Raw genomic sequence first — 250,650 nt, 5'->3', positions numbered from 1 at the left:
AAAAAACAAGTCATGAGATTGAAGGAATTATCTGTAGAACTCCGAGACAGGATTGTGTCGAGGTGTAACGGATGTGAAACAGCTAGCTTAGTTAGCGGTGGTGCGCGCTAAATAGCGTTTCAATCAGTTACGTCACTTGCTCTGAGACCTTGAAGTAGTAGTTCCCCTTGCTCTGCAAGAGCCGCGGCTTTTGTGGAGCGATGGGTAACGACGCTTTGTGGGTGACTGTTGTTGATGTGTGCAGAGGGTCCCTGGTTCGTGCCCGGGTATGGGCGAGGGGACGGTCTAAAGTTATACTGTTACATTGGTGCCGTGACCCGGATCACTGGTTGCTGCGGAAAAGGAGGAAGGTCAAAAGGGGGGTGAGTGTAACGGATGTGAAACGGCTAGCTTAGTTAGCGGTGCGCGCTAAATAGCGGTTCAATCGGTGACGTCACTTGCTCTGAGACCTTGAAGTAGTTGTTCCCCTTGCTCTGCAAGGGCCGCGGCTTTTGTGGAGCGATGGGTAGCGATGCTTCGTGGGTGTCAGTTGTTGATGTGTGCAGAGGGCCCCTGGTTCGCGCCCGGGTATGGGCGAAGGGACGGTCTAAAGTTATACTGTTACAGAGGCACAGATCTGGGGAAGGGGGCCAAAAAATGTCTACAGCATACAAGGTCCCCAAGAAGACGGTGGCCTCCATCATTCTTAAAGAAGAAGTTTGGAACCACCAAGACTCTGCCTAGAACTGGCTGCCCGGCCAAAATGAGCAATCTGGGGAGAAGGGCCTTGGTCAGGGAGGTGACCAAGAACCCGATGGTTACTCTGACAGAGTTCCTCTGTGTCAATGGGAGAACTTTCCAGAAGGAACACCATATCTACAGCACTCCACCAATCAGGCCTTTATGGTAGAGTGGCCAGATGGAAGCCACTCCTCAGTAAAAGGCACATGACGGCCCTCTTGAAGTTTGCGAAAAGGCACATAAAGGACTCTCAATCCATGAGAAACAACATTCTCTGGTCTGATGAAACCAAGATTGAACTCTTTAGCCTGAATGCCAAGCGTCACGTCTCGAGGAAACCTGGCACCATCTCTACGGTGAAGCATGGTGGTGGCAGCATCATGCTGTGGGGATGTTTTTCAGCGGCAGGGACTGGGAGACTCGTCAAGCTTGAGGGGAAGATGAACGGAGCAAAGTACAGAGAGATCCTTGTTGAAAACCTGCTCAGGACCTCAGACTGGGGCGACGGTTCACTTTCCAACAGCACAACGACCCTAAGCACACAGCCAAGACAATGTAGGAGTGGCTTCGGGCCAGAGCCCGGACTTGAACCCGATTGAACATCTCTGGAGAGACCTGAAAATAGCTGTGGATTGACGCTCCCCTTCCAACCTGTCAGAGCTTGAGCGGATCTGCAGAAAATAATGGGTGAAACTACCCAAATACACGTGTGCCAAGCTTGTAGCGTCATACCCAAGAAATCTAATTTTATTAGTCACATGCGCCAAAAACAACAGTGACCTTACAGTGAAACGCTTACTTACGAGCCCCTAACCAACAATGCAGTTTTTTAAAAAAGAGTAAGAAATAAAAGTAACAAGTAATTAAAGAGCAGCAGTAAAATAACAATAGCGAGACTATACAGGTACAGAGACAATGTGCGGGGGCACCTGTTAGTTGAGGTAATATGTACATGTAGGTAGAGTTATTAAAGTGTCTATGCATAGATGATAACAACAGAGAGTAGCAGCGGTGTAAAAGAGGGGGGAGGGGGGGTGGACCAATGCAAATAGTCTGGGTAACCATTTTATTAGATGTTCAGGAGTCTTATGGCTTGGGGATAGAAGCTGTTTAGAAGCCTCTTGGAAACATACTTGGCGCTCCGGTACTGCTTGCCGTGCGGTAGCAGAGAGAACATTCTATGACTAGGGTGGCTGGAGTCTTTGACATTTTTTAGTGCCTTCCTCTGATACTGCCTGGTGTAGAGGTCCTGGATGGCAGGAAGCTTGGCCCCAGTTATGTACTGGGCCGTACGCACTACCCTCTGTAATGCCTTGCGTTCGGAGGCCAGGCAGTGATGCAACCAGTGATGCAACCAGGATGCTCTCGATGGTGCAGCTGTAGAACCTTTTGAGGATCTGAGGACCCATGCCAAATCTTTTCAGTCTCCTGAGGGGGAATAGGTTTTGTCGTGCCCTCTTCACGACTGTCTTGGTGTGTTTGGACCATGTCAGTTTGTTGGTGATGTGGACACCAAGGAACTTGAAGCTCTCAACCTGCTCCAATACAGCCACGTTGATAATAATGGGTGCGTGCTCGTTCCTCTTTTTCCTGTAGTCCACAATCATCTCCTTTGTCTTGATCACATTGAGGGAGAGATTGTTGTCCTGGCACCACATGGACAGGTGTCTGACCTCCCTATAGGCTGTCTCATCGTTGTCGGTGATCTGGCCTACCCCTGTTGTGTCATCGGCAAACTTAACGGTGTTGGAGTCGTGCCTGGCCGTGCAGTCATGAGTGAACAGGGAGTACAGGAGGCGACTGTGCACACACCACTGAGGGGCCCCTGTGTTGAGGATCAGTGTGGCGGATGTGTTGTTACCTACCCTTACCAACTGGGGGCGGCCTGTCAGGAATTCCAGGATCCAGTTGCAGAGGGAGGTTTTTAGTCCCATGGTCCTTAGCTTATTGATGAGCTTTGAAGGCACTATGTTGAACACTGAGCTGTAGTCAATGAATAACATTCTCACATCAGTGTTCCTTTTGTCCAGGTGGGAAAGGACAGTGTGGAGTGCAATAGAGATTGCATCATCTGTGGATCTGTTGGGGAGGTATGCAAATTAGAGTCGGTCTAGGGTTTCGGGGATAATGGTGTTGATGTGAGCCATGACAAGCCTTTCAAAGCACTTCATTGCTACAGACGTGAGTGCTACGGGTCGGTAGTCATTTAGGCAGGTTACTTTAGTGTTCTTGGGCACAGGGACTATGGTGGTCTGCTTAAAACATGTGGGTATCACAGACTCGGACAGGGAGAGGTTGAAAATGTCAGTGAAGACAGAAAATGACTCAAGTGAAAGTCACCCATTAAAATACTACTTCAATAATAGTATTTGGTTTTAAATATACTTAAATATCAAAAGTAAAAGTATAAACCATTTCAAATTCCTTATATTAAGCAAATCAGACGGCACCATTTTATTAAAATTTTTATTGACATACAGTCTATGTATGTACACTCAGACATAATTTACAAACAAAGCATTTGTGTTTAGTCAGTCCGCCAGATCAGAGGCAGTAGGGATGATCTCTTGATAAGTGTGTGAATTGGACCATTTTCCTGTCAAAATGTAATGAGTACTTTTGGGTGTCAGGGAAAATGTATGGAATAAAAAGTGTATTATTTTCTCAAGGAATGTAGTAAAGTAAAAGTTGGCAAAAATATAAATAGTAAAGTACAGACAAAAAACGACTTAAGTAGTAATTTAAAGTATTTTTAATTAATTAATTTACACCACTGCAAGTTGAGGGAGCGTACAATTGGCATGCTGACTGCAGGAATGTCCAACAGAGCTGTTGCCAGAGAATTGAACATTCATTTCTCTGCCATAAGCCGTCTCCAACATTGTTTTAGATAATTTGGCAGTACGTCCAACTGGCCTCTCAACCGCAGACCACATGTATGGGATCGTGTGGGTGAGCCATTTGCTGATGTCAACAGAGTGATCCATAGCGGCGGTGGGGTTATGGTATGGGCATGCATAAGCTACGAACAATGAACACAATTGCATTTTATCGATGGTAATTTGAATGCACAGAGATACCGTGATGAGATATTGAGGTCCATTGTCTCATCCACCGCCATCACCTCATGTTTCACCATGATAATGCACGGCCCCATGTCACAAGGATCTATCTGTACACAATTCCTAGAAGCTGAAAATGTCCCAGTTCTTCCATGGCCTGCATCCTCACCAGACATGCCACCCATTGAGCATCGAGCATGTTTGGGATGTTCTGGATTGACATGTTTAACAGCATGTTCCAGTTCCCGTCAATATCCAGCAACTTCGCACAGCCATTGAAGAGGATTGGAACAACATTCCACAGGCCACAATCAACAGCCAGATCAACTCTATGCAAAGGAAATGTCAAGCTGCATGAGGCAAATGGGGGTCACACCAAATACTGACTGGTTTTCTGATCCACACCCCTACCTTTTTATTTATTTAGGTATCTGTGACTAACAGATGCATATCTGTATTTCTAGTCATGTGAAATCCATAGATTAGGGCTTAATAATTTTTTTCAATTGACTTATTTCCTTATATCAGCAGTTCCCAAACTTTTTATAGTTGTCATGCCCTGATCTGTTTCACCTGTTCTTGTGATTGTCTCCAGGTGTCGCTTATTTTCCCCAGTGTATTTATCCCTGTGTTTCCTGTCTCTCTGTGCCAGTTCGTCTTGTATGTTTTCAAGTCAACCAGCGTGCTCTCCCGTGCTCCTGGTTTCTATTCTATTTTTCCAGTCTCCCAGGTTTTGACCCTTTACTGTTTTTCTGGAGTCTGTACCCGCCTGCCTGACCCTTCTGCCTGCCCTGACATCGAGCCTGCCTGACACTCTTTACCTCTTGGACTGGTTTTGACCTTTTGCCTGTCCACGACCATTCTCTTGCCTACTCCTTTTGGATTATAATTAAACAACAAAGACTGTAACCATCTGCCTCCTGTGTCTGCATCTGGGTCTTGCCTTGTGCCCTTATAATAGCCCCATACCCCTTCAAACATTCAACCTCCAGCTGCGTACCCCCTCTAGCACCAGCGTCAGTGAACTCTCAAATGTTGTCTTTTGCTGTTGTAAACCTGCCACACACTATACGATACATTTATTAAACAAGAATGAATTAGTTTTTCTCACAACCCGGCTTGTGGGAAGTGACAAAGAGCTCTTATAGGACCAGGGCAAAAATAATAATATAATAATAAATAATTTTGCTCTTCATTTAGCTGTCTTACATATACAACCTTATTTGTTCATCAAAAATGGTAAATAACTCACCACAGGTTAATGAGAACGGTCTGCTTGAAAGGATAGACTTTTTTAAAACATTTATTTAACTAGGCAATTCAGTTAAGAACAAACTCTTATTTTCAATGACAGCCTAGGAACAGTGGGTTTACCTTGTCAGCTCAGGGATTCAATCTTGCAACCTTCTGGTTATTAGTCCAACGCTCTAACCACGAGGCTACCCTGCCACCCCATGTAAACTCTGCAATGTTGGGTTGTACTGGAGAGTCTCAGTCTTACATTTTTGTTCCACACAGTCTGTGCCTGTATTTAGTTTTCATGCTAGTGAGGCCCGTGGTTGCAAAGGGCATCAGTGTCTTAACAGCGCAATTTGCCAAGGCAAGAAACTCTGAGCGCAGCCCCATCCAGAAATCTGGCAGTGGCTTCTGATTAAATTTCATTTTCAGAGAACCGCTTGTTGCTATTTCGATGAGGCTCTCTCGTTCAGATATCGGTAAGTGGACTGGAGGCAGGGCATGAAAGGGATAACGAATTCAGTTGTTTGTGTTGTCCGTTTCAGGAAAGTAATTGCCCACCCAGCTCACTCAGTGGCTTCACTATATCACATTTGACGTTGTCCGTAAACTTGAGTTCATTTGCACACAAATCATACAATGATCATAGCCTCAAAATCATAGCCTCAATTTTGTTTGGCATATTAGAGAGTCCATGTAATCCTAGATTCAGATCATTCAGGTGAGGAAAAAATATCACTCAGATAGGCCAGTCGTGTGTGAAACTTGTCATCATGCAAGTGGTCAGACAAGGGAAAATGATGGTCAGTAAAGAGAACTTTAAGATTGTCTCTCAATTTACAAAAAAATGTGTCAATACTTTGCCCCTTGATAACCAGTGCACTTCTGTATGTTGTAAAAGCATTACATGGCCATATAATTGCATAATGCAGAAAATACACGAGAGTTCAGGGGCCTTGCTTTAACAAAGTTAACCATTTTCACTGCCGTGTCGAAAACGTCTTTCAAGCTGTCAGGCATTCCCTTGGCAGCAAGAGCCTCTCTGTGGATGCTGCAGTGTATCCAACTGCTTGCACACGCGTTACCACGCCATCAGTACAGATACCAACAAATCTTGACAACCAAAGTACATTTGATGTCAAAGCTGTCCAGTACTTAAAAAATATCCTCTCATGTTGGCCTGGTTTCCAGTGATTTGCAGAAGAGGATGTCTTCCTTAATTGCCCCCTCATAAACGTAACGGACATATACCAGGAGCTGTGCCATGCTCGCCACGTCTGACTCTTCCAGCTGTAACACATATAATTCACCGACTTTTTGTATGCGAAGCAATACTTGTTAGAAGACATATCCTGCCATGTCACTGATGCATCGTGGAACAGTGTTGTTTGATGAAGGCATTGTCTGTATAGTTTTTGGTGCCTTTTCCCCCCAGCGTTGCCCCAGTCATTTCTGCCGCATTAGGAAGAAATTAGTCCTCCACGATAGTATGGGGCTTGCCTGTTCAAGCCACTCGGTAGCTCACCATTTTAGAGCTTTTAGCCCCTTCTTATTAATGGAATCTGCTGCTTTTTATACATGTCTTACTACTCGAAAATCGTCTGTATTCTCTCTCAAACTCCCTTGGTTTATTTTTCTAATTGTCATGTTTAATTTCTAAATGTCTGCGCAAGAGTGAAGAGAGAGAGAGTAACGGTTAATGTGAATGGATGTTAATTATTTGACTAGTCTACCTGTATTTGACATTGTGGTGTTTCGCTGAACAAAAGATGGTTAAAAACAAAAAATAGTCGGCAGTGAAATGAGGCTACTCAGGAGAGAAAAACCTCACCCAAATGTATCGCCAGTTGGAAAATATACATGTACTGTTTCAAAATGTGAAGAAAAATGTAAATCGCATTTTTATTTGGCGTACCCGTTTGGGAATACCTGCCTTATATGAACTGTAACTCAGTAAAATCTTTGAAAGTGTTTCACGTTGCGTTTATATTTTTGTTCAGTATCAATCTGGATGGCCAGCCATAATGAACGTTCAATGTACAGATAGATCATGCTTTCAAAACAATTAAGGCAGGCTACTTTTCAGATGAGGATGGTACAGTAGTCTGTTACTCTCGTTGAGTCTCAAGTGTTCTTTTCCCCTCCAGTGTTCCATTGTGCAACTTGTTGAACAGCAGCGTACTCCCTGTACTTTCTGAAACTGATCCGCCTGTCTACCAACAGGCAGTGACCTCACGAGCGCCATATTAAAATGCTTCTTCTTCCCTACTTTTTTTGTGTTGAGAACGTAGCCACCATCAGTCGGCCTCTTGGTTTCAAGAGATTGACAGAGAACATGATGGAAATAAACTCACTCCAAGAGGCGCTCAAAGGTTATTTTGGTTCTTATGAATAGCGTAATACTTCGATTGAGAGGCAGACGTGTTGTTTACTTGATTCCACAGTGGTTAGCTAGTTATATCGCCAGGTGTTGAATGTAGCTAGCTAGCTATAAGCTAATGTTAGCAAGTCAGCTAGCTAATGCTAATATTCGGAAGAAGAAGCAACGTTGCTTAGCTAGTAGCGTTCAATTCTCAAACCTCCAGAAAAGCTATCAAGCGAGCTACGTTGTGTAATTGTTTCCTATGTGTATTTCTGGATTCAACAATGTAGCTAGCTAGTTAACCATGATGGTGTTGACAACTCCATCGCCACATAGCTAACGTTAGCTAGCTTGACACCCAGCTAGCTAAGCTAATGAACTGATTAACTACCGGTAGTTAGCTGGCTAGTTACGTTAGCTATCTAGATAAGAGATTGGCATTAAGTTAAGCCTAACTAGCTAGCTAATTGTTATGTAAATGGTACCCTAGCTAGTGTTAGTTAGGTGGCTAGTGAGCTAATTTTGTGTTCACTTGTAGCTGTTCAATTGCCACAACTAACTGTAAAGGACAGCCTTTTATGCGAACACTCAATTAAATTCGCAGTTGGTGTCAATAACTTGATTATCCCCATTTGGCAGGTGCTTGTCTGAAGCTGGCTAGCTAGCTAGTTGAATGGCTAAAACACACTGACAGTGTTGTAGCCACAAATCCCCATTCATTAGATAGTAATAAGCAAGCGAATCACTCTGTTTCCTTATCTGTTGTGCTCACTGATTTGATATCACTGTTCTCTGCAGACTTTGACAAGAAAGGGACGCAAGAAGTGGCTCCCCTGCTAGATCAGTTTCTGTGTCATGTTGCCAAGACTGGAGAAACCATGTAAGTAATGTTCCTATTGACAAACTTGGAGCTACAGATTTCATGCATATGAGAGGATGAGGCATGTTCAGTGGGAAAACTTGAACACCACTGGTCCAAATTATGGAATATGCCAAGGCCATGCCAAGTCTTTTCTGCATGTGGTGAATAACTAAATTACACATTTTACATGTTGCTAGCAAAGTTATTATAAAAAATGTGTATGCATCATATTCTCACATTTGGCTTTATTTAACAAGTTAAATCATAGAAATGTGGATTATTCCTTTTAAGAAATGTGTACTCTTTCTCCAGGGTCCAGTGGTCCCAGTTTAAAAGCTATTTCCTCTTCAAACTGGAGAAGGTGATGGATGACTTCATAGCCTCAGCACCCGATCAAAGGGGGGTAGCCAATCCCAATGTGGAGTCCATTCCATTTGAGGACATGAAGGAGAGGATACTGAAGATTGTGAATGGATACAATGGGTAGGTACCAGCAAAACCTTTAGGCAACTGTTTTCCTACAGTCATGTGATGCCATCTGGAGTTCACTATTGCTGATTTTGTGGTGGTTATACAATGGCGCCATCTACTGGATAGGCATTTCTAGATGTCACATGTACTGTAGCAGGGCTTGACATTCACTTTTTTAGCCACTTGTCCCTCAGCCTAGTAGGACTGTTCAATTTGTTTTTACTTCTCAAAAAAACATGTCAGTAACACAAATTTTACATAATTGTATGATGCAAGGAACCAATTTACAAAGTAAAATGCATTACTATCTTTACCATAGAGAATCAGACAAAAAATGTGACTACACACAATTGGCTTCGTCTTAATTGAATATTCAAAGGTCTCAAAATTCTCCTTTAGTTCTCTGCTGGAGGATGATAGCCTGGTACCCTATAAAATGTTGCAACATTACAATTACTACCAATTTTTTTTTAATGTCTTTATAAAATAATTCCCTCCAGGGCTCTAAAGAGGTTAAAAAGTGACTCTGAGACGGTTCTTGGCCCATTCATTCAAACACTGCACATTAAACATGTAAAAAGGAAATGAGGCTGATGCAACAGATATTTAGCTTAAAACTGTAATATTTATTTATTCATATCATAAGCTCAACAATGCACACATGGCTGTAGGCTATGCGCAAATGCAATTAGAGGAAAACACCTCTCAAAAGCTCACCGCACGCGCAAGTGGACCGAGATGAAAGTATCCATTAGAAATAGGGATGTGCGATATATCAGAAACCATATCGGAATCAGACGATATTAGCTAAAAATGCCAACATCGGCATTGGCCCGATGCCTGTCTAGTTTAACACCGACGTGCAAAACCGATGTCAAAGCTGACGTGCATATCTATATAATGTAGGTAGATGACGTAATGATGCCACAAAAAAACAGCGCTACACAGAATAAAATCTGAAAAATACTAAGCGCACACTTCCAACAACTAAACAAAGACGAGCAGTCATTTGAACGAGTAAGAAAATTTCAGCGAGACAACTCAAAAGGCAAAATCCATTAACGGCAAGATAATGGAATTCATTGCCCTTGACAATCAACCGTTCTCTGTTGTGGATGATGTTGGCTTTCGCCGACTGGTCGAGCACCTTGAGCCCCGGTACACACCACCAAGTATGTGCTATTTTTCAGATTTTGCCCTGCCGGAGTTACACAGAATTGTTGAAACGCACATCCATGAACTACTTGCTATGTGCGTCACTGCTATTAGCTTCACGACTGACATTTGTAACAGCGATGTCCGGCCTATGAGCATGCTGAGTCTGACAGCACAGTTGGTCGACAGCCATATTGCATGCTCAAGAATGTGCCAGTTCTCATACCGCTGCTGCCATTTCAATGGCATTTTAGAACATGTTTGAAACTTGGAAATATGAACACACTCCTAGCTCCACAACTGACTCGAGAAATAAGCTCATCAACTGCGTCTGCTGCAGACATTTTACCCTCTGTCATGGCATAGAACACCTGCTCAACAAAACTGCCGACAGACCGTGGGTTTAAAACTGGCAAAAGTACTCAAGGCTGTGAACAAGCGATTCGGTGGCATTCTCTGAGCCTCTTTACTGTGTTGCCACCATGCTCGATGCTAGGTACAAGGACCGCTACTTTGATTCAGACAAGAAACAGGGTTTATGTGAAATGTTAGCCACAGCTGGACATGATGGAAACAGACACAGTGACAGTGCGCATCGCAGAAGAGGCCACAGAGCTGAAACTTCACTGCTTGACATGTATGATGAAATCCTGGTTGAGACTGAAGAAATTAACAATGAAACAGCAAGTGAGTGAAAAAAGATTATGTCAAATCAAACTTTATTTGTCACATGCGCCGAATACAACTTGATCGTGAAATGCTTACTCACAAGCCCTGTACCAACAGTGCAGTTTTACTGGTAATGGGGACATACGTAAATGCCAACAAAATAACTTTGTGTTTCAACTATTTAACTGTACTAGTCCGTAAAGATGTTAAATATCAGTATCGGGTTTTTTTGGCAAGGAAAATATTGGATATTGGACAAAAATGCAATCTGTGCATCCCTAATTGGAAATCTAAAGATGCATCAACTAGCATGGGTTACTAATATGACTAGGATTATGCCTTTGGCTGCTGGGCAATAAAATTAAGTTTATTTGAAAACCAGTAGAACATGAGAAAATTCCTGGTTTCAATTGCATATTAAGTATTTGTAAAATAATTGCCTCAACATCTCTATGGTAGCTTTTTTTTTGGGGGGGGGGGGGGGGGGGGGGTGTAAATAAATAAGCAGACATTGAATAGCCTTTGAGCATGGTGAAGTTATTACTTACACTTTGGATGGTGTATAAAAATCCTTACTAACTCAGTTGCTGTAGAGGAAGGAAATCGCTCAGGGATTTCACAATGAGGCCAATGGTGACTTTTAAACAGTTAAGAGTTTAATGCCTGTGACGGGAGAGAACCGAGGATGAATCAACAACGTTGTAGTAACTCCACAATACTAACCTAATTGACCGTGAAAAGGAGCCGTTACAGAATACAAATATTCCAAATGTGCATCCTTTTTGCAACAAGGCATTAAAGTTAAACTGCAAAAAATGTGACAAAGAAATTCACTTTAAGTCCTGAATACATAGCAGTATGTTTGGGGAAAATACAACACATCACTGAGTACCACTCTCCATATTTTCAAGCATGGTGGTGGCTGCATCATGTTATGGGTATGCTTGTCATCGACAAGGACTAGGAGTATTTTAGGATAAGAAGAAACTGAATAGAGTTAAGCACAGCCAAAATCCTAGAGAAACCTGGTTCAGTCTGCTTTCTAACAAACACAGGGAGACAAATTCACCTTTCAGCAGGATTATAACTTAAAACACAAGGCCAAATATACACTGGAGTTGCTTACCAAGATAACATTGACTGTTCCTGAGTGGTGTAGTTAGTTTTGGCTTAAATCTAAGGCAAGACTTGCCAGAGCTTGACACATATTTAAATGAATGGGAAAATATTGTACAATACAGGTGTGTAAAACTCTTAGACTTACATGTATTGACTCAGTGGTGTGAATACTTGTGTAAATTAGATATTTATCTTTCATTTTCAATCATTTAGCAAACATTTCTAAAAACATGTTTTCACTGTCGTTATGGGGTATTCTGTGTAGATGGGTGAGAGATCCATTTTGAATTCAGGCAATAACACAACAAAATGTGGAATAAGTCAAGTGGTATGAATACTTTCTGAAGGCACTATGTAATATTATCCCTTTCTTTTCTTTAGCTAGTCTGTTTTTCACTTTAGTTTTTACAGCTTTTTTTTAAACATTTATACACAGCATTCATTTATATATATTTTTTATACACATTACATTTAATAAATAGTACTGACATCTCTGGTATACATTATATGTAGGGTTTTCCAGTAATGACCATTACCGATCATGAGCTCTCTAATATCACCCCTGAGCTACTCACAGCCCATCTCACCCATCACGCTCTTTTGATTTCCATGTGCCATATAATTTTCAACTGTGCTGTGATGTCTTACATGAATTTGAAACATTTGTAATTGCATAGTATCCACAGAGCTAAAGATGAAAACCTTTCCTACGAGTATTATTATATTGTTGATTGACTATGGCTTTCCAAATCACCCAACACTGCTGTTTGTAGTGTTCATTTTAAATCAATGTTGTGTTTTTTCAGCCACTCTTGAACCTGTGACCAGAAACAAGCTACATGGGGGCAATACCAGAATAAATGATCTAATTATTCTCTCTTCGCAGCAAAATCGGGTTTGTTTTAATCAACTCCTTACCATCATTCCCTCAGAATTCCATTTACGATCCAGCGTTTGTGTGAGCTGCTTACAGAACCCAAGAGGAATTACACAGGAACAGAGAAATTCCTCAGAGGTGTTGAGAAGGTGAGTTCAGTGCCACATTAGATAGGATTTTTATAGTGTGTGTAATATTTTATTTATTTATATATATATATATATATATATGTGTGTGTGTATATCTCCCTCATATAATCTATCATTAACAGTACCAGTCAAAAGTTACACATTCAATGGTTTTTATTTATTTTTATTTCCTACATTGTAATATAATAGTGACATCATAAACTATGAAATAACACAATAATAATCATGTAGTAAGCAAAAAAGTGTTAAAACAAATTCAAATATATTTTAGATTCTTCAAAGTAGCCACCCTTTGCCTTGACAGCTTTCCACACTCTTGGCATTCTCTCAAAACAGTTTCATGAGGTAGTCACCTGAAATGCATTTCAATTAACAGGCGTGCCTTGTTAAAGTTAATTTGTGGAATTTCTTTCCTTCTTAATGCATTTGAGCCAATCAGTTGTGTTGTGACAAGGTAAGGGTGGTATACAGAAGATAGCCCTATTTGTTAAAAGACCAAGTCCATATTATGACAGTCCATCATTACTTTAAGACATGAAGGTCAGTCAATGCAGAAAATGTCAAGAACTTTGAAAGTTCAAGTGCAGTCGCAAAAACCATCAAGGATCTCAAATATTAATTTTAATTTTATTTTTTTGAACACATCTCAATAAAATAGTATTTATATATATTGCAGTGTTTGGTTTGTAATAGGGTTTTTCTTCTCCCAGAATGTGATGGTGGTCAGCTGTGTGCATCCTACCTCAGAGTAAGGGTTGTCTTTTCCTTATTGTTATACATTATAGCAATGAAACATTTTTAGAGGTGTGTTTTATGAAGTTTATATGATGTTCGGAATTGTCATTGTGATGTTTCTCTCTGTCATGAAGGAAAAACGGATGCAGTGGTGTGAATAGAATTAATGGTGTTATGTTGCCTGGAAACTCATCTGCTTTTACAGAGAGGTAAAGCGCATAGGACAGGTTCTCATTCTCCCATCCTAGTTTCACGTCAGTGATAATTGCCTAAAGGTAAATGCAGAAAATAAACCTCACTTTTCTTAGTCTCTTATTATTTTCTTGCAGGAAAGTTAATGGCCCAGGGACCCCCAGGCCGCTGAACAGACCAAAACTCTCTCTAGCCAGCTCACTAGAGACAAACGGTCTACCGGACAGTACAGAAAACAAAGATCCTACCACAGAGCAGGGACATGACACACATTCCAGGTACTTCAGTTGCTACCCAAAAGACCATGTGATACTCACTTTGTACCGTTCTTTTATGAATTTAATGCATGTTGAATCTTCTTTCTCAGTGAGGTGTCAGCATCGGATACGCTAGGGAGCTCTGTGAAGAACAAGCACTATGACGATCAGGAGGTTATGGAGGCGGAGCAGCACGAGGTGAAGAGGCTCAAGTTCAACAAAGATAAAGAGGAGGAGCAGAAGGTGGACACCCTCAGCTCCTGCCATGCTGACAGCTTGTCGGAAGAGACAGAGTCCATGGTCCAGGAGAAGGAGGAGGAGGACAGTGAGGCTGCCAGTACTGCTGGGACTTGTGAAGACCAAGGTAGGACTACATTTTCACCTTTTTCCATCATGGAAAAGTATACATCGCTGGTGAAATCCGTTGTGGATATTATTAAGTGTATGAGCAGAACCAGGAGTTGCCTGAATTCTGAGGTGTTCATTGCAAGTTCAGCTTATCTGTGTGCCAGATCTATGAGAACCCAGTTAACATTGCTTACTCTGTTTTTGTTTCCTTGCCTGTCCCACAGAGCCATCGAGCACACAGTCGGAGCCATCAGCAGGGCCCGGGGTGGATAAGCAGGCAGACGGGGAGGTACCTTGTGACTCCCAAGAGGAAGGTAATGACATGGACCAGTCAGAACAGCAGGCCACTGCTGGCGTCCTGAAGAACCCTGAGGCCCGGGACAGCGATGAGGGCAGTGACCCAGTCAGCAGCAGTAGCGCCAGCAGCTGTAACAGTGCGGAGAATGAATCCAGGGAAGAGGCAGCCCCTGCTCCCTCCAGCAGTACTCCTGAGCCAGCTGCAGAGGGTGCCATGGAGAGTGGCAGCCAGGACACTGGGACCAGTGAAGAGCCCATGGAGCAGGACTAACAGCTCCTCAGGATCGATCTATTGACCATTAAGAACATCTGTCCTCAAGTCTAGCTTGAGTGTCACCGGTGAAGGGGCTACTTCATCCTGGTCCCCTAGATACTTTACGCCTTGTCTACATTTTGGCTACTCCTCAAAATGACCACCTGTCATTGATGTGGACATCCACATTTTATTTTCAATTGAAGATTTTTTAACTGGATTATTTTCTTCCCCTACACTCTATTTAAGAGTTTCCTTTTAAGGCTTGTGGTCTCCAGAGGTCTTTGTTTCAGCCTTGGTCAGTCTTTTGGGTTGCATATGATGTTTGTTCAAGCTGTGCTGATTGGACGGTATGTTCACCTGGGTATTGTTTTCTCATCAGTTTGAGCATTTGACAGGTAAAGCAGGCCCAGTTCTGTTCCTGTAGCCAGTTGTTTTTCTCTGTGGATTATCATCCCCGCCAAACCACCAGAGTCAGGACAGAGCTAACCCTGCTAACTAACCTCTTAATTATTTATGCCGTTAGTTACTTACTCAAGAGATGAGCTAGCTAGCATTTCTGTTTGACTGAAGCTCGAGCCTCAGCATCCAGCCCATACCACTGTTTTTACTCATGTGCCGCCATCTTGGCTGTTGAGGAAAAAGTATCTTTCTATGTTATTTAAAAAAATCTATTTTCCTCGTGAGATGGAGTATTGTATTAGATTTTCCATGTGAGACCATATTCTCCTTTTTAAAATGCGTCTGTTGTCTTTGCTATGATGCACTACTGACCCAACTCGAAGAGTAATGTAACATGCTAATTTTACCTTCAGATATAAGATTATATCATTTTGGGGGCACCATAATTTATATAAACATTTCAACTCAACTACTTATTTTGTAAAATGTTATTTTGTGGCAGCCAGTTTAGTTTCCAAAACCAGCTGTAAGTACAAGATGACTTCCAATTTGGATTGTGATGTCACCAAGTTGTTTGACTGACAGATATCCAGAGCAGTTACTGGTTTCTTTCTATAGCTGTACTTTTGATATTTTAGAATTTTAAATTTCTGTAAAGTAGACTTTTGTAGATTGTAATACAGTATGTGTTCACTTCCTTTGTGAAACCATATAATTGTATAATTTCTGTGTATACTCTGAATGATTTTGCTTTCAATGCAGTATTCAGATAAAGCAATAAATGTTCACATTTTTGTGTGGTCATGCTTTCTTACCTGTGAGGCATCTCGTTTAGTCCACTGAGCTGCTTTAAAAGCTGCATGTTAACCCGACTGGTATCAGATGACCTATGTCACAACCTCATCACCTCTGCAGAATTTTTTTAAATAAATGTGTTGAAAACAATGTGAATTTATAGCCATTTAGCCATTAAATCCTCAGTTCAAGACTATTCCTCGGTCACATTTTGTATTTGAACAGGTTGTACAATGTGTCCCTTGCCTGAGGTCTTGAGGTCTTAAGAGCTGAAGACTAATGTCTAGGCTTTGGCTCAAAGGGCCAATGCAGTCATGCAGTCAACCTGATCGGTTACTTATGTATTCTTGAAATCCTCAAACTGCCATCAGTTTAAGACCAAACACAAGAATGTATGAGAATTGTTAGGTTATACACAGTGTATAACTATTTTAACACCTATATTAGAACACCTTCCTAATACAGAGTTGCACCCCCTTTTGCTCTCAGAACAGCCTCAATTCGTCGGGGCAGGGACACTACAAGGTGTCAAGCGTTCCACAAGGATGCTAGCCCATGTTGGCCCCAATGCTTCCCACAGTTGTGTCAAGTTGGCTGGATGTCCTTTGTGTGGTGGCCCATTCTTGATATACACGGGAAACTGTTGAGCATGAAAAACTCAGCAGGGTTGCAGTTCTTGACACACAGACTGGTGCGCATGGCAAGTACATTGCATTCGGAAAGTATTCAGACCCCTTTAGCTTTTCCACATGTTACATTACAGCATTTTTCTAAAATGGATTACATTGTTTTCCCCCTCATCTACACACAATACCCCATAATGACAAAGCTAAAACAGGTTCAGACATTTTTGTAAGTTAATTAAAAATATCACATTTACGTAAGTAATCCAGACCCTTTACTCTTTGTTGAAGCACCTTTGGCAGCGATTACAGCCTCAAGTCTTGGGTATGACGCTACAAGCTTGGCACCTGTATTTGGGGTATTTCTCCCATTCTTCTCAGCAGATCCTATCAAGCTTTGTCAGATTATATGGGGAGTGTTGCTGCACAGCTATTTTCAGGTCTCCAGAGATATTAGATCGGGTTCAAGTCCGGGCTCTGGCTGGGCCACTCAAGGATGTTTAGAGACTTCTCCCGAGGCCACTCCTGCATTGTCTTGGCTGTGTGTTTAGGGTCGTTGTCCTGTTGGAAGGTGAACCTTCACCCCAGTCAGGCAAAAGATTTCAATCGTTGGTTTCATCAGACCAGAGAATCTTGTTTCTCATGGTCAGAGTCCTTTAGATTAGAGGTTGACCGATTAATCGGAATGGCTGATTAATTAGGGCCAATTTCAAGTTTTCATAACAATCGGAAATCTGTGTTTTTGGACACCGATTATAATTTTTTTACACCTTTATTTAATCTTTATTTAACTAGGCAAGTCCGTTAAGAACACATTCTTATTTTCAATGACGGCCTAGGAACGGTGGGTTAACTGCCTCGTCCATGGGCAGAACGACAGATTTTCACCTTGTCAGCTCGGGGATTCAATCTTGAAACTTTACAATTAACGAGTCCAACGCTCTAACCACCTGTCTCTCATTGCACTCCACAAGGAGACTGCCTGTTACGCGAATGCAGTAAGCCAAGGTAAGTTGCTAGCTAGCATTAAACTTATCTTATAAAAAACAATCATAATAACTAGTTAACTACACATGGTTGATGATATTACTATTTTATCTAGCGTGTCCTGTGTTGCATATAATCGATGCGGTGCATATTGTTGCTTCAATGTGTACCTAACCATGAACATCAATGTTCATTTCAATGTCCTTTCTTAAAATCAATACACAGAAGTATATACACTGCTCAAAAAAATAAAGGGAACACTAAAATAACACATCCTAGATCTGAATTAATTAAATATTCTTATTAAATACTTTTTTCTTTACATAGTTGAATGTGCTGACAACAAAATCACACAAAAATTATCAATGGAAATCAAATTTATCAACCCATGGAGGTCTGGATTTGGAGTCACACTCAAAATGAAAGTGGAAAACCACACTACAGGCTGATCCAACGTTGATGTAATGTCCTTAAAACAAGTCAAAATGAGGCTCAGTAGTATGTGTGGCCTCCACGTGCCTGTATGACCTCCCTACAACGCATGGGCATGCTCCTGATGAGGTGGCGGATGGTCTCCTGAGGGATCTCCTCCCAGACCTGGACTAAAGCATCCGCCAACTCCTGGACAGTCTGTGGTGCAACGTGGCGTTGGTGGATGGAGCGAGACATGATGTCCCAGATGTGCTCAATTGGATACAGGTCTGGGGAACGAACGGGCAGGCCAGTCCATAGCATCAATGCCTTCCTCTTGCAGGAACTGCTGACACACTCCAGCCACATGAGGTCTAGCATTGTCTTGCATTAGGAGGAACCCAGGGCCAACCGCACCAGCATATGGTCTCACAAGGGGTCTGAGGATCTCATCTCGGTACCTAATGGCAGTCAGGCTACCTCTGGCGAGCACATGGAGGCCCCCCAAAGAAACCCCACACCATGACTGACCCACCGCCAAACCGGTCACGCTGGAGGATGTTGCAGGCAGCAGAACGTTCTCCACGGCATCCCCAGACTCTGTCACATCTGTCACCGGCTCAGTGTGAGCCTGCTTTCATCTGTGAAGAGCACAGGGCGCCAGTGGCAAATTTGCCAATCTTGGTGTTCTCTGGCAAATGCCAAACGTCCTGCACGGTGTTGGGCTGTAAGCACAACCCCCACCTGTGGATGTCGGGCCCTCATACCACCCTCATGGAGTCTGTTTCTGACCGTTTGAGCAGACACATGCACATTTGTGGCCTGCAGGAGGTAATTTTGCAGGGCTCTGGCAGTGCTCCTCCTTGCACAAAGGCGGAGGTAGCGGTCCTGCTGCTGTGTTGTTGCCCTCCTACGGCCTCCTCCACGTCTCCAGATGTACTGGCCTGTCTCCTGGTAGCGCCTCCATGCTCTGGACACTACGCTGACAGACACAGCAAACCTTCTTGCAGCAAACCTTCTATAATTTCCACCTGTTGTCTATTCCATTTGCACAACAGCATGTTAAATTTATTGTCAATCAGTGTTGCTTCCTAAGTGGACAGTTTGATTTCACAGAAGTGTGATTGACTTGGAGTTACATTGTGTTGTTTAAGTGTTCCCTTTATTATTTTGAGCAGTGTATTTTTAAACCTGCATATTTAGCTAAAAGAACTCCAGGTTAGCAGGCAATATTAACCAGGTGAAATTGTGTCACTTCTCTTGCGTTCATTGCATGCAGAGTCAGTGTATATGCAACCGTTTGGGCCGCCTAATTTGCCAGAGTTTTATGTAATTATGACATAACATTGAAGGTTGTGCAATGTAACAGGAATATTTAGACTAATGGATGCCACCCCTTAGATAAAATACGGAACGGTTCCGTATACGGCATTTCACTGAAAGAATAAACGTCTTGTTTTCGAGATGATAGTTTCCGGATTCGACCATATCAATGACTTAGGCTCGTATTTCTGTGTGTTATTATGTTATAACTAAGTCTATGATTTGATAGAGCAGTCTGACTGAGCAGTGGTAGGCAGCAGCAGGCTCGTAAGCATTCATTCAAACAGCACTTTCTTGCATTTTGCCAGCTGCTCTTCGTTGTGCATCAAGCAGTGTGCTGTTTATGACTTCAAGCCTATCAACTCCCGAGATTAGGCTGGTGTAACCGATGTGAAATGGCTAGCTAGTTAGCGGAGTGCTCGCTGTTAGCGTTTCAAACGTCACTCGCTCTGAGACTTGGAGTAGTTGTTCCCGAGGGTGGCTGTTGTCGTTGTGTTCTTGGTTCGAGCCCAGGGAGGAGCGAGGAGAGGGACGGAAGCTATACTGTTACATTGGTAATACTAAAGTGCCTATAAGAACATCCAATAGTCAAAGGCTAATGAAATACAAATGGTATAGAGAGATATAATGGTATAGAGTCCTATAATTCCTATAATAACTCCAACCTAAAACTTCTTACCTGGGAATATTGAAGACTCATGTTAAAAGGAACCACCAGCTTTCATGTGTTCTCATGTTCTGAGCAAGGAACTTAAACGTTAGCTTTCTTACATGGCACATATTGCACTTTTACTTTCTTCTCCAACACTTTGTTTTTGCATTATTTAAACCAAAATGAACACGTTTCATTATTTATTTGAGGCTAAATTGATTTTATTGATGTATTATGTTAAGTTAAAATAAGTGTCCATTCAGTATTGTTGTAATTGTCATTATAACAAATAAAAAAATAAAAAAAAATCGTCTGATTAATCGGTATCGGCCTGTTTTGGTCCTCCAATAAATCGGTCGACCTCTACTTTAGATGCCTTTTGGCAAACTCCAAGGAGTGGCTTCCGTCTGGCCACTACCATAAAGGCCTGATTGGTGGAGTGCTGCTGAGATGGTTGTCATTCTGGAAGGTTCTCATCTCTACAAAGGATCTCTGGAGCTCTGTCAGAGTGACCATCGGGTTTTTGGTCTCCTCCCTGACCAAGGCCCTTCTCCCCCGATTGCTCAGTTTGGCTAGGCGGACAGCTCTAGGAAGAGTCTTTGTAGTTCCAAACTTCTTCCATTTAAAAATGATGGAGGCCACTGTGTTCTTGGGGACCTTCAATCCTGCAGAAATGTTTTGGTACCCTTCCCCAGATCTGTGCCTCAACACAATCCTGTCTTGGATTTCTACAAACAATTTCTTTGACCTAATAGCTGGGTTTTTGCTCTGACATGCACTGTCAACTGTTGGACCCTTACATAGACAGGTGTGTGCCTTTCCAAATCATGTCCAATCAATTGAATTTACCACAGGTGGACGCCAATAAAGTTGTAGAATCATCTCAAGGATGATCAATGGAAACAGGATGCACCTGAGCACAATTTCTAGTCTCAGCAAAGGGTCTGAATAATTAAGGTTTTTCTGTTTTTTATTTGTATTAAATTCACAATGTCTAAAGCCTGTTTTTTTCTAAAACCTGTTTTTTTCAGAGTAAGGCTGTGACGTAACAACATTTGGAAAAAGTCAAGGGGTCTGAATTCTTTCTGAATGCACTATACTACCGTACCCTGTACAAAGGCACTTAAATGTTTTGTCTTGCCCATTCACCCTCTGAATGGCACACATACACAATCCATGTATCAATTGTCTCAAGGCTTAAAAATCGCTCTTTAACCTGTCTCCTCTCCTTCATCTACACTGATTGAAGTGGATTTAACAGGTGACATCAATCAGGATCATAGCTTTCACCTGGATTCACCTGGTCAGTCTGTCATGGAAAGGTCTGTCATGTTTTGTTCACTCAGTGTATTTGTGAAGGCTCACTGGTACCTTAAGTTTGTATGCCTTGACTAAACACATCCATTCTGAACATATGTCTTTCTCGTGAGAATAAAAGTTAACTAGGAGATCATAGTTTGGGGTTTGAAGAGCCTTTGTTACCACACTGCATGTGGAGATCCTGGGCTGGCGTGGTTACACTTGGTCTGCAGCTGTGAGGCTGGTTGGACGTACTGCCAAATTCTTTAAAATTATGGTAGAGAAAGTAACAAATTCTCTGGCAACAGCTCTGGTGGACATTCCTGCAGTCCACATGCCAAATGCACGCTCCCTCAAAACTTGAGACATCTGTGGCATTGTGTTGTGACAAAACAGCAAATTTTTTGAGTGGCCTTTTATTGTCCCCAGCACAAGGTGCACCTGTTTAATGATCACGCTGTTTAATCAGCTTCTTGATATGCCACACCTGTCAGGTGGATGTATTATCTTGGTAAAGGAGAAACGCTCACTAACAGAAATGCAATCAAATTTGTGCACACAATTTGAGAGAAATAAGCTTTTTGTGTGTATGGAACATTTCTGGGATCTTATATTTCAGCTCATGAAACATGGGACCAACACTACAAAGAGCTGGGTTAATTTAAAATGTAAACAGATTGCTGTGTTTTCTGTCTCATATAAGTTTACACACTGGTGTATGCTGCTGAAGGAGCCTCATTATTTCTCAACTGTGTTTGAAAGACTATCTTTGATATAAACTCTATTGTTTGATCTCAGGGGACCTGGCTTCATTACTTGGGGATCAAAGAAGGCTAAATAAGGTAAATATCCAGGCAGCCCATGGTCAGGTCTGTATGTAGAGTAGGGTCATTATCTGCCTCTCATAACATCACAAAGGTAACACATGGTACAAAGACCAACAGCAACCCTTTCTTTAGGCTTGCCAAATTTAAGACATTTAGTAATTTAAGGAAATACAGTGTGAAATGAACGACTTGCACAGTTGGCTTAGCTTTTTATGCATTTCTAATTATCCTTAATGGGAGTTCATTGTTCTTGGCACTTTTGTAGTCTAACTTAAACTTGGATGAAATGTAAATTTAAGTGGCTCAATATAGCTTTAATTAATTAATCGCTGCCCAGGTGACGGTGCCAACTTTTACTCCTTGGCACTGGGCTCCAGTACAACCCAATGGAGTTCTGTGTGTGCTTTGGATCTGAAGCAAGCTTTTACTAATGTAAGTGATCTTTGTTTTCCTATTCACTGAGAATCAAAGATAAAAATGTGGCCCTCTCAAGGACATCAGATAATCTGCTCCAAAACCTCAATTTCCATAAACAAAGCCTTACTGTTTCAGTCTACAGCAACCCTTCAGTATCTACGTTACACAATTTGGAATAGTCCCCAAGTGTTCTCCTACAGTCCAGAATGGAAAATATTGCCCTTCTGAGAAAGAAGCTGAGTTGCCTATCTACACAGCTGTTTCACAATGCAGATATGTATGTCTATAGTAGCCTACTTTCATACTGTATGTCCTGAATCTTCTATCCCAAGACAACAAACCCTGAATCTAAATTCAGTAGAACTTGCTGGCTTGCTCCAGTGCATAACACAAGGTTGGGCAAACTACTACAAACGTGTTAAGGGGATGATTATTTTGGGTTGAAAAAACAACACTCTAGGCCACACTAAAACTAGACAGAAATAATAATGGACCTATATATTTTTAAACAACTGCCCCTTTTCTGGTCCGCAAATAGATTTTGACAAAACATGTCATCTGTGCAACCCTCTGTTGAATTTCAAATCCCAATGTGGCCCTCGCGCCAAATAGTTTGCCCACCCCTAGCATAATCAATCAAGCTAACTGCTTTTGACTTCTCTTTACAGTTTAATTATGAGTTCCTTGGATCAGGAGCCATGCCTAATTTCCACATTACTTATAATTTATTACAACAGGTGATGCTTATTAAAACTCAGTGATTGTTTGCAAGTGTTCATGATTCTCTACTGTAATGCTAGCTTTTGTTTTAGAACTAGTAGATTGATTGTTTGCTTGCAGAGTAGCATGAATTCCAAATGTACAGTTGAAGTCGGAAGTTTACATACACTTACAGTGGGGCAAAAAAGTATTTAGTCAGCCACCAATTGTGCAAGTTCTCCCACTTAAAAAGACGAGAGGCCTGTAATTTATCATAGGTACACTTCAACTATGACAGATAAAATTAGAAAAAAAATCCTGAAAATCACATTGTAGGATTTTTAATGAATTTATTTGCCAATTATGGTGGAAAATAAGTATTTGGTCAATAACAAAAGTTTATCTCAATACTTTGTTATATACCCTTTGTTGGCAATAACAGAGGTCAAACGTTTTCTGTAAGTCTTCACAAGGTTTTCACACACTGTTGCTGGTATTTTGGCCCATTCCTCCATGCAGATCTCCTCTAGAGCAGTGATGTTTTGGGGCTGTTGCTGGGCAACACGGACTTTCAACTCCCTCCAAAGATTTTCTATGGGGTTGAGATCTGGAGACTGGCTAGGCCACTCCAAGACCTTGAAATGCTTCTTACGAAGCCACTCCCTCATTGCCCGGGCGGTGTGTTTGGGATCATTGTCATGCTGAAAGACCCAGCCACGTTTCATCTTCAATGCCCTTGTTACTTTGGTACCAGCTCTCTGCAGGTCATTCACTAGGTCCCCCCGTGTGGTTCTGGGATTTTTGCTCACCGTTCTTGTGATCATTTTGACCCCACGGGGTGTGATCTTGCGTGGAGCCCCAGATCGAGGGAGATTATCAGTGGTCTTGTATGTCTTCCATTTCCCAATAATTGCTTCCACAGTTGATTTCTTCAAACCAAGCTGCTTACCTATTGCAGATTCAGTCTTCCCAGCCTGGTGCAGGTCTACAATTTTGTTTCTGGTGTCCTTTGACAGCTCTTTGGTCTTGGCCATAGTGGAGTTTGGAGTGTGACTGTTTGAGGTTGTGGACAGGTGTCTTTTATACTGATAACAAGTTTTAACAGGTGCCATTAATACAGGTAACGAGTGGAGGACAGAGGAGCCTCTTAAAGAAGAAGTTACAGGTCTGTGAGAGCCAGAAATCTTGCTTGTTTGTAGGTGACCAAATACTTATTTTCCACCATAATTTGCAAATAAATTCATTAAAAATCCTACAATGTGATTTTTCTGGATTGCTTTTCTCATTTTGTCTGTCATAGTTGAAGTGTACCTATGATGAAAATTACAGGCCTCTCTCATCTTTTTAAGTGGGAGAGCTTGCACAATTGGTGGCTGACTAAATACTTTTTTGCCCCACTGTATGTTGGAGTCATTAAAACTCATTTTTCAACCACTCCACAAATGTCTTGTTAACGAACTATAGTTTTGGCAAGTCAGTTAGGACATCTACTTCAAGCATGACAAGTCATTTTTCCAACAATTGTTTACAGACAGATTATTTCACATATAATTCACTGTATCACAATTCCAGTGGGTCAGAAGTTTACATACACTAAGTTGACGATGCCTTTAGACAGCTTGGAAAATTACAGACAATGATGTCATGGCTTTAGAAGCTTCTGATATGCTAATTGACATAATTTGAGTAAATTGGAGGTGTACCTGTGGATGTATTTCAAGGCCTACCTTCAAACTCAGAGCCTCTTTGCTTGACATCATGGGAAAATCAAAAGAAAATCAGCCAAGACCTCAGAAAAAAATATTGTAGACTTCCACAAGTCTGGTTCATCCTTGGGAGCAATTTCAAAACGCCTGAAGGTACCACATTCATCTGTACAAACAATGGTACGCTAGTATAAACACCATGGCACCACGCAGCTGTCATACCACTCAAGAAGGAGATGTGTTCTGTCTCCTAGAGATGAACGTACTTTGGTGCAAAAAGTGCAAATCAATCCCAGAACAACAGTAAAGGACCTTGTGAAGATGCTGGAGGAAACCGGTACAAAAATATCTGTATCAACAGCAAAACGAGTCCTATATCGACATAACCTGAAAGGCTGCTCAGCAAGGAAGAAGCTACTGCTCCAAAACTGCCATAAAAAAAGCCAGACAACGGTTTGCAACTGCACATGGGGCCAAAGATCGTACTTTTTGGAGAAAATGTCCTCTGGTCTGATGAAACAAAAATAGACATGTTTGGCCATAATGACCAAGCTTGTACAAGGCTACCCGGAACGTTTGACCGAAGTTAAACCATTTACAGGCAATGCTACCAAATACTGATTGAGTGTATGTAAACTTCTGACCCACTGGGAATGTGGTGAAAGAAATAAAAGCTGAAATAAATCATTCTCTCTAATATTATTCTGACATTTCACATTCTTAAAATAAGGTGGTGATCCTAACTGACCTAAGGCAGGTCATTTTTACTAGGATTAAATGTCAGGAATTGTGAAAAACTGAGTTTAAATGTATTTGGCTAAGGTGTATGTAAACTTCCGACCTCAACTGCAGCTTGGTCGGTGGTAGAAATCATGAGGGCTTTTATGCGTTGTTCTAATATTGCTTTATAATCACAAGTCACTTTTTGACCTTGCATTATTCATAGAAGACAGTTCCCTATATCAGTGTTTCCCGACCCTGGTCCTCCAGTACCTCCAACAATACACCAACCCTGGTCCTCCAGTACCCCCAACAATACACCGACCCTGGTCCGCCAGTACCCCCAACAATACACCGACCCTGGTCCTCCAGTACCCCCAACAATACACCGACCCTGGTCCTTCAGTACCCCCAACAATACACCGACCCTGGTCCTCCAGTACCCCCAACAATACACCGGCCCTGGTCCTCCAGTACCCCCAACAATACACCGACCCTGGTCCTCCAGTACCCCCAACAATACACCGACCCTGGTCCTTCAGTACCCCCAACAATACACCGGCCCTGGTCCTCCAGTACCCCCAACAATTGATTGAAAGGATTGAGATTTCAGAAGGGCACAGCGTCTGGACTTTTAAGTGTAGCAGCATCTGAACTATCAGTAGGCATGTTCCTCTGTCAGGGTCAGGCATCCCGGTGCACAATCTCTGTGCTATCCAATAGAGGGTACTGTTTAGTTTCCCAGGCAGATTTAACTTGATAGTCCTGGCCTGAAATGAAGGCACAGACCCAGTACTGCCTGCAGCTGCTGATAGGAGCTGTGACACATTTCTCCCCACCGTGTTGTCACACTCCCACACATCATAGGGACCACTCCACCTCCTGGGTCTACTGCATCCAATGCAGTGAATTCCTCCACATGAACTCATGCACTGAATGTGCATCATTTTCTTTTCATATAGGCAAAGGCTAGAGCCTATTACTAGGATGATGTTAAATATGTTGTAGATGTCTGTGAATTGATCTGATCCATAGGTCACCTATTTGATAGTAACCTATGTCAATTCTGTACACCATTGTGTGTATTTGGTTAGGAAAATTGCAACATATAAAAAATGAACAAACAAAAAACGATGTATTTTTTAAAATGATGCTACAGAGGTTTTGTATTCATTTCATATGATATTTTACATCCTGCAACAACAACATATATACACAGTACCATATATATACACAGTACCATATATATACACAGTACCATATATATACACAGTACCATATATATACAGTACCGGTGAAAAGTTTGGACGGACCTATTCATTCCAGGGTTTTTATTTATTTTGTATTATTTTCTACACTGTAGAATAGTAGTCAAGACATCAAAACTATTGATGTAACCAAAAAAGTGTTAGACAAATCCAAATATATTTTACGTTTGAGATTCTTCAAAGTAGCCACCCTATGCCTTGATGACAGCTTTGCACACTCTTTTGTTCAATATGAAGTTCTATACTCTGGCATACAGCAAGTTCAAACATTCTGCACTGCTCTGACAAATGGCAAGCATTACTAGTGGGTGGGTGCCGGGGGCTGTCCTCTCTGTTTGTAGACCAGACAGTACAGGAGTGAGAAAAGAGCTTGTCCTTCTCCTGTTGCCCTGCGACCCAGCGGATGGAATACTGAACCTGAAAGCCCAGGGACAACATTGGAAGAAGCACCAGACATGCTACACTTTATGACTCCATTAGAGCCACCTAGTGGAGAGGAGGCTCCTGAGGAATACTGTGTAATGTCTTCGAATATTCTGAGGAAAAGGGACTGGAAGTTGTCCTAGCTTTAGGCCCTGGGGTGTTGAGGTGTGTCTTGTGATGCTTACTGCAGGGGTGTAAGTCTAAGCTGGCACCATTTGAACTGCCATGTACCTGCCAGACTGGCATCAGAGAGAGATGTAGAACAATTCCATTGAGTTTTCCTCTGTCTGCACATCTCTATTAAAGAGAGGAAGCAGTAAAATAAGGAATTGTATGTAAAACTACACAAATGTATTTTACACATGTAAATATATGAAAAAATACACAGCTATAAAGGCCTCTTGACTAAATGGAAAGCCTTCATATCATTAGTCTATTTGACACGTTTCTTATCATCTGCTCTCCCATATGGACAGTCAGGTGAGGGAGCATGTCCGAGCACTGCTCTTAAACCCCAGTTTCTTGGCCTTCTCTATAGTCGTGGTACTTACACTGGTTTCAACTGAATGCTAACAAGCTTAGACACTGCAGTGTAATAAAATTGGTTAATTGTTTATGAAATAATCAGGCTTGTGTAACCGAAACAAATCCTCATGAAAAACAAAAGCAATAAAACAGGCCCTGCCCCTGTTATTTGTGCAGTTAAAGATAAGCCTATGCATGGAACACAAAGCCCCAGGGTTTTGTCTCAACAGACTGTGTTGGCGTGCGTGCATGTCCAGTCATGTTCCAGTTCATCTCCTTTCTATTCTCTTTTCCTCCCAGCAAATCAACTCCCACACCACTTTGTGGCATTTCTTTTCTTTTTGTGCTGAACTTTTATTTATTTATTTATTTTTTGTGAGGTGTTCAGATCACAGACAGGCAGTAATACTAAAAAATGACATAGATCCACCCTCTCCCCTCTCTTCCCAGCTTCCAGAGAAACCCTCACCATACCATCCCTCCCCTGTGGGCCTGAATCATATATTTAGTATGTATGTGTTGGGTTTATGAATTGTTTATTTGTATGTGTTGGGATTTAGCTGAGATTATTCTTTACAGAGTCAAGTGTATTTGTCCAATTGTTCCTTGACATACTTCTCGCTGTCGACAATTCTAATGTTATACTTTCTAATGGTAACTGTATTCACTGGCGAATTGGGAGAGAGCGGGATGATTGCCATCTTAGATCAAACATATTTTTTTGCAGCAGTGCTGCCTGCCAGTAGTAATCATCTCTGATTGAATCTCTCAATCAATGAGCTATCATTGTTAAATAACATAGCAGATACAATGCATTGAATAATTACATTCATGCACTTCGAAATAAATGTAACTTTGTCCCAGAAGCATTTAACTGCAGGGCACTCCCACATCATATTACGGAATGTTACATTTGAGTGATTCTCTTTTTTCTACCAAGTTTATGTTAGATGGTAAAAGCACCCGGTGCCTGGTACTAGGAGGTGATATTACAGAATCATGAAATTATAGTACTTCAGGCCCCAACCCCTGGCCCATGATGAGGCTATTGATGATGGTAAAACCTGTAAGTATGGTGAATGACGCAAATGGAGGCAATGTATCTCTCGCCAGAATTCATTTGAAAACAAATGTGTCCAGAAATAATAAAACTACTGAGTGGGAAGAGTCCGTTTTAACCTTACATAAAATGTGTTGCAACTGTTTGCAAACGAGCACAAATTAAATCAAGCATGTCTTTCCTTGTTTTGTTTTATATCATCTGTGAGTTTGCCTAGTCATCGTGTTTGTTGCAACATGTTTTACAACACACATTAGGTGTGAAAATGTCATATTTTGTATGTACGATCTGACTAAGAAGAGAACAGTACTGAGATTATAGAATGTCTTCCTTTGGAGTAAGGAGACAGGGTTTATGTTGATGACGTCTGTTCAGTTCATGCTACAACCATGATGGAATTTTGCATCACTGGAGCCAACTGTAAGTCAGTGGAAAATATGATGCAGGTATGAGTACAACCATAGGGTAACTGTTTGGATCTTGCACTGGCATAGCACTCTGTTACAAAACAAGGAGTGGGTACTTACTTAGACCAGTGGCTCTATTTTATGCTGATTTTGATTGCTAGCATTGCCAGGGTTGTCACCAGGTTGCTGTATAGGAGTACAACAGTGTAATGAAGAGCATTAATTGTCTGCACATTGGCCCCTCCGTGCTTCTCATCCAGGCACTCCAGCGAATGGAACTGAAGGGTCTTGTTTCTTACAGGGCTTTTATGGGCATTTTGTAAGAGGTGTGCTGATCTTGGCATTGAGCTGTAAAAGTGTGACTGGGAGCTAAATCTGAGCCAAATCTGTCCGTGACGTTGGTGGTAAGAGCGTGTAGACACTGGTGTGTGTGTGTCCTGTTGTTGAATTAGCCTGGCTAGCTGTTGTGTAACTGTAAGTGCTAGTTAGGCCACATTGGAGAGGCAGGGATGAGAAAGCTCAAAAGGAGAACATCACTTCACCAGGAGCATACTGCCCCTATAGTTCTAGCACTCTGCCTGTACTAGGCACTCCACACTGTTATAGCAGGCATCGTATGAAGCACAAAGCAACAAAATGAACAGACTGTATTCAGACGATACACCACACCATTTCCTTTATCAAAGTGCCACAACGACACACAGGTGCCGTGATCATTAGGAGTTGAATTAGATAAACGTGGTTGATCAGTCCACTGAGCCATTTTGTCTTCACTCGTACTGTAGGCCTTCATCACATAGGTAGTAGTTTGATGGACAAATATCTTGTAAACACAGACTGACAAATGAAATGCATTGATTGGACTGTTGCTTGTGAAAACGTGCCTCCAAGAAGAATGTGCACAATGAGCAGTGGCCATTTACTGCTACAATCAATCTGGAGTCACATTTAGGGTTGCTGGTAGTATCCTAAATCAACGGCAGGAAATAACAACGCTTCTCCTGACTGCACGCCGAGCACATCACACGAGAGGGGGTTGGTGGCATCTTAATTGGGGAGGAGGGACTCGTGGAAACGGCTGGACGGAATAAGTGGAATGGTATCAAACATGGTTTCACCCCACTACCAAGAACATCATCAAGGACCTCAGCCACCCGAGCAGTGGCCTGTTCACCCCGCTACCATTTATAAGGCGGAGATAGTACAGGTGCATCAAAGCTGTTAAATAGTTACCACTAGCCTGCCTCCACCCATTACCCTGCCCTGAACTTAGTCACTGTTACTAGCGGGCTACCACCCGATACTCTACCCTGCACCTTAGAGACTGCTGCCATGTAAAAAGTCATTGAACACTGGTCACTTTAATAATGTTGACATACTGTTTTACCCACTTCATATGTACAGTATATACTGTGTTCTAGTCAAGGCTCACCCTATGTAGCTACTTTTCTATTCATATGAACTGTCCACACCATCTGTCTATACACACCATCATATACATATTTATATTCCAGACTCTGACATTGCTTGTTCTGATATTTCTTAACCCTTTTACTATTTTATTAACACTGTTTGGGTGAAGTCTTGTCACGCACTGAGATTTTAATTATTTGCTCCTTCAAGTAGATCAGAGGAAATCCCTCACATTTCACTGCGTAGCCCATGGCAGGGAGATTTTAATGGGAGCAAATTTGTCCCCATTTTCATCGGAGTTTGGTGTCTGAGGAATTTGAAGTTATTGATACGCTGCATTACCACATGTCTATCTGGATAAATCTCTCCTTTATAGTGTGACCATGGCAAGGAGCACAAAATGATCAAGCACAAAGCCAGTGACATACAGTCATCCATTGAGCATGACAGCAAAGACAGGATTCATGCTGCGGAAGCAGATCACCCCATGGGTGGACTCTTGGATTAACATTTGAATCCTGTCTTTGCTGTCATGCTCAATGGAGGACTGTATGTCTTCTTGGCTCAGCAACCAGAAATGGTTGAAATAAATTAAATTAGATATTCTCAACAGGCATTGTGAAGTTGTTGAAAAACTATACGTATTCAAGGCATTGTCATTGGGAAGTGACACAAGTTATTGTCACAACTCTGTGGAGGTGGTGATAATGTTTGAAATATGACCGTAACTTTGTTTTCCACAACAATACCTGGATGGGTGGGGGCATCCTTTGACCTAAATAATATGCTTCTCTTCATCATGTAATTATCTCGTTTATGCTTTGCTCCATTACATGAGACACGTCATCATAAATGAAAGATGTCTGGGCTACACCATTGAATGACTGAAAATGTACATTCTGATATTGGCACACCTGACTTACCCATAAACAATGCTTTTTACATTTATTGAAATGCCAACATACAATAAGTCATTGATATTATCTGATGGACAGTGGGCTGTGCCGTTTGAGATTGAATTATAGAACCTTTCAACAGCCAACCACTCATTTTAATTTGGTGGAGGCTTGTACACATTTCCATCCTATCTAATCTTGTAAAAGTACAAGGCCCTTCCTCATATTATTTTAGGTCATTAATCTTGGTCGTGTCTCCTGTCACTCCACCTTTTGTTTGTGATAGCGCTTATCAGGGTTCAAGTTTTATTATTCATTTGATGTATGTGATGCATTTAGGTATTGTATGTCCTCTATCCTCATTGTCGAGGATAATATTTATAGTGATAGAAGGCCTATGTTTTTGGCAGATAAAAAAAATACTCATTACATTAAGTGTAATTGCAAAATCACCAAATGAAAAAGTAATACATTTGTAAATACTGTGTGCAATTTCAGTGAATAATGTTTGTCTAGTGATTGAAGGAAGGTGGCCAATCAACAGTATACATCTTGTTATCAACCACATCTGTGTGAAATGATAAAGACTAACTCACCTTTGGAAATGGCAGTTGGAAATCGTTCCCAGCACTTCAAATGGACAGGCTCTGATTCTGGCCATTTTGCATGATTGAACAAGGTTGGATGAAGAACAATGTACTCGAGACAGTATTTATTGATTTGGTTCCTCTAAAACATTCATAGAAATGGAAATGAAACATAATTGGTGTCTTACTACACAATAACAATCCCTAGTATAGAGCTCCCTATAATTGGAAGGTTCTTTAGCTTGGGGGCTTTTATTTTTGGCAGACATTGTCTATGTAAAAAGGAATGAATGTCTGATTCACATGGAAATAGGATACGAAAATTATAAAAAATATGCAGCATATGTAACTCTTCATCTCCCTTCTGATGTGGACTCTCCAGTGTGCACAAGGCTTCTCAGATATTACTCAGGAATATTTTTGATATCATAAAGCCAGGGTAAATGAAGGGTCCTTTGAGACATTGTAAATCCTTACTTGTCAACACCGCTGACATACAGGCAATCCCACTAATTCCAGGGATTATTTTCACTGTTTAGTAACACGTGATTAAGTCAAGGTCATAGTCAATTATCTACTGTATGCATAGTGACTTTACAAATGACCTCGGCTAACCTGTTCCCCCGCACATTGACTCGGTACCGGTACCCCCCGTTTATAGCATCATTATTGATATGTATTGTGTTACTTTTTGAGTACATTTTTTAACTTTCATTTTTTTTGTAAATATTTTATTAACTCTATTTATTGAACTGCAATGTTGGTTAAGGGCTTGTAAGTAAGCATTTCATAGTAAGGTCTACACTTGTTGTATTTGGTGCATGTGACAAATAGATTTAGATTTAAAATAAAAATTTGATTTGTCAAAATACTACACCTGAAAGTACATCAATAATGAATGCACAGTAATATAATTTCAAAGAAAATGAAATGGCTTTACTGCAAAATATTTGTCACTACAGAAAATGTTTCTAGATGGACAAGGTAGGCCTGCCAGTGATAGGGTGTGAATATTTATGCGTCTCCCTGATCAGCTTTGCAGTTAGTTACAGCACCTTTGTGTTGTGATGTAAATAACAGAAAAGTGGGTCAGACAGCATTCCTTGCAGCATGTATCAAGCAGCTTGTTGTTTTTAATCCAACACTCGGGATCAGCTAATACGCTTTTCTCCACCTGCTAAATTCTTGTTTCTTTTTGCTTACTACCAATCCCTGTGCCTCCCCCGAAGGCCAGCACCAGCACCAACTGCAAAATATAAAATTAATTTAGGTCACATTGTTTCAGCAAAGGAACTCAACTCAGATAAAGTGAAATAAACAGCACCTAAACTCAGCAAAAAAAGAAACGGCCCTTTTTCAGGACCCTGTTTTCAAAGATAATTCGTAAAAATCCAAATAACCTCACAGATGTTCATTGTAAAGGGTTTAAACACTGTTTCCCATGCTTGTTCAATGAACCATAAACAATGAATGAACATGCACCTGTGGAATGGTCGTTAAGACACTAACAGCTTACAGACGGTAGGCAATTAAGGTCACAGTTATGAAAACTTAGGACACCAAAGAGGCCTTTCTACTGACTCTGGAAAACACCAAAAGAAAGATGCCCAGGGTCCCTGCTAATCTGCGTGAATGTGCCTTAGACATGCTGCGAGGGGGCATGAGGACTGCAGATGTGGCCAGGGCAATAAATTGCAATGTCCGTACTGTGAGACACCTGGAAAGCGTTACAGGGAGACAGGACGGACAGCTGATCGTCCTCGCAGTGGCAGACCACGTGTAACAACACCTGCATAGGATTGGTACATCCGAACATCACACCTGCAGGACAGGCACAGGTCGCCTATGGGCACAAACCCACCGTAGCTGGACCAGACAGGACTATCAAAAAGTGCTCTTCACTGACAAGTTGCGGTTTTGTCTCACCAGGGGGGATAGTCGGATTCGCGTTTATCGTCGAAGAAATGAGCGTTACACTGAGGCCTGTACTCTGGAGCGGGATCGATTTGGAGGTGGAGGGTCCGTCATGGTCTGGGGCGGTGTGTCACAGCATCATCGGACTGAGCTTGTTGTCATTGCAGACAATCTCAACGCTGTGCGTTACAGGGAAGACATCCCTCCCTCATGTGGTACCCTTCCTGCAGGCTCATCCAGACATGACCGTTCAGCATGACAATGCCACCAGCCATACTGCTCGTTCTGTGCGTGATTTCGCTGGCCAATGTCAGTGTTCGCCATGGCCAGCGAAGAGCCCGGATCTCAATCCCATTGAGCACGTCTGGGACCTGTTGGATCGAAGGGTGAGGGCTAGGGCCCTTCCCCATCAGAAATGTCCAGGAACTTGCAGGTGCCTTGGTGGAAGAGTGGGGTTACATCTCGCATCAAGAACTGGCAAGTCTGTTGCAGTCCATGAGGAGGAGATGCACTGCAGTACTTAATGCAGCTGGTGGCCACACCAGATACTGACTGTTACTTTGATTTTGACCCCCCCCCCCATGTTCAGGGACACATTATTCCATTTCTGTTAGTCACATGTCTGTGGAACTTGTTCAGTTTATGTCTCAGTTGTTGAATGTTGTTATATTCACACAAATATTTACACATGTTAAGTTTGCTGAAAATAAACACTGTTGACAGTGAGAGGGTGTTTCTTTTTTTGCTGAGTTTATAACTGTGCACTTATTGAACATTATTATTCAACACACACTCACACACACACACAGAGTACATACTGTACTGTATTACCTCAATTACCTCAACTACCTTGTACCCCTGCACATTGACTTGGTACTCCCATATAGCCTCGTTATTGTTTTTATTGTGTTACAATTTCCATTTTTATTAATCAAATATTTAGACTGTTCAGATAAATAGAGGGATATCATACTCAACATAAAACCACATAACAAAACACACCAATTCTTTAGTTAGTAGTAAGGAATTAAGAAAATGGCCATAGCATTTTCATAGTCTTATATCCACCTGCAGTAAGTAAATAAATAGTCAGACCAAAATGGCCACCAGAAACTCCAGTATGTATACTCTGGTCTAACTGCCATTGGTTCAGTAAGACCATTCCTCTCACCCTGAATAATTTAAACAGCAGCCTCAGCAGCACCACCAGCCAGCCAGGCAATAGAGCACAAGCCTTATCACTTAATGGATGATTACATTGGAATGTCAGCCTTTCTCTTCGCTGCCATTTAAACGGAACAGAGCAAGCAGTTCTCCAGCTCAAACAGAGGAGGACAACCAACGAATGAATAACGGAACACTTTCATTCATTCTGAAGAAAAAAAACATAAAAACACAGTGGCAACAAAGCCAAGTGTGTGATGGAATAATCTCCCTGCATCAAGAGGGGGCGGCCCAGAATTGATTGTAAGAGCTTTTTGTTTGCCTTGCATGCCAAATTGTTATCTCCCATTAAAGGAGTGTGTACACAGCCTTGTACCCAGACATAAATCATAGAGCTTGGGCTCTCTGAGGCTTAAGGAGGAGCAATCCATTACATTCCAGTAGACATAGAGGAAGTACCTGAGCCTGCTCCCTGGGCTACTCTTATCATCATAATCTTCCCCCTTAAGTGATGCAGTCTGGGACATAGACACCAACCCGTGGCGCACTGAGATGCACTCAAACATCCAAGACAGTGTGACAATAAGGCTCATGGAGACATGGATAGACAAGTACACAGAGTCAGATCAGTGTCCACAGGCATGACTTTGGTGTCTGTATCAACATAGAATATTTCTCCAGTATCTTAATCTATCACTGGTCTGTGATGGTCAAAGGTATTTTACAGATCAAATCATCTCTGATAGACAGATGTATTATTGTAAAGTTGTATATCATCCATGCACTGACACATTTCATACGCCTCTGTTCTGTTTTCTAATTGACAGTGGTAACTCAAGAGACTCTGTTAACTTCTCTGGGAGTTGGGTTATTTCTGTGAGGATTGTGTGCGAGAAGTGTAGTGGAGAAGTGTGGGGGAGATAGGGGTCAGGGTGAGTCAGTCACTGGCCTCTGGGTGGAGCGGTCAGTCTGCGGGGGAGAAGTGTGGGGGAGATGGGGATCAGGGTGGGTCAGTCAGTGGCCCCTGGGTGGAGCGGTCAGTCTGTGGGGGAGAAGTGTGGGGGAGATAGGGGTCAGGGTGAGTCAGTCACTGGCCTCTGGGTGGAGCGGTCAGTCTGCGGGGGAGAAGTGTGGGGTAGATGGGGGGTCAGCGTGGGTCAGTCAGTGGCCCCTGGGTGGAGTGGTCAGTCTGTGGGGGAGAAGTGTGGGGTAGATGGGGGTCAGCGTGGGTCAGTCAGTGGCCCCTGGGTGGAGTGGTCAGTCTGTGGGGGAGAAGTGTGGGGTAGATGGAGGACAGCGTGGGTCAGTCAGTGGCCCCTGGGTGGAGTTGTCAGTCTGTGGGGGAGAAGTGTGGGGTAGATGGGGGTCAGCGTGGGTCAGTCAGTCAGTGGCTCCTGGGTGGAGTAGTCAGTCAAGTGTGGACACCACTCAGCTATGATTCCTCAGACTTTATGCCCCCCTAGACAATTGGTGATTCAGTAACGAGGACAAATCCCCCTTGCCGATATTGGTTAATGACATTTCAAGAAGGGATGAGTTGGCTTGTATCCCTATAAGCACATAAGGACTGTAGTACAATTCTTTCAAATCAAATATCATCTCTTCCTCTGAATCTGCTCAGCAGTCTGTGGACAAGTGCAGGGCATCTCCGAAGGCAGGTTCAATCCACACCATGACTATTATTAGTAATAGGGTGTTGTTAGACTGGGGGCATAACAGCAGTGCAGTGGCAGGACAACATTGCCTTTTGGCAAATAGTTCAGCTGTATTTAAACTGAGGAAAAGTATGAAAACGGGAATAAACAAAAAAGTCCTTAAAGTCCTTATAGCCTAGTGGTTCGAGCATTAGGCCAGTAACCGAAAGGTTGCTACATTGGATCCCCAAGCTGTCAAGGTAAAAATCTGTCATTCGGCCCCTGAACATGGCAGTTAACCCACTGTTCCTAGGCCGTCATTGTACATAAGAATTTGTTCTTAACTGGCTTGCCTAGTCAAGTAAAGGTTGAAAAAATAAATAAACAAATTTAGACCCTAGTCAGTATCCTTCCTCCTCTGTTCAAACAAATGGCCCTCATCTGTCTGGGATGGTGAGGGAGTTTAGCCTTATTATGGACTTCAGCTGAGATTATAGTCAGTAGCTGAAAAGAACAATGCCATGAATTGTCAGGCTATTGTATGTTTGCTAATACTCCATAAAATCTTTCATTTTGTATTGAAATCCTGAATTTTGAATGTAGGATACTATTTCCCATAGCACATTAGAAATCTACTAAGGCATCTTCAATGCATATACAGTAGGCTGATGCTGTATAAGAGTTGTTCTCTCCTTTACTCACCTGCCATCTACCCACACTGACTCAGTAGGTCAATTAAAAAACCCACACCAGTGTTTGAACGCTCATCGAATATAAAACAATAATTTATTATTTCTCTCATTTGACAAGACATCAAATTGGGTGGCTAAGTAAGGATTTGTTAAGCTGTGTCATTTGGAGTCCTACGAAGGTAAGGCGACTACAATGTGCTTCAACAATAACAGAAAGATTTTGATTTAAAAAAATGCGTGACAGTTTACCTCTATCCTGATACATACACAATATCACTTCTTGAAGGTAGAATATGTAACAGATTATACCCACTCGTTGTGTAACTTTTTAAAAACAGCACCCATCGAGATCTTCAATAACTAAAAAGTGTTTTGTTTATAAAAAAAAAACTGAGGTTGAATTACATTTACAAAGTATTTTGCGGGTTATGTGCTGACCTTGAAGCTAAATATTTATGTATTTCTTTCAATAAGCAGAAGTTATGTACACTAATTTCCCAAAAGTATGTGGACACCTGCTTGTCGAACATCTCATTCCAAAATCTTGGGCATTAATATGGAGTTGCTGCTATAACAGCCTCCACTCTTCTGGGAAGGTTTTCCACTAGATGTTGGAACATTGCTGCGGGGACTTGCTTCCATTCAGCCATAAGAGCATTAGAGGTCAGGTACTGATGTTGGGCGTTGGGCGATTAGGCCTGGCTGTGTTAAGATTTCCCTTCAATGGAACTAAGTTGGGGAAGGCCTTTTTCACTGGAACTAACACAACAGCATATTTTTTACATTCTAGATGATTATCTGCTTCCAACTTTGTGGCAACAGTTTGGGGATGGCCTTTTCCTGTTTCAGCATGACAATGCCCCTGTGCACAAAGCGAGGTCCAAAAAGAAATGGTTTGTCGAGATCGGTGTGGAAGAACTTGAGTGACCTGCACAGAGCCCTGACCTCAACCAAATCAAACACCTTTAGGAATAATGGTCTGGGGCTGTAGTTCAAACCATGAAAAACAGCCCCAGACCATTATTCCTCCTCCACCAAACTTTACAGTTTGCACTATGCATTGGGGCAGGTAGCGTTCTCCTGGCATCCGACAAACCCAGATTTGTCCGTCGGACTGCCAGATGGTGAAGCATGATTCATCATTCCAGAGAATGTCTTTCCACTGCTCCAGATTCCAATGGCGATGAGTTTTACATCACTCCAGCAGACACTTATCATTGCACTTGGTGATCTTAGGCTTGTGTCCGGCTGCACGGCCATGGAAACCCATTTCATGAAGCTCCCGATGAACAGTTATTGTGCTGACGTTGCTTCCAGAGGCAGTTTGGAATTTAGTAGTGAGTGTTACAACCGTGGACAGACGATTTTTAAGCGCTACACGCTTCAGCACTCGGCGGTGCTGTTCCGTGAGCTTGTGTGCCCTTCCACTTCACGGCTGAGCCGTTGTTGCTCCTAGGCGTTTCCACTTCATTATCACACCATTTACAGGGGCAGCTCTAGCAGGGCAGAAATTTGATAAACTGTCTTGATGTAAAGGTGGCATACTATGACTGTGCCATGTTGAAAATCACTGAGCTCTTCAGTATGGGCCATTGTCCTGCCAATGTTTCTCTATAGAGATTGCATGGCTGTGTGCTCAATTTTATACACCTGTCAGCAACGGGTGTGGCTGATATAGCTGAATCCACTAATTTGAAAGGGTGTCCCCATACTTTTGCATACACAGTGACTTCGGAAACTATTCAGATGCCTTGACTTTTTCCATATTTTGTTACGTTACAGCCTTTTTCTAAAATTGATAAAAAAAATATATAATCCTCAGCAATCTACACAGAATACCCCATAATGACAAAGCGAGAAAAAAACATAAATACCTTATTTACATAAGCATTCAGACACTTTGCTGTAAGTCTCAAAATTGAGCTCAGGTGCATCCTGTTTCCATTGACGTTTGTACAACTTGATTGAAGTATACCTGTGGTAAATTCAATTGAATTAACATGATTTGGAAAGGCACACACCTGGCTATATAAGGTCCCACAGTTGACAGTGCATGTCAGACAAAAACCAAGCCATGAGGTCGAAGGAACTGTCCCTAGAGCTCCAAGACAGGATTGTGTTGCGGCACAGAGCTGGGGAAGGGTATCAAAACATTTCTGCAGCATTGAAGGTCCCCAAAAAAACCGTGGCCTCCATCATTCTTAATTGGAAGAAGTTTGGAATCACCAAGACTCTTCCTAGAGCTGGCTGCCTGGCCAAACTGAGCAATCAGGGGAGAAGGGCCTTGGTCAGGGAGGTGACCAAGAACACAATGGTCACTCTGACAGAGTGTGGAGATGGGAGAACCTTCCAGAAGGACAACCATATCTGCAGCACTCCACCAATCAGGCCTTGTTGGTAGAGTGGCCAGACGGAAGCCACTCCTCAGTAAAAGGCACATGACAGCCCGCTTAGAGTTTGCCAAAAGGCACATAAAGAGTCTCAGACCACGAGAAACAAGATTCTCTGGTCTGATGAAACCAAGATTGAACTCTTTGGCCTGAATGCCAAGCATCACGTCTGGAGGAAACCTGGCACCATCTCTACGGTGAAGGATTGTGGTGGCAGCATCATAGTGTGGGGATGTTTTTCAGGGACTGGGAGACTAGTCAGGATTGAGGCAAAGCTGAACGGAGCAAAGTACAGAGAGATCCTTGATGAAAACCTTCTCCAGAGCATTCAGGACCTCAGACTGGGGGCGATGGTTCACCTTCGAACAGAACAATGACACTAAGCACACAGCCAGGGAAATGCAGGAGTAACTTTGGGACAAGTCTCTGAATGTCCTCGAGTGGCCCAGCCAGAGCCCGGACTTGAACCCAATCGAACATCTCTGGAGAGACCTGAAAATAGCTGTGCAGCAACACTCCCCATCCAACCTGACAGAACTTGAGAGGATTTGCAGAGAAGAATGGGAAGAACTCCCCAAATACAGGTGTGCCAAACTTGCGGCATCATATCCAAGCACACTCAAGGCTGTAATCGCTCCCAAAGGTGCTTCAACAAAGTACTGAGTAAAGGGTCTGAATACTTATGTAAATGTGATATTTCTGTTTTTTTTATTTGATAAATTAGCAAACATTTCTAAACACCTTTTTTTGCTGTGTCGTTATGGGGTGTAGATTGATGAGGGAAAAATGACTTAATACATTTTAGAATAAGGCTGTAACGTAACAAAATGGCAATGGGTCTGAATACTTTCCCGAAGGCACTGTATAGTGTATAACAGAAAAAACTGATAAGAGATACTTGTTAAAAACGTAATAAAACAAAACAATGTGTAAATGTTGGCTGCTTTTTACTTATGACAAACGGTCTTGACACACAGAACAAAGGTAGAAACTCACTGGGCACACACTGGTTGAGTCAACGTCATTTCCACATCATTTCAATGAAATTACGTTGAGCCAAAATGCCCAGTTGGAAATGTGCCCAGCGGGAAAGTTATTGAAAGCATTTGAAAACAGTATTATCCTGTCAATAATCATCTTCAAAGTCCATGGAACACTTTGTAAAGTATCTCTCAACCGCCCACAGGGGCCAAAAGGTCCTTCAGAAAGGCTTTACCTGTTTAATATTTACAAAATGTTGCCACATTGAACGAGGCAGAAATCTGTACCCCAATCGGTAGTGTCCTATTTACAGTACATTACACCCCAGGCCTGGCCTGTCCTGTCTGCCTCCTACACTGTGGTGACAGACAGGAGGGAGTTGTACACTCGCGTGCCGTCAGGCGACTTAGCACCGTGGGTCAAAAGTTCCTGGATAGTCATCCAATTGTCAAAGATTTTCTTGTTCCTCTTTTTCATCATCTTTTTGTGGCTCAGCTCAATGATATTGGGCTCCTTCTTGTCGTCATCCAGGCTGGCCTGTTCCTTCAGGCAGTCGGCGCGGCTCTGCTTCATGAACTCGCGGCGCTGTTTCTGCTCCTTGGCTCGCACCGCGTGCTGCTTCCTCTCCTCCTTGCTCCAGTATCGCCCGATCTTCAGCTCGCTGATAGCGTCGTCGTCTGTGGTCATGCCGCTGCGCTCCTCGCGGATACGCAGGGCGCGCTCCTTCAGCAGCTTGTCCCTGATGGGCCTCTTGGTGATGTAGCGCGTGCCATCGCTGCGGATCTTCACCTTCCACTCCTTCTTGGGCTCCAGCATGTCTCTGGGGGTCACAGGGTCACCGCGGCTGACCAGACTGACCAGGCTCATTTGGCTCTGGGCATACTCCACGGCAGACTTCTGCTGGATCAGCTGCATGTAGCTCTGGTAGTGCTGGGCATGGGCCGGGATGTGGGCGTGTTTGTACAGGGAGCGGGGCTGGGCCAGCTTGTGAGTAGACTCTCCCAGCTTACGCTCCTTCTCCTCCACCTGCAGGTCACACTCAGACTCCTTAGAGGAGGAGGGCCTGATTCTGCTGGGGCCATCGGCCTCATGGACAGGAGACAGCAGGGGCTTGAGGATCCTGTTGTTGAGCCCTGCGCTGCTGTAGGCCCCGGCCTCGCCCTGGTTCTCTTCCCCCCTTCGGAGGGAGTTGTCTGGGGACAGCTCCAGGGTGAGGGGGGTGCTGCGGCAGCTCTCTCCAGTGTTGTAGGCGCTGGAGCTGTCCTTGTCCGACTTCTCGGGCAGTTCATTAATGTCAGAGAGCTCGTGGCGGCGCGCATCGATGCTGGTGTTGTAGTTGCGGAAGCCGCTGTTGTGCAGCATCCACGACTCACGGTACTGCTCCCTTAGCTGCTGCATCTTGTGGGCCCGGACGATGTTGAGACATTCAAGCTCAATGCTGTGCAGCTCCTCGTTCAGCAGCTCCAGCTCCTTGTCCACCCCCTCTTCGGCCCTTCCGGCCCTGGCACTCTGGCAGTACAGGCCATGGGGGCCCCCCACACTCCTCACCTGGCACTTCAGCTCCAGGAGCTCTCGGAAGCGCTCACACTCATCGGCAGGGATACCCAGGAAGTCAGCATGGTCGTAGTCTGCAGAGATGAAGGACTCACTGCTGAAAGGCAGTTCAGTGCTGCCCACGGTGTCCTGGCTGTAGGTCAGCTTCCTGCGGCTGCAGCTGCCCAGTGTGTTGGAGGCTGTAGTCTGGTCATCCCCCAGGTTCTCCTGCTCAGAGCTCTCGTCGTTGCGTGTGCTCTCGTCGGTGCGCGTGCTCTCGTCGGTGCGGCCAACCCCACTATCCTTCTCGTGGTGGTTGGACAACAGGGTGGCTGTGTCTGTTGTTCCACCATCCTCCTCATGCTTCTTCTGCAACACCAGACAATAGGATTAACAATTGAATCACCTTTTAACACACATTATTAGTTTTCTCTGTACTTATCATTGACTATGTGAACCTACCCACATCACTGCTACTACATTTCAGTATGTAGAGTACTGTGGGCCATTATGGCAACTGAGCATATGTTACCCTGTATGGAATTGGCTCATCTTCAGCAACATGCAGGTGAGCATATGTGAATCTATGATTGATCGAGCCATCTTGTTGACTCATGCTGTGTGTACTGTGTGTGTCTACAGTGCTGAGGGGCTCTATGCTGGCTGCTGTACCGTACCTGCTGCAGCATGCTGGCGGTGAACTGCATGGCCTGGTGGTGCTGCTGCTCCAGCATGTCCATGTGGAGGTCATCCAGGAAGTCATTCCTGTCGTCATCCATCCAACCCTCATCCAGCTAGGACACAGGGGACAGGAGGGAGAGGGAGGAGGATGTTAGTCTCTTCCAATTAAGGCTACAGTACAACTCAGGAAACATACTAATTAATAGAGTTTATACATGCCTAGTACTAGAGAGGGGTCTAGGAGGTGGGTGGTGAGATTACCTGGATCTCTGGTCTGGCTACCAGTAGGCACACATTCTGATTCTCCTCACTGGTCAACAAAGCCACAGCATCCTCTCGGTTCTGGATCTCAATTCCATTGATCTAAATGGAGAAGTAGAGGAATGGAATCAGAGCTGGGCTGTGAAATGGTCATGCACAATATATTATTATAAAGTTCCTTGTAAGTATTGAGAATGTTCATCCTTACCTGGATAATTCTATCTCCCTCTCTGATCCTGCCATCCTTTGCAGCGATGCTGTTTGGGTCAATCTAAAGAAATAACACAGAGCATGTTTTCATTTCAAGCAGACTTTCAGTCACAGAGGAAAGACACAGCATAAAGAAAATACAGTTCTTATCTGCAGGTTTTGATATATGTTCTTAATTCAGAGGTGTACTGTCTGTTACTTTAGTGACCATAAGATGATACATGAAGTTCTATCCAACCACCACCCATTATTCCTGCTTCTTCTTTACATCCTAACCGTGACAACAGTATACCAGGGAGGGGGAACCAAGGGGAAAGGGCTTGTCTCTTTTCTTTCAAAAATGATGTCTGTATCTGGCCATGCCTGCTGATGTGCTACATACCTCACTGACATAGATCCCAGTCTCGTCCTCATCATCAGTCCTGTAGCAGACAGTCAAACCAAGCTTGTCCTGGATGTTGGTTCTGTACAAATCCACTTCCTGCAACAAGGCAAAAACAAAAACATTTAAATCACAGATCTCTCTCTCTCAATGTGTGGAGTGGAGTTCCATGGTTACTGTTGTTTTATTATACACCCAGCAGTATATTGAGTTCAACATAGGTCCATGAACACACAATGATCCATCCATCACAATAATGGCTCCTTCAAGACGATGCCCTGTATCTCTTGGAGACAGTGACAGGATGAACGATGATCCAATGGTTTGCAGCTGAGCAGTATCCCATTTGTCACTAGTCAACACCTGTAATCTGTGAGATACAGACCCTGATACTAGCTGTCCTATGCCTCTGGGTCAGGGGGTTAGAGAGGGTTAACCGCCCAACGCAACTGTTCTCTACCACGGCAGCTGACTATTGAAATCCCCCCTAATCTCCAAAACAGAACATGCAGAATACTCTGTGGTTTCAGACGGGGTTTAAACAAAACAATTGAAGGATTTCCATAAACACACGAACAAAGAGTAAAGTGTGTTATTTTCCTGTTACAGTACAATATCCCTTTAAAATGACCTTTCATCTGAACTGATGGCCAGACCTCATTCACACCTCTGTTGTGGAACTACATCATAAGCCGTTTAAATGTAGCATAACATCATTATGCAAATGTTTTAGCACCAGCATTCCAGTGAAAGGACCTATAAATACCAGGGCAGAGGGGACTGAGACAGAAACCCTTCATAACAACTCAACCGAGTATCAACCGACGCATCTTATAGTACTGCAGTAGAAAGGAAGACAGGGAGAATATCCGCCATGGACTAAACTAAGGTCCAACAGAGGTAGTCCACTGGATCCTTTGTCATTGTCCACAGCATTGAGATCAGTGGCTCTGAGCTGGAAGGCTTCACCAGATAGACTTTGGGTCTATGACAGGGTCAGAGCAGGTCTGTCTGCTGTGCATCTGTCCTTGGCTTGGACAGCATGAACTTCACCTCTCTCTCCGCTCTCTGGCTTCATGTGGTGATAGGTTATTAATGTACTACACTGGTGGGGAGGAGAGAAGGGGAGCAGTGGTCAGAGGAGGAGCACCCAGAGACCTTGGAGTCTTCATCCCACCATTGTAAATCACTCTGGTTCCTATTATCAGTGCCATCTACAGTAATTCTCCTCAGTGCATAAGCCTTTTTGAGCGCCCCCCTCCAATGCAAAGGAACATTAGGCATTGTCACAAAATAAGTAATGATGTCACCATTTCACATCTGCTGTAATATGGAGCAAACAAGTCACTCGATTCCTGTCTGGCCTACATACTCAAGTGTCATTACGGGACTAGAATGGGCACAGGTCATCAAAAACAGTGATATATTGGGAGAATGGGCATTAGTTATTTTATTTATATTTTGTTATTTCACCTTTATTTAACTAGGTAGGCTAGTTGAGAACACCTTTATTTAACTAGGTAGGCTAGTTGAGAACACCTTTATTTAACCAGGTAGGCTAGTTGAGAACACCTTTATTTAACCAGGTAGGCTAGTTGAGAACAAGTTCTCATTTACAACTGCCACCTGGCCAAGATAAAGCAAAGCAGTTTGACACATTCAACAACACAGAGTTACACATGGAATAAACAAATGTACAGTCAATAACATAACATAAAAATCTATGTACAGTGTGTGCAAATGTAGTAAGATTACGGAGATAAAAAAATAGGCCATAGTGGCGAAATAATTACAATTTAGCATTAACACTGGAGTGATAGATGTGCAGATGATGATGTGCAAGTAAAGATACTGGGGTGCAAAAGAGCAAAAAAATAAATAACAATTTGGGGATGAGGTAGTTGGGTGTACTATTTACAGATGGGCTGTATACAGTCGTGGCCAAAAGTTTTGAGAATTACACAAATATTAATTTCCACAAAGTTTGCTGCTTCACGGTTTTAAGTTCCTCGGCGTACACATCACGGACAAACTGAATTGGTCCACCCACACAGACAGCGTCGTGAAGAAGGCGCAGCAGCGCCTCTTCAACCTCAGGAGGTTGAAGAAATTTGGCTTGTCACCAAAAGCACTCACAAACTTCTACAGATGCACAATCGAGAGCATCCTAGCGGGCTGTATCACTGCCTGGTACGGCAACTGCTCCGCCCACAACCTTAAGGCTCTCCAGAGGGTAGTGAGGTCTGCACAACGCATCACCGGGGGCAAACTACCTGCCCTCCAGGACACCTACACCACCCGATGTCACAGGAAGGCCATAAAGATCATCAAGGACAACAACCACCCGAGCCACTGCCTGTACACCCCGCTATCATCCAGAAGGCGAGGTCCGTACAGATGCATCAAAGCAGGGACCGAGAGACTGAAAAACAGCTTCTATCTCAAGGCCATCAGACTGTTAAACAGACACCACTAACATTGAGTGGCTGCTGCAAACACACTGACTCAACTCCAGCCACTAAAATATATCACTAGCCACTTTAAACAATGCTACTTAATATAATGTTTACATACCCTACATTACCCATCTCAAATGTATATGTATATACATTTGAGTCGCTGGTGTGCGATGAGACAAGGACATCCCTACCGACCAAGCCCTCCCCAACCAGGACGAAAGCACCCCCACAACATGATGCTGCCACCCCCGTGCTTCACAGTTGGGATGGTGTTCTTCGGCTTGCAAGCCTCCCCCTTTTCCCCAAAACATAACGATGGTCATTATGGCCAAACAGTTCTATTTTTGTTTCATCAGACCAGAGGACATTTCTCCAAAAAGTATGATCTTTGTCCCCATGTGCAGTTACAACCTGTAGTCTGGCTTTTTATGACGGTTTTGGGGCAGTGGCTTCTTCCTTGCTGAGCGGCCTTTCAGGTTATGTCGATATAGGACTCGTTTTACAGAATGCATCTCCTCCTATGACGGCTGCGTGGTCCCATGGTGTTTATACTTGCGTACCATTGATGAACGTGGTACCTTCAGGCGTTTGGAAATTGCTGCCAAGGATGTTGTTCTATGAGTTCTACAATTTTTTTCTGAGGTCTTGGCTGATTTTCTTTTGATTTTCCCATGATGTCAAACAAAGACACACTGAGTTTGAAGGTAGGTCTTGAAATACATCCACAGGTACACCTCCAATTGACTCAAATGATGCAAATTAGCCTATCAGAAGCTTCTAAAGCCATGACATAATTTTCTGGAATTAAACTTCTGACCCATTGGAATTGTGATACAGTGAATTATAAGTGAAATAATCTGTCCGTAAACAATTGTTGGAAAAATGACTTGTGTCATGCACAAAGTAGATGTCCAAACCGACTTGCCAAAACTATAGTTTGTTAACAAGAAATTTCTGGAGTGGTTAATAAACGAGTTTTAATGACTCCAACCTAAGTGTATGTAAACCTCTGACTTCAACTTTATCTTCATTGAGAAGGTGAGAGGGAGAGAAGGAGTGGAGAGGGGGAGACAGAAGGAGAAGAAGAGAGGGTGAGATGGGTAGAGAGGAGGAGAGGGTGAGAAGAAGAGGGTGAGATGGGTAGAGAGGAGTAGAGGGTGAGAAGAAGAGGAGGAGAGGGGGAGAAGAAGAGAGTGGGAGAAGATGAGAGGGTGAGATGGGTAGAGAGGAGGAGAGGGTGAGAAGAAGAGGGTGAGATGGGTAGAGAGGGGGAGAAGAAGAGAGGGGGAGAAGATGAGAGGGTGAGATGGGTAGAGAGGAGGAGAGGGGGAGAAGAAGAGAGGGGGAGAAGATGAGAGGGTGAGATGGGTAGAGAGGAGGAGAAAGGTAGATGGTGAGAGGGAGAAAAAGAGAAGGTAGTCGTCTGTCTGTTACCTCATATTCCAGCTCCTCTCGATCCATCTCCTGCTGCATGCCCTCTAGGAAATCATTGGGGTCAAAGTACTCGTGCCCAGGGGAATGCCTATGAAAGTAATTCAACACAATAAAGATAGTTATATAGGAAATAGACCGACCTACAGAAACTAATAACACTATTGTTCTTACAGATTACAAGGCCTGTCATTATTAATCTGTTACTACAGTGTTTCAGTTAGATCTTATTACATTGCTAAATTTGAAATTACTTGAGAATGGAAAACAACTGCCCACATTATTTTGTAAGAGTGGAATCTTAAATTAAGTTTTAAGAAGTGTCTTTGGCCTGAGGTTAATCAGAAATTAAAATGTTCTGTTTTTAATTTGACTAAAATCAATTAAAATAATAATGATTGACGATTAAAGAGCAGCTGTTCCTACCGATAATGAGTTACACACATAGACTGTGAGATCGGGGCCACGCATAGACTGTGAGCTCTGGGCCACGCATAGACTGTGAGCTCCGGGTCACGCATAGACTGTGAGCTCTGGGCCACACATAGACTGTGAGCTCTGGGCCACGCATAGACTGTGAGCTCTGGGCCACGCATAGACTGTGAGCTCTGGGCCACGCATAGACTGTGAGCTCTGGGCCACGCATAGACTGTGAGCTCTGGGCCACGCATAGACTGTGAGCTCTGGGCCACACATAGACTGTGAGCTCTGGGCCACGCATAGACTGAGCTCCGGACCACGCATAGACTGTGAGCTCCGGGCCACACATAGACTGTGAGCTCTGGGCCACGCATAGACTGTGAGCTCTGGGCCACACATAGACTGTGAGCTCTGGGCCACGCATAGACTGAGCTCTGGACCACGCATAGACTGTGAGCTCCGGGCCACACATAGACTGTGAGCTCCGGACCACATATAGACTGTGAGCTCCGGACCACATATAGACTGTGAGCTCCGGGCCACACATAGACTGTGAGCTCTGGGCCACGCATAGACTGTGAGCTCTGGGCCACGCATAGACTGTGAACTCCGGGTCACGCATAGACTGTGAGCTCTGGGCCACAGCTCCAGGCCACACGTAGACTGTGAGCTCTGGGCCACGCATAGACTGTGAGCTCTGGGCCACGCATAGACTGTGAGCTCTGGGCTACGCATAGACTGTGAGCTCTGGGCCACGCATAGACTGTGAGCTCTGGGCCACGCATAGACTGTGAGCTCTGGGCCACACATAGACTGTGAGCTCTGGGCCACGCATAGACTGAGCTCCGGGCCACGCATAGACTGAGCTCCGGACCACGCATAGACTGTGAGCTCCGGGCCACACATAGACTGTGAGCTCCGGACCACATATAGACTGTGAGCTCCGGACCACATATAGACTGTGAGCTCCGGGCCACACATAGACTGTGAGCTCTGGGCCACACATAGACTGTGAGCTCTGGGCCACACATAGACTGTGAGCTCTGGGCCACACATAGACTGTGAGCTCTGGGCCACGCATAGACTGTGAGCTCTGGGCCACGCATAGACTGTGAGCTCTAGGCCACGCATAGACTGTGAGCTCTGGGCCACGCATAGACTGTGAGCTCTGGGCCACGCATAGACTGTGAGCTCTGGGCCACACATAGACTGTGAGCTCTGGGCCACGCATAGACTGAGCTCCGGACCACGCATAGACTGTGAGCTCCGGGCCACACATAGACTGTGAGCTCTGGGCCACGCATAGACTGTGAGCTCTGGGCCACACATAGACTGTGAGCTCTGGGCCACGCATAGACTGAGCTCTGGACCACGCATAGACTGTGAGCTCCGGGCCACACATAGACTGTGAGCTCCGGACCACATATAGACTGTGAGCTCCGGACCACATATAGACTGTGAGCTCCGGGCCACACATAGACTGTGAGCTCTGGGCCACGCATAGACTGTGAGCTCTGGGCCACGCATAGACTGTGAACTCCGGGTCACGCATAGACTGTGAGCTCTGGGCCACAGCTCCAGGCCACACGTAGACTGTGAGCTCTGGGCCACGCATAGACTGTGAGCTCTGGGCCACGCATAGACTGTGAGCTCTGGGCTACGCATAGACTGTGAGCTCTGGGCCACGCATAGACTGTGAGCTCTGGGCCACGCATAGACTGTGAGCTCTGGGCCACACATAGACTGTGAGCTCTGGGCCACGCATAGACTGAGCTCCGGGCCACGCATAGACTGAGCTCCGGACCACGCATAGACTGTGAGCTCCGGGCCACACATAGACTGTGAGCTCCGGACCACATATAGACTGTGAGCTCCGGACCACATATAGACTGTGAGCTCCGGGCCACACATAGACTGTGAGCTCTGGGCCACACATAGACTGTGAGCTCTGGGCCACACATAGACTGTGAGCTCTGGGCCACACAAACACACAGCTAGTGGACGACAGACAGGTAGTAATTCAATATGCTAACACAAATTAACAAGGCCATCTTCATTTAAGCAGGACCTGATATGTCACTAAGTGACAGCTGTAACATTCACATGAACTTCAGTTAGAAGGTTCTGTTTTAATGAACTGGCAAAGTGACACTGTATCCAAATATCTTTCCTTTACCTGAGCCTTTTCTTTACTGACCGGGTAAGTTTTCAACAACATTATTTTGCCTATCAAGTCCTTTTCCAATCATTGACCATGAATGGACAAAAAAATAAAGAAAGGAATCATCTTGTCTTTTAACCCCGTCCCTCCCCTTAACTCTATCCCAGCAGATAGGACAGTGTACTGTAACTCACTCCTCAGGCATTAGGTATTGCTCCAGCACAGCCACGGTGGGGGTGGTGGCAGGTAGCTTGGTGAGGGCCATGATGTGTTCAAAGGTGATGTCTGTCTGGGTGCTGATGTCTACCACCTCGGTGTCTGAGGCAGGGATGGAGGGTTTGGGGCGGGGGGCCCGGCGAAGCACATGGACCATGATGGGCTCCTTGGCCGTACGGAAGACCTCCACTGCCTGGTCATGGGTGGCCTTGGACAGGTCCTTCCCATTCACCTGCACACACAGATGAGACAGGATATGGTTAACTATAGAAGAACAGCGTTAGGTGTCTGGATTTGACTTTGAAAAGTATTTCTTTTTTCAGTGGCTAAATGACAGTTTGCTTGTACACAGCACACTGTTGTAACACACACACAGAGAGTAAATGAGGGGATGAGACATACTTAAATTACACTATTAATCTCTCTCTATTGCTTCCCCCATCTCTCATGTTCACAAGCTGGGGTTTATTGTAAGTAGATGGATACAGTACATCCCCAAGATGATACAAAATCCCTCCTCATGCTACATAAGCCCTGATATCATCATATTGTAGATGATTACACCATCAGATCACTGGATCTGTGTCTGTGGATTTCCACAAAACTCCAGGAGGAGAGTATTCCGGTTTGACAGTTGCGTGTGATAACGTATTACTGCCTCAGTCTGTTTGACAGGGTCACAGCATGACCAAGCAGCATAGGACGTTAATTAGGACTGAGCCTCTCTTTAATTAATCAAGAAGAAGAACCTGACCTCCACTCAGAGATTAGCTGCTATGCCAGGCTGCTGCAGTGTGTTAACCTGGGGAGATTATTTTGAGAAGCAGGTCAGACTGCAGTGTCACACAGAAGAAGCTAGTTAAATTGGGATGAGCCACTAAAGTCAATCCCCTCTGCCTTCTCAATCCTTATAATGAAGAGGATGTGTCATTATATCTCATTAGGGATTTACTGTTTGTTATACATGCATTGTTTAGGTAGTTACATAATAGTCAAAACAGTATAGGACAATATTATTTCATTAAAACGTGTAGTTTTTACGTGACAAAACATGACAAAGAAAAAGCACTGAGAACTGTGTAGCCTACCTGTTCACCAGAGCAAAAATCCTAGACCAAACCCTAACCCCCAAAAAGAACAGCCAAAACAACAAAACACGAGTGAGCTTCATTAAGATGTCAGGAAGAAAAGACAGCACCACACGAGATGGGTTGTCCTCCTGCTAGCAGTGCTGCACAGCACCCTGGGTCAGCAGCCTGCCTCTCTTCTCGGCTTATCAGGCCTCTCCCAGAGCCTTCGCCAGTTCCACTCTCAAATTCCGCAGCATTTGGAATTTGTTTGCTTGTGATTCCTGGACGTGTGAAACCTTTGATAGGATCTGAGCCCGGGGGCTCTTCTCGTTTCAGTGGCTGGCCACGCTCTCCTCTCCCCCTGCGTGCTCTTCACAAACACAGGCCAGGGCCAAGATAGCCCACTGTGGGCTCACTGAGAAGACTGATGTCCAGGTGTATACCTCTGGAGCTCATTAGACATGTTCTCTCTCTCTGGATACATTTTCTGAAAAGCGTGGAATTGGTTGAAACTGTTACTGTTTCCTCTTGCCATATTTGTCTCATTCTAATTGACAGCAGAAGTTCAGGCTTAACTGGGAGGCTGTAGAACAGGGACAGCAGCAATGTCAACCCTGTCCCTGTGACTTAATTATGTGTGCCATCCTGGATTCTGATTCCAGTCTGGTTGTGCTTGTATCTAATACCTATTATAATAGCCAAATTTGCCAACCTTCTATGGTAAATTGCCATGTGCTCTGTGGTAATACTTAGAATGTGCTCCATGCTAAGACATCACCACAGAGCACTGAGATGTGAGTGTGTGTGTGTGTGTGTGTGTGTGTGTGTGTGTGTGTGTGTGTGTGTGTGTGTGTGTGTGTGTGTGTGTGTGTGTGTGTGTGTGTGTGTGTGTGTGTGTGTGTGTGTGTGTGTGTGTGTGTGTGTGTGTGTGTGTGTGTGTGTGTGTGTAAGGAGGAGGAGGGGACATTGTGCACTTCAACTTTGAAGAGGTTATGTGCTCACTAATAACCAGAGAGGATTAACGCTAATCCCAGCCTAGAGGATAATTGGATCATCTCAAATGAGTTCAATTTCCACTTCGTCTCCAACGTCACAATTTGGCCAAAAGTAATAACTTCCATTTACAATTTGCATTTAATAATTGAGAGAAAATGGAATGAGAAGAGATGTGCCGAATCATTACGAAATTGAAATAATAAAAAAAATATTAATGTGAGGACGAGTGCTGAGAGGCTTTGGAGACGTTTGGCAAACACACACAGGCTATAAACAAAAAAGTAAAAACAAAGTTCCGCTGTCACCGCTTTCTCTGTCTCTCTCTGTTCATTTCTCTGGGTTAGCAGAGTCTTGTCTGTGTGGCCGTCCCTTTCCCAGACAGGCCTGTTTGCCCTGTAATCCCAGTTGTCCTTGAAGGCAGCGACCCGGAGACAAAGCCAGGCCCCTCCAGGAGAGCTGGAGCATTCTGCATAATAATACACCTCTGAGATGGCATGACACAGCAGACTAAATGTTCTGGATTTTATCATTGGCCATAAAATGAGTTGAATGTTGGACCTCAGACATGTGATAGAGATGTCTGTCTGTGTCTCGTCCTGGAGGTAATGAGGAACACAAATGAACAGCCCAGCCCAGCCACCCTCCCTTAAACTTACTCACCCCCAAACAACCATGGAATGCAAATAAATCCAGATTGAGACGTTAGCATGAAGGCAGCAGGTGTGTGTGTAGTGTGTGTGTGTGTGTGTGTGTGTATATCAGCCTCTCCCTGATTGCTGACCTGCTGCCAAATAGGCATATCTGTCAATTTGTGAGAAAAGTAACTTTCATTCTAGCCCAATACTGTAGCTGTGGGCTGTAGCTGTGGGCTGTAGCTGTGGGCTGTAGCTGTGGGCTGTAGCTGTGGGCTGCCTTAAGAGAACTCAAGTCATGTGGAAGAAACGTCAACAGCACCAAGTGGAGGTGTAGAACTTTGAGTATAATTGATGAAAATATTATATTGAAAAGGCTTTACGGAAACTACAGATTTGAGCCAAGGCATACAATGCAACATGTTAGACTTGTCTCTTATATAGTTGTTCATGCTCCAACTAATCTTTCTTAATTAAAGAAGAGTACATCATTAAAGAAGGACTGTTTCTTTTCCTTTAAGCGATGCAGCCAGTGAGGTGAATGGAGTGGAAATGGCCAGGTAAAGACGGTACCTTTCAACAGTGGGTAGGCAGGAGAGCCCTGGAAACCTCTGTTTATATAGACACTTGTTCAGAAGGGACCATGAGTGGCGCTCACTTCTCTCTCTAAAGTCTTTATGGTTCAATACACCTCTTAAGAAAATTCTTCAAAGTCTGAATTTATTTGAACAGAGAGAGGAAGGGCTGACGTGATAGAGAGAGTGGAGGGAGGCTTGACGGCTTAGTTTCAGGGGGCCTATAGCTGCTTGAGTGGCAGTGGAAGTGTTTTCTCAATGTGGGTTAATTCAGTTCCCAACTACAGTTAATCCCTTCTTTCATTTCACGTTTAAAAATGTTCAACAAAAAAGCAGTACGGCTTGGTGAGCTTGTTCATGGTCTCATTCTGAGTGTGTGTGGCTTGTGTGGGTTTTACTCTTTTGACTGACTGTGGGGAAAGTCTTTACATTTCTGAGTTAAAAACTCAGCAGTCTTTATTTACTGCAGCAGGCAGGTTTACAGAGGATTACAGAACAAATAGAAAGAAACTAATTCCGCTAATAAGCATGGCAGGCTGAAAAAGACACTACTGATTACTTTCTCCTAATCTGATATAAGCATGGGATATACTGTTATCCATAGTAGATCAATAAAATACCCAGAATCACTTCCTTTAGGCATTCTGCTGCTTTCCTCTTAATGAGCTCAACGTAAGGTGCTAATCAAGAAGGGCTTTCCTTGTTTCCCACACTGATGGAACAAGCACCTTTTACTTACAATTGGAACAACGGTTTTAACTGAGATGACTGAGAATTGCTCTGAACCAGGCTGTGCTGTGTGACATTGGTTTACACTGGTCAGGATAGAACATCTGGCCATGAGGTCGAGTCTGTGTGTTATCCTCATGGATAACATGAGGATGGGAGTGGAGTGTGTCTGCTGGCAGTATACCACAGCAGTCTCCGACTCTGTCTGCCTCTATCTGTTGCTGCACAGTGAAGCAGGAGATGGAAACAAAAGGGGAGTGAGGGATTGACCCAGTGGGGTAGTAATCACTGGCAGTGGGGCTGGGACCCAGGGCTCTGTCACCCTTCACTATCTCCCTCTGCTGGCCCACAGTCACCAATCCCACCAGCTGCCCAGCAGCAGCACACACAGGCTCATTTCTCCACACACCCCCTGTGAGGACTGACAGCGGATCATATTTTACTCCAGCAGGCAGCATCTCCTGTTAGCTCTACCATCCTTTACCCAGGACGGCTTCATGTCAGATGATATAGTAGTACACTCAGAGAAACAGCTGCTGTGTGTGTAACCCATGCCTTCCTCTCTCAATCATCTCAGAAAGCCAGAACACAAACTACAAACATACCCAATCAAAATAAACTTGTCTGTTTAAACGACAGTGACTAATGGCATCAAGCCGTATCCTGCAGGGATCGCAGCAGGGCTACAGGAGCCACCTGGGGCATCCTCATCTCCACACAGGGAATTAAAGCTCTGGGTCCCAGGTGGCCCCCACAGTAAAAGGAAGAACAAAAACACACAATAAATGAAAATAAGAACATGAGGGTCAGTTCCAATATCATACTTACAATGTGCAGGGATACTGGAGTTATAGAGATATATATGTTTTAGGGTAAGGTGACTAGGCATCAGGATATACACTACATGACCAAAAGTATGTGGACATCTGCTCGCCGAACATCTCATTCCAAAATCATGGGTATCAATATGGCGTTGGTCCCCCCTTTGCTGCTATAACAGCCTCCACTCTTCTGAGAAGGCTTTCCACTAGATGTTGGTACATTGCTGCAAAGACTTGCTTCCAATCAGCGACAAGAGCATTAGTGAGGTCGGCCACTGATGTTAGGCGATTATGCCAGGCTTGCAGTTGGCATTCCAATTGCTCCCAAAGGTGTTCAATGGGTTGAGGTCAGGGCACTTTGCAGGCCAGTCAAGTTCTTCCACACCGATCTTGACAAATCATTTCTGTATGGACCTTGTTTTGTGCACTTGTGCACCTTGTTGAAACAGGAAAGGGCCTTCCCCAAACTGTTACCACAAAGTCGGAAGCACAGAATCGTCTAGATTATCATTGTATGCTGTAGCATTAAGATTTCCCTTCACTGGAACTAAGGGGCCTAGCCTGAAATATGAAAAACAACCCCAGACCAATATTACTCCTCCACCAAACTTTACAGTTGGCACTATGCATTGGGGTAGGTAGCGTTCTCCTGGCATCCGACAAACCCAGACTCGTCCATCGGACTGCCAGATAGTGAAGCGTGATTCATCGCTCCAGAGAATGCGTTTCCACTGCTCCAGAGTCCAATGGCGGCGAGATTTACACCACTCCCACCGATGCTTGGCATTGCGTATGGTCATCTATACTTGTGTGAGGCTGCTCAGCCATGAAAACCCATTTCATTAAGCTCCTGATGAACAGTTCTTGTGCTGACATTGCTTCCAGCGGCAGTTTGGAACTCGATACGGAGTGTTGCAACCGTGGACAGATGATTTTTATGCGCTACTCGCTTTAGTGGTTCCGTTCTGTGGGCTTGTGTAGCCTAACACTTAGTAGCTGAGCTGTTGTTGTTCCTAGATGTTTCCACTAAACAATAACAGCACTTACAGTTGACCGGGGCAGCTCTAGCAGGGCAGAAACTTGAAGAACTGACTTGTTGGAAAGGTGGTATCCTATGACGGTGCCACGTTGAAAGTCACTGAGCTCTATAGTAAGGCCATTCTGCTTGTCTACAGAGATTGCATGGCTATGTGTTCTATGTTATACACCTGTCAACAATGGGTGTGGCTGAAATATCTAAATTCACTAATTTGAAGGGGTGTCCACATACTTTTGTAGCAGCAGCATATATGATGATTGAATGCGAGTGTGTGTGCATGCATTTTATGTGTGTGTTGGAGTGTCAGTGTGCGTGAGTGTGTAGAGTTGTGTGCATAGAGACAGTGTGCATAGTGACATTTTTTAAAATAAATACAAGGGTCAACTCAGATAGTCCTTGTAGTCATTTTGTTAGCTATTTAGCAGTCTTATAGCTTTAGGATAGAAAATGTTCAGGAGCCTGGTGGTGTCAGACTTGATGCACCTGTACCACTTGCCATGCAGAGAGAACAGTCTATGGTTTGGGTGGCTGGAGTCTAACGATTTTCCGGGCCTTCCTTTCACACCGCCTGATATAGAGGTCCAGGATGGCAGGGAGCTTGACCCTAGTGATGTACTGGGTTGTCCTCACCACCCTCTGTAGCGCCATGCGATCAAGAGCGGTGCTGTTGCCATAGCAAGCAGTGATAAAGCCAGTCAAGATGCTCTCAATGGTGAAGCTGTAGAACTTTGGGGATCTGAGGGGCCCATGCAAATTTTTCAACTTCCTGAGGGGGAAGAGGCGCTGTCGAGCCTTCTTCACGACTGTATGTGTGGACCATTTAAAGTCCTTAGTGATTTGAACCCTGAGGAACTTTAAGGTCTCGATCCACTGCAGTTGATGTGGATGGGGGCGTGCTCGCCACCCTGTTTCTTGTAATCCACTATCAGCTCCTTGGTTTTACTGATGTTGAGGGAGAGGTTGTTTTCCCGGCACCACACTGCCAAGTCACTGACCTCCTCCCTGTAGGCTTTCTTAGGCCTGATCACACAACGTGTGGGGCCCCCGTGTTGAGCATTGCAGAGGAAGTCCAGGATCTAGTTGCAAAAGGAGGTGTTCAGTACTAGGGTCCTAAGCTTGGTGACAGATTTTGAGGGGACAATGGTGTTGAACACTTAAGCTGTAGTCAATGAACCGTATTCTCACATAGGTATTCCTCTTATCTAGGTGGGTGAGGGCAGTGTGGAGTGCAATTGAGATTGCGTCGTCTATGGGGTTGTATGCAAATTGGAGTGAGTCTAGGGTGTCTGGAACAATGGAGTTGATGTGTGCCATAACCAGCATTTCAAAGCACTTCATGATTACAGATGTGAGTGCTACAGGGCGGTAATCATTGTAGCATGAAGCCTTCGAGTTATTGGGAACAGGAATGATGGTAGTCATCTTAAAACATATGGTGAATACAGACTGGGACAAGGAGATGTTGAAAATGACCGTGAATATGCCTGCCAGCTGATCTGCGTGTGCTCTGAGAACGCGCCCTGGAATACCGTCAGGCCCCGTGGCCTTGCCAGTGATCACCCAGTCCTCTGGTTCGGTGGGTGTTATTGTTGATACATAAAATGTGTTGAATTCGTCTGGTAGAGAGGTATGGTTGGGCAGATCAAGGCTCCGTAATGGACTGTAGTAACTGCTGCCACAGCCACGGCCGTCGGAGCCTGTGTAATATCACCACACGTTTTATTCCTATATTGTCCTTTTGTTCGTTTTGATGACTCTGCAGAGATCCTAACGGGACTTGTTGTACTTGTTCCTGTCCTCAGCCGTTGCCTCAGGGTTGTCTGCGATAGCCCTGTGTGTGGTAGCCTTGTCAATGAGGGGCTCCTGGTGAATAGCAGCTCAGATACATAATGAGGAATAATGACCCTCTAGCAAAATGGCCCCCGCATCTTGGTGTGCTTTAATAAGTGCTTAAACCCCTCTCTCTGTCTGTTGAGATGGTTTATTCATGACAGTGTATTACAGACAGACACAGGGGACACATTGGGGTATTCACAGGGTAGGCCTAGAATGGTTCTCTCTTAATCATGTCATATCACTACCAACTACATTACCAGTCTCTGGGTTTGTACATAAGGCTCCAATGAAAGAGATGTGTAACTGTAAATGAACAGTTACCATCCACAGTGCAGGAATGGGTTTTGTTTTGAGAAACAAATGCAAACAGAAGTACACAAGCCCATTTACTTGATAGCAAGAGGTGTAGCTACCAAATGCATTACAACGATTCTGAATAGTTTTTGGCACTACAATGGGTGATTGTTTTGAACAAGACAATATACATGTAGTAGCTGAGCAGAAAGGTGGCTTATATTGTTCATCTCTCTGGGTGTTTCTGTCCACATACAGAATCACGCAGTTGAGGAAATATTATATCTTCATAAAAGGAACCGTCCCACCTGTGTCTGTCTATTTGTCTTCCCACACTGTAATCTGTGACCCAATATGGGTCCAAATTATGTCTTTCTATTTCAGGATACTGCCGGGCCTTTGTGGCAAATGTAATAATCTTCATGTCATTGTTATAACCTCCAGTATTGTATTTCTATCGGCCTGGTAGAGTGCAGCCAGAGACCACATTGTGTCATTCCAGAGAGTAAATGAAGAATAACGATTCACAATAACCACTAAGAAAGCAGCAAAACATGACCAACCATCTACTGTACAAGTACGCCATACTGAGAGTTCAAACTGCTATGATACTGTCTATCAGTTGTTTTTCCATGTCTGACACTATGGGTACATTTACACCTTCTTCTTCTTCGCAGTGTTATAGTGATTGGCAATAAATTCTCTCTCTGTCTTTAGTGCATTGCATAACTTGTTTCAGAGTGTGTTTGTGGTTTGTGCTGTTATATCTACATATGGTGTCTGTGCTCCTCAGTGCCATCCTCAGGCTTGACGGAGGAACGGGGGACATGGGCTGGTGCGAGGAGGAGCGCTCCCCTGTGGCTGCTTGCCACCTGCTACAGTGTTGAACAGATGTGGAGGCACACCAGGGTGAACCTGCCTGTTATTAAACACAGTGTAGTGGGCTCCTCCAGCCATCCCATCAGCATAGCCCGCTTTGTCTCCCCACCCCGCCTCTGTCAAGCCTCATTACCAGGAGAGGGGGAGAGGGGGAGGAAGAGCGGGAGAGCCATCCTGGAGCTCCAGATGTCATGCTGCTTTAATGACAGGGGTCCTGACAGTGGGGGACAGAGCCATGTTGGACAAATATTTCATCTCATTCTCTTCTGTCCAGCTGAAGGAAGACATGCTTTAGTCTTTTTGGAACAAGTTCAATTTTCATATACTTTTGCTGAATATCAGAATATTTTGAAGTGATAAATATTGCCAACAAGGGGTCCAATAGTATCTCACAGCTGTCTCAGATCACAAATGCATGGAATCTGTTGGTGTCAATCTCTTTCTTTACTCAAACTCTCCCTCTATAACGAGCTGTAAAGACGACACAGTCAAGCAGCATTGGAAACGTTGATGAGGCCAACTCCCGTCTGGATCGGAGCTTGAATGGGGGGCTTGTGTTGGAGGTCTCATTAAGCCCTGGGTCTTCTATGAAACACAGACAGGCGCCAGGACCATTACAGGCCACTTGTGGAGAGATTAAGAGCCGTCGGTCAGACAGGACTGTCAGACAGTTTCCAGCTCCCTACTTTCACTGCCCTGACAAAAGCAGCAGAGCTTGCATCTCTGCATGGCACTTACCTTTCCAGCTGTGAGGCTTGAGCATGGGGTTCAGGCTGTTCTAGGGGTCAAGTTTACATAGAGGGGGGACTGAGACCCTCCCTCCCTCCCTCCCTCCCTCCCTCCCTCCCTCCCTCCCTCCCTCCCTCCCTCCCTCCCTCCCTCCCTCCCTCCCTCCCTCCCTCCCTCCCTCCCTCCCTCCCTCCCTCCCTCCCATACCTAGCCTGCCCTGCTCAAAGCTGTAATTATCTGTACTTCTTCTGCCTTCAGGCTGCCTTTCATGCTGCTTACTAATACTCTTTCCTAAACAGAGGCTTTTCAAAGGGTTTCTTCATTGAAATCAATGTCATAACTGATCTTCACATATTTGGCATAGTACAGAAGATTTTTTGTTAAGTAGATGGTTTAAAAGACATGACTCAAATATGATCTGTTAAGCCTTTTTTGTAGCATTTAGCTTATTGCGCTCAATTTCAAAAGAGTCAAAGAAAATGATTCAACAGGGATTTCTAAACCAACTTTGTTAAAATGTCAGTCTTAGTAGAGACGACACACCCACTAGACCGGAGATTCGTACCCATAACTAACTAGAAGGATAGCGATGCTGTCCCTGTCTGGGAGCAGTAGGTGTGCGTAAACAGTGAGAAATAGAGAGAGTAGCAGGGAGTGATGAGGATCAATAAAACCCAAGGGAGCTGTGTGTGTGTGTGTGTGTGTGTGTGTGTGTGTGTGTGTGTGTGTGTGTGTGTGTGTGTGTGTGTGTGTGTGTGTGTGTGTGTGTGTGTGTGTGTGTGTGTGTGTGTGTGTGTGTGTGTGTGTGTGTGTGTGTGTGTGGGCAGTGTGCCAGGCACCCTGATCTAGAGGATCTGTGTGTATTATCAGTAGATGAAACAAGCCTGCTGCCTGATCCCCCAATGTATCCCATCCTAGGTCTCCCTGACACAGACAACACAGAACACCCTGATCTCGGTCTTCAACCACAGCTCCAGCCCCATAGGATTAATTTAACAGGCATGAGGGCAAACACACACACACACACACCCTTTTGAACTCTCCCATAAGGTGGCCACATGGCACTGTCTGGCACATGCCTACCTGAACTTGGGCATGCATGCAGACAGACAGATGCACGCATGCATGCACTCACACACGGAAAGGCCCCGAGGTCTGATCCACGGATTGTAATAATGGAAAGACCGAAGCCATGTGAAGATACAGTGGGGCAAAAAAGTATTTAGTCAGCCACCAATTGTGCAAGTTCTCCCACTTGAAAAGATGAGAGAGGCCTGTAATTTTCATCATCGGTACACTACAACTATGACAGACAAAATGAGAAAGAAAATCCAGAAAATCACATTGTAGGATTTTTAATAAATGTATTTGCAAATTATGGTGGAAAATAAGTATTTGGTCAATAACAAAAGTTTATCTCAATACTTTGTTATATACCCTTTGTTGGCAATGACAGAGGTCAAACATTTTCTGTAAGTCTTCACAAGGTTTTCACACACTGTTGCTGGTATTTTGGCCCATTCCTCCATGCAGATCTCCTCTAGAGCAGTGATGTTTTGGGGCTGTTGCTGGGCAACACGGACTTTCAACACCCTCCAAAGATTTTCTATGGGGTTGAGATCTGAAGACTGGCTAGGCCACTCCAGGACCTTGAAATGCTTCTTACAAAGCCACTCCTTCGTTGCCCGGGCGGTGTGTTTGGGATCATTGTCATGCTGAAAGACCCAGCCACGTTTCATCTTCAATGCCCTTGCTGATGGAAGGAGGTATTCACTCAAAATCTCACGATACATGGCCCCATTCAGTCTTTCCTTTACACGGATCAGTCGTCCTGGTCCCTTTGCAGAAAAACAGCCCCAAAGCATGATGTTTCCACCCCCATGCTTCACAGTAGGTATGGTGTTCTTTGGATGCAACTCAGCATTCTTTGTCCTCCAAACACGGCGAGTTGAGTTTTTACCAAAAAGTTATATTTTGGTTTCATCTGACCATATGACATTCTCCCTATCTTCTTCTGCATCATCCAAATGCTCTCTAGCAAACTTCAGACGGGCCTGGACATGTACTGGCTTAAGCAGGGGGACACGTCTGGCACTGCAGGATTTGAGTCCCTGGCGGCGTAGTGTGTTACTGATGATAGGCTTTGTTACTTTGGTCCCAGCTCTCTGCAGGTCATTCACTAGGTTCCCCCGTGTGGTTCTGGGATTTTTGCTCACTGTTCTTGTGATAATTTTGACCCCACGGGGTGAGATCTTGCGTGGAGCCCCAGATCGAGGGAGATTATCACTGGTCTTGTATGTCTTCCATTTCCTAATAATTGCTCCCACAGTTGATTTCTTCAAACCAAGCTGCTTACCTATTGCAGATTCAGTCTTCCCAGCCTGGTGCAGGTCTACAATTTTGTTTCTGGTGTCCTTTGACAGCTCTTTGGTCTTGGCCATATTGGAGTTTGGAGTGTGACTGTTTGAGGTTGTGGACAGGTGTCTTTTATATTGATAACAAGTTCAAACAGGTGCCATTAATACAGGTAACGAGTGGAGGACAGAGGAACCTCTTAAAGAAGAAGTTACAGGTCTGTGAGAGCCAGAAATCTTGCTTGTTTGTAGGTGACCAAATACTTATTTTCCACCATATTTTGCAAATAAATTCATTAAAAATCCTACAATGTGATTTTCTGGAATTTTTTCCCTCATTCTGTTGAAGTGTACCTATGATGAAAATTACAGGCCTCTCATCTTTTTAAGTGGGAGAACATGCACAAAGGGTGGCTGACTAAATACTTTTTTGCCCCACTGTATATGCTGGCAGTGAAAAGACAATGTTTACCCACATCCAACTGACACAGGAGTAGGACAATAAAATAACCAGAGTAAAAATAAACATAATGTTCTGAAAATCAATTATTTTAAAGATACGTTGGCAGATTATTGGAAGCCTGAGACCACCCTCCCTGTCACAGTACAGGTCCTGTTCTAACAGGAAGTAACCTCACCTCATCCCCGGCCTGAGGCACACTCCTCAGGACAGTGAGTGAGTGACCAAAATTAATCTGCACAACACAACAATCCCATGGTTTATAAGCCACTATCCTGCTGCCACTTACGCAAAAAGCCAGACGGTTTTACAGTGCAAGGAAGGTTAATCGAATTGCTAATATTTTTCTTTACTGGTAATGTCACATTGAGATGATGCTTAATCTTTTATCCAGCAGAGTGGCCCGGGGAAACCAAGGCTGACAACATCCTTCTTTATTTATTTTGTGTATCATTCAAGTCAAGGTGCATCAATACAAAAAGATGTATCAAGTTGAAAGGCATGTAAGCATTCTCTCGGTGATTGGGGAGGAAAGAAGGGAGGGAAGGTTGCTGATGGGCTAGTCTGAGGTTAGCTCCCACTGATGAATAGGGTTTGATGTGAAACACGGAGCAGCTGAGCAGCTTTGTCTGCTCTGCCTGGCTCAGTCTGGTCAGGTGGCTCTCCCTCCAGGTAGGAGTAATGGGCAAGACGGAGGGAAGGAGGGAGCCAAAAGACAAACAGTGGGACTCCACCAGCTAACAGCCTGCTAACAGCCAGCGAACAGCCAGCGAACAGCCAGCGAACAGCCAGCGAACAGCCAGCTAACAGCCTGCTAACAGCCTGCTAACAGCCAGCGAACAGCCTGCGAACAGCCAGCGAACAGCCAGCTAACAGCCAGCTAACAGCCTGCTAACAGCCTGCGAACAGCCAGCGAACAGCCAGCGAACAGCCTGCTAACAGCCTGCTAACAGCCAGCGAACAGCCAGCGAACAGCCAGCTAACAGCCAGCTAACAGCCAGCTAACAGCCAGCTAACAGCCAGCTAACAGCCAGCTAACAGCCTGCCAATCAACAGTAATCGACAGGGAGAATGACAGCCTGGCTGTGGCTGGAGATGGAGAGGAACAAAGGAACTCGCTGCCTCCCTCTAGTACCATCTTCTTGCTGTCATGTTTTTTTTGTAGGGGGCTGGTGGGTGAAAACATGAAATGGAGAAGAAGATGGGGTTGTCTGGTCCCTATCACGTCAGCTGTTTGATTTACCCAAACTCAGAATCCATTTACCATCACACAAACATACCCCTTCCTTACCAGAGTCCTCCAGTCAGGGCAAAACATTTTAGTCATTTTGAACCAGACCTGCAATGATCAAAGCAGGGTGATTTGCAGACACAATACTGAGACAGGGCCAGGGCTGTCATCTCTCACTAATGGGAACAGAACAGCTTCTTAGGGAACAATAAGGGAAATCCACACAGAGCTTGCTCATTAACTTCACTTAAATAGCCACCATGCAGCCTGCCACACAGCAGCACCCTGCTCACTAAATGGGTATGTAATATGCTGACAACACTCAGCTGGTGCCCTTCAAGGAAGAACAGAGACAAAAACCCAAAGCTAGAAAACATTACTGGGGTTCTGCTCATAAGACTAAAGCCCAGTCTGTCAGAGTGAGACACTTGGAGCTAAAGCCTTGTCTGCTGACAAAATCTGTAGTGGTGTTCTTATTAACACATTGGTAGTGCATACCTGGTTTAAGATTAATATACACTCTGAGACAAAAAGGTGCTATCTAGAGCCTAAAAGGGTTCTTCGGCTGTCCCCATAGAAAAACCCTTTGAAGAACCATTTTTGGTTCCAGGTAGAACCCTTTTGAGTTTCATGTGGAACCCTTTACACATAGGGTTCTACATGAAACCCCAAAAGAGTTCTACCTGGAAATAAAAAGGGATCTACCTGGAACCAAAATGGTTCTCCGTTGGGGACAGATTGGGGACAGAAGAACCCTTTTGGAACCCTTTTTTCTACGAGTGTAATAATCATATTGTATAGTGAAGAAGATAATGAAGAAGTATGTGTACACTAGAGGGAATGGTCATGTTTGATCTGAATAACCCCCTTCTGGCCACAAAGGAAACTACACATCGGTGTATCTTTCCCATCAGAAGATTTTTTTTTTAAGAATAAAAATGAAAAAAAGATAGTCCTTCATTGCTGACTCTATCTACATGCAGAATTTTATTAGGCATAGCAGCAACAGCAGCAGCTAACGTACAAGCTTGTTCCTATTAGGTTCATCTGAGGACAGAGGGGATGTAGACTGACTGGACCTTGAAGAGCCATATGGAACCCCACTCTACCATTCCCTTTTATTCCTGGTACCCCACTCTACCATTCCCTTTTATTCCTGGTACGCCACTCTACCATTCCCTTTTATTCATGGTACCCCACTCTACCATTCCCTTTTATTCATGGTAGCCCACTCTACCATTCCCTGTTATTCCTGGTACCCCACTCTACCATTCCCTTTTATTCCTGGTACCCCACTCTACCATTCCCTTTTATTCATGGTACCCCACTCTACCATTCCCTTTTATTCCTGGTACCCCACTCTACCATTCCCTTTTATTCCTGGTACCCCACTCTACCATTCCCTTTTATTCATGGTTCCCCACTCTACCATTCCCTTTTATTCATGGTACCCCACTCTACCATTCTCTTTTATTCCTGGTACCCCACTCTACCATTCCCTTTTATTCATGGTACCCCACTCTACCATTCCCTTTTATTCCTGGTACCCCACTCTACCATTCCATTTTATTCCTGGTACCCCACTCTACCATTCCCTTTTATTCCTGGTACCCCACTCTACCATTCTCTTTTATTCATGGTACCCCACTCTACCATTCCCTTTTATTCCTGGTACCCCACTCTACCATTCCCTTTTATTCCTGGTACCCCACTCTACCATTATTTTTTATTCCTGGTTCCCCACTCTACCATTCCCTTTTATTCCTGGTTCCCCACTCTACCATTCCCTTTTATTCCTGGTACCCCACTCTACCATTCACTTTTATTCCTGGTACCCCACTCTACCATTCCCTTTTATTCCTGGTACCCCACTCTACCATTCACTTTTATTCCTGGTACCCCACTCTACCATTCACTTTTATTCCTGGTACCCCACTCTACCATTCCCTTTTATTCCTGGTACCCCACTCTACCATTCACTTTTATTCCTGGTACCCCACTCTACCATTCCCTTTTATTCCTGGTACCCCACTCTACCATTCCCTTTTATTCATGGTTCCCCACTCTACCATTCCCTTTTATTCCTGGTACCCCACTCTACCATTCACTTTTATTCCTGGTACCCCACTCTACCATTCCCTTTTATTCATGGTACTCCACTCTACCATTCCCTTTTATTCCTGGTACCCCACTCTACCATTCCCTTTTATTCCTGGTACCCCACTCTACCATTCACTTTTATTCCTGGTACCCCACTCTACCATTCACTTTTATTCCTGGTACCCCACTCTACCATTCCCTTTAATCATGGTCTTCGTGACCAGAGCACATGTCCCAGGCTGTACAATGTCCAAGTGATCTTCTTCAACGTTGGTATTACAGTATACTGGAACAGAAGTAACTACCTTTCATAAAAAAACTGGAATGTGTGCTTGATGGCTAGTAATACATTTATTTTCTGAAGATATATCTACTCCATACAAATCAAGGGTGCTTTTTTCACCTCAGAACAGCCTCAGTTTGTCAGGGCATGGACTCTACAAGGTGTCAAAAGCGTTCCACTGGGATGCTGAACCATGTTGACTCCAATACTTCCCACAGTTGTGTCAAGTTGGCTGGATGTCCTTTGGGTGGTGGACCATTGTTGACACACAGTAAACTGTTGAGCATGAAAAACCCAGCAGCGTTTTAGTTCTTGACACAAACCTGTGCGCCTGGCACCTACTACCATACCCCGTTCAAAGGCACAATTGTTTGTCTTCCCCATTCATCCTCTGAATGGCACACATACACAATCCATGTCTCATTTGTCTCAAGGCTTAAAAATCCTTCTATAACCTGTCTCCTCCCCTCCCCTACACTCCCCTACATCTACACTGATCGAAGTGGATTTAACACGTGACATCAATAAGGGATCATAGCTTTCACCTGGTCAGTCTATGTAATGGAAAGAGAAGGTATTCTTAATGTTTTGTAATACTCAGTGTACCTAAACATAGGGACAAGGGATGATTCATTCCTCATTGATGAATGAACTTTGTTCAAAACAACAAACAATTGTTTACATTAATCAAATACCTATACAACACTTCTGGTCTATTATCATAGTGAAACATCTGCAGTCTAAGCACTTTAGTGTTAAACACATTTTAAATGGAAGTGAACTAGGGGTTAAAGTCAGAAGTGGCTGAGTCGGGGGTCAGTTGACAATGAGGTGGGTTATGATCAGCACACACTAACAGACACCTTCAGAGAGCTGTCAGCTCTCCCTCAGTCCTCCTTTATCAAGACCTCCTCACCACCGCTCCGTGACCTCGCGCCCAGAGTTCACACGACTGCAACACCAGTGGGGATCCAGCTTGCCAGCCAGGCAGCCACAACAACACTCTACTACACTCTACTATACTCCAACCCTGTCACTCAATCTGCCCTAGCCAGACTGGCATCAAACCAACACAGAGGCCAATGCAAAGGAAAAACACCAAACTACAACACAAAGCCAACACATCTACAACCTCTACAACCACATCAAACTGAAAAGGAATCCCAGCTAGTGAATAAATCAGTACTTACAAGACGTAATGCAGAAGTATGCCCATGAATCACCACATTCAATACATTAACATTGCAGTAGACAACAAAACATCTGTAGAACCTCTACACTTTGAGTTGACATCAGCAGTGATTCAACAGCCCTGAAAGTTCAGCCGTTCAGAAGAGGGCAGAAGTAGCTTGGTTACATTACCTGGCAGACTTCATAGAGTAGTTTGTATTGCTCCTCAGGCTTCTGCAGGGTACAGAGGCTGCATCCCATGGTGGAGGAATCTCACCATACAGTCTTGCTCTCCAGTCAGCCAGGCAAGTTTTCTCTCTCTCTGGGCTGCTGGCTCACATGGAGCTGCTGACCAGGCTGCTCCGTCTCGCAAACTCACCCAGGAAATAGGTTTAGCTGAAAGGATTTACATGAAGGCTGTGCAGCCAGTCATGCACGCGTGTCCTGAGTGTGTCTGAGTAGGAGTAAGCACGCTCTACTCTCAGTCTGTCTCTCACTAACTCACTCCCTCCCTCACTCTGAGCCAGCGCCTCTCCTCAGCCCAAATACACCCCCTCATGCATATTAAGCAGCCGCTCATTGAATAATCATGAGGGACTGTCCCAATATGATGGGGTGAGCTAACCGCAGACTATGCTAGTGGAAGTTTTATTCATTAACAATAATTACGTCTATTGTGCTGGGGACAAAATGAGTGACATGGAGGATTTTTGTAGTCACTGCAAACAAACACGATTTCCTTTTATGGGGGGGGCAAGGAGATGTTGTCAGTCTTAATTATTCCAGGAATTTCATTTGAATGGTTTAGCATTGTGACAATGAGCCCAGCCCCATGTGCAAGGAGCCACATAAAGGCATCCATCTCCAATGTCGATCTAGACACAAAGTCCACAGAAATGCTCTATAGCTTTTTCACAAAAGAGGTTGACATAAAACAAAGGAGTAGAGGGAATTTGAAATGTTTCATGCCCCGGGTTCAATTTAGGCTTTTTTTCGCCATGACCTTTGTCACATTCTTTCTTAGGAAAAGCCAAACTATTCTTTCTCCTATTGGGTGGGTAGATGGACAAACAAACAAACAAATCAAATGTTTAAGCTTCCTAAAACATAGAGGGAAGCTTCAACCAATGGAGCCACTGATGGTAAGTGACATGCCATTCTCTGCATCCTCGGTGGTGTCGCAACGCTAAGTCAAAAGCTGCCCTTTCCAGTACCTGAGCTGACAATGGCTACGGCTCCAGTGTGCAAGACCTGGCATGGGTCTTGGTACACGCTCCGGTGCCATGCAGCCATCCAAACTGTAATGCCAATTAGGGTTTGATAGTGGGGCACCGGGTGGCCCTGCGTATTTCGATAAGGGGTGGCAGTGCCCTCCCAGAAACAGAGTGCCACTGTGGTACCCTCTGCCTCTGCTCCACTTACGCAGTTAGTGACACATCGGTCCGTCACGGCTGATGTCACTTAGCAGTCAGTGATCATCAAGGCCTATGTTGGGGAGTCCTGGGAGAAGGGCAACCCGCCGCTCATGTCAGTACACTGGCAAAGATTAATGACCTATTGAGGCCAATTATGTAAGGAAATGACGGATTGTGTGATAAGTGCAGGTAGCCTAGCGTTTAAAAGCGTTGGGCCAGTAACTGCAAGGTTGCTGGTTTGAATCCCCAAGCTGTCTGGGTAAAACATTTGTCGATGTGCACTTTCATCTCTCTGTGTTTCATAATTTTCCATTTCGGCAACATTAAAGAGAAGAGGATGGCATTGATATTTCTCTACAAGTCGAGAAACACACACACACACACGCACGCACGAACACACACACACACACACACGCACGCACGCACGCACGCACGCACGCACGCACGCACGCACGCACGCACGCACGCACGCACGCACGCACGCACGCACGCACGCACGCACACACACACACACACACACACACACACACACACACACACACACACACACACACACACACACACACACACACAAATCAGTACCATGGACAGACACATAACATTTAGCTTACATTGATTGGACTAAATGTTTTTTGGAATCGTTTAGTTGTCACTGTGTTAGACTAAGCAGAGATGATTTGATGATGTTGAAATGGTCCGTAAATAGTGGAGCCAACTCCTATTTTCTTTGCGATTTGCAGTAACTCTCCGCTGTCCGAAATCAATGGTTGTTTAGTAGTCCAAAAATGTCGGAAACATTAACTTGATTGACCATGTTTTCGTAACATGCAATTTGCTATGTGGACTCCACCAGACAGAGGTTGCTCTACGGTTTTGTGATGAAACAAAGCTGTGGTTAAATTTATTCTGCCGCTGTGGCTTCTTATTGTCTCAGCCTTAGGTCTATATAACACGGTGTCAAGGCATATGAACTAACAGGTTATAGATCAAACAACACAATTATCACAACACATAGGTTGTAATTATGGCTTTTCCTGGCTTGGCTTCCCCAGTGAGTTTAACCACACACCGCTACTAGCTCCTACAGGGTCTTCATTCCTGCGTCTGTCAGATGTGGGGGTTATCACAAAAATACATTATTTCAGACACTGGTAAACAGGGCCCCAGCCCATATCCCATGTCCTCTCTTTCATAGAGCATGCTGGGTTGTATTCATACCGGTCTACATCACATGGCTGGCTGTGTCCCTGGCGTGGTGGCTGGTGTTGATAGTGGTACATGAGCACTGTGCAGGGTGTTTCCGCAGGCCAGATGTTTCCACCAATCCCTATCCGTCTGTCAGCATTGCTTCCCTCACCACTACCTCCCAGGCCTGCTCCACCATGGGCCCTGGCATAGCCTAACGTAGCATCCCAGGCCTGCTCCACCATGAGCCCTGGCATAGCCTAACGTAGCATCCCAGGCCTGCTCCACCATGAGCCCTGGCATAGCCTATCGTAGCATCCCAGGCCTGCTCCACCATGAGCCCTGGCATAGTCTAACGTATCATCCCAGACCTGCTCCACCATGAGCCCTGGCATAGCCTAAGGTAGCTTCTCAGGCCTGCTCCACCATGGGCCCTGGCATAGCCTTTTATTTATTTATTTTTATTTTACCTTTATTTAACCAGGTAGGCAAGTTGAGAACAAGTTCTCATTTACAATTGCGACCTGGCCAAGATAAAGCAAAGCAGTTCGACAGATAAAACGACACAGAGTTACACATGGAGTAAAAACAAACATACAGTCAATAATGCAGTATAAACAAGTCTATATACAATGTGAGCAAATGAGGTGAGAAGGGAGGTAAAGGCAAAAAAAGGCCATGATGGCAAAGTAAATACAATATAGCAAGTAAAATACTGGAATGGTAGTTTTGCAATGGAAGAATGTGCAAAGTAGAAATAAAAAAATAATGGGGTGCAAAGGAGCAAAATAAATAAATAAATAAAAATTAAATACAGTTGGGAAAGAGGTAGTTGTTTGGGCTAAATTTTAGGTGGGCTATGTACAGGTGCAGTAATCTGTGAGCTGCTCTGACAGTTGGTGCTTAAAGCTAGTGAGGGAGATAAGTGTTTCCAGTTTCAGAGATTTTTGTAGTTCGTTCCAGTCATTGGCAGCAGAGAACTGGAAGGAGAGGCGGCCAAAGAAAGAATTGGTCTTGGGGGTGACTAGAGAGATATACCTGCTGGAGCGTGTGCTACAGGTGGGAGATGCTATGGTGACCAGCGAGCTGAGATAAGGGGGGACTTTACCTAGCAGGGTCTTGTAGATGACATGGAGCCAGTGGGTTTGGCGACGAGTATGAAGCGAGGGCCAGCCAACGAGAGCGTACAGGTCGCAATGGTGGGTAGTATATGGGGCTTTGGTGATAAAACGGATTGCACTGTGATAGACTGCATCCAATTTGTTGAGTAGGGTATTGGAGGCTATTTTGTAAATGACATCGCCAAAGTCGAGGATTGGTAGGATGGTCAGTTTTACAAGGGTATGTTTGGCAGCATGAGTGAAGGATGCTTTGTTGCGAAATAGGAAGCCAATTCTAGATTTAACTTTGGATTGGAGATGTTTGATATGGGTCTGGAAGGAGAGTTTACAGTCTAACCAGACACCTAAGTATTTGTAGTTGTCCACGTATTCTAAGTCAGAGCCGTCCAGAGTAGTGATGTTGGACAGGCGGGTAGGTGCAGGTAGCGATCGGTTGAAGAGCATGCATTTAGTTTTACTTGTATTTAAGAGCAATTGGAGGCCACGGAAGGAGAGTTGTATGGCATTGAAGCTTGCCTGGAGGGTTGTTAACACAGTGTCCAAAGAAGGGCCGGAAGTATACAGAATGGTGTCGTCTGCGTAGAGGTGGATCAGGGACTCACCAGCAGCAAGAGCGACCTCATTGATGTATACAGAGAAGAGAGTCGGTCCAAGAATTGAACCCTGTGGCACCCCCATAGAGACTGCCAGAGGTCCGGACAGCAGACCCTCCGACTTGACACACTGAACTCTATCAGAGAAGTAGTTGGTGAACCAGGCGAGGCAATCATTTGAGAAACCAAGGCTGTCGAGTCTGCCGATGAGGATGTGGTGATTGACAGAGTCGAAAGCCTTGGCCAGATCAATGAATACGGCTGCACAGTAATGTTTCTTATCGATGGCGGTTAAGATATCGTTTAGGACCTTGAGCGTGGCTGAGGTGCACCCATGACCAGCTCTGAAACCAGATTGCATAGCAGAGAAGGTATGGTGAGATTCGAAATGGTCGGTAATCTGTTTGTTGACTTGGCTTTCGAAGACCTTAGAAAGGCACGGTAGGATAGATATAGGTCTGTAGCAGTTTGGGTCAAGAGTGTCCCCCCCTTTGAAGAGGGGGATGACCGCAGCTGCTTTCCAATCTTTGGGAATCTCAGACGACACGAAAGAGAGGTTGAACAGGCTAGTAATAGGGGTGGCAACAATTTCGGCAGATAATTTTAGAAAGAAAGGGTCCAGATTGTCTAGCCCGGCTGATTTGTAGGGGTCCAGATTTTGCAGCTCTTTCAGAACATCAGCTGAATGGATTTGGGAGAAGGAGAAATGGGGAAGGCTTGGGCGAGTTGCTGTTGGGGGTGCAGTGCTGTTGTCCGGGGTAGGAGTAGCCAGGTGGAAAGCATGGCCAGCCGTAGAAAAATGCTTATTGAAATTCTCAATTATGGTGGATTTATCAGTGGTGACAGTGTTTCCTATCTTCAGTGCAGTGGGCAGCTGGGAGGAGGTGTTCTTATTCTCCATGGACTTTACAGTGTCCCAGAACTTTTTTGAGTTAGTGTTGCAGGAAGCAAATTTCTGCTTGAAAAAGCTAGCCTTGGCTTTTCTAACTGCCTGTGTATAATGATTTCTAGCTTCCCTGAACAGCTGCATATCACGGGGGCTGTTCGATGCTAATGCAGAACGCCATAGGATGTTTTTGTGTTGGTTAAGGGCAGTCAGGTCTGGGGAGAACCAAGGGCTATATCTGTTCCTGGTTCTAAATTTCTTGAATGGGGCATGTTTATTTAAGATGGTTAGGAAGGCATTTTTAAAAAATATCCAGGCATCCTCTACTGACGGGATGAGATCAATATCCTTCCAGGATACCCCGGCCAGGTCGATTAGAAAGGCCTGCTCGCAGAAGTGTTTCAGGGAGCGTTTTACAGTGATGAGTGGAGGTCGTTTGACCGCTGACCCATTACGGATGCAGGCAATGAGGCAGTGATCGCTGAGATCTTGGTTGAAGACAGCAGAGGTGTATTTAGAGGGGAAGTTGGTTAGGATGATATCTATGAGGGTGCCCGTGTTTAAGGTTTTGGGGAGGTACCTGGTAGGTTCATTGATTATTTGTGTGAGATTGAGGGCATCAAGTTTAGATTGTAGGATGGCTGGGGTGTTAAGCATGTTCCAGTTTAGGTCGCCTAGCAGCACGAACTCTGAAGATAGATGGGGGGCAATCAGTTCACATATGGTGTCCAGAGCACAGCTGGGGGCAGAGGGTGGTCTATAGCAGGCGGCAACGGTGAGAGACTTGTTTTTAGAGAGGTGGATTTTTAAAAGTAGAAGTTCAAATTGTTTGGGTACAGACCTGGATAGTAGGACAGAACTCTGCAGGCTATCTTTGCAGTAGATTGCAACACCGCCCCCTTTGGCAGTTCTATCTTGTCTGAAAATGTTGTAGTTTGGAATTAAAACTTCAGAATTTTTGGTGGTCTTCCTAAGCCAGGATTCAGACACAGCTAGAACATCCGGGTTGGCAGAGTGTGCTAAAGCAGTGAATAGAACAAACTTAGGGAGGAGGCTTCTAATGTTAACATGCATGAAACCAAGGCTATTACGGTTACAGAAGTCGTCAAAAGAGAGCGCCTGGGGAATAGGAGTGGAGCTAGGCACTGCAGGGCCTGGATTCACCTCTACATCGCCAGAGGAACATAGGAGGAGTAGAATAAGGGTACGGCTAAAAGCTATGAGAATTGGTCGTCTAGAACGTCTGGAACATAGAGTAAAAGGAGGTTTCTGGGGGCGATAAAATAGCATCAAGGTATAATGTACAGACAAATGTATGGCAGGATGTGAATACAGTGGAGGTAAACCTAGGTATTGAGTGATGAAGAGAGAGATATTGTCTCTAGAAACATCGTTGAAACCAGGAGATGTCATTGCATGTGTGGGTGGTGGAACTAATAGGTTGGATAAGGTATAGTGAGCAGGACTAGAGGCTCTACAGTGAAATAAGCCAATAAACACTAACCAGAACAGAAATGGACAAGACATATTGACATTAAGGATAGGCATGCTTAGTCGAGTGATCAAAAGGGTCCGGTGAGTGGAGAGGTTGGTTGGTGATTTAGACAGCTAGCCAGGGCATCGGTAGCAAGCTAGCATAGGATGGAAGTCTGTTAGCCACCCCTTACGTTCCGTCAGTAGATTAGTGGGGTTCCGTGTGGTAGAGGGGATTAATCCAAATCACACAACAACAACAAAAATAAAAACAATAGATATAGTTATAGAGGCCCAAGAAGAAAATATAATAATAATAATTTAAAAAATAATTAAAAAAAAATAATAATAAAAAAATTGTCTATTTTCTATTCAGATAGCAGCCGGTAAGACAGCTAACGGTTAGCAGGCCGCAGATGGGCGTTCAGGTAACGTCGCGACGGAGGAGCCGGCCGAATAACTCCTTCGGGTAGATAACGTCGGCAGTCCAGTTGTGAAGGCCCGGTGGGGCTCCGCGAAGGCAGTAAAACGGGTCCGGATAGGTGACTGCAGCCCAGGTGTGATTGATGGAACTCAGGAGTGATTGACGGAGCTTGCTAGCTCCGATGGTCACACGGATAGCAGCTAGCTAGCTGTGAGATCCGGGTATGAATGTCCAGGGACATGGAGAGAAAAATTGGTCCGGTATGTTCCGTTCCGAGCCGCGCTGCGCCGTACAGAACTGGCGATAGATTTTCGAGCTAAAGGATAGCTGATGACCACAAACCGTGGTTAGCTGAATATTAACGATTTGCCAGTAAAGGAGCTAACTAGCTTCTGAACTAGCTTCTGGATTAGCTTCTGGCTAGTTTCAGGCTAGCTTCTTGGAGTTTCTGGCTAGCTTCTTGGAGGATTACAGATCTGAGGTAAATAATACTTTTTTATAAATATACATTGGTGAGGCGGGTTGCAGGAGAGTGTTTTGAAGATGAGTTGATGGAAAATAAAAATAAAATGTATGTGAAAAAGTTGTAAATATATATATATACAGGACACGACAAGACGAGGACAAAAGACGTCTGAACTGCTATGCCACCTTGGAGAAGTTGATGCCTAACGTAGCATCCCAGGCCTGCTCCACCATGAGCCCTGGCATAGCCTAACGTAGCATTCCAGGCCTGCTCCACCATGAGCCCTGGCATAGCCTAACGTAGCTTCTCAGGCCTGCTCCACCATGGGCCCTGGCATAGCCTAACGTAGCATCTCAGGCCTGCTCCACCATGAACCATGGCATAGCCTAATGTAGCAGGTGTAGAAAGACACCCGAGTGTAGTTCCCACTTCCCTTATTCAGAGGAAATAGAAGTTAAGTTGAAAATACTGTATCCATGAAATCCAGATTTTAGCATTTTCTGGCTACTCCACATAGGCTAACCATGGCACTGCTCCATGGCACTGCTCCATGGCACTGCTCCATGGCACTGCTCCATGGCATCCTCCTTCAGAGCAAGACAACCCCCTCCGGTGTTCATTCTATAGGATCCAGCCCTAGCCTTATCCATCTGCAGAGGTTTAACCATTGGAGGACTGGCAATGAATAATCATCTCTTTTCCCACCACGTTAGTTTTGAAACACCCAGCACGCCTTAACAACAGAAACAATATGATAGTATTACAGAGCTGATACCCAGGAAAACCTGTCACAGGCAAATTAAGGATTAGCTACATTTGCAGGAACTGTTATTATAATCAGTATTATAGTGTGTAGTCCAACAGCTTGTATTTAGCCCCAGTGGTATTTAGTATTTAGTGGTATTTAGCCCCACCATGACAGCCAGTGCTATGCTAGTCTTAGCCACAGTGTTGGCCTGCCTGGGGCTGGAATGAATGGAGCAATTTAGAGAGAGAGCACACTCTCTATGCATCTCTTTCACACTATATTCAAGAACAAAGAGCACACACTCAATCTCATATAGGAACACCTGAAAGAGAAGAGAGCCAGAGAGATATTCACACTGGAGAATGAACCACATGACTGACAAAGAAACAATATGGATGGGATAAAGTACAGTGGAAGTTGGAAGTTTACATACACCTTAGCCAAATACATTTAAACTCAGTTTTTCACAATTCCTGACATTTAATCTTAGTAAAAAATCTGTTTTATGTCAGTTAGGATCACCACTTTATTTTAAGAATGATAAATGTCAGAATAATAGTAGAGAGAATGATATATTTCAGTTTTATTTCTTTCATCATATTCCCAGTGGGTCAGAAGTTTACATACAGTACACTCAATAAGTATTTGGTAGCGTTGCCTTTAAATTGTTTAACTCGGGTCAAACGTTCCGGATAGGCGTCCACAAGCTTCCCACAATAAGTTGGGTGAATTTTGGCCCATTCCTCCTGACGGAGCTGGTGTAACTGAGTCAGGTTTGTAGGCCTCCTTGCTCACACACGCTTTTTCAGTTCTGCCCACAATTTTCTATAGGATTGAGGTCAGGGCTTTGTGATGGCCACTCCAATACCTTGACTTTGTTGTCCTTAAGCCATTTTGTTACAACTTTGGAAGTATGCTTGGGGTCATTGTCCATTTGGAAGACCCATTTGCGACCAAGCTTTAACTTCCTGACTGATGTCTTGAGATGTTGCTTCAATATATCCACATCATTTTCCTCCCTTATGATGTCATCTACTTTGTGAAGTGCACCAGTCCCTCCTGCAGCAAAGCACCCCCACAACATGATGCTGCCACCCCCGTGCTTCACGGTTAGGATGATGTTCTTCGGCTTGCAAGCCTCCCCTTTATACTCCAAATATAACGATGGTCATTATGGCCAAACAGTTCTATTTTTGTTTCATCAGACCAGAGGACATTTCTCCAAAGAGTACAATCTTTGCATGTGCAGTTGCAAACCGTAGTCTGGCTGTTTTATGGCGGTTTTGGAGCAGTGGCTTCTTCCTTGCTGAGCGGCCTTTCAGGTTACGTCGATAAAGGACTCGTTTTACTGTGGATATATGTGTGGAGTGCTTGAAAAACTAGTTTTAATGACTCCAACCTAAGTGTATGTAAACTTCCGACTTCAACTGTACGTAGACTTGATTAATTCATCACAAAAATATGACAATGGAAATAATAGCCTAATAATCTGTCTTTCACGCCCTGATCTGTTTCACCTGTCCTTGTGCTTGTCTCCACCCCCTCCAGGTGTCGCCCATCTTCCCCATTGTCCCCTGGGTACTTATACCTGTGTTCTCTGTTGCCAGTTCGTCTTGCTTGTCAAGACAACCAACGTTTTGTCTCAGCTCCTGCTTTCCTCAGTCTCTCTTTTCTCACTCTCCTGGTTTTGACCTTTGCATGTCCTGACTCTGAGCCTGTCTGCCTGACCACTCTGCCTGCCCCTGACTCTCAGCTTGCCTGCCGTCTGGTGCCTTTTCCACTACTCTGGATCACCGACCACTGCCTGCCATGACCTTTCATTTGCCTGCCCCTGTTGTTGTAATTAACATGGTTACTTCAACACAGTCTGCACTTGGGTCTTACCTGAAACGTGATAGCACGAACTGGCCATGATTGACCCAGCAGACTTGGACCAGCACAGCAATGCCATCTACTCCCAAGGAGCCCTCATTGGTCGACACGAGGAGTTACTTAGCGGTCTGATGGAAGGGTTCCAAGACGTGGCCAAATGTCACGACCTAGCATTGGACGCTTTGCGGGAGCAATTCCATGGGTTGCTTACTAGGCAGCCTACCACGACGGTACCCTCCCAACCCCTCAGTAACCCAGCTGATAGCAGCGCTGTCACCTCGATTTCCCGGGAACCCCGCTTACTTCCACCGGAGCACTACAATGGAGATTCCAGAACCTGCCGGGCATTTCTCAGTGCTCCCTCATTTTCGAGCTGCAGCCTTCTTCGTTCCCTTAGGACCCCTCAAAGAAAACATACATTATTGCGCTGTTGTCCGGGAGGGCACTCGCCTGTGCCACGGCGGTGTGGGAGCAACAATCGGCCGTCTGCCTCAGTCTGGAGGTATTCGTGGCGGAGGTGAGAAAAGTTTGAGGCTCTGGTGGACGGTAGAGAGGCTGCCCAGAAGTTACTCCAGCTTCGGCAGGACTCCCTCAGTGTGGCAGACTATGCGGTGGACTTCCACACGCTAGCAGCGGAGGGTGTCTGGAACCCGGAAGCGCTTTTCGGCACGTTCCTGTACGGCTTATCGGAGGAAGGACGAGCTTGCAGCCTGGGAACTACAAACGGAACTTGACTCACTCATCACTTTAACCATCCAGATCGATGGTTGGCTACGGGAATGTAGGAGGGAGAAGAGGTCTGATTACGGTCCCAATCGCTCACTCAAGGATTCCACCTTGCATCTGATGAACTCCAGAAGTCCCCAGCGTTTTTGTCCCCGCGAGGAACCTAGCTTACCCGAGTTCTTCCAAGAGCCTCAGAAGACTGCCGATTTGCCTCTTCCCGAGCTAATGCAACTCGGCAGGGCTAGGCTGTCTCCAGCCGAACACTTACGCAGACAACACTCAGAGTTGTCTGTATTGCAGTGCTGCCGGTCATTATGTGTCTACCTGTTCCGTCAAGAGACCTAGCTCATTGGTAGGAATGAGTACTCTGGGTGGTCTTAAGGATAATTTTGCATCTCCATGCCACCCTGCTGTGGGGCAACTAGTCCAAGTCTTTCCAGATACTCATCGACTCGGGGGCCGATATGAGTCTTATGGACGTTACCATGGCGTCCGAGCTCGGCATCCCCACTCAACCCCTCTCCATTCCCATGGATGTTAGAGCGCTGGACGGGCACTCTATAGGCCGGGTCACCCACCATACCACCTCCATCAACCTACGAGTGTCGGGGAACCACAGCGAGACAATGCAATTTCTGCTAATTGAGTCTATGCAGGTTCCTGTGGTGTTGGGATTCTTTTAGGCTCCAGCGACACAATCCCTTGATTGATTGGACTACTGGTGCCATTGTGGGTTGGAGCCTGTTCTGCCACGCTCAATGCCTAAAATCAGCTCTGCCTGCCCTGGGACGTCTTCCTGGGGGCTCGGAAATTATTGCCCCGAACCTCTCTGCCATTCCCTCAGAGTACCAGGACCTCTGGGAGGGGTTCATTAAGGCCTGGGCTACTTTGCTTCCGCGACACCGACCAGTACCCAAGGATGTTAAGCCGGATGCGTTGGCACGCCACTATAGCCCCGCGTCTACACCCTCGGAGGCCGAGACCTTTCACCCTGCTCCAAAATCATTAGACCCTCTGCTGTTTGTCCTCTGTTGCCCCGTACCCTCCGTATACTTCTTACTTGTCATGTGTCTTGATGTAAATTCATGTCTCACAGCCCTTTGTCTCCTGTCTCAGCTCCTGCTCTTTTTCTCGCTCTTCTGGTTTTGACCTTTGCCTGTCCTGACTCTGAGCCCGCCTGCCTGACCCTGACCCTGAGTCTGCCTGCCTGATTACTGACCCCTGCCTGCTGGGACCTGTCGTTTGCCTGCTGCTGTTGTAATAAACTTTGTTACTTCAACACAGTCTGCACTTGAGTCTTACCTGAAACGTGATACTGTCACTGCATTAATCAAATGACCAATTAATTTCTAGTTGCTGTGACAACAGTATACCATCGCCCGCCCTCCCCCACCACTGCAAAAATGTTGGGGTGTAAACAGACTTCAAACAGCAGCTTGATCTATGGGCTCTGGAGACAAGGAGTCCAACAGCAAGTCCCAGTCATTAGTGACAGACAGAGACACAGTCTCCTGCCTCTACACAGGACCCAGTAACAAGTAGGACCAAGAGGTAATAATGTCATGTGTGTCACTGTAAACATCGGGGGGTTTGGCTAGAGGAAGGGACAGGGGTTATCATGTCCCTCCCTCATTGGCTATGGGGTCCTTTGAAAGTGTGGGTCTCCTGTGCTGTGTAGCTCCCTGCTTGACTGGGTCATTTATATTCATGGTGTCTCTGTAGTGCCGCTCTGTGGCACTCTGCTCTGTAAGGGTCCCACTGGGGCCAGTTTAACAGTTGTGTTTTTAACTACAGCAACAGAGGTGCGGTGCGACACTCACTGACTGGGACTGGCTCAGAGTCACTCTCTGTCTTCCACACACTTTCTCATTATCTGTCTCTCTCTTACTCTTCCTTTGTTAGACAAGTTCTCAGGATACATTTGGATTGAAGAGACCAGAAATCACATACGTGTGTGCAGCATCTCCAACAGTTATTTCACCTGTTATTACCATGATTGTGTGTCCTTCCTCAGCCTATAAACTATTGACCAAAGTTTGACAATGTCTCCATTCTACTATGATCCACTCGGATACAGGTGGCATGTATTTACAAGTGTGCAGTTGACACCTGCTCAACACCCGCTCAGCTCAGACTAATTGAGGATTTACTGTGAGTGCACCAGTGTTAACAGGGTCAGTCTCAGTGCTGATCTGTGGTGCAGTTTAAACAGTGCTTTTACTGCCTGTCTGACTGCAGGGCAGAGCAGCATCTCTGTAGATCTACCAGGGTCTCTTCACCGTGCCACTGAGTTAAGTGAAGATGACCTCGGCATTTCAGCACGCCAAGCTGGAAAATGTCAAGCTATCAGTCTTCCTATCTATCAGACGATTCGCCTGGGAAAAATAAGTTGTGTGAATGTCTTCCAACCTGGATATGGTTTTTATGACCTGAGAAGATCAGAGAGAAACAGGGGGGTTAGCAGAATGTTGAGAATGATCTGGGGTAGTGACGATGTGGAAACATGTGAAGAAGGAAAACAGGAAACGATGACTGACAGTGATAAGAGTCCAGTCCTTCTCACACTCCATAATGCTCTGTCCAGACACCAGCAGAGGTGGTGGGAGGGGTGGAGTAGAGACATCTATATAAATAAATAGAAGTCTCTGGTTCCTTCCATGGCTGATATATTCCATGTCACCTCCCCTCCCTGCAGACATGATAGGCCAGGCTGAGACTAGGCTGTGGAAGTAGAAAGGAGAGAGGAGTGGTCATAATCTCACAGGCTCCCACAGTGGTGTGGCCGGGTAGAGATTCAGTGGCGTCTCCCCTGAGTTGACTTTGGACCTGGGCTACACCTATCATCTCCTTAAACTGTAGACAATATGAGGGATGGAGGACCCACTCTGTTCAGCACTGGCTTTATGAATAATGGAGACAGCAGGTGAACAGGTGTGAGAAAGAGGGACAGAGAAGAAGAAGAAAAAGAACAAGGAGGAGGAAGAGAGAGAAAGAGAGAGAGAGCGGGGAGAGAGAGAGGGAGGGAGAGGGGGAGAGAGAGAGAGGGAGGGAGAGGGGAAAGAGAGTGAAGGAGAGAGGGGAGAGAAAGAGAGAGAGGGGGAGAGAGAGGGGGGAGAGAAAGAGAGAAAGAGAGAGAGGGAGAGAAAGAGAGAGAGGGAGAGAAAGAGAGAGAGGGAGAGAAAGAGAGAGAGATAGAGAAAGAGAGGGAGGAAGAGAGATGGTGGGTGTAAGAGGAGAGTGAGGAAGAGTAAGCAGAGGGTGTAATTTAATGAGTTCCCCTCCCTTAAGCCTTGCCGTTGGGGCCTGTGTGTGTGTGTGTGTGTGTGTGTGTGTGTGTGTGTGAGTGTGCGTATGTGTGTCCACCCCTAGAACAATAGTCTGTGCATAATTTAACAGACATCTGTCAGCTCCACGTTGCTGTTGACTGTGATCCACAGATCCTCCACCAACAGAGACAGGCACCAGGGGAATCACAGTCCCCACAACCTTTTAATTTGGAGGGGAGAGCAACTAATAATGTCTACCCCTGCTGTACAGTATGGTCATTTACTTGGCCTGGGAGAAAACCATGCAGAGGATCACTGTCTCAATCACTAGATATGCCTTAACAAAGATATTCTGAATGTATAAATAGGTTCCTTTCAGAGAGTACATAAACTACGCTGTAATGTGACGAAGCAGAATAGATGTTATTTAGATTCCTTCCTACTCTTAGAGGAGTTAGAAAACAAAACATCAGATTGCATTTAAATCTCATTTCCTCTCCATCTCCCCACATCACTGTATGTCTTTCATCATGTACTGCATTCAGCTGGGGCTACCTCTCTACCTCTACCTGTCTATATTTGCCATCTTGTGGGATATGGGAAAACTAAACAAAGTCACTACAAAAGCACACAACCACATGCCATATCTGATAAGAAAATATCACTCACTGCCGAACAGCAAAACAACAGATCCAATGCAGAGTTTGTTAGCTTTTAAAAAATAAACAGTGTTCACACACTGGAGATTTCAGGGCACCATGCTGCTTCTAATGGAGTGATCTGGCTATAAGCTGCTGTCTGTCAGAGAGAGAGAGAGATAGCGAGTGACAGCGATAGTGAGCGACAGCGAGGGTGAGAGAGAGCGAGCGAGAGCTGGGTGTTCACACAGGGATTTGAATGTAAATAAATTGGTTCTGTGATGACAGAGAGTGACTGAGTCTGAGGTAATGGATTCTCCCTAGCCAGGGGGCTGAGAGATCCAATATGTCTCCAGCCATGGCAGGACTCCAACCCTCCAATGCAGGACCTCTGGTCCCAGCAAAATTAACGGCCATAATAGGGCCACTAAAATCACCACCTAACCTTTGCTACAAATAAAAAGGCTGCCGATTGCCTCCAGCAAGGTATCATAAAACACTATTTACAGCTAATTATCCAAATGCCACGACATTCCTCCTGAAGGTAACTCATGACGCTTGTCAACACAGTTATTAGGCAGAATATTAAAGGAGTTCATATTTCATCCCTGTCGCACCGGTCGCATCTCTCCTGTTCTGAGAGCAGAGATACAGCTAGGTGGGCAGTGGGGCACCCTCCATCCTCCATGACCAGGGACTCTCTCTCTCTGTCTCAGTTCTGACCTGGACACTGGCTCCTGTCACCAGCTCATTCACAGACCCATCAGCACTCCTGGCTGAGTCGGTGTGTTTACAGCCAAGGTTGTGGACTGGACAGAGCTCAATTGTTTGGGCATGGAGTGAGACAGGACCACTGTGGGATTGAATCAGTTTGTTTGTGTTGCAGGTGGTCTGTCTCTGGGGCTGTGGATATTGGACAGGTCCATGTTCAGGAGTCCATCTCATTACATTACAGTGCCTTCCCAACTGAAAGGACTGAGTGAGGGATGACCTCATTGACAGGTGAGTAACTGACATGAGGATGATATCACAGATTTCTATACTAGAACAGAGACCTACTGTAGGCCCACAACCAATAAGTCAACCATGATGAATGAGGATCACTGCTGAAGGAGTAAAGAAACAATATTTCTCTATGTGCAAAGCTGACCGTCTGTGTTATTTCACAAGATTTAATGATATTGGAACATCTTAACTGGGCTAACTCAAAGACTGAGACACTCAGTAAATCTTTACATTAACAACCCCTCTCCCCGTTAGTCACTCAGCCAGCAGACAGACAGTGACCTCTGTGTAGCCAAGCGAGAACTAGAGTGGGAATTCCCAGCCTCCCTGTTATTTTTGCCGAGTCACTGAGCAGTTTTAAAGTGAGGTAGATGTCCCATCTCTTAAGATCGGTCATGCCTGACATCCAGACACATTGGACTACACTATGAATGATAGCTAAAGTAAATTTATGCAGGCTGAACCCTCCACCGCTCACCGATAAGTAACTAAACATACACTTACACACAGTTTCTGCTTGGTCTTTAAAGACAATTCTAGTTGTTAGATTGTCTTGCAGAATGATTCAGGAACAACATCTGATATCAGATGGAACATTTGAAGGCAGAGAAGTTCATTCTAAATATTGTCATCTTCAGGGCAATCATACAGTAGATGTAGAGAAAAGTCATTGTTTTATTCTCTGTAGTTTTCCCTGTGATAGGAAATCATCACAGTTGTATTGAGTAAAGTACACTACATGACCAAAAGTATGTGGACACTCATGGACAGTAATATTGAGATGGTCCCCCCCTTTGCAGCTATAACAGCTTCCACTCTTCTGGGAAGGCTTTCCACTAGATGTTGGAACATTGCCACGGGGACTTGATTCAATTCAGTCACAAGCGCATTAGTGAGGTCGGGCACTGATGTTGGGCGATTAGGCCTGGCTCGCAGTCGGATTTCCAATTCATCCAAAACGTATTCGATGGGGTTGCGGTCAGGGCACTGTGCAGGCCAGTTATGTTCTTCCGCACCGATCTCAACAAACCATTTCAGTATGGACCTCGCTTTGTGCACAGGGGCATTGGCATTCAGAAACAGGAAAGAGCCTTCCCCAAACTGTTGCCACAAAGTTGGAAGCACATAATCTGATTTCCCTTCACTGGAACTAAGGGGCCTAGTCCAAACCATGAAAAACAGTCCCAGACCATTATTCCTCCTCCACCAAACTTTACCGTTGGCACTATGCATTCTCCTGGCAACCACCAAACCCAGATTTTTCCGTCTGCCTGTCAGACGATGAAGCGTGATTGACTTCAGAGAACGAGTTTCCACTGCTCCAGAGTCCAATGTCGGCTAGCTTTAAACCACTCCAGCCAACGCTTGGCAATGCGCATGGTGATCTTAGGCTTGTGTGCGGCTGCTCAGCCATGGAAATCCATTTCATAAAGCTCCCGACGAACAGTTATTATGCTGACATTGCTTCCAGAGGCAGTTTGGAACTCGGTAGTGAGTGTTGCAACCGAGGACAGGTGATTTTTATGCGTTACACGCTTCAGCACTCGGCTGTCCCATTTTGTGAGCTTGTGTGGCCTACCACTTCACGGCTGAGCCGTTGTTGCTCCAAGAAATTTCCACTTCACAATAACAACACTTACAATTGACCAGGGCAGCTCTAGCAGGGCATACATTTGATGAACTGACTTGTTGGAAAAGGTGGCATCCTATGACGTTGCCACGTTGAAAGTCACTGAGCTCTTCAGTAAGGCCATTCTACTGCCAATGTTTGTCTATGAAGATTGCAAGGTTGTGTGCTCAATTTTATACACCTGTCAATAACGGGTGTGGCTGAAATAGGCGAATCCACTCATTTGAAGGGGTGTCCACATACTTTGTATACAGTGGGGAGAACAAGTATTTGATACACTGACGATTTCGCAGGTTTTCCTACTTACAAAGCATGGAGAGATCTGTAATTTTTATCATAGGTACACTTCAACTGTGAGAGACGGAATCTAAAACAAAAATCCATAAAATCACATGATCATATGATTTTTAAGTAATTAATTAGCATTTTATTACATGACATAAGTATTTGATACATCAGAATAGCAGAACGTAATATTTGGTACAGAAACCTTTCTTTGCAATTACAGAGATCATACGTTTCCTGTAGTTCTTCACCAAGTTTGCACACACTGCAGCAGGGATTTTGGCCCACTCCTCCATAGAGACCTTCTCCAGATCCTTCAGGTTTCGGGGCTCTCGCTGGGCAATACGGACTTTCAGCTCCCTCCAAAGATGTTCTATTGGGTTCAGGTCTGGAGACTGGCTAGGCCACTCAAGGACCCTGAGATGCTTCTTACGGAGCCTCTCCTTGGTTGCCCTGGCTGTGTGTTTCGGGTCGTTGTCATGCTGGAAGACCCAGCCACGACCCATCTTCAATGCTCTTACTGAGGGAAGGAGGTTGTTGGCCAAGATCTCGCGATACATGACCCCATCCATCCTCCCCTCAATACGGTGCAGTCGTCCTGTCCCCTTTGCAGAAAAGCATCCCCAAAGAATGATGTTTCCACCTCCATGCTTCACGGTTGGGATGGTGTTTTTGGGGTTGTACTCATCCTTCTTCTTCCTCCAAACACGGCGAGTGGAGTTTAGACCAAAAAGCTCTATTTTTGTCTCATCAGACCACATGACCTCCTCCCATTCCTCTTCTGGATCGTCCAGATGGTCATTGGCAAACTTCAGACAGGCCTGGACATGCGCTGGCTTGAGCAGGGGGACCTTGCGTGCGCTGCAGGATTTTAATCCATGACGGCGTAGTGTGTTACTAATGGTTTTCTTTGAGACTGTGGTCCCAGCTCTCTTCATGTCATTGACCAGGTCCTGCCGTGTAGTTCTGGGCTGATCCCTCACCTTCCTCATGATCATTGATGCCCCACGAGGTGAGATCTTGGATGGAGCCCCAGACCGAGGGTGATTGACCGTCATCTTGAACTTCTTCCATTTTCTAATAATTGCTCCAACAGTTGTTGCCTTCTCACCAAGCTGCTTGCCTATTGTCCTTGTAGCCCATCCCAGCCTTGTGCAAGTCTACAATTTTTTTCCCTGATGTCCTTACACAGCTCTCTGGTGTTGGCCATTGTGGAGAGGTTGGAGTCTGTTTGATTGAGTGTGTGGACAGGTGTATTTTATACAGGTAACAAGTTCAAACAGGTGCAGTGGAGAACAGGATGGCTTCTTAAAGAAAAACTAACAGGTCTGTGAGAGACGGAATTCTTACTGGAAGGTGATCAAATACTTATGTCATGCAATAAAATGCTAATTAAATACTTAAAAATACAATGTGATTTTCTGGATTTTTGTTTTAGATTCCGTCTCTCACAGTTGAAGTGTACCTATGATAAAAATTATAGACCTCTATATGCTTTGTAAGAAAGAAAACCTGCAAAATCGGCAGTGTATCAAATACTTGTTCTCCCCACTGTATATAATGTATAATAATGTATAATATAATGTGACCCGGAGCTTTCTGGGCCCAGTTTTCTAAAATGATCTATCTGGCTATCGGATAGGATTAAATGCATAGAAATAGAATGCATAGAATGGGAGTCCCCACTCAAATCAATGATTTGTATGTTCTATTCTTTATATTTCTATGCATTTAATCTTATTCGATAGCTGAAATCCAGATAGATCATTTTTGAAAAACCGGACCCTGAAGATTTCCTATGGCAATCTGTTTTGGTAACACCACTGATTACTCCCATAGTGTATTGGATTAAACTACTGCACAGTAACAGCACACAAACCTTCTACCATAACACTTCCTGTCACTGGCTAAACTTCATATGGTTATTTTGTGAACCTTTTCAGTCTAGTGGTTAGAGCTGTTGGACTAGTAACCGGAAGGTTGCAAGTTCAAACCCCCGAACTGACAAGGTACACATCTGTCGTTCTGCCCCTGAACAACCCACTGTTCCTAGGCTGTCATTGAAAATAAGAATTTGTTCTTAACTGACTTGCCTAGTTAAATAAAGGTAAACATTTTTTTTATATCAAATCTAATTTTATTTGTCACATGCACCGAATACAACGTAGACCTTACAGTGAAATGTCCAGGTGGCCATTTGATTAATTGTTCAGCAGTTTTATGGCTTGGGGGTAGAAGCTGTTAAGGAGCCTTTTGGACCTAAGCGGCACTGATACCGCTTGCCATGAGGTAGCAGAGAGAACAGTCTATGAGTTGGGTGACTGGAGTCTTCCTCTGACACCGCCTAGTATATAGGTCCTGGATCGCAGGAAGCTTGGCACCAGTGATGTACCCGGCTGTACGCAATACCCTCTGTAGTGCCTTTCGTTCGGATGCCGAGCAGTTGCCATACCAGGCGGTGATGCAACTGGTCAGGATGACCTCGATGGTGCAGCTGTAGAACCTTTTGAGTATCTGGGGACCCATGCCAAATCTTTTCAGTCTTCTGAGGGGGAAAAGGTGTTGTCGTGCCCTCTTCACAACTTTCTTGGTGTGTTTGGACCATGATAGTTTGTTGGTGATGTGGACACCAAGGAACTTGAAACTCTCGACCCGCATCACTGCAGCCCCGTCGATGTGAATGGTGGCGTGGTCTTCCCTCCTTATTCTGTAGTCCATGATCATCTCCTTTGTCTTACTCATGTTTAGGGAGAGGTTGTTTCCTGGCACCACACTGCCGGGTCTCTGACCTCCTTCCTATAGGCGGTCTCATCGTTGTCGGTGATCAGGCCTACCATCATTCTGTCGTAAGCAAACTTAAATGATGGTGTTGGACTAGTGCTTGGCCACGCAGTCGTGGGTGACAGGGAGTACAGGAGGGGACTAAACACGTACCCCTGAGGGGCCCCGTGTTGAGGATCAGCATGGCAGATGTGTCGTTGCCTAGCTGGGGGCGGCCCATCAGGAAGACCAGGATCCAGTTGCAGAGGGAGGTGTTTAGTTCCAGGGTCCTTAGCTTAGTGATGAGCTTTGCGGGCACTATGGTGCTGTGATAATATGGTGGAAGAGTGGAGCCCAGGGACACACAGTAACAGACTGGTCCATCTAATCCAGTCCCCCCCTGTCCCTGACAGTCTCTCTCGGCCCTGCCCTGACATCTGTTCAAAACAATGCTAACCTTGTTAGGCCGATAAGTGAATTTATTAAGCAACTCCCAGAGTATCAAAGTACAATTTATCACAACTCCACTTCCTCCCTCTCCCTCTGATCCCCAGATAACAGAAAGGTTACTGCTTTTAAAGGAGATTGACTAAATTAAATTGCGACAGATGTCATAACTGAATACCTTGAATACCTTTTTGCTAACAGTGTAGACTAATGCGCTCAGTTTGTCAAATTGTGACGACTCAACTTTTAATGCATGTTAATGTTTGTATACAACCATTAATGTATGCAACTACTATGTGGGGGTCTTTATAATCCATGATAAAAGCTCCTTATGAATGTTAAGAGGAAACAGGTGAATGCCTGTCATTTTCCTGTTAATTTCCCACATACCAGTATGAATCTTTATGCTTCAACATTTTCAGCAGAAAGAATTTGTCATGTTAGAAGCATTTTTGCTGTGTGTCTTTCAGTGTTTCGCATAATGAATGACCATTAGCTGGTTGTGTTCTATCGAGAGTAAAAATGGGATGAATCAAGCAGAGACAGTGTTTGAGTCAATACAAGATACTGATTGAAACCATTTAATTTCCAAGCCTCTGTATCTCTGTGAGCAATTCACTTCAGGTTGGGGATGGGAGAATTGCCATGAAGTGCAGGTTTCCCCTTTGAGATCCGGTACGCTTCCATGAGCCCATTGTTATTAGTACAACTGTAATTCCCTAAGTATTATTTCCTCCACAGACCCTTAGAGAGAATTATGTTTGATTGAAAATAATACATCCCACAAATGTAGCCTCTGCTTTCCCCTGCTCTCTCCAAATGGATAGGGGAAAATAGATGTCTGGTTTTAAAACGCCTGGCCCTATAATTTTCATCCAATTTCGACTTCATTTTGCACTGAAGTGCTCAGCAAATGCTGTCATTACAGAACGCAATGGTATGGCACAGTGAAAAGGACCTGTGTCCATTAAATGGAAAGATGAGGGAAGGGTCTTGTACACCTTTTCCATTTACAAAGATAAGAGGGATAGGGGGAGAGAAACAGAAGGAGAGATGGGGGCGTAAGAAGGGAAAAGGGAGCAAGACAGAGAGCCCTGTTTATAATGAGGTGACAGTGATTTTGGAGGAGAACGGAGAGCGAGCAGGGGGATGGTTTGACCTATGACCCTCAGATCCCTTGGTGCATATGATAGGTCCTAGATCAGAGGCAATATTAAGGTCATCAATGGAGTAATGAGCGTAATGTATTGTTGTCTCTACCTTCTTGCCTTTGAGCTGTTGTCTATTCCCAATAATGTTTGTACCATGTTTTGTGCTGCTACCATGTTGTGTTGTTGCCATGTTGTGTTGCTACCATGTTGATGTCATGTAGTGTTTCTACCATGTTGATGTCATGTGTTTCTACCATGTTGATGTCATGTAATGTTTCTACCATGTTGATGTCATGTAGTGTTTCTACCATGTTGATGTCATGTGTTTCTACCATGTTGATGTCATGTAATGTTTCTACCATGTTGATGTCATGTAGTGTTTCTACCATGTTGATGTCATGTAGTGTTTCTGCCATGTTGATGTCATGTAGTGTTTCTACCATGTTGATGTCATGTAGTGTTTCTACCATGTTGATGTCATGTAGTGTTTCTACCATGTTGATGTCATGTAGTGTTTCTACCATGTTGATGTCATGTAGTGTTTCTACCATGTTAATGTCATGTAGTGTTTCTACCATGCTGTGTTGTCATGTGTTGCTACCATGTTGATGTCATGTAGTGTTTCTACCATGTTGATGTCATGTTGTGTTTCTACCATGTTGATGTCATGTAATGTTTCTACCATGTTGATGTCATGTAGTGTTTCTACCATGTTGATGTCATGTAGTGTTTCTACCATGTTGATGTCATGTAATGTTTCTACCATGTTGATGTCATGTAGTGTTTCTACCATGTTGATGTCATGTAATGTTTCTACCATGTTGATGTCATGTAGTGTTTCTACCATGTTGATGTCATGTAATGTTTCTACCATGTTGATGTCATGTAATGTTTCTACCATGTTGATGTCATGTAGTGTTTCTACCATGTTGATGTCATGTAGTGTTTCTACCATGCTGTGTTGTCATGTGTTGCTGCCATGCTGTCGTCGTCGTCTTAGGTCTCTTCTTTATGTAGTGTTGTGTGTTTGGTTCTATATTTCTATTTTCAACCCCAGACCCATTCCCTGTCTCCGCAGGAGGCCTTTTGCCTTTAGATAGGCTCTCATTGTAAATAAGAATTTGTTTTTAACTGACTTGCCTAGTTAAAGGTATAAAGGTTAAATAAAAATGTATTAATAAAATGAGAAAAGGGCACATGTTGATATTCCCGTGTACCCGCAGAAAAAACATTATGCACCCCACTCTCTCTACCCCCTGTGTGTGTGTGTGTGTGTTGGTGCGTGCGTGTCTAATTCAATGTTATAGTAATCACAGCCTTTCTCTTCCCTGTGGCAGTGGGTCACTTTCGGTGGGACTTTGTGGGTCATTCACTGGTGCTCTACACACCTCATGTGTAACAGGGTCATCATGACAGAAATGTGGCATTGCAGACAGACAGAGGAGTGTGGAATACTGCCCTAGGATAGCTTCCTCCCTCTACAATGACTTTTACTAGGACAAATGCTTTTCAATAGGTTTGGGATGGAGTTCTACCATATAATATGGCTGGAATGAGACATTTGAGACAACAAAGTTAAGATAACAAATCTGAGACCGACAGGGAAATTCTTTGGTATTCGTGGTTTCCTGGGGTTACTGAGAGTTGAAGATCAAGGCATAAGAGAGTTTATGTGAGGGCACTGTAAACGCTTTCCCCAAGTGATCACTGACTGTCCTCTGACCCAAAGCAGAGAGGGGCTGGGTGTAAGTATTCTCCTATATCCCAACTGACCACTATCGGTCTTTAAGTTCTGCCTGCACAAACTGGTTTGAACACAACTTCATTTCTTGTCAGAGAACGGCATCGTCCCTCCAGTCACCTAAAAGCCTGGTTCCATCCAGAGCTGCAATATGTAACTTTCTGGGTGTTCTGACCAAATTCACATAGAAATGTGGGTTATAGATGTAATTCTCATCGAAACCAAGTCTAAGCATTGATATATGTTCTATGAGCGCTATTTCTATGCTTTACGTTCATAAGTTTCGTTTTAGCATCGGTGTTGTACACAAGCTTCAAACAGCTAAAAATACAATATTTGTGGTTATGGAAAAGATATTTCACAGCGGTTTAGGTGGTAAGTGATTCTCTACATTGCTCGATTTCTGCATATTGCACCTTTGAAACCTACAAAAGTATCACTTGAGCCCTGTGTTCAGCATGCCATGATATTAACTTTCATTGGCTCGTTTCACTGACTGACTGTCTGTGCTGGTGGAGTCATGTTCGATGGATCACATTCTCCATTTTCCACCCTCCTTATTGCCACACGTTGTCAATTACTCCCTGAGTACACAAAGACAGACAAGGCCATCGCCTGTTCCGCCCCATCATTGTCCCGGGAAGGGTGAGTGACAGGGGAGCATCTGCTCCTCTCTCCGGGAGTTCAGGGCAGAGAATGGTTACTTTGTACCTGCCATTCAAGCTGTGGCCTGTGACACAGAGGTCATGTGGGCTCATGGTGGGGTGTCCCTGGGATAGGGTGAGGTGAGGGGATCCAGTCCAGCAGGTTACCCCAACCCAGCCTCAGAACAATGACACCTCCAGCAGCTGGCTCCTTGGGACACAACAGTAGAATGTTTGGTTGGACAACTCAATGGAGTTTTAAAGATGGCTTGAGGTGCTACAGTGCTGCCCATCAAATCACACAGACTCTGCCATCAACAGCCAGCTACTGTAAATCACAACAAAACTTATACTATGGTGGAAAAAACACAATTGAATAAATAATGAACTAAATCCAAATGAAACACTTCCCTCCAAAAGGAGATGTTCTTTGGAAGTATTTCTGAATACAGGAGGGGTTAATACAGGAGGTTGAACGGTTGAATAAACAACAGAAGCTTGGCTTGGTGTTCTGTGAAGGGTCATTCAGGCTACTCCATCCCCATCTGTCTCCCTCATAGCAGGAGCAGCACACTACCTAGCCCTCTCCATCTGTCCTCCCAAACTCTCCATCAGTCCTCTCACCCTCTCCATCAGTCCTCTCACCCTCCATCAGTTCTCTCAATCAGTCCTCTCACCCTCTCCATCAGTCCTCTCACCCTCCATCAGTTCGCTCAATCAGTCCTCTCACCCTCTCCATCAGTCCTCTCACCCTCTCCATCAGTCCTCTCACCCTCTCCATCAGTCCTCTCACACTCTCCATCAGTCCTCCCTTATCTTTCACAGTCAGCTACCGCTAGCTCATTCACACTGACTCCAACTCATGTGAAAAGCCAATGGACTTGCTCTGCTGTTGAAAAATATCAATGTTTTCTGATCAATGTTAAAAGTGAGGCTCTATTACAGTATGTGCCAATCACAGCTCATTGAGCTGGCGGGTGAGTGACTGGCTGTAGACAGCAGGCCCAATGGGGTCACAGAGCCTGACCCGTCAGAACGATCACTGGCCAAGATAACAGTAATGAAAGTACACAGTTCAACTACAGGATCACCTAGGAATACACAGACCACCGTTGAAAGCTGTAGGCTCGGATTTACTATCTAAGAGATCATAGGTAAATGTGAATTATAGATACTCGAGTATTCTGAACCAGTGCTATGTCTGTAAAGTTCCCACTGTGTTGTGGGTAGGGCCTTGCATTTTTCCTGACCACACAACTGCCCAGGAGTCGTATTTGTGAATTCCTAGTTAATGTATGTATGATCTGGACGTGGTTTTCTGTGTTGAGTATTGAGGTTATTTCCTTCAGAAGTCCAGAGTGAAGAGCCCACTATTGGGTACTTGTCGTTCCCCACCCCTGCCTCCCTAAACCCACACCCTCTCTTTCTCCCTGCAGGGGTTTGTGGTCCCAGTGGGGTGTCATCAGTCATCCTGATGGACTCTGGGCTGTCTGGGCTAATTGAGTTGCCCAGGATGACAAAGCCTCTCATTACTGCCAGGCCTCTCTCCTTTGATGCTGCTGTTGCTGCTCCTTCATGCTCCACCAGACACTGGGCCCTAATGAGGCAAACAGGTGAGCACAGATAACCATGAACAAACCTCGCCATAACTCAACATGTCTACTCCGCTGCAGCATAGATATGACAAAGTGAATGGATTCGAATCTTCCTTTTGGAAGAAGAGTAGTCTCAGAGCCTAGTTGCCAGAACTGTGTTTGCTCTGATCAACTCTGCAGACATTCATTTTCAGGCCGCTCAAACATGACAGAGTTGGCCAAAGCTCCAACAGATCTGGCAACAAGGCAAGTACGGCAATGGGAAAGGGCCAGTTTTATTAGGTGCTCATGGTGCGCCACACAGCCACAATAGCTGACCTCCTTCTCACACTCAAGCAAAGAGTTTTCCTGTTAGACACAGCTTCCTGTGAGTGTCTCTGTGCTTCTGTGTAGATGTAGACAAGACCAGGACTGAGAGACAGACAATTATTTATTAAAAAAAAATGTATTTTACCTTTATTTAATGAGGCAAGTCAGTTAAGAACAAATTCTTATTTTCAATGATGGCCTAGGAACAGTGGGTTAACTGCCTTGTTTAGGGGCAGAACAACAGATTTTTACCTTGTCGGCTCAGGGATTCGATCTTGAAACCTTTCGGTTACTAGTCCAACACTCTAACCACTAGGCTACCTGCCGTCCCTATGATGCTAATGTACCCTGCATGGCAGGAACAGGGACAGTCGCCTAGGAAACATGAGATGTTATTGTCAGTCACTATGGCAAACTGGATCCCAAAAGTGTTCTGGGGCTCTTGTGCAGGGGATGATGGTCCATTGAAGATCATGCTGTCCTTGGGTTTTCTGTCTCTACGATTCTCAGAGATAAGTGCATATGAAGACAGGGAGAGACATACAGAGATTGAAGGAGGACAGACACATGGACATACAGAGACTGAAGGAGGACAGACACATGGACATACAGAGACTGAAGGAGGACAGACACATGGACATACAGAGACTGAAGGAGGACAGACACATGGACATACAGAGACTGAAGGAGGACAGACACAAGGACATACAGAGACTGAAGGAGGACAGACACAAGGACATACAGAGACTGAAGGAGGGCAGACACACGGACATACAGAGACTGAAGGAGGACAGACACAAGGACATATGGAGACTGAAGGAGGACAGACACAAGGACATATGGAGACTGAAGGAGGACAGACACAAGGACATATGGAGACTGAAGGAGGACAGACACATGGACATACAGAGACTGAAGGAGGACAGACACAAGGACATATGGAGACTGAAGGAGGACAGACACAAGGACATATGGAGACTGAAGGAGGACAGACACACGGGCATACAGAGACTGAAGGAGGACAGACACAAGGACATACGGAGACTGAAGGAGGACAGACACATGGACATACAGAGACTGAAGGAGGACAGACACAAGGACATAAGGAGACTGAAGGAGGGCAGACACACGGACATACAGAGACTGAAGGAGGGTAGACACACGGACATACAGAGACTGAAGGAGGACAGACACAAGGACATATGGAGACTGAAGGAGGGCAGACACAAGGACATATGGAGACTAAAGGAGGGCAGACACACGGACATACAGAGACTGAAGGAGGACAGACACAAGGACATATGGAGACTGAAGGAGGGCAGACACAAGGGCATACAGAGACTGAAGGAGGGCAGACACAAGGACATATGGAGACTGAAGGAGGGCAGACACAAGGGCATACAGAGACTGAAGGAGGGCAGATACCGGTAAAAACCTTGTTTGGGAACCTAGTACTCTTAAAAGATTGTTTAATTATCAATACCGGAGTCAGCTCATTCATAATAAACTGTACTCTGTCTATAAGAAATAGGCAGAGAGGGCCATGGCCAGTGCAGAGCGCACAGCAGTGGATGCTTCTCAACTAGCCCAACCGCTCTGCTCTACTATTAGTTAGTTATCTGGATACACCATCCCCCCACCCATCTATCCAGTGGGCTCTAAAGCAGCCATTGATGTGTTACTGAATGTAAGGGCTCAGGTGAAGTAGAGCTTTTGATCTCTGAATGCTCTCACTCTGCTTATTAGATTATCAGTTCAAATGGGCTCTGAGGACTGGGGGATAGAGATGGGTCAACTCCTGCAGGAAGGGTGCCGTGCTGTGGCACTGGAGCCACTCAACAAACATCAGGGCACAGATGAACTCCTGATTACATCACAAATCTTTCTCCCTCTCCCCAAAATACACACGTACTGTATATACACCAACTGTCACACAAACCAATACACACTTCGATATCCCCGAACTTTGAGAATCGGAAGCCAATAGGCAACTACACTCAAAGATGGCAGAAGTTTTTGGTCTGCCTCACGAGACTGATACACACTGACCTATAGCCAACACTTAAACATACACACATCTTCATCCATCCAATCAAGTATGCTGACACACACACACACACACACAAACACACACACCCACACACACAAACACACACACACACACACACACACACACACACACACACACACACACACACACACACACACACACACACACACACACACACACTTTTGCATTTTAGTAATTTAGCAGACGCTCTTATCCAGAGGGACTTACAGTAGTGAGTGCATACACTTTTAAATACATTTGTTTGTACTGCCCCCCCCCCAGACATACACATTTAAACCTTGAAGGTGAAAAAGGCTATTGAGAATTCATATATGCCTTTCTGTTAAAAGCCCAGACTGTCATACTATCCAGGTTCGTGCCCCAAAAATTTGAGCTTCTACTTCTAAAAATCCATCTTCCCAGAAACAAGTCTCTCACCGTTGCCGCTTGTTATAGACCCCCTTCAGCCCCCAGCTGTGCCCTGGACACCATATGCGAATTGATTGCCCCCATCTATCTTCAGAGTTCGTACTGTTAGCTGACCTAAACTGTAACATGCTTAACATCCCGGCTGTCCTTCAATCTAAGCTAGATGCCCTCAATCTCACACAAATTATCAATGAACCTACCAGGTACAACCCCAAATCTGTAAACATGGGCACCCTCATAGATATAATCCTGACTAACCTGACCTCTAAATACACCTCTGCTGTCTTCAACCAGGATCTCAGCGCTCACTGCCTCATTGCCTGCGTCCGTAATGGGTCTGCGCTCAAACGACCACCCCTCATCGCTGTTAAATGCTCCCTAAAACACTTCAGCGAGCAGGCCTTTCTAATTGACCTGGCCCGGGTATCCTGGAAGGATATTGGCCTCATTCCGTCAGTAGAGGATGCCTTGTTATTCTTTAAAAGTGCTTTCCTCACCATCTTAAATAAGCATGCCCCATTCAAACATTTTAGAACCAGAAACAAATATAGCCCTTGTTTCACTCCGCATTTGACCAGCACAAAAATATCCTGTGGCATTCTGCAATAGCATCGAATAGACCCGCGATATGCAACTTTTCAGGGAAATATATATATATATATATATATATATATATATATATATGTATATATATACACAGGTAGTTAGGAAAGCAAAGGCTAGCTTTTTCAAACAGAAATTTGCATCCTCTAGCACAAACTCAAAAAGGTTCTGGGACACTGTAAAGTCCATGGAGAATAAGAACACCTCCCCCCATCTGCCTACTGCACTGAGGCAAGGAAACACCACCAATAAATCCACTATAATTGAGAATTTCAATAAGACTGTTTCTACGGCTGGCCATGCTTTCCACCTGGCTATCCCTACCCCAGTAACAAGCCCTGCACCCCCCACAGCAACTTGCCCAAGCCTCCCCCATTTCTCCTTCACCCAAATCCAGATAGCTGATGTTCTGAAAGTGCTGCCAAATCTGGACCCATACAAATTAGCTGGGCTAGACAATCTGGACCCTCTCCAGACCCAAACTGTTACAGACCTATAGCCATCCTACACTGCCTTTCTAAGGTCTTCGAAAGCCAAGTTAACAAACAGATCACCGACCATTTCGAATCCCACCGTACCTTCTCCACTATGCAATCTGGTTTCCGAGCTGGTCATGGGTGCACCTCAGCCATGCTCAAGGTCCTAAATGATATCATAACCGCCATCGATAAAAGACAATACTGTGCAGCCGTATTCAACGACCTGGCCAAGGCTTTTGACTTTGTCAATCACCACATTCTTATCGGCAGACTCAACAGCCTTGATTTCTCAAATGACTGCCTCGCCTGGTGTGTCAAATCAGAGGGCCTATTGTCCGGACCTCTGGCAGTCTCTATGGGGGTGCCACAGGGTTCAATTCTCGGGCCGACTCTTTTCTCTGCATTCATTAATAATGTCGGTCTTGCTGCTGGTGATTCTCTGATCCACCTCTAAGCAGACGACACCATTCTGTATACTTCTGGCCCTTCTTTGGACACTGTGTTAACCAACCTACAGACAAGCTTCAATGCCATACAACTCTCCTTCCGTGGCCTCCAACTGCTCTTAAATGCAAGTAAAACTAAATGCATGCTCTTCAACCGATCGCTACCCGCACCTGCCCGCCAGTCCAGCATCACTACTTTGGACGGTTCGGACTTAGAATATGTGGACAACTACAAATACCTAGGTGTCTGGTTAGACTGTAAACTCTCCTTCCAGACTCACAAGAAGCATCTCCAATCCAAAATTAAATCTAGAATCGGCTTCCTATTTCACAACAAAGCATCCTTAACTCATGCTGCCAAACATACCCTCGTAAAACTGACTATCCTACGGATCCTTGACTTTGGCGATGTCATTTACAAAATAGCCTCCAACACTACTCAGCAAATTGGATGCAGTCTATCACAGTGCCATCCGTTTTGTCACCAAAGCCCCATTTACTACCCACCACTGTGACCTGTATTCTCTCGTTGGCTGGCCCTCGCTTAATATTCGTCGTCAAACCCACTGGTTCCAGGTCATCTATAAGTCTTTGCTAGTTAAAGCCCCGCCTTATCTCAGCTCACTGGTCACCATAGCAGCACCCAGGTGGGTGCTGGTATATGTCACTGGTATATTTCACTGGCCACCCCCAAAGCCAATTCTTCGTTTGGTCGCCCTTCCTTTCAGTTCTCTGCTGCCAATGACTGGAACGAACTGTAAAAATCACTGAAGCTGGAGACTCATCTCTCCCTCACTAACTTTAAGCATCTGCTGTCAGAGCAGCTCACAGATCATTGCACCTGTACATAGGCCATCTGTAAATAGCCCATCCAACTACATCCTCCCCCATATTGTTATTTCTTTTCTCCTTTGCACCCCAGTATCTCGACTTGCACATTCATCTTCTCCACATCTATCACTGTTAATTGCTATATTGTAATTACTTCGCCATTACGGCCTATTTATTGCCTTACCTCCCTAATCTTACTTCATTTGCACACACTGTATATAGACTTTTTTTCTATTGTGTTATTGACTGTACGTTTGTTTATTCCATGTGTAACTCTGTGTTGTTGTTTGTGTCACACTGCTTTGCTTTATCTTGGCCAGGTCGCTGTTGGAAATGAGAACTTGCTCTCAACTGGCCTACCTGGTTAAATAAAGATGTTCTCAACTGGCCTACCTGGTTAAATAAAGGTGTTCTCAACTGGCCTACCTGGTTAAATAAAGGTGTTCTCAACTGGCCTACCTGGTTAAATAAAGGTGAAATAAAAGAAGAAAAAAAAGACTGCCCTCTGATCTGACAACGCAATATTTGCTCCAAGGAACCCTCAGAGATGACTTTGTATCTACTCTCCATCATAGAAGGCCATGTAATATGAAGGGGACAGATGCCTCCCAGAGTTCCACCCACCAGGTCAGCTGATTTAGAGGAGTCCCGTTGAGAAATAAGAGAATGAACGTTGATGCGTCATGATCCACACTAAGAGGATTAATTTGGGGTTAAAAGCGCCTTATGACTGCTGCAAGAGCAGAGCTTCTGTTCTGAGAATCCATCAAAATTAGAATGGACACAGTTCCACAAACTTGCTAGATTAGATCTGCATGTGGTCATATTAGCACAGTATGGGCAATAGCGATATTAGAGTTATTAATTAGTCCGGATGCCTTTATTTACAAGGCGATTGTGTTCTCCCCCATTCGAGCAAATGATGACCCACACGCAAATAGGCTATCAGGTAATCATGATAGCCAGAACATCTGACCAATGAGCACCTGTTTTCAGCCATTAAGGGTGTGTTAAGTCAGTCTATTATGATCACCTAGGCCTACGTATTATGCCACAGACGTCCTGGACACAGGGTGTCTAGAGCACCGAAGCCTTGCATTCTACCAGAAAATAAATAGTCATGTCTTTTAGACAACAGAAAAAAATATAGGTCAGGTACATTTTCTACAGCACCCAATGGTGTTTTTAAATGTGCACTGCACTAACGAGATACCATTTGGCTGAGGGGAGTCAGATCAAAGAGCAAAGTGAAAAGATTCAGTCTCCGCCAACTAATTAAGAACCTCAATAGATTCTATAGGGCCATACTGCCACCTATTGGTCATGTATTTTAGTGCGCTCACATAGCCTTTGACTATGTTAGGCATAATGTGCTCAAAACATTATGTCATTTGACCTTTATCTTGAAATTTCAAATAACACTGTGAAATCAAGAGATAGAGAGTGGGAGGGAGACGGGGAGGAAAACCACAGACAGACCGTCAGACAGACTGACTGAAAAGAAGTGGGAGTGGAAGTGGCAGTGAGAGTGGGAGTGAAAATGGGAGTAGAAGTGGGAGTAGAAGTGAGAGTGATGAGAGACAGGTCCTGCCCTGCAGGAGTTTGTGCCAAACTGAGAATCTGTGCAAACAGCTTCAACAAGAGGCCTAATCCCAGAGCCGTGTCCTCCGGGGGAGGAGGGGCTCGCTGGTATTTACCTGATAGATTCTACAGCAAGCCATAAATCTATCCAGGGCCTCACACGCTCCACCCGCCCCCTATTCTTCTTCCTCCTCCTCCCTTCTCCTCTTCCTCATTGCATTTCAACACTCCCCTCTCCATGCTCCCATGGAGTAAATCTACGTCTGTGTGTGTGTGTGTGTGTGTGTGTGTGTGTGTGTGTGTGTGTGTGTGTGTGTGTGTGTGTGTGTGTGTATCTCTCTCTGTTAGCCTAGCTGGTTGTGCAGGCAGTGGGAGGAGAGGGAGAGGAAGAGGGAGGGAGAGACACGGTGCAATGGCACCAGTCTAGTATGACTCAGGCAGTGCGCATCCCTTCCCCTGGGGGTTAGAAGACAAAACACACAGCCAGTCCCACACATCCCCCCCTCCTCCTGTAATTACAGGATTCAAATGCTTACTCTTCCCCTCAACAGGTGCTCCCAGGTCCCCAGTTCCAGCCCCGCCCGCTGCACACAGCAGTTATAACACCAATGACAGGGGGACTGGAAACACATTAGGAGATGCGTGTGGTTGGGCTTTTTCTTCTGAAGCTTGCTGTGTGGCACGGGCTGAGATGGGAGTGCGATGCCTCTCTATCATGAGAGGACTTGCAGAGCAGAGGGGGGGAGAATGGGCCCCTGTGCTGCTCTGCTTCGAGGAGGACCTCTGCTCTACTCGTCACGACTGTGCTGTTGGCTGGGGAATGCGACGCTGAAGAGAGGAGGGACAACTTGACGACATGAGTGGAGCCGGTTCCCCAGGGGGATCTCTCCACCACCTGTTCAAACAGCCAACGCTATCCTAAGGAAATTAAAACTTCCATCTCCACAAAGCCACAAGGATCCAGCTCACCAAATCCCCCTTCATAGTCGCCCACTGTCCACTGTCTGCTGTTTCCACAGCTGTTCCTATCCGGAGATATGGAGCTAACACAGAGCTGAATTCAAAACTAGAAGAGGGTGAAAACTAAAATGTATAAACCACTCTCTTGTGATAAAACAGGCCCCCAAATATTTCTTACATTAAATACATCTTTACAATGCTGTGGGTAAACTGTTACAGAATGAGAACGGGATGAATAATACACCTGATCCAATGAAATCACATTCCTCCGCCAAGTTCATGTTCTAATGTCACATGCTCAAGTACAGTGAAATGCCTTTCTTGCAAACTCAAAAGACAACAATGCAGTAATCACCATGTGGACAGAGCTGACAGAAGAGACCATTCAGCAGAAACTGAGTCTGAGCTTTTATGAAACCTTTCAGCCTGTCTGTGGATGTTTTTCAGGTCATAGTACGAAAAGAGCAGTATGGAGCAGTGGCAATCGTTTAAGGTCCCCTAAGAAGACAGTGACAGCACCTGAACTGTGGTTGACCTTGGTCCGGCATTGTCCTTTCACCGAGATTAAAGCAGGATGTTAAGTAGAACCATTTTACTCAACTGGAAGAGTGCAATCAAGCAAGGTTCATCTCCGGGCCTGAACGTTCAATTCTCCTTCTCAAAGCAGGTCAACAGATAGGTGGGCAAAATGCTTGAGGGCACTGACCTACATCTGAGTGGTTCAGCTGTTCTTTCAGGGAAGTTATTATGCTCTCTACTTACTACAGCCTGGTTGGAGCAAACAGCCCCCTCTGTCTGACTGAGACAAGCCCTGGCCTAACCCAACCTTCAGGGGATCAAACAGCCCCCTCTGTCTGACTGAGACAAGCCCTGGCCTAACCCAACCTTCAGGAGTTCAAACAGCCCCCTCTGTCTGACTGGGACAGACCCTGGCCTAACCCAACCTTCAGGAGTTCAAACAGCCCCCTCTGTCTGACTGGGACAGACCCTGGCCTAACCCAACCTTCAGGAGTTCAAACAGCCCCCTCTGTCTGACTGGGACAGACCCTGGCCTAACCCAACCTTCAGGAGTTCAAACAGCCCCCTCTGTCTGACTGGGACAGACCCTGGCCTAACCCAACCTTCAGGAGTTCAAACAGCCCCCTCTGTCTGACTGGGACAGACCCTGGCCTAACCCAACCTTCAGGAGTTCAAACAGCCCCCTCTGTCTGACTGGGACAGACCCTGGCCTAACCCAACCTTCAGGAGTTCAAACAGCCCCCTCTGTCTGACTGGGACAGACCCTGGCCTAACCCATCCTTGAGGAGTTCAACAGTACAGTGCAGCCATGCAGTGCAGTCTCTTATCAGCAGCACATGCAGACAGGCTGGGCGGACTACCTGGGTATGCTACAAACTGAAGTAAACAACACAACCTTAACTGCTCCCCTCACCATGGAGATACTCTGTCAGGACCAATCAAAATGAGACAACTGGGGCCAGGTTGTAAATGAGTACCATCAGCTATTTTATGAGCAGTTAATGTATTGCCGCATCGGTCTAGCCTATCCCATTATTTCAGTTCGATCGGCTAGTCCTCTATACAGCACCAGGCCTCCTGAATGACACCAGCCCAGAAACAAACGAGTCCTGCATGCTGTCTATCAGATCAGTCGTGCTACGCTACGGAGGAAGAGAGACAATATGTTCTGCCCCCTCTTCACACCAGAACCAGCCAAGGTGAAAGGGTTCTTCTGGAGAGGCAAAGAGCTGGCTGGCTGGAGGATCCCAAACCAAAAGCCTGCTGTTGTTTCCTACATGATTTCACAGCTGAGTGGCTCACTTATTTCTTAAGCTTCTACTGGAGACTGAAAATTATACCTTCATGGTGGTCATAAATCATACCTTGTTATGTTAAAGCAGCAATCAGTAGTTGAAACAATAACAAAGCGAACTCCCCGCCCCTGTTTTGGTAAAATCTGAGAGATAAGGCTGGAGAAATGTAACGACTTTTAAATTCATAGACAGAGCTAAGGATGGAAAGATTGACCTTCCATGATATCAAAATGATAGTTGTAACCATGGTTTTAGGCTATATAGTGTTTGGTTACATTTACTTTATTGACCAACATTGTAGTAAAACAATCTTATATTTTGGGTTCTGGTGGGGTGCGACTGTTGAACTAAGCTCATGAGGCATTTATAAGTTATATAAGTTATCTTCAAGATCAATGGATACATATCATTAATTCACAAGTGCAAAAATGTATGTAGCAACTGCAGATTGCCCCTTTAAGTGCTCATGTGTCAAGAGGTAAAATACAAGCTTGTTAAACAAACTATGTACGTACTGGAAGAGCGAGTCAGCTGTTGTCTCATAAATCCCAGACAGCACTAAAATGTATGTAACAGAGGTACAGAATCATCAAGACTAAGCCCGATGAAAAAACAACCTTCCAAAAACCTGCTTGGCTTAGTTATATTTGATTTACACTTTTTAGAGTAGATTTAGAGGGAGTATGAGACTGTGAGTGCAGACTGTGGCCACTAGGAGACTCTCTACACCTCTACCATTGATGTTGTTCTAGACTAGCTGGACTGATGTCAGGAATGATCCTCGCACACAGAGCCCAGAGTCTCCCTTCTCCCTTCGGATGAAAAGCAGTCTTGTGAAAAACACACGGCTCTAACAGGTCGACTGAGGCTCCGTTTAACAGACAACAGCTTCAGTTACACATAAAATGCATTTTTTGGGGAGCATATAAATATTTTACGGTACTGCCACAGCTGGCACGAAAACGCGTAAATCCCCTCTCACTTGTGAAAATATTTCTTAGCATATTCTACACCTCGGCTTTACCTCAAACGTACTTTCTGGACACAATTTGCGCATTATGAACAGTGTGCACCAATGAAAGAACTTGAGAGCTCCTTTCCAAAACAAGAAAAGCATAGAGAGCAGAAAATCACAGGGAACAGCAACAGAACAACACACAGACAGCACAGCCCTAGATAGGATCCATGTGTAATATCAGTGTGTCTTACCAGCATTACACACCACACCTCAGCAGCAGGAAACAGCCTACAAATAGATGGAGAGGAACTACAAGGATCTCCACTTAAGGTTTCATCTTGCTCCCTGACCAGATGTTAGTGACGAATGTATTTGCTGCCATCACTGATTACAAGAGAGAAAAAGAGGTAGAAACACTAAACGAGAGAGAAAATAGAGTTGGATATTTAAAGCCCTATTGCCAGTCCCATAGGATAAGAGCAGGGACGGTGCAATGCTCATGATTGAGTAGGCCCATCATGGGCTTACTCATACTTTACCAAACTGTAGACCGGAAGCACCTGGGCCCAGAGGCCTGAGAGTGGCAGGCAGGCAGGGGTCCTGCACCCAACCAACACTACACATCATCAGCGCAACTGGAAGGAATCTATGTGGATCTGTGACCCAACAGTCAGCCTGCCTGCATGGGCTGTGCTGTGTGCAAACAAACATGCTTCCAAGCCCCTGCACAGAGAAGTGGCATAGGGGAGAAACACTTTCATTCCTCTCAGGGAAAACTGGTAGCTGTGCCCATCCAGAGCCAGCTTCCTCATACATCCAACCCTCATACATCCAAACCCATTACTAAATGAAACATGATTTTCCTCAACAAGAGTTGATTTCTTAATGTACCCGCTACTTACAAAAGAGAGAAAAGCAGAGGCGAGAGTAGGATGGTAATATGTCCAACGTGGTTATGACTCGCTGGCTGTCCTGCATTGGGAGGAGCACAGCGGCTGTGCAGCGGCTGGGTAGGAGCTTGGATGAGCAGGGTCTGGCTGGTGGGCGTTTGGTTGAGTTTGGTGACTGTGTGGCTGCCCCCACTGAGTACTATGGGGATCAGAACTCAACCACAGCAGCCAGAGGCAAGTAGCCCAAAGTAAACAGCTCATTCTGGGGACGGCTGAGTTGAGGAGCTAGCTAATGTTATTATACTGGTGGTCATGAGAAGATGAATAAGACCAAGAGGAGGAGGAGGAGGGGAAGAGGGAGGAAAAGACTCTGGGCCGATACTGACATTGATCTTTATCTGCTGCAGATTCCCAAGGAATTAATCAAATAGGATTTTTCTGCGGGGACCAAAGGGCCAAGAGGGATCGGGAATGGAAGCTGGGTGGAGAGAGGGTTCAGTTCATACTACTCTGTCTTCACTCTCAAGCCAAAAGTTCTCAGAACATTTTCAGTTCTCTTCCAGAGGCCCTTGGCAAATCATCTCAAACAACAGTGTAGTCTGCTGAAATGTGAAAGTTAGAGCAGAATAAGGTCCATCAACAGGGTTCAGAAGTTGCTGGATTCTCTACTTCTACAAACAGTGGGGCAAAAAAGTATTTAGTAAGCCAACAATTGTGCAAGTTCTCCCACTTAAAAAGATGAGAGGGGGCTGTAATTTTCATCATAGGTACACTTCAACTATGACAGACAAAATGAGGACCTTGAAATGCTTCTTACGAAGCCACTCCTTCGTTGCCCGGGCGGTGTGTTTGGGATCATTGTCATGCTGAAAGACCCAGCCACGTTTAATCTTCAATGCCCTTGCTGATGGAAGGAGGTTTTCACTCAAAATCTCACAATACATGGCCCCATTCATTCTTTCCTTTACACGGATCAGTCGTCCTGGTCCCTTTGCAGAAAAACAGCCCCAAAGCATGATGTTTCCACCCCCATGCTTCACAGTAGGTATGGTGTTCTTTGGATGCAACTCAGCATTCTTTGTCCTCCAAACACGACAAGTTGAGTTTTTACCTAAAAGTTATATTTTGGTTTCATCTGACCATATGACATTCTCCCAATCTTCTTCTGGATCATCCAAATGCTCTCTAGCAAACTTCAGACGGGCCTGGACATGTACTGGCTTAAGCAGGGGGACACGTCTGGCACTGCAGGATTTGAGTCCCTGGCGGCGTAGTGTGTTACTGATGGTAGGCTTTGTTACTTTGGTCCCAGCTCTTTGCAGGTCATTCACTAGGTCCCCCCGCGTGGTTCTGGGATTTTTTCTCACCGTTCTTGTGATCATTTTGACCCCACGGCGTGAGATCTTGCGTGGAGCTCCAGATCGAGGGAGATTATCAGTGGTCTTGTATGTCTTCCATTTCCTAATAATTGCTCCCACAGTTGATTTCTTCAAACTTCAGTCTTCCCAGCCTGGTGCAGGTCTACAATTTTGTTTCTGGTGTCCTTTGACAGCTCTTTGGTCTTGGCCATAGTGGAGTTTGGAGTGTGACTGTTTGAGGTTGTGGACAGGTGTCTTTTATACTGACAACAAATTCAAACAGGTGCCATTAATACAGGTAACGAGTGGAGGACAGAGGAGCCCCTTAAAGAAGAAGTTACAGGTCTGTGAGAGCCAGAAATCTTGCTTGTTTTTTAGGTGACCAAATACTTATTTTCCACCATAATTTGCAAATAAATTCATTAAAAATCCTACAATGTGATTTTCAGGATTTTTTTTTCTAATTTTGTCTGTCATAGTTGAAGTGTACCTATGATGAAAATACAGGCCTCTCTATGAATTACAGGCCTCTCTCATCTTTTTAAGTGGGATAACTTGCACAATTGGTGGCTGACTAAATATGTTTTTTGCCCCACTGTATACTGAACAAAAATATAAATGCAACATGTAAAGTGTTGGTACCATATTTCATGAGCTGAAATAAAAGATCCCCAAAATGTTCCATACTCACAAAAAGCTTATTTCTCTCAAAGTTTGTGCACAAATTTGGTAGTGAGCATTTCTCCTTTGCCAAGACAATCCATCCACCTGACAGGTGTGGCATATCAAGAAGCTGATTAACAGAATGATCATTACACAGGTGCACCTTGTGCTAGGGACAATTAAAGGCCACTAAAATGTGCAGTTGTGTCACACAACACAATGCACCAGATGTATCAAGTTTTGAGGGAGCATAATTGGCATACTGACTGCAGGAATGTCCACCAGAGCTGTTGCCAGAGAATTAAATGTTCATTTCCCTACCATAAACTGCTTCCAACGTCGTTTTAGAGAATTTGGCAGTACGTCCAACCGGCCTCACAACTGCTGACCATGTGTAACCACGCCAGCCCAGAACCTCCACATCTGGCTTCTTTACCTGCGGGATCATCTGAGACGAGCCACACATACAGCTGATGAACCGGAGGAGTTTTTCTGTCTGTAATAAAGCCCTTTTGTGGGGAAAAACTCATTCTGATTGGCTGGGCCTGACTCCCCAGTGGGTGGGCCTATGCACTCCCAGGCCCATCCATGGCTGTGTCCCTGCCCAGTCATGAAATCCATAGGTCTCCTCTACTGCTTTCTGATAATGTGAACTCATACACCTTCATACACCTTAAAGACAGTTCCATGTGGGTTCTGGGAAGAATGTATTCAGCTTACCACAAAATTAAAGTATCTCCAAACTAAACTGGAAACAAGCCTTCAAGGAAATGGGAATTAAAACGTCTCTGCAGACCTGCAAGCCAGAACACTAACGCGTCTGTTGCTTTTGTACTGGACTTTTTGGCTTGTCTATCTCCTTTTTTTGCCAGCAAAACCCTAAAGGAACAAGGCCAATTATCTATACAACTTTGTGCTGTGTTTTGCTAGCGCAGCCCACATGTACCTTTCTCCAAACTCCATGGCAGCTAGACCGAAGGCACTGTATCTTTCAAAGGGTTTCTACTTGTGTCCATTAAAAGTTATTTTAACTTCCAACAACTCTTTAGAGAGAGACAGGGGCTCGCTCTGTTGTTAACCATTTCACCTACACACCCACAAACAACATCCAAATGTATGGAAAGTCTGCCTCTTCTGACAGAAATGAGAGAAAAAGACTATGAGTAACATTGATGATGACAGAACTTCCATCATGTTTTAATGGGATCTTTACAGCAGCCTTGAGCTTGCGAGACATTGAAGATTAAACTGAAATGAACTCCTAGAGTCATGACATTGTAATAATCATAGAATAATGTTGTAGAATTTATGTTGGGGAGGGGATTAGATTACTATTCTGAGGAGGCTTCCTGATTGGCAGCTAATGGGCTATTTTTATGCTTAGCCACCCAATGAGCTTACCAGAAATTGAGCTACAGTAGGGGGCAGGAATGAATGTTTAGGCCACAGAAGATACACAGTGAATAAACCATTTACAATGGTATCTACAGTTCTGCTTTACTAAAGACTGTATTTCTGTTCCACATGGCTTTATAGTAATGTGGGACCTTTACTGCGGGAACAGCATGTGACTTTTATTTTGATTTGTTCTTCTACAGGTTAACAGAAGAGCAGAGGTTGCTGGGTAATTGGGGGAGTCTTGAGATTAGAGTGACAGCAGGTGCCACACTCATCACATCAAATCAAAGTTTATCGGTCACGTACACAGATGTGCAGGTGTTATAGCAGGTGCAGCAATACCATTATGTTACTAGCTCCAACAGTGCAGTGGAATGTTTTATTATTTTACCATTCCCTAAGTTGTTGTACTCGGCTATTAAACAGTGAAGTCTTGTAATAGAGAGTCACATTGTCCCTGGTCATTATTCATATATCGGTCTTACAGTAACATCATTGTCTTAATAGAGCTATGGAATTTGTCTTTGCAAACTCCCAAACTGCAATTTACTGTGCATTACCCTGTGGAAGTCAAAGACAAGGGGTAGGTCAACTACCCATGCTGCCCTACACAGCCTCCCTCTCCCTCTGTGTGTGGTAGTTAGGATATCAGCCCTGACCCTGCTCTTCCTCCCTCTGTGTGTGGTAGTTAGGATATCAGCCCTGACCCTGCTCTTCCTCCCTCTGTGTGTGGTAGTCAGGATATCAGCCCTGACCCTGCTCTTCCTCCCTCTGTGTGTGGTAGTCAGGATATCAGCCCCTGACCCTGCTCTTCCTCCCTCTGTGTGTGGTAGTTTGGATATCAGCCCTGACCCTGCTCTTCCTCCCTCTGTGTGTGGTAGTCAGGATATCAGCCCCTGACCCTGCTCTTCCTCCCTCTGTGTGTGATAGTCGGGATATCAGCCCCTGACCCTGCTCTACCTCCCTCTGTGTGTGGTAGTCAGGATGCCAGCCCCTGCTCTTCCTCCCTCTGTGTGTGGTAGTCAGGATGCCAGCCCCTGACCCTGCTCTACCTCCCTCTGTGTGTGGTAGTCAGGATGCCAGCCCCTGCTCTTCCTCCCTCTGTGTGTGGTAGTCAGGATGCCAGCCCCTGCTCTTCCTCCCTCTGTGTGTGGTAGTCAGGATGCCAGCCCCTGCTCTTCCTCCCTCTGTGTGTGGTAGTCAGGATGCCAGCCCCTGACCCTGCTCTTCCTCCCTCTGTGTGTGGTAGACAGGATGTCAGCTCCTGACCCTGCTCTTCCTCCCTCTGTGTGTGGTAGACAGGATGTCAGCTCCTGACCCTGCTCTACCTCCCTCTGAGTGTGGTAGTCAGTAGCCAGCCCCTGCTCTTCCTCCCTCTGTGTGTGGTAGTCAGGATGCCAGCCCCTGACCCTGCTCTTCCTCCCTCTGTGTGTGGTAGACAGGATGCCAGCTCCTGACCCTGCTCTTCCTCCCTCTGTGTGTGGTAGTCATGATGCCAGCCCCTGCTCTTCCTCCCTCTGTGTGTGGTAGACAGGATGTCAGCTCCTGACCCTGCTCTTCCTCCCTCTGTGTGTGGAAGTCAGTAGCCAGCCCCTGCTCTTCCTCCCTCTGTGTGTGGTAGTCAGGATGCCAGCCCCTGACCCTGCTCTTCCTCCCTCTGTGTGTGGTAGACAGGATGCCAGCTCCTGACCCTGCTCTTCCTCCCTCTGTGTGTGGTAGTCATGATGCCAGCCCCTGCTCTTCCTCCCTCTGTGTGTGGTAGACAGGATGTCAGCTCCTGACCCTGCTCTTCCTCCCTCTGTGTGTGGTAGTCAGGATGCCAGCCCCTGCTCTTCCTCCCTCTGTGTGTGGTAGTCAGGATGTCAGCTCCTGACCCTGCTCTTCCTCCCTCTGTGTGTGGTAGTCAGGATGCCAGCCCCTGCTCTTCCTCCCTCTGTGTGTGGTAGTCAGGATGCCAGCCCCTGCTCTTCCTCCCTCTGTGTGTGGTAGTCATGATGCCAGCCCCTGACCCTGCTCTTCCTCCCTCTGTGTGTGGTAGTCAGGATGCCAGCCCCTGCTCTTCCTCCCTCTGTGTGTGGTAGTCATGATGCCAGCCCCTGACCCTGCTCTTCCTCCCTCTGTGTGTGGTAGTCATGATGCCAGCCCCTGCTCTTCCTCCCTCTGTGTGTGGTAGTCAGGATGCCAGCTCCTGACCCTGCTCTTACTCCGATCCACACATGGCCCTGGCTCCAACCTGGCTCTGATTAACAAATTAACAAGCTCCGGAGCTGATCCTGGACCAGGTCGCGGTGCAGGAGTAGAGTATGCGACCCCAAAGCCAGGGATTAAGCCTCCTTTATACACAGATTACACAGCATTTACTCCCCGATCTGAGAGGCTGTCAGGTGTGTCCCCACAGATTAGCACAAAACTCCTGGTAATGAAAGAAATGATACCTGGTGCTGCCTCGGCCACCTTTGAAGTAAGATCAGTCAGGCTGAATAAAAGGCATTCCCCTCCTCTCCTCCATCCCCTCCCCTCCCCTCTCCTTCCTCTTCTACTCTGTTCTATTTATTCATTCAACGTGAGTAGCTAATTGGTTGATAAATGCTTAGGCATGTTGCTGCTAGCTTGCTACATTTTACTCTGAGATATTGTCACATTTGTCTAACTACTGTAACACAATAATGACTTCAAAACATTTAAACTTGAAAGTCTAATTTTATTTACAAGATTATCAAACCTCTGCCATGTTTCCAAAAATTGTGTAATCTGTTAAACTCCTCCCATTTACCTTTTAGAAACCAATCGGATTTGTTCTGCCCTAAACTAATCAGATTATTTCTGCCTTTAGAAAAAAGTTGACTAGACTTTATGTCAATCTGCCCAGGCTGGGGAAGGTGGAGGTGCATAGAGGGGGAGGGCCAGGGTTCTGTGTTATACAGACTAACAGAAGAGAGCATAGTTGTTTTTTTACTAAGAGGGATAACCTTGCATGGAGAAAATGTCAGAAATAGTTGTCCCTGAAACGCTCAGACATTAAAAAAGGATTTAAGGATTTAAATGAAACAGTGTCGAAAACCATAATACACCCCCACAGAAAATCTGGTTTCACGTGTGGATGTTGAAAGAACAAGCTAAGGACCTGGGGCGGGAGAAAAACATCTGAACTGCAAAGTGATGAAACGCAAATGTAATTGAAAAGGAACCTGAAACAGAGCGAGATAAAGCAAGCAGCAGGAGAGAGGTAATAGCCAGAGATAGAAAGGTAAAGTCCATGCAGAGGTTGGAGGCTTGTCTTGGAAACTGAGCAGACTGATAGACATATCTGACATGGCACAAACAAGCAGGCTGCGGCATTACACAAGCACATGCAAACACACAACGTAACTACAGGCAGGCTCAAAACCTATATAGTCGTGGCCAAAAGCTTTGAGAATGACACAAATATTCATTTCCACAAAGTTTGCTGCTTCAGTCTTCAGTCTTCAGATATTTTTGTCAGATATTACTATGGAAAACTGAAGTATAATTACATGCATTTCATAAGTGTCAAAGGCTTTTATTGACAATTACATGAAGTTGATGCAAAGAGTCAATACTTGCAGTGTTGACCCTTCTTTGTCCAGACCTCTGCACTCTGCCCTGGCATGCTGTCAATTAACTTCTGGGCCACATGATGGCATGACTGATGGCAGCCCATTCTTGCATAATCAATGCTTGGAGTTTGTCAGAATTTGTGGGTTTTTGTTTTTCCACCCGCCTCTTGAGGATTGACCACAAGTACTCAATGGGATTAAGGTCTGGGGAGTTTCCTTGCCATGGACCCAAAATATCGATGTTATGTTCCCGGGCAACTTAGTTATCACTTTTGCCTTATGGCAAGGTTCTCCATCATGCCGGAAAAGGCATTGTTCTTCACCAAACTGTTCCTGGATGGTTGGGAGAAGTTGTTCTCGGAGGATGTGTTGGTACCATTCTTTATTCATGGCTGTGTTCTTAGGCAAAATTGTGAGTGAGCCCACTCCCTTGGCTGAGAAGCAACCCCACACATGAATGATCTCAGGATGCTTTACTGTTGACATGACACTGATGGTAGCGCTCACCTCGTCTTCTCCGGACAAGCTTTTTTCCAGATGCCCCAAACTTTCGCAAAGGGGATTCATTAGAGAAAATTACTTTACCCCAGTCCTCAGCAGTCCAATCCCTGTACTTTTTGCAGAATATCAGTCTGTTCCTGATGTTTTTCCTGGAGAGAAGAGGCTTCTTTGCTGCCCTTCTTGACACCAGGCCATCCTCCATAAGTCTTCGCCTCACTGTACGTGCAGATGCACTCACACCTGCCTGCTGCCATTCCTGAGCAAGCTCTGTGCTGGTGGTGTCCCGATCCCGCAGCTGAAACAACTTTAGGAGACGTTCCTGGCGCTTGCTGGACTTTCTTGGGCTCCCTGAAGCCTTCTTCACAACAACTGAACCACTCTCCTTGAAGTTCTTAAATGGTCGATTTAGGTGCAATCTTACTGGCAGCAATATCCTTGCCTGTGAAGCCCTTTTTGTGCAAAGCAATGATGGCGGCACGTGTTTCCTTGCAGGTAACCATGGTTGACAGAGGAAGAACAATGATTCCAAGCACCACCCTCCTTTTGAAGCTTCCAATCTGTTATTTCAAACTCAATCAGCATGACAGAGTGATCTCCAGCCTTGTCCTCGTCAACACTCACACCTGTGTTAACGAGAGAATCACTGCCGTGTCAGCTGGTATTTTTGTGGCAGGGCTGAAATGAGGTGGAAATGTTTTTTGGGGATTCAGTTCGTTTGCATGGCAAAGAGGGAGTTTGCAATTAATTGTAATTCATCTGATCACTCTTCATAACATTCTGGAGTATATGCAAATTGCCATCATACAAACTGAGGCAGCAGAGTTTTTGAAAATGAATATTTGTGTCATTCTCAAAACTTTTGGCAGTATGAGTCTCACCAACCCACCCCCACTTTATACTGTCCTACCCTCCTCTCTACTGCTTTTCTCCTCCCTGTCCTCTTCTATACTCTCCTGTAACCCTTCTATCACCTTCCCTATCCCTTCTTCTTATCTTTTAATGCACCTCCCATCTGATTTCAAGCGGTTTCCCGCTTTCTTATATAGGGCAAAGCCAGTTGTTTTCAATCCCAACCTTCTGTAAAACTAATGCCAACTGGTATGAGTCACAGGGTAGTCTCAGGGGGGGATAGAGAATGTTCTGGAGAGGATTTATTTCCTCCAGCTGTGGCAGTAGAGTTATTAATGGACCAGCTACAGCACAGAAACTGCTGGCTTAGCTAGCTATTTCTTTCACTACTGCTTTGTGTTGGGGCACTTCTTTCAGTTGTCAATGCTTAAAAATAACCCATCCTAAATTGACATCATAAATGTAAAATCATTATATTCAAAAGAAATTCAACCCTTCTTTCTATTCCATTTTGGCTGTCCTAGTAGCTTCACCAGCTATTTCATTTTGGCTGTCCTAGTAGCTTCACCAGCTATTTCATTTTCAACGGAGCAGTCAAATGTGAGGAGGAAGAACCAATTGACAGTACTGTCAGTGAATCTTAAAATACTCCTTGTCCATCACTTGCTATCCCATCCAGAATCTAGTGCTTGGACAGCCAGGGCTCAACTCCCTGTGTTCCCTCCATCAACGGGACCTTACTCATCAACAGTGGGAGTTGCTGTAATCTGTGTTACCCTGACTAACCCTAACCCCTCATCAACTCAGCTGATCATCCCTTTCCCCCCCAGCCTGGCCGTCTGTGCTGCTACTGGAGGATGATTGAGGGATTCAAAGAAAGAGATAGAGGGATACACAGATATAGAGAGTTGAAAAGAGGGAGGTTTTCTCAGGATAAACTATGCCCATGATGGCAGCAGATGGCATTGGTGAGAGGGGGGGGGGGGGTTGCTTGATGCTACGGAGCCCGCTGGCTGCCATGTTAAAACAAACTGTGGTAGTGTGGCTGTATCCTGGCTGGGATTGGGTCAGGTCTTATAAATGTACAGTGGCAAGACAAAATATGTGAACCCTTTGGAATTACCTGGATTTCTGCATAAATTGGTCCTAAAATTTGATCTGTTCTTCATCTAAGTCACAACAATAGACAAACACAGTCTGCTTAATTTTTTATTTAAACTTTATTTAACCAGGCAAATAAGAACAAATTCTTATTTTCAATGACAGCCTAGGAACAGTGGGTTAACTGCCTGTTCAGGGGCAGAACAACAGATTTGTACCTTGTCAGCTCGGGGGTTTGAACTTGCAACCTTCCGGTTACTAGTCCACCTCTCTAACCACTAGGCTACCCTGCTGCCCCTAACACACTAACTATTATACATTTTCATGTCTTTATTGAAGACACAGTGTAAACATTCACAGTGCAGGGTGGAAAAAGTATCTGAACTCTTAGATTTAATAACTGGTTGACCCTCCTTGGGCAGCAATAGCCTCAACCAAATGTTTTCAGTAGTTGTGGATCAGACCTGCACAACGGTCAGGAAGAATTTTGGACCATTCCTCTTTACAAAATTGTTTCAGTTCAACAATATTCTTGGGATGTCTGGTGTGAACCTATCTCTTGAGATCATGCCACAGCATCTCAATCGAGTTGAGGTCAGGTCTCTGACTGGGCCACTCCAGAAGGTCAGGACTCTGACTGGGCCACTTCAGAAGGTCAGGTCTCTGACTGGGCCACTTCAGAAGACGTATTTTCCTCTGTTGAAGCCATTTTGTTGTTGATTTAATTCTTTATTTTGGGTCATTGTCCTGTTGCATCACTCAACTTCTGTTGAGCTTCAATTGGCGGACAGATAGCCTTAAATTCTCCTGTAAAATGTCTTGATAAACATGGAAATTAATTTGCTGTCCAGGCCTTGTGTCAGAGGAAACACCGTACACCTAGCGACCTGGTCAACGTGCACTGCGCAGACACTCCTGGATCCTTCTTAACCTCATTGAGCATTCTGCGCTGTGCTCTTGCAGTCATCTTTTCAGGACGACCACTCCTAGTGAGAGTAGCAACAGTGCTGAACTTTCTCCATTTATAGACAATTTGTCTTACCGTGGACTGATGAACATCAAGGCTTTTAGAGATACTTTTGTAACCCTTTCCGGCTTTATGCAAGTCAACCATTCATACTTTTTGTTTTTTTGAGATCTCCTTTGTTTGAGGCATGGTTCACATCAGGAAATGCTTTTTGTGAATAGCAAACTCAAATGTTGTGATTGTTTTTTATAGGGCAGGGCAGCTCTAACCAACATCTCCGATTTTGTCTGATTGATTAGACTCCAGGTTAGCTGACTCCTGACTCCAGTTAGCTTTTGGAGAAGTTATTAGCCTAGGGGTTCACATACTTTTCCAAACTACAGTGTGAATGTTTAAATAATGTATTCAATATAGACATGAAACATATAATAATTGGTGTGTTATTAATTTAAGCTTTGATTGTCTTTTACTGTGACTTAGATGAAGATCAGATCACATTTTATGACCAATTTATGCAGAAATCCATGTAATTCCAGAGGAATGCTTGTTTGTTCTGGGGAAAATGGGTGATGGGTGAGGTCGTATTTAAGGTCGTATTTAAGGAAAACAAAGGTATTTGTTTCATTAGTCCATTGTTGATATAGTCCAAAAATGTTTGCATGCATGTCAAAATACAGAAATACAGCCGGTATGATGCATTTTGCATCATATGATTCAAAACGCAGCATCATATGATACCTGCTGTATTCCTGTATTTTGAAAGTTAGATATCTTGATAACTTGTTTGCTGACATGCAAACATTTTGGGACTATATCAACAAAGGACTAATGAAACAAATACCAATAGAGAGTTTTGGGGTGGAGTTTTCCTTCAATACGACCTCACCCATCACCCATTTTCCCCAGAGCAAACAAGCACAGACAGGACCTATATTTATAAGACCTGACCCAGTCCCAGCCAGGCTACAGCCACACACTACCACAGATGGTTTTAACATGGCAGCCAGTGGGCTCCGTAGCCTCAAGCCCTCCTCCTACCCAGCAGCCCCTGCACTGGCAGCCTAGCCAGGTCTGCATAAACAAAATTAGGTTAGGAGACACTCTGCAAATGTTGCTTATGTCGACCTAGCAGAAAAATACTAATTAGAGAATATTTAGTTCAACAAATAATATTTTATAATATTTGGCATATTACAGTATGATCTGAGATGTTTATAAATACTAGAAGGGTCTCAGCTGTAGGATTCTGCTCTGCTGTATATTGATGAAATTGGGTGTTCAGGTAACAGGCCAGTGAAGATGAATATGATCTCCTTGGTTCTGTATGAAAAGAGCGCGAGAGAGAGAGAGAGAGAGAGAGAGAGAGAGAGAGAGAGAGAGAGAGAGAGAGCGAGAGAGAGAGCGCGAGAGCGCGAGAGAGAGAGAGAGAGCGGGAGAGAGAGCGCGAGAGAGAGAGCGAGAGAGAGAGCGCAAGAGAGAGCGAGAGCGAGAGAGAGACAGCGCGAGAGAGAGAGCGTGAGAGAGAGAGAGCGAGAGAGAGCGAGAGAGAGAGAGCAAACATATATGCAAACCAACTACAGGATGTGTGGTCTGGGCAAAGTGTATGAAGTTCTGGAGCAAAAAGTGAGGCTCTACTCCATGATGTGTGCTACTGCCCAGAACTGTTGGATGTCTGGCCGGCCCCTATAAAGAACCCAGATCAGACACACTGTTTAATACTGCGGCCTAAATATACCCTCCAACCATGGTCTCTCTCCCCATCTGAGTGACTCATCTGTTTCATGTCAGGACATTCGGTAACAGCAAAGCTAACGTGTGGTGGAACACTGTTGACGTCAACCAAAACAACCAGAGCAAAGATAGAATCGCCTGACTCAGTTAACACCAAGACTCCCTGGCTTTTACTGGTCAATAAAGAAGTGGTAAATCAGAGGTGCACTCTGGAATCGCAGTGCTGTACCGCCGGTCCCTCAGCCCAACTGGGTTCTCGTCTCTATTGTGATGGAGGTAATGCTTTCTTCCTTTGCCAGTCCTGGAACAGAAAGCGCACGCCTATCACCAGCTCCCCAACCTCATCTTTCTCCACACTCCGAGGAAGAGGCTGCCTTACATAAGCAGGCGGGGGGGAGCATCAGTCTGTGTGTTTGAGTGATCTGCCTGTCCAAGCCCACTCTTCCCAGTGACCTAGTGGCCCCGGGCCCCTCTGATCGACACGGCTTCTGCTTTCACCCCAAACACTGCCATTATGGCCCGGACTCACTCCTTTCTTTTGAAGTCCTCTCTCTCCTCAGAGGAGACCCACATTTACCTCCCGCTCTCCCTCCCCCTGAAGACCAAAGTATCCCTCTTTACTCTGGTGCTATTGGCCTGGTAGTAATTACAGACACACTGGATGTTACTCTTTAGCCAGAATTATGGTGTAGGTGTAGGTGTAGTTAAAACAGGTTAAGTCTCTATTATCACTAAGCCAATATGGCTCCTGTTAAATTGTTGGCAGTAAATGGTTCCTTTCGTCATGGCAGCACAATGGCTAGGAGAGAGGAGATACCAGCTTGTGCCAGTAATCAGGGGCATGGATCGACTGACACACGGGATTGCTCCATGGTAGAGAGGTGGGGGAATGAGAGCTCACCGCTAGCAATTCACACAGTGTTTTAAGACAGCCCTACTCAAACGGCTGTCAAAACAACACGTATCCAAAAAGGACATCACACACATACAGTACCTGCACGGAAAAGAGGATGGGGGATCCACACAGTGACATTCTAAAAGAGGATGGGGAATCCACACAGTGACATTCTAAAAGACGATGGGGAATCCACACAGTGACATTCTAAAAGAGGATGGGGAATCCACACAGTGACATTCAGTGACTACCTGACATGATGACTCCTTGCTGTCCCCAGTCCACCTGGCCATGCTGCTGCTCCAGTTTCAACTTCCACCTGACTGTGCTGCTGCTCCAGTTTCAACTGTTCTGCCTTATTATTATTCGACCATGCTGGTCATTTATGAACATTTGAACATCTTGGCCATGTTCTGTTATAATCTCCACCCGGCACAGCCAGAAGAGGACTGGCCACCCCACATAGCCTGGTTCCTCTCTAGGTTTCTTCCTAGGTATTGGCCTTTCTAGGGAGTTTTTCCTAGCCACCATGCTTCTACACCTGCATTGCTTGCTGTTTGGGGTTTTAGGCTGGGTTTCTGTACAGCACTTTGAGATATCAGCTGATGTACGAAGGGCTATATAAATACATTTGATTTGATTTGATTCTAAAAGAGGATTTGGAATCCACACAGTGACATTCTAAAAGAGGATGGGGAATCCACACAGTGACATTCTAAAAGAGGATGGGGAATCCACACAGTGACATTCTAAAAGAGGATGGGGAATCCACATAGTGACATTCTAAAAGAGGATGGGGAATCCACACAGTGACATTCTAAAAGAGGATGGGGAATCCACACAGTGACATTCTAAAAGAGGATGGGGAATCCACACAGTGACATTCTAAAAGAGGATGGGGAATCCACATAGTGACATTCTAAAAGAGGATGGGGAATCCACACAGTGACATTCTAAAAGAGGATGGGGAATCCACACAGTGACATTCTAAAAGAGGATGGGGAATCCACACAGTGACATTCTAAAAGAGGATGGGGAATCCACACAGTGACATTCTAAAAGAGGATGGGGAATCCACACAGTGACATTCTAAAAGAGGATGGGGAATCCACATAGTGACATTCTAAAAGAGGATGGGGAATCCACACAGTGACATTCTAAAAGAGGATGGGGAATCCACACAGCGACATTCTAAAAGAGGATGGGGAATCCACACAGTGACATTCTAAAAGAGGATGGGGAATCCACACAGTGACATTCTAAAAGAGGATGGGGAATCCACACAGTGACATTCTAAAAGAGGATGGGGAATCCACACAGTGACATTCTAAAAGAGGATGGGGAATCCACACAGTGACATTCTAAAAGAGGATGGGGAATCCACACAGTGACATTCTAAAAGAGGATGGGGAATCCACACAGTGACATTCTAAAAGAGGATGGGGAATCCACACAGTGACATTCTGAAAGAGGATGGGGAATCCACACAGTGACATTCTAAAAGAGGATGGGGAATCCACACAGTGACATTCTACTTACATGGCAGATCACAAAGGCTTTAAGAGAGGGCAGTCTTTCTTACCTGGGGGAGAAGGAGAGCAATAAGAGAGAGGGAGGAATATGTTAAAACTTTGCACATTATTTGACAGTGAGGCATGTACAGTATTTGGAGTGTGCCAGGACAGCCTGTAGATTGGGTTCATTATTTAGAACGGTGAGGCCGGCGGTGAGAGGGTGAGCTTTTGGCCTTATTTGGTGCTGAGTGTGGTTGCTGGGTGCTCCCCTAGCCGGTCTCTGTGCTGGTCTCAGCTGGCCAGGCACCCTGACAGACAGCAGATTCTCCTCCAGTTCACTCTTATCTACAGGCTGCTCATCCTCCTCCCACACACAGGCATACATTCTAACAGACAGAGACATATACCATTTTCACATGACTGGAATACATGCTATTATACCGTTGGGGCTCTTCCCTATATTAGACCGTGTGTTTCTCCTCTTCCTATCCATGTCAATTATACTGCTCCCTTTCTCATGTGGATGAGCTACAGAAGTTCTACAGTTACTAAACGAGTTCTATAGTTCAATAGTGATGGGGGAAAGAAATCAATACAGTTACATATCGGGATATTATTTTTGCCGATATATCGTATCGTTTTGACAATATCGCAATATTATTTTTGAGCTGGTTGGCTGTACCTGCACCAAAACTCCAGTATTTTTCCTTCATTGCTTGTTCTCCTTCTTTTAAATAAGGAGACTATTTGTTTTCAGAACTTTTATTTCCATGACTGATCAAAACTCTCTTGTCCCTCCGCAGCAGACATGCTGAGCAATACGTTTAAGAACATCAAATCGCAATAAAATCACAGTATGGAATGGCAATACATATAGAATGGTGAGAATCGGCAACTTAGTATTGTCGTATCGTATCGTGAGGTCCCTGGCAATTCCCAGCCGTAGAGTTGAACTAGTTCTGGTTCTGTCATTGAGTTGGTTAGACAGCTGGACATTATCAATAGAATAGTGAGAGTGATGGGTGAGGATTTGAATTGACCCCTATCAACATCAAGGACCATCAAGGCAGCTTATAGGAGAGAGCATCTCAGGAACAATCTCTTCTGAAAATCAGCAGTGGACTGGGGGGTGAGGTCATGTCTGCAGATGTGAGTGAGTGAGTGTGTGTCTTTGCGTGTGTGTGTATCCTGTTATCAGAATATGACACACATAAGCATGGCAGTAGACTGAATCTGTCCCTCAGACTCTTTAGTGACAGAGAACACTGATAACCAACAACCTTTTAATGACTTGGGTGAAAATACACACTGTCCAAGCCAACGTCTGATTTGCATACGGTGAACGGTGTACATGTCAGATAAGGATAAAGCAAAGTGCATCTGGTACAGTGAGCTAACTACAAATAGAATGAGATTACTTTAGCTGTCAATCAACAAGCTATTTGATTACAAACCTGTTGTAGGTGTTCTAGTATATAAATCTCCTCATCTGATAACAGCTTGCCTCTACCCCACACGTCCATTTAAGTGGAGTGGGAGGAGAGGAAAGATGGGGTGGAAGTAGGGAAGGAGGGAGGGAGGAAGAGAGGGAAGGAGGAAGAGACATGAGTGAACATACCAAAGGCATGACCCAGCCTTGACTGCCCAGGATGATGATCAGTGGCTAGAATGAGGCAGGCCTCAGGCTGGCGAGACTCATCTGTCCACAGTAGGGATTAACTAGGTAACCGGGATCCCGGGACTGTCCCGGGAACCTTTCACATTTCCCGATAAAAAAATAGAAAATACAATAAATCAAGAATTCCCCAATGTCACACTTATGCAATTCCACAAAATCCACAACATGCGCAGAAGCAGATTAGCAAAAAAAATGCATTATCCAAACAGGTTGTCGCATGGAAGCCTTTAACTTAGCGTATTTACTTCACACAAAGTCAACATAAATTCAAAGCAGACGCATAATCAACACTGCCGCACAGCACACACGACCCGAATGCAGTTAATAAACCCTACAGGAAACCCCTACATGATAGAACCTTTTACAGTAAACAACACTCTTGACGGCAGTAAGAATGTTATGTTTTTGTTACTTCTAAACAAAATACCTTTTTTGGGTTCTCACACGCTTACAATAATATTTTGAGTCACTAAGATTATATTTGGTTGTTTTCTTTGCAAACTAACTATTTAGGATGGAGCAGTTGTTTGCTAGAATGCTATCGCTCATTGATATAGGCTGTAGCAAAAACTAACCAAAGTGCCATTTTACTGGTTGAAGTTGAAGTGTTTTTTAAGAATAATGCAATTGATTTGCAATGATGACACAAACATTATATTTAGCAGGACATCCATACAAACCTTAAAATACAATTATAATCCAAAAATAGTGTGAAATGCACTCAGAATCAACATAAAGGCATTTTTTGCTGGTGATCTATAAGAACTCCCCCTTGTTCTGCCACCAACTTGCGCATATTGCCTTAGGGGTCTATAACCTATAAAATAACGTGTGCCTCTGAGCTGTCATAGTGACTCTTCAGACAGTCACACATTTGATAGACCTATGCACAATTCACTACATAGGCATCTCTGTTACAGACATAAAGTCTTGACAATTGGCATGAGGGAAAATTCTAGAGCCTAGGCTAATTTCCAATCCAGTCACAATCCAACTGAAACCCAAACTCCTGACTCGCATGAAAATTCCTAACTTTATTTTATTCTGTAATCCATTGGTTGCATTATCAAAGAACTTCTCTCATATATGCAAGTCAAAATACTGCTACAGTATAACATTTGCTACAGTATAACTTCTCTGTGCTGTCTCGTACTTGCTGCTCATATGAGTTTCGGTAGAGAATGTGTAAGCCACAAACAGGTTGAGAGTAGATATGGATATTTTTCAACAGAGATGGTCCCCATTTAATCTCTCGTGGACAGATGAAATGGCGAGAATCTGTCAAGACTCACGTAGGATTATGTGATTACGAGCAGCAGTAGTTCCTGGTTTTGGGTTTTAGTCACTGATTATTTGGACAAATCAGTATTGGGCGAAGGCGGTGCTTCAACTGGTGCGGGGATTTTCAAGCCTGTGTGTGGATGATAAACGGTTTCCAATAGATTCCACCACCACAAAGTCAAAATTGGCTATATCGTAAAAATTCATGAAAACTAAAACTCCCTTTTGGCCATGATAAACACTTTTGGCCATGATAAACACTTTTGGCCATGATAAACACTTTTGGCCATGATAAACCCTTTTGGCCATGATAAACCCTTTTGGCCATGATAAACACTTTTGGCCATGATAAACCCTTTTGGCCATGATAAACACTTTTGGCCATGAAATTAGGAGACTTTGCTTCCTTACTTTGTACAAAAGTAAACAAAATTGTTAATGTCATTATCCCCAGAAGTAAAACAGGAAATGACAAACTTTCGCAAGATAATTTTACTTCTGGGTTACCAAGATTAGTCCACATTAAGAAACCTTAATATTGAAACTATTTCCACTCTTCATCTCCCCATTGATCATGAGCTGATCTGCTACACTATATATACAAAAGTATGTGGACACCCCTTCAAATTAGTGGATTTGGCTCTTTCAGCCATACCTGTTGCTGACAGGTGTATAAAATTGAACACACAGCCAATCAATCTCCATAGTCAAACATTGGCAGTAGAATGGCCTTACTGAACAGCTCAGTAACCTTCAACATGGCACTGTCACGTTGCCACCTTTCCAACAAGTCAGTTTGTCAAATTTCTGCCCTGCTAGTCAACTGTAAGTGTTGTTATTGTGAAGTGGAAATGTCTAGGAGCAACAACGGCTCGGCCGCACATAAGCTCACAGAACGGAACCGCAGAGTGCTGAAGCATGTAGCGCGTAAAAATCATCTGTCCTCGATTGCAACTCTCACTACCGAGTTCCAAACTACCTCTGGAAGCAACGTCGGCACAATAACTGTTAGTCGGCATCTTCATGGAATGAGTTTCCATGGCCGAGCAGCCGCACACAAGCCTAAGATCACCATGTGCAATGCCAAGCGTCGTCTGAAGTGGTGTAAAGCTCGCCGTCAATGGACTCTGGAGCAGTGGAAACCATTCTCTGGAGTGATGAATCATGCTTTGCCCATCTGGCAGTCCGACGGACAAATGTGCGGCAACTGTATAGTTTGGTGAAGGAGGAATAATGGTCTGGGGCTGTAGCATACAATGACATTCTAGACGATTCTGTGCTTCCAACTTTGTGGCAACAGTTTGGGGAAGGCCCTTTCCTGTTTCAGCATGACAATGCCCCCCCCCTGCATAAAGCGAGGTCCATACAGAAATGTTTTTTTGTCGAGATCGGTGTGGAAGAACTTGACTGGCCTGCACAGAGGCCTGACCTCAACCCCATCGAACACCTTTGGGATGAATTGGAATGCCGACTACGAGCCAGGCCTAATCGCCCAACATCAGTGCCCAACCTCACTAATGCTCTTTTGGCTGAATGTAAGAAAGTCCAGGCAGCAATGTTTCAACATCTAATGGAAAGCCTTCCCAGAAAAGTGGAAGCTGGTATAGCAGCAAAGGGAGGACCAACTCCATATTAATGCCCATGATTTTGGAATGAGATGTTGGACGAGCAAAACACCAGTCTCAATGTCAACAGTGAAGAGGCGACTCCAGGATGATGACCTTCTAGGCAGAGTTGCAAAGAAAAAGCCATATCTTAGACTGGCCAATAAAAAGAAGAGATTAAGATGGGCTAAAGAACACAGACACTGGACAGAGGAACTCTAGAAGGCCAGCATCCCGGAGTCGCCTCTTCACTGTTGACGCTGAGACTGGTGTTTTGCGGGTACTATTCAATGAAGCTGCCAGCTGAAGACTTGTGAGGCATCTGTTTTTCAAACTACACACTCTAATGTAATTTTCCTCTTGCTCAGTTGTGCACCGGGGCCTCCCACTCCTCTTTCTATTCTGGTTAGAGACTCTTTGCACTGTTCTGTGAAGGGAGTAGAACACAGCGATGTACGAGATCTACAGTTTCTTGTCAATTTCTCAGATGGAATAGCCTTCATTTCTCAGAACAAGAATAGATTGATGAGTTTCAGAAGAAAGTTCTTTGTTTCTGGCCATTTTGAGCCTGTAATCGAACCCACAAATGCTGATGTTCAAGATACTCAACTAGTCTAAAGAATGCCAGTTTATTGCTTCTTTAATCAGAACAACAGTTTTCAGCTGCGCTAACATAATTGCAAAAGGGTTTTCTAATGATCAATTAGCCTTTTAAAATGATAAACTTGGATTAGCACAACGTTCCATTGGAACACAGGAGTGATGGTTGCTGATAAAGCGCCTCTGTATGCCTATGTAGACATTCCATTAAAAATCTGCCATTTCCAGCTACAATAGTCATTTACAACAATAACAATGTCTACACTGTATTTCTGATCAATTTGATGTTATTTTAATGGACAAAAAATGTGCTTTTCTTTCAAAAACAAGGACATTTATAAGTGACCCCAAACTTTTGAACGGTAGTGTATATATATATATTTTGCTTGTTTTTAGTCCCATCCTTCAGCTAACCTCAACCCCACCAATCTATCTCAAAACACCATCCAATTTTTTTGAACTTTTCTATTCTCATAGTTTCTACATATTGTAAATTAAAGATAACATTTTTTGCTAAGAGTATTATTATTTTATTGATCGATTGTCTAAGACTTTTCAGATCACCCAGCAGTGCTAGTTGCAGAATGAACTCTGGGTAAATGTTGCAATTCTTCCGCCATTCCTGAACCTGCGACCAAAAACGAGCTACATATGGACAGACCAAAACAAATGATCTAATGATTCTGTCTCTTCGCAGCAAAATCTGCAGAGCTGGGATATATATAATATTCTTTATTAAGGTCTTGGAGATACTCTGCCTTCTGCATCAACGATTACAGGCCAACATATGTTCACAAGCTATTACTCACTTCCTTTCTTGCTAGCTTGTTGTCCATGTCGTCTTATCTATTCTATAATTGTGCCTTATTATACAGGCCAGATAAGCACGAATGAAGTCGGGATTCCGCCTCTCATATAAGCAATTTCCATGTTTTGGCTTTGATCTAACCTTGCTGCTTCTCAGTTTGTATGTATTTGTTTGTTTTACTATACTTGTGAGGACCAGAAGTCCTCACAAGAATAGTAAACCAAGGAGAATTCAGACAACTGAGGACTGTTGACTGGTCATAAAATGGAAAAAGGCTATTTTAGGTTTAGGTTTAGAATTAAGGTTAGAGGTTTGGGGTTATAAGGTTAGGGATTAGGTTTAGAGTTTATGGAAAATAGGATTTTGAATGGGAATCAATTCTTGGTCGCCAAAAAGTCCTCACAACTATAGTAATACACAATTGTGTGTGTGTGAGTGTGTCTGCAGAGGAGACCTGGTCTTGCACAACACAACACAACACATCACGACAGTGAGGAGGAGATGCAGAAGCTTTTTATTTGGCCCCGGCTACAGACACAAGCACTGGGCCCTAAGTGGTGGGCAGCTCAGGTCTCATCTAAAACCCCTGCCTCGCCCCCTCACCACACCCCTTCACCTCACACGCCTCTAATTACTAGTCATGGGAATACTGGGAAAACAACACCACCAACAACACCACCATGTTCAAAGATCTTTGCTAGTTTTGAACGACTGCCATCACATTATGGGATAGATGAGGCAGTACAGTACATGACATGTAATCGATTCATTGGTAGTGTACATATCCTGGCATCATGAGCGATGGCACACCCTGTTGCTGGTTGGAGTGGAATGGGATGGAAGGCACTGTGGTTGATCTATAATGGGTCTTTTACAACACCTGTCTATTTATATAATAATTAAACAGCAGTAATTGTGTGATAACTCAATCATGGGCCTGTGTAGACCACGTGACGCAACATTGGGCATCAACATCTCACTTACTTCGCTCCCTCCCTCCTCCCTTCCCCGATTCTCTCTCCGGGGTATGGCCTGTACTTCAATGGAAAACATTAAATGAGGAGGAGATGGAAAGCTAATAGCAGGGTCATTCTTCGATTCAGTAACTTACAGAGCCTAGTAGATAGTCATATGGGTTTGATTTGAGCTCTGATGTAGGTAAGAGGAGTGGAAGTACATAGCCTCAGATAACCAAATTCTAAATCATGACTTAGATCCCTGATTTAATGTCTTTGCTGTGTGGGGATAAGGTACTTTCTTTAAGTGGTCAACAGTCTTTTGCTTGCATACTCTCTTACAGAGTAGTAAACTGCTGAGAAACATTACCGTTTTCTTTCTGAAATGTGGGACTAAAGTCGCTGATAAGCTCAGTCTGTTCCAACCCTCAGCCCCCCCCCCCACACACACACACACACAAACACGGGATGTGTGCTCATCCATGAAAAGCACACATCCTCAGGAGTTCCTCGTCACTGATACCCTTTGAGACAGAGCACCTTTTCACAGCACTTACTCAAACTAGCAGTTTAACTGCTCTGGGCTATGGCAGTGGTGTGAGGACCAGAGGCATGTAAACACTAGATTACAATGCGCAGACTGACCAGAGTGCACACTTCTGTCATTCAAACCTCTTTACGACTCTGTCCCCACAAGCCACAGAGCCGTCCTGGGAAACAATATGCTGGAAACCCACACAACCTCAGCTGAGTACAGCCAGGGGGATAGTATAGGGTACTACAGCACAACAAATACATGAAATAACAATAATACCGTCTTGTTCACTAAAATATGACTTACGATACAAGGTCATTCATAATGCTGAATGATAATTAATCGAGAAAAAGCACATCTCAAACCTGTAAACATTCTGAATGATTTTCCAGCCTGTAGTGTAACAATGCAAAAAGTAAACAAGAAAGTCTTAAGCAGAGCCACTTTGTTTGGCTGTTTTTTTCTTCTTTCCAATTGCATCTGGAGATGTTTAAATGTCATTCAAATATGTACTGGGTGAACTGGCGGGGCTCAAATAACTGCCAAAAATGGCCGGAGAACCATGGATGCATTATTCTTCCCCTCATCACTGAGGTTGACTGCAGAGAGAGTCCTGAAGACACCTCACACATCTCTATCAGTCACTACAGTGAAAATTGTTTTTTGGGAGTGAGACGACGAGGACTTTTACTAACAAACATATGTGAAAGTCAAGAGTGGAGAGAGAGAGATCGAGAGGTGGACAGAGAAGAAAAAGAGGAGGAAGAAACCTGCAGTCAGCATGCCGACTCAGAGAACTATGAGTGTCTGTGTGCGACCCGTGCCAAGAAAAACAAGGCGTAAGAGAAAGGTTGGGATCTGATTTCAGCAGAGGCATGGCAGGAAACGGCCTCCTCTGGGGGAGGGGTGTGGGTCCACAGCCACGCATAGAGAGAGAGTGTGAGAGAGAGGGAGAGAGAGAGAGAGAGAGAGGGGGAGGGAGAGAGAGAGAGAGAGAGAGAGAGAGAGAGAGAGAGAGAGAGAGAGGGGAGGGGAGGGGAGGGAGAGAGAGAGAGAGAGAGAGAGAGAGAGAGAGAGAGAGAGAAGGGGGTGAAAGAGGGAGAGCAAGAGAGATCACATCTCCATAAACCCCTCTACAATCCTCACATGACACTCCACATCTTACTCTAAATATGAAGATGACGGCCCTCACAAAATGGAAGATGGCACAGTTTGAACTATCAACACAGATTTGGTCCCCAAAAACCTCTGTGAAATTCAAAAGGTCAGCTCAGTTCAGGCTGCCTCTCTCTCCACCAGTCAGGCCAATATCTGCATCTGGATCACCACTACACAACAGAGCCACAGGGACATTACTCACCACATGTGCTGGGAATTAGTGCTGGATAGGCTGTTTTGAGGCTAAAACTATACTGAACAAAAATAAAAAATATAAATGCAACATTTAAAGTGTTTCATGAGCTGAAATAAAAGTTCCCAGAAATGTTCCATATGGACAAAAAGCTTATTCTTCTCAAATGTGGAGCACATATTTGTTTACATCCCTGTCAGTGAGCATTTCTCCTTTACTATCCAGCTGCCAGGTGTGGCATTTTACTAACCTGATTAAATGGCATAATCATTACACAGGTGCACCTTGTGCTGGGGACAATAACACAATGCCACAGATGTCAAGCTCATGGGCTGGCGTGGTTACATGTGGTCTGCAGTTGTGAGGCCAGTTGCTACTGCCAAATTCTCTAAAACCACGTTGCAGGTGGCTTATGGTAGAGGAATTAACATTAAATTCTCTGGCAGCATGCCGACTGCAGGTTTTGAGGGAGCGTTCAGTCGGCATGCTGACTGCAGGTTTTGAGGGAGCGTTCAGTCGGCATGCTGACTGCAGGAATGCTCTACAGAGCTGCATAAGTGATGCTCTCCACTTTCTGGAGGATCGAGTTTTGAAATCAGTGGAATTAGAGTATGATAGCTAAGGAGAAGGAGAAAATTCTGTCGTTTCATTGCAAATATGCAGACAGAGTTGAAAAGAAAACACACAGAAGGCTGTTTTATTCTGGAAACAGGTGTTTTATACATCTTCAAACTAAGGGCAACCATGGCAACCGTGACAGAGAGGGAGAAGCTACATTTTCAGATATTACACGTTTCTAATTTTGTCAAAGTCATTTTCATTTCAAGTTAAAGTGCACTGATAGCTAGCTAGCTAACGTTAGCTGGCTGGCTAGCTAATTTTACGTGTATGATCTGTGTAGTAATATTATTTGTATTTCAGAGCCATTTGCATTGCTACTTATAGCCTAATGTTAGCTAGCTTACATTGAACCTGGTTGGTTAGCTACCTGTAGATTCATGCAGGGTGTAGTAACGTTATGAGTTGGAATTATGGTTCATTGTTTAGCTAGCTACAGTCGGAGTCGGAAGTTTACATACACCTTAGCCAAATACATTTAAAGTCAGTTTTTCACAATTCCTGACATTTAATCCCAGAAAAAAATACCTGCTTTAGGTCAGTTAGGATCACCACTTTATTTTAAGAATGTGAAATGTCAGAATAATAGCAGAGAGAATGATTTATTTCAGCTTTCATTTCTTTCATCACATTCCCAGTGGGTCAAAAGTTTACATACACTCAATTAGTATTTGGTAGCATTGCCTTTAAATTGTTTAACTTGGGTCAAATGTTTTGGGTAGCCTTCTCCAAGCTTCCCACAATAATTTGGGTGAATTTTGGCCCATTCCTCCTAGCAGAGCTGGTGTAACTGAGTCAGGTTTGTAGGCCTCCTTGCTCGCACACGCTTTTTCAGTTCTGCCCACAAATTTTCTATAGGATTGAGGTCAGGGCTTTCTGATGGCCACTCAAATACCTTGACTTTGTTGTCCATAAGCCATTTTGCCACAACTTTGGAAGTATGCTTAGGGTCATTGTCCATTTGGAAGCCCCATTTGCAACCAAGTTTTAACTTCCTGACTGATGTCTTGAGATGTTGCTTCAATATATCCACATACGTTTCTGTCCTCATGAAGCCATCTATTTTGTGAAGTGCACCAGTCCCTCATGCAGCAAAGCACCCACACAACATGATGCTGCCACCCTGTCCTTCACGGTTGGGATGGTGTTCTTCAGCTTGCAAGCCTCCCCCTTTTTCCTCCAAACATAACGACAGTCATTACGGCCGAACAGTTCTATTTTTGTTTCATCAGACCTGAGGACATTTCTCCAAAAAGTACAATCTTTGTCCCCCATGTCCAGTTGCAAACCGTAGTCTGGCTTTTTTATGGCGGTTTTGGAGCACTCTCAAAAGTGAGGTTACAAGTTTATCAACGTTGTAAGCAGAATAACTTTCCCATTGTTCCTCAACTGTAGTGTATGATATAACATTTTCTAGCTCCGAGTCTCTACTTTTAGCCAATGTAAAAATCACAATTTCAATTTTTTCTACATAAAACCGATTTAGAGCCGGTCAGTCAGAAATGTCCCAGTTCTTCCATGGCCTACATACCCACCCATCATGTCACCCATTGAGCATGTTTGAGATGCTCTGGATCGATGTGTACGACAGCATGTTTGAGATGCTCTGGATCGATGTGTACGACAGCATGTTTGAGATGCTCTGGATCGATGTGTACGACAGCATGTTTGAGATGCTCTGGATCGATGTGTACGACAGCATGTTTGAGATGCTCTGGATCGATGTGTACGACAGCATGTTTGAGATGCTCTGGATCGATGTGTACGACAGCATGTTTGAGATGCTCTGGATCGATGTGTACGACAGCATGTTTGAGATGCTCTGGATCGATGTGTACGACAGCATGTTTGAGATGCTCTGGATCGATGTGTACGACAGCATGTTTGAGATGCTCTGGATCGATGTGTACGACAGCATGTTTGAGATGCTCTGGATCGATGTGTACGACAGCATGTTTGAGATGCTCTGGATCGATGTGTACGACAGCATGTTTGAGATGCTCTGGATCGATGTGTACGACAGCATGTTTGAGATGCTCTGGATCGATGTGTACGACAGCATGTTTGAGATGCTCTGGATCGATGTGTACGACAGCATGTTTGAGATGCTCTGGATCGATGTGTACGACAGCATGTTTGAGATGCTCTGGATCGATGTGTACGACAGCATGTTTGAGATGCTCTGGATCGATGTGTACGACAGCATGTTTGAGATGCTCTGGATCGATGTGTACGACAGCATGTTTGAGATGCTCTGGATCGATGTGTACGACAGCATGTTTGAGATGCTCTGGATCGATGTGTACGACAGCATGTTTGAGATGCTCTGGATCGATGTGTACGACAGCATGTTTGAGATGCTCTGGATCGATGTGTACGACAGCATGTTTGAGATGCTCTGGATCGATGTGTACGACAGCATGTTTGAGATGCTCTGGATCGATGTGTACGACAGCATGTTTGAGATGCTCTGGATCGATGTGTACGACAGCATGTTTGAGATGCTCTGGATCGATGTGTACGACAGCATGTTTGAGATGCTCTGGATCGATGTGTACGACAGCATGTTTGAGATGCTCTGGATCGATGTGTACGACAGCATGTTTGAGATGCTCTGGATCGATGTGTACGACAGCATGTTTGAGATGCTCTGGATCGATGTGTACGACAGCATGTTTGAGATGCTCTGGATCGATGTGTACGACAGCATGTTTGAGATGCTCTGGATCGATGTGTACGACAGCATGTTTGAGATGCTCTGGATCGATGTGTACGACAGCATGTTTTTTTAAGATATGTGTGAAAAACAGACTTAAACGGAAACTATATTCCCAGTCATGTAAAATCCATAGGGCCTCATGAATTTAATAAAATTGACTGATTTATATTTTTGTTCAGTATACTTTCCTTAACTTACAATATTCCACACAGTATAGTATTGGCATGTAAAGTACTTATTTGTCATTTGTGTGATTCTAATACAGTGGAGCAGTAGAATTGTAATGACAGGAACTGCTAGAGTGCTCTGTGGACCTCGCTTTTGTCTTGAGTCAATCTCTGATGTAGCAAATTGGAAATAGAGAATCTGGATACCTTAAGAGGAAAAGGAGTCTGATTAAAGGTTTATGTGGAAACACCAACAGAACATAAAACACAGCAGCATAGCCTGGCCACTTGGCCAGTGACGATAAACACTAACTTGTTTCCTTTAGCTAAACCCTCACATGCAGGTCTGACCCTCAGAGCCTGCAGCCCCATCTATCCCCCTTCAGCCCCCTCTGTCCACCCCAGCCTCCTCCGTTCCCCCTCCATGCTGGATGACTCAAAGGTGGGAGTAATGATGCCAGATGTGACCAATCAGGCTGATAAAGAGAGGGTCTGCTGTGGCCCAACACACAGCCCTGCATGGCCTGGGCTCAGTCCTAACTACCACCCTCCCTGTGTAATCTGGGCCTGTACACACCTCCAATGCCCTCTCTTTCTCCCTCCCTCCCAACCTGCCAGTATAAGCTGGGCCTGTACGGTGTTCTCTCCCCCTCCCTCCCTCCCTCCCTCGAGCTCAACACAAGTCTGCTCAACACATTAAACAACTTATCCCATTCTGACAGTAGGTTTAATGCAAATGCAGCCATCACCGTGAGTTATACCATTCAGGTCAGTTGAGGGTTCATGAGAATAATACAAATCATATCTAAAATGGACCTGGGAAATAGAATTGCATCATAAAACTGTGAGAGAATGAAGGAGGCCTGGAAATTTAGGAAATCTCTTCACCAAGAATTCCCACAAAAAAAAGAGGAATGTGATCGTGTCTCAGTGTAATCAAGGTATGACTATTGTTATTGTCAAGTACAAATCTCTTTTAGGGCTTAGTTGTGGTTCATTTTTAGTGTACGAATTATTATAATTATGTAATGCCCCGCCCACCATCCGTGCCACCAAAAATAGGCCTGCGGCTGAATCTAGTTGCTTACCCCTGCTTTTGGGTGCTCTGCTCTTCCATCAGAATCAGGCAGTGATGAGGTGAAGTCCTGAGGGGGTCGTGTTGTTCATATGTTCCGTTGGAGGAGAGCGAGGTTTGGTCTTTAACACATGGAGACATCTCCTCTATGACCTATGACCTGCCCCAGGATGCTGGAGGAGGAGCTGGGGACACAGACTCCACCCCAGGGTAACCGACACACCCCTGGGACTGTGAGTAATGGTGTCTGGTCAGCCAGGTGGCGTACTTTATGAAGAGAAGACAGACAGGAGGAAGACAGTCAGTGTGCCTCAGAGCTGCTTTACAAACCCTTATCCAGCTCAGAGAGATTAGAAGAGACTGGAATACAGATCATATCCAGCCCCTAATCTACCCACCATTCAGATTCCCCCTGAATCGACCCACCAGAATACAGGATTACTCCTCACATAACGTCCTTTCCAGAAATGTACTTAGCAATTTCTCAATTTTTTCTCAGAGGAGCTGACGCAGTTCCAGACGGGCCGCACAACAGCCACTCTGTTGAAGGGAGCTGAGGTTGTTGGGAGCTGCTGGGTACCGCTGGATGAATGAATGTGGACCTTTAAGAGTGCTTATGCACGCACACGAACACACCCACACACATGCGTGTACACACACACACACAGCGCCGTGCACAATTAAAACCCCATGTCACATGCAGGATGTTTGGACTCCAGCAGCACGCCACTCACGAAGAACATACGCTGCAAACAAACAAGACAACCAAAACCAGGGAATGCAACCACACACACTGTCATTCACTACAAGAGAAGCTACAACTCAACTCTGAAAACGCTTTACCCTCTCTCAGCTCGCCTGTACTCTTATATGAACATACCTCAATAGGGCAGTGGCCCAGGTCTCAATTTCTGGGATATGGACATTACAGTAATGTGTTGGCAGCCTGGCTATAGTTACACAGAGACCTCCTGGCTGGCTGGCTCACATGCAAATAGAATTCCAACACCTGAGCACCACTATTAATACAGTCTGTTTATGAGCACACATCATGTTTCTTGGATGTTCATGTGATTCTTATCCACTCAGCACCACTGTATGTTACTGGTTATCAGCAGAAATCCACTCGGAGGCATGGGCTCAGACCATATGGCATTACACACCAGTGTACCCTCTTCAACGCTTTTAGTTTGCAGCTCTGCTGATTGCTATTACACTTCCAACCATCCAGACATACTGGTAAAACAGATCAGCTTCCCATGCCAAATTAAAAGACTCAAATGTTCATGCGATGAGAAGAGCATGTAAACAAGCCCGCGTAATTGTAATTTTGAGAGACCTACCAAAAGCACAGAAGGACTGATCATGTGTTATGCCACAATATGTACCGTATAAGGCCTATTAAGATGGAAGAGTAGGCTACATACTGAGAATACAGGTGACATCTGATAACGGAGGTGCTGTGGACACACTGCTAAGGTCTACTCTAGACTGTCTTTAAACTCATTAGACTGGTAACTCAATATCCGATAAACAATATATTGTGCACACACAAACACAAATCCACAAACAGTCAAATCAAATCAAATGTATTTATATAGCCCTTCGTACATCAGCTGATATCTCAAAGTGCTGTACAGAAACCCAGCCTAAAACCCCAAACAGCAAGCAATGCAGGTGTAGAAGCACGGTGGCTAGGAAAAACTCCCTAGAAAGTCAATGTCACTGAAACCAAGGAGAATACCTATGTAAGACTCTTCAATTTAGATCAGGAGATGGCACAATAGAGAGAGATATGAAAACAAGCCTAGAGGTAAATGTACATGTTGACCTGATATCCCATTGTGTAAAACACCTAGCTAGCAGGAGATTTAGATCATAACTGTAGAGTTCATGAAGCACTTCTTCCAGACCTGCCTCCTTGATGGGAGCTCTGATGTCCCACTCTTGACCAACCAGGTCACATAGATCAATAAATGATGTCTGTTATTGCACATCTCCCTAACTCCCCAAATATCATCTGCTTCTCCCATTAAGTCCTTCTGTCTGAGTCAGTCAGTCCAGATAGATTAAGTCGACTCCAGCTGGACATAGAGTCAGTCAGTCAGTCTCCCTGCAGCTCAGGCCAGCCCGGCCCAGCTCAACCCACAGCTTAGCCTGGCTACAACAGGACACAGATCACTAAATCAGCAACTCAGAGAAAATATACTATTTCATTTGGTATTTCAAGTTTCCAGCCGAGTTGGCGGAGCCGCAGCAACAAAGACTTGCCTAACTGGTCTGTTAATGAAATTAGAATGTGTCATCTGTGTGCACGTGAACACAGGTAGTGTACATAACAGTACATGCTTGGCCTGCTGTGGTGTATACCTTGGCTGGGACTGGGGCTGCTGCCGTACAGGAGATTGATGGACTCCAGTTGGGAATAGGGGGGTTTTTGTGTGGACCTAAATCATGACTGTTACTAGAAAGGACTAATTAGGAGAGCAGAGTTCGGAGTGGAGCGGCTGACTGCGTGCTTGCCTGGGGAGTGTGTGGTTTGGTGAGTGGTTTTCAGGAGGTCTCCAGGACTCCATGCCACGTTCTCCAAGACCTCACTACAGTACTATCAGACATGGTTAGCTAGCTACAGTAGGTATGCAAAAACTCCTATGGAGTCCTATGTGGCACAGCAGAGCCTCAGTCACCGCACAGGGAGAATAACTAGGGGGCAGGGGGAGGGAATATACTTACTGTAGCTACAGTACAGTGGCCATCTGGGCAGTGTTCAATCGGAAAAGAGCGATTAAGAATTTAGCCTGAGAGCTGATGGGAGGTGAAGTTCAGCAGCTGGTGGTTTTGGAGTTTAATGTGTTCTCTGGGACTCAATGGAATACGCCGGGCTGCATAATGGTTGGAGGCTCTGTGCCTATCTCGACTATGTTCTCTATTGCAGAGACGAGTATTAGGTGTTGATGTGAACTGTGGTAGATCGACCAAAGACGAACAAATCAGGGCGATCAAAGTCTTTGAAATAGTATTTTTGTACAGCAAATGGTGAGACATGAGGCATTGGTGTGTATAAAACTGGAACATTGGAAGGGTAAAAAGCGCAAAAGATTTCAGCCAACAATGTCAGCACAAAACGAGCAAGTTGTTATTTTACATGAGGCATGAGTCATGACACAAAAATAACTATGTAAGTGATCGTCTCATTCCAGGCCAAACACTCCCACCATGAAACTGACCCTTGTAGTTCTCTGCCATTGGCGAGCAGCATACTGTAGCAATGGCATATCGTTTCCCTATAAGCCCTGTGTTTCTGCTGAGGCCTTCTTCTCTAATGAGGCAGCGTGTAGGTCATTTGCAGACAGTTGATGTTGATTAGGCAGGGCATGACACCCTGAGCACATGGACACATATCCACCAATTAGGTTTGGCCTATTTGACTATCAGGATTTACAGGACTGTAAGCAGAGACAGAAAGGAAGCAAGACTTCCCTCTCCCTCATTTTTTCAGGTTCATATACAGTGAATAAACTAAGCAGACCAGACCCAGCTGCTATCGCATTTGTTTCTATGGCAGAGCCACCCCTTAAACGAACCGGTAATGTGACCATTTTTCTTCAATGATAAACGGCCTAAGACATCTTCATTTATCGGCCATCTTTGCCGTAAAGACCACGAACAGGCTGGTGTGAGAAATCTAAATGGTTATATGGCTTAGGTCCTGTGTTTAGGCTGACCGCATTACTGTGTGTCCAGATATAACTGTAGGCGAGAGCTTATGTCTAGGGCCCTAAGTTGTGCCTGGTCAGGTTGCATGAACTAAGAGCCTTACTTATGGTTAGTGACTACACACGTCTATCCTGCTGTGGCCCTAACAGACTACGTTCTATCACGGTCATATGCAGTTAACTGATAGCCACACCAGGACATTGCAGATCAAGGTAACATCTGAATGATGCTAGGCTACAGTCAGCAGAGAGACAGCAATCAGATCTGCGGAGTGACTCACATCAGAGCTCTGGGTGTGCAGCCTCTGTGCGTTAACTCACTCCCACAGTATGACTGCATTATGGTGACGCAAGGCAAGATGCTTGGAGGAGGGCTCGATACTTTGGCTGGCGTTAGAGAGAGGGATAGATTTAGTGCTCAATCTGGATGCTATGGGCCTAAAATGACTTAATAAACGGGAGCTGACATTTTCAGTGCCAAGGTGGAAGCATAACTTTTGGAGAGCTTGGAGTGTTACTCCTGTTTCTTATTCAGCTGTACTGTACTGTAGGTGTGTGTGTGTGTGTGTGTGTGTGTGTGTGTGTGTGTGTGTGTGTGTGTGTGTGTGTGTCAGTGTGAATGTGTCAGCAGCTAGGACCATGAGAACCTGTGTTATGGCAGCACATCAAACAAGTCTGCTGCTTGTCTCCCACTGGGCACTGGCGTGTCCGTGGAGACAACCTCAGTAACCCCGCCCCAGAGGGCCGTCCCCTCGGTCTCCTCGTCCTAGGCTCAGTCCACTTCCTCTCTGGCCTGGCCTGTCTGGAGAACACTATTCCCAAGGGGACCATGGGAAGGGTTCACACAACAGTATTGGCCTGGAGTCTGCCTGCTCACTCCTACACAGTATACATCTAGGAGCCATGCCAGACTGCCAGGGCCCTGCTGCTACTGACAGCCCTTCCCCCCTCTCCCCCTTCCCCCTTCCCCTCTCCCCCTTCCCCCCTCTCCCCTCTCTCCCCCTTCCCCTCTCTCCCCCTTCCCCCCCCTCCCCCTTCCCCCCTCTCCCCCTTCCCCTCTCTCCCCCTTCCCCCCTCTCCCCCTTCCCCCCTCTCTTCTCTCCTTCACTCCCTAACAGACATGTACTGATGGAGAGATAACTTGAAGGTTATCCTGAAAGAACTGAGGCTCCGGGGAAGAATGTGAAGAATGACACTCATGTTCTCTGGACAAGGAGCATATCAGAGCACGGCTGACACGAGCATGGTGTATGGGCTTGTCATCTCATCCGAGCTGTCTGTCTGTCAGTGTGAACTGTGAGGCCGGCTGATGTAATGTAGGAAGGGCACAAAGATCATGTGGTGTATGATGTGGTCCCAGTTTGGCAACAAGCCCTGCACTGCAATCACTGCCTCTTTTTTTTGTGTGAGCTGTTTATGCAGGCAAATTATTGTGATTATTATAACACTGTGCCAGACGGAAACACATTTACAACCCACTCATTGAGGTAGACTGATGTATAAAATTGTGTTGAGAAATGGGACACACTTAGAACAGCAGAACAACAAACCTTAAAAAAAAAAGTTCTTATTTTTCCAGGCTTGTAATTCCAAACCCAGTTGCTGGTGAACAGAGCATCGACATCAAAACACTCCCTGAAATATGGATACCATTACAGACATGGTTAATTATATGGAAAAAGACAATGTTGAAATAATAATAATTTCATCTAGACTTTCCCCCGTATTCAGTATCTATTCCTTTCAAGCTCATTATTCAAAGAGTGGAACAGATCAAACACTGATTGAGATTCAGCGGTAAGTCAGATTTCCATTGGCAGAGCTGTGTAACACATTAGTAATGAGTGAGTCATGTGAGACCCACAGCTGCTCTGGCTGAGGCTCTTTGGGCTCTGCTCAGAGGCAGCTAGCCCACATGAAAAAATACTACAGTACTTACTATAGAATTCTGTAGTATACTGTAGGATACTATTGAAAATACAGTATTATCAAAAAAAACCTGCAGTAAAATACTACAGTAATGTTCGCAATATAGTGTTGAGCGATTAGTGCTTTTTGTCGTTGGTACGGTTGCGGTTCAATTACCAAAAAATCATTGCAGTTTTCAATTTTTTTAAAACATTAAATGCCTTGTGAAATAATGACATTACAATGATTTTAGAGCTTTTTACTGGAAATTCACAAGCCAAAAATGATGAACATCCCAATAGCCAAATCCCTGAAAATCATCCATTGTCTCTATCAGTTCCACATTGGCTAGCTATCAATAGAAATAGCTGTCTGACGATAATTTTATTAGTAGATAAGCCATACTTTGTGAGCAAATGAGGTGAGAAGGGAGGTAAAGGCAAAAAAGGCCATGATGGCAAAGTAAATACAATATAGCAAGTAAAATACTGGAATGGTAGTTTTGCAATGGAAGAATGTGCAAAGTAGAAATAAAAAATAATGGGGTGCAAAGGAGCAAAATAAATAAATAAATTAAAATTAAATACAGTTGGGAAAGAGGTAGTTGTTTGGGCTAAATTATAGGTGGGCTATGTACAGGTGCAGTAATCTGTGAGCTGCTCTGACAGTTGGTGCTTAAAGCTAGTGAGGGAGATAAGTGTTTCCAGTTTCAGAGATTTTTGTAGTTCGTTCCAGTCATTGGCAGCAGAGAACTGGAAGGAGAGGCGGCCAAAGAAAGAATTGGTTTTGGGGGTGACTAGAGAGATATACCTGCTGGAGCGTGTGCTACAGGTGGGAGATGCTATGGTGACCAGCGAGCTGAGATAAGGGGGGACTTTACCTAGCAGGGTCTTGTAGATGACATGGAGCCAGTGGGTTTGGCGACGAGTATGAAGCGAGGGCCAGCCAACGAGAGCGTACAGGTCGCAATGGTGGGTAGTATATGGGGCTTTGGTGATAAAACGGATTGCACTGTGATAGACTGCATCCAATTTGTTGAGTAGGGTATTGGAGGCTATTTTGTAAATGACATCGCCAAAGTCGAGGATTGGTAGGATGGTCAGTTTTACAAGGGTATGTTTGGCAGCATGAGTGAAGGATGCTTTGTTGCGAAATAGGAAGCCAATTCTAGATTTAACTTTGGATTGGAGATGTTTGATATGGGTCTGGAAGGAGAGTTTACAGTCTAACCAGACACCTAAGTATTTGTAGTTGTCCACGTATTCTAAGTCAGAGCCGTCCAGAGTAGTGATGTTGGACAGGCGGGTAGGTGCAGGTAGCGATCGGTTGAAGAGCATGCATTTAGTTTTACTTGTATTTAAGAGCAATTGGAGGCCACGGAAGGAGAGTTGTATGGCATTGAAGCTTGCCTGGAGGGTTGTTAACACAGTGTCCAAAGAAGGGCCGGAAGTATACAGAATGGTGTCGTCTGCGTAGAGGTGGATCAGGGACTCACCAGCAGCAAGAGCGACCTCATTGATGTATACAGAGAAGAGAGTCGGTCCAAGAATTGAACCCTGTGGCACCCCCATAGAGACTGCCAGAGGTCCGGACAGCAGACCCTCCGATTTGACACACTGAACTCTATCAGAGAAGTAGTTGGTGAACCAGGCGAGGCAATCATTTGAGAAACCAAGGCTGTCGAGTCTGCCGATGAGGATATGGTGATTGACAGAGTCGAAAGCCTTGGCCAGATCAATGAATACGGCTGCACAGTAATGTTTCTTATCGATGGCGGTTAAGATATCGTTTAGGACCTTGAGCATGGCTGAGGTGCACCCATGACCAGCTCTGAAACCGGATTGCATAGCGAGAAGGTATGGTGAGATTCAAAATGGTCGGTAATCTGTTTGTTGACTTGGCTTTCGAAGACCTTAGAAAGGCACGGTAGGATAGATATAGGTCTGTAGCAGTTTGGGTCAAGAGTGTCCCCCCCTTTGAAGAGGGGGATGACCGCAGCTGCTTTCCAATCTTTGGGAATCTCAGACGACACGAAAGAGAGGTTGAACAGGCTAGTAATAGGGGTGGCAACAATTTCGGCAGATAATTTTAGAAAGAAAGGGTCCAGATTGTCTAGCCCGGCTGATTTGTAGGGGTCCAGATTTTGCAGCTCTTTCAGAACATCAGCTGAATGGATTTGGGAGAAGGAGAAATGGGGAAGGCTTGGGCGAGTTGCTGTTGGGGGTGCAGTGCTGTTGTCCGGGGTAGGAGTAGCCAGGTGGAAAGCATGGCCAGCCGTAGAAAAATGCTTATTGAAATTCTCAATTATGGTGGATTTATCAGTGGTGACAGTGTTTCCTATCTTCAGTGCAGTGGGCAGCTGGGAGGAGGTGTTCTTATTCTCCATGGACTTTACAGTGTCCCAGAACTTTTTTGAGTTAGTGTTGCAGGAAGCAAATTTCTGCTTGAAAAAGCTAGCCTTGGCTTTTCTAACTGCCTGTGTATAATGATTTCTAGCTTCCCTGAACAGCTGCATATCACGGGGGCTGTTCGATGCTAATGCAGAACGCCATAGGATGTTTTTGTGTTGGTTAAGGGCAGTCAGGTCTGGGGAGAACCAAGGGCTATATCTGTTCCTGGTTCTAAATTTCTTAAATGGGGCATGTTTATTTAAGATGGTTAGGAAGGCATTTAAAAAAAATATCCAGGCATCCTCTACTGACGGGATGAGATCAATATCCTTCCAGGATACCCCGGCCAGGTCGATTAGAAAGGCCTGCTCGCAGAAGTGTTTCAGGGAGCGTTTTACAGTGATGAGTGGAGGTCGTTTGACCGCTGACCCATTACGGATGCAGGCAATGAGGCAGTGATCGCTGAGATCTTGGTTGAAGACAGCAGAGGTGTATTTAGAGGGGAAGTTGGTTAGGATGATATCTATGAGGGTGCCCGTGTTTAAGGTTTTGGGGAGGTACCTGGTAGGTTCATTGATTATTTGTGTGAGATTGAGGGCATCAAGTTTAGATTGTAGGATGGCTGGGGTGTTAAGCATGTTCCAGTTTAGGTCGCCTGGACAAACATTTTTTGTTATCATGAAGTGCCTTTCAGGATTATTAGGTGTGAGGCCTCTTAACTTTAATGGAGAATAGAGAGGTTCTAGCACAGTGTGATGTTTTGTTTCAGTCCCTGAGTGACCTAACTGTCTGCCTGCCTTTCCCTGTTGCTTGTAGCTGTGCCCACTACTTCTTCTATATTCACCTTGTTGGTCCGTATGCTGTTCGCCTGTCACCACACTCACAATGGACCACACATTCAGCTCAATGGGGAAACTATGCATAAAGCTCAGCTTAAAGTGAGCAGTGGGTCAAAACTGGACCAGACTGGTTAGCTTAGATAAGCAGAACCAGGCAGGGTGATCGTCCTTCTAGAACAGTGGTTCCCATCAAGGAGTACTAGGACCCCTGGGAGTACTCCCACAGGGGATACTTGAGAAGAGCCATGAGACCATAGGCCTACTGGTAAAATGCACATGAGGGGTACTTCAGGGATACTCCAGGTAGAGCAAAAAACAGTTGATGGTAGAGTAACCGAAAAAGGTTGGGAACCACTAGAACAACAAACCTGACCCAGGCCAGCAGACAGCAGGTAGGCGAGTAGAAAAAAAGAATGTTACTAAACCTATGGTCAAATATTGTGTCCCCTCCTCTTCTGTACATATGGAAACAACCAGCACATACCCCTATGCCCATTCCAAATTTGACTCTCTCCTGAAAATTCCTACTGACCAAATGTAGGATATACCTCCAATCAGCATTGTAGATATATATCTATTTGTTTGTAAGAGTCAATTCAATTGGGATTCTGCAGTATAATTGAGGGAAAATGTATCTTAAACTATTCTGTAGTGTCCATAATGTATACATTGTAGAGCGTTGAACTTTGAACTTTTCTTTGTGCTTTATTTATTTATTTTCTATGTTCTAACACAATGCTCTCTTCAGGAGGGCTACACAACCGTTGTATAGACTTGACAGGCGGGTGATCTCACACTTGCTAATCAGCCCGTCTCTGTGCTCTGTGAGGCGGAGACGTGCACATTCAGGGTGGCACCTGCAATGCAGCACCCTCGCTCATCTCAAACAGATGACTATGTTGATGACTACAGCCCAACGAATGCCGAAGGTTCCAAGGTCAGCCCATTGGTATTCAAGAGCAGCAGTGCATTAACAAAAGTGCCACAAGTTTGAAAATACACATATTTTTTCATCCGTCAACGCCATTGGGCTTTTTAGGATGTTTTGACACAATCAAGCTTGCAAAAGTGTCTGCTTTTATTCCAAATAGATGTAGGCCAATGTGTCTCTAAGGCCATCTTAATCCAACTGTTGAAATTAAAACCAAATTCAGTTCAGTGGGCATTCTGTGACTAGATGTACCAAATATGTCAGTGACATTATGGAAAGAGAGGGCATTTGACACAGGATTTAGATAGATCATTTGTCTTCCAGCCAGCAGCTCTTCACTCTTCTGCAGTCTTAATTCATCCGAGCAAGGACTGTGCACCACATTTCCTCACAGCTGACAAATTCTGTTGGACTAGCTGATACAGTCGACATTTCCTCATATAGCCATAGGTTGAAATTATGTCTCTCTGCGCCTCGCTACACATGATTATCATACAGAACTGCTTAAAGTAACATCCAGATGAATAAATGATTAAGTTTGATGTACTTAGCAACCATACATTACATATTTAGAGTTCAGAGTAGATTTCTTCTTCTTCTTCTTCTTCACCATCAAAGCCGCGTACCTCACTGTATCATTAAATACAATGCCTCGGAGCAACTGTAAATACAATGAGTGGGTTTCAGTGTGTGTGTCAGAATGAGTGTGTGTGTGTGTGTGTGTGTTTAGTGCACAGTACTTTAAATGTGTATTATTTATTAAGTCCCTGAGGGGGTTTTCTGTAGTTGTGATATAGCTGCTGTTGAATCACAGCTTCTAGCGTCTTAAACTCCAGAGTTTAAGACTAACTCTGTGCTAACTACTCCACTCTCTCTCCCCCTTTCTTTCTCTCTCCGTCTCAGTCTCTCGCCTCTAGGGCGATTACTGTCTCTGGAATGAATAGCACACAAAAGCCAAAGCATCTTTCAGGAGATATTTTTAAAAAGCATTGAATGAAAGGGCTAATTGACTAAGTGAATCATGTGTTCGCAGGCAAGTGTTTCTCCTCAGTTCCAGTTGAGTGATTCCTGCTCTTGTTATATGTAGAGTGGTGTGGATGGGAGAAGAGAGGGAGGGAGGGGCGACGGAGGGAGAAGGTTTTTTGGGGGGTGGGGTTGTTAGTCATCTGTGAAAGGCAATGCAACCTGGTTTTCAGAGAGACTGCAACAACAAGGGGAACAGAGAAAAACTGGTAGAGAGAAGATAATCTGAGAATGGTCCCTGTCCAAACTGACAGAACTGACTGCATCAGGGTCTGTTCCCTCCATATGGACCCAGAGGCCAGTTGGCTATCCCCGCTCCAACCATCACAACCTTCCCAACGATATATAAAACAATGGGCCTGTACTGAATTCCTGAACACTGCCTCAACTAGGGCTGGGCGATATGGCCTATTTAAAAAATATATATTTTTATGTATGGGCGATGCACAATATATATATATATATATAAAATATATATATAAATTGATATATCTATATAATATTATATAATATTTTATATGTTTCTTCTAAATAAGCGTTGTTATACAATTAAAGGTCAAATACACTGCATTTCAAACAGTCAGCAAAAATCGAATGAATTCAGGGCTTGTGAAGTTATACTTCGGCTAAATATATATAAGCCTTCCACAGCCATAAGACCCACTAATAATGTAATTATACTTCGGCTAAGTATATATAAGCCTTCCACAGCCATAAGACCCACTAATAATGTAATTATACTTCGGCTAAATATATATAAGCCTTCCACAGCCATAAGACCCACTAATAATGTCATTATACTTCGGCTAAATATATATAAGCCTTCCACAGCCATAAGACCCACTAATAATGTAATTATACTTCGGCTAAGTATATATAAGCCTTCCACAGCCATAAGACCCACTAATAATGTAATTATACTTCGGCTAAGTATATATAAGCCTTCCACAGCCATAAGACCCACTAATAATGTAATTATACTTTGGCTAAGTATATATAAGCCTTCCACAGCCATAAGACCCACTAATAATGTCATTATACTTCGGCTAAATATATATAAGCCTTCCACAGCCATAAGACCCACTAATAATGTCATTATACTTCGGCTAAATATATATAAGCCTTCCACAGCCATAAGACCCACTAATAATGTAATTATACTTCGGCTAAATATATATAAGCCTTCCACAGCCATAAGACCCACTAATAATGTCATTATACTTCGGCTAAATATATATAAGCCTTCCACAGCCATAAGACCCACTAATAATGTCATTATACTTCGGCTAAATATATATAAGCCTTCCACAGCCATAAGACCCACTAATAATGTCATTATACTTCGGCTAAATATATATAAGCCTTCCACAGCCATAAGACCCACTAATAATGTCATTATACTTCGGCTAAATATATATAAGCCTTCCACAGCCATAAGGCCCACTAATAATGTAATTATACTTCGGCTAAATATATATAAGCCTTCCACAGCCATAAGACCCACTAATAATGTAATTATACTTCGGCTAAGTATATATAAGCCTTCCACAGCCATAAGACCCACTAATAATGTCATTATATTTTTTTGCAATAATCGCTAATCTGGCTTTCAAGTCTGTCTATGAAAATTCCCTTTTATTGTTTCAAATTTAACTGGAACCATGCATAATGCACATTCACTAATGACTACCTTCTTGCAGCAGGCATTAGGTGGCTAAAATTAACACAGGCCTCATCAACAATCTCTCAAGCCCAAGTGCTAGTGATTAGCCAGCTAATCTTTATACTTCATGTTTAGCCAACTTGGATCTATTTGCTAGCTAACAAGGTTGAACAGTTGAACACACCCTTCTGTCTGTCTCCAATTGTTTGAAAAGTATGCTAGCCTGTCCACTTTGTTCAGATGTTGAAATCAAGTGGCCTAACTTATTTAGCAACAAATTGTCAATTCCTTATATAATTGTGTTTTATTCATATTGCACATTTATTAGACACTGACTAGACAGCTAGCATAACAGTCGTTGGTCTAGCGGTAGGTGGTACCACAATTTTCCAGAATCAATGTTCATTGATACTCTTGTTTTAGTAGTGTCTGCCCTGCACACAATTTCAATAGTTGAGACATAAAAAGGATATAGTTAGAAAAGTGAACATCTCCTTTATTACAGTAAAAACCTGTCTCAATGTATTTTAGTGTCCATATGACCCATTCTGTTGAACCAAACCTCAAATGCAGGTTGAAACCGGTTGTCTCTGAGGAAGATGTGATCTCTCAACTTAGCTGGCATAAGAGGCAGGGGGAGGGGCTTGGTGCGTGTGTAAACCATAGAGGAAGAGGCATTTTACTACACCCACAATAACATCTGCTAAACATGTGTATGTGACAAATTTAATTAGATTTGATTTGAAGTGAGATGTTTCACTCTCGCTAAAATCTGTCCAAAATAAGGCCAATGCGTTTCTATGGGCTTATTTTGGACCTAAACTTGTCGCCTGCCTTCCAGCCTTTGGGACGACTCCAATTGTTAGGGAGGAGACATGCATCTCGTCATAATATACAGATCTCTGGTATAAATGGGAAGGTGCACACAGCACAGAGGAGCGATGGAGACGAGACCAAAAATACAACATGAGAACAAGGGGACATAAACGGCTATAAAAACAAAACATTTAAAAAACCTGACTCTTGCGATACAGGCATTTGGAATATCGTGCAAAAACATATACAGTTGAAGACGGAAGTTTACATACACTTAGGTGGGAGTCATTAAACCTCTTTTTTCAACCACTCCACACATTTCTTGTGAACAAACTATAGTTTTGGTAAGTCAGTTAGGTCATCTACTTTGTGCACAAGTAACTCTTCCAACAATCGTTTACAGACAGATTATTTCACTGCATCACAATTCATGGGAAAAATAAAGAAATCAGCCAAGAACTCAGAAAAAGAATTGTAGACCTCCACAAGTCTGGTTCATCCTTGGGAGCAATTTCCAAATGCCTAAAGGTCCCACGTTCATCTGTACAAACAACAGTACGCAAGTATAAACAAAATGGGACCACGCAGCTGTCATAAAGCTCAGGAAGGAGAAGCATTCTGTCTCCTAGAGAAGAACGTATCTTGGTGTGAAAAGTGCAAATCAATCCCAGAACAACAGCAAAGGACATTGTGAAGATGCTGGAGGAAACAGGTACAAAAATATCTATATCCACAGTAAAACGAGTCCTATATCGACATAACCTGAAAGGTCGCTCAGCAAGGAAGAAGCCACTGCTTCAAAACCACCAAAAAAAGCCAGACTACGGTTTGCAACTGCACATGGGGCCAAATATCGTACTATTTGGAGAAATGTCCTCTGGTCTGATGAAACAAAAATAGAATTGTTTGGTCATCATGACCATCGTTATGTTTGAAGGAAAAAGGGGGATGCTTGCAAGCCAAAGAACACCATCCCAACCATGAAGCACGGGGGTGGCAGCACTTCACAAAATAGATGTCATCATGAGGTAGGAAAAGTATGTGGATATATTGAAGCAACATCTCAAGACATCAGTCAGGAAGTTAAAACTTGGTCGCAAATGGGTCTTCCAAATAGACAATGACCCCAAGCATACTTCCAAAGTTGTGGCAATATGGCTTAAGGACAACAAAGCCAAGGTATTGGAGTGGCCATCACAAAGCCCTGGCCTCAATCCTATAGAACATTTGTGGGCAGAACTGAAAAAGCGTGTGCGAGCAAGGAGGCCTACAAACCGGACTCAGATACACCAGCTCTGTCTGGAGAAATGGGCCAGAATTCACCCAACTTATTGTTGGAAACTTGTGGAAGGCTACTCGAAACGTTTGACCCAAGTTAAACAATTTAAAGGCAATACTAGCAAATACTTATTGAGTGCATGTAAACTTCTGACCCATTGGGAATGTGATGAAAAAAAAAAAGCTGAAATAAATAATTCTCTCTCCTATTATTCTGACATTTCACATTCTTAAAATAAAGTGGTGATCCTAACTGACCTAAGACAGTGAATTTTTACTAGGATTGAATGTCAGGAATTGTGAAAACTGAGTTTAAATGTATTTGGCTAAGGTGTATGTAAAGTTCCGACTTCAACTGTATCTAATTAGATTAATTCAAATTTATCGCCCAGCCCTAAACTCAACTGCCACTGGTGGACTAGAGTCATAAGAAACATGTAGACAATTAGAATATGCAATATGAATCAATCGGTTAGCATAAACAATATGGATTTATGCAAGCTGTGTGTCATGTTCCATATCCTGACTACAATACATCCAAACAGGGACAGTGCAGTCTTTCTGCAATTTTAGTGAACTGGAAACATAATTTTGATTCCTTTAGAGGCCATGGTATGATAGCTTTTTCATTTTCAAGAATAGCCTTAGGTATGACTTAAATGAGAGGATTACAATGTAGCAGAGCATTTATCTACAGATGGTACTTGTAATGGGGTGGGCTAAATTTCCAGACTTAATATTTAGCAAAAAAAATCTGTTTTTGGACACAGCAACCAGGAATGAAGCACTGGAGGACCACAAAGTTACATTTTTTTCCTCAGAGTCATCCCTCATTAGTCAGAGGTAGAGAAGAGAGAGTGAGTCAGAGAGATTAAGGGAGAGAGGGACAGAAAGAGAAAGGCAGTGTACGAGAGACAGAAAGAGAAAGGCAGAGAGTATGAGAGACAGAAAGAGAAAGGCAGTGTACGAGAGACAGAAAGAGAAAGGCAGTGTACGAGAGACAGAAAGAGAAAGGCAGAGAGTATGAGAGACAGAAAGAGAAAGGCAGTGTACGAGAGACAGAAAGAGAAAGGCAGAGTATGAGAGACAGAAAGAGAAAGGCAGTGTACGAGAGACAGAAAGAGAAAGGCAGAGAGTATGAGAGACAGAAAGCAAAAAGGAGATCTTTCAGACAACATAAGGGCGGCAGTCTCAAAGTCAAAAGCTGCTACTTGTCATTTCAGCTTGATAGCACAAGAGCCTCTTGAAAAGGAAACTAGGAAATATTTTACTGCTGCTCACCGCTTGGAGACCGGAGTCTCGAGTCTGGCCCCCTAGAGTTTCTGCATCATGTAATTTTATTCATGAGCCACGAAACACAGCTAGTGTCCACCTACTGAGCTCTGACTGCACTTGGCTCAGGAGTAGCTACACTGAACCACCAGACACATAACCAAGGCTCCCATTGCTGGAGGACAGTGGCGGTAACTTACCACGCCAGACAAATGACTTCCAGAAACCTCTGAAAACATTTCCAGTAATTGTAAATCGCAAAGTTAGGCCTTTTATCTGCCATACACCTCTCGGGTGGTGAAATATCCTAACTCTGTGTTTACTGAGTAAATACATAGCCTTGTGGATTATCCATTTAGATGACCACTTACTATATATATGTTTTAATGTGAGGCGGCACCACAATGAGAACAGTGGCGACTGTTTAAGAGGCTTTCGACCTCATATAGTAATTGTATGTTCTTTAGGACTTCAGAATTTGCAACGTTGCTTTTTAATCTTGCAGAGTCTACCTTAATATGGGTATACTTTGACACATTTATGATGACATACCATGGAACAACACATTGTTCATGATTCATCATGACAGGGCAGCAAACCATTACCACACTTCCTAAATGTACAAATCAATCTACATACATATACACTGTTTTGTCCTGATAACTGACAAACATATGTAATGGTATGGATAACACACACACAAACAACATAGGAGAGATGTTTATTCACTGTTCATGAAGCAGCATTATGCCCAGTAATTGTGTAGTTATACAATGTCATGACATCATATCAATGATACAGTGTAAGCAGTGTTCTTGAGTTGATCTGCATCAGGGCAATATTCCCACAGCCCACACACAGACTGGACACAGAGAGAATCTAAGTGAGCCGTCTGTAGCCAGCCCAGCCCAGCCCACACCCAGAGGCAACCCAAGTCCACTGTGCAGGGCTAGCTAAGTCCCCTAGCCAGAGGCAGTGTTGTGAAGGAACTGTCAAGTAGGTGAGAGGGCCAGTGTAGTTTCCTGTGGATCTCCTAACAGTATATTCTGGTCCAATGTCATCAAATCATCTCTTCTTTATTTACCCTGAGACCTGAAGAGCTGAGCTGCCTCCACACAGCCAGCCAGAGAAGCACATCTATCAAGGAGGAGGATATGAGTATATGAGGGACGCTGTTATAGGACAGCGAGAGAGAGAGAGAGAGAGAGAGAGAGAGAGAGAGAGAGAGAGAGCTCAGTGTGTGTGGGGTAAAGGTGCTGCCTGTCAGAGTCCCTGGTGAACACCCAGCCTGACATCTGATTACCCCTAGCTTCTTTAGGGGCTTCTGGGAGCCGGGTCCAATGAAGGTCAAACCACAGATGAAAGGGCTGTTTGATCAGGGCCCCGGGCCGTTAGCTTGACCTAATGTGCACGCTTACATAAATATTGACCGGATTTTGAGAACCATGTAAATCACAGGTGTCAAAACTATGGCCCGCGGGCTGCGAGGGGTTCAGGCCGGCCCGCGAGGGGTTCAGTTCGGCCCACGGGTGGTTTGAGTAAAAAAGTTATCTATTACGATTTCAATATACTTTAACATGACTAAAACTAAATGGAAACTGTTGATAAATGATAATGGACCTTAATTTATACAGTTTCTTAATAATCACAGAAATCACAGCTCACTAATAATCACAGAAATTAAAGATCTTCAGGGACCATAGGAATTTCCCAAAATTCTGAATAGAAGACAATTTTTTAAACTTTTTTAAGGCGAGGAAATAACACATTTTCAGTGCGGCCCTCATTGCGGCCCCCGAGGCAAAATAAGATTGACACCGTCTGCTTCCAACTCACACACTCAAACACGTAGATCCCCTGAACGCAGCTCACTCTCCAGATCCCAATCTCCTGAATTCTGATCACCTGTTCACACACATGTATGTCATTATCACACACTATTTAGTTCAGTTCTTTGCACCCCATCATTGTGAGGTATTGTTTGTTTTGTGACACACCTCTATTTGGAGCTCTGTTTTTCCCATAATTCAATCCTCCAGTGTATGATAGTTTATGCCTGCCTCACTAACGACGCCTTTTGACTATTCCCTGCCTGTACTTTAGCCTATCAGATTTCCTGCTATCAACCTATTGTCTGATCTCACGGAAGATGTTACTAGCCTTTTCCCTGCCTGTACTGTTGTCGTTTTGGACCCCCTGTGTATGACCTTCTGCCTGCCCCTGGACCCAGCTACTGCCTCCTCCTGTGGGCCTTCACAATAAACACCTGCTGTGCCCTGCACTTGAAACCAGCTCTCTGTCTCCCATTGTGTTCATTACAGGAGCGTGATAGTCAAAACGTTTCATGGACTCTCCTTAGTCTTAGTCTGAATGTGTTTGACATTTGACGGATGACCCGATCTTCAAAGAGATATGTACACAATGGAAATGGAAATGTTCCCAGTTATATCGATCTGTTGCGATTTTTTTATGTAGTTTCAGTGCAGTGATGGCTGAAATGGAAGTAACAACTAACTATATTAGCCTTATGAAATAAAGTAATTGATGAATTGTTCGATGTTACTGCACTGTTGGAGAAAGGAACACAAGCATTTCACTACACCCACAATAACATCTGCTAAATATGTGTAGCGACAAAACCTGGGCTCACATAAGCATGTGTCAATTTTTCTAAAACCTGCCTGCTGACTACCTGACAAATAAGTTGTGTCAATAAACCATTGTGTGGATAAAGCAAGGCAGAGATGTGTGCAGAGATGTTATTACCTAAAGAATGTTTTATAGCAACATTCGCTGAGAAAGAGCTTAGGGACGGAAGGCAACTGTGAAAAAATCATTTCGTGCTCTACCTTAGTCACTAGGCTAGGTAATGCTTTCAACAAAAGTTAGGAAACCATGGCACATTTGGTTCAGATCAGTGGGGTCACGACCTACACAGGGTTTATTTGGACCTTTACACCAAAATAATCACAGGGCTCGCTTTCTCCTCTGATAGACATTAACAGTCTGGAACCACTTCTCTCTGACTAAATGAAGTGACTTTGTGTTTGCCCGTAGTGCTGCAGGCCACAGAGGTACTGTTCACGCTGGTCTGCCTATTCTGTAACTTTCACCTTCCATCTCAAACCCACAACTCCTGTGTCACTGTGGCTAACTATGCCAAATCCATTTAGACACCATGACAGACACAAATAAATGTTTTCATATTTCCCAGCTAATAAACATTGAGCATGGTCTGGTTGTTATCGTAGAAGGGCCATAAGCCCCAAAATAAAGGGCCTTGTGGAAGATCCGGTGTAGTGTGTATGGAAACCTAGTCCAGCAGCTGCTGGCCTGATATAGCACGGCTGGAGAGGAGAGGAAAGTCGAGGGGGCAGGCAGACCCTTAAAATCTGTCGTCGTGTTCTTTTAGCGTCTCTCTCTCAGCCTGTTCCGTCTTATGCCATGATCTTCTAAGGCCAGAGGAACAGTGGGGAATGATTATTTTCGACTTCTCTACTTGACAAAATATGACAAACAAAAGAGTCACAGTAGACATGCCTAAACGAATATACATGTTACAATGTTTTTGGTTTGCTTGTTTTCTTGCTTGTTTTCTAACATACAGTGAATCCCATCTCTCTCAATCCTTGAATTGCTGGAGTACATAGTATAAGTAACCCGAAATTAATCTCCCTGTTTAACACTAGAACCACCATAGGCCAACGGCCCCTGACGTTTGATTCAGTAAATAAATAAATAAAATGCTTATTCTCTGACTTTTCCTAAATGTTTATATTTTACACTGCTCATTTGCCAGAATTTTGAAATCACAAAACAGGAAAGTATTTAGAGCCTTTCTACCAGTTTGTTTTTCACACCTTTTCTTAACTTGACATGCCAAGACAATGTAGGACGTTGGTACCCAACCAGGCACAAATGGGTCTCTTCTCCTCACTGAATGAATGACAAATGGACGAACTGCCGATAATTGTGCACCTTATTTCACAATTTAATTTAAATGACGCCTAACTGAATGTTAAGGTGGGTGAAGAGAGTGATTTAATTTCTAAAGACAATTGTGTCATTATGAGTTTGTGTTATGCCAATTTTTCAGTAGCAAATCATTTGACCACGTGCCTTGCAGTTTGATACCATTCTCTTTTACATTTTACTTAGTAAAAAATAAGCAGTTACAGGACTGTATTATTTAATGAAATTCTATTACTAATCAAATGTATTGTAAGGGGAACGAAAACATGCTATGTGTTGCAGTAGGCCTTTAAAATAATACAAAACATATCCTGGACACTATCCAAGTTGATGAGCGGGAAACAAACGAAGCCAGTCAGCCTGCACAGCCGGCCCATTGAAACTACACCTAAACTCAGTCAACCTGCACAGCCGGCCCATTGAAACTACACCTAAACTCAGTCAGCCTGCACAGCCGGCCCATTGAAACTACACCTAAACTCAGTCAGCCTGCACAGCCGGCCCATTGAAACTACACCTAAACTCAGTCAGCCTGCACAGCCGGCCCATTGAAACTACACCTAAACTCAGTCAGCCTGCACAGCCGGCCCATTGAAACTACACCTAAACTCAGTCAGCCTGCACAGCCGGCCCATTGAAACTACACCTAAACTCAGTCAGCCTGCACAGCCGGCCCATTGAAACTACACCTAAACTCAGTCAACCTGCACAGCCGGCCCATTGAAACTACACCTAAACTCAGTCAGCCTGCACAGCCGGCCCATTGAAACTACACCTAAACTCAGTCAACCTGCACAGCCGGCCCATTGAAACTACACCTAAACTCAGTTAGCCTGCACAGCCGGCCCATTGAAACTACACCTAAACTCAGTCAGCCTGCACAGCCGGCCCATTGAAACTACACCTAAACTCAGTCAGCCTGCACAGCCGGCCCATTGAAACTACACCTAAACTCAGTCAGCCTGCACAGCCGGCCCATTGAAACTACACCTAAACTCAGTCAGCCTGCACAGCCGGCCCATTGAAACTACACCTAAACTCAGTCAGCCTGCACAGCCGGCCCATTGAAACTACACCTAAACTCAGTCAGCCTGCACAGCCGGCCCATTGAAACTACACCTAAACTCAGTCAGCCTGCACAGCCGGCCCATTGAAACTACACATATACCAAAGCTAACTTCACGCAGCCTATACATACACAAGATTAAATTGGCAATAATCTGATGAGTGACAATATTAGGCCTATCAGTTATCAAATTGTATATGAAGAGGTGGGAACATACTATATTCTACAAATGCATCGAAAGGAGCATCATTTTATCAAATAAAATATTTCTATATAGTATCAGAAAGATCATATTTTGCAGTTTCTATGACATTTACCTTTATCAAATAACTCTCATAATTCAAGCAGCGCTGGCAGTAACTGGAGGCTCACCGCAGATGTGGGGAGGTTTATTTAATAAATAACCTACCGTGTCCAACAACAGGACACTCCCTAAATCTGTCCCTCTGTCGGCTGTCTCTCCCTCCACATGCCCACTCTATCCTCTGGTTCCCCGGGGTGATAAACGACCTTCTCTCTGCCTGAGGTCTGTTTAATCTCTGTCCCTGACTCTCTGGGTCTCCGTCTCAGATTGGAGGTAGACTCCAGCTCTGAGCCTCCTGCTCCGAGTGCAGGGCATGGGGCCTGACAGTATTAGATACCACTGTTTTTAGACTCAGTGGGAACCCAGACAGGTAGGCTCAAGAGAGCACTCGGACTCCCACCAAAACCCATGTAATCTGGGTCAACTCACCTCACCGCAGAAGAACATACTTTATCCTATTTCTTTAACCCTTTACACACGTGGGAATTGGCCTATATGGATAGAGCTAAATTGAAATGTTTCTTACAGAAGAAATATGAACAGCATATGCATAATCATGGTAGCAATTGAAAGGAAACAGTTTGGAGATAATGGAAAAATCATGTGGGAATCATTTGAAAATCATGTGGGAACCATTAGATAATGGAAAAATCAGGTGGGAATCAGTTGAAAGAGTGTTTGATTGCCAACATGACGAGCTAAGTTATTAAATATGATCTTACAGTGTTAGGCTTTCACAGGGTTATTCAGAGAAACCGATGGTAATGTTGGTGCTCATAGAAAAGAGTTATGAGTGTATTCAGGTGTGTGTGCAGCGGAAAATGTTCTTCACAATAAACAAACAGACTCGTTCTGTTGAGAACAACCCTGTGTATGACGCCAAGTCATCTTGTAACTGTACATCAAACATAGTGATCTAAAACGTTTACCCTGTATATGACATGAGTTTTAGGATTTGGAAATATGAAGTGCACATTTGGACACGGGCAGTATTTACTATAATCCTCAACATCTCATCTTTCAAAATACATAGAGTCATCTTCATTTTCAGCATTTCCCATTTGCAAAAGTTGCTCAATTACCGGGAGGGATGGGGGCAAATTCTTGTTGTGCGGTGCTCAAGTTCAGAACGACTGTCAGTCAAAACCCATACAGTGCTGTGAAGTGGAGAGCCTGAACTCTGATGTCATGTATAGCATGTTACTGTACTGCCGCTACGTTCCAATTTAGGGGCTTATTAGTACCCAAATGTTCAATTTTCAACCCGTATATGGGTACGAGGGTAGAGGGCGCTGCTTCATTCTCCTCAGGAAATAGCAGAGCAGATCGTATTGGAGAATGGATTCATTAAAATGTCAGTAAAAGAAAGAGACGTCTTTAAAAGAGAACCTGAGGAGGCCTTGCTTGCCGTGTCATTAGTTGATAGACAGAAGGTGAAAAATGTAGCAGTTCAGTCCACAATGGCTCATTGTTTAACGCCATGCCAGTCCTAGCTGGACAATGTGCTTGAATTACACCATATTGTTTTTCATTTCCACACTGTATATGTGAGTGTGAAACAGATTGGTAGGGAGAGATGGTGAGATTCAGAAAAATAGGGACAGACTTAATAGATTCTTTAAGAGTGATATGGTTGCACACACTAAATCAAGTTAACAATGGAATGTTTCTAGAGAGTAGTTGTGCCAAGCAGAGATTCAGTAAATAACTATAACAGTGTAATATTCCATAAAGTAAATACTTCGGGCTGTACATATATTTGAAACAGCAGATGGTTCATCAAGAAAGACGAATCTGTGACGCCCTCAAAGCCTTTCGCTAACACTGTATGACAGTTAGCAGTTGGTTTAACACAACACTGACCCTTTAAACACACATACCAGACTAGTGTGTGGTTACATTGACAGTGGCTTTGCTTCAATTATGTTCCCCAACATCTCATAATGACTAACAGACATTTTTCTTGATTAAACAACGATACATGACAAGCAGCATCAGCAAACACATCAAGGATGTGTAATGCTCTCCTTCACAAGAGAGAGAGAATAGTTCTACTCTACATTGACAGTGAAGGGAGAACGTTGATTCCTGCTTCAGGCTTTCTCATCCGCATACAGAAGAGACATGAGTGGAGCGAGGAGGTATTTTGAGGGAGGTGCCCGCAGCCTGGCCCCACTCCCACGCCACGTGTGTGTGTTCCTCCACTGCTTCCTCGATGTGGCAGTTCTGGCAATTTCTCTGTCTCTTTTTAAAGAAAGAGGAAGTTTTGAATCAGACAGAAAGGTACAACTTGAAAGCGAAACATCTCTCACAGAAGAACGAGAGAAAGGCACAAGCAGCATAACACAGACTATGAACCAAGCCTTTTGAACAATGTTTCTCTATTTAGACACATTTGCATCAGAAAGGCAGCGGCCACCAGTTCTACTTTGTTGGCAAGTGAAAGGGAGGCCATCTAAAAACCCTTGTGAAGAGACGCTGACGAGGGTGGGAGCAGTAGAATTCTAAAGCGGTCCATGTTGTCAGGATTAGCGATTGGAAGAGAGCATTTTACAATGGAGGCCAGGCTGCCACCGTGAAGCCTTGAATCATCACTGTCTGCCTGTCCAACCTCCCTGCCACCCTTTGTGCTACGCCAAAGCATCCCGGGATACCACTTCAGCCTCCAATGACACGTTGTGACCCATCCACTGTCTAGACAGGGTACAGCCTAATGGGATGTAAAAGCAGGTGCACGGCTCTTTAAGATGTACTGTAAATGGTAGAGCATGTTTTCTGCGTGAATGGTACAGTCGTTGATTTCTGTAAAGAAACATCTGCAAGGTGATGTACAGTATTCCAATTAGCTCAGATATCACCCAACATCTGCCAGTCGGAAGAGGGAGAATGACCTGCAGTAAATTGATGTCAACCCTTTGTGTTCTTCCGCGTAAATAAAATCTGTAAAGGACATTACAAAGAAAAATAAACAATACAGTAACATCTATTGGCACTAACCAGGGAGAGATAAGAACATTTTCAAAAGGAAAAGTGAGTTTGAGTAACTGAGCACGTTAGACAGAAGTCTGACTGCAGTACAGGGAGGAAGACAAAGAGCTTTTATGGGGTCTTTGTTATAAGCTACTCTGCACGAAGAGTTTCCTGCCATGAATTTCAGCATATACAATATAGTTCAACAGTATAATGTACCTGATTAAAGTGCTGGTGAAGAATGGAAAATCAATTTAACACTCACAGCTTACAAGAGCCTGGCTATAAAAAGTTTCCATTTGAAGAGAGAACACTCAATCCCCTCTCATTCTGTATATGATTTATGATAGTAAATGAGACGTCTGTAGAGCTGGACATCTATAGATATAACCTGCTGAAGGGACTGATGTTGGAACATGAAGTCACTGTTGAAATGTTGAACAAACTTTGTTCAGATTACAGTATGGCCATTTGAATAGGAACAGCCACACGCACACATGCACACGCGCACACATGCACACGCGCAGTGTCTGAAGCCAACTTTAGAAAAGATGATCCAGGAAATATCCAGGAAGTAAACCAGGAATGTACTTCCATGTATCACCATAATGCTGGACTGTCATAAAAAACTCCCACGTATCATATTAGGAAAAGATACTTATCTTGTTACATCAGTTAAACTCCATATTTGGAAGGCTCCAGTCCCATAAAATGATGATTCTTTTACAAATAAAAAAGCCTACACCCAAACCCTCCAGCCCAAACCACATGCATGTCAGCATTATGTGTGATTTATCCTAAAGTGTACAGCTGTGGGTTAGCAGCACTAGCTGCCTCGGTCAAATTTTACTTCATGGATAATTTCTTACAATCACCAGTCCTCCCTGACTTTTTTATTTGACATAATACACAGATGAAATCATAGAAACAACTGTGGTTCAGACTCTGGGCTTTTTTGGTAAGGAAATCAATCACAGTAGAATTAGCAGGAGGACAGTGGAGCGTGAAGCTGGCCAAGCTGGTGCCTGCCGAGCCCAGAGAGAGCACTCCGAATGGGCAGTGATTAACGTACAGCAGTCAGGAAACATTTCAGAGGGGCACCAGGAGGAAACAACGGGCCATTACAGCACCAACAAGGGTCTGATAATCAGCCTATTAGCGTTTAATTGAGGGTAGTTAATTAGGGAGACAGTGGGCAGTCCACAGGGGGAGGAGGGGTTGGGGTCGGGGGCTGACAGGGAGAGCAGCTGGTGCAGGGCAACCTCAGCCTATTGTTACTGAGCCATTTACACAAGCCCAGAGATTGATTGGCAGGAAAATTAGCCTTAATTACACATGTCTATTTCTGTCCCTAAAACCTTTAGGGCCCTAAAATTAACAGAGGGAATGAGTTCTATGAATAAAGAGAGACTGTTGTCAGAGCAAAAGCAAACACATTTATAGTAGGTCAAACATTGAAAATCATCACCCGGAGGCTCTGCTTTGAGGAAGGGATGCTGTTCAGACGGAGAGGAAAATACAATATTTTTGTGTGTGGCATTGGCATACAGTGGTGGTGCAGATGAAGAGAAGTGGCGGGCCCCACGAGGTAACAGTTCACCTCACACCGTCTTAGGGTTGTATATGTAATCACTCCACAGCTTCAAAAATCTATTTTGCTCTCATTTCCATACGGAGAAGGAAAAACAAAAATGTGCCTTGTGCCTGTCCCAGTCGGGGGGCCTTACTGTGTGCCCTGCACAGCGCAGCGGCCACTACCAGAAGCTGATTATGGCCTCTTTAAAAGTTAGATTTGATTTAATGTCCTCCCTTAGATGAGCCAAAGAGGCTCGGAATGTGCCTCCCTGTGCTGGGCTGCATGGGGCTGAGACTGGCCTGCCTGCACTGAGCAGGGAGCGAGCGACTAAGAGAGAAACAGAGAGTGAGAGAGAGAGCAAGAGACCGAGAGAGAGAGGAGCCGGCCGACTGCACGGGGGCCTGAATCCAATAAAGGCCCTGACAAAGGCCTGCTTCTTGTCTCGGGATGCCAAACAACATGTGATCCCCCTTAGGGAAATAACTGACATTTCTGTTCCTCATAGCCTCCGGGTCAGAAATAACGCCTGGGAACTTGTGACACATGTCTGGTCCAAGATGCCATGTGCTGTGACAACTTATTAGTGACAGTCAGGATGGACTGCCCACGCCATGCTGTGGGACCTGGCATTCTGTCCCTCTCAGTGGGAAAAAATGAATAAAGAATTATTGAACCTTTATTTAGCGGGAGAGTTCATCTCATTCTAGTCAAGTGACGAAAATCCCTAAATCCTTTTAACCCAAGTTTGAAAGGTTCACTCATTTTTTAAATACATTTTCTGTCACGCCCTGACCATGGAGAGCCCTTGGTTCTCTATGGTATAGTAGGTCAGGGCGTGACTAGGGGGTGTTTTAGGTTTATTATTTCTATGTTGGTGCTCTTGGTATGGTTCCCAATTAGAGGCAGCTGAGGGTCGTCGTCTCTAATTGGGGATCATACTTAAGGGTTCCCTGTTTCCAACTGCTGTGTGGGATATTGTTTTGAGTTAGTGTATGTAGCGCTGCTGATGTTGTGGTTCGTTGGTTCTTTTTGTTTGGAAGTTTCACTTAAACAAATATGTGGAACTTTAATCACGCTTCGCCTTGGTCCGTCTCCCCACACAACTGTGACAGTTTCAGGTAACATACAAAAATCCCTGAGCCGACTCAGTGAAAAATCTGTCAATGTGCCTTTGAGCAAGGCACTCAACACTAATTTCTCCTGTAAATCGCTCTGGATAAGTGTCTGCTAAATGACCAACGTAAAATGTAAGTGGGAGAAATGCTAACAGGACTTCAGACAGAATTAGGCTTCATCAACATGCACGCTTTGTTTCTTCCACAACTCCCTAAACAATTCTACCAGCCACCATTCACAACTCCTGGTCAGGCAGTCAGGCTGCCATTTAGCACCGGGAAGGTCTGGCTGGTGAGTCGCCACTAAAATAGCTCTGGGGAGTTAAGTGGTGCACCGTGAGTAACCTTATGGCAAAGCGGTCACATGGAGATAAGGAAGGACTGCTCTGGCGTGACCCACAAAATTCCAGACCTTGAACGAAGTTGTCACCTCCCCACTCTAACCGGACTAGGTCACATAATTGTATAAATGAATAGCATTCTGTTTTCTAGTCACCTATCCTTCAAACAATCCTGATTTGGGATTTTAAGCGGGTACAACATGGCAGTCAGTAGATAGCCAAAGTAAAATGTTACCTTGATGTCTTGGCAATTGTCAGCTGTAGCAGTTAACATATTTCAACAGTCTTGTGATAAACATTTCAACATTAATAAAAATAAGGGGATGGGTAAGTCAAAATAGTGTATCATAGCATATCAGACATGTGGTCATTAGCAGATATATTTTTCAACCAGTCCTCCCCAGTCCCCATGCACCTCCAAGCAAGTTAGAAAAACAAGTAATTGCAAGTGAATTCATATGTCATATGTTATGCTATGTTTGTTGTGTAGAAACAAATGACAGGCTTTTACATTCTATTCAGGGTGGCTTGTCAACCCACCATCGAACTGGAGAGTCACTTTTGTAACAACAAGCCTACATTATGCCTGAAGGAGAGCGTCACATGCATTTCTGGGGAAAAACTCAAAAGCACATTCCTTATATCAGTACCATACGACAGTGACCTAAATAAAAACAGTTGATTACACCCTGGGACGGACATTTACAGGAGATGCGGCACAAAGTTGTTTTACTGCTGCTAAACTCTATCACAGCCTTAGCTTGAGCCTTTACTTCAAATGCTACAGACGAAACAGGGCCAGAGAGAGAAAGAGACCAAGCAATGACAACACTAAAGACTCTATTATTCTGACATTAGACAGGCTTTAGCAGGACTCCACAGCCCTGTGTGAGTTATTGACTACAGCTTACATTGCTGCCACAATTAAAGTTGGACACATATCTGCTGGCAATGACACATGGCCTCTCAAGACTACAACTGGTTTCTCCTCAATGTCAGTTTATTTTAAAGTAGTTGTTGTTTTTCAACCTTCATGACCTGAGAGTGTTTACAGAGGATTTACAAGGTGACATTTACAACTGAAGCCTCAGCGTCCTCGTTCTACTCCCATTCTTATATTTGGATTCCTACAAAAACAACTCCATTCCCTGAGAGATCAAGAACAGTCATTTTGGGATTGTGACATTGGTTTAGTCCTGCAGACAATGGTGCTAGGATTCAGCATAACATTTGAGGCATGAGTAAACACCCGGAGACATTTCTTAGAGACAAAAACAGTAAAGCACACATTTCCTTGTATAAGCACTAACAATGTGTGGTGTGTCAATGTGAAGATGTAGCCCCGAGAGACTAGGGCTACATGAAATGTGCAGGCAGATGGCTAGGCAACTGTAAAAGAAAAAAGAAAAGAGGAAAACATCAAGAGTTAAACATGTTTGAAAACAATTTCTTACATCTACTACAGCATCTCACTTTAAGACAAATGTGAAAATATTGACTAAACTAAGTCCCCCTGTCGAGATAAGGTTCACAACACAGAGCTCTCTTTGCCTATACCGAGCCACATGAGTTTCATTTAAATAAACCTATTTATTAAATCTTCTCAGGCAAACACATCCACTCCGAGCCAGATATTTAGCTTGCGGAGAGAGCGAGCGAAAGCAAACACAGATCCAGGTTATGAGAAAATGTGTGTGCTGAACAAGGAGGCATTCATGAGCTGATTCATCCCAGGCTGAAGTATTAGCAGCGCTGCAGAGGAGGGACATCTGCCATCACACTCCCCCACGAAGAGGCTGTTACCGAGGAACAAGCCAGGACCATTTACATTTGAGTCATTTAGCAGACGCTCTTATCCAGAGCGACTTGCAGAAGCGATTAGGGTTAAGTGCCTTGCTCAAGGGCACATCGACAGATTTTTCAATTAGCGATTCAAAACAGTGACCTTTCGGTTACTGGCCAATGCTCTTGACCACTAGGCTACCTGCGCCCCATCCATGTATACTTCCTGGAACGACAACCTTCACAGGGGGAAGATGGAACACCACACCATGTGTTTTCCTATGAAAGAATTGACCCCAGTGCTTTTGCCTCCTCAGTTGAACTTGTTATTCTGTTGTAGTTCCACATGTAAATGGCTCCAAATAGGCCAGCTGATCCCCGCAGCAAGGCAAGGCACTGGGACTTTTTTGTGATGCATGAACGGTGATCCACATTATCTGCTTTTAGATTATCTACTTTCATATGGTGTTCATTAAAAAAAAGGCTTTCATTTCCAAAGGCAATGGAAATGGTAGGAGGGTGTTGTTGGTGGTGATGAGTAAGCACTACAATTGTTGGATCTCACATCTCTCTTGTGCAGGCCCAACTGTAAAGGGGATAGGGACAATGAAATCAGAATGGTAAAAGCATGATGAGTGACACCCTGTCTGTCATGTCAGCCAGTCCTTTGAGAATCTGAGCAGAAAGTCAAGCCAAAACTATCACAATACAACCAGAATGCTACATACCATGTGGATTTGGATGAATACATTCCTGACTTAAACTAGATCTTCAACTTACACTTAGCCTACATACCAATATGCCAGGAAATTAATAAATGAAACCTTAATTTAACATAGCAAGTCAGTCAGTTAAGAACAAATTCCTATTTACAATGACAGCCTACTGGGGAACAGTGGGTTAATTGTCTTCTTCGGGGGCAGAAAGACTGAATTTGAACTTGTCAGTTCAACGCTCTAACCACTAGGCTACCTGCCACCCCCCCATAAATGTGCCACATCCACAAACAACCATTCAAAATGAATAATGTTGCATCCAACTTTAAAGTAGAGAAAAGTAGCACTAAAGAAAGAAAAGCACTGCCAGAAGAGTTGTGGGAGAGACGAGGCAGTACTGGGAGGGTTCCGGTGGCACAGGTTTAAAAATGCATGCTCCAGCTGTGCACAGGGCCCTACATAGCGAGCGGAGCAGGATGAGGCTACAGGCTGTTGGTTTAGCCACACAGGGTTGGGAGTACAGTACACGGAACTGCTGGTGGGTTCTTGCTATTCATTTTCCCCCTCAGTTCATCACTTGGTCCCACTGAGACCTCCATCCCCCCAGGTAGGAAACAAAACTGAACTATTGTGCCTTATAAAATATGAAAGGGTACTTTTTTCTGCTTAGCTGTAACAAAGAGGATTGTTGAGATTGAGAAACTTAAACCACCTCTATCAGATTCCCTATCAAATGAAAAGCACCCAGGGATACAGCAACCATGCACCGTCAGTGTACACAATGAGTATTATTAATTGGATCGGTTTGGTTTCTCGTCTTGTCCTGAGGTTCTACATGTCCTTGTTCTCCTAATGCTCTACCCACTCCTCTCTGTGACTTCTCCCCCATTAGTTGAAAGACAATACAGAGACAAAAACACCAATGTGGCTCCAATATCATCCTTAAGCTAAATCTGCTTTCTTTTAATTGATAAAAGATGGATGGCTATTAACTGGGCATAGCAGGATCCTGTAGAGGTGTTTTCAGATGGCTCAGTACACTGATTCCACCTGGTAACACACACACACACACAGCCACACAGCACATGAACAAATCTCTCCTTACAGAACAGGCAACAAGGCCACTTGGAGGCCCCATAGGTCTTAGTCACTGGGCACCGAACTGCTGTCGGTTTTGGTGGCTTAAATCTGCCTATTGTCAAGGGATCTTATGATATATCTTAACGAACAGTGGGAATTCAGCCACTTGTTACTGCTGCTTGAAGTGGTTACTGTTGAGGGATAGGTTGTTGTACAGTATCTGTCTCTCTGGTGCTAACATTAAAATGTATGCATGTCAATAACAAGGATCTGGTTAGAGGGATGCATAGTAACTACAAATCTGAGCATGTAGCTTACATTTTTGCTCAAATCTCCCATTTAAGTATCAATACTTACTTAATGCGAAAGTGTGATGCTTGCTCAGAACTCAGAACGTATCTTAGAGTAAGTGGAAGAACTACAGGACAGAAACTACTATTATCAATCTAGTCTTGATTCCAATGTTAAAATAATATCTGTTGGTCCGTGGTGTGTAATGAGAAGCAAACAGACACTGCAATTGACACATTTATGAAATTGCTTATTCCAATTGCTAATAAGAATGCATCCATTAAGAAAATGATTGTAAAAACTTAAATCCCCATGGATTGATGAGGAATGGTATGGTTGAGAGGGATGAGGCAAAATAAATGGCAAATAAGTCTGGCTGCATAACCGATTGGCAAACTTATTGAAAATTGAGAAATCATTTGACTAAACTGAATAAAAAGAAGAAGAAACTACACCATGCAACAAAGATAAATGAAAAAGAATGATAGTAAAAAGCTTTGGAGCACCTTAAATTAAATTATTGGAAAAAAGGCAAACTCAGCTCCATCATTCATTGAATCAGATGGCTCATTCACCACAAAACCAATGGATATTGCCAACTACTTTAATGATTTTTTCATTGGCAAGATTAGCAACTTAGGCATGACATGCCAGCAACAAATGCTGACACTACACATCCAAGTATATCTGACCAAATTATGAAAGACAAGCATTGTAATTTTAAATTCCGTAAAGTTAGTGTGGAAGAGGTGAAAAAATGATTGTTGTCTATCAACAATGACAAGCCACCAGGGTCTGACAACTTGGATGGGAAATTACTGAGGATAATAGCAGATGATATTGCCACTCCTATGTGCCATATTTTCCATTTAAGCCTACTAGAATGTGTGTGCCCCCAGGCTTGGAGGGAAGCAAAGGTCATTCCGCTACATAAGAATAGTAAAGCCCCTTTACTGGCTCAAATAGCACACCAATCAGCCTGTTACCAACCCTTAGTAAACGTTTGGAAAAAATTGCATCTGACCAGATACAATGCCATTTTACAGTAAACTAATTGACAAACTTGCAGCATGCTTATAGAGAAGGACATTCAACAAGCACAGCACTTACACAAATGACTGATGATTGGCTGAGAGAAATTGATGATAAAAGATTGTGCGGGCTGATTTGTTTGACTTCAGTGCAGCTTTTGACATTATTGATCATAGTCTGCTGCTGTCAAAACGTATGTGTTATGGCTTTAAACCCTCTGCTATTGTGGATAAAGAGTTACCTGTCTAACAGAACACAGAGGGTATTCTTTAACTTCTTCGATATAGGGGGCACTCTTTTAATTTTTGGATAAAAAACGTTCCCGTTTTAAACAAGATATTTTGTCACGAAAAGATGCTCAACTATGCATATAATTGACAGCTTTGGAAAGAAAACACTCTGACGTTTCCAAAACTGCAAAGATATTATCTGTGAGTCCCACAGCGCTGATGCTACAGGCGAAACCAAGATGAAATTTCAAACAGGAAATGCCCCAGATTTTGAAGGCACTGTGTTCCAATGTCTACTTATATGGCTGTGAATGCGCCAGGAATGAGCTTACACTTTCTGTCGTTTCCCCAAGGTGTCTGCAGCATTGTGACGTATTTGTAGGCATATCATTGGAAGATTGACCATTTTACACTACATCTACCAGGTGCTCGCTTGGTGTCCTCCGTCGCAATTATTGAGTAATCTCCAGCTGCGTGTATTTTTCCATTTGCTTCCGAGGAGAAACCCAACTGCCACGAATGATTTATCATCGAATAGATATGTGAAAAACACCTTGAGGATTGATTCTAAACAACGTTTGCCATGTTTCTGTCGATATTATGGAGTTAATTTGGAAAAAAGTTTGGCGTTGTAATGACTGAATTTTCGGGGTTTTTCTTAGCCAAACGTGATGAACAAAACGGAGTGATTTCTCCTACACAAATAATCTTTTTGGAAAAACTGAACATTTGCTATCTAACTGAGAGTCTCCTGATTGAAAACATCCGAAGTTCTTCAAAGGTAAATTATTTTATTTGAATGCTTTTCTTGTTTTTGTGAAAATGTTGCCTGCTGAATGCTAGGCTTAATGCTATGCTAGCTATCAATACTCTTACACAAATGCTTGTGTAGCTATGGTTGAAAAGCATATTTTGAAAATCTGAGATGACAGTGTTGTTAACAAAAGGCTAAGCTTGTGAGTGAATATATTTATTTCATTTCATTTGCGATTTTCATGAATAGTTAACGTTGCGTTATGGTAATGAGCTTGAGGCTATGATTACGCTCCCGGATACGGGATTGCTCGACGCAAGAAGTTAATGGAAGCCTCTCCAACATAATCCAGGTAGAATCAGGAATTCCCCAAGGCAGCTGTCTTGGCCCATTTACTTTTTCAATCTTTACAAATGAATTGCCACTGGCTTTGAGGAAAGCCAGAGTATCTATGTATGCGGATGACTCAACACTATACGTGTCAGCGACTGAAATGACTGCAACACATAAAGAGTTGCAGTTAGTTTCAGAGTGGGTGGCAAGGAATAATTTGTCCTAAATATTTCTAAAACTAAAAGCATTGAATTTGGGACATATCATTCACTAAACCCTAAACCTCAACTAAATCTTATAATAAATAATGTGGAAATTGAGTTGACTAAACTGCTTGGAGTTACCCTGGATTGTAAAGTGTCATGGTCAAAACATATTGATATAACAGTAGCTAAGATGGGGAGAAGTATGTCCATGATAAGGCACTTGACAGCACTGTCAACAAGGCAGGTCCTACAGGCCTTAGTTTTGTCGCACCTGGACTACTATTCAGTCGTGGTCAGTTGACACAAAAACGGACTTAAGAAAATTGCAATTGGTTCAGAACAGGGCAGCACGGCTGGCCCTTGGATGTACACAGAGAGTTAATATTAATAATATGCATGTCTATCTCTCCTGGCTCAAAGTGGAGGAGAGATTGACTTCATCACTACCTCTGATAATTCCTTATGAGAGTTGAATGCATCGAGCTGTCTGTTTGAACTACTGGCGCACACTACTGGTGCACAACTCGGATACCCATGCATACCCCACAAGCCATTTCACAGGAGGTCTCTTCACAGTCCCCACGTCCACAGACTATGGAAGGCGCACAGTGCTACATAGAGCCATGACTACATGGAACTCTATTTCACATCAAGTAACTCATGCAAGCAGTACAATTAGATTTTTTTTAAAACATTATGGAACAACAGGGACTGTGAAGCAACACAAACATAGGCACAGACACATGCATACACACACGATAACATACACACTATACACACACGTACACATGGATTTTGTACTGTAAATATGAGGTAGTGGTGGAGTAGAAGACTGAGGGCACACAGTCTGTGAATGTATTGTCATGTTTTTAAAATGGTATAAACTGCCTTAATTTTGCTGGACCCAAGGAAGAGTAGCTAATGGGGATCGATAATAAATACAAATACAGTAATGCACAGTTAAACTTAACATCTGAGTTCCATGCATCCTTTGTGACAACCTCGAGTTCACACTATAAAATAAATCTTTGTGATGTTGGTTTTCTGTACACGCTTAAAAGTGACCCGCGGGAGCACATGACCTTTACACAGAGAGATTTTTTATGAAGGCAAGAGGATGCTGCTCCACAGCAGGTCTGTCAGAAGGAATTCGTCAGCTGGTCAGTAAACGAGTGCCTCTTTTGAGCAGCTATAGCAAACATAGAGAGACAGCCTGGGCTCAGGTTGGTCTAACTCTATTTACAGTGATGTCTCACTAAAAGTCTTAACATAAGAGACATTTGCTGCATGTAACTTCTGCAAATATAGTCAAAGTTGTTTAGCAATGTTTATCTGTTACTGTCGTGTCTGTATTTAAAAAAAAACATGCCTGGTTTTGATCGTTTATCACCATCAGACTATCTGTTGCTTTATTTCTTAGCATGGAGAAAATGGACACATGCTAAGTGCTGTGATAAATGCCCCAGAAGCCACCTCACCTCCTGGTTCTTGGCCTTCACACGAAACGGAACAGAAGGTCAGTCACATACCTCCATTATTCTGTCGTGGATCTGAAGGCCTCCCTCCTTGTCTGTTGGTCCCTTCTCAACGATCTTGGATACAAAAATTCCTTCATTCGAAGTGCCTTCCTGGTCGTCCTGTGGCGAAAAAACTGCCATGTTAATAACCCATTTTCTGATCATCTCAGATAACACATTGATGAAAATGATTAAGAAATAGTTGTAACTATTGAAGATGATTACATAAAAATATTTAATTACAATACATGCTAATTTACTTTAAAATATTCAGCAAAAAATTATATCTTTAAAATATTAAACAAGTCTCTTGCTAAATCTGCCTAACCTACTTTCAAAAGTCCTGAGGACATTATGCAGACAATTCAAAATGGTTTGCCATTACCCATTCCCACCAATCAGGGTCAGAGACACCCTGCCGGTCTTTACATGTGAACGCAACTGCAGTCATCAACGCAGCCTTGTTAACCCAGCGATTAACCGCAGGGCTCAACAGCCTGTAGTGACTGGCAAGTGGTTGCAGGTGCACATTACACAGGGCTTAATGTTGGGCTCCACAGAGCCTCAGTGCCAAAATGGCCTGCCAGTTGACATGTTTCCTAGGGCTGGATAATACAACTCTGACCCAGCCCGTTAGAGGGGCTAAATGTTGAATGGATGTGTTGGAAGGATATGAGTTACTCTGCGTCCATCAGTGAGGCTGTGACCCCTGAGTTGTAAGAGCTACGATTGGCTTAACAAAGCACTGCCAACATCCCTCTCAGCTCTCTCCTAAAACCACATCAAACCAACCCTGTGCCTCTGCCAAGTCGTGCGACAGTGTGCTACATTTATATGGAATACTTAAAGAAACCTCAGAAGTCAAGGTGTGAATGCTGCAATTCATTATTTCAGGTCTGCTTCCTTTTTTTCCGAGCTCATCACAGCACATTTTTAACTGTGAAACAAACACATTTCCTCCCAAAATGGCACGGATTGCCAAGGAAATGTCACAGCAGGAGAGTGCTTTGCCATGCATCCCCCTGCCCTGGGGCCACAGCGTGGACAAACTCAGTACTTAGACCCTACAGTGTCTACGAAGGCCAGCCTTTAATCATACTCAGCCTGGTGTCCAACCCAACTCTGTCTCTGAATCGCATCAACACTAGTCAAGGGTGAAAACGCCATTAATCAATCGTTTCTTGTGGAGGATTTGGTGACCTCTTTATGAAGTTATTCTAGCCTTAAAGACAATTCGAGCAAAAATTGAGTGCATGGGACCCCCTTTTGTAGCACAGGTGGCTGGTGGCACCTTAATTGTGGAGGGCGGGCTCATAGTAATGGCTGGAACGGAGTAAATTGAATGGTATCAAACACATGGTTTCTGTGTTTTAACACCATTCCAAATATTATTACAAGCTGTCCTCCCCTCACCTGCCTCCTGTGTTTTGTAGATCAGTTCCCCAGATGTAAAAATAACAAAGACCTCTTTTCATTTGATTGCAAAGTGCATATTTCAATGTACATAATGAGCAATAACTTAAACATTTTCTCTTCACTGTCAAAACTCTCTTTGGATTGATGCATGGTTCTGTCAAGGGAACCGGAAAGACCATGGAATCAAGAAAAAATGCTTTCGGTGTTTGGTCCTTTTTATAGTTTCCTGCTGTAAAACGTTTTACTGTAATAATCCATGTCGCCACAGCAAAGTGCGTCACTATAGCAATTTAAATTAACCACAGAACAACAGCCCTGAGTGGAACACTTTGGCACACATTCTTCCCAGCAAAAAAATATACTGCGAACTGGGACCAGCTTACTCTGTACAGAGATTGAGATGCTCCAAGTATATGAGACCCAGTTCTAACTGAGCTCTGAGCCCAAATTTATCTGAGTAAGATTGCCAATCGTGGATCAGGTCCCCCTTTCCATATAACTGTATTAATTATTATCTAGAAAGGCAAAACTGATCCTATAGCAGTCCTTCTACTCTAAGAATCTTTGTGAATATGTGCCCTAATCCCAGTTCAGCAGTGATATTCCTTCCCTCTCCTCTCGGGAGCCAATGGCAAACAGTGAGACAGAAAACACAGAGGCCATAACAGGTTATCAGCTAAGGGCAGAGGACCCACTTCACACCACGTCTGTTTTTACTATGTCATCATAGTCGCCTCAATTAAAGAGGACAATAGTGTGGGCACAGTCATAATCCTTAATTTGATCCTCATATGAAGTAATTATAAACAACAAATCCGCTAAACCTAACCATTAAACAAACACAATGCGATCTATCCACATAGGCTCAAGAGAGATACTTTTTTAATTTGACCTTTTTTTAAACTAGGCAAGTCAGTTAAGAACAAATTCTTATTTAGAATGACAGCCTACCCCGGACGATGCTGGGCCAATTGTGCACCACCCTATGGGACTCCCAATCACAGCCGAATGTGATACAGCCTGGAATCGATCCAGGGACTGTAGTGACACCTCTTGCACTGAGATGCAGTGCCTTTGACTGCTGCTCCACTCGGGAGCCCAAAAAATACTTGCACTGTGTGTGCAAGCTATGTCGGTATTAACTATAGTTAATCGTAGTTCAAGTATTTGCCTCCATTCCTGATTTCCCATATGACACTTGGCTGACCATCAATGAGATAAAACAGTAACCCAGAGATGCCACTTGTAACCTACCGCACATGGTCGTCCTCCCACGATGTTGAAGCCCAGAGAACCTCCCTCCCGATGAAGGATGGCTGTGAGGTTTTTTGTCTCCCCGCCCTGTGGACAGACAGACAGAAAGAGGACAGGAAGTCATTAACAACCCAAATAACAAATACCACTGAATAAAATAAATTATTGAACAAATCAGAAAAAAATCATAAAATAAAACTCCCTGCAGACAGACATACAGACAGGTAGACAAAGGGCAGGTGCTTATTTTCACTGAAAACAACACAAAAATAACTTGGAATGAAAGTACTGAACAAATCTATGAAATTGACCTAGAAGTCAATGGAGTATTTGAGGTACGATAGAAATAGCCTCAGGTAAAAGGGCAGAACCCCAAGCTACTCCATACACAGTAAATGGATATGTAAAGGTATCAGCGTAACCAACATGGCTGGTAGCAGGTGGGGAGATCCATCTGTTCTCACATCTTAGTACTTCACTGGTTTGGACTAGAGGTCGACCGATTAATCGTAATGGCCGATTAATTAGGGCCGATTTCAAGTTTTCATAACAATCGGAAATCGGTCATTTTGGATGCCGTTTTTGCCGATTCTTTTTTTTACATCTTTATTTGGACAACTACAAATACTTAGGTGTCTGGTTAGATTGTAAACTCTCCTTCCAGACCCATATCAAACATCTCCAATCCAAAGTTAAATCTAGAATTGGCTTCCTATTTCGCAACAAAGCATCCTTCACTCATGCTGCCAAACATACCCTTGTAAAACTGACCATCCTACCAATCCTCGACTTTGGCGATGTCATTTACAAAATAGCCTCCAATACCCTACTCAACAAATTGGATGCAGTCTATCACAGTGCAATCCGTTTTATCACCAAAGCCCCATATACTACCCACCATTGCGACCTGTACGCTCTCGTTGGCTGGCCCTCGCTTCATACTCGTCGCCAAACCCACTGGCTCCATGTCATCTACAAGACCCTGCTAGGTAAAGTCCCCCCTTATCTCAGCTCGCTGGTCACCATAGCATCTCCCACCTGTAGCACACGCTCCAGCAGGTATATCTCTCTAGTCACCCCCAAAACCAATTCTTTCTTTGGCCGCCTCTCCTTCCAGTTCTCTGCTGCCAATTTATTTCTACTTTGCACATTCTTCCATTGCAAAACTACCATTCCAGTATTTTACTTGCTATATTGTATTTACTTTGCCATCATGGCCTTTTTTGCCTTTACCTCCCTTCTCACCTCATTTGCTCACATTGTATATAGACTTGTTTATACTGCATTATTGACTGTATGTTTGTTTTTACTCCATGTGTAACTCTGTGTCGTTTTATCTGTCGAACTGCTTTGCTTTATCTTGGCCAGGTCGCAATTGTAAATGAGAACTTGTTCTCAACTTGCCTACCTGGTTAAATAAAGGTAAATAAATAAATAAATTTCACTAGGCAAGTCAGTTAAGAACACATTCTTATTTTCAATGAAGGCCTAGGAACAGTGGGTTAACTGCCTTGTTCAGGAGCAGAACGACAGATTTGTACCTTTACAGCTCAGGGATTCAATCTTGCAACCTTATGGTTAACTAGTTCAACGCTCTAACCACCTGCCTCACGAGGAGCCCGCCTGTTACGCGAATGCAGTAAGAAGCCAAGGTAAGTTGCTAGCTAGCATTAAACTTAATCAATCATAATCACTAGTTATAACTACACATGGTTGATGATATTACTAGTTTATCTAGCGTGTCCTGGGTTGCATATAATTGATGCCGTGCACATTCGCGAAAAAGGACTGTGGTTGCTCCAACGTGTACCTAACCATAAACATCAACGCCTTTCTTAAAATCAATACACAGACGTATATATTTTTAAACCTGCATATTTAGCTAAAATAAATCCAGGTTAGCAGGCAATATTAACCAGGTGAAATTGTGTCACTTCTCTTGCGTTCATTGCACGCAGAGTCAGGGTATATGCAACAGTTTGGGCCGCCTGGCTCATTGCGAACTAATTTACCAGAATTGTATGTAATTATGACATAACATTGAAGGTTGTGCAATGTAACAGGAATATTTAGACTGATGGATGCCACCCATTAAATAAAATACAGAACGGTTTCGTATTTCACTGAAAGAATAAACGTCTTGTTTTCGAGATGATAGTTTCCGGATTTTACCATATTAATGACCTAAGGCTCGCATTTCTGTGTGTTATTATGTTATAATTTAGTCTATGATTTGATAGAGCAGTCTGACTGAACGATGGTAGGCACCAGCAGGCTCATAAGAATTCATTCAAACAGCACTTTTGTGCGTTTTGCCAGCAGCTCTGCTGTTTAGTGGGGTGCGAGCTAATACCGTTTCAAACGTCACTCGCTCTGAGACTTGGAGTAGTTGTTCCACTTGCTCTGCATGGGTAACGCTGCTTCGAGGGTGGCTGTTGTCGTTGTGTTCCTGGTTCGAGCCTAGGTAGGAGCGAGGAATGGGACGGAAGCTATGCTGTTACACTGGCAATACTAAAGTGCCTATAAGAACATCCAATAGTCAAAAGGTATATGAAATACAAATGGAACAGAGAGAAATAGTCCTATAATTCCTAAAAATAACTACAACCTAAAACTTCTTACGTGGGAATATTGAAGACTCATGTTAAAAGGAACTACCAGCTTTCATATGTTCTGAGCAAGGAACTTAAACGTTAGCTTTCTTACATGGCACATATTGCACTTTTACTTTCTTCTCCAACACTTTGTTTTTGCATTATGTAAACCAAATTGAACATGTTTCATTATTTATTTCAGGCTAAATTGATTGTATTGATGTATTATATTAAGTTAAAATAAGTGTTCATTCAGTATTGTTGTAATTGTCATTATTACAAATACATTAAAAAAATCGGCCGATTAATCGGTATCGGCTTTTTTGTCCTCCAATAATCGATATCGGTATTGAAAAATCATAATCGGTCGACCCCTAGTGTGGATCTACAGTATATCATGATTCTCTGTGGCTTAGCTAGCTCTCTGGGAAAGAGTGGTCAAGTGACTGGTTCAAGCAAGGGTTAAGGCTCTTTCCTTCTCCCTCTCCTTCTCTTGCTCCAAAAGCCATTTGCTATGTGTATTAATACACCAGTAGACCTCTCTGTCAATGGAGGGATGACAAATGGAACGCTGAGAAACCAGTGCAGTCAGCTCTCTTAATCTGCTTTTTAAGGGGACAGTCAGAGGGTGGGACTGGTGCTGGGACCATCATGTTAGCAGTCATCCCAGCATGGAGAATGCTATAGCATACAGGGACTAAATATAAAAGCAGGTATTAACGGTATGTACAGTGTCATGACTGAGTCCGGCTACCATATAGGCTACAGGATAAGGTGCAGAGTACTAGCCTATATTGTAGGTCTGCCGGGGAAGAATGTGCACTGCTGCTGGACCATGTTGTGTCGGCGCATGTGTACAGAGTTCTATGTTTCAAAACAACTATTGGCTATTTCCTGAAAGGAAAATTCATCTTCTGCCGATCTACCATTCCAGTGTTTAATTGCTATATTGTAATTTATTTCCTTAACTTACCTCATTTGCACTCACTGTATATACACTTTTTGTTTTCTTTTGTTCTACTGTATTATTGACTGTATGTTTTGTTTATTCCATGTGTAACTCTGTGTTGTTGTATGTGTCGAATTGCTACGCTTTATCTTGGCCAGGTCGCAGTTGCAAATGAGAACTTGTTCTCAACTAGCCTACCTGGTTAAATAAAGGTGAAAAAATTTATAAAATAAATATCTAAGAATATGAAAAATATAGAAAGACTGAAAGTAGAATGGTAGGCAAGTTAGTCAATGCATTCAGCATTGTCCCTTCCTTTTATACTATATGTTGTAAGGATAGCCTACATCTGTAGGAACTGAGAAACAAGACAATGTGTACGGAGGACTGAATACTTCTAAAACCAGTGGGGTGAGCATGTCACGCCAGACAGACACTAATCCCACAGACAGATGCCAATCATTGCAGACAATGTTGATCTTGCTTCGCATTCACCTAACCTATGTAGCCTTATTTATGACAGGATCACGGAGAAAGACCACATCCCATATTCAGCCCAGTCAATCTTTGCCAGTTTCCTTATTCTGTTCAGTTCTGTACATTTTATGTATTTGTTTATTTATTTAACCTTTATTTAACTAGGCAAGTCAGTTAAAAACAAATTCTTATTTACAATGACGGCCTACCAAAAGGCAAAAGGCCTCCAGCAGGGACGGGGTCTGGGATTAAAAATAAAAATGTTGGACAAAACACACATCACGACAAGAGAGACACCACAACACTACATAAAGAGAGACACCACAACACTACATAAAGAGAGACCTCAGACAACCACATAGCATGGCAGCAACACAACATGACAACACAGCATTGTAGCAACACAACATGGCAGCAGCACAACATGGTAGCAGCACAAAACATGTAACAAACATTATTGGGCACAGATAACAGCACAAAGGGCAAGAAGGTAGAGACAACAATACATCACGTGAAGCAGCCACAATTGTCAGTATTAGTGTCCATGTCAATCAGAAGCCAGGTGTTTATCAGCACTGGAAAGCTGGCCTATGCCATGTTTTCCTGTACATTTTTCAATATGGCTGAGATTCTGTGTTCCAAACCCAGCAGTCAAAGAAGGTTACCTGTCACCATTGATATTTCTCCTGTTATGGCAGTCGATTGGGGAGCAAATATGTCAGCCTGAATCTAATTTCAGAAGATCTGATAACACGTGACCTGAACTAGCCCAAGTAAAAACACAGACGCTGCATCGCTGAGATTTGCAATGCAGCGACAGTCTACATGTCGCCCGACTCCAACAGTTAATTCCAGTTGTGTCTTTCTGTTTGATACTGCCACAGATATTGCCACATGTGCACTGATGTTACCTGCCAAGCAATCTTGTTCATACTGCTTGACTGAACCTGGGAAAAAAATCTGAAGAGAAAAAGCCTTTTAAACTAACCACATCATCCACATCATTTTGTTTTTTTCTAGCTTCCTCTTTTTCTTTCATGGATAATTTGAAAAATAATTCATTTGGAGATGTTTTCCAGGGATTAGAGCTTCAAGGAGGAGAACAACTTTCTTTGTTCATCCACTTTAACGGAGTTTGTACAGTGCATTTCAAAGGATTGAATAGACAGTACTAAATAAGAAACCTGAATCTGTAAAGTGTTTTGAAAGTGTCATCTTAATTTCTTTCTGGTACCAGGCTGAACAAACATGTTAGTCATCAAATCTGATAGTGTATCAAATAATACTGTGGTAATGGGGTGTAGCACACATTTTTAAAAAGAGTGCAAAAGCAAGGCCCGCCACAGGAGTTGCTATAGCGAGATCGGACATCCTGGCCAGCTAAGGACATCCTGGCCAGCCAAACCCTCCCCTAATTGTGCGTCGCCTCATGGGTCTCCTGGGCGCAGCCGACACAGGTCTCGAACCAACATCTGTAACAACGCAGTGTCTTAGACCGCTATGCCACTCGGGAGGCTCCAGCCACTAAGTGTTTAATGCCTTGCACAAAGTATCAAAATACAAAAATACTACACAGGAATCTTAAAGAATTTCATTTAAATGCTAATTGTATTTTTGATCACAGAAACAATGAGAAAATATGGAAAAATAAATAATGAAATGTTAATTCTAAAAAAAACTGTGTAATCATCTGCCAGAGAGTAGCCCCAATCGGCCCGAGCCCCAAGTAATATATACATTTGGGCCAGATAACTCTCACCAGAATCAGCCCGAGCCCCAATTAATACATGTGGGCCAGATAACTCACACTGGAATCGGCCCGAGCTCTATCCCCGCACTCTAGCCAAGTACTACTGCTGAAGGAGGCCCAGACTCGGGCCACATGACATCGACAGAGTCTGACTCTCAGCCGAGTGCCCCAACTCTCAGCCAGAATTGGGCCAGATCCACTGTGCTAGCTGGGTAGGCTCTCTTACCCGTCCGTATACATGGATGGACGCTTCTCCTTCTCTGTCACGGATGCCATGGTTGCCCTTAGTTTGAAGAAGTAATTCGGAGACATGTTTTTCATACAACAGCCTTCTGTGTGTTCTTTTTTTCAACTCCGTCTGCATATTTGCAATCAAACAACAGAATTTTCTCCATCTCCATAGCTATCATACTCTAATTCCACTGATTTCAAAATTCGGTCCTCCAGAAAGTGGAGAGCAACACTTATGCAATTCTACTATGTGATATATTTCAAAAAAGCAGCGTTAGAAAGCATTACCTACACATACTGACCAGGTCATATTATAGACAGAAGCGTGCTACATGGCAGACCAATCCGAACTCATCTTTCGGCATGTCCAGCACACTCATTATCTCTGCCAATCATGGCTAGCGGGAAGGTTGTTCACTTTTTCCAGGGCTAATTTAACAATTGTATTCGTAAGATGGCATAAAAGTTTGTTATGAATGCGCATCAAAGTTTACCTGTTCCAGAAGGCATTTCTTTTGATTAAATTTGATTAAAAAAACGTACTTTTAAATGGCTCTCCTGTGAAGTAGTGAAGTGTGACATATGCCTAGTTTCCTGAAACAGGTGACAAATGCTAAAGTTGTCCATGATGAGATTCAAACACGCAATCTTTGGGTTGCTAGACGTTCAAGTTATACGCCCACCCACCCTACTAAGTAACCTTCTGTCTTATGAAGCCATACCAAACATAACATATCATACTAATTTGAGTGTCCGGATTTACCCTTACTATGTTACATCTAGTCTATGAGACCAGGCTGGTGTGTATGTTCCCTTATATTCAGAATGCTTGTAGGCTTGTAGTGTACTTTACCTGTTCTTCCACCATGGGTTGATATGGACTAATACAAGATCATAAACATTTCAACCTCTCCCTAGCTGACCAGAAGGGAGGCCTCTATCCTTTTATGTCCACTGTGTTGAGTCCAAGACTTGGCTATAGAACATGGCAAAAACGATGCACTGACTAGCACATAAATATATGCGATATACACTGAGTGTACAGAACATCAAGGACATATCTTTCAATGACATAGACTTAGTAGGTGAATTGAGGTCCCTTATTAATGTCACTTGTTAAATCCACTTCAATCAGTGTAGATGTAGATGGAGGGGTTATTTAAAAGTATTTTTAAGCCTTAAGACAATTGAGACATGTGTGTGTGTGTGTGTGTGTGTGCACAATTCAGATGGGGAATGGGCAAGACAAAAAATTAAGTGAGTCAGTTAAGAACAAATTCTTATTTACAATGACGGCCTACACCGTCCAACGCTGAGCCAATTGTGCGCCGCCATATGACACTCCCAATCACCGGTTGTGATACAGCGTGGATTCGAACCAGGGTGTCTGTAGTGACGCCTCTAGCGCTGAGATGCAATGCCTTAGACCACTGCGCCACCCGGAAGCCGCAACTACCCTATATAGCCTATGTGTGGCAAACTGAGGAAAATAAACAAACTTTTAACCATTAGTAGTAGACTAGGCCTAATGCAACGGTGTTTGACCACAGGAGACTCAAAGTCTATCTGGTCAATGATTTAACCTGGCAGACGTCGGACCACTAAAGTTTTAAACTGGTTTATACAAACGTATCATAAGTAACGGAAAATGCCAAAAAGTAGAGCAGATGTGAAAATAATAACAGTACGCGCGCTCTATAGATAAAAGGTAACATAGAACTATGGACAATCACAAACAAAGTAACTATTTGTAATAGCCACAAATTCCGTAGCGTGCTTTTTGAAACGTTCTTACCTTGCACGGGGGAGCAAGGGTCCTAGTCAGCGAATCGATCCTTGCACTGTATTCAGTGAATTTCTTCTGATACTTCAGCGCTGTCATTTGTAGCTCATTGTGCACCGCGGAGAGTTGAGCAATAAGTGATTTCTCTCTTTTGCTTGATTTCAATGATTGCTTTTTGAACTCTTTGTCCAAGTTGACCACCTTCCCGTGCAATGCACTATTATGTGCTTTCATGGCTTTCAAACAGCAATGGGTGTCTAATTTTTGCTCTTTGTGGATGAGCATCAAGCCACATCCACTGTCGCATATCCCGACCGGTCTGTAATCACACGATTCGCGCATATGGGCATCCATGTCCTTCAGATTGAGCACCTCCTTGCATCCTTTATTCCTGCATTTGGCCGGTGAGTAATCGCACATCTCGGCATGCTCTGCTAGATGATGCAGCTTTACCACTTTTTCACAGCCTCTGGCATGGTTGTCACACTTTATGTCCAGCTTCAGAATCAGGTTTTTCAGAGGGAGAACGTGGTTCAGCTCTGTCGTGGAGATCCTTTGACATTTGACGGGGCAGATGCTTTTCTGGATAACCCATGGCAGCACACAGTTTGCGCAGAAGACGTGACCACACGGAGTAGTGAGCGGGTCTTCTAGAACCTTATTACACAAATTGCATTTAAAATCTGGGTCCACAGCCCCTTTAAACCGATCCAACTCAAATCCCATGTTTTTAAATAAATCCAAAACTCCGCCGGGATTTCCACAGATCGAAGTAGGAGTAATGGGTGTTTTAATTTGTCATTGGAGGAGTAGACTGACTTCAAGCTCTCCTGACTGTCTAAACTAATTGACCGAGACTTCTTCGGGAAAAAAGTGGAGGAATTCTCTACCGTAACTGCCGTAAGAGCCGTGCAACGGACTTAAACGCAATCATCAATTGGCCTAATTTACGAATCGAAAAATTATTTAAGCTTTTTAAATTGTAACTCAATCGAGGAAACGTGTAATGCAATTATTACATTGTAGTTACGAAGAAAAATAGGCTGCACATGCACCCCCCAAAAATCTAAGCGGACACAAAGTATGTGAGGATGGCTTGGGGGTGGTCCATATGGGGGCTATGCCCCCAGTCTGTAAATGGCCGAATTTAGCATTTTTTCAAAAACATGAAACAGCTTTCTCCTGCAATTTAGAGCCATAATCATTACGCTTAATGCTATGCTTCTCTGTAGAGGGATGGTGCTCTGAGTGTGACTTCTCATTGTGTCAAACCATGTTAGTGTCTGCGATATTATTACACAAAGCTATGGCTCTATGTCTTACCTAGCTAGTTGTGACTGACACTTCAGGGTATTAGCTATGTATACACTGAGTGTACAAAACGTTAAGAACATCTGCTCTTACAGGGCGGCAGGTAGCCTATTGATTAAAAGCGTTTGGGAAGTAATTGAAAGGTTGCTGATTTGAATCCCTGAGCCGGAAAGGTGGAAAAATAACCCATTCTGCCCTTGAGCAAGACAGTTAAGCCCCAACAACAAATGCTCCCCTGGCACCGATGACGTGGAATTCATTCAAGGCAGCCCTCCGCACCTCTCTGATTCAGAGGGGTTGGGTTAAATATATAAAACCCATTTCTGTTGAATGCATTCAGTTGTCCAACTGACAAGGTATCCTCTCTCCATGACATAGACTGGCCAGGTGAATCCAGGTGAAAGCTATGATCCCCTGTTGATGTCAATTGTTAAATCCACTATAATCAGTGTAGATGAAGGGGAGGAGACATGTTAATGAAGGATTTTTAAGCCTTGAGACAATTGAGACATGGATTGTGTATGTGTGCCATCAGAGGGTGAATGGGCAAGACAAAATATTTAACTGCCTTTGAATGGGGTATGTTAGGAGGTCCCAGGCGCATTGGTTAGAGTGTGTCAAGAACTGCAATGTTCCTGTGTTTTTCATGCTCAACAGTTTCCCGTGTGTATCAAGAATGGTCCACCACCCAAAGGACATCCAGAGAACTTGGCACAACTGTGGGAAGCATTGGTGTCAACATGGGCCAGCATCACTGTGGAACTCTTTTGACACTTTGTAGAGTCCATGCCCTGAGAAATTGAGTCTCTTCTGAGGGCAAAAGGGGTTGCAACTCAGTATTAGGAAGGTGTTCCTAATGTTTTGTACACAGTGTATAAACAAACGCTGTGTGTTTGCTAGTGCATGACATGTCACTAGGACTTTGGAGACATCACACGCTAACTGCTGAAGGCTCAGACGGGCAGAGCACTTGTGAAAACAAATGGGTGGAAGAACACTTAATAGCAAGTGACATTTTTATTTCCCCCCGAAACACACACTTAAAATCCCAGAAGACAGAGAGAACAAGCAAAGAGGATATTCTTACAAGTGTTTTGGCTGGCATGTAGGCCACCCTGCAGCTCTTACACTCATGTTGACAATGACAGGCTGTCTTCCTATTTCACACAGTGCAGTGAGTACACTAGGGGACAGATGGACAAAACTGTAACCTACAGTAGATTTATTTTATTTTACCTTTATTTAACCAGGCAAGTCAGTTAAGAACAAATTCTTATTTTCAATGACGGCCTAGGAACAGTGGGTTAACTGCCTGTTCAGGGGCAGAACGACAGATTTGTACCTTGTCAGCTCGGCAACCTTCCGGTTACTTCCAGTTACTAGTCCAACGCTCTAACCACTAGGCTACCCTGCCGCCCCAACAGAAATGTAACCTAGATACAGACAATATCATACAGAACTATTATTTAAAATGTATGTGAAGCATGAAAAACATGTCAAACATGTACATACCTTAGGCTAGGTCTTTGGCTAATTACTGTAATAGAACCAGAGGGACAGCCAGTTATGCTCAGTGATGGGACAAGAATCACCAGCACACTGGCAGCTTAACTTTCTTTTTTGAGCAAAGTCCATCTTTGTTCATGATCAGACTCCATAATATTGCTGATGGGAAACACACATCTATTGGTTGTCTACTCTCTGGGAAACCCAATTACATGTGATGCCATGCTTTATAAATCCATTCCACATGTGTTACTATCAAAGACTAAAACCAAAGGTTCATCAATGGCTCTGTGGGACACAGTGACAGAAGGGGAATGCACACTAGCATTCAATTAAAGTCTGAGGTAACGCGTCAACTCTTACACATGATAAATGGGTATCTCACAAGTAAAATGTGATGTAATTTCTTGACACCTTTATGGTATTATTTGGCTATATCGTGAGTAATGTAATGACCTCTTCTTCTTCTTCTTCTTCTTCTTTCAAAAGTACAAAATCATCAGTTTTGTACAATATCCACAGACCCGTGTGATTGGATGAGAGAGACACAGACGCATAGTAGATTTAAGCATTGAGGCCCGAGGGGGTGTGGTATATGGCCAATATAACACAGCTAAGGGCTGTTGTTATCCACGACGCAACGCGGAGTGCCTGGATATAGCCCTTAGCCATGGTATATTGGCAATATACCACAAACCCCCAATGTGCCTTATTGCTATTATAAACTAGTTACCAACCTAATTAGAACAGTAAAAATAAATGTTTTGTCATACCCATGGTATACCATGATATACCATGGCTTTTGTCCAATCAGCATTCAGGGCTCGAACCACCCAGTTTATAATAGGTCATAAAAACTGGAAAATTTAGTTGTGACATATCCTTTTGTTCTATTATACCCCTTTGCCCGCACAATGATTCTTCAATTTCCAGTAGTGTGTTGCTGTGAATGATGAGATTTGAATATGCTACACCGCTAAAGTACTGTCTGTTTGTGTTTCCTTGCCAATTTTTCTGCTAATGATTTATTATTTCTTACAATGGAATTACAGGCCCTAGTTGTTTATTCTAGGGCTGAGCTGTGGGGTCTTCCTCCAAGCATCAAACTAAATGAAATATTAGTATTCCAGAATGGATAAAAACATGAAAACAAACTTTAATACTACGCAGCTATACCCAGCCATTTTGAGAATATTGGCCAGTTTGGCAAATCTGACCATAATTCTATCTTCCTGATTCATGCTTATAAGCAAAAACTAAAGCAGGAAGTACCAGTGACTCAGTCAATAAAAAAGTGGTCAGATGAAGCAGATGCTAAGCTACAGGACTGTTTTGCTAGCACAGACTGGAATATGTCCCGGGATTCTTCCAATGGCATTGAGGAGTACATCACATCAGTCACTGGCTACTTTTTATTTTTTATTTTTATTTCACCTTTATTTAACCAGGTAGGCTAGTTGAGAACAAGTTCTCATTTGCAACTGCGACCTGGCCAAGATAAAGCATAGCAGTGTGAGCATACAACAAAGAGTTACACATGGAGTAAACAATTAACAAGTCAATAACACAGTAGAAAACGAAGGGGGGGTCTATATACAATGTGTGCAAAAGGCATGAGGAGGTAGGCAGATAATTACAATTTTGCAGATTAACACTGGAGTGATAAAAGATCAGATGGTCATGTACAGGTAGAGATATTGGTGTGCAGAAGAGCAGAAAAGTAAATAAATAAAAACAGTATGGGGATGAGGTAGGTGAAAAGGGTGGGCTAAGTCTTCAACTTCAGCGATTTTTGCAATTCGTTCCAGTCACAGGCAGCAGAGTACTGGAACGAAAGGCGGCCAAATGAGGTGTTGGCTTTAGGGATGATCAGTGAGATACACCTGCTGGAGCGCGTGCTACGGATGGGTGTTGCCATCGTGACCAGTGAGCTGAGATAAGGCGGAGCTTTACCTAGCATAGACTTGTAGATGACCTGGAGCCAGTGGGTCTGGCGACGAATATGTAGCGAGGGCCAGCCGACTAGAGCATACAAGTCGCAGTGGTGGGTAGTATAAGGTGCTTTAGTGACAAAACGGATGGCACTGTGATAGACTGCATCCAGTTTGCTGAGTAGAGTGTTGGAAGCCATTTTGTAGATGACATCGCCGAAGTCGAGGATCGGTAGGATAGTCAGTTTTACTAGGGTAAGCTTGGCGGCTTGAGTGAAGGAGGCTTTGTTGCGGAATAGAAAGCCGACTCTTGATTTGATTTTCGATTGGAGATGTTTGATATGAGTCTGGAAGGAGAGTTTGCAGTCTAGCCAGACACCTAGGTACTTATAGACGTCCACATATTCTAGGTCGGAACCATCCAGGGTGGTGATGCTAGTCGGGCATGCAGGTGCAGGCAGCGACCGGTTGAAAAGCATGCATTTGGTTTTACTAGCGTTTAAGAGCAGTTGGAGGCCACGGAAGGAGTGTTGTATGGCATTGAAGCTTGTTTGGAGGTTAGATAGCACAGTGTCCAAAGACGTCAATAAGTGCATCGATGACATCCTCCCCACAGTGACTGTACGTACATACCCCAACCAGAGCCATGAATTACAGGCAACATCCGCACTGAGCTAAAGGGTAGAGCTTCCGCTTTCAAGGAACAGAACTCTAACCCGGAAGCTTATAAGAAATCCCTCTATGTCCTCTGATGAACCATCAAACAGGATTAAGATTGAATCGTACTACACTGGCTCTGACGCTCGGTGGATGTGACAGGGCTTGCAAACTCTTACAGACTACAAAGGGAAGCACCACCGCGAGCTGCCCAGTGACATGAGCCTAACAGACAAGATAAATAACTTCTATGCTCTCTTCAAGGCAAGTAACACTGAAACATGCATGAGAGCATCAGCTGTTCTGGATGACTGTGTGATCACGCTCTCCGTAGCCAATGTGCAGTGGCGGATTTAGGCATAGGCGACATGGGCAGCTGCCCAGGGCGGCATCTTGTCAGGGGAGGCATGTGTCACCCGCACAGAATATTAAAAAAATATATAAAAAATAAGAATAATATTCAGAATGGTGACATTTGCACAATCGGTTTTCTAACGCTCATTTGCATGTCACGTCAATGATATCATGTCATGGTGTGGGACTGTGGGTCAATTAACCTTGTTGGAGTAGGTGCCCTGATTCTAGTTTGTGAGCTGGGAAAGCTACTGCCTGGGAAGGTCTCCCACTCAGGTGCCACAGGGTTCAATTCTTGGACCGACTCTCTTCTCTCTATAGATCAATGATGTCGCTCTTGCTGCTGGTGAGTCTCCTATCCACCTCTACGCAGACAACACCATTCTGTATACTTCTGGCCCATCTTTGAATACTGTGTTAACAACCCTCCAGGCAAGCTTCAATGCCATACAACTCTCCTTCTGTGGCCTCCAATTGCTCTTAAATACAAGTAAAACTAAATGCATGCTCTTCAACCGATCACTGCCTGCACCTGCCTGCCTGTCCAACATCACTACTCTGGACGGCTCTGGACAACTACAAATACCTAGGTGTCTGGTTAGACTGTAAACTCTCCTTCCAGACTCACAATAAGCATCTCCAATACAAAATTAAATCTAGAATCGGCTTCCTATTTCTCAACAAAGCATCCTTCACTCATGCTGCCAAACATACCCTCATAAAACTGACCATCCTACCGATCCTCGACTTTGGCGATGTAATTTACAAAATAGCCTCGAACACTCTACTCAACAAATTGGATGTAGTCGATCACAGTGCCATCCGTTTTGTCACCAAAGCCCCATATAATACCCACCACTGCGACCTGTACACTCTCGTTGGCTGGCCCTGGCGTCACACTCGCCGCCAAACCTACTGGCTCCAGGTCATCTACAAGTCTCTGCTTGGTAAAGCCCCGCCTTATCTCAGCTCACTGGTCACCATTGCAGCACCCACCCGTAGCACACGCTCCAGCAGGTATATCTCACTGGTCACCCCCAAAGTCAATTCTTAATTTGGCCGCCTTTCCTTCCAGTTCTCTGCTTGTTGTATGTGTCGAACTGCTTTGCTTTATCTTGGCCTGGTTGCAGTTGTAAATGAGAACTTGTTCTTAACTTGTCTACCTGGTTAAATAAAGGTGAAATAAAATAAATGAATAAATAAAACATTCCCCAACTGGCCTCCTCTCCCCAGATAGCATATGAACACATCATAAACCATGGCAATTTGTTTTTTAGAATTACTGAAAATTAGCTGTTAAACTGCAATGTTTTCTCTTAGCCTCATGGCAAAATGTGTAGAAAAGCATGACATTAGCTATAAAAATGCTAATGCAACTCACTGTGGCAACGTGTGTAGAATAACATGAGGTTAAGTAGCTGTAAAACTGCAATATTTTCTCTCTGCCCGATGGCAAAATGTGTAGAATTGCAGGAAGTTAGCTATATGTGTCATTGTAGGAGGGTAAATTGTGTGAATAGTTTTGCACAGATGTAAAAATAAGAACTTTGCTATCAAATGAAAAGAGCTAAGTGCATATTTCAATACACACAGTGTGTGACATCGATAGAATGCTGTTGGACTTCATCACTGAATCCTCTCACTCTATTCTATTGTAGCTAGTACAGCTGAAGTAATGTGAGTTTTAGTCGTGTGATGAGGGTGTTCTGTGAGGCTTTGGAACCAGGCCATAGTAACCATCCCCAGACTTTTTTTGATAGGTCAGAAAAACGAGGACCATGTGGGAGACTGTGAAGATGAGTTATTGCTTTTTGGGGATGTGTTTTTCATGTGGCGTTGTACTGTAACATGGTGTACTTTCTAAAATAAATACTTATATCTAAATCATTCAGTTCCCTTTGTTCATACTGATTTTTTCATGGTCAACTAGTGTGTATTGTAAACTTTGCAAACCTTGCTGAAACAGCATACTGTCCAGTACATTCATTTTGTTTAGTTAGTTACTGACATTCCTATAATGCTGTTCCTGACAGTTCCTTCTCTGGTAAGAAAACTACTGTGTCTATGAATGGACTAAATGTTCATAGGGTTCCCTGTTACGGAACAGTGGGTAAAACATTTTAGTAAGGGTATTAGGGTGACCTTGTGAACATGTTTATTGGAGCTGCATTGGGAGGGAGGGGTCCAAACTGGTAACAGGCAAAGCAAGGCCACACTTGTCTTCCAGAAGATGCTGATGACAGATGGTGAGAGAACTACCGGTAAACAACCACCCAGCCCCTCTCCATGTGTTATGACAGTGAACAGCAGCTCAACTGTCACAATATATTCTGAGGCAAAAACATGTAGGAATTGGATTGGTAATGTTCTCACATCACGAGTTTGGGCCTCAAATGAGTATGATGAAATGTGTTTGTCAAGGTATGGAATTCTTTATTGCCTCAAAAATAAATTGCAGTCTATACATACACCGAGTATACCAAACATTAGGAGAGTCCTAGTGACATGTCATACAGACCATGGTTATCAGCACACAGCATTTGTCTACACACTGTGTACAAAACATTAGGAGCACCTTCCTAATACTGAGTTGCAACCCCTTTTGACCTCAGAACAGACTCAATTTGTCAGGGCAGGGACTCTACAATGTGTTGAAAGTGTTCCACAGGGATGCTGGCCCATGTTGGCTCCAATGCTTCCCACAGTTGTGTCAAATTGTCTGGGTGTGCTTTGGGTGGTGGACCATTCTTGATACACATGGGAAACTGTTGAGCATGAAAAACCCAGCAGTGTTGGAGTTCTTGACACACTCAGACCAGTGAGCCTGATACCTACTACCATACCCCATTCAAAGGCACTTCAATCTTTGGTCTACCCATTCACCCTCTGAATGATACACATACACAATCCATGTCTCAATTATCTCAAGGCTTAAAAATCCTTCTTTAACCTGTCTCCTCCCCTTCATCTACACTGATTGAAGTGGATTTAACCATTGACATCAACAGGGGAATATAGCTTTCACCTGGATTCAACTGGTCAGTCTATGTCATGGAAATAGAAGGTGTTCTTAATGTTTTGTAATCCCAGTGTATAGTACTGATTTGACAGCAATTAGACTATGAGCTTTGCAAGGTTTATTATGTATGTTCACCCTCAGAGGATAGAGAGCAGAGCTGTTGCTCACATAACAGACATCAGAATGGAGTGAAAACTCTTTGGGAGGTGGAGAGAAAGGATTTGGGTCAGAGAGGAACCTGGAAGGATAAGCACCAAAGCACAACTACACAAGAAGGGTAATCCCCATTTTATAGGAACCGAGTCAAGGTCTGAGAACAAAATCTGACCTTAATCTGTAGCCTAACACACAGTAGCTAATTCACGGGGATTTGAAATAGGCCTTCACTATGCATAGTACTTTGTTTCTATTTTCAGGTTTGCAGTATGTAAAGGGTTGACAACTGCTGATTCAAGGTTCTTCACATCATTGTGAGTCAGTACAGCTTTGGAAAAAATATAGAAATATGAGGTGGTATTTGCTGTGTCTTTCCAATGTTTCTATGGTGATGGCAAGAGAGTTTAAGTCAAAAGAATGAATGGTATTGGTTAAATGAAGTGCAAAGCTGGTTTCTATTGAATTGAGAGAGGGGATAAATCTACCTGAAAAATAAGGTATTATCTTCAGACTGTGATCTGCCGTAAATCTTGCGTAAACCTCTCAGCATTCTGGCAAATGGACTAACATAATGCATTAGTTACAGAGGTTTCCAAGTGTGGAATATTAGAAACAGATGATTCCTTTTGCAGGACACCCGAGACTGTTCAAAACAGGATGGAGGAAATAATCAAAAGTTCCATGATGAAGCCTAAGTGTCACCACAGATTTTCTGGAAGCTCTCTACACGGGCTAAATAAATGAGATACTAAGTAGTCTTGGCACTTTTTACCCTTATCACTTATTAAAAACTGTTACAATTAAGAAGTAGAAAAAGAAGAATGCAAACCCAGAGATAATGCCAGCCCATTTAAAACCACATTTTTGTTTTTATGATTTCAACATTTCAGTTCCGTAATATTTTACTGAACTTAACGTTGACGACAAATTAAAGAACACATGCACTTTGCAATGTAAAGTGTTTCCCAAAGAAACTGGTGCATGATGATTGTCACGTGTGCTCCCTCTCCGGCCTCTAGGTCACCAGGCTGCTTGTTATGGAGCACACCTGTCACCATCGTTACGCACACCTGCGCGTCATCACTCACCTGGACTCCATCAGCTTTCTGATTACCTTCCCTATATATGTCACTCCCTTTGGTTCCTTACCCAGGTGTTATTGTTTCTGTTCCAGTGTTTAGTCTGTTTGCTTTTCTTGTTTTGTTTTATGTTGCATTTATTAAAACACTCACTCTCTGAACTTGCTTCCCGACTCTCAGCGCACATCGTTACAATGATATTCATCAACGTGATCATGTCAGCGTTATTAAACAAGCAGGATTGTGAGGTGTATGTCACTGTAACCCCTTCAACCCCTGAACACTGCAGTCCTATCCTTCTGCATACCAGTCTACTACAGCATCTAGAGGATTAGAGAGACATGCTAAAGTGTGAGAAAGGCAGTAGGTGTTCTAGTTCACTAGTCTTCCTGTTTCACTATCTGAGGGAGTCCTTATGGCTTATATAAGATTTAGTATTTATTTTAAAGAGTATAATGTGTGCTGAGAGAAAAGGGGAAAAGTGCAAAGTTCCAAGTTTCAAGGTTAATTAGTTGTATGTACATGATGTACATGGAACACCATCCGACGAAAGACTTACTTGCAGATTCCTTCTTGACAATGCAACAACAATAAGAAATAATAAAAGGTAAGAACACGAACATAAAGTAAATGGCTCTGCAGAATAGATGAACATTTTAGAGTAAGTATAATACAGGAAGGCACAAGTGAAGGGAAATGTCCTGTATGTAAACATGGATGCACACCATGGGGTTTAGAGAGAAGGGGATTGAGTGCTATATGTATATTACAGTATACAGTATACATGCATTGGTAAAGAAAGGCATTTTAACAGCACAGAAAACCCATTATGCTCTCTTTTATTTTCCTTCAAGCGCTGTACTAGCAGGCTGTGAGCTTGGAACACTCTTCTCCTCAGTCTTGTGAGACGGTGAGCTCTCTGCAGAGTGAGTCTCTAAGAAGGTGTGAATTGGCTACATTCCTTGGACATGGCCTTGTGTACAAATCAAATCAAATCAAATGTTATTTGTCACATAGACATGTTTTTTCAGATGCTATTGCGAGTGTAGCGAAATGCTTGCGTTTCTAGCTCCAACAGTACAGTAATATCTAACAATACACATAATCTAAAGGAAAGGAATGAAATTAAGAATATATACATATTTGGACGAGCAATGTCAGAGCAGCATAGACTAAGATACAATAGAATAGTATAGAATACAGTATATACAATTGATGTCTGAAGTCTACATACAGTTAGGTTGGAGTCATTAAACCTAGTTTTTCAACCACTCCACACATTTCTTGTTAACAAACTATAGTTTTGGCAAGTCGGTTAGGACATCTACTTTGTGCATGACACAAGTCATTTTTCCAACAATTGTTAACAGACAGATTATTTCACTCATAATTCATCGTATCACAATTCCAGTGGGTCAGAAGTTTACGTACACTAACATGGAACCCAAACCGGCTGCGCGTGTGCGCCATCTTGGCGTTAGAAGCTTCTGATAGACTAATTGACATAATTTGAGTCAATTGGAGGTGTACCTGTGGATGTATTTCAAGGCCTATCTTCAAACTCAGTGCCTCTTTGCTTGATAATGGGAAAATCAAAAGAAATTAGCCAAGACCTCAGAAAAAACATTGTAGAACTCCATGTTTGGTTCATCCTTGGGAGAAATTTCCAAACACTTGAAGGTACCACGTTCATCTGTACAAACAATAGTACGCAAGTATAAACACCATGGGACCACACAGCCGTCATACCGCTCAGGAAGGAGACGCGTTCTGTCTCCTAGAGATGAACGTACTTTGGTGCTAAAAGTGCTAATCAATCCCAGAACAACAGCAAAGGACCTTGTGAAGATGCTGGAGGAAACAGGTACACAAGTATCTATATCCACAGTAAAACGAGTCTTATATAAACATAACCTGAAAGGCCGCTCAGCAAGGAAGAAGCCACTGCTCCAAAACCATCATGAAAAAGCCAGACTACGGTTCGCAACTGCAACTGGGGACAAAGATGGTACTTTTTGGAGAAATGTCCTCTGGTCTGATGAAACAAAAATAGAACTGTTTGGCCATAATGACCATCATTATGTTTGGAGGAAGAAGGGGGAGGCTTGCAAGCCGAAGAACACCATCCCAACCGTGAAGCACGGGAGTGGCAGCATCATGTTGTGTGGGTGCTTTGCTGCAGGAGGGACTGGTGCACTTCACAAAATAAATGGCATCATGAGAAAGGAAAATTATGTGGATACGTTGAAGCAACATCTCAAGACAAGTTAAAGCTTGGTTGCAGATGGGTCTCCAAATAGACAATGAATCATAGCATTCTTCCAAAGTTGTGGTAAAATGGCTTAAGGACAACAAAGTCAAGCTATTGGAGTGGCCATCAGAAAGACCTCAATCCCATAGAAAATGTGTGGGCAGAACTGAAAAAGTTTGTGCAAGCAAGGAGGCCTACAATCCTGACACAGTTACACCAGCTCTGTCAGGAGGAATTTATTGTGGGAAGCTTGTGGAAGGCTACCCGTAATGTTTGACCCAAGTAAAACAATTTAAAGGCAATGCTACCAAATACTAATTGAGTGTATGTAAACTTCTGATCCACTGGTAATGTGATGAAAGAAATAAAAGCTGAAATAAATCATTCTCTCTACTGTTATTCTGACATTTCACATTCTTAAAATAAAGTGGTGTTCCTAACTGACCTAAAACAGGGAATGTTTACTTGGATTAAATGTCACGAATTGAGTTTGAAAAAGACTGAGGTTAAATGTATTTGGCTAAGGTGTATGTAAACTTCCGACTTCAACTGTACACATGAGATTAGTAATGCAAAATATGTAAACATTATTAAAGTGATTAGTGTTCCATTATTAAAGTGGCCAGTGATTTCAAGTCTATGTATATAGGGCAGCAGCCTTTAATGTGCTAGCGGTGGCTATTTAAGCATGAGAGATTGGCTACTTATTGTACCTCACTTAATCACAGACTGCACTGGTAGAATTGGCTTCTCTTTCATATATTTTTTTCTCACAATTTCTATCTTGTCTCATCACTGCCCAACAGGCTCGGGAGAGGCGAAGGTCAAGTCATGCGTCTTCCGAAACATGACCCGCCAAACTGTGCCTCTTATCACCCGCCCACTTTACCCGGAAGCCAATGTGTTGGAGGAAACACCGCTCAACTGACGACTGAGTTCAGCCTGCAGGCGCCCGGCCCGCCACAAGGAGTCGCTAGAGTGCAAAGAGTCAAGTAAAGCCCCACCGGGCAAACCCTCCCCTAACCCGGACGACGCTATGGGACTCCCGGTCATGGCCGGTTGTGACACAGCCTGGGATCGAACCCAGGTCTGTAGTGACGCTTCAGGCGATGCAGTGCCATAGGCCGCTGCACCACTCAGGAGGCACGACTATTCTGGGTTTTATCCACATTTGTCCCATCCCAGAAGGTGTATAATTTAGTGTTCTTAAAAATAGGTCAAAGCTGGAGGAAGATTTGGAAACAGGATAGCAGTTTTCCGCTGGGATGAGAGGCGTACATAAACCGTTTGTTTTATAGTTATGGTAATACAGTCATTTGAATGAATACATCCCAGTCTAATCCTGGATGTTCACAGAGTAATTCCAATATAAACAAAGCGGTGTGAAGTACCTACTGGCATGGAGGGGCACCATAACACCTCCATAGAGCTACACTGTGGATATTTAGGAGACTGGTGCAGGACAATCAGGCATGACAAAACCACTCTTACAGTGCCTTCAGAAAGTATTTATACCACTTGATCTTTTTCCCATTTTGTTAGGTTACAGCCTTATTCTAAAATATATTAAATCGTTTTTTTCCCCTCATCAGTCTACACAGAATACTCCATAGTGACAAAGCAAATTATTTTTTAAATGTTTGCTAATTTATAAAAAAAAAAAACTGAAGTATCACATTTACATACAGTACCAGTCAAAAGTTTGGACACACCTACTCATTCCAAGGGTTTTCTTTATTTCTACTATTTTCTACATTGTAGAATAATAGTGAAGACATCAAAACGATCAAACAACACATATGGAATCACGTTGTAACCAATAAAGTGTTAAACAAATCTAAATATATTTTATATTTGAATTTCTTAAAAGTAGCCACCCTTTGCCTGATGACAGCTTTGCACTCGCTTGGCATTCTCTCATCCACCATCATGAGGTAGTCACCTGGAATGCATTTCAATTAACAGGCGTGCCTTGCTAAATGTTAATTTGTGGAATTTCTTACCTTCTTAATTAATGTGTTTGAGCCAATCAGTTGTGTTGTGATAAGGTAGGGGTAGTATACAGAGGATAGCCCTATTTGGTAAAAGACCAAGTCCATATTATGGCAAAAACAGCTCAAATAAGCAAAGGGAAACAACAGTCCATCATTACTTTAAGACATGAAGGTCAGTCAATACAGAACATTTCAAGAACTTTGAACGTTTCTTTAAGTACAGTCGCAAAAACCATCAAAGCGCTATGATGAAACAGGAAAGGAAGACCCAGAGTTACCTCTGTTGCAGAGGTTAAGTTCATTAGAGTTACCATCCTCGGAAATTGCAGCCCAAATAAATGCTTTACAGAGTTCTAGTAACAGACACATCTCAACATCAACTGTTCAGAGGAGACTGAAAAGAAACCACGACTAAAGAACACCAATAATAAGAAGAGACTTGCTTGGGCCAAGTAACACGAGCAATAGACATTAGATCAGTGGAAATCTGTCCTTTGGTCTGAGGATTCCAAATGTGCCATTTTTGGTTCCAATTGCGGTGTCTTTGTTAGATGCATAGTAGGTGAACAGATGATCTCCGCATGTGTGATTCTCAACATGAAGCATGGAGGAGGAGGTGGTGTGGGGGTGCTTTGCTGGTGACACTGTTGTTGGTTTACTTAGAATTCAAGGCACATTTAACCAGCATGGCTACCACAGCATTCTGCAGCGATACGCCATCCCTTCTGGGGGTTTTTTCCACTTAGTGGGACTATCATTTTTTTTTCAACAGGACAATGACCAAACACACCTCCAGGTTGTATAAGCGCTATTTGACCAAAAAGGAGAGTGATGGAGTGCTGCATCAGATGACCTGGCCTCCACAATCACCCGACCTCAACCCAATTGAGATGGTTTGGGATGAGTTGGACCGCAGGGTTAAGGAAAAGCAGCCAGCAAGTGCTCAGCATATGTGGGAACTCCTTCAAGACTGTTGGAAAAGCATTCCAGGTGACGCTGGTTAAGAAAATGCCAAGCTGTCATCAAGGCAAAGGGTGGATACTTTGAAGAATCTAAAATATAAATACATGTTTCCATTGTGTTATTTCATAGTTTTTATGTCTTCACTATTATTCTACAATGTAGAAAATAGTACAAAATAAAGAAAGACCCCTGAATGAGTAGGTGTGCCCAAACCTTTGACTGGTACTCTAAGTATTCAGACCATTTACTCAGTACTATGTTAGAGGATATTTGGCAGCAATTACAGCCTTCAGTCTTCTTGGGTATGGGTATGATTTTGCTATACAAATTAAATGTATCATTATTAATAACCCTTTTGAAATAAAGAGACAGAGAAATGTTTCCCACTGACATTAAACCAATAGCTCGGCTGTGTTTAGACGTTCCCATCCAGACATGGCTTCATAACCTACTTATGGGCCTTCGTTTTTGGAACATTTAACATGATGCAACAAGAATTCAAGTGTAGAGAACAAGGCTGTTTGTTATTTATAATCAGAAACTATTCCACATCACGTAACTTAAGAAGCACACACTTAATGTGTTGTGAAATCTGCTGTGAATGTACTGTAATGTTTTAAAATTTGTATAGCTGGCTTAATTTTGCTGGACCCCAGGAAGAGTAGCTGCTGCCTTGGCAGGAACTAATGGGGAACAATAATAAAAACAAAATTCAAAACATTATTTAGTTCCACCTGAACTTTTGCTTCACCACAACAGCTGGCTGGGTTTGGGAACACATATTCCAAGAAGAAATGAACCAGACCACATTGAATCTCAGCCAAAATAGGTAGTAGTACCAGGTAAAATGTCCAGCAGTGCACTATAGAGAGGGGTTCGTTGCAGGATAATTTAATATACATGGAAACAAGGCAATGGTTTGTGTAAATAACATTAGGAGCAAATCGGAAACAAGCCCTCTAATTTCCCATTAGGAAAAAAACAGACTGAGGTCATTGTTATTGCTATCCCTTGTGGGGAGCTAGGGAGTATCACGCTAGACATTTTTTAAGCTGCAACTCGAGTGATGTATATTTAGACTGAGTTCAAAGTGCACTTGTTATCTGTATCATCTGGCAGATATACAGTGCATTCAGAAAAGTATTCAGACCACTTGACTTTTCAACATCTTGCTACGTTACAGCCTTATTCTAAAAATTGATCAAATATTTTTATGACCTCAATCTACACAAAATACCCCATAATGACAAAGCAAAAACAGGCTTAGACTTTTGTGCAAATTTATAAAAAATTTAAAACAGAAATATCACATTTACATAAGTATTCAGACCCTTTACTCGCTACTTTGTTGAAGCACCTTTGGCAGTGATTACAGCCTCGAGTCTTCATGGGTATGACGCTACAAGCTTGGCACAGCTGTATTTGGGGAGTTTCTCCTATTCTTCTCTGCAGATCCTCTCAAACTGTCAGGTTGGATGGGAAGCTTTGCTGCACAGCTATTTTCAGGTCTGTCCAGAGATGTTCGATCAGATTCAAGTCCAGGCTCTGGCTGGGCCACTCAAGGACATTTTAGAGACTTGTCACGAAGCCACTCCTACGTTGTCTTGGTTGTGTGCATAGGGTCGTAGTCCTGTTGGAAGGTGAACCGTCGCCCCTGTCTGAGGTCCTGAGCGCTCTGAAGCAGGTTTTCATCAAGGATATCTCTCTACTTTTCTCCATTCATCTTTGCCTCGATCCTGACTAGTCTCCCAGTCCCTGTCGCTGAAAAACATCCCCACAACATGATGCTGCCACCACCATGCTTCACCGTATGGATGGTGCCAGGTTTCCTCCAGACGTGACACTTGGCATTCAGGTCAAAAAATTCTATCTTGGTTTCATCAGACCAGATAATCTTCTTTCTCATGGTCTGAGACTCTTAACGTGGCTTTTGGCAAACTCCAAGCGGGCTGTCATGTGCCTTTTACTGAGGAGTGTCTTCCGTCTGGTCAGTCTACCATAAAGCCCTTGGTGAATTGGTGGATTGCCGCTGAGATGGTTGTCCTTCTGGAAGGTTCTCCCATCTCCACAGAGGAAATCTAGAGCTTTGTTAGCAAATGGTCTGAATACTTATGTAAACAAGATATTTCTGTTTTTAATAAATGTGCAAAACTGTCTAAAAAACAGTCATTATGGGGTATTGTGTGTAGATTGCTGAGTAAATTGTTTTATTTAATCAATTTTATCATAAGGCTGTAACGTAACAAAATGTTGAAAAAGGGAAGGGGTCTGAATTCCCAAATGCATTGTATGTAATGAAATAATTGACCAAATGTGTTATTTTAACAGAACCCTCTGGAAAGACTCGCTGTAAATGCTGAGAACAAACTGTCTCTAGGTTCTCTATTATGATCTACGATAACCAATGGACTCCAAACGCATGAGGCCTGGGTATCATCTAATACTCTGTTCAGTTTTTAACTATTTGACGTCTGAGTATGAATGGGTTATCCATTCTTTACACAGCAGACCCAAGGTTTGGGAATCTGCTTACTTAATCATATCGTCCAAAGCAGCATCCTCTTTCAGTAGCGTTACACATCGGAGGTAAATACCTGCCCTGCTCCCCTGACAGTCTTCACTTGCCAAAGCTCTCACTTGCGGGACCAGATGGGAGTGGAGACAGTGGCTTTGGTCATATACTCAGGATGAGAGCAAAAACAAACTCAGTTCCACAGCTCAGGAGAACTCACCCTGTCCTTATCCTGAAAAGGCCTTCCTTTCTCAGCTAGGGATTTCAAACACTTACAAAACAAAAAACAAATGCAAGGATGGATGATGCAGATGATGATGAGGAGAAACAGGAAGAAGAGGAGGCGGACGAGGCAGAGGATAATGAACGTAGATACAACATTAAACAAGTTTCAACATGATAAGCTTTGATAAAAGTGTGAGGTTTAGGGTGGAAAAGGCATATCAACCATAGGTGGCTGGTGACACCTTAATGACACCTGTACATTTCTGGGGGGAATGGCCCTAGCCCTCACCCTCAGATCCAACAGGTCCCAGACGTGATCAATTGGATTGAGATCCGGACTCTTCTCTAGCCATAGCAGAACACTGACATTCCTGTCTTGCAGGAAATCACGCACAGAACGAGCAGTACGGCTGGTGGCATTGTCATGCTGGAGGGTGATGTCAGGATGAGCCTGCAGGAAGTGTACCACATGAGGTAGGAGGATGTCTTCCCTGTAACGCACAGCATTGAGATTACCTGCAATGACAACAAGCTCAGTCTGATGATGCTGTGACACACCGCCCCAGACTATGATGGACCCTTCACCTCTAAATCGATCCTACTCCAGAGTACAGGCCTCGGTGTAACGCTCATTCCTTCGACGATAATTGCGAATCCAACCAACACCCCTGGTGAGACAAAACCGTGACTCGTCAGTGAAGAGCACTTTTTGCCAGTCCTGTCTGGTCCAGCGACGATGGGTTTGTGCCCATAGGCAACGTTGTTGTCGGTGATGTCTGGCGAGGACCTGCCTTACAACAGGCCTACAAGCCCTCAGTCCAGCCTCTTTCAGCCAAATGCAGACAGTCTGAGCCCTGATGGAGGGATTGTGCGTTCCTGGTGTATCTCAGGGATATGTTGTTGCCATCCTGTACCTGTCCCGCAGGTGTGATGTTCGGATGCACCGATCCAGTGCAGGTGTTGTTACACATGGTCTGCCACTGTGTGGACGATCAGCTGTCCGTCCTGTCTCCCTGTAGCCCTGTCTTAGGCGTCTCACGGTACGGACATTGCAATTTACTGCCCTGGCCACATCTGCAGTCCTCATTCCTCCTTGAAGCATGCCTAAGGCATGTTCACGCAGATGAGCAAGGACCCTGGGCATCTTTCTTTTGGTGTTTTTCAGAGTCAGTAGAAAGGCCTATTTGGTGTTTTAACTTTTCATACCTCTGACCTTAAATATTTTGTGTTGCCTTGACCTAATGTTCTAATCTACAATGAAATATGCATTGAAGATTAGTCTGAACATTCTCACTCATGCTTTGGGAGGGGTTTCCCAATAGCATTCTGGCTCTCAGATCATCTTTTGTCCTTATCGGTTCAGAAGGAAGGAAGGAAGGAAGGAAGGCAGTCAGTCAGTCAGTCAGTCAGTCAGTCAGTCAGTCAGTCAGTCAGTCAGTCAGTCAGTCAGTCTGTCTGTCTGTCTGTCTGTCTGTCTGTCTGTCTGGTTAAGGAAGAGCTCAGAAGAATTACAACTGTTGCTCGAGTCCACCTTTATCCAGAAGCTAGACGAATACAGACCAGAAGTATTGGACTTGTTTAAGTCAATAGGAGGTGCTATAAAGGCGGACATGCAGAAAATCCTTGAAGTTCTGTGTGGGGTATGCACAGTAACACCTTCACAATAGTATATAGGTTGTACTGTATGTATTTAGTTGTCTGTATTAAATGCAAGTATTTGTGCAACACCATCCACGAAAGAATAGACAGTGTGATCCGTGGCCTGGTCATATACCTCGGTGAGAGGGTTGAAGGCCTTATCACAGAATACAAGGTAAAGGTTTTTATTTTGTATCCTTATTTATCTCTAAATGAGTTTATGTGTCGGGGGGCTAGGGTCAGTTTGTTATACCTGGAGTACTTCTCCTGTCTTATCCGGTGTCCTGTGTGAATTTAAGTATGCTCTCTCTAATTCTCTCTTTCTCTCTGTCTTTCTCTCTCTCAGAGGACCTGAGCCCTTGGACGATGCCTCAGGACTACCTGGCATGATGACTCCTTGCTGTCCCCAGTCCACCTGGCCGTGCTGCTGCTCCAGTTTCAACTGTTCTGCCTGCGGCTATGGAATCCTGACCTGTTCACCGGACGTGCTACCTGTCCCAGACCTATTATTTGACCATGCTGGTCATTTATGAACATTTGAACATCTTGGCCATGTTCGGTTATTAACTCCACCTGGCACAACCAGAAGAGGACTGGCCACCCCTCATAGCCTGGATCCTCTCTAGGTTTCTTCCTAGGTTTTGTCCTTTCTAGGAAGTTCTTCCTTGCCAATGTGCTTCAACACCTGCATTGCTTGCCGTTTGGGGTTTTAGGCTGGGTTTCTGTACAGCACTTTGAGATATCAGCTGATGTACGAAGGGCTATATAAATAAATTTGATTTGATTTGATTGGACTAGTCTGTTATTTCTTAATTTTTTCACTCAGGATGCTGACGACACCATGATCAGAGAGGACCTCATTCAGCATGTGATGAAGGTGTTCACTGTGAAGGATCTGCACCAGAATATAGAGCATGGGATCTGCACCAGAATATAGAGCATGGGATCTGCATCGAAGGAGCAGAGGTCCTGGCTGGTACTCACAAGGGCTACTCACAAACTGTGGTCTAAAGCTTTGTTTTAAAACTTACTCCATATGCACAATTAGATTTCTGAGATAATTTGTAGTCAGGTGCAAGCTATCTGGATGAAACGTCACCTAAGGAGGCAAGGTGGAGTTATACCCAGAATGCTTATATCTGTCAAAATAATATGTCCATGTAGGCTTCACTAGTGCCATGGAGTCAGGTTTAAGGGACAATTTGGCATATATTTTGTAACAATATGTTCAATGTATGTTTTGAAAACCCATGTTTTGATTAATCTAAAACAGTTTGAATGAGGTTGTATTTGTGCTAAAATTCATACTTGTGCTTTGTGTAAAGTCTATTAAGACAAATCGTTAATTTACGTTTCTGTTAAAATATCGCTTTGTTGTTAAGGGGCACATAGACCACCAGAGAATTCTTGCCAAACTGTACAAGATGTGAGGTCAAAGTGCTAATCCCAAACTATCACCTAAATGTTATGCAGTTGTGAAGATCTGAAATGATTTGAAATTAAACTTACAATATTAGTTCTGTAACTGATTACATTAAGTATATCAAACTTAAAACATTAGTTCTATGATTTGAAGGACTTAATCAGATCAAGCAATAGCATGGTATTCTTTCACTGCAATAGCGACTATAAATTGGACAGTGCAGTTAGATTAACAAGAATTTAAGCTTTCTGCCAATATCAGATATGTCTATGCCCTGGGGAAATGTTATTTTTACTTACAACTCAATGCTAATCACATTAGCCTATGTTTGCTCAACCGTCCCGTGGAAGGGACACCGATCCCAATGAAGTTTTAATATATTTGAGTTTAGCCAGTTAGCTTGGGTGCTTGACTGCTGTTGTTAGTACAGAACGCTCGGATCAACCCTTAAAGAGATGGGTCGGGCTAAAGCTTAAGAGTGTGTGAACGATGCTGAAGGGGTGTAGACCAAGAAGAGCTCTCTGGTTGGTATCAAAACATTCAAAAGCCATTTTCTCAAAAGTGAGGTTACAAGTTCATCAACTTTCAAAGCAGAATGACTTTCCCATTGTTCCTCAAATGCAGTGTATGATATACCATTATGTAGCTCTGTGTCTCTGCTTTTATCCAATGTAAAAAACACAATTTCAAATTTTGCCAAAATAAGACTGAATCAAGGCAGTCAGTCATATTTGTCTGTTCTTTTTTTGTTATCGATGAAGGTATTTGATTGGGGAATGGGGATACATTTTCTAAAAAGGAATAAATTCCCCTCAAGCAACTGCATGGTATTTGCAACCATGACGAGTCTGGACTATGATCAATTAAGCCATATCAATGCATTTAAACAGGTTAATGTAAAATAATGAATTATGTTGGCTTACACTTTTGGCACTTCCAAGGTCATTTCATGATGATTATTATGGTTGTGTCAATCATGTTATGTACTTAAGCTATTGTAACAAGGTACTGTATATGCCAGCATTGTAGGCCTACTGCCTCTGCCCAGAGGCCTACTAGGCTTTCATGGCAACGGCTGATAGAGCTCTCTTTGCCACGTATAAGCCCTGGTTAGAGTCCCTGTTGCAGCTTTCACTTTCTTACACTACATTTGTGGCAGCTTTGGGATCACGTCTAGCTCATGTCTAGTTATGTGATCTAGTGGTGGGAAGCATTCTGTCTTTCATCATTGTGTTGGGTGATATATCTAGTGAAGAATGGACAAGCAACAATGGCCATGATGGATAGAAGTAGTCACTACAGAAAGTGCTATGCCCTGACCAGTTATTCAGAAGAAAATCCTCTGTGTCTGTCTAATTTACAAGTTAACTTACCTGTGTGGACCCAAAACAAACACATTCTGCACATTTACAAAGTACCTGTTTAAAGTGTTTACAAACATGGTGTTCTTTTGTTACTTACAGCAAAAAACGTCCCTTTTTCAGGACCCTGTCTTTCGTAAAAATCTAAATAACTTACCAGATCTTCATTGTAAAGCGTTTAAACACTGTTTCCCATGCTTGTTTAATGAACCATAAACAATTAATGAACATGCTCCTGTGGAACGGTCGTTATGACACAGCAAGCTAGCTAAATAGGACAAATTAGCAAGCAAGTGCAAGCTAACTAGCTAAATTGCCATACATGTTTAATGCTTTTCGACCTGTCCCCAAATGAATATAATTGGTTCAGAGTTTATTTTGATATTTTAACCTGCATGTCGTGTTTGCGTTTGGTGTGGGGGGACAAAATACATTTATGCATGATGGCGCACGCACGCAGCCGATTTGGGTTCCGTGTAAAGAGAGAGACATTCCTGGCAAAAAGTGCTCTTCACTGATGAGTCAATGTTTTGTCTCACCAGGGTTGATGGTCAGATTCGCATTTATCGTCGAAGGAATGAGCGTTACACAGAGGCCTGTACTCTGGAGCGGGATCGATTTGGAGGTTGAGGGTTCATCATGGTCTGGGGCGTTGTGTCACAGCATCATCGGACTGAGCTTGTTGTCATTGCAGGCAATCTCAATGCTGTGCGTTACAGTGAAGACATCCTCCTCACTCATGTGGTACACTTCCTGCAGGCTCATCCTGACATGACCCTCCAGCATGACAATGCCACCAGCCATACTGCTCATTCTGTGCGTGATTTCCTGCCAGACAGGAATGTCAGTGTTCTGCCATGGCCAGCGAAGAGCCCAGATCTCAATCTCATTGATCACGTCTGGGACCTGTTGGATCGGAGAGTGACGGCTAGGGCCATTCCCCCCAGAAATGTTCAGGAACTTGCAGGTGCCTTGGTGGAAGAGTGAGGTAACATCTCACAGCAATAACTGGCAAATCTGATGCAGTCCATGAGGAGGAGATGCACTGCAGTACTTAATGCAGCTGGTGGCCACACCAGATACTGACTGTTACTTTTGTTTTTGACCCCCCCTTTGTTCAGAGACACATTATTCCATTTCTGTTGGTCACATGTCTGTGGTACTAGTTCAGTTCATGTCTCAGTTGTTGAATCTTGCTTTGTTCATACAAATATTTACACCTGTTAAGTTTGCTGAAAATAAACGCAGTTGACAGTGAGTGGACGTTTCTTTTTTTTCTGAGTTTATATCTAACAACCTAACAATGATCCACATCATATGGGTAGTGTTATGCAGCAAAACACAACTATCTTTTTTTAGGATGCAAACCAGTAACATGAATCCCTGTCCTGTTCTAATCTAATGAGATGGATGTAGGATTTTCTACGGCCTAAAATCGAGGCCTTCCCCAGTCATGAAGGACGAAGCTAGACCCCTCTTGGTTCTCATTGGTGAAGACTGAACTCAAGCTAGGGGTTACATGTCACTCCTATACCACTATGCCCAACATGTTACACCCTATAGGTTGCAAAAAAAACCCGTTTTAAGTGATGTAACTTGTATTATTATTATAGGGCTGTGAAACCCTTAGCCAAATGTCTTCCGACTGAGAATTTCTCACTGGAAATTGCTGCTGAAATTGAACATAGCTTAGCTTCGGTTAGGGTATTTAATTAATTGGAGACTCTCCTATAACACTATTCCCAACATCTTACACCCCATAGGTTATAAATAACCCCATTTGAAGCTGAGATACTTGTATCATTATTACAGGGCTGTGAAACCCATAGCCACGTCTTTAGACTGAGCATTCCTCACTATTTATTTACGGAGAGCAATTTCCATTTTATAACAAATAGTGTCCAGTCTGACAAACCTCGTAAAATTAGACATAGCCTTCTATAAAATGTACTATGAAAGTAATGGTGTAATGTAAACGAAAAGCGGAGCCTTGTATTAAATGCATTATGAAGAAAATTGTATAATGTAGGCTCCATGAGATATAAAATGCATTATGAATAAAATCATGTAGGCCTAATGTTGCCTAAACGAAATAAGGGCCTTTCTGACTAGTGCACCATTATCTCAAAGTATTAAGTGAAAACAAGCATAGAAGACAGTATTGGCATTAATAAAATAAAAAAACTATGTAAGGCACCTATTATATTATCATTATTTTGGTGACAACCTGGTTGATTAACAATATTGTGTTGTTAACGAGTGCAGTGTAGAACACCATTGCCCATTGTGTATAGCTCTAATAATAAAAAAAAAGATGGTACCGAAGTTTCCCCCCCCCCAAATTATTTTATTTTCCTATGAATTATGTCGCACCAGACCTTGTGCCTTTTCCTATGAATTATGTCGCACCAGACCTTGTGCCTTTTCCTATGAATTACGTCGCACCAGACCTTGTGCCTTTTCCTATGAATTACGTCGCACAAAATTGTGTCTTTCACAGGAATTAAAATTAAGCCACGCAAAAGTGCATAAAAATGCACAAAATAGTTTTTGTACATACAGTATTTGCAAGAATTGAGTGAGAGATTGACGCATTTTGAACATTTTAAACATTAAATACATGCTCATGAACTTTGGCGACTAGTAAGTATCTTTTTAACTTCCTGCTTTGAGCTGGATGTGTCAATGCGTAGTTTATATATGCATAATCTATGAGCAGAATGACTATCTTACCTCAATTAGCCACGAAATCCCTAGTTTGAAAGCGACTGTTTTCTGGAAGCTGTCCGGCACCATTTCCTCCACATGGGTCAGCCCCTGAGCAAATTCAAGTTCTAGCAAATGAGCTTCATCCTCTCGCCATTTGAGTGGCAGCTAGCAAGGTTACGTGGCGCACATATGTGCACATATGTGAAGTAGTATACCATTTTCGGGGAACACTTTTGGCTCTTGATGCAAATTTCAGAACTACTGGCTAAAAAGTATACAAAAGCAGCGAAGAATCCCTTTAATTAACAGCGCATTACTTTGTGCCTTTACATCCTGTCATATTCAGTGTCAGCCTTTGGGTCCCTGTGAACTCTTCACCTGCCCTGGGGTCTGTGTGCTGCTGTCACATGGCTTCTCTTCACTAGGCCATAATCAGAGTGGCGTTGCCTGGGTGTGGAGATGGTTTGCGGTTTGTCCAGCTAGTGGCTCCGGACCAGCCATGTCATGCTTCATACAGAAGACTTTAATGATCACATAATGCACTCTTCAGTGCAGACAGTGGAGACCAGACTCAAGTGAATCACACACAGTATTCTTCCATTTACATATCTGGAGATTTTCCAGACTGGAACTATGTTACAATCATGTCATACTTCGACATGACAACCTAGAAAGTACATAGGGCCGTGTTGTAAGAAGAATATCCATCACGACTTGTAATCTCTGAAACAGAACCAAACCACAAGAAAGGTACGGCTTTGACGTAACACAAGGTTTTTACAAAGTAGTGCAGTTCCTTACTCCCACTCAATCTGGTCTGTACAAATCTGCTCCAATTCGTTGCCGTGCATGGTCTTTCTAACGTAACAACACCAAACCATATGGCATCTGTAGTGGATTCAAACTGTTCAGACTTCAGATGTTAAATTGTGAGTGGGTGCAATAAATCTAATTAAGATGAATGTTTCATTTTTTATTTCCACTTTACGTGTGATATGACTTTCACACAGTAGAGAGGAGGAGTGAGAGAGAGAGCGAGAGAGAGAGAGGTAGTGGAGGCATGACACACTGAATTTGTGTACTCCGACGCAAAGGGAAGAGGTGTGGTTGCAATTAGCCATGATGAAGTACATAATCTTACCACTACTAAATATGACCAAATACATCACCATTTGTTTCCATCTCCACTATCTCAACTACACATATTTGTAGTTACTTGAATCTGCTGAATTGGCATAATTTAGATTCAGCACTAACTTTTGGGGTTATGGAGGTGAACATAACTGGCCCCTTTCATACAAAAGCAGACAGAAAAGTAAATCATCTGAAATATTCTTTGGAGATATGTATCCATAATGATACAGTAGCTGACCAAATTGACCAAAAATCTAAAACAAACAAGAACAATCTGTATTTATGGATGGATTGCACATTCGGTAAGCAAACATTTCAGTAAGATTATATTATATGATAAAAGTTATCAAAGCCAGAACCTTTCAATTTTTATTTTACAATTATGGGTTCAGGCTTGTGGGTTCGCTCTCAGGCAAATTGAGTACTGCTGTAATCCAATAGACTCACATTACTCCTGGGCATAAAATACAAAATTCACAGTAAGCTCCTTTTAGCAAGCTACTTATAAAATTATATTTATTCATTTGAGCTTGATTTAAAAACTTGCTCTTACATTCCACTTCAGTGTAGGATAATATACCTACTGTATATCAGCACATTCATATGTAACAAAACAGTGTATAACAATAGTTCAAATCATATTGCATTGGTCACAAACACACGGTTAGCAGATGTTAATGTGAGTGCAGTGAAATGCTTGTGCCTCTATTCCCGACTTTGCAGTAATATCTAACAATTAATCTAACAAATTCACAACGACTACCTTAAACACACAAATGTAAAGGGATGAATAAGAATATGTACATATAAATATATGGATGACGGCCGTGCGGCATAGGCAAGATGCAGTAGATGGTATAGAATACAGTATATACATATGAGATGAGTATTAATAAAGTGACTAGTGATACCTTTATTAAATAAATAAATAAAATGTATTAAAGTGGCCAGAGATTTGAATCTGTATGTTGGCAGCAGCCACTCTATGTTAGTGATGGCTGTTTTTCAGTTTGATGGCCTTGAGATAGGCAGTGAACAGGCAGTGGCTCGGGTGGTTGTTGTCCTTGATGATCTTTTTGGCATTCCTGTGACATCGGGTGCTGTAGGTGTCCTGGAGGGCAGGTAGTTTGTCCCCGGTGATGCGTTGTGCAGACCGCACTACCCTCTGGAGAGCCTTGCGGTTGTGGGCGGAGCAGTTGCCGAACTAGGTGTTGATACAGCCCGACAGGATGCTCTCGATTGTGCATCTGTAAAAGTTTGTGAGTGTTTTCGGTGACAAGCCAAATTTCTTCAGCCTCCTTAAGTTGTAGAGGCACTGTTGCGCCTTCCTCACCATGCTGTCTGTGTGGGTGGACCATTTCAGTATGTCCGTGATGTGTACGCAGGGGAACTTAAAACATTCCACCTTCTCCACTACTGTCCCGTTAATGTGGATGGGGGAGTGTTCCCTTTGCTGTTTCCTGATGTCCACGATCATCTCCTTTGTTTTGTTGACATTGAGTGAGAGGTTATTTTCCTGACACCACACTCAAAGTGCCCTCATCTCCTCCCTGTAGGCCATATCGTCCTTGTTGGTAATCAAGCCTACCACTGTAGTGTTGTCTGAAAACTTGAGGATTGAGTTGGATGTGTGCATGGCCATGCAGTCATGGGTGAACAGGGAGTACAGGAGAGGGCTGAGAATGCACCCTTGTATGGGATCCAGTGTTGAGGATCAGCGGGGTGGAGATTTCCTACCCTCACAACCTGGGGGCAGCCCATCAGAAAGTCCAGGACCCAGTTGCACAGGGAGGGGTCGAGACCCAGGGTCTCAAGCTTAATGATGAGTTTGGAGGGTACTATGGTGTTAAATGCTGAGCTGTAGTCAATGAACTGCATTCTTACATAGGTATTCCTCTTGTCCAGTTGGGATAGGGCGGTGTGCAGTGTGACGGCGATTGCGTCGTCTGTGGACCTATTGGGGCGGTAAGAAAATTGGAATGGGTATTGGGTATCAGGTAGGGTGGAGGTGATATGATCCTTGACTAGTCTCTCAAAGCACTTCATAATTACATAATTACATAATAATTACATAAGTGAGTGCTACAGTCATTTAGTTCAGTTACCTTAGCTTTCTTGGGAACAGGATCAATGGTGGCCATCTTGAAACATGTGGGCAGACTGGGATAGGATTGATTGAATATGTCGGTAAACACACCAGCCAAATGGTCTGCGCATGCTCTGAGGACACGGCTAGGGATGCCGTCTGGGCCGGCAGCCTTGCGAGGGTTAACACGTTTAAATGTTTTACTCACGTTGGCCAAGGTTAATTAGAGCTCACAGGCTTAGTCAGTGGCACTGGGCCATGTCAGTGGCACTGTGTTGTCCTCAAAACAAGCAAAGAAGTTGTTTAATTTGTCTGGGAGCAAGACGTCGATGTCCTCGACATTGCTGTTTTTCTTTTTGTAATCCGTGATTGACTGTAGACCCTGCCACATATACTCAGCAAAAAAAGATCTTCATTGTAAAGGGTTTAAACACGGTTTCCCATGCTTGTTCAATGAACCATAAACAATTAATGAACATGCACCTGTGGAACGGTTGTTATGACATTAACAGCTTACAGACGGTAGGCAATTAAGATCACAGTTATGAAAACTTAGGTCAATAAAGAGGCCTTTCTACTAACTCTGAAAAACTCCAAAAGATAGATGCCCAGGGTCTCTGCTCATCTGTATGAACATGCCTTAGGCATGCTGCAAGGAGGCATGAGGACTGCATTTTTGGCCAGGGCAATAAATTGCAATGTCCGTACTGTGAGACGCCTAAGACAGCGATACAGGGAGACAGGACGGACAGCTGATCGTCCTCGCAGTGTCAGACCAAGTATAACGACACCTTTTTTTAAATTATTATTATTATTATTTATTACAAAAAAACACAAGGAAGGGGTAACATTAAAGTATTAGAACATGAAGGACAAACAATACAGCATCAAGACAATTTATCAGTCTTTCTGTAACAGAGCCATCCTTATGTGTGAGGGTGCGTGTGCATGATCGTGATATAAAATATATGTCAGAGTTTCATTTTTCATGATCACAATCTTGTGAAACCCGAACCCTCCAAGATCCCCCCCACAGTTCCCCAATAGTTGTCCCTCAACCATTCGAGACCCCTCCCACAGCCCCCCCAGGAAGAAAAATAAAAAATCGAATTAATTCCATTCCCCACCCCAAGATCCCCCCTATGCACCAACAACCAAGAGAATGAATTAAAGAGACAAATGGAAAAGACAGAAGAAAACAGCAAACAACAATGAAAAAACAAACAAACAAAATATTCAATTTAAAACAAAGGACATTAAGTACAGATGAAATCATAACAGCAATGCCAACTGTATATGTTTGTGTGCATGTCTGGCACTACTACATGTATGTGTGTGTTCTTGTATATGTTTATTTGAATGAGAGTGTGTATATGTATATGTATATGCATATGCATGTGTACAAACAACTGCATGGCATCAGCCTCAGACAAACCGGCATTAGTTGTAAAAACACTGCCACTTAATGTCATTCAAATGTACTTTTATTATTTTTATTTGGACTTTTTTCCCCTTTATCTTTTGACCATCATTCTCTCTCTCACAACAACTCCACTCCCAATTCTCCAATTCCACATCCCAACCCTCAGCTTCCCTGTCACGCCTTGGTCATTGTATTTTGTGTTTTCGTTATATATTTGGTCAGGCCAGGGTGTGACAGGGGTTTATGTTATTGTATTTCGTATTGGGGTTTGTAGTATTTGGGATCACGGCTGATTAGGGGTGTTGTATAGGCTTGGCTGCCTGAGGCGGTTCTCAATCAGGAGTCAGGTGATTCACGTTGTCTCTGATTGGGAACCGTATTTAGGTAGCCTGAGTTCGCTTTGTATTTCGTGGGTGATTGTTCCTGTCTCTGTGTAGTGTTCACCAGATAGGCTGTAATAAGTTTCACGTTCCGTTTGTTGTTTTTTGTATTTATTCAGTTATTTCATGTATCGTCATTTCATTCATTAAAGACATGAGTAACCACCACGCTGCATTTCGGTCCTCTCTTTCAACAAGCCAGAGCTGTCATTCTGCATGGAGCAGCCGGAGCTGCCAGCCTGCATTGAGCAGCCAGAGCTGTCAGTCTGCATGGAGCAGCCAGAGCTGTCAGTCTGCATGGAGCAGCCAGAGCTGTCAGTCTGCATGGAGCAGCCAGAGCTGTCAGTCTGCATGGAGCAGCCAGAGCTGTCAGTCTGCATGGAGCAGCCAGAGCTGTCAGTCTACATGAAGCAGCCCGAGCTGCCAGTCTGCATAAAGCAGCCAGAGCTGTCAGTCTGCAAGGAGCTGCCAGTCTGCATGGAGCTGCCAGTCTGCAAGGAGCTTCCAGTCTGCAAGGAGTTGTCAGTCTGCAAGGAGCCGCCAGTCTGCCCAGCGCCGCCAGTGCCGCCAGTCTGCCCAGCGCCGCCAGTCTGCCCAGCGCCGCCGGTGCCGCCAGTCTGCCCAGCATCGCCAGTCTGCCCAGCGCCGCCAGTCTGCCCAGTGTCGCCAGTCTGCCCAGCGTCGCCAGTCTGCCCAGCGCCGCCAGTCTGTCAGGATCAGTTAGATCCACCAGTCAGCCAGGATCCACCAGTCTGCCCAGATCCACCAGTCTTCCAGGATCCGCCAGAAGTGCCAGTCAGCCAGGATCCGCCAGTAGTGCCAGTCGGCCAGGATCCACCAGTCTTCCAGGATCCGCCAGAAGTGCCAGTCAGCCAGGATCCGCCAGTAGTGCCAGTCGGCCAGGATCTGCCAGTCGGCCAGGATCCGCCAGTCAGCCAGGATCCACCAGTCAGCCAGGATCCACCAGTCTTCCAGGATCCGCCAGAAGTGCCAGAAGGTCCACGTCCCGAGCCGGAGCCGCCACCATGGACAGACGCCCACCCGGACCCTCCCTATGGTTTTGAGGTGCGTCCGGGAGTCCGCACCTTAGGGGGGGGGGGTTCTGTCACGCCTTGGTCATTGTATTTTGTGTTTTCGTTATATATTTGGTCAGGCCAGGGTGTGACAGGGGTTTATGTTATTGTATTTCGTATTGGGGTTTGTAGTATTTGGGATCACGGCTGATTAGGGGTGTTGTATAGGCTTGGCTGCCTGAGGCGGTTCTCAATCAGGAGTCAGGTGATTCACGTTGTCTCTGATTGGGAACCGTATTTAGGTAGCCTGAGTTCGCTTTGTATTTCGTGGGTGATTGTTCCTGTCTCTGTGTAGTGTTCACCAGATAGGCTGTAATAAGTTTCACGTTCCGTTTGTTGTTTTTTGTATTTATTCAGTTATTTCATGTATCGTCATTTCATTCATTAAAGACATGAGTAACCACCACGCTGCATTTCGGTCCTCTCTTTCAACAAACGAAGAACGCCGTTACATTCCCTCCGCCCATCCCATATATCTCTGCTGCCCACCCACTTCGTGTTTCTACGCAACACATATCTTTCAAATATGCTATGATGTTTAACGTACAATTTCAATCTATCTAATCGAATAGAATCTACAGATTGCGTGTTGAAGATAAATACTTTTACTAAGAGTATTAGTATATTAGTAATTGACTGACCTGGTCTCTCCAGATCTCCTAACAGTACTATTTCTAGGGTCAATTTTAGATCAATGCTGTGCATTTTCAGCCATTTATGAACCTGAGACCAGAAACAGGCTACCCGAGGGCAATACCAAAATAAAAGGTCTATTGATTCTGTATCCTCACAACAAAATCTGCAGAGCTTCGATGATTTTATGCCCCAAATATTCAAAATTTTGTTGGTGGCAAGAATTCTATATAATAATTTTAGCTGAAAAGCACGAAGTCTTGAATCTTGCTTTGTTTTATATATCAACTCATACACCCTTTAACATGGAATCGGTACATCAAAAATCTCTTCCCAACTATTTTGCAATCTGTATGGCACAGTTGTCAACATCCTGGTCCTCAAATGAAACTGGTATACTTTTCTATTTATGCTATTTTTATTCCTCCACCAGTTTTGATCCTTTATATTGGGCAGACAGACCAGTTCCCTGCCTCCTCCAGTTTTGATCCTTTATATTGGGCAGACAGACCAGTTCCCTGCCTCCTCCAGTTTTGATCCTTTATATTGGGCAGACAGACCAGTTCCCTACCTCCTCCCGCTGCCACCCGCCTCCTCCATTTTTGAGGCAATGCTGTAATCAATTGGTTGAACTCTTGGATTGAGCAGATCTTCCCGTACAATTCTGATAACTCCATGAAGGACATAACTCTACCATTACAATTTACAATATCATTTAAGAACAAAATACAATTTTCAAATGTCTTTCCCATAAATACAGATATTTTATCAACCAGCACATTTGAGTTCAGCCATAATATTTGTTCTATCTTTTCAGGGGGATGAAATTTAAATTGTAGCGAGCTCTACAATGCTTGTTTGAAAAAGACAAATACTTTGAAAAAAGTATATATCTATATATATATATATATATATATATTTTTTTTTTTCTTTCAATTAATTGAAAATGAGACATGGCAATCTGCACTAAGGCAAAAATGCTATTTTTAAACAATGGATGAGCTTATCTTATTAATCTACTTGAGAACCATTTAGGGTTCAAATAAAACTGTTGAATGAGTGAAGCTGCGTGGTATGCGTATATTCTCTTTTAAATAAATGAACGAAAACAACCAAACTAAACGTGGCGCTATACAAACTAGTGCTGACAGACAACTAAACATAGACAAGATCCCACACCAGAAAGTGGGAAAAAGGGCTACCTAAATATGATCCCCAATCAGAGACAACGATATACAGCTGTCTCTGATTGGGAACCATATCAAGCCAACATAGAAATACAAAAACCCTAGAAGAACAAAACTAACCCTAGATGAACAAAACTAACCCTAGATGAACAAAACTAGAATATCCACTCCACCCTGACCTAACCAAAATATAAAGAAAAAACAGAGATATCTAAGGTCAGGGCGTGACAGCGTCATAAGTAAGTGAGTAAACTGAGATATGACTAAGGAGTTAATCAGGGCAATTTTTCCATAAATAGACAGGTATTTACCTCTCCATGGTTGCAGGATCTTGTCAAGTTTTCTATTGAAATTCATTGTGGAGAGCTTATTTATATCTTTTGTGATATGAATACCGAGTATGTCTACTTCACCATCAGCCCATTTTATAGGTAAGCTGCAGGGTAATGTAAAACGTGTATTTTTTAAGGATCCAATACGTAATATTGTACACTTATCATAATTCGGTTTTTGTCCAGAGAGTACAGAAAAGTTATCTAGATCTTTAATGAGACATTGCAGGGATCTAGCTTGCAGACTTAACATAAAACTTGAGTCATCTGCATACATGAACACCTTTGTTTTTAGGCCTTGGATTTCTAATCCTCTAATGTTGTTATTGGATCTGATGGTTATGGTGATGAATAGTATAATGTATAACGACACCTGCACGGGATCGGTACATCTGAACATCATACCTGCGGGACAGGTACAGGATGGCAACTGCCCGAGTTACACCAGGATAGCACAATCCCTCTATCAGTGCTCAGACTGTCCGCAATAGGCTGTGAGAGGCTGGACTGAGGACTTGTAGGCCTGTTGTAAGGCATGTCCTCACCAGACATCACCGGCAACAACATTGCCTATGGGCACAAACCCACCTTCACTAGACCAGACAGGACTGGCAAAAAGTGCTCTTCACTGACAAGTCGCGGTTTTGTACCACCAGGGGTGATGTCGGATTTGTGTTTATCGTCGAAGGAATGAGTGTTACACTGAGGCCTGTAGTCTGGAGCAGGATCGATTTGGAGGTGGAGGGTCACAGCATCATCGGACTGAGTTTGTTGCCATTGCAGGCAATCTGAATGCTGTGTGTTACAGGGAAGACATCCTCCTCCCTCATGTGGTACCATTCCTGCAGGCTCATCCTGACATGACCCTCCAGCATGACAATGCCACCAGCCTTACTGCTCATTCTGTGCGTGAATTCCTGTATGAACATAAATGTCAGTGTTCTGCCATGGCCAGCAAAAGCCCGGATCTCAATCCCATTGAGCACATCTGGGACCTGTTGGATCGAAGGGTGAAGGCTAGGGCCATTCCCCCCAGAAATGTTCAGAAACTTGCAGGTGCCTTGGTGGAAGAGTGGGGTAACATCTCACAGCAATAACAAATCTGGTGCAGTCCATGAGGAAGCAATGCACTGCAGTACTCAATGCAGCTGGTGGCCACACCAGATACTTACTGTTACTTTTGACTTTGATCCCCCCTTTGTTCAGGGACACATTATTCCATTTATGTTAGTCACATGTCTGTGGAACTTGTTCAGTTTATGTCTCAGTTGTTGAATCTTGTTATGTTCATACAAATATTTGCCGTTGAATTGCGACTCTACTGTCTCTATACTGGCGCTTTGTTTGTTTGATTGCCTTGAGGAGGGAATAGCTACACTGTTTATATTCGGTCATGTTTCCAGTCGCCTTGCCATGATTAAAAGCGGTGGCTCGTGCTTTCAGTTTTGCGCGAATGCTGCCATCAATCCACGGTTTCTGGTTAGGGAAGGTTTTAATAGTCACAGTGGGTACAACATCATCGATGCTCTTGCTAGTAAAATTGCTCACCGAGTCAGCATATACATCAATGTTGTTGTCTGAGGCTATCTGGAACATATCCCAGTCCACGTGATTGAAGCAATCTTTTGCTGTGTACAACAAAAACGATTTAGCACTATGAACCAGGCCATTAGTGTTCTTTCAAAAATGTACTTTTTAAAATGATATGCTGTTGGCATAATTGAAAGCATGGTGAAGGGGGAATGGTTCTTGACAGAAATTGGACAAAATTCCCTTTTAAAGTTTGAAGCATCACTGAAATGCCATAGAATCCTTTGCATCAAAAATGTTATTTTTAATTCCTAATATGATGCCTTTCTTCTCGCCAATCCTTTAATATCTAAACCTAAAATCTCAATTAATTTCTACGAAATTAAGAAAGAGAGAGGAAAAATAAAACGTCTCCAAACGTAATGCTCTTCAATGCGGACGGCTCCTTCAACTAGTGTTGGAAATTTGCCAATTGTCTGACTGTATATTTTCCCAACTGATTTAATCTGCTTGCATATGCTAAGCGTCATTCTCAACCTTCTGGATTCATACCAGCACAAACTGAACATGGCCACTGTTGCTTAGCAATGGATAATCAACTAGACAAAACAGACACACATTCATTAGGGACATGTAAGATGTTTGAGACATACACAGGCCTATCAGCCATTTATTGTAGGATGATTCACAAAGAAACTGCATTATAATCATTACATTGTAAATGTTTAAACAATATTGGAACTTTTTGTGGGCTGGACAAAGCAAAAGCAGCACGTTATCCTACAGTCTTTATCAGTCGTTCTCAAACTGTGGGGCCTGCGAGGGGTCAGCACGGGGGGCGCAGAGTTCCTGGGGCCCCCCCTGGGGACTGTTTTGGTTTTTGCCCTAGCACTACATAACTGATTTAAATGATCAAAGCTTGATGATGACTTGGTTATTTGAATTAGCTGTGTAGTGCGAGGGCAAAAAACTAAACGTGCGCCCAGGAGGGGGCCCCAGGACCGAGTTTAGGAAACCCTGCCTTAGAGAGCTATTTATAACTCTAGAAATGTCCAGATCAATTAGCCCATAGATATTGTTGTAATTTTTTGTCACTCAAATATCACATGAATACACATTAGACATGGCTAAATCTATAGAATTGCAAGAAAATTTGCTATAAAACGGCAAAATGTTCTTTGCACCCCATGACAAAATGTGTAGAATTGGAGGAAATAAGTTTTAAAAACCTGTAAAATTCTCTCCCAAATGCTGATAAGGGGTCCAGAGTAAGGAAGTTTGGTCACCCCTGCTCAATATGACACTCTGTGGAGGACAATTCATGAAGAGTGCACTTCTACATATCCCCTTTCCGTGCATTAGAGGATTCTATCAGGAGAATGAGACTGTTGTTGTGATCCACTTGAGTGTCTGCCAGACCCGTCCAAGTTTTTCTAAGCTAACCGGGCTGGTGAGAGGACTATCCCTCTGATCCAACAGATTGTAAACTATCCCAACCACACGTGTGGAGCTCAACAGCAGTGCAGAAATGGTGACTGTGTCATGTACAAACACTAGGTTAATGAAAAGGCCTCATCTGAAGGCCTGCCATACAGGGCTCAGAGCAGGAGACAACCATCCCTCACAAGTCTGCTCTGGGAAAATAGACGTGCAGTCAGTGGATGAAGTACAGAGTTTTTCTTCATCCCTTAGTTCCCTGACTTCAGTTCTTTATTTTTTCACCTAGCAGAGAGCAGTATGGGATATCGCTGTCCCAGAGGCCTTTGTAGCATGACATATGTGTTCCATTACGGCCCATTTCAAATATTTCTCCAGGATTTGTGGCTTCACGGTCTGCTTCAGAAGAGGACTACGTCCTCCTGATATTGATTTATTTCCGCACCATAACTGTTATTTAGATATAATTTACCATCAAAGTTGTAAGAATGAGAAAGTCAGAAATAGAATCGTAACCATTAATCGCAAAAAGGAACATATTGTGAAGTACTGAGGAAAAAAAACATCATATATCAACCCCAAACACCACCATCGTTGGTCTTGGTTGTATTAATTAGATCCAAAGAATGATTAAGTTACATGTGTTTCTTTCGCATTAGGAAATTAACTGAAAAGCCGAATGTTAATGTATTATTATGGGTTTATTGTATAACATAGTCAAATAATATTTGCATAAGAGCAGCACCACTAAGAACATCATAAGTGTTATAAAATGCATTTATCTCATCAATTATTCCAGAAGTTCGTTTTCCACATGTATATTATAATAGTCCAGTCTAGTCGAAGCCAGCTGCCTTTGCAAACTCACCCCATGTCTTTCTCCCTTTTCCAGCACTGTCAGTAATCAATCATTGTGACAAACCTTTCAACAGACTAGCAAATCAGCAGAAAGCATTTACACAGCTTGGCTTTGAGAGACCCTGGCCTGTTGGACATTAGTCCTATCTCAAACCAGAGTGTGTCATCCCCAGGGTGGTCTGATTATCATTATTTGTGTGTCTAACAGATATGTGCCTGGAATCTTTTAAACACCACGCACATGCACTTGGGGGAGGGTGGGGGCGGGGGGGGCGTCAGTGGCGTCAACTCGCATAGTTTCAAGATAGCTACTCCGTTTTTATGCAACATAGGCAAGATTTATTGCCTTGCCGATTTGTTTTGGTCTATTACTGATACTCAGTCCATTAAGGAGAAATAAAATGAAGTGACAGACACCCAAAATTACTGTGATGACTTGGCTGTTTTGATATGGTACAAATTCACTCTTCTGGACATGTGCCAACATGTTATACTTCACCAGAATCATGTACAGTACAGCAGATCAGATGTGCATTGAAAAGCTGAGAAATATGTGCAATGAAAGATTAAAATGAAATATCCATATCCATCATCATCACCATCATCTGCCATAACATTGGCAGTTTTTGGTACACAACATCCCACTGCTAGCGCTGACACAGTAGCCGAGTATAACATTATCTGTGTCGTTGATGAAGGCTTCCCACACAACTGTAACTGCAGGCAATTTCTCAGAACACTGATTCTCAATAATCCACAACATCTGGAACAACTATAGAATGCATAAACAAGAGGATGGGGAAGAATTTCATCACACAAAACAAAAGAGACAGCTAGGGAGAGAAAGGAAGAAGGGAAACAGGAAACGGGGGGTGAGAGGGAGAGAGAGAGAGAGAGACAGAGACAGAGACAGAGACAGAGACAGAGAGAGAGAGAGAGAGAGAGAGACAGAGAGAGAGAGAGAGAGAGACAGAGACAGAGACAGAGACAGAGACAGAGACAGAGACAGAGACAGAGAGACAGAGAGAGAGAGAGAGATAGAGACACAGAGAGAGAGACACAGAGAGAGAGAGAGAGACACAGAGAGAGAGAGAGAGACAGAGACAGAGAGAGACAGAGACAGAGACAGAGACAGAGACAGAGACAGAGACAGAGACACAGAGAGAGAGACAGAGAGAGAGAGACAGAGAGAGAGAGAGAGAGAGAGAGAGAGAGAGAGAGAGAGAGACAGAGACAGAGACAGAGACAGAGAGAGACAGACAGAGAGAGAGAGAGAGACAGAGACAGAGAGAGAGATAGAGAGAGAGACAGAGACAGAGACAGAGAGAGAGAGAGAGAGAGAGAGAGACAGAGAGAGAGAGAGACAGAGAGAGAGAGAGACAGAGAGAGAGACAGAGAGAGAGAGAGAGAGAGAGAGACAGAGAGAGAGAGAGAGAGATAGAGAGATAGAGAGAGACAGAGACAGAGACAGAGAGAGAAAGAATGTATGTTCAGAATGTATGTCAATAAAGCAGTGTGTTGTCCTGAGGAGATCTGGTAAAGAGACCCAGACACCCCACTAAAGAGAGTTGTATTATGTGGAAATTGAAGCGCTTCTCTAGAGGGCACATTCTTGTTCCCCTGTTGCATGCTTAGGTTGTGTATCAAAGTGACATCTGAGGCTTCCCCTGACGGCTCTCTCTCTCTTATGCTGTGGCCTATTACCTCCCATGCTGCTGGGTTTGTAGATCATGTAGGAACTGTGTTCACACAGAGCATTAGTCTTTGTAAAACCCTCACAGCTGGCCTACCATGCTGAGACACTAAAAGGAACTGCCAGCAGACACAACTTAGATACAATTGAAGAGATACAACAAATGATAGATGTATTTACTTAGATGTGATGTAGCTGTTGATTTAATTAATACAATTTTATTCATAAAGTAACTGCAAAATAGAACCAAAATAGGTAATAATAAAAAAATACATAATTTAATTGAACATTTCTTTTAACTTGTCTGTGATTTTGCCTTAATTTCTCATCTCATTCTTGATTTTTCTGTCTTCTTATTTTGGTGTCAGTTTAGCTAATGACCTCACTTGATAATGAGCAATTTCTTTCATCAGTAGTGAGGTGCTTGAAGAGGTGAGATGTGCACTGAATTTTCTTAGTATTTTTTGCAGAAATTCAATGTAATGCTTGTAATGGTTTTCTTCTATCTCCTCCTCTGACGAAGAGGTGTAGCAAGGATCGGACCAAAATGCGGCGTGATGATGATTCCGGTTTGTTTAATAACGGAAAAACTATACATGAATAAACTACAAAACAATGAAATGTGAGAACTCAAAACCCTATTTGGTGCAAAACACAAAGACAGGAACAATCACCCACAAACACACACAGGCTACCTAAATATGGTTCCCAATCAGAGACAATGACTAACACCTGCCTCTGATTGAGAACCATATCAGGCCAGACATAGAAATAGACAAACAAGACATCCAACATAGAATGCCCACCCAGCTCACGTCCTGACCAACACTAAAACAAGGAAAACACATACGAACGATGGTCAGAACGTGACAATGCTTAGAGAAAATATCCAACCTATAAAAGTAATGACCCCACTTAAATGAAACATGTCCACAAAAATGTTAGATGAGCATACTTATGAAACACTAGAGTACTAGGTCAAACATGCATTGTTATGCGGAGCTATTTATGAGAGTTTGAATGCAACATTTATGGGAAACATTACACTTTCTCAGAGATCCATGTACGTGTGAGGAACACAAGGTAGAGGAATCCTCTTGAATCAGTGGCTGCTCCATTATCACAAGGCCTTATCAAGCCAGAGGTTTGAGAAACATCGGCACTTGCTTGTTCCCAACCCCGAAAATCAAATGACTTATCTCCACTGACGGCATGGTATCCTCCTCACATACACAGGCAGGGATGGATGCATGCGGGACAATTGGGGCACGTCTGCTCATGCAGTCCGAAGGCTGGTCGACAGGTTGGGAGATGGCAGAGAATAGGAACGGTCAGTCAGGTCCTAACCTGTCTAATGGCTATGTCCTGTGCAGACAGGTGTCAATGATCATATGCTAGAGGAGGAGGAAAGTTCAAGGAACTTCACCGCCCCAACTCCCTGTCTAAACTTTGTCCTGGAAGTGGACCTGAAGAACTATGAGTGCTTAAACCTTTCCGATTTCATAGCACCTGCTAAATTATACCAGTAATGGGTTCCTATTGAATTGTATATACTGTATATTTAGTCATTTATGGTATGGTGTTTTAAACCAAAAGTCTTCAAAGATAAATTATTGTCCCACATTTTTATTGACTGTGATTACGGAGCAGTTTTACACGGGCGAGAGAGACAAATGATTATTGACTTTTATCTAATTTATAGCAAACAAAGACTAGGAATTCTGCCATAGAACAACCATTATTAAACAAGTAGAAATTATTTTTCATGTCTTAATCGCCCGAGGTTAACTGAACACGAGACAGACATCTTTGTTTTGTAAATAATGAAAACCTCTCGTCACCCGAACAAGGTAATACAGTTTATGTTATTTTTAACAAAACATAAATCCATGTAATTACCAAATTTATCATGGATGAATAGAAGCACTTTGAACCTCTATAAATGAATTATTAAAAACAAAATAAATCATCCTGCCACACTGAAGAGACACACATATTTTCATGCATAGCTGACAGCTCAGTTTGCTAACAATTTCAAACAGTTTTCCACTATTTTCCACTTCAGATCTTCTTAAACTCTCCCAATACATAAATACAAAAGCAGCTTTACAACATTAAAGCAAACTGCTTTCTGTGTCAAAAAGAGAGCTAGTGCTAAATATTGATAAGAAACAGCTGGATAGCTTGTATGAGAGTAGAAAGAGGCTGTGCTTTCAACTGTTAAATATAAACACGTGGTTCCACATTGCTTTTGATCATGCCCTCGATTTGAAAAATTCCATTAATAATCAACAACCTGGTGATGTAATCACTTACAGATGTCCTGTGATACCCTGTCACATCTCACAGCCAGAATACATTCCCTCTTTGCACACTCTGTTGACACTTTGACAAGTGATAATGGAATATTCTCTCCAACAGAGGGGCTGGATTAGAACGCATCCTCAGATGCAGGGTCTGTTTGACAATACCCAGTTAGGTTGAATAGAGCTTGGTGATGTGATGTTCTCCACTGAGTTTGACACGTGAAATCATCTGCTTCCTGTGTCTGATCCTGTGGCCTCACAGAGCAACAGATGCTCCTGCTCAGTGTCAGCACATACAGAACCATCGATCTATCCATCTATCCACATACATCCATCCATCCACCCCACATCAGTTGACATACTCCGAAAGGGAAAGAATCAGGACATGAACAAAACTCAGGGAAATGTAAAAACATATTGTGGACTTGACTGTGGAGTTTCTATTCTTGTTGATTCACTCTGTCACACTAACCAGCCTCATGAGATAAAGCTCAAAGCAGTGACTGCGCTGCTGTTCTTTCTCACAGACCACTTGGAGAATGTCCTTACTGACACTCTGGCCTCTGGCTACACTACAGACACAGACACAGCAAGGCCAGGGATGAGGAGCCTGACATGTTAGCTGCATGCTTATCTACAGATATGGGATCTTAATTTGATCACCCTTTTGTTGCGGAGAATTTTCCTGCATATCCAAACTTGTTGTGTATTCAACGTGTAAAACGGCTTCTAAAGTTTGTAATTTCCACTTTAAAATGTCTTGATTTGCCCTAACAAAAAAATGATCAAGCCTTAGACATATAAATGAATTATAATCCACGTAACAATTCAGATTTCCTGTTGCTGCAGAATTATTTTCCTGCTGTAGCAAACTGGCTCAAATTAAGAAATGCATTTCTAACATAAACTGCTGCATTACGAAAATGAATGCAATCTACACTCAATCCCATGTTGCCTATTTAATGTGTCTGGAGTCTGTGAATTTACAGGGATCGAAAGTGGGTTGAAATTAGCAACATTCTTCAAATGAACAAACCCGTCAAAAAACTGTTTGTGGCAGTCTTATACGGCTGAGAGAGGCTTATTTAATGAAGTTTTGTTTCTCTACAGAAGCCTGTATGTTCTTGGACATTCAGGTCAAGTCAGTTTTTACGTCAACCCGGCCACCTCCTCTGTGCCACTAGCATGCGAACGAACAGAGATTGGATGGACTATAGACAGCTTAATTAGACGCTGTAGATAGCTTCAAAGGGACTTTCCCTGGGAATCAGCAGCAGGGAAAGGAGGAGTCAGAGAGTCAGATGGTAGTGATACAGAAGCCAGCATGACCAGCGAAGAATGTTCCTCTGATGATAATGAGTCTAGCAGGGCATTCTACAGCACCCTATCCATCATCCTGGCCATTCATGATGTTACACTCAAGGTATTGACTGAGGCATATGGTGACCAAAATCATATCCTTCAGGAGTCCCGTTGTCTGTCCTCCCTCCCCATGTAAATAATATTTCTGTCCTCACTTGCAGCCAGTGAGCGAACAAGCAGGCAGACAGGCAGACAAAAGACTGAGCTCAAAGATCACTTTGTTTCTCGGTGTACTGCTGATCAAGCTTGACAGTGAAAGGACTGACAGAATCAGTGCAAGTCTGAGAGAGCCCACAATCAGATGAGATTGTGAATCTCAATCAGAACAGTTGGAGAGAGAACGCACAATATAATGTACTATGCAGAGTTTATCATCATCTAGTATAGAGTTTATCATCATCTATTCCAGAGATTATTATCATCTACAGTCATGGCCAAAAGTTGAGTGACACAAATATTAGTTTTCACAAAGTCTGCTGCCTCAGTTTGTATGACGGCAATTTGCATATACTCCAGAATGTTATGAAGAGTGAGCAGATGAATTGTAATTAATTGCAAAGTCCCTCTTTACCATGCAAATTAACTGAATCCCCCCAAAATATTTCCATTGCATTTCAGCCCTGCCACAAAAGGACCAGCTGACATCATGTCAGTGATTCTCTGATTACACAGGTGTGAGTGTTGACGAGGACAAGGCTGGAGATCCCTCTGTCATGCTGATTGTGTTTGAATAACAGACTGGAAGCTTCAAAAGAAGGGTGGTGCTTGGAATCATTGTTCTTCCTCTGTCAACCATGGTTACCTGCAAGGAAACACGTACCGTCATCATTGCTTTGCACAAAAAGGGCTTCACAGGCAAGGATATTGCTGCCAGTGAGATTGCACCTAAATCAACCATTTATCGGATCATCAAGAACTTATAGGAGAGAGGTTCAAAGGCTTCAGGGAGACGAAGAAAGTCCAGCAAGCACCAGGATTTCTCCTAAAATTGATTCAGCTGCGGGATTGGGGCTCCACCAGTACAGAGCTTGCTCAGGAATGGCAGCAGGCAGGTGTGAGTACCTTGTCCGGAGAAGACAAGGTGAGCGCCACCATCAGTCCTGTATCATGCCAACAGTAAAGCATCCTGAGACCATTCATGTGTGGGATTGCTTCTCAGCCAAGGGAGTGGGCTCACTCACAATTTTGCCTAAGAACACAGCCATGAATAAAGAATGGTACCAACACATCCTCCAAGAGCAACTTCTCCCAACCATCCAGGAACAGTATGGTGATGAACAATGCCTTTTCCAGCATGATGGAGCACCTTGCCATAACTAAGTGTCTCGAGGAACAAAACATCGATATTTTGGGTCCATGGCCAGGAAACTCCCCAGACCATAATCTGAGAATGTGTGGTCAATCCTCAAGAGGCGGGTGGACAAACAAAAACCCACAAATTCTGACAAACTCCAAGCATTGATTACGCAAGAATGGCTGCCATCAGTCAGGATGTGGCCCAGAAGTTAATTGATAGCATGCCAGGGCGGATTGCAGAGGTCTTGAAAAAGAAGGGTCAACACTGCAAGTATTGACTCTTTGCATCAACTTCATGTAATTGTCAATAAAAGCCTTTGACACAAATTAAATGCTTATATTTGTCACAACTTCTACCAAAGTCGGTTCCTCTCCTTGTTTGTGCAATGTTCGGCGGTCGACGTCACCGTTCTTCTAGCCATCGCCGATCCATTTTTCATTTTCCATTTGTTTTGTCTTGTTTTCCCACACACCTGCTTTTCATTCCCTCATTACGTGTTGTGTATTTAACCCTCTGTTCCCCCTGCATGTCGCTGTGGGGAATTGTTTGTTGTAAGTGCTTGTGCACATTGTTGTCTGGTGCGCAATGGGTTTTGTACCCATACGTTGTTATTCTGGATGCCGGTCGTTTTGTATATTAAACTGCTCCGGTTATTACCCAGTTCTGCTCTACTGTGTCTGACTTCTCTGCCACCAGTTACGCACCCCTTACAATAATTACACTTCAGTATTTCATAGTAACATCTGACAAAAATATCTAAAGCCACTGAGGCAGCAGACTTTGTGAAAAATATTTTTGGGGGCGACGACTGCAGTACAGAGAGTTTATCATCATATAGTACAGAGATTATTATCATCTAGTACAGAGAGTTTATCATCATCATCTAATACAGAGAGTTTATCATCATTAGAACAGAGATTATTATCATATAGTACAGAGAGTTTATCATCATCTAGTAAAGAGAGTTTATTATAATCCAGTACAGAGAGTTTATCATCATCTAGTACACAGAGTTTATCATCTCGTAAAGAGGTTATCATTATCTAGTTCAGAGACTTTATCATCATCTAGTACAGAGATTATTATCATCTAGTACAGAGAGTTTCTCATCATCTAGTACAGAGTTTATTATAATCTGGTACGGAGAGTTTATCATCATCTATTACAGTAGTTATTATCATCTAGTACAGAGATTATTATCATCTAGTATAGAGAATTTATCATCATCTAGCGATGTGAGTGTATCATCATCTAGTACAAAATGTATCATCATCTAAATACTGAGAGATTAGCATAATCTAGTTAAAAGATTATCATAATCTTTTACACAGAGTTTTTCATCATCTAGCAGATCATTTATCATCATCTATTACAGTGTTTATCATCATCGATTACAGAGTGTTTATCATTATCTAGTACAGAGTTTATTATAATCTAGTACAGAGAGTTTAGCATCATCTAGTACAGAGAGTTTATCATCTCGTAGAGAGTTTATCATAACCTAGTACATTGATTATCATTATTTAGTAAAGAATGTAAATCATCATCTAGTACAGAGAGTTTATCATCTCGTAGAAAACTTGTCATATTCTAGTACGTTGATTAATTTGATTTAATAAAGAGAGTTTATCCTAATCCAGTACAGAGAGTTTATAATCCAGTAGAGAGAATATCATCATCTAGTACAGAGACTTTATCATCTTCTAGTAGAGAGATTATTATAATCTAGTACAGAGAGTTTATCATCATCTAGTAAAGAGATTTTTATCATCTAGAACAGAGAGTTTAGCATCATCTAGTACAGAGAGTTTATAATCTCGTAGGGAGTTTATCATCGTGTAGTACGTTGATTATTATTATTTATTAATAAAGAGAGGTTATCCTCATCCAGGACAAAGAGTTTATAATTTAGTAGAGAGACTAGTATCATCTAGAACAGAGAGTTTATCATCATCTAGTACAGAGAGATTAGCACAATCTGGTACAGAGCGTTTCTGAATTTTTTTTCAGAGGTTATTATCATCTAGTACAGAGAGTTTATGATCATCTAGTAATGAGACTTTATCATCATCATGTGTCGGGGGGCTAGGGTCAGTTTGTTATATCTGGAGTACTTCTCCTGTCCTATTCGGTGTCCTGTGTGAATCTAAGTGTGCGTTCTCTAATTCTCTCCTTCTCTCTTTCTTTCTCTCTCTCGGAGGACCTGAGCCCTAGGACCATGCCCCAGGACTACCTGACATGATGACTCCTTGCTGTCCCCAGTCCACCTGGCTGTGCTGCTGCTCCAGTTTCAACTGTTCTGCCTTATTATTATGCGACCATGCTGGTCATTTATGAACATTTGAACATCTTGGCCATGTTCTGTTATAATCTCCACCCGGCACAGCCAAAAGAGGACTGGCCACCCCACATAGCCTGGTTCCTCTCTAGGTTTCTTCCTAGGTTTTGGCCTTTCTAGGGAGTTTTTCCTAGCCACCGTGCTTCTACACCTGCATTGCTTGCTGTTTGGGGTTTTAGGCTGGGTTTCTGTACAGCACTTTGAGATATCAGCTGATGTACGAAGGGCTATATAAATACATTTGATTTGATTTGATTTGATCTAGTACAGAGAGTTCATCATCAACTAGTACAGAGTGTTTATCATCTAGTAGAGAGTGTATCATCATCTAGTACAGAGAGATTAGCATTATCTAGTACGGAGTGTATCTTCATCTAGTAAAGAGAGTATCATCATTTAGTACAGAGAGTTTAGCATAATCTAGTAGAGAGTTTATCATCATCTGGTACAGAGAGTTTATCATCATCTAGTACAGAGAGATTAGCATTATCTAGTACGGAGTGTATCTTCATCTAGTAAAGAGAGTATCATCATCCAGTACAAAGAGTTTAGCAACTGGTAGAGAGTTTATCATCATCTAGTATCAAAATTGTCATTATCTGTCACAGAGAGTTTATTATCGTCTAGTACAAAGATTAGTATCATCTAGTACAGAGAGTTTTTCATCTTGTACAGTGAGTTTAATATCATCCTGTACGGAGATTATAATCATCTAGTACAGAGAGTTTATCATGTAGTACAGAGAGTTTACTATCATCCTGTACAGTGAGTTTATCATCATCTAGAACAGAAATGATTATCATCCAGTACAGAGAGTTTATCTTCTAGTACAGAGTTTATCATCATCTTTTATAGCGAGTTTATCATCATCTACTACAGAGAGTTTATTATCATCTAGTACAGAGATTAGTATCATCTAGCACAGAGAGTTTTTCATCTTGTACAGAGAGTTTAATATCATCCTGTACAGAAAATATCATCATCTAGTACAGAGAGTTTAACATCATCTAGAACAGAAAATATCATCATCTAGTACAGAGAGTTTAACATCATTTAGTACAGAGTTTAGCATAAACTTGTACAGAATGTTTATCATCATCTGTTACAGCTATTATTATAATCTAGTACAGAGAGTGTATCATCATCTTCTACAGAGAATTTATCATCTTCTAGTGCAGAGAGTTTAACATTATCTAGTACAGAGATTATTATCATATAGTATAGAGAGTTTATCATCATCTAGTACAGGAAGTTTAGCATAATCTAGTACAGAGATTATTAGCATCTTGTACAGAGAGTTTATCATCATCTAGTACTGCGGTTATCATCATCTAGTGCAGAGAGTTTATCATCATCTAGTATGGAGTGTTTATAATCTAGTAGAGAGTTTATCATCATCTAGTACAGAGATGAATTATTATCATCTAGAACAGAAATTATTATAATCTAGAACAGAGATTATTATCATCTAGTAAAGAGATTATTATAATCTTCTAGTGCAGAGAGTTTAGCATCATCTAGTACAGAGAGTTTATCATCATCTAGTACAGAGAGTTCATCATCATCTGGTAATGTGAGTGTTTATAATCTAGAACAGAGATTATTATCATCTAGTACATAGATTAATTATCATCTTGTAAAGAGAGTGTATCATCTTCTTGTACAGATAGTTTATTATCTAGTACAGAGATTATTATCAACTAGTACGGAGAGTTTAGCATCATCAAATCAAATCAAATCAAATTTATTTATATAGCCCTTCGTACATCAGCTGATATCTCAAAGTGCTGTACAGAAACCCAGCCTAAAACCCCAAACAGCAAGCAATGCAGGTGTAGAAGCACGGTGGCTAGGAAAAACTCCCTAGAAAGGCCAATACCTAGGAAGAAACCTAGAGAGGAACCAGGCTATGTGGGGTGGCCAGTCCTCTTCTGGCTGTGCCGGGTGGAGATTATAACAGAACATGGCCAAGATGTTCAAATGTTCATAAATGACCAGCATGGTCGAATAATAATAAGGCAGAACAGTTGAAACTGGAGCAGCAGCACGGTCAGGTGGAAGTTGAAACTGGAGCAGCAGCATGGCCAGGTGGACTGGGGACAGCAAGGAGTCATCATGTCAGGTAGTCCTGGGGCATGGTCCTAGGGCTCAGGTCAGTTGAAACTGGAACAGCAGCATGGCCAGGTGGACTGGGGTCAGCAAGGAGTCATCATGTCAGGTAGTCCTGGGGCATGGTCCTAGGGCTCAGGTCCTCCGAGAGAGAGAAAGAAAGAGAGAAGGAGAGAATTAGAGAACGCACACTCCAGATATAACAAACTGACCCCAGCCCCAAGACACATAAACTACTGCAGCATAAATACTGGAGGCTGAGACAGGAGGGGTCAGGAGACACTGTGGCCCCATCCGAGGACACCCCCGGACAGGGCCAAACAGGAAGGATATAACCCCACCCACTTTGCCAAAGCACAGCCCCACACCACTAGAGGGATATCTTCAACCACCAACTTACCATCCTGAGACAAGGCTGAGTATAGCCCACAAAGATCTCCGCCACGGCACAACCCAAGGGGGGGGCGCCAACCCAGACAGGATGACCACAACAGTGAATCAACCCACTCAGGTGACGCACCCCCTCCAGGGACGGCATGAGAGAGCCCCAGCAAGCCAGTGACTCAGCCCCTGTAATAGGGTTAGAGGCAGAGAATCCCAGTGGAAAGAGGGGAACCGGCCAGGCAGAGACAGCAAGGGCGGTTCGTTGCTCCAGAGCCTTTCCGTTCACCCTCCCACTCCTGGGCCAGACTACACTCAATCATATGACCCACTGAAGAGATGAGTCTTCAGTAAAGACTTAAAGGTTGAGACCGAGTTTGCGTCTCTGACATGGGTAGGCAGACCGTTCCATAAAAATGGAGCTCTATAGGAGAAAGCCCTGCCTCCAGCTGTTTGCTTAGAAATTCTAGGGACAATTAGGAAGCCTGCGTCTTGTGACCATAGCGTACGTGTAGGTATGTACGGCAGGACCAAATCAGAGAGATAGGTAGGAGCAAGCCCATGTAATGCTTTGTAGGTTAGCAGTAAAACCTTGAAATCAGCCCTTGCTTTGACAGGAAGCCAGTGTAGAAAGGCTAGCACTCGAGTAATATGATCAATTTTTTGGGTTCTAGTCAGGATTCTAGCAGCCGTATTTAGCACTAACTGAAGTTTATTTAGTGCTTTATCCGGGTAGCCGGAAAATAGAGCATTGCAGTAGTCTAACCTAGAAGTGACAAAAGCATGGATTAATTTTTCTGCATCATTTTTGGACAGAAAGTTTCTGATTTTTGCAATGTTACGTAGATGGAAAAAAGCTGTCCTCGAAATGGTCTTGATATGTTCTTCAAAAGAGAGATCAGGGTCCAGAGTAACGCCGAGGTCCTTCACAGTTTTATTTGAGACGACTGTACAACCATTAAGATTAATTGTCAGATTCAACAGAAGATCTCTTTGTTTCTTGGGACCTAGAACAAGCATCTCTGTTTTGTCCGAGTTTAATAGTAGAAAGTTTGCAGCCATCCACTTCCTTATGTCTGAAACACATGCTTCTAGCGAGGGCAATTTTGGGGCTTCACCATGTTTCATTGAAATGTACAGCTGTGTGTCATCCGCATAGCAGTGAAAGTTTACATTATGTTTTCGAATAACATCCCCAAGAGGTAAAATATATAGTGAAAACAATAGTGGTCCTAAAACAGAACCTTGAGGAACACCGAAATTTACAGTTGATTTGTCAGAGGACAAACCATTCACAGAGACAAACTGATATCTTTCCGACAGATAAGATCTAAACCAGGCCAGAACATGTCCGTGTAGACCAATTTGGGTTTCCAATCTCTCCAAAAGAATGTGGTGATCGATGGTATCAAAAGCAGCACTAAGGTCTAGGAGCACGAGGACAGATGCAGAGCCTCGGTCCGATGCCATTAAAATGTCATTTACCACCTTCACAAGTGCCGTCTCAGTGCTATGATGGGGTCTAAAACCAGACTGAAGCATTTCGTATACATTGTTTGTCTTCAGGAAGGCAGTGAGTTGCTGCGCAACAGCCTTCTCTAAAATTTTTGAGAGGAATGGAAGATTCGATATAGGCCGATAGTTTTTTATATTTTCTGGGTCAAGGTTTGGCTTTTTCAAGAGAGGCTTTATTACTGCCACTTTTAGTGAGTTTGGTACACATCCAGTGGATAGAGAGCCGTTTATTATGTTCAACATAGGAGGGCCAAGCACAGGAAGCAGCTCTTTCAGTAGTTTAGTTGGAATAGGGTCCAGTATGCAGCTTGAAGGTTTAGAGGCCATGATTATTTTCATCATTGTGTCAAGAGATATAGTACTAAAACACTTGAGCGTCTCTCTTGATCCTAGGTCCTGGCAGAGTTGTGCAGACTCAGGACAACTGAGGTTTGGAGGAATACGCAGGTTTAAAGAGGAGTCCGTAATTTGCTTTCTAATAATCATAATCTTTTCCTCAAAGAAGTTCATGAATTTATCACTGCTAAAGTGAAAGTCATCCTCTCTTGGGGAATGCTGCTTTTTAGTTAGCTTTGCGACAGTATTAAAAAGGAATTTCAGATTGTTCTTATTTTCCTCAATTAAGTTAGAAAAATAGGATGATCGAGTAGCAGTAAGGGCTCTACGGTACTGCACGGTACCGTCCTTCCAAGCTAGTCGGAAGACTTCCAGTTTGGTGTGGCGCCATTTCCGTTCCAATTTTCTGGAAGCTTGCTTCAGAGCTCGGGTATTTTCTGTGTACCAGGGAGCTAGTTTCTTATGAGACATTTTTTTAGTTTTTAGGGGTGCAACTGCATCTAGGGTATTGCGCAAGGTTAAATTGAGATCCTCAGTTAGGTGGTTAACTGATTTTTGTCCTCTGGCGTCCTTGGGTAGGCAGAGGGAGTCTGGAAGGGCATCAAGGAATCTTTGTGTTGTCTGTGAATTTATAGCACGACTTTTGATGTTCCTTGGTTGGGGTCTAAGCAGATTATTTGTTGCAATTGCAAACGTAATAAAATGGTGGTCCGATAGTCCAGGATTATGAGGAAAAACATTAAGATCCACCACATTTATTCCATGGGACAAAACGAGGTCCAGCGTATGACTGTGACAGTGAGTGGGTCCAGAGACATGTTGGACAAAACCCACTGAGTCGATGATGGCTCCGAAAGCCTTTTGGAGTGGGTCTGTGGACTTTTCCATGGGAATATTAAAGTCACCAAAGATTAGAATATTATCTGCTATGACTACAAGGTCCGATAGGAATTCAGGGAACTCAGTGAGAAACGCTGTATATGGCCCAGGAGGCCTGTAAACAGTAGCTATAAAAAGTGATTGAGTAGGCTGCATAGATTTCATGACTAGAAGCTCAAAAGACGAAAACGTCATTTTTTTTTTTGTAAATTGAAATTTGCTATCGTAAATGTTAGCAACACCTCCGCTTTTGCGGGATGCACGGGGGATATGGTCACTAGTGTAGCCAGGAGGTGAGGCCTCATTTAAAACAGTAAATTCATCAGGCTTAAGCCATGTTTCAGTCAGGCCAATCACATCAAGATTATGATCAGTGATTAGTTCATTGACTATAATTGCCTTTGAAGTAAGGGATCTAACATTAAGTAGCCCTATTTTGAGATGTGAGGTATCATGATCTCTTTCAGTATTGACAGGAATGGAGGTGGTCTTTATCCTAGTGAGATTGCTAAGGCGAACACCGCCATGTTTAGTTTTGCCCAACCTAGGTCGAGGCACAGACACGGTCTCAATGGTGATAGCTGAGCTGACTACACTGACTGTGCTAATGGCAGACTCCACTATGCTGGCAGGCTGGCTAACAGCCTGCTGCCTGGCCTGCACCCTATTTCATTGTGGAGCTAGAGGAGTTAGAGCCCTGTCTATGTTGGTAGATAAGATGAGAGCACCCCTCCAGCTAGGATGGAGTCCGTCACTCCTCAGCAGGTCAGGCTTGGTCCTGTTTGTGGGTGAGTCCCAGAAAGAGGGCCAATTATCTACAAATTCTAACCAGCGATTGAGTTGTGAGACTGCTGTAGAGCTCATCACTCCCCCTAACTGGGAGGGGGCCAGAGACAATTACTCGATGCCGACACATCTAGTAGCTAGTTTATCGTCATCTAGAACAGAGAGTTTATCATCATCTAGTACAGAGATTATTATCATCTACTTCAGAGAGTTTATCGTCATCTAGTTCAGATATTATTATCATCTAGAACAAAGAGTTTATCATTATATTGTAGATGTCACGCCCTGGTCAAAGTATTTTGTGTTTATCTTTATGTATTTGGTCAGGCCAGGGTGTGGCATGGGTTTTTTGTAATTGTGGTGTGTTTGTCTTGGGGTTTTGGTGGTGGTATTGGGATTGTAGCTTAGTGGGTTATCTAGCAAGGTCTATGGCTGTCTGGAGTGGTTCTCAATCAGAGGCAGGTGCTTATCGTTGTCTCTGATTGGGAACCATATTTAGGCAGCCATATTCTTTGAGTTTGTCGTGGGTGATTGTCCTATTTGTCCTTAGTGTCCTCTATGTTAGTTTTACACAAGTATAGGCTGTTTCGGTTTTCGTTACGTTCTTTGTTTTGTAGTGTTTGTGTTTATTTCGTGTTTCGTTTTGTTCATTAAATATGGATCGCAATCTACACGCTGCAGTTTGGTCCGACTCTCCTTCACCACACCTAGTATAGCCGTAACAGTAGAGAGTTTAGCATAATATGGTACAGAGTGATTGTCATCATCTATTAAAGTGGTTATTATCATCTAGTACAGAGAGTGTTTCATGATCTTGCACAGACGGTTTATCATCATCTGGTACAGAGAGTATAGCATAATCTGGTACAGAGTGTTAATCATCATCTATTACAGCGGATTTTATCATCTACTACAGAGAGTATATCATCATCTTGTACAGAGAGTTTTTAATCTTTTATAGAGAGTCTATCATCATCTAGTTCAGCAGTTATTGTCATCTAATACAGAGAGTGTATCATCATCGTCAACAGAGAGTTCATCATCATCTAGAACAGAGAGCTTATCATCATCTAGTAGTGATTTTTATCATCTAGTATAGAGAGTTTAGCATTATCTAAAACAGAGAGTTTATCATCATCTAGTACATAGAGATGATCATCATCTAGTACGGAGATTATTATCATCAGGTACAGAGATTATTATCATCTAGTACAGAGTTTAGCATCATTTAGTAGAGAGAGTTTATCATCATCTTGTACAAATACTTCACCGTCATCTAGGACAGATATTATTATAATCTAGTAGAGAGATTTTTATAATCTAGTACAGAGATTATTATCATCTAGTACAGAGTGTTTGTCATTATCTCTTACAGAGGTTATTATCATCTAGTACAGAGATTTTTATCATCTAGTATAGAGTTTAGCATAATCTGGTACAGAGGGTTTGTCATCTATTACAGCAGTTTTATCATCTAGAATGAAAGAGAGGTTCAACCTCTCTTTCATATCGTCTGAGATCCCCAAGGAATGGAAAGCTGCCGTGGTCATCCCCCTCTTCAAAGGGGGAGACACCCTGGACCCAAACTGTTACAGACCTATATCCATCCTGCCCTGCCTATCTAAGGTCTTCGAAAGCCAAGTCAACAAACTGATCACTGACCATCTCGAATCCCACCGTACCTTCTCCGCTGTGCAATCTGGTTTCCGAGCCGGTCACGGGTACTAAACGATATTATAACCGCCATCGATAAAAGACAGTACTGTGCAGCCGTCTTCATCGACATGGCCAAGGCTTTCGACTCTGTCAATCACCATATTCTTATCGGCAGACTCAGTAGCCTCGGTTTTTCTAATGACTGCCTTGCCTGGTTCTCCAGACAGAACTCATTGTGTCAAATCGGAGGGCATGTTGTCCTCTGGCAGTCTCTATGGGGGTGCCACAGGGTTCAATTCTCGAGCCGACTCTTTTCTCTGTATATATCAATGATGTTGCTCTTGCTGCGGGCGATTCCCTGATCCACCTCTACGCAGACGACACCATTCTGTATACTTCTGGCCCTTCCTTGGACACTGTGCTATTTAACCTCCAAACGAGCTTCAATGCCTTACAACACTCCTTCCGTGGCCTCCAACTGCTCTTAAACACTAGTAAAACCAAATGCATGCTTTTCAACCGTTCACTGCCTGCACCCGTTCCGACCTAGAATATGTGGACATCTATAAGTACCTAGGTGTCTGGCTAGACTGTAAACTCTCCTTCCAGACTCATATCAAACATCTCCAATCCAAAATCAAATCTAGAATCGGCTTTCTATTTCGCAACAAAGCCTCCTTCACTCATGCCGCCAAACTTACCTTAGTAAAACTGACTATCCTACCGATCCTCGACTTCGGCGATGTCATCTACAAAATGGCTTCCAATACTCTACTCAGCAAACTGGATGCAGTTTATCACAGTGCCATCTGCTTTGTTACTAAAGCACCTTATACCACCCACCACTGCGACCTGTATGCTCTAGTCGGCAGGCCCTCGCTACATATTCGTCGCCAGACCTACTGGCTCCAGGTCATCTACAAGTCCATGCTAGGTAAAGCTCCGCCTTATCTCAGTTCACTGGCCACGATGGCAACACCCACCCGTAGCATGCGCTCCAGCAGGTGTATCTCACTGATCATCCCTAAAACCAACTCCTCATTTGGCCGCCTTTCCTTTCAGTTCTCTGCTGCCTGTGACTGGAACGAATTGCAAAAATCTCTGAAGTTGGAGACTTTTATCTCCCTCGCCAACTTTAAACATCTGCTATCTGAGCAGCTAATCGCCTGCAGCTGTACATAGACCATCGGTATATAGCCTACGCAATTTACCTACCTAATCGCCATACTGTTTTTATTTATTTACTTTTCTGCTCTTTTGCACACCAGTATCACTACCTGCACATGACCATCTGATCATTTGTCACTCGTGTTAATCTGCTAAATTGTAATTATTCGACTACCTCCTCATGCCTTTTGCACACAATGTATATAGACCCTTTTTTTATGTAAATTTTTTTCTACTGTGTTACTGACTTGTTTATTGTTTACTCCATGTGTAACTGTGTTGCTGTCTGTTCACACTGCTATGCTTTATCTTGGCCAGGTCGCAGTTGTAAATGAGAACTTGTTCTCAACTAGCCTACCTGGTTAAATAAAGGTGAAATAAAAATAAAAATAAAATCATCCAGTACACAGAGGTTATTTCATCTAGTACAGAGAGTTTATCATCATCTAGGTCAGAGTGTTTAGCATAAACTGGTACAGAGTGTTTGTCATCATCTATTATAGAGGTTATTATCATCTAGTACAGAGATTATTATCATCTAGAAAAGAGAGTTTGTTATCAACTAGGAAATAGAGTTTTCCCTCATCTAGTACAGAGATTATTATCATCTAGTACAGAGAGTTTATCATCATCTAGTACAGATATGATCATAATCTAGAGCAGAGAGTTTGTCATCATCTATTACAGAGAGTTTAGCATACTCTGGTGCAGAGTGTTTGCCATTTTTTGTTACAGAGGTTATTATCATCTAGTACACAGATTATTATCATCTGGTATAGAGTGTTTGTCATTATACATTACAGAGAGTTTAGCATAATCTGGTGCAGAGTGTTTGTCATTTTTTGTTACAGAGGTTATTATCATCTAGTACAAAGATGATTATTATCATCTAGTATAGAGAGTTTAGTGTCATCTAGTACAGAGAGTTTGTCATCATCTAGTACAGAGAGTTTATCATCATCTCGTACAGAGATTATTATCATCTTGTATAGAGAGTTTATCATCATCTAGTACAGAGATTTATTATAATCTAGAACAGAGAGTTCATCAACATTAAGCAAATAGTTTATCATCATCTAAAACACAGAATAGCGTCATATTGTACAGAGAGTTTATCTAGTACATAGATTATTATAATCTAGTACAGATAGTTTAGCATCATCTCAAACAGAGAGTTTAGCATCATCTAGTACAGAGAGTTTGTCATCATCTAGTTCAGAGAGTTTAGCATAATCTGTTAGAGAGTGTTTGTCATCATCTATTACAGCAGTTTTATCCTCTAGCACAGAGAGTGTATCATTATGATTTACAGAGAGTTTAGCATAATCTGGTACAGAGTGCGTATTATCATCAATTACAGAGATTATTATCATTTTGTACAGAGAGTTTATCATCATCTTCTACCGAGAGTTTATCGTCATCCAGTACATGCAGTTTATTATCATCGAGTACAGAGATGATTATAATCTCGTACAGGGAGTTTAGCATCATCTAGTACAGAATGTTTATCATCATCTAGTAGAGTTTATCATCATTAAGAAAAGAGTTTATCATCATCTAATGCACAGATTATTATCATCTAGTACAGAGAGTGTATCATCATCTTGTTCAGAGTTTGTATCATTATCTAGTACAGAGAGTTTATCGTCATCAATCACAGCGGTTATTATCATCTAGTGCTAAGAGTATATCTTCATCTTGTACAGAGAGTTCATCATCGTCTAGTACAGAGAGATTATCATCATCTAGTACAGAGAGTTGATCATCATCTAGTACAGAGATTAGTATCATCTAGTACAGAGAGTTTATCATCATCTAGTACAGAGAATTGCATAATCTAGATCAGAGAGTGTATCATCATCTTGTACAGAGTTTAGCATCATCTAGTACAGAGAGTTTATCATTATCTAGCACAGAGAGTTTAGCATAATCTGGTACAGAGTGTTTGTCATCATCTATTACAGAGGTTATTATCATCTAGTACAGAGATTATTATCATCTAGTATAGAGTTTAGCATCATCTAGTACAGAGAGTTTGTCATCAACTAGTACAGATTGTTAAACATAATCTGGTACACAGTGTTTGTCATCATCTATTACAGCAGTTTTATCATCTAGCACAGAGAGTTTATCATCATCTTTTACAGAGAGTTTATCATCATCCAGTACAGTCACGTTCGTCAAATGGAGGAGACCAAGATGAATGCATACTTTTAATGAAGACGAAGAACACTTAACAAACTATACAAAACAACAAACCGAACGTGAAGCTATAATAATACTAGTGCAAACACAGGCAACTAGACATAGACATAGACATTAACCCACAAAATACCCAAAGCAGATGCCTGCCTAAATATGCTACCCAATCAGAGACAACGATAAACACCTGCCTCTAATTGAGAACCAATCTAGGCAACCATAGACATATATAAACACCTAGATGGTAAAAAAACCCATAAATCTACAAAACCCCTTGAGAGTCCAAAATCACATACATCACCCATGTCACACCCTGACCTAACCAAAACAATAAAGAAAACAAAGAATACTCAGGTCAGGGCGTGACATACAGAGAGTTTAGCATCGTCTAGTACTGAGAGTTTAGCATCATCTAGTGTGGAGATTATTATAATTTTGTACAGAGAGTTTAGCATAATCTGGTACAGAGATTATTATCATCTAGTTCAGAGAGTTTATCATCATCTAGTACAGAGAGTTTATAATCATCTAGCACAGAGAGTTTAGCATAGTCTGGTACAGAAATTATTATAATCTAGGAGTTTTGCATCATCTAGTACAGAGATATCCTTCAACCCAGGTCAGAGCTGCAATTACTTTATCATTGTCGATACGGCCGTCCATTGGACTACTTTTGCATATTCCCTGCTCAGGTATGCTCTGATTCAGACAGAAGCCATTCCCTCGCATGCTGAATTTGTCTCAAAATAAATATTTTGTTGACCTGAAAATGTCTCCCTCCTCCCTAGATATCAGATAGCACGATCCACTCATCCACAGACCATACAATGACATCGCTAATATTCCCTCTGCCTTCCAGGCTGTTCAATGGGAATATGTTGTAATTGTAAAAAAATGCAAAAGGTTCTGAGTCTGAGACATACAGGCACCAGATAATTGAACGTTGATGTTCATTTCAATATCCAAGACCTGTCAGTGGAGTTCAGTAGCGAGTGAAATAACAGTAAAGTTTAATAGAAAAAGTATAGGCATCTGGAATAACCATCTCTCCTGATTTACATGAAGTTTCTGTTTGTAGCTTCTGAGCTCGTCATACCCATGTATACTATATAGTGCATAGAGTGTATCGGCATTTCCCCTTGTAACCACGGCCTCTGTTTTGTTGTTTAGAAGCCTGTGCCAAAGTAATGATGGTAGGTATTGCGCAAACCAGCATGAGTGTGCAAGCCCCATAATTGCCAACTGACCGAAAGAGGAAATGTAATCACATACAGAATACAAATTATGGCCCAATAAAGATTAGGTAACAGCATGAACAAATTAAAGTGCTGTGAAAATGGAAGGATTAGTGCAATTACACTCATTACACAACATCCATCTTTCTAACCTGACTGACTCTAGTCTGAAAACATTAAAAACAGGAGGGACGCTGGGCATGCAAAAACCAGGAGGGAAAAGGAGGATAGTGGATTGTGAAGAATGCTGGAAACCCATATGTTTTGGAGTGAGAAGAATGTGGTTAATGCATCGATTCAGATCCAAGGCGGAAAATAGAAACATGTCTGAACAACAGGGAGAGGAAGCTAGCGTACACAGCACCTCTAAACACACAGTTGAGGTGTCACTCCTCTTTTGACTGCAGGGCTGGCATAGAGTGGAATAATTGATATGCAGAACATTACAGACATTATGTGGACATGCTAGGCCACATGGTGATGTTTTGCATGATAGATTGCACAAGGAAACAGCTGGTTTATGACTGGTTTGTGAAACATAGTAAACCCCCCAACATTCTAAATTGTATATGTTTTAAATTTAATGTTGTATACCAGGCCACTTCATTCACACAAATCCATATTCCTGACCCTACAAACAGAGTCAGATCCATAGTATCTGTGGTAAACTATTCTCTGTAGACAGACATGTTGAGGGATGTTCCCTATGGCTCCCTATGTATTGATCACAATACAGCAGGTCTTACTGGTCAGTTCCCATTACATGGAGAATCTCAGAATCTCACTGAGAACTCAGAGGGCGATGCCTGCACTGATAAAAGCCCACTCGAATGCTCCCTTTGTGGGTTGACTAATTCCACAATGTGTGGGTGGGGGGAGAAAATAAAACAACCAGGATACTGTCTTGAATTATTATCTGCTGTAGAGATGCATAACACTCTATTAAACAGCCATTTTGGAGTCAAGCATTTTCTTGTTTCTCTGAATTCTGATGCATTATGTTCAGTGAAATGACTCCAGACAAAAAATTTGTATAACATCATGGGTATCCTTCTTCAATTAATTATGATATGATTTGGTTGTAATAAAAACATTTGGTCATTTATGCTCTATGTATTTGCACGAAATGGTTCATATGCAGCAGTAGCCTACATAAAGTATAATTTTCAAAGCAACATTCTCAATCAACTACAGTGGTAATGTAATGAATTTGGTGTTTTAGACAGTATTGAAGAAGCCATCAAGGTAAGTTATTGCTGTGTGAAAAAATACATATGTCAGGGTAGGGGTTACCACTGAAAACCAGGCTAGGTTTGCAAGAGTTAATATTAGATTAAGATTGCCTATCACATTTCAGGTAAGAGCCAAATGCAGACTGTGTTGAAGTAACAATGTTTATTACAGCAACAGAGAGGGGTGGGTCTCTTGGCAGACTTCGGAGGCTTTTGGAGGAACTCGGGTAAGCTCGGATCCTCTCGGGAACACGATGCACGGTGGGATCCTTGAATGAGTGATTATGACCGCAATCAGACCTCTTCTCCCTCCTAAGTTCCCGTAGCCGGTCAAAGCGATGAGTGAGTCGAGATCCGTAGGTATTTCCCAGGCTGCAACTTGTCCTTTTCTTCCTCCGATAATCCGTGCAGGAATGTGTCAAACAGCGCTTCCGGGTTCCAGGCACCCTCCACTGCTAGCATACGTAAATCCACAGCATAGTCTGCCACACTGAGGGAGTCCTGACAAAGCTGAAGTAACTTCCGGGCAGCCTATCTCTCGGACACCGGAGCCTCAAAAACATTTCTCACCACCGCCACGAATACTTCCAGACTGAGGCAGATGGTGGATTGTTGCTCCCACACCACCGTGGTTGGGAGGTTACCGTCGTGGTAGGCTGCCTACGGAATTGCTCCAGCAATGCGTCCAATGCTAGGTTGTGACTTTCAGCCACGTCCTGGAACCCTTCCATCAGACCATGAAGCAAATCCTCATGCCTACCAATGGTGGCTCCTTGGGATGAGATGGCATTGTGGAGCTGGTTCAAGTCTGCTGGGTCAGTCATGGGCAGTTCGTACTATCACGTTTCAGGTAAGACCCAAGTGCAGACTGTGTTGAAGTAACAATGTTTATTACAGCAACAGGGGCAGGCAAACGACAGGTCAAGGCAGGCAGGTGTTGATAATCCAGAGTAGTGGGGCAAAGTACAGAACGACAAAGTACAGAACGGCAGGCAGGCTCAGGGTCAAGTCAGACAGAGGTCGGTAATCCAGAGTAGGGAAAAAGGTACAGGACGGCAGGCAGGCTAAGGGTCAGGGGCAGGTAGAGTGGTCAGGCAGGCGGGCTCAGAGTCAGGACAGGCAAGGGTCAAAACCAGGAGGGCGAGAAAAAGAGAGACTAGGGAAAAGCAGGAGCTGAGACAAAATGCTGGTTGACTTGACAAACAAGACGAACTGTCAACAGACAAACAGAGAACACAGGTATAAGTACCCAGGGGATAATGGGGAAGATGGGCGACACCTGGATTGGGGGTGGAAACAAGCAAAAGGACAGGTGAAATCAGGGTGTGACATTGTCATTATATGCTTTTCCAGACTATAACACTATCTATCATTTATGGTGATATAACCATTATCGTAACGGGATTCTTCTGTTGAAGGAGAGGCGGACCAAAACGCAGCGTGGTTATTGTGATACATCTTTAATGAAGATGATAAATGAACAATATACAAAACAAGAAATGTGAAAAAACAAAAACAGCCCTATCTGGTGTAACAAACACAAAGACAGGAACAATCACCCACAAAACCCAACACCAAACAGGCTACCTAAATATGGTTCCCAATCAGAGACAATGACTAACACCTGCCTCTGATTGAGAACCATATCAGGCCAAACATAGAAATAGACAAACTAGACATGTAACATAAAATGCCCACTCAGATCACACCCTGACCAAACAAAACATAGAAACATACAAAGCAAACTATGGTCAGGCTGTGACAATTATGTCCAATGGACAAGAAATCTACGGAATATCAGCAATATCAGGTGGATTTGATTGGATTTACAAAGGGGGAGATGTTTGCCACAGGGAAAAGTTAAAAAAAATCTATCAAAAAGAAATCTGCAATTCTGTTACCACAGTGATTAAAACAAAATGTTGAATATCTGGCGTGAAGTGCCTTTCGAAAGTATTCATACCCCTTAACTTATTCCACATTTTGTTGTGTTACAGCCTGAATTCAAAATGGAATAAATGTATTTTATAAATCCATCTACACACAATACCCCATAATGACAAAGTATATCTTTTTTTATGTATTGAAAATGAAATACAGAAATATTTAATTTACGTAAGTATTCACACCCATGAGTCCATACTTTGTAGAAACACATTTGGTGGCAATTACAGCTTTGAGTCATCTTGGGTATTATATTTGTGTATTTTTGTTTAACTAGACAGTTAAGAACAAATGTTTATTTACAATGACGGCCTTGGAACAGTGGGTTAACTGCCTTGTTTGGGGGCAGAATGACAGATTTTTACCTTGTCAGCTCGGGGATTCGATCTGGCAACTTTTCGGTTACTGGCCCAACACTCTAACCACTAGGGTACCTGCCGCCCCAATGTCTGTATATCTGTATCAACCTTGCACATCTGGATTTGGGGATTTTCTTTGCAAATTTTCTCAAGCTCTGTTAAGTTAGATGGGGAGTGACAGTGAACAGCAATCATCAAGTCTTTCCACAGATTTTCAGTGGGATTCAGGTGTGGGCTTGGCTGGGCCACTCAAGGGCTTTCACATTCTTGTTCGGAAGTCACATTCCTGTTTGCCCCAGTCTAAGGTGGATTGCACTCTGAAGCAGGTTCTCATCAATGATGTGCCTGTATTTGGTTCCATTCATTGTTCCCTCTATCCTTACCAGTCTCCTAGTCCCTGCTTCTGAAAATAATCCCGATTGCACAATGCTGCCACCACCATGCTTCACGGTAAGGATTGTGTTAGACGGATAATGAATTGTGCCTGGTTTTCTCCAGACATAGCACTTTGCATTCAGTCCAAATATATACATTTTTGTCTTATCATGCCAGTCTTTCATGTGCCTTTTTGCAAACTCCAGGGATGCTGTCATGTGCCTTTCTCTCAGGAGTGGCTTCTGTCTGCCCACTCTCCCATAATGCCAAGATTGGGGAAATGCTGTTGTCCTTCTGGTAGGTTCTCCCATCTCAGCAAAGGAACTATGTAGTTCTGTCAGAGTGATCATTGAGTTCTTGGTCAAGGTCCTTCTTGCCCGGTTGCTCAGTTTGGTCAGACAGCCAGCTCTAGGAAGAGTCTGGGTAGTTACATAATTTTTCAATTTCCCAATGATGGAGACCACTGTGTTCTTGGAAACTTTCAACACTCTATAACTTGTTTTATACCCTTCCCCAGATACATGCCTCATCACAATTATATCTTGGAGATCTTCAGACAGTTCCTTGGACTTCATGATATAGTTTATGCTCTTTTTATTTACATTTTATTTATTTAACCTTTACTTAACTTGGCAAGTCAGTTAAGAATAAATTCTTATTTACAATGACGGCCTACCAAAAGGCAAAGGCCTCCTGCGGGGTCTGGGATTAAAAATAAAAATGTTGGACAAAACACACATTACGACAAGAGAGACACCACAACACTACATAAAGAGAGACACCACAACACTACATAAAGAGAGACCTCAGACAACCACATAGCATGGCAGCAACACAACATGACAACATGGTAGCAACACAACATGGCAGCAGCACAACATGGTAGCAGAACTAAACATGGTACAAACATTATTGGGCACCGACAACAGCACAAAGGGCAAGAAGATAGAAACAACAATATATCATGCGAAACAGCCACAACTGTCAGTAAGTGTCCATGATTGAGTCTTTGAATGAAGAGATGGAAATAAAACTGTCCAGTTAGAGTGTTTTCTGCAACTTGCTCCAGTCGTGAACTGAAAAGAGGAGAGACCCATGGATGTGTGGGCTTTTTAACAGAAAGTGACTGGTAGAACGAGTGTTGTATGTTGAGGATGAGGGCTGCAGTAGGTATATCAGATTGGGGGGAGTGAGAACGAAGAGGGTTTTATAAATAAGCATCAACCAGTGGGTCTTGAGACGGGTATACAGAGATGACCAGTTTACAGATGAGAATAGAGTGCAGTGACACAGAGTTACACATGGAGTAAACAATTAACAAGTCAATAACACAGTAGAAAAAAAAGAGAGTCTATATACACTGTGTGCAAAAGGCATGAGGAGGTAGGCGAATGATTACAATTTTGCAGATTAACACTGGAGTGATAAATGATCAGATGGACATGTACAGGTAGAGATATTGGTGTGCAAAAGAGCAGAAAAGTAAATAAATAAAAACAGTATGGGGATGAGGTAGGTAAAAATGGGTGGGCTATTTACCGATAGACTATGTACAGCTGCAGCGATCGGTTAGCTGCTCAGATAGCAGATGTTTGAAGTTGGTGAGGGAGATAAAAGTCTCCAACTTCAGCGAATTTTTGCAATTCATTCCAGTCACAGGCAGCAGAGAACTGGAACGAAAGGCGGCCAAATGAGGTGTTGGCTTTAGGGATGATCAGTGAGATACACCTGCTGGAGCGCGTGCTACGGATGGGTGTTGCCATCGTGACCAGTGAACTGAGATAAGGCGGAGCTTTACCTAGCATGGACTTGTAGATGACCTGGAGCCAGTGGGTCTGGCGACGAATATGTAGCGAGGGCCAGCCGACTAGAGCATACAAGTCGCAGTGGTGGGTGGTATAAGGTGCTTTAGTGACAAAACGGATGGCACTGTGATAAACTGCATCCAGTTTGCTGAGTAGAGTGTTGGAAGCAATTTTGTAGATGACATCGCCGAAGTCGAGGATCGGTAGGATAGTCAGTTTTACTAGGGTAAGTTTGGCGGCGTGAGTGAAGGAGGCTTTGTTGCGGAATAGAAAGCCGACTCTTGATTCGATTTTCGATTGCAGATGTTTGATATGAGTCTGTGTGTGTCCTATAAGGAGTATTGGTGGCAAATCTGATGGCCGAATGGTGCTGCCCAAGAGCACCCTTACCTGCATGGGTAGGATGGTCATCTGAATCAGGGTTAGTTTGGCAGCTGGGATGAAAGAGGAGTGATTACGATAGAGGAAACCAAGTCTAGATGTAACCTTAGCCTGCAGCTTTGATATTTATTGAGAGAAGGACAGTGTTCCGTCTAACCATACTCCCAAGTACTTGTATGAGGTGAGTACCTCAAGCGCTAAACCCTCAGAGGTAGTAATCACACTGGTAGGGAGAGGGACATTCTTCTTACCAAACCACATGACCTTTGTTTTGGAGGTGTTCAGAATAAGGTTAAGGGCAGAGAAAGTTTGTTGGACACCAAAAAAGCTTTGTTGTTGAGCGTTTAACACAAAATATGGGGAGGGGCCAGCTGAGTATAAGACTATCATCTGCATATAAATGGATGAGAGAGCTTCCTCCTGCCTGAGCTATGTCGTTGATGTAAATTTAGAAGAGCGTGGTGCCTAGGATCGAGCCTTGCGGTACTCCCTTGGTGACAGGCAGTGGCTGAGACAGTAAATGTTCTGACTTTATACACTGCACTCTTTGAGAGAGGTAGGTAGCAAACCAGGCCAAAGACCTCTTAGAGACACCATTACTCATAATCCGGCCTACAAGAATGGAATGGTCTACCATATCAAAAGCCTCAAGGGCAATGGTGACATCATTTAGGACCTTTAAGGTTGCAGTGACACATCCTGAGTAACCTGAGCTGAAACCAGATTGCATACAAGAGAGAATACTATGGACATCAAGAAAGCCAGTCAGTTGATTATTGATAAGTTTTTCCAACACTTTTGATAAACTGGGCAAAATAGAAATTGGCCTATAAAAGTTCGGAACAGCTTTATCTCCCCCTTTAAATTAAGGATGGCTGCCTTCCAATCAATGGGAACTTCCCCAGAGAAGTTGGGGGGGGGGTCAAGTTTAAGGAGCTCCTTTAGCACCTCGGACTCAGTGACCGCTTACAAGGAGAAACTTTGTAGCGGGGCAGGGGGAAAAGAGGGATGAGCATCGGGGCTAGACGCATTAGAAGGGGTGGGAGGGGCATGGCTGAGTCAAATAGGAATCCTGACTTAATAAAGTGGTGATTAAAGAGCTCAGCCATGTGCTCCTTGTTAGTAACAACCACATCATCAACATTAAGGGACATGGGCAGCTGTGAGGAGGAGGGTTTATTCTCCAGGTCTTTAACAGTTTTCCTGAACTTCTTGGGGTTAGACCCACAGAGAGTACTGCTCCTTAAAGTAACTAACTGTGGCTTTCCAGATGGCCTGAGTGCACTTATATCTCATTTTCCTGAACAAGAGGCAGTCAGCCTGAGTATGCGTGTGCCCAGCCTTTCTCCAAATGGAATTCCCGAAGAGGAGTAACTCTGCCAGATCATGGTCGAACCAGGGGCTGAACCTGTTTGTTAATGATTACTTTAGAAATATCAAAAAAGGTCCAAGCATCTTCGACAGAGGGGATCAAGCTGATTCTATACCAATTTACAGAGGCCAGGTCATGTGAGAAGACTTGCTCATTAAAGTTTTTTAGCAAGCGTCTACGACAAATCAGGACAGGTCATTTCACTGAGCAGCCACTATGAGCACAGGCTGTAAAACAGTGATCACCAAGTTAATTACAGAAAACACCAGACTGATAACTATCAGGATTATTTGTGAGGATAACATCGAGGAAAGTCGCCTTTTCTTTGGAGTCATGCCTTGTAAGATTGGTAATAATCTGAGAATGATTTATTGAGTCCCATTGCTTTAGGACTTGGTCAGGTGGTATAAGCATGTCCCAGTTTAGCTCTCCTAGCAGGACAAATTCAGCCTTTGTGTAAGTGGTCAGGAGAGAGCTTAGGGGATTTAGGGTACAGGCCGGTGCTGATGGTGGATGATAAGACCCAGCAATATTAAAAACATAGCTATTTGAAAGTTTAACGCTTAAAACCAACAAATCAAATTGTTTGGGAACAGACTTGGTGGAGACAACTGAGCACTGAAGGTGTTCCTTGGTAAGGATTGCCACTCCACCACCTTTGGAAGTTCTGTCTTGCCGAAAAAGGCTATAACCAGAAAGGTTATGTAACAGAATTCCTCTTCTTAAGAGGAGGAGTAGCAAGGATCAGACCAATGTGCAGCGTGGTATGTGTCCATAATGATATATTTAATAAATCAACAGAACACTGAACAAAATAACAAAAGTTCAAACAAACAACCGAAACAGTCCCATATGGTGAAAACATTAACACAGGATACAACCACCCACAAAACACAATAGAAAACAGGCTACCTAAATATGGCTCTCAATCAGAGACAACGACTGACACCTGCCTCTGACATGAGAACCATACTAGGCCAAACGCATAGAAATATAACAACAGAACAAAACATAGAAAAACAACATAGAATGCCCACCCCAACTCACGCCCTGACCAACTAAAATTCTTGGTCTGGATATCTGGATATCAGGACAGCGATCACTCACCTCGGTTTAGGCAAATATTTTTTCTTCAACAAGCAAGACGCACAGGACATTCTCCAAACACCTGACAGGGCCAATAATCCCCTTAATTTCCAAGAGGAAGAGACACAGGTACAGAGGACAAAGAGCCGGATGCCTGGTGAGGACCCGATAAAGGAGAGTGGGAAAGCTGCCGTTACCGTCAATACTACTCGCCAACGTGCAATCATTAGACAATAAACTAGACGAGGTAAAATGTGCAACCAGAGGGAAAAAAAATCTAGATCACCTGTACTCCACACACAGAGACGGGTACAAAGCTCTCCCTCGCCCTCCATTTGGTAAATCCGACCACAACTCTATCTTCCTGATTACTGCTTACAAGCAAAAATGAATGCAGGAAGCACCGGTGACTCGGTCTATAAAAAAGTGGTCAGATGAAGCAGATGCTAAACTACAGGACTGTTTTGCTATCACAGACTGGAACGTGATCCAGGATTCTTCTGATGGCTTTGAGGAGTACACCACATCAGTCACTGGCTTTATCAATAAGTGCATCGGGGACATCGTCCCCACAGTGACTGTACGTACATACCCCAACCAGAAGCCATGGATTACAGGCAACATTCGCACTGAGCTAAAGGGTAGAGCTGCCGCTTTTTTTACAAACGATTACAGAGTACAAAGGGAAACACAGCCGCGAGCTGCCCAGTGACACAAGCCTACCAGACGAGCTAAATCACTTCTATGCTCGCTTCGAGGCAAGCAACACTGAGGCATGCATGAGAGCATCAGCTGTTCCGGACGACTGTGTGATCACGCTCTCCGTAGCCGACGTGAGTAAGACCTTTAAACAGGTCAACATACACAAGGCTGCGGGGCCAGACCGATTACCAGGGCGTGTGCTCCGGGCACGTGCTGACCAACTGGCAGGTGTCTTCACTGACATTTTCAACATGTCCCTGATTGAGTCTGTAATACCAACATGTTTCAAGCAGATCACCATAGTCCCTGTGCCCAAGAACACAACCTGCCGAAATGACTACAGACCCGTAGCACTCACGTCTGTAGCCATGAAGTGATTTGAAAGGTTGGTAATGGCCAACATCAACACCATTATCCCAGAAACCCTAGACCCACTCCAATTTCCATACCACCCAAACAGATCCACATATGGTGCAATCTCTATTGCACTCCACACTGCCCTTTCCCACCTGGACAAAAGGAACACTTATGTGAGAATGCTATTCATTGACTACAGCTCAGCGTTCAACACCATAGTACCCTCAAAGCTCATCACCAAGCTAAGGATCCTGGGACTAAACACCTCCCTCTGCAACAGGATCCTGGACTTCCTGACCGGCCACCCCCAGGTGGTGAAGGTAGGTAGCAACACATCTGCCACGCTGATCCTCAACACTGGTTCTCCCCAGGGGTGTTTGCTTAGTCCCCTCCTGTACTCCCTGTTCACCCACGACTGCATGGCCATGCACAACTCCAACACCATCGTTAAGTTTGCAGACGACACAACAGTGGTAGGCCTGAATGCCGACAGTGACGAGACAGCCTATAGGAAGGAGGTCAGAGACCTGGCCGGGTGGTGCCAAAATAACAACCTATCCCGCAACGCAACCAAGACTAAGGAGATGATTGTGGACTACAGGAAAAAGAGATCCGAGCATGCCCCCGTTCTCATCGATGTGGCTGTAGTGGAGCAGGTTGAGAGCTTCAAGTGGTGTCCACATCAACAACAAACTAGAATGGCCCAAACACACCAAGACTGTCGTAAAGAGGGCATGACAAAGCCTATTCCCCCTCAGGAAACTAAAAAGATTTGGCATGGGTCCTGAGAGCCTCACAAGGTTCTACAGCTGCAACATCGAGAGCATCCTGGTTGCATCACTGCCTGGTAAGGAAATTGCTCGGCCACTGACCACAAGGCACTACAGAAGGCGATGTCAGAGGAAGGCCCTAAAAACCCCAGCCACCCTAGTCATAGACTGTTCTCTCTACTACCGCATGGCAATCGGTACCGGAGTGCCAAGGCTAGGACAAAAAGGCTTCTCAACAGTTTTTACCCCCAAGCCATAAGACTCCTGAACAGGTAATCAAATGGCTATCCGGACTATTTGCATTGTGTGCCCCCCCAACCCCCTCCACCAACCCCTCTTTTACGCTACTGCTACTCTCTGTTCATCATATATGCATAGTCATTAACTATACATTCATGTACATACTACCTCAATCAGCCTGACTAACCATTGTCTGTATGTAGCCTCGCTACTTTTATAGCCTCGCTACTGTATATAGCCTGTCTTTTTACTGTTGTTTTATTTCTTTACTTACCTATTGTTCTATTGTTTTTGCACTATTGATTAGAGCCTGTAAGTAAGCATTTCACTGTAAGGTCTACCTACTCCTGTTGTATTCGTGACAAATAAACTTCGATTTGATTTAGTAGTAGTAGTAGTAGTAGTAGTAGTAGCAGCAGCAGTAGTAGCAGTAGCGGTAGTAGTACAAGTAGCAGTATCTCCTTTTATGTCGAGCACAGAACAAGGCAGAATGCATGGTACCTTTTCTGGTTGGCTTGGCAGTACTCAGCGGAGAGAGAGAGAGAACTGGCTCCCAGTTAATTCACATTGTGTAGGGAGAGAAGAGAACACACTCATCTCTCAACATAACCCCTGCTGTTGCCTGTAATCAACACAACTCTTGACGCAACATTTCTGCACCTCTCCATCTCTCTGACTCGCAGATGACAAATCTGTCAGGAATAATGTTTAAACGGCTCTCCAATCGGCCCCATGACAAAGGACTGCATTGTCGACCAAATAGTTTTTTTGGTCCTTTTTTTGCAAATGCCATTCTGTCATGCTGCTGCAATTTGAATCACCTAAACCTGTATACTGTAACTGCTTTTCATGTAATGACCCCCCTCAATCAGAGCTGTTTTAGAGCCTCAGAAACACCACTCCAAGTTCATGGTAGGAAAATGTAAAGGAAATCTGAAAACATGACCCTCTAAAAGGATACGCGTCAACTGTCCCTTTGTGTCTGCTTCGCTTGACATAGACCAGGTGCAGCAGAAATTCTCCTGAAAGAGGAACGGCATTTAGATTGCAAAAGCTCTGAGATGGGAGAATGGTTTCAGTTTGAAGCCAGCACTGTGTAATGTCAGCAAGACATGCATTTTGGTATAGGTTACCAAAACACAGTCTGTACCGCAGAAAGAAAGAAATGAACTCTTCACTAAAAGAGAAAAACTGGAAGGTTGAGATAGAGTTGAACATTAAATGTTCATTTACTTTGAAAGTAGTCATAGCAAATACACACAATACTGCTAAAATGAACTGAGTTGTTATTTTTTTGTACATCACAATACTTGCACACATGGGTGTTCAGTAGGGTGGTACACACACACACACATGCACACACACACAGCTCTGAGTGAGAAGATCGAATAATATGAGATTATGGATTCTGGGGGAATAGAACAACACCTGGTGAACCTTAAGATCAGTGGAGAGAGAGAAGGGGAGAAGGAGAGGGGATGACATTCTCCAGGCCTGTATCAGAGACTATGGCCTGTACCAGAGACTATGGCCTGTACCAGAGACTATGGTCTGTAACAGAGACTATGGCCTGTACCAGAGACTATGGTCTGTACCAGAGACTATTGTTTGTACCAGAGACTATGGCCTGTAACAGAGACTATGGCCTGCATCAGAGACTATGGCCTGTAACAGAGACCATGGCCTGTAACAGAGAGTATGGCCTGCATCAGAGACTATGGCCTGTAACAGAGACCATGGTCTGTACCAGAGACTATGGTCTGTACCAGAGACTATGGCCTGTACCAGAGACTATGGTTTATAACAGAGACTATGGCCTGTAACAGAGACTATGGCCTGCACCAGCGACTATGGCCTGCACCAGAGACAATGGCCTGTAACAGAGACTATGGCCTGCATCAGAGACTATGGCCTGTAACAGAGACCATGGCCTGTAACAGAGACTATGGCCTGCATCAGAGACTATGGCCTGTAACAGAGACCATGGTCTGTACCAGAGACTATGGTTTATAACAGAGACTATGGCCTGTAACAGAGACTATGGCCTGCACCAGCGACTATGGCCTGCACCAGAGACAATGGTCTGTAACAGAGACTATGGCCTGTAACAGAGACTATGGCCTGCACCAGGGACTATGGCCTGCAACAGAGACTATGGCCTGTAACAGAGACTATGGCCTGTACCAGAGACTATGACCTGTAACAGAGACTATGGCCTGTACCAGAGACTATGGCCTGTACCAGAGACTATGGCCTGTAACAGAGACTATGGCCTGTACCAGAGACTATGGCCTGTACCAGAGACTATGGCCTGTAACAGAGACTATGGCCTGTAACAGAGACTATGGCCTGCACCAGGGACTATGGCCTGTAACAGAGACTATGGCCTGTACCAGAGACTATGGCCTCCACCAGGGACTATGGCCTGTAACAGAGACTATGGCCTGTACCAGAGACTATGGCCTCCACCAGGGACTATGGCCTGTAACAGAGACTATGGCCTGTACCAGGGACTATGGCCTGTAACAGAGAATATGGCCTGTACCAGAGACTATGGCCTGTACCAGAGACTATGGCCTGTAACAGAGACTATGGCCTGTACCAGAGACTATGGCCTCCACCAGGGACTATGGCCTGTAACAGAGACTATGGCCTGTACCAGAGACTATGGCCTCCACCAGGGACAATGGCCTGTAACAGAGACTATGGCCTGTACCAGGGACTATGGC

At 43.5% G+C, this 250,650-nt stretch overlaps 2 protein-coding genes and 1 long non-coding RNA gene across 4 annotated transcripts; 2 read left to right on the top strand and 1 right to left on the bottom strand.

Moving 5' to 3' along the window:
- Positions 1-7,236: 7,236 nt before the first annotated feature.
- On the top strand, positions 7,237-15,961 carry LOC109898156 (serine/threonine-protein phosphatase 4 regulatory subunit 2-B-like). The gene is made up of 9 exons (XM_020493002.2): positions 7,237-7,390; positions 8,179-8,260; positions 8,555-8,725; positions 12,589-12,682; positions 13,393-13,430; positions 13,552-13,626; positions 13,747-13,887; positions 13,977-14,230; positions 14,439-15,961. The coding sequence occupies exons 1-9, from the start codon at positions 7,270-7,272 to the stop codon at positions 14,780-14,782; spliced, it is 1,320 nt and encodes a 439-aa protein (XP_020348591.2). The 5' UTR covers positions 7,237-7,269; the 3' UTR covers positions 14,783-15,961.
- A 5,852-nt stretch (positions 15,962-21,813) lies between these two features.
- Positions 21,814-22,585, top strand: LOC116376061 (uncharacterized). Its single transcript, XR_004211460.1, has 3 exons — positions 21,814-21,924; positions 22,055-22,098; positions 22,421-22,585. It is a non-coding gene; the product is annotated as an uncharacterized LOC116376061 (long non-coding RNA).
- An 18,343-nt stretch (positions 22,586-40,928) lies between these two features.
- On the bottom strand, positions 40,929-179,724 carry LOC109898167 (E3 ubiquitin-protein ligase PDZRN3-B). Of its 2 annotated transcripts, XM_020493014.2 has the most exons (10): positions 178,887-179,724; positions 171,091-171,177; positions 168,433-168,540; positions 50,712-50,965; positions 47,940-48,027; positions 44,047-44,145; positions 43,663-43,725; positions 43,455-43,556; positions 43,190-43,306; positions 40,929-42,881 (listed from the first exon to the last, which is right to left on the bottom strand). In XM_020493014.2, exons 1-10 carry the CDS (start codon positions 179,598-179,600, stop codon positions 41,331-41,333), a joined length of 3,183 nt encoding a protein of 1,060 aa, XP_020348603.1. In that variant the 5' UTR covers positions 179,601-179,724; the 3' UTR covers positions 40,929-41,330. The 2 variants fall into 2 exon arrangements, with proteins under 2 accessions (XP_020348603.1, XP_020348612.1); XM_020493023.2 differs by lacking the exons at positions 168,433-168,540; positions 171,091-171,177; positions 178,887-179,724 and adding an exon at positions 68,124-68,806.
- Between the last annotated feature and the right edge of the window lie 70,926 nt (positions 179,725-250,650).

Source organism: Oncorhynchus kisutch, linkage group LG1, assembly GCF_002021735.2.
Source record: "Oncorhynchus kisutch isolate 150728-3 linkage group LG1, Okis_V2, whole genome shotgun sequence".
NCBI classification, from domain to species: Eukaryota; Metazoa; Chordata; class Actinopteri; order Salmoniformes; family Salmonidae; genus Oncorhynchus; species Oncorhynchus kisutch.
The sequence above is the reverse complement of the archived record's forward strand: the minus strand, read 5'-3'. Positions and strand labels throughout refer to the sequence as shown.

Bases quoted from the DNA above. Each gene is read 5' to 3' on its own strand.
- LOC109898167 (XM_020493014.2), bottom strand. From the start codon at position 179,600: ATGGGATTTGAGTTGGATCGGTTTAAAGGGGCTGTGGACCCAGATTTT. The intron at 48,028-50,711 runs GTGAGTTACAGT...TTACTTTCATAG, and splicing joins CAATACCTAATGCCTGAGGA to GCATTCCCCTGGGCACGAGT. The intron at 44,146-47,939 runs GTAACAGACAGA...GCCTTGTTGCAG, and splicing joins GAGAGGAGCTGGAATATGAG to GAAGTGGATTTGTACAGAAC.
- LOC109898156 (XM_020493002.2), top strand. From the start codon at position 7,270: ATGCTTCTTCTTCCCTACTTTTTTTGTGTTGAGAACGTAGCCACCATC. The intron at 12,683-13,392 runs GTGAGTTCAGTG...TTCTTCTCCCAG, and splicing joins TCCTCAGAGGTGTTGAGAAG to AATGTGATGGTGGTCAGCTG. The intron at 13,627-13,746 runs GTAAAGCGCATA...ATTTTCTTGCAG, and splicing joins TCATCTGCTTTTACAGAGAG to GAAAGTTAATGGCCCAGGGA.